The sequence below is a fragment of the Schistocerca nitens genome, chromosome 11, assembly GCF_023898315.1.
Source record: "Schistocerca nitens isolate TAMUIC-IGC-003100 chromosome 11, iqSchNite1.1, whole genome shotgun sequence".
In the NCBI taxonomy this organism is placed as follows: domain Eukaryota; kingdom Metazoa; phylum Arthropoda; class Insecta; order Orthoptera; family Acrididae; genus Schistocerca; species Schistocerca nitens.
This window is the reverse complement of record NC_064624.1, coordinates 21,556,268-21,844,625: the sequence shown is the minus strand read 5'-3', so window position 1 is coordinate 21,844,625 and position 288,358 is coordinate 21,556,268. Positions and strand designations below refer to the sequence as shown.

At 42.1% G+C, this 288,358-nt stretch overlaps 1 protein-coding gene across 2 annotated transcripts; it reads left to right on the top strand.

The window, feature by feature from the left end:
* Positions 1 to 61,879: 61,879 nt before the first annotated feature.
* LOC126213095 (zinc finger protein 492-like) lies at positions 61,880 to 209,467 on the top strand. 2 transcript variants are annotated; one of them, XM_049940700.1, is made up of 6 exons: positions 61,880 to 61,997; positions 63,643 to 63,731; positions 92,965 to 93,057; positions 154,462 to 154,499; positions 206,188 to 206,626; positions 206,795 to 209,467. In XM_049940700.1, the coding sequence occupies exons 2-6, from the start codon at positions 63,660 to 63,662 to the stop codon at positions 207,173 to 207,175; spliced, it is 1,023 nt and encodes a 340-aa protein (XP_049796657.1). In that variant the 5' UTR covers positions 61,880 to 61,997; positions 63,643 to 63,659; the 3' UTR covers positions 207,176 to 209,467. The 2 variants fall into 2 exon arrangements, with proteins under 2 accessions (XP_049796657.1, XP_049796656.1); XM_049940699.1 differs by having other exon boundaries at positions 206,188 to 209,466.
* The last annotated feature ends 78,891 nt before the right edge of the window (positions 209,468 to 288,358 follow it).

The window sequence follows — 288,358 nt, the reverse complement described above, 5'->3', positions numbered from 1 at the left end:
TGTCCACTTGACAAGGTCTTCACTGATTACATTGGCCCAATATCCCGGACCGAAAAGGGCAACCGGCACATCTTGGTTGTGGTGGACGCCTTTTCATGGTTCACTTGGTTGCTACCTACTCGTGGGATTATTGCTGAGTTTACTTTGCAGCAACTCTCAAAGGTGATGGCTTGGTTTGGGCCACATAAATCATTGGTAAGTCATAATGCGCCCAACTTTCTCTCGTGGGTGTTTAAGGCATATTGTTTTAATCACAGTGAACCATGATTTATTTTCAAAGAATATTCTTAAGAATTTATTTTATTTACTAGCGATTCATCAAGAACATTAACACATTCAATCACACTATGTAAGCATGGAAATAGTTGCCAGGGAGTAACTGATGAAATCATAACCAAATTCCTTTTAACAAATGGGAATTTTATTCACTTTAATAGTGCCTAAAGCATTTTTTAAAAGAAACAGATTTAAAATTATAATCAGAAAGCACCCTCTAAATATCAAAGTTACAATTTATTCAGAGGCAGAAAGAAACAAGTTTTGACTGTATGAGCTTTCAGGCAGAGAACCTTGCCACTCCTTTTTGACATGGCCATAGTTACGACCGCTCACAACAGCCTCTGAAAAACTACACTGGTGCAAATCTGCAACACACCAGATAACTTTAAACTAAGAGTTTCAACGATTTACACAAGCACACAAACTATGCACCCCCTGTAGGAGGGATGGAAATGGTACAAAACACTAACAATTAAAATATTAACCTTTCCACCGAAGGTGCAACTTGGTTTTAACTTCTAAGAAAGTCATGCGGTGAAAGGGTGGCAACTTTATTTACTAAAATGATCATTTAAATAAAAGCCCATGAAATGCAATCTTATATAAAATTCTACAAGGCTGGCCAAACAATAGTTAAGATGCTCTACAGTATACAGATACCGTGTCTCAAGATCATAGGCAATAATATCAAAGTTTCCAAAGATCAAAACATATTTCAGCTATTAGACCGTTGCACTCCAAGCAATAAATTCGTTAACACACCAAATCCGACAAACATGACAGAGGCAGCTACTAACGTACGATAGATTGATAGGGAGATTACCGAACAACCCAAACCGCAAGTGGCTCTTACCCGCCCCTACTCCACAAGGGACAAACGGACCACCCAATTTATAAACAACCACCTTCCCATGGGTGGGCAAACAGAGAAGAATGGTGGGGCGACCCCAAAGCAAAACGGCTGGTGACCTCACCAAGAAAACAAGTAGAATTTTACAAGAGTAAATCAAACCACATATCACCAATCTTCTAATAAACTGCGATTTCTCGAGAAGACCTGTCGCAGCACCCCCAAATCGCTCTCCTGAACCGTCCGCTGCCAGCCACTTCAATGGATGCAGGAAGACGCACCGATCTCCCGTTTCATGGCGTCGCAGCTGGCGCCGGCCAGACTGATGTTGTGGGTTGACTCCTCTTGCTCTCGTGTCGACCGCGAAGTCACTGCCCCTCGCTATACGCCACGGCCCACTGGACTCATGTGGCGACCTCATATGCGCCGACACTCAAGACGGACAAGTCATCTTGTGTCTTAGTGCTTGTTGAGTCGATGTCACATCTCTATTTAAGTTACAGTGTGAAATCACGTAAAGTGTAATCTGGGTTTGTTTCATAGCAATCTTTCTTGCTTCTGTTACATATCCATGTTCTAGTGAATTGTAGTTAACCACGTGAGTTTAAATGTTGTTTGGGCCGTGTAGTATTCAAATGCAATTAAGTGGTTGGTGGCCCACTTTGATAGGAACTGTACTGTTAGTTGTAAGCTTTTGTTAAGTGTGGTGAAGCCACGACTAGACTGTGTTTGCAAGTTGTTTCTTAACTGATTTCATATGCATTTTATGGTTACACTAGTTCAACTTCCGGAAGTTGCCGATGGTAGGTATTTAATTCCACATCGAGTCCTCAACTGTCAGATCCTCTCCTATTTTGCCCATATCCATGAGTTACAGAGACCAAAATCGTAAATGCAAAAATATACTTTCCTACAAACATATCCTACATCCGAAAATCACTGTCAGATGTAATAATTATCAACTGAACTAAACAATCTAACCATGCGTGGCCATTGGGCGAATCCACTAATAAATTCCGCCATGTTGTGGTGCGAAACTTTCATACATAAATAACTAAAAGTCATACGAAATAATTTTATAAATTCACTAAGGAAAGCAGTTCAGTCCCATCTATTTTCTAACACGAAGTACAATATTTAGCCTTAGAACTGTTTTTCCATACCTTATAGTCGCAACTTCTCATTTCGTTGTTACTCTTATTATTCCTTTTCTTAGTTCATTCTCTTGATGCTTCTCAATTGCAGACGTTAGTTATGTGTTGCATACGTGGAAAAGGACATACGTATAATCACAAACATGAAACTGTAACAATTATATACACAATAAAATTTCATTTATTATTTACTCCTTGGCAGTCCTCGTCTGAGGTCATCAATTCATCGTTACCATCTGTTTATTGGGATTTAATTATTTTACTTGCAATTGATATGAAAGACAATTTCGGGTTGTGAACTATTTTTATATTAAAATGAGAAGCAATGGCGGCAACGTGAAAAGAAACTGGGACCTCTTTCATTAAATGACTGACTTTATTCTGCACTTTTACAAAAGTTAATGCAATGTCTTCTGAAAGTACGAGGGCAGTTCAATAAGTAATGCAACACATTTTTTTCTGAAACAGGGGTTATTTTATTCAGCATTGAAATACACCAGGTTATTCCCCAATCTTTTAGCTACACAACACTATTTTTCAACGTAATCTCCATTCAATGCTACGGCCTTACGCCACCTTGAAATGAGGGCCTGTATGCCTGCACGGTACCATTCCACTGGTCGATGTCGGAGCCAACGTCGTACTGCATCAATAACTTCTTCATCATCCGCGTAGTGCGTCCCACGGATTGCGTCCTTCATTGGGCCAAACATATGGAAATCCGACGGTGCGAGATCGGGGCTGTAGGGTGCATGAGGAAGAACAGTCCACTGAAGTTTTGTGAGCTCCTCTCGGGTGCCAAGACTTCTGTGAGGTCTTGCGTTGTCATGAAGAAGGAGAAGTTCGTTCTGATTTTTGTGCCTACGAACACGCTGAAGTCGTTTCTTCAATTTCTGAAGAGTAGCACAATACACTTCAGAGTTGATCGTTTGACCATGGGGAAGGACATCGAACAGAATAACCCCTTCAGCGTCCCAGAAGACTGTAACCATGACTTTACCGGCTGAGGGTATGGCTTTAAACTTTTTCTTGGTAGGGGAGTGGGTGTGGCGCCACACCATTGATTGCCGTTTTGTTTCAGGTTCGAAGTGATGAACCCATGTTTCATCGCCTGTAACAATCTTTGACAAGAAATTGTCACCCTCAGCCACATGACGAGCAAGCAATTCCGCACAGATGGTTCTCCTTTGCTCTGTATGGTGTTCGGTTAGACAACGAGGGACCCAGCGGGAACAAACCTTTGAATATCCCAACTGGTGAACAATTGTGACAGCACTACCAACAGAGATGTTAAGTTGAACACTGAGTTGTTTGATGGTGATCCGTCGATCATCTCGAACGAGTGTGTTCGCACGCTCCGCCATTGCAGGAGTCACAGCTGTGCACGGCCGGCCCGCACACGGGAGATCAGACAGTCTTGCTTGACCTTGCGGCGATGATGACACACGCTTTGCCCAACGACTCACCGTGCTTTTGTCCACTGCCAGATCACCGTAGACATTCTGCAAGCGCCTATGAATATCTGAGATGCCCTGGTTTTCTGCCAAAAGAAACTCGATCACTGCCCGTTGTTTGCAACGCACATCCGTTACAGACGCCATTTTAACAGCTCCGTACAGCGCTGCCACCTGTCGGAAGTCAATGAAACTATACGAGACGAAGCGGGAATGTTTGAAAATATTCCACAAGAAATTTCCGGTTTTTTCAACCAAAATTGTCCGAGAAAAAAAATGTGTTGCATTACTTATTGAACTGCCCTCGTAGTAATGTCCCACAGATATGGTTTGGAGAGCACATATTTTGGTAAAAATTATTACTGACCATGAATTGAGATACGTTTCCTTGCGGAAATTACTATTAAACTGATTATCAGACATCTTAGTATTAAAATTATTGCAGCTCTATCGTTTTTCACAAACAAAAGACTATGGCGCATGAAGTGCCACACGCACACTACAGTAACAAAAATAAATGCATCTGTATTTAGGAAAACACGCAAAATTGTGAGTGTATAAGGGAAGGACAATTTCTAAAAGAACTATGGTTAAACTATTCGATACAGCCTAATTTTAATTCAAAAGATCCCCTATGTGAAACATGCTATATTTAAACGGACACATTGGTATTCTGATTTCTGATAACAGTTCCAGTTGCAAATAATTAACTAACAGTCATAGAAAAATCTGCTATAACCAATTCATCGAATCTGCAGAATTAATTGCTTAATGTGAATCAAGCTAATCGAGAGAGACAAACACAATTGGAAAAAGGAAAGAGCAAAAGAGCAGAGCAAAAAGGAAAAGTGAGTGGTGGCCTTGTTTGACAGTTATTTATACTAATTACACATTATGATCTTTGTATGATTATCGATATATTTTGCAGAGGCGTATGGTGTGGTTACATTACTTCGTTAAATTTCGTGTAAAAGTTGGGGACGTTATAAGACCATGTATACTCTGCATGGTTGTGAAATTCTTCCTGTACGTTAGTGTGCTATTTTTCTCATTGTGATAGCTCTCTACCAACTCAGCGACATGTGAAGGACTACACACACTTCTAACTAATGGAAAAGTGCTGTTGGAATTTGTTGAGATTTCGAGATAATTATTAGGGGTCTGTAACTTGGTGGGGGAAATCTCTTATTCTCGAAATGAAGTGGATGCAGATGCTATATACCGGAGACTGGAGGATTCCTGAGAATATGGCAGAGTAAGCGATATTGTGATTGAAGGAGAGTGGAAAGGTGAGATCCACCCCTTTTTTCTGAGTATTGTGGCCAAACACATTATAATCTCTCACATACATCTCACGAAGTGATTTCAGTACGAAAATCACAGGCTAATACGAAGGTTTCTACAGAGAGACAATGGGCAGCAGAAGTAAGTACCATTCATCGTTTTCTCGATAAGTAAGAGACAAGATTCTTCCTTGAGTTTGTGTGCCTATAAATGCGTGAACTGACATCTTAATAGGTAGACAAAATTTACATCTATATCTCTATGCATACCCTACAAGCCATTGCATGGTGAATGGCTCTACCACTACTCGTCATTCCCTTTCCTATTCCACTCGCAAAAAGAGCGAGGGAGAGAAATAATATGTATATGCGTCTGTATGAGCTCTTAATTTCTCCTACCTTCTCTTTGTAGTCCGTAAACAAAATGTATGTTGGCTGCGTAGAATCATTCAGTGTCAGGTTCAAATGTTGGTTTTCAATAGTTCTCTTGGAAGAACATCACATTCCATCCAAGGATTTCCATTTGAGTTCTTGAAGTATCTGCCCACTAATTTGGCATGAACCAATACAAACACTTCCATAGGACTGAATTCTGAGGGAAACCTAGATCTGCAGACTCGTGCATATTTTGAATGTTGCGGCCAGTAGACAGGCATTTCACTACTGTTCACTGGGTCAGCCTTTCCGGGATATTTCGAAAACACGTCTCAGAACGTTTCGATTTGCAGAAGGGATGAAGGGGAGCGTACTGTTCAGCATTCTGGTATTTACCCCAGCGACATTCAAACGACCAGTCCTTCTGAGAAATATAGGACAACTTTTCAGAGGTGGAATCATTGACAGCTACCTGGCATGGCGAGGTATCAGTGGAAATGACTACCTAGGCTATGGGGAGCCTCCAGAGATGTCACAGAAGCTTCTGTAACGGTTCCCCGATAGCAACAAAAAGAAATTACTCACCACGCAAAGGCACTCTCTTCATCATTTTAATTAATTATACCACCAATTTGATATCAATGACTGCCGCCAGACTGATGCAAGTGAGGGGAGAGTGGCACAGACCTCATTCGAGAGTTAGAGTTGTAATGAGGAGTTTTTTGTGTTGCAGCGAAACCTTTTAATGGAATTTCAATATCTCACATACACAGGATTTTCACAACAATTAACGATACTTCAGCGATGTGAAAGCACGTGTATGATCCAGCTTCTATTTGCAATTCACGTGAGAAATTCAAGGTGTATTGGCAAAACTATATCCCCATTTGAGAGTGGGTAAAGTGGATTTTTTCAACTAAGGGGTCTACGTCAGTTAGTCCATGTCACAGCTCCTTGTCTTGCATTGTGTCACAGCCAGTGGCAGGAATGGTCACGAGGGATCAACGACAGGAAGTCATGGCTTAAGGCTATCCCAAGTGACTAGCTATTCAGTTACACAGTATGCTTGGTAGAAAGTACTGGACTGCACTGGAGGTGACTTGTCAGTTTTCTTTTTCGTCTTGAGATGCTATGTTCAAGTAAGGTAAGAAGCACTACATTCATCAAATATTTTGTACGATGTATTTCCCATGTTTCTGTTGGCTAAGATAAGACTTGCGACTCGTAAATGTAATAAATACAAATATGTTTCCTTCCCCAATGATGTCGCTACATGAGTCCTTTATATATGGGCAGCATTTTATAGGCACACTGGGACAGTGGGTCGCTGGTCTAATATTATGTCACTGTTCTAATATTATTACCCATCCTCGTGTTCCTCCCAGCAGCCATTCGCTTGTAGATTGGCAGGAGACTACAGCGATAGGCTGCTATCCTGTCATTGTTGCCCGTGCTTCCCATATAGGGCTATTGGCTAGAATGGGTGGAGCAACTCTCTAGTACTAGGTTAACAGCGAAAATATTCTTTCAACTTCCTGCAGTTATTCACCAAACTGGATAGAGCTATTGTCTACAGCTCAATCAGTGGCAACTACCTCTCCTCAACTCCCATGCTTCACAGCCAGAAGAAAAATTCGAATTTATCTGGCAATTTTTGAATTTCTCCCCAACGGGAATGGGGACATTAGACTGCACCATGTTCTGGGTCGGCCATCTTAGATTGTGATGTTTTAATTAGACTATTAGTATTCCAAAGAGATATGCAAATTAGATTTCTATAAAGAATACATTATGATTAGTTATTATTATGTCCTCTGTAATACATTGTAATTAGCATTTGAATTCACTGCCAAAATTTGAATTTTAATTTCTATAAAGAATACATTATTATTAATTATTATTATGTCCTCTTTAATAAATTGTAATTAGCACTTGAATTTACCTTCAAAATACTAATTAACGTAGAAATATTAAATTTCACACCAAAATTTTAATTTTTGCTATTTTTTCTGGGTAGGGGAGGGGAGGGGGGGGGGATTTCCCAGAAGGTTGTTGGGGGAGGGGGACATGCACTAGCTATAGAAAACCCATGATGTCATCAGGGAATAAAGTAATTAGCTGATCAATTTAATTAATTTGCATATTTAATTTGTTATCAATTGGCATCAAAAGTGTCCTTGTACCACCACTATCCCACTACTATCGCAAGGGCATGCTCACCACTTGCTCAAGTAAAATTTCGATATTTCTGATTTTTTATTTGTTTGTAGTTTTCTTTCATGACATTGACTTTATTACTATGCTCTGCCTACAACTGAAGGTCATAGCGTCGTATTACTGTGCCTAGTAGAAGAAAACGTAGATCAGTATGAGGAGATTCATTGCAGCACTGCGAGTTTCGGCGATTTCACCGTCAGCTGATAGTATACACTATTTTCGATCCATTATGGACACTTACTTCGACTTACAATGCAGCTTTTTTTCGTTTGACGTCTTTACTGAAACATGTTCACTTCTTGAACAGATATCCATTATTAAACAGAGGGGATCACGCTTTTCAGTGATCTAAAACACACATAAAATGCAATTGTAATAAAATGTGTCTTAAAAGTGTGTAATGTAATTTGAAAACCAAGTAACGATGCTAGAACGGATCTTAAATCAGCTAAAAATTTAACATTTGACTATGGTTTAAGTGAAGACGATTTTACCAAAGCTTGGCGAAAATATTAGAGACAAAAAATTAATAGAACCTTTTTACATTATGATTTAAGAAGTACCTAGGTTGAAATGAGCTACGGGATAGCCAAAATCTCTCTCACTACAAAAAAAAAAAAAAAGTTTACTAATCTTAACCAAGAGGGAAGTTATAAAAATTGATTTCCTTTTTAAAACATATAAAAACATTTGCATGAACAAAGTTGGATGATTATACATAATTCAAAAACACTGCAATTGTAATCAGCAAATTTAGTAATCAAAATGCAAAATTGCAGTTAGTGACAATCAAATACTGAAGATGTCGCTGAACAGTCTGACAACGAAGTGTACCATTCACAATATACAAATGGAACACCAAAAGTCCCACACACTATCAGAGTATTAAACAAAGTTTATCAGCGGTGTACATTAATACAAGAAGCTAACAAGTGTTTCTCTACTAAAGAGTGAGCTCACCATGTGTTGTTTTGCGTTCTCAGATTTCTCCGTATTATGAAAATCCACAAGCTATACTGTGGAAGCCGGCCTAATTAGCAAAAGACAAATGCTGTACTTGTTGCACCTGTTGAGCTTTAGGTAATCCAGACAGCCTATTCAACAGTGCTTAAACAGCCCATACTCTCAATGGAACACTAGCTGGCCCACCAAGTATAGCACTCTCACCCCTTGGTTTAGACTCAAGAGATAACCTGAAATTCCACTTCGTTTACAGGTGACGCTGCGAATGTGTACTGCAAATGACGTCAGAGAGATTCTGTCCAAGACAACAACTGTGCTGATCATATTGCATCAACTCCACATGCGAACAGCTAACCTGTTGTCCAGCAAGACTCACTAACAGTTTAATTTGCTGCAGGTGACAAGACCACGAGCCAGTCTGCGTATGGCGCTTTACAGCCTCGAAGTTCGATTCTGCTGCTGCCTAGTGAGACACTGACGAAAGTGTTACCTAGGGGTATGGCCTTGGCACCTTTGGATATCTATGGCAGACTGGTTCACTGTCTTTAGAATGTCCATTTTTAAAATTAAAGTGTGGTTAGAAGAAAACTCTTCTGTTCGCTTTGTTTATTGCCAAATTAATTACTTCTCTGTGATTACTATGTCACCAGGTCAGTCTTCCTGTACTTTCAGTTAACTTCTATATTGTTATGCAGTTGTACACTACACCGTTCACCACATTTAAGTGTGGGTATGGCAGTCTTTCCCTATCCATATCTGCTATTAAAATATTCCATCCAGTGCTATCTTTAGGAGAATTTTTCCTTGTCCAAAATCCTGACTGAAGCACAAAACTCACATTTCCGTCTCTTCAGAGCAGTGTGAATACAGTAGCCACATAAATATATAAGAAGAGAAAGCAGTTACTCCACCTTCTTCACATCTGTAGGAGAATATTTGATGGGAACTGTGTCAGTAATGGTAGATACAGGTGATACTGTAGTGGTATCAAGCTCAGTTGATTGGACATGTAAGGAAGTTGCTTTCATCATTACTTCTCAGAGAAACAGTTACATTCTCAAAGACACGGGACTGAAATGGAAGAAGGTTTTGAGCTTGTGTCTTGCATTCAGTTTCAAACATCTGTCTTAAAGATACTAAGAACTGTGAATCTCCATATGTCCTGTAACTATCAAATCTTGACCGAAGAGCATCTGTGTATACTTTACCTGGCAAAAAAGCACATTAAGACGAGTTCATTGACACAGTACCTGGCCATTTCAATTTGGTCAAGAGTCATGTCTGACACTCCTGATGGGTATATCATGTCAGTCAGTTGCACTTCAACGCAATCTTCCAGTCCCAAACATTTAACCAGTTGAAAAATGTATTCCGACACAAGAAATTATCGTCATTTACTCTTAATGTCAGTGGATGATTAAGTGAATATTTCAAACGTTCAAATTTACATTTTGTTTTAACATTCACCACTAAGTACCAATTTTCATTAAAATAATGAAATCTGCAGTATTCTGATATTCACACAGATTGTGTTCCTCACCTAAAGCATGAAGTCCCTGTATGGACCGAAAATATTTATACCTTATATTACATTCTGACTTTCAAATTTTGATGGATAGAGGGATTTCACACACAAGTCTTAGAGTATTTTATGATCAGTTTACTTTCCAAGGCATGGACCTTCTTTAAGGCAGAAAATGAAACGACTTTCAGTGGCAAATTTTTGCCTGTGTTTCCAAAATTAGGATATATGAAGACGAGATGGAAATGTTTCTGGTTTATCCAATTCTTCCAAGTGCTTTTCAACATCTAATGCTATTACTGATAAAAATAATGCTGAATAAGTCTAAAGGATGGGAATAAACAATACTCGTTTTGGTGGTGTTGAGAAATGTGCCATACATTCTCTATTTGTAGAGTAGTTCCACTCACAACACAAACCATTTGAAAATCAATATTGTCTAAGTCGATTATAACATTTTTAACATAATTGAAAAGATGATATGTCGGAAGAGTGTTTACAGACTGATTTTGCTCCAGTTCTTTAAATGAAGACAAAAGGTTTTGGATAATGAAAACACATAAATAGCTAACTGTAGTGTCTCCATTAAATATTGTCTTTAGAACATTACACCCTTTATAATTCCAGGGTTTGATATGCATCTCTTCACTCATTAATGAGATAACATGGTCCTCTGCCATTAAATAATAAATAACTAATGGTTGTCACTGTCTAGGAATGCTGATAAACTGCGGTGTCAGTATAGGCCAGGAATAGAGTGCCACCATAGCCACAGTAGCAGTGTCATGTATCTGGCTGCTTACATAGGCAAAACTGTTCTCAACCTTGGCTCACAATGGAGTATTGATGAATCCATATTTATTCATAGTAAGCTGTCAGACACGGCTATGACTGGTCAGCGTCACGTTATTATTATTGTTCTTATGAAAATAATAACTCGGTTTTAGCGTATTTCTGTAGTTCATGGACCTAATAACTGCATAATCATGACAAATATCAAAGACGACCATCAGTTGAGGAGATAAAAGCTGTAACTGCCTCATAGAAATGGTGTCAGCATGGTGATCAATTATGGAAATCCTGCAGTCCTGAGGAAATTGAGCAATGTGTGACCTTCCTACAATTACCAGTTCGTGCCATATTTCCATGGCGAATCAGAAACAGCAGCACCAGAATGAACATCATAAGACAGCAAGGGGTCATCCAGCTTGGGGATTCAGGTCACTCTTCTCAAATTTGGCTACAATGAGAAAGGCAGTCTTAGATTTTTAAAACATTTTCTGTTGTAGAGTGATTTTGTAGGATTAAGTAAATCAATATGCCAAAATGCAAACTGACTTGACACCGCCAATCTCAAAACCCTTATACACAATTTTTCGAAATGATTGGTTGCTTGATTTGTGGGAGGGAACCAAACAGCAAGGTCGTCAGTCCCATCGCATTAGGGAAAGATGCGGAAGACAGTCGGCCATGTCCCTTCAAAGGAACCATCCCAGCATTTGCCTGAAGTGATTTAGGGGAAACAAGGAAAACCTAAATTATGATGGCTGAACATAGGTTTGAACCGTTACCCATCTGAATGGGAATTTAGTGTGCTAACCACTTCACCACCTCAGTCAGGTTGCGAAATGCGATTCAGTGGTTAAAAGCATACAGAAGTGAGCAAATCCTATCATATGACTTGTCAAATGATACCTCTTGCAGTGTTGGCCCCATAAAGAAGATGTAAAAGTAAGTAGTGGAACAAAGCTGACACAAAGCCTCTTTTCCATTGTTGCCAAATATACTCATGATGGTGGCCATAGATATGGCAATGTCGAACTGATGAGGTTACCCGATGATGTCACTGTTGATTTCACTGGTTTTTTTACCCCTCTCCCACTCTGGTCTCCCCTCACTCACACACCAATCACCTCCCCTCTATTCTCCTAGCTGGAAAAATGGAGGGAAACACTCAGTCTGTGCTTAAATTGTGTGGAAGGACTTAGTATGATGCTTTTCTGCTTAAAACTGCTTCCTAAATTCTTTCTTGTAAATGTGCTCACCTTGACATGTCTAGATCAACTGACCTAGTTCACAATACCGCCATCACAGTACTGGGAACGAGACCTGGCAACACTGCGTCTAGTCATACGATCATTATGTCATGGGTGAAAAATTAACTGCAAATGCTTTATGTATGTCCACATTGATGTGCGGGGGCTGACTGTCTAGCTCCCAATTCCACCACTGGAAGGCAATCGAAATTGTGGCATTGTGGGTGAAAAACTGCCGGGAACCAATAATGGCACTATAAAGAGGTGGGTGATATTAGGACAGCTAATTATCACTTAAGTACAGGGGAGTAGCCTCCTGCCGATCTACAACTAAATAGCTGTTAGGAAGGACAACTGGTGACAACAGGACAGTAAACTGTCACTGAAGAGAAGGAGTCTAGCCTCCTGCCAGTCAACAAATAAATAGTTTCTGGGGAGAACGTAAGCACAGGTAATAATATTAGAACAGCAAACCACTGTCCCAGTGCTTCTTAAAAACCCTGCCCCTATGTATGAGAGTCATGTAGCAACAGCATTGGGGAAAGAAATACGAGTCGCAAGTCGCATTCGAGCCAACACGAACGTGGGAAATTCATCGTATGATACTTTTTGTGAGATTAGTAGGCAGTATGCAACTCTAAAACCGGATTTCTAAACAAAAACTGTATGCGTTGCTTGGGACGTGCATTACCGCACCTAGCAGTCATGTAAGAACTCTGCATCTTCAGAGCGCTCACGTGGCCACACGTGCACACGACTAGCGTAGGTACTTTGAATTGTAGTATGTGTTTCGTGATTCACTGCCTTTCCGTACGAGGCCTCTCATCTGGCACGCCCCACATTCCTAGGACATGTCACAACCGCCGCATCGGATCACACATTAATCAGACATCCCCATAAGGTCCAACGCAAGTGTATGGTTAAATTTTTCAGATATAATTCTCAGTCGCAGCCAATATTTACGAGATCGGTGATCAGGCGGCTTTAGAATTTTGTACGATTTCTTAAGACATGAGCTAGCAATACATTTTAAGCAACTCTCCACACAGGATAATACGTCTTAATAGAGTTGCTCTGAGAATTGTGGGTAATGCTAAAATCTTTGTCCCTCACGAGCAGCATCTACAGCAGACGGAGAGGTAGTATCCATCGCAACTTGTCGAAGGGTGGTTGGTTGGTTCATTTGGGGGAGGGGACCAAACAGCTAGGTCATCAGTCCCATCGGATTAGAGAAGGATGGGGAAGGAAGTCGGCTGTGCCCTTTCGAAGAAACCATTTGTCTGAAGTGATATAGGGAAATCAGAGAAAACCTAAATCATGATGATCGGACGTGGGTTTGAACTGTTGTATTCCCGAATGTGAAACCATTTGTCTGAAGTGATATAGGGAAATCACAGAAAACCTAAATCATGATGATCGGACGTGGGTTTTAACTGTCGTATTCCCGAATGCGAGACCAGTGTGCTAATCTCTGCGCAACCTCGCTCGGTAACTTGTCGAAACCAAACAGTTCATCCTCCCAGAAAGCTGTTTTCCTTCGTAAACAAAATTCCTGCCAACTATGTCTGACAAACACCTGTAAACCATTAATCAATCTGGGTTGTAGTGATGGCTTCAAAGACATTCCTGGATGCTAAGGGAAATGCTTTTTACAAACCGAAACATGCCGAAAATGCTGACCTTATGAACCACCCCACTCCGAAAACGTGTCTGCACTTGCAGACCTGGATTTTCACATGTTACCACTCTGTAAAAGTGTTCCTATTCTTTCCTGTCAAATTTGCACTGACCTCCAGAACTGGGAAATTCTTAGCCTTCCTCACTCCTCTTCATCGTCGTCCCCATTCCTCCTTCATCCCGATTCCCTACCCACCTACAACTGGAAATTCGTGAGAATAGATCAATCTGCGCTGAGCTGTTGATGTGTTCAATTGATTCGATGTTGGTGTCAAACAGAGAGAGCTCTGTTAACTGTGTTACCTGTAAGCACACAGCTGAGGCCTGTGCCCATAGCTTGCTACATAAGAAATTATGACAGGCAAGCGAAAAAAGAATACTTTTCAGCAGATTACGGTGATGCAACAGGATGGCTTGAAGATACATTTTGCAAATGATAACAATGGTTTCTGGTGCTCAAACTGCCGACTTTGTTTGAAATGGCTAGATAATCGATCTCTTCCACTGCACAAGAGGCGATTTCTACCAGTCCAGTAGGTAAATGATAGTCTTAGGTGCTTTACTGTGTGAAGGACCATGCCGATAGTAGTAATAAGCTGAACTACTAATGACTCTCCATAGAGCCAAGCAGACAGTGTTGCAGCGAACCATATTCTTCTGCAGACACAGACTGACTGATGCCTGTGCGAGACCCCCACCATGCACTCTGGCAACACGGGAGGTATTAGGGCGGCACAATACTTCATCAGTTCCAGCTACAATCAGTGGAGGAGCCACAACATGTCAGCAGCAGCCTAGATGGTCCAGCAATTTCCAGCAGAATATTAAGAAGCAGAGGAATAAGTGCCACTGTTTAATAACATTACATCTGTATCTATTACGTCCATGTCTGTAGTTGCTATTATCAACATCACATGTAATGGTTCTTCTTTTTCTTCTTCTACTCCTTTGTTCAGTGGCACAAATGCAAATGCCCTCCAGCTAGTCGAGAGTTGCAGCAGCACAACATCCGAGCTAGTTGGAATCTTCTCATGAAATTTCATCACGAACTTTCTACTCATAAGGCTAAAATGTTTAGTTAAAGCCGCCCTACGTACGGAGAAACAATGATCATAGCAAAATAATGGAAATGAAAACATGCACGGAAAAATGTAGGTGTTCATTTTTCCACACACAGTTCGAGAGTCGAATAAGAGAGAATTATTGAGAAAGTGTTTCGAAGAACCCTTTGCCAGGTACATATGTGTGATTTGTACAATAGTCATGTTGTAGATACCGTTGTAGACCTTCAGCAGTGGCAGGGACCAGTGACATGTGGGGTCCCATAGGGGAACTGATCAGCAAATTGGAGCAGGACTAGAACCTGCTATTGCTAGTGCTACTCATCGATGAAGACACCCAACATCAGAGTATGGGCATACCTGGCCACGAGTCGCAGAAGTGAAGTGGAGGCTTTCATTTTCTGTAGCCACAACCTGCTGAGCAGCATTGGCAATGCACCAGGAGTCTCAAACAACATGGTGCAGGTGACTAATGGACTTCGGCATACACGCCATTCATTGAACCTCAGGACATTCCAATAGTACTGCAAGGACAGAGTGTGATGCAGTGGATGACAAGATAGCAATTTCTCCCAGTGCACTACTGCTACTATTCATTTCTGCACGTAATCTAACTGTTAGTGGGTCTACATCTGATAATAGGGATAGAAGCAGCACACAGTGGCTGATGTGTGGTGATGGAGATTGAGAATGTGATGAAGGGCGGTTTACTGAATCAAAATGGGGGAGGTAGGTCGCACAGTATCATACATCGATGCTCAGATGACTACAGAGCATAACTCATCCATTTCTCCCCTGGACATTTGATGTGATGTTCCGATGCTGTCTATCACATCAGTGATGCTTTGCTCAGGGTGAAATTTGGAGAGATATCCAGTTCTTTACGTCACTCTACTGTTACGAACTCATTTGGACTAGGGATGGTGATATTTGTTGTATCAGAGAGAGTGAATCACTGGCTGCCATGCATTTAAGCTGTATACAGTGACTTTTGGGCTACCTTTGCTTTATAGTATACATGTGAATGACTTAGAACAGTGCTTCAGTTTGTGTATTCATGCAGTGCCGAAGCTACTATTCCTTCAGTAGGTATAGAATCCATCCACACTAAATTTACTGATGGAGTACCTGAGATCTGCGATGGTCCTATCAATTTGAGGGAACCACTAGCAGAATTCAGTGCATACAAGAAACAGTTATTCAAGAAATATTGTACTGCTATTAAAAATGAACCAGTAGATTTTTCACATATATGTAATTGCTGATATGTAAATTAAACGAATTATCGTAAATTGTGTATTTTTTGTTACTTCGTAACCCTCTCATTATAATAAAGCCATTGTAGTGCTGTCGATAAAGTAGTGGGTACACAAGTTATTATTACAAGCCCTTTGCATGTAAATACCTGACATAGTTGTTATCATGTTAAGGTGGTTCAAGTAGCCCTGTCACAAGGACTTTGTTGTAAGCGACTAGTCCATTGTTGGCATAGAAGACTAAAAGAAGAAGATAAAGAAGAGTGGGATACTCCTTCCATATAATGTACAAGCAGTAAATGTGGGTGCACTCAACTGCAGCATGACAAATTTCCTCATGTCATTGCTAACACATCAGGAAGGAGTCCGTTTTGTGCATGTATCAGAATTTTCAAAAATGCCATTTCAGCCCAAATACCAGCTATTACAGGATGTATTGCAAGATATCGATGGTTCCTGATAAAATAAAACAAAATTAGTGATGATATATACAGACAAAACTTCCAAGAGTTTCTAGGTATACATAACCATAAAAAGAGGTGAGTATATAACTATATATCACATCACAGATACAATCGCATGGATTTCGAGCACTCAACCTGAGACGATGGGTGTACTCAGCCAGAACATTTGCTTGCAAAAATTCAGACCCTCAAACAGAAAGATGGGGGTGTTTGCAAGGATCTAGTGACGTATTATACTCATACAACTCTTCTGACATCGATCAAAACATAAAATGATGGGGTTAATGTAATTGAAAAGAAAGCAAACGACTTTACTGTGAAGGTTCATGCTATCAGAAAGAAGATGGAGAAGAACGTATATAAGGTGCATGCTACATAGAAATCTGCTTTGTGTATAACAAGACATCAACTAATTATAAAGTCATCTAGGTACAGAAGGTAGTTTGAGGGAAATTATGGCTTCTAAGGTTAGGACATTTGGAGTAGGAGCAAAGACTAAGAGAAACTTTTAAGCCTATTGCTGAATCTTTCATGTAGCTCTGGGTGAAATTATGCTATGAAGACAATGCCATTGATGGTTTCGTTAACTGCTGTAACTATGCTAGGATGGACAGAATATATGGTATCAAAATGGTAAAACCACACATGCTGGGCTTGCAGCCTATAAATATAAACAAGTGCACAATTCAAAACACTGAAGCTAATTTCCCTAAGTTATGAAAAAACCGTAAATCATTCACTGAAAGATCTGGCAATGTATGGTGAAATACTGCAATTGACAGATGTACATAAAAAATGGGCTACTAAAAAGGAACAGCAACCCGAAATACAAAACAATTATAACGCCTATATTACATGCAAAACATAACAGCATTGGTGGTACAGACATTTAGCATAAAAGAGTGACAATCGATTCACACAATGTATACAGGGAGAACATTAATAAAATCGACAATCAGGAAGGATGGCTTCCTGAATGGAAATTGAGAAAAGAGGTCCTATGAACATGTGTCCAGAAATGCATCGTTGCCATGGTATATGGCAGTGACGAATGACAGATCCTCTGCTCACGTGACATGTGTTCCTAATGTGTTGTAGGCTGTGTAATTGACGCAGCAAACTGTAAGCAACAGAATGGTCAACTACTCATATTGGGAACAAGCCAAGATGTTATTCGTGTATGGCCAACCACATGGAAATGGTTGAGAGACAGTATAGCTATACCTAAACAAGTACCGTCACAGACAGCAACATGGGACCCCTTTTCTTCCGTTTCCAGTCAGGAATTTACCCCTGTAGTTGACCGGTTTTATTAGTGTTCTTCCTTTATGTTATGAAAAACTCAGTAACCCAATGGATCAGCTATGACTTCTCACACCACTACCTGCTGCTGGTAATAGAGCTCATTCGAATGAGGCTGTTTCAATCATTTCAAAGCTTAGAGAGAGAGGTATCATCGAATAAATATGGAGACAGTAGCTCGAGAACTACGCAAACCAGCACACAAAACATATCCTCAGAGACAAGTTGTAATCCGAGGTTTGGATGACTTTTGGGAGGCTGCTCTTATAGTTATGAGGGAATATTGATGTGTTAATAACGGTTACAAATATATTTTAACAGTTATTGATGCATACTCTAAATTCGCCTGGGCATTAATGCTGAAAACAAAAATGGCGAGGGATGCTGCAATCGTGTTTGAGTGATTGCTGCAGACAGGGGCGAGTCGATTCCCACATATCATTCAAACAGGTCACAGAGGAGAGTCTCACAATAGATGTTTCAAGACTGTTGTATAGTAGTATGGAGTACACGACTACTCATCATTGGCTTACCTCCGGAAGGAAAGTATCGTGGAATGTCTGAACAGAACAGTGAAAGCTCAAATGCTGATGCACTTTAACCTTCGCAATTCATACAGATGAGTAGATATGCTTCCACAAATAATTGCACAATGTAATGGAACCAAATATCGCACAAAAAGAATGATACCAATCGATGTTTTTCATAATGGAATCCTAGGTATGGCATAAAATCTCATTACAATGGTCGATCCACGCAAACAGAAATTTGATGTAGGCGATTTAGCGTTGATTTCAAAACGCAAGACAGCATTTGAGAAATCATATCTACCAAACAGGTCGAGTAAGGTATTTACAGTTTCCAAAGGACAGAGAACAAATTCCAGAACCTACACCTTAAAGGACAGCAGTGGTACTGAAACTGCAGGATGCTTTTACACATAGGAAATACAGACGAGCTCGGAACTATATGTTTCTCATAGATATGGTCTTAAGATGTCGAGGGAACGGAGTGTTACTTAAACGTTTGATTTTCCCACAACACAAAACAGCTGGATGGACGCCAACGATTTGCTATTGTTGTTGAAGACCACAACCACGATAGCAGCATGAGATGCATGATAGCAGACACATTAGAGGAAGTGGTGATTTTCCCGATAAACTACAGATATACCAACTGTGGTCCCAGAACAAAACTACAACAACAGTTAGCCTGTGGTGATAAGGTGATCAGGGTGCTTGATAAGGCATGTATAGAACATGACATTCTATACACAGCAAATAAAGATATTCCATGACATCACTTTACAGATCACAGTTTAACTGACAACACTAAGTCAATACGTGAGAGAAGGGATATTGGCATAGGCTATGGTATTGTAGCATTTACAATTGATAAAACTATGCTTGGCAAAATAAGGTTGAGTTTCAGTGAGAATTTTAACCAAGTTATCAACGCCGCACATCGTGTGTGAAGAAGAAGAAGAAGAAGAAGACAATAGCAATAAAGAAGAAAAAAGGAGAAGCTGGAGCAGGGGTGTTTAAAAAGTTATATCCTGGCAGCTATGTATGCTGCTGAAAGCGCCCTGAAGCAGAAAGGAGAGAAAATGGCTGATTAAAGCACCCAGGATTCTGCCAATTCCCAATATATCAGATGGAATTACTCCCTTTCTCATCCTAGCCCTCACAGGTGTCTTGCAGTGGGATCACTGGCTGGTGGTGCTGTGGCTATTGTAAGGACAGTCACGAATGCATAGAAATCCCAGAGGCAACTACAGGAAACAAGCAGACATAACCACATGATGGGATCTGTAGCCATCAGAAAGGAGTATGATTGAAACCGTACAAGAAAATACTAGGTCTCTTCATAAATAAAAAGGCTCCTTAACCATCTTACCACATAGAGCCCTCATCAATACAGATCCGCTTAAATTTATTAGAAATAAATTCAACATTCCTGGATTCCACATTGTGTTTACCTAAGACTATGTGGAAATCCTAAGAAAATGTAATTGTGAAATTAGGTGTTATTGGAGGACCTGGAAACCACTGGGTGGTTATCCCTTTGTAAATCCCAGTACTCATCCTACTGAACATTTCTGATTAAAGTCAACCGTTGCTTTCACCGTTCTTACTCCTCATTTAAGTGTACTAACGTTTCCATGTGGCTCAATCCCTTTTCCAGTTTGTTCTAAAACTTCATTTAAATCATCAATATCATATCCACTTGATTCTATTTCCACAATTTCACTTCACTTTTAATTTCCAGATGCTGTTTATTGTTAGCCTCTGTGATATTTGGGATGCTGTTGTATGTCTCCAGCCCAATCAGCGCAATACTCAGATTTCCAATTCTTAAATCACTTGTATGAAGTGACATGTAATACTAATGATGTTTCTTTTAAAGTGACAACACAGGTTAGTATTGAAGTGTTCATATCGTTGAAAATTGTAGAATACTTGTCTTCTGTTGTTGAAGTATCACTGTAATTCTTCCAGACGTTGCAGGTCACCAAATGAGTCAAAATAGTAGATGTTGTTTGTATTCTGAATATACGCCACCCAGTGGTTTCCAGGTCCTCCAATAACACCTAATTTCACAATTACATTTTCTTAGGATTTCCACATAGTCTTAGGTAAACACAATGTGGAATCCGGGAATGTTGAATTTATTTCTAATAAATTTAAGCGGATCTGTATTGATGAGGGCTCTATGTGGTAAGATGGTTAAGGAGCCTTTTTATTTATGAAGAGACCTAGTATTTTCTTGTACGGTTTCAATCATACTCCTTTCTGATGGCTACAGATCCCATCATGTGGTTATGTCTGCTTGTTTCCTGTAGTTGCCTCTGGGATTTCTATGCATTCGTGACTGTCCTTACAATAGCCACAGCACCACCAGCCAGTGATCCCACTGCAAGACACCTGTGAGGGCTAGGATGAGAAAGGGAGTAATTCCATCTGATATATTGGGAATTGGCAGAATCCTGGGTGCTTTAATCAGCCATTTTCTCTCCTTTCTGCTTCAGGGCGCTTTCAGCAGCATACATAGCTGCCAGGATATAACTTTTTAAACACCCCTGCTCCAGCTTCTTCTTTTTCTTCTTTATTGCTATTGTCTTCTTCTTCTTCTTCTTCACACACGATGTGCGGCGTTGATAACTTGGTTAAAATTCTCACTGAAACTCAACCTAATTTTGCCAAGCATAGTTTCATCAATTGTAAATGCTACAATACCATAGCCTATGCCAATATCCCTTCTCTCACGTATTGACTTAGTGTTGTCAGTTAAACTGTGATCTGTAAAGTGATGTCATGGAATATCTTTATTTGCTGTGTATAGAATGTCATGTTCTATACATGCCTTATCAAGCACCCTGATCACCTTATCACCACAGGCTAACTGTTGTTGTAGTTTTGTTCTGGGACCACAGTTGGTATATCTGTAGTTTATCGGGAAAATCACCACTTCCTCTAATGTGTCTGCTATCATGCATCTCATGCTGCTATCGTGGTTGTGGTCTTCAACAACAATAGCAAATCGTTGGCGTCCATCCAGCTGTTTTGTGTTGTGGGAAAATCAAACGTTTAAGTAACACTCCGTTCCCTCGACATCTTAAGACCATATCTATGAGAAACATATAGTTCCGAGCTCGTCTGTATTTCCTATGTGTAAAAGCATCCTGCAGTTTCAGTACCACTGCTGTCCTTTAAGGTGTAGGTTCTGGAATTTGTTCTCTGTCCTTTGGAAACTGTAAATACCTTACTCGACCTGTTTGGTAGATATGATTTCTCAAATGCTGTCTTGCGTTTTGAAATCAACGCTAAATCGCCTACATCAAATTTCTGTTTGCGTGGATCGACCATTGTAATGAGATTTTATGCCATACCTAGGATTCCATTATGAAAAACATCGATTGGTATCATTCTTTTTGTGCGATATTTGGTTCCATTACATTGTGCAATTATTTGTGGAAGCATATCTACTCATCTGTATGAATTGCGAAGGTTAAAGTGCATCAGCATTTGAGCTTTCACTGTTCTGTTCAGACATTCCACGATACTTTCCTTCCGGAGGTAAGCCAATGATGAGTAGTCGTGTACTCCATACTACTATACAACAGTCTTGAAACATCTATTGTGAGACTCTCCTCTGTGACCTGTTTGAATGATATGTGGGAATCGACTCGCCCCTGTCTGCAGCAATCACTCAAACACGATTGCAGCATCCCTCGCCATTTTTGTTTTCAGCATTAATGCCCAGGCGAATTTAGAGTATGCATCAATAACTGTTAAAATATATTTGTAACCGTTATTAACACATCAATATTCCCTCATAACTATAAGAGCAGCCTCCCAAAAGTCATCCAAACCTCGGATTACAACTTGTCTCTGAGGATATGTTTTGTGTGCTGGTTTGCGTAGTTCTCGAGCTACTGTCTCCATATTTATTCGATGATACCTCTCTCTCTAAGCTTTGAAATGATTGAAACAGCCTCATTCGAATGAGCTCTATTACCAGCAGCAGGTAGTGGTGTGAGAAGTCATAGCTGATCCATTGGGTTACTGAGTTTTTCATAACATAAAGGAAGAACACTAATAAAACCGGTCAACTACAGGGGTAAATTCCTGACTGGAAACGGAAGAAAAGGGGTCCCATGTTGCTGTCTGTGACGGTACTTGTTTAGGTATAGCTATACTGTCTCTCAACCATTTCCATGTGGTTGGCCATACACGAATAACATCTTGGCTTGTTCCCAATATGAGTAGTTGACCATTCTGTTGCTTACAGTTTGCTGCGTCAATTACACAGCCTACAACACATTAGGAACACATGTCACGTGAGCAGAGGATCTGTCATTCGTCACTGCCATATACCATGGCAACGATGCATTTCTGGACACATGTTCATAGGACCTCTTTTCTCAATTTCCATTCAGGAAGCCATCCTTCCTGATTGTCGATTTTATTAATGTTCTCCCTGTATACATTGTGTGAATCGATTGTCACTCTTTTATGCTAAATGTCTGTACCACCAATGCTGTTATGTTTTGCATGTAATATAGGCGTTATAATTGTTTTGTATTTCGGGTTGCTGTTCCTTTTTAGTAGCCCATTTTTTATGTACATCTGTCAATTGCAGTATTTCACCATACATTGCCAGATCTTTCAGTGAATGATTTACGGTTTTTTCATAACTTAGGGAAATTAGCTTCAGTGTTTTGAATTGTGCACTTGTTTATATTTATAGGCTGCAAGCCCAGCATGTGTGGTTTTACCATTTTGATACCATATATTCTGTCCATCCTAGCATAGTTACAGCAGTTAACGAAACCATCAATGGCATTGTCTTCATAGCATAATTTCACCCAGAGCTACCTGAAAGATTCAGCAATAGGCTTAAAAGTTTCTCTTAGTCTTTGCTCCTACTCCAAATGTCCTAACCTTAGAAGCCATAATTTCCCTCAAACTACCTTCTGTACCTAGATGACTTTATAATTAGTTGATGTCTTGTTATACACAAAGCAGATTTCTATGTAGCATGCACCTTATATACGTTCTTCTCCATCTTCTTTCTGATAGCATGAACCTTCACAGTAAAGTCGTTTGCTTTCTTTTCAATTACATTAACCCCATCATTTTATGTTTTGATCGATGTCAGAAGAGTTGTATGAGTATAATACGTCACTAGATCCTTGCAAACACCCCCATCTTTCTGTTTGAGGGTCTGAATTTTTGCAAGCAAATGTTCTGGCTGAGTACACCCATCGTCTCAGGTTGAGTGCTCGAAATCCATGCGATTGTATCTGTGATGTGATATATAGTTATATACTCACCTCTTTTTATGGTTATGTATACCTAGAAACTCTTGGAAGTTTTGTCTGTATATATCATCACTAATTTTGTTTTATTTTATCAGGAACCATCGATATCTTGCAATACATCCTGTAATAGCTGGTATTTGGGCTGAAATGGCATTTTTGAAAATTCTGATACATGCACAAAACGGACTCCTTCCTGATGTGTTAGCAATGACATGAGGAAATTTGTCATGCTGCAGTTGAGTGCACCCACATTTACTGCTTGTACATTATATGGAAGGAGTATCCCACTCTTCTTTATCTTCTTCTTTTAGTCTTCTATGCCAACAATGGACTAGTCGCTTACAACAAAGTCCTTGTGACAGGGCTACTTGAACCACCTTAACATGATAACAACTATGTCAGGTATTTACATGCAAAGGGCTTGTAATAATAACTTGTGTACCCACTACTTTATCGACAGCACTACAATGGCTTTATTATAATGAGAGGGTTACGAAGTAACAAAAAATACACAATTTACGATAATTCGTTTAATTTACATATCAGCAATTACATATATGTGAAAAATCTACTGGTTCATTTTTAATAGCAGTACAATATTTCTTGAATAATGTTTCTTGTATGCACTGAATTCTGCTAGTGGTTCCCTCAAATTGATAGGACCATCGCAGATCTCAGGTACTCCATCAGTAAATTTAGTGTGGATGGATTCTATACCTACTGAAGGAATAGTAGCTTCGGCACTGCATGAATACACAAACTGAAGCACTGTTCTAAGTCATTCACATGTATACTATAAAGCAAAGGTAGCCCAAAAGTCACTGTATACAGCTTAAATGCATGGCAGCCAGTGATTCACTCTCTCTGATACAACAAATATCACCATCCCTAGTCCAAATGAGTTCGTAACAGTAGAGTGACGTAAAGAACTGGATATCTCTCCAAATTTCACCCTGAGCAAAGCATCACTGATGTGATAGACAGCATCGGAACATCACATCAAATGTCCAGGGGAGAAATGGATGAGTTATGCTCTGTAGTCATCTGAGCATCGATGTATGATACTGTGCGACCTACCTCCCCCATTTTGATTCAGTAAACCGCCCTTCATCACATTCTCAATCTCCATCACCACACATCAGCCACTGTGTGCTGCTTCTATCCCTATTATCAGATGTAGACCCACTAACAGTTAGATTACGTGCAGAAATGAATAGTAGCAGTAGTGCACTGGGAGAAATTGCTATCTTGTCATCCACTGCATCACACTCTGTCCTTGCAGTACTATTGGAATGTCCTGAGGTTCAATGAATGGCGTGTATGCCGAAGTCCATTAGTCACCTGCACCATGTTGTTTGAGACTCCTGGTGCATTGCCAATGCTGCTCAGCAGGTTGTGGCTACAGAAAATGAAAGCCTCCACTTCACTTCTGCGACTCGTGGCCAGGTATGCCCATACTCTGATGTTGGGTGTCTTCATCGATGAGTAGCACTAGCAATAGCAGGTTCTAGTCCTGCTCCAATTTGCTGATCAGTTCCCCTATGGGACCCCACATGTCACTGGTCCCTGCCACTGCTGAAGGTCTACAACGGTATCTACAACATGACTATTGTACAAATCACACATATGTACCTGGCAAAGGGTTCTTCGAAACACTTTCTCAATAATTCTCTCTTATTCGACTCTCGAACTGTGTGTGGAAAAATGAACACCTACATTTTTCCGTGCATGTTTTCATTTCCATTATTTTGCTATGATCATTGTTTCTCCGTACGTAGGGCGGCTTTAACTAAACATTTTAGCCTTATGAGTAGAAAGTTCGTGATGAAATTTCATGAGAAGATTCCAACTAGCTCGGATGTTGTGCTGCTGCAACTCTCGACTAGCTGGAGGGCATTTGCATTTGTGCCACTGAACAAAGGAGTAGAAGAAGAAAAAGAAGAACCATTACATGTGATGTTGATAATAGCAACTACAGACATGGACGTAATAGATACAGATGTAATGTTATTAAACAGTGGCACTTATTCCTCTGCTTCTTAATATTCTGCTGGAAATTGCTGGACCATCTAGGCTGCTGCTGACATGTTGTGGCTCCTCCACTGATTGTAGCTGGAACTGATGAAGTATTGTGCCGCCCTAATACCTCCCGTGTTGCCAGAGTGCATGGTGGGGGTCTCGCACAGGCATCAGTCAGTCTGTGTCTGCAGAAGAATATGGTTCGCTGCAACACTGTCTGCTTGGCTCTATGGAGAGTCATTAGTAGTTCAGCTTATTACTACTATCGGCATGGTCCTTCACACAGTAAAGCACCTAAGACTATCATTTACCTACTGGACTGGTAGAAATCGCCTCTTGTGCAGTGGAAGAGATCGATTATCTAGCCATTTCAAACAAAGTCGGCAGTTTGAGCACCAGAAACCATTGTTATCATTTGCAAAATGTATCTTCAAGCCATCCTGTTGCATCACCGTAATCTGCTGAAAAGTATTCTTTTTTCGCTTGCCTGTCATAATTTCTTATGTAGCAAGCTATGGGCACAGGCCTCAGCTGTGTGCTTACAGGTAACACAGTTAACAGAGCTCTCTCTGTTTGACACCAACATCGAATCAATTGAACACATCAACAGCTCAGCGCAGATTGATCTATTCTCACGAATTTCCAGTTGTAGGTGGGTAGGGAATCGGGATGAAGGAGGAATGGGGACGACGATGAAGAGGAGTGAGGAAGGCTAAGAATTTCCCAGTTCTGGAGGTCAGTGCAAATTTGACAGGAAAGAATAGGAACACTTTTACAGAGTGGTAACATGTGAAAATCCAGGTCTGCAAGTGCAGACACGTTTTCGGAGTGGGGTGGTTCATAAGGTCAGCATTTTCGGCATGTTTCGGTTTGTAAAAAGCATTTCCCTTAGCATCCAGGAATGTCTTTGAAGCCATCACTACAACCCAGATTGATTAATGGTTTACAGGTGTTTGTCAGACATAGTTGGCAGGAATTTTGTTTACGAAGGAAAACAGCTTTCTGGGAGGATGAACTGTTTGGTTTCGACAAGTTACCGAGCGAGGTTGCGCAGAGATTAGCACACTGGTCTCGCATTCGGGAATACGACAGTTAAAACCCACGTCCGATCATCATGATTTAGGTTTTCTGTGATTTCCCTATATCACTTCAGACAAATGGTTTCACATTCGGGAATACAACAGTTCAAACCCACGTCCGATCATCATGATTTAGGTTTTCTCTGATTTCCCTATATCACTTCAGACAAATGGTTTCTTCGAAAGGGCACAGCCGACTTCCTTCCCCATCCTTCTCTAATCCGATGGGACTGATGACCTAGCTGTTTGGTCCCCTCCCCCAAATGAACCAACCAACCACCCTTCGACAAGTTGCGATGGATACTACCTCTCCGTCTGCTGTAGATGCTGCTCGTGAGGGACAAAGATTTTAGCATTACCCACAATTCTCAGAGCAACTCTATTAAGACGTATTATCCTGTGTGGAGAGTTGCTTAAAATGTATTGCTAGCTCATGTCTTAAGAAATCGTACAAAATTCTAAAGCCGCCTGATCACCGATCTCGTAAATATTGGCTGCGACTGAGAATTATATCTGAAAAATTTAACCATACACTTGCGTTGGACCTTATGGGGATGTCTGATTAATGTGTGATCCGATGCGGCGGTTGTGACATGTCCTAGGAATGTGGGGCGTGCCAGATGAGAGGCCTCGTACGGAAAGGCAGTGAATCACGAAACACATACTACAATTCAAAGTACCTACGCTAGTCGTGTGCACGTGTGGCCACGTGAGCGCTCTGAAGATGCAGAGTTCTTACATGACTGCTAGGTGCGGTAATGCACGTCCCAAGCAACGCATACAGTTTTTGTTTAGAAATCCGGTTTTAGAGTTGCATACTGCCTACTAATCTCACAAAAAGTATCATACGATGAATTTCCCACGTTCGTGTTGGCTCGAATGCGACTTGCGACTCGTATTTCTTTCCCCAATGCTGTTGCTACATGACTCTCATACATAGGGGCAGGGTTTTTAAGAAGCACTGGGACAGTGGTTTGCTGTTCTAATATTATTACCTGTGCTTACGTTCTCCCCAGAAACTATTTATTTGTTGACTGGCAGGAGGCTAGACTCCTTCTCTTCAGTGACAGTTTACTGTCCTGTTGTCACCAGTTGTCCTTCCTAACAGCTATTTAGTTGTAGATCGGCAGGAGGCTACTCCCCTGTACTTAAGTGATAATTAGCTGTCCTAATATCACCCACCTCTTTATAGTGCCATTATTGGTTCCCGGCAGTTTTTCACCCACAATGCCACAATTTCGATTGCCTTCCAGTGGTGGAATTGGGAGCTAGACAGTCAGCCCCCGCACATCAATGTGGACATACATAAAGCATTTGCAGTTAATTTTTCACCCATGACATAATGATCGTATGACTAGACGCAGTGTTGCCAGGTCTCGTTCCCAGTACTGTGATGGCGGTATTGTGAACTAGGTCAGTTGATCTAGACATGTCAAGGTGAGCACATTTACAAGAAAGAATTTAGGAAGCAGTTTTAAGCAGAAAAGCATCATACTAAGTCCTTCCACACAATTTAAGCACAGACTGAGTGTTTCCCTCCATTTTTCCAGCTAGGAGAATAGAGGGGAGGTGATTGGTGTGTGAGTGAGGGGAGACCAGAGTGGGAGAGGGGTAAAAAAACCAGTGAAATCAACAGTGACATCATCGGGTAACCTCATCAGTTCGACATTGCCATATCTATGGCCACCATCATGAGTATATTTGGCAACAATGGAAAAGAGGCTTTGTGTCAGCTTTGTTCCACTACTTACTTTTACATCTTCTTTATGGGGCCAACACTGCAAGAGGTATCATTTGACAAGTCATATGATAGGATTTGCTCACTTCTGTATGCTTTTAACCACTGAATCGCATTTCGCAACCTGACTGAGGTGGTGAAGTGGTTAGCACACTAAATTCCCATTCAGATGGGTAACGGTTCAAACCTATGTTCAGCCATCATAATTTAGGTTTTCCTTGTTTCCCCTAAATCACTTCAGGCAAATGCTGGGATGGTTCCTTTGAAGGGACATGGCCGACTGTCTTCCGCATCTTTCCCTAATGCGATGGGACTGACGACCTTGCTGTTTGGTTCCCTCCCACAAATCAAGCAACCAATCATTTCGAAAAATTGTGTATAAGGGTTTTGAGATTGGCGGTGTCAAGTCAGTTTGCATTTTGGCATATTGATTTACTTAATCCTACAAAATCACTCTACAACAGAAAATGTTTTAAAAATCTAAGACTGCCTTTCTCATTGTAGCCAAATTTGAGAAGAGTGACCTGAATCCCCAAGCTGGATGACCCCTTGCTGTCTTATGATGTTCATTCTGGTGCTGCTGTTTCTGATTCGCCATGGAAATATGGCACGAACTGGTAATTGTAGGAAGGTCACACATTGCTCAATTTCCTCAGGACTGCAGGATTTCCATAATTGATCACCATGCTGACACCATTTCTATGAGGCAGTTACAGCTTTTATCTCCTCAACTGATGGTCGTCTTTGATATTTGTCATGATTATGCAGTTATTAGGTCCATGAACTACAGAAATACGCTAAAACCGAGTTATTATTTTCATAAGAACAATAATAATAACGTGACGCTGACCAGTCATAGCCGTGTCTGACAGCTTACTATGAATAAATATGGATTCATCAATACTCCATTGTGAGCCAAGGTTGAGAACAGTTTTGCCTATGTAAGCAGCCAGATACATGACACTGCTACTGTGGCTATGGTGGCACTCTATTCCTGGCCTATACTGACACCGCAGTTTATCAGCATTCCTAGACAGTGACAACCATTAGTTATTTATTATTTAATGGCAGAGGACCATGTTATCTCATTAATGAGTGAAGAGATGCATATCAAACCCTGGAATTATAAAGGGTGTAATGTTCTAAAGACAATATTTAATGGAGACACTACAGTTAGCTATTTATGTGTTTTCATTATCCAAAACCTTTTGTCTTCATTTAAAGAACTGGAGCAAAATCAGTCTGTAAACACTCTTCCGACATATCATCTTTTCAATTATGTTAAAAATGTTATAATCGACTTAGACAATATTGATTTTCAAATGGTTTGTGTTGTGAGTGGAACTACTCTACAAATAGAGAATGTATGGCACATTTCTCAACACCACCAAAACGAGTATTGTTTATTCCCATCCTTTAGACTTATTCAGCATTATTTTTATCAGTAATAGCATTAGATGTTGAAAAGCACTTGGAAGAATTGGATAAACCAGAAACATTTCCATCTCGTCTTCATATATCCTAATTTTGGAAACACAGGCAAAAATTTGCCACTGAAAGTCGTTTCATTTTCTGCCTTAAAGAAGGTCCATGCCTTGGAAAGTAAACTGATCATAAAATACTCTAAGACTTGTGTGTGAAATCCCTCTATCCATCAAAATTTGAAAGTCAGAATGTAATATAAGGTATAAATATTTTCGGTCCATACAGGGACTTCATGCTTTAGGTGAGGAACACAATCTGTGTGAATATCAGAATACTGCAGATTTCATTATTTTAATGAAAATTGGTACTTAGTGGTGAATGTTAAAACAAAATGTAAATTTGAACGTTTGAAATATTCACTTAATCATCCACTGACATTAAGAGTAAATGACGATAATTTCTTGTGTCGGAATACATTTTTCAACTGGTTAAATGTTTGGGACTGGAAGATTGCGTTGAAGTGCAACTGACTGACATGATATACCCATCAGGAGTGTCAGACATGACTCTTGACCAAATTGAAATGGCCAGGTACTGTGTCAATGAACTCGTCTTAATGTGCTTTTTTGCCAGGTAAAGTATACACAGATGCTCTTCGGTCAAGATTTGATAGTTACAGGACATATGGAGATTCACAGTTCTTAGTATCTTTAAGACAAATGTTTGAAACTGAATGCAAGACACAAGCTCAAAACCTTCTTCCATTTCAGTCCCGTGTCTTTGAGAATGTAACTGTTTCTCTGAGAAGTAATGATGAAAGCAACTTCCTTACATGTCCAATCAACTGAGCTTGATACCACTACAGTATCACCTGTATCTACCATTACTGACACAGTTCCCATCAAATATTCTCCTACAGATGTGAAGAAGGTGGAGTAACTGCTTTCTCTTCTTATATATTTATGTGGCTACTGTATTCACACTGCTCTGAAGAGACGGAAATGTGAGTTTTGTGCTTCAGTCAGGATTTTGGACAAGGAAAAATTCTCCTAAAGATAGCACTGGATGGAATATTTTAATAGCAGATATGGATAGGGAAAGACTGCCATACCCACACTTAAATGTGGTGAACGGTGTAGTGTACAACTGCATAACAATATAGAAGTTAACTGAAAGTACAGGAAGACTGACCTGGTGACATAGTAATCACAGAGAAGTAATTAATTTGGCAATAAACAAAGCGAACAGAAGAGTTTTCTTCTAACCACACTTTAATTTTAAAAATGGACATTCTAAAGACAGTGAACCAGTCTGCCATAGATATCCAAAGGTGCCAAGGCCATACCCCTAGGTAACACTTTCGTCAGTGTCTCACTAGGCAGCAGCAGAATCGAACTTCGAGGCTGTAAAGCGCCATACGCAGACTGGCTCGTGGTCTTGTCACCTGCAGCAAATTAAACTGTTAGTGAGTCTTGCTGGACAACAGGTTAGCTGTTCGCATGTGGAGTTGATGCAATATGATCAGCACAGTTGTTGTCTTGGACAGAATCTCTCTGACGTCATTTGCAGTACACATTCGCAGCGTCACCTGTAAACGAAGTGGAATTTCAGGTTATCTCTTGAGTCTAAACCAAGGGGTGAGAGTGCTATACTTGGTGGGCCAGCTAGTGTTCCATTGAGAGTATGGGCTGTTTAAGCACTGTTGAATAGGCTGTCTGGATTACCTAAAGCTCAACAGGTGCAACAAGTACAGCATTTGTCTTTTGCTAATTAGGCCGGCTTCCACAGTATAGCTTGTGGATTTTCATAATACGGAGAAATCTGAGAACGCAAAACAACACATGGTGAGCTCACTCTTTAGTAGAGAAACACTTGTTAGCTTCTTGTATTAATGTACACCGCTGATAAACTTTGTTTAATACTCTGATAGTGTGTGGGACTTTTGGTGTTCCATTTGTATATTGTGAATGGTACACTTCGTTGTCAGACTGTTCAGCGACATCTTCAGTATTTGATTGTCACTAACTGCAATTTTGCATTTTGATTACTAAATTTGCTGATTACAATTGCAGTGTTTTTGAATTATGTATAATCATCCAACTTTGTTCATGCAAATGTTTTTATATGTTTTAAAAAGGAAATCAATTTTTATAACTTCCCTCTTGGTTAAGATTAGTAAACTTTTTTTTTTTTTTTTTTTTGTAGTGAGAGAGATTTTGGCTATCCCGTAGCTCATTTCAACCTAGGTACTTCTTAAATCATAATGTAAAAAGGTTCTATTAATTTTTTGTCTCTAATATTTTCGCCAAGCTTTGGTAAAATCGTCTTCACTTAAACCATAGTCAAATGTTAAATTTTTAGCTGATTTAAGATCCGTTCTAGCATCGTTACTTGGTTTTCAAATTACATTACACACTTTTAAGACACATTTTATTACAATTGCATTTTATGTGTGTTTTAGATCACTGAAAAGCGTGATCCCCTCTGTTTAATAATGGATATCTGTTCAAGAAGTGAACATGTTTCAGTAAAGACGTCAAACGAAAAAAAGCTGCATTGTAAGTCGAAGTAAGTGTCCATAATGGATCGAAAATAGTGTATACTATCAGCTGACGGTGAAATCGCCGAAACTCGCAGTGCTGCAATGAATCTCCTCATACTGATCTACGTTTTCTTCTACTAGGCACAGTAATACGACGCTATGACCTTCAGTTGTAGGCAGAGCATAGTAATAAAGTCAATGTCATGAAAGAAAACTACAAACAAATAAAAAATCAGAAATATCGAAATTTTACTTGAGCAAGTGGTGAGCATGCCCTTGCGATAGTAGTGGGATAGTGGTGGTACAAGGACACTTTTGATGCCAATTGATAACAAATTAAATATGCAAATTAATGAAATTGATCAGCTAATTACTTTATTCCCTGATGACATCATGGGTTTTCTATAGCTAGTGCATGTCCCCCTCCCCCAACAACCTTCTGGGAAATCCCCCCCCCCCTCCCCTCCCCTACCCAGAAAAAATAGCAAAAATTAAAATTTTGGTGTGAAATTTAATATTTCTACGTTAATTAGTATTTTGAAGGTAAATTCAAGTGCTAATTACAATTTATTAAAGAGGACATAATAATAATTAATAATAATGTATTCTTTATAGAAATTAAAATTCAAATTTTGGCAGTGAATTCAAATGCTAATTACAATGTATTACAGAGGACATAATAATAACTAATCATAATGTATTCTTTATAGAAATCTAATTTGCATATCTCTTTGGAATACTAATAGTCTAATTAAAACATCACAATCTAAGATGGCCGACCCAGAACATGGTGCAGTCTAATGTCCCCATTCCCGTTGGGGAGAAATTCAAAAATTGCCAGATAAATTCGAATTTTTCTTCTGGCTGTGAAGCATGGGAGTTGAGGAGAGGTAGTTGCCACTGATTGAGCTGTAGACAATAGCTCTATCCAGTTTGGTGAATAACTGCAGGAAGTTGAAAGAATATTTTCGCTGTTAACCTAGTACTAGAGAGTTGCTCCACCCATTCTAGCCAATAGCCCTATATGGGAAGCACGGGCAACAATGACAGGATAGCAGCCTATCGCTGTAGTCTCCTGCCAATCTACAAGCGAACGGCTGCTGGGAGGAACACGAGGATGGGTAATAATATTAGAACAGTGACATAATATTAGACCAGCGACCCACTGTCCCAGTGTGCCTATAAAATGCTGCCCATATATAAAGGACTCATGTAGCGACATCATTGGGGAAGGAAACATATTTATATTTATTACATTTACGAGTCGCAAGTCTTATCTTAGCCAACAGAAACATGGGAAATACATCGTACAAAATATTTGATGAATGTAGTGCTTCTTACCTTACTTGAACATAGCATCTCAAGACGAAAAAGAAAACTGACAAGTCACCTCCAGTGCAGTCCAGTACTTTCTACCAAGCATACTGTGTAACTGAATAGCTAGTCACTTGGGATAGCCTTAAGCCATGACTTCCTGTCGTTGATCCCTCGTGACCATTCCTGCCACTGGCTGTGACACAATGCAAGACAAGGAGCTGTGACATGGACTAACTGACGTAGACCCCTTAGTTGAAAAAATCCACTTTACCCACTCTCAAATGGGGATATAGTTTTGCCAATACACCTTGAATTTCTCACGTGAATTGCAAATAGAAGCTGGATCATACACGTGCTTTCACATCGCTGAAGTATCGTTAATTGTTGTGAAAATCCTGTGTATGTGAGATATTGAAATTCCATTAAAAGGTTTCGCTGCAACACAAAAAACTCCTCATTACAACTCTAACTCTCGAATGAGGTCTGTGCCACTCTCCCCTCACTTGCATCAGTCTGGCGGCAGTCATTGATATCAAATTGGTGGTATAATTAATTAAAATGATGAAGAGAGTGCCTTTGCGTGGTGAGTAATTTCTTTTTGTTGCTATCGGGGAACCGTTACAGAAGCTTCTGTGACATCTCTGGAGGCTCCCCATAGCCTGTGTAGTCATTTCCACTGATACCTCGCCATGCCAGGCAGCTGTCAAGGATTCAACCTCTGAAAAGTTGTCCTATATTTCTCAGAAGGACTGGTCGTTTGAATGTCGCTGGGGTAAATACCAGGATGCTGAACAGTATGCTCCCCTTCATCCCTTCTGCAAATCGAAACGTTCTGAGACGTGTTTTCGAAATATCCCGGAAAGGCTGACCCAGTGAACAGTAGTGAAATGCCTGTCTACTGACCGCAACATTCAAAATATGCACGAGTCTGCAGATCTAGGTTTCCCTCAGAATTCAGTCCTATAGGAGTGTTTGTATTGGTTCATGCCAAATTAGTGGGCAGATACTTCAAGAACTCAAATGGAAATCCTTGGATGGAATGTGATGTTCTTCCAAGAGAACTATTGAAAACCAACATTTGAACCTGACACTGAATGATTCTACGCAGCCAACATACATTTTGTTTACGGACTACAAAGAGAAGGTAGGAGAAATTAAGAGCTCATACAGACGCATATAGATAGTATTTCTCTCCCTCGCTCTTTTTGCGAGTGGAATAGGAAAGGGAATGACGAGTAGTGGTAGAGCCATTCACCATGCAATGGCTTGTAGGGTATGCATAGAGATATAGATGTAAATTTTGTCTACCTATTAAGATGTCAGTTCACGCATTTATAGGCACACAAACTCAAGGAAGAATCTTGTCTCTTACTTATCGAGAAAACGATGAATGGTACTTACTTCTGCTGCCCATTGTCTCTCTGTAGAAACCTTCGTATTAGCCTGTGATTTTCGTACTGAAATCACTTCGTGAGATGTATGTGAGAGATTATAATGTGTTTGGCCACAATACTCAGAAAAAAGGGGTGGATCTCACCTTTCCACTCTCCTTCAATCACAATATCGCTTACTCTGCCATATTCTCAGGAATCCTCCAGTCTCCGATATATAGCATCTGCATCCACTTCATTTCGAGAATAAGACATTTCCCCCACCAAGTTACAGACCCCTAATAATTATCTCGAAATCTCAACAAATTCCAACAGCACTTTTCCATTAGTTAGAAGTGTGTGTAGTCCTTCACATGTCACTGAGTTGGTAGAGAGCTATCACAATGAGAAAAATAGCACACTAACGTACAGGAAGAATTTCACAACCATGCAGAGTATACATGGTCTTATAACGTCCCCAACTTTTACACGAAATTTAACGAAGTTATGTAACTACGCCAGACGCGTCTGCAAAATATATCGATAATCATACAAAGATCATAATGTGTAATTAGTATAAATAACTGTCAAACAAGGCCACCACTCACTTTTCTTTTTTGTTCTGCTCTTTTGCTCTTTCCTTTTTGCAATTGTGTTTGTCTCTCTCGATTAGCTTGATTCACATTAAGCAATTAATTCTGCAGATTCGATGAATTGGTTATAGCAGATTTTTCTATGACTGTTAGTTAATTATTTGCAACTGGAACTGTTATCAGAAATCAGAATACCAATTGTGTCCGTTTAAATATAGCACGTTTCATGTAGGGGATCTTTTGATTTAAATATTAGGCTGTATCGAATAGTTTAACCATAGTTCTTTTAGAAATTGTCCTTCCTTTACACACTCACAATTTTGTGTGTTTTCCTAAATACAGACGCATTTATTTTTGTTATTGTAGTGCGCATGTGACACTTCATGCGCCATAGTCTTTTGTTTGTGAAAAACGATAGAGCTGCAATCATTTTAATACTAAGAAGTCCGATAATCAGTTTAATACTAATTTTCGCTAGGAAACATATTTCAGTTCATGGTCAGTAATAAATTTTACCTAAATATTTGCTCTCCTTATCAAATCTGTGGGACATTACTACTTTCAGAAGACATTGCATTAACTTTTGTAAAAGTGCAGAATAAAGTCAGTCATTTAATGAAAGAGGTCCCAGTTTCTTTTCACGTTGCCGCCATTGCTTCTCATTTTAATATAAAAATAGTTCACAACCCGAAATTGTCTTTCATATCAATTGCAAGTAAAATAATTAAATCCCAATAAACAGATGGTGACGATGAATTGATGACCTCAGACGAGGACTGCCAAGGAGTAAATAATAAATGAAATTTTATTGTGTATATAATTGTTACAGTTTCATGTTTGTGATTATATGTATATCCTGTTCCACGTATGCAACACATAACTAACGTCTGCAATTGAGAAACATCAAGAGACTGAACCAAGAAAAGGAATAATAAGAGTAACAACGAAATAAGAAGTTGCGACTATAAGGTATGGAAAAACAGTTCAAAGGCTAAATATTTTTCTCCATGTTAGAAAATAGATGGGACTGAACTGCTTTCCTTTGTGAATTTATAAAATTATTTCGTATGACTTCTAGGTATTTATGTATGAAAGTTTCGCACCACTACATGGCGGAATTTATTAGTGGGTTCGCCCAATGGCCACGCATGGTTAGATTGTTTAGTTTAGTTGATAATAATTACATCCGACAGTGATTTTCGGATGTAGAATGTGTTTCTAGGAAAGTATATTTTTGCGTTTACGATTTTGGTCTCTGTAACTCATGGACATGGGCAAAATAGGAGAGGATCTGACAGTTGAGGACTCGATGTGGAATTAAATACCTACCATCGGCAACTTCCGGAAGTGGAACCAGTATAACCATAAAATGCATATGAAATCAGTAAAGAAACAACTTGCAAACACAGTCTAGTCGTGGCTTCACCACGCTTAACAAAAGCTTACAACTAACAGTACAGTTCCTATCAAAGTGGGCCAACCACTTAATTGCATTTGAATACTACACGGCCCAAACAACATTTAAACTCACGTGGTTAACTACAATTCACTAGAACATGGATATGTAACAGAAGCAAGAAAGATTGCTATGAAACAAACCCAGATTACACTTTACGTGATTTCACACTGTAACTTAAATAGAGATGTGACATCGACTCAACAAGCACTGAGACACAAGATGACTTGTCCGTCTTGAGTGTCGGCGCATATGAGGTCGCCACATGAGTCCAGTGGGCCGTGGCGTATAGCGAGGGGCAGTGACTTCGCGGTCGACACGAGAGCAACAGGAGTCAACCCACAACATCAGTCTGGCCGGCGCCAGCTGCGACGCCGTGAGACGGGAGATCGGTGCGTCTTCCTGCATCCATTGAAGTGGCTGGCAGCGGACGGTTCAGGAGAGCGATTTGGGGGTGCTGCGACAGGTCTTCTCGAGAAATCGCAGTTTATTAGAAGATTGGTGATATGTGGTTTGATTTACTCTTGTAAAATTCTACTTGTTTTCTTGGTGAGGTCACCAGCCGTTTTGCTTTGGGGTCGTCCCACCATTCTTCTCTGTTTGCCCACCCATGGTAAGGTGGTTGTTTATAAATTGGGTGGTCCGTTTTTCCCTTGTGGAGTAGGGGCGGGTTAGAGCAACTTGCGGTTTGGGTTGTTCGGTAATCTCCCTATCAATCTATCGTACGTTAGTAGCTGCCTCTGTCATGTTTGTCGGATTTGGTGTGTTAACGAATTTATTGCTTGGAGTGCAACGGTCTAATACCTGAAATATGTTTTGATCTTTGGAAACTTTGATATTATTGGCTATGATCTTGAGGCATGGTATCTGTGTACTGTAGAGCATCTTAACTATTGTTTGGCCAGCCTTGTAGAATTTTATATAAGATTGCATTTCATGGGCTTTTATTTAAATGATCATTTTAGTATATAAAAAAGCCACCCTTTCACCGTAAGGCTTTCTTAGAAGTTAAAATCAAGTTGCACCTTCGGTGGAAAGGTTAATATTTTAATTGTTAGTGTTTTGTACCATTTCCATCCCTCCTACAGGGGGTGCATAGTTTGTGTGCTTGTGTAAATCGTTGATACTCTTAGTTTAAAGTTATGTGGTGTGTTGCAGATTTGCACCAGTGTAGTCTTTGAGAGGCTGTTGTGAGTGGTCGTAACTACGGCCGTGTCAAAAGGGAGTGGCAAGGTTCTCTGCCTGAAAGCTCATACAGTCAAAACTTGTTTCTTTCTGCCTCTGAATAAATTGTAACTTTGATATTTAGAGGGTGCTTTCTAATTATAATTTTAAATCTGTTTCTTTTAAAAAATGCTTTAGGCACTATTAAAGTGAATAAAATTCCCATTTGTTAAAAGGAATTTGGTTATGATTTCATCAGTTACTCCCTGGCAACTATTTCCATGCTTACACAGTGTGATTGAATGTGTTAATGTTCTTGATGAATCGCTATTAAATAAAATAAATTCTTAAGAATATTCTTTGAAAATAAATCATGGTTCACTGTGATTAAAACAATATGCTTTAAACACTCATGAGAGAGAGGTGGGCGCATTATGACTTACCAGTGATTTAGGTGGCCCAAACCAAACCATCACCTTTGAGAGCTGCTGCAAAGTAACCTCAGCAATAATCCCACGAGTAGGTAGCAACAAAGTGAACCATGAAAAGGCTTCCACCACAACCAGGATGTGCCGGTTGCCTTTTTTGGTCCGGGGTATTGGGCCAATGTAATCACTGAAGACCTTGTCAAGTGGATACTGTTCCCTCTGAGACTGCAACAGGCCTCGACAAACCTCAGAATAAGGTTTTTTCCCTATTACAGAGGTCACACTGACGAACTAAACACCTGATGTCATGATAAATAGATGGCCATATCAAATTTTCTGGTGCCTTAGCTAAGGTCTTTTATAGCCCCAAGTGACCCAAAGTACTGATTCGTGGTAGTTCTGGACAACCATGGGCATCAACTCAGTAGGCAAGCACTATCTCCACTGCTGGTATCCACTAACCTGCTTATATTACACATCTTGCAAAGGCAATAACCTGGCACAGAAACCCTGGCTATCAATTTTTCTCAAACTGGTCCCCACAACAGGTCCTGTGACTGTTTCTCCTTAAGGAGACAAGATGGCTCCGACACTAACCTCCCCTCCAGGTCCTGTTCTTCCTGGGAGTCCTGCATAAACATGTGACTCAGAGCATCTGCGATTGCGTTATTGGAACCTTTAATGTGTTTCACCTCGAAACGGAATGCAGTTATATGCACCGCCCAATGGGCAATTTGGCCTGTCTTTAAAAACCCACCTTAAGGCTTGGTTATCCGTTTCTAGCACAAACTCTTTGTGCTCCAGGTAGAATCAAAATTTCTCCAACATGAACACTACAGCAAGAGCCTCCAATTCATGCACAGAATAATTATATTGTGGGGCAGTCAGTCGCCGGGATGCGTAGGTTAAAGGATGCCTCCCCCTTGATGCTCCTGAAGCAACACTGCCACCACCCTGGTATCAGAAGCGTCGGTTTGTACCACAATGATTTGGTTGAAGTCGGGCACAGCCAGTAACGGCGGGTTGGTAATCGCCCTTTTAATGTCCTCAAACGCTCTCTGCCAGCTTCCTCCCCATGCAAACTCGCTGTTCTTGTGAAGGTTATTAAGGGGGGCCGCAAGCTGCGTAAAGTTGGCAATGAACTTCCGGAAAAATTTCACCATACCGACAAAACGAGCTACGTCCTTCTTGTTCATGGGAGGTAGGAAATCCCGCAAGACTTTAGTCCTATCTGGATCAATGCTGACCCCTGTGGCAGAGACCAAATGGCCTAAAGAGGAAATCTGTTGCCTACACAATGTAATTTTTGATGGTATAACAGTGAGGCCAGCACAACACCTTTTGAAAGCCTGTTCAAGAAGGACAAGATGCTCCTCAAAGGTATGATTATAAATAACTACATTGTCTAAATAGTTATACACACACACGAGCTTCAAGTTGTCTAACACAACATCTAACAGCCGGGACAAAACTGCAGTACCAGTCGCCAACCCAAAGGGTACCAGGTTGAATTCAAACAAGGTAGAGTCCGTGCAGAATGCTGTCATGGGCTTGGATGACTCAGTCAGGGTGATTTGATAATATGCCTGATTAAGATGGTAAAGACCTGGGCACCAGCAAACCACGTAAAACAGTTGTGTAAATCAGGTAAAGGCACTGACTGTAAGACAACCTTTTTATTAAGCCATCAGTAGTCAACTACCATATGGAAATCATGACCCTGATCTTTCAGCACTAAGAACGCCGGAGAGGCATAAGGTGAAGTGGCCGGACTGATCACTCCCTCCTGGGGCGTGTTTTCAAACTTCGTTCTTAATACCTTCATCTTAGGCGGTGACAACCGATACGGGGCCTGTCGGACTGGAACACTATCTGTCAATTGATAATCATACTCAATGATCTTGGTTTCCCCTAATTCATCAGACAAGACCATCAGATAACGCTGAAAAACTTGATGAAGGGATTGCACTTGGTGCACAGTAAGATGCCCCATGTCAACTTGAATCGCACACAAATCTCTCATATTAGTCCTACAAGACGACTTACAAGAACATAAGGAAAGAATTTGGTGAGGTGTGAACTTAAAGTAAAAGATACCCCCAACATAGTTCAATACCAAACTGGTACACCGAATAAAATAGCACCCGAGCAATACTGGAATCCTCAAATGTTTCGTCATGAGAAATTTATGGGGCCATGAGAACCTGTCAACGTGCACTCACCCACACAACGCCCCACTAGAGGTAACTTCCGCCATCGGCCACCTGACATCCTTCTGCGAGTGCATGATAAGATGAAAACCTGCACAAATGTCTGTATTCCAGATACAACTCACAATCAATTACAGATACAGCACTCCCTGAATCTAACAAGGCACAGACTGGCTCTTGCCCTATTCTCTCACACACGTACAGTAGAGCTGGAACATCCGCCCCCCGAATTGCTTTACAATTTATCGGCGAATTAGTACATTAACCCCCCCCCCCCTTCCTGTTCTCTGGCGTCAACTGTCCGAGCGAGGACCCCTAGGCATTGGACAGTACTGTACCAAGTGGTCTACAGCATGGCATCGATAGCAATGGCGTATTACAGAATTAGGGCTGCTATTATTAGGTCTACTAAATGCTTGCACTCTAGGAATCTCTCTGTCTTGCATGGTGGCCCGCTGCTCATCGATTCAATGGAAACAATTAAGCCCTGAAACTGCTCCGAGGACTCAGGACTCATTGCAAAAGTTAACCTAGAGTGATCTGAGCATCCATGCCCTCCAGCATGTGCTCGATGCAATCACAATCTGATACCTGCGTATCTAATGTCAGTATCGCCACACGAAACCTCTTGAAATATTGATCTAGGGTTTCGTTATGAGCCTGCACTCTCCTGTGACATTCTCGTTCCAACTCAACACGCATATGCACTGACACTCTTCTTTCAAAGATGCACTGGTGGAGCTGTGCTAATGTACCCTGCCGCCGCAATTCCTTGGCTATCATACTATTAAGGACGCCTCTAGCCCTTGGGTATAACAACGCTAACACCACTGGATGTGGCACACGCAGTGCATCAGCATGAGTTTGCAGATGGACTAACAACCACAGGAAAGATTGAATGTGGTTCAAGTTTTCAAGATACAGACTGATCTGTGTCTTTTGACGGACTCATAATGGGATTGGGTAATTTGGAAAAACAACTCGAAGTTTGCTCTCTATCTTCGACTTGTGTGACCTTAACCTCCCTTTCAGGCATGGAATCAGTACTTAATCCTCCACGCAAGCGCTACGGCGCGAGACTGTAAACTCTGAGCAACAGCAAGTAATTTACGCGGAAGGAGCCACAGTAGATCGTCGAGATCGAGTGGGGCTAAATCAGACAAACAATAACAGTAATGTGTCAAGTGGGCCTGTATGTGATAAATGTGCTTACGTGTCGGCTGGTCAGAGCAAGAAATTCACCCGTTCGACCGATATCATCTAAGACCCTTGCAATGTTAGACAACTAATCACCTACCTCAGTAATGATGGTGGGTGCAAAGGAAATAGGAGTGTCGGCCACTGTGCGAAGTTGGGCTATCAAATCACCAACATTTCCGTCCACTGGCAGCCCATGTATACAGAGTTTGTAAAGCAACTGGTCCTTATGTAAATAAGTGAGACCAGGGCAAGCTCGGATACTCACGTTGCATGAGGCCATGAAAGCTACAAGAGCAATTAGGAGACTACAGGAAGTAAAGGAACGACTACCAACCAAAGGAGAGTGGGTAGGAAGATAAGTCCCTCCACTCCCTTGTGTCCTCTGCTACCAAATGGTACATTGCCCCTTTAATACGACCTGGCATAATCCATACCACAAGTATCATCATGGATGTGTAACAGAAGCAAGAAAGATTGCCATGAAACAAACCCAGACTACACTTTACGAGATTACACACTGTAACTTAGAGACTCAACAAGCACTGTGAACTGTCTATTATTACAGAGACAGATGACTGCAATTAGCCCAAAATTACGTGACAATCGATAGAGAGAAATTAATTACTCTACACCCACACTACTAGCTAATCTTTACTTAGTTACAGGTCTATCTGTATGTAACCCAAAAAATATTTGTTTAAACATCAGAAAAGCTCAAATTATAAAACGCATTTTACCTGCCACTGCGGATAGAAAAGATATACTTATCTTTTGGTCTTGGGTCCTGGCCCAAAGCAATCCAGCTATGGCAGGATTACGTAAACACAGCAGGTCCTAGGCTGCAGGTTACATATCACTCCCCACTAAGGCGTTGGTACTTACAGCAGCTTTTGACAAACACAGGACAATTGCAACTCTCTGAAACACACACAAAATACAGGGCAGAATCCTTGCATCACACATACATGCATCAGTCTACAATGTTCTGTCCACAGCAATCACTGACCTTTAAATTGAAACCATTTAATGTCGGTTCACCGGTAATAATAATATCACTTAGGTGCAGTTTTCAATCACTTAATACAGTTATAACTAAGACTTCCCTGAGAAGCCTACATTTAACCAGCTCACACAGAGCTCATCCACACACTTTTTGATTAACAGCTGTGTAAGTTCCACAGTCTGCTAGTGCACAAAACGCCTCTCAACATGTCGCTCAGACACAAACACTAACGGCCAACTTACTTGATGTGAAACTTCCTGGCAGATTAAAACTGTGTGCCCGACCGAGACTCGAACTCTGGACCTTTGCCTTTCGCGGACAAGTGCTCTACCATCTGAGCTACCGAAGCACGACTCACGCCCGGTCCTCACAGCTTTACTTCTACCAGTATCTCGTCTCTTACCTCCCAAACTATACAGAAGCTCTCCCGCGAACCTTGCAGAACTAGCACTCCTGAAAGAAAGGATACTGCGGAGACATAGCTTAGCCACAGCCTGGGTTATGTTTCCAGAATGAGTTTTTCACTCTGCAGCGGAGTGTGCGCTGATATGAAACTTCCTGGCAGATTAATACTGTGTGCCCGACCGAGACTCGAAGTCGGACCTTTGCCTTTCGCAGGCAAGTGCTCTACCATCTGAGCTATCAGGCGTACATATCCCACAAGCTAAAGATAAAAGTTTTGAATAACTGTATACATAGTCATGTACATAAATACTAAAGGACGTATTTTCTATAGGGTAATGTCCTATGTCATTGTTCAGCCAGCAGGCAAGGGGCTCAGGTCCTCTATCTCGCAATTAAACTTTTTGCTTATTTTGGCACTTACTGATGTCGTCAGGCATTAGTTTTCCCATTTAGAGTTGTTTTTATGCATGCTTTCTTGTCAGTATGGTACAAGACTGGAAATGGCCCTTGAACTGGGTTTTCCTGGGAATAAAGAAATAAACTGTTTGCCAAATACGAACGAAACAAATACACTCCTGGAAATGGAAAAAAGAACACATTGACACCGGTGTGTCAGACCCACCATACTTGCTCCGGACACTGCGAGAGGGCTGTACAAGCAATGATCACACGCACGGCACAGCGGACACACCAGGAACCGCGGTGTTGGCCGTCGAATGGCGCTAGATGCGCAGCATTTGTGCACCGCCGCCGTCAGTGTCAGCCAGTTTGCCGTGGCATACGGAGCTCCATCGCAGTCTTTAACACTGGTAGCATGCCGCGACAGCGTGGACGTGAACCGTATGTGCAGTTGACGGACTTTGAGCGAGGGCGTATAGTGGGCATGCGGGAGGCCGGGTGGACGTACCGCCGAATTGCTCAACACGTGGGGCGTGAGGTCTCCACAGTACATCGATGTTGTCGCCAGAGGTCGGCGGAAGGTGCACGTGCCCGTCGACCTGGGACCGGACCGCAGCGACGCACGGATGCACGCCAAGACCGTAGGATTCTACGCAGTGCCGTAGGGGACCGCACCGCCACTTCCCAGCAAATTAGGGACACTGTTGCTCCTGGGGTATCGGCGAGGACCATTCGCAACCATCTCCATGAAGCTGGGCTACGGTCCCGCACACCGTTAGGCCGTCTTCCGCTCACGCCCCAACATCGTGCAGCCCGCCTCCAGTGGTGTCGCGACAGGCGTGAATGGAGGGACGAATGGAGACGTGTCGTCTTCAGCGATGAGTCGCTTCTGCCTTGGTGCCAATGATGGTCGTATGCGTGTTTGGCGCCGTGCAGGTGAGCGCCACAATCAGGACTACATACGACCGAGGCACACAGGGCCAACACCCGGCATCATGGTGTGGGGAGCGATCTCCTACACTGGCCGTACACCACTGGTGATCGTCGAGGGGACACTGAATAGTGCACGGTACATCCAAACCGTCATCGAACCCATCGTTCTACCATTCCTAGACCGGCAAGGGAACTTGCTGTTCCAACAGGACAATGCACGTCCGCATGTATCCCGTGCCACCCAACGTGCTCTAGAAGGTGTAAGTCAACTACCCTGGCCAGCAAGATCTCCGGATCTGTCCCCCATTGAGCATGTTTGAGACTGGATGAAGCGTCGTCTCACGCGGTCTGCACGTCCAGCACGAACGCTGGTCCAACTGAGGCGCCAGGTGGAAATGGCATGGCAAGCCGTTCCACAGGACTACATCCAGCATCTCTACGATCGTCTCCATGGGAGAATAGCAGCCTGCATTGCTGCGAAAGGTGGATATACACTGTACTATTGCCGACATTGTGCATGCTCTGTTGCCTGTGTCTATGTGCCTGTGGTTCTGTCAGTGTGATCATGTGATGTATCTGACCCCAGGAATGTGTCAATAAAGTTTCCCCTTCCTGGGACAATGAATTCACGGTGTTCTTATTTCAATTTCCAGGAGTGTATATGTAAAGCATGGCTGCACAACATATAAAATAATGGCCAAACAGTTTGCATCGCGAATTTTCAGAGATATTGCAGAAACTGATATAATTAACATTCATATGCAGCCATGTTCCAATGTAAATGTTAAGGAAGTAGTGTAAAGCGATTACATTTCCAACGATTCTCCACACACCAAACAAACAAGCTAATTTGGACGTTAGATGAACTGCATAGTTTCAGTATCAGAGTAATTGACTCAAAAGCTGCATGTAACTGCAAATGAATAGCAAAACGAATGCCCAAGGTAGTGCTGTTAAAAACTTTCAGAGAACGCCATAGTAAGTGTACTTTATGTACAAATAAACAAAAGTGTGTAACAGAACTCGTCTGTGAGAAAAGTGAAAATACTAGTGTTGCAATGTTTGTAATAACGTTGACGCTTAACTTCAGTGAAGTGTTCGATCAATTGTGCAGGTGCAGCATCCTTTACACTTCTGCATTCATTTTCAATAAGCCACAATAAAAATTCAAAAATCTTAGCAGTAATCCACATGCTTTCAAATCGAAGCTGAAGAGTTTCCTCATGGGTCACTCCTATTCTGTCGAGGAGTTCCTTGAAAAATTTAGCAGATTCTTGTTGAATTGTTGATTGCATTTACTGAAACTTATAGCACGACTCTTTTCAGGTTCATAAACGTTTTATTTTTATCTTTTATTACTTTTATGTTGTAATGTCATGTATTGACACGTTCCATGACCTTGGAGATTAGCTCCTCAATTTGGTCCTACGGAAGTTGACTTGTAAATAAATAAAAATAAATAAATTCTTAGGTAAAGCACAAGCAGCCATTCTAGGGAACTCGCACTGCTACGAAACGAGTGTACACAGAGCGCAACGCAAACCACACCTCAACAACGTTCCACATGAATCTCTGGATTGTTGAGGTGGAATGTGAGCCACGTGATTGCTCAGTACCCACAGCAATTCAAAACATAGAGGCTTGTCACCGCTAAGCTATGAAAGTTCTTTTAATGCACATGGTGATAGTGTGATATGCCAATAAATAAACTGCAATGCTCATTTCAAACAAATGAGAATCATGATGCAGTCGAAAAGAAACGACAACGTGGACGGCAGTACAGGTATCAAAACTTCACTGCAGCAACCGAAACGCAAGCAAAAGAAATAAATGTACAGAGCTAACTGTAAACTATCACCATGTACAGAGCTAACTGTAAACTATCACCACAAACAGAATGTACAATCATTATGTCCATCTATAGGACAATATATGTACTAACACATCGTCTTTCAGCCAAACCGCATTATTGTATGCTTGTATATTGATGCTTAATCTATTGTATTCCATGTACCTCATACCTGAGATGCCTGTCCTGCGAATGAGCAAGATCTAGCCACCTGTATCCAGTGACCAGCTGCAAATCCTGGCATGTCTTCAAATGTTCCTGTCTGCATGGCATCAACTACCGTCTACTAGCAAGAACCACCATTTGGGCTATCCGTCGGAACATATATCATCACAACTACAAACCATGACATTGTAAAAATGTGATAATTTTTTTGTAAAGACTTACGATTTTGATTTGTGAAAAAGAACGTTTATGACAAACTCATATAATATGAAATTTAAATGAGAAAGCTGTGTGATATCAGACTCTTACATGAAAGAACTGTTTAAAAATTGAACATTTTATGTAATAATCCTGCTTGACATGAACGTTTTACGCACTTCAGAATCTAATGTGCTTTCAAAATGACATGACAAAATGCTTATGAATTTCCACAATATTGTACTGTCTTGTGATAGATTAAATATTATTGTACTTTGCTATCTAAATTTCAATTGATTTTCAGTTAAAAAATAGAATAGACTAATGGTTGTATGTCGTGACCTTGGTTTTTCACCCCATTTTCCTTCAGACCGCATCTGAATAGGTGGACTAGTATTTACAGTAGGGCACAAGTTAGAACACAGGCTTCAGTCAAATAACAAGGGCAAGTGTAAAGTGTGATGTAAATGTACTCAGATTATCGACCTCTTTCTGTAACGAAAGAAGTGGTATCCATGTAACATTTAAAACTGTGAACTTATGCCCATTTATTATGAAACCAGCAAATGAAGTGACAGTAGTTAAATATTGATCTCCAACAGTCGAAAAAGTATCATCTCAACATTTATGGGGCATTTTACAACGTTCCAAACTCTTACACGAAATTTACCCAAAGTAATGTAACTAGAGAGAAAAGAGAACCACTTGTATGAATATCCAGAGCTCAGATGGAAACCCAGTTCTAAGTACAGAGGGGAAAGCAGAAAGGTGGAAGGAGTATATAGAGGGTCTATACAAGGGCGATGTACTCGAGGACAATATTATGGAAATGGAAGAGGATGTAGATGAAGATGAAATGGGAGATACGACACTGTGTGAAGAGTTCGACAGAGCACTGAAAGACCTGAATCGAATCAAGGCCCCGGGAGTAGACAACATTCCATTAGAACTACTGATGGCCTTGGGAGAGCCAGTCCTGACAAAACTCTACCATCTGGTGAGGGAGATGTATGAGACAGGCGAAATATCTTCAGACTTCAAGAAGAATATAATAATTCCAATCCCATAGAAAGCAGGTGTTGACAGATGTGAAAATTATCGAACTATTAGTTTAATAACTCACGGCTGCAAAATACTAACGCGAATTCTTTACAGACGAATGGAAAACCTGGTAGAAGCCGACCTCGGGAAAGATCAGTTTGGATTCCGTAGAAATATTGGAACACGTGAGGCAATACTGACCTTACGACTTATCTTAGAAGAAAGATTAAGGAAAGGCAAACCTACGTTTCTTGCATTTGTAGACTTAGAGAAAGCTTTTGACAATGTTGACTAGAATACTCTCTTTCAAATTCTGATGGTGTCAGGGGTAAAATACAAGGAGCGAAAGGTTATTTACAATTTGTACAGCAACCAGATGGCAGTTATAAGAGTCGAGGGGCACGAAAGGGAAGCAGTGGTTGGGAAGGCAGTGAGACAGGGTTGTAGCCTATCCCCAATGTTATTCAATCTGTATATTGAGCAAGCAGTAAAGGAAACAAAAGAAAAATTTGGAGTAGGTATTAAAATCCATGGAGAAGAAATAAAAACTTTGAGGTTCGCCGATGACATTTTCATTCTATCAGAGACAGCAAAGGACTTGGAAGAGCAGTTGAATGGAATGGACAGTGTCTTGAAAGGAGGATATAAGATGAACATCAACAAAGCAAAACGAGGATAATGGATTGTAGTCGAATTAAGTCAGGTGATGCTGAGGGAATTAGATTAGAAACTGACACACTTAAAGTAGTAAAGGAGTTTTGCTATTTGGGGAGCAAAATAACTGATGATGGTCGAAGTAGAGAAGATATAAAATGTAGACTGGCAATGGCGAGGAAAGCGTTTCTGAAGAAGAGAAATTTGTTAATATCGAGTATATAGATTTAAGTGTCAGGAAGTTGTTTCTGAAAGTATTTGTATGGAGTGTAGCCATGTATGGAAGTGAAACATGGACGATAAATAGTTTGGACAAGAAGAGAATAGAAGCTTTCGAAATGTGGTGCTACAGGAGAAAGCTGAATATTATATGGGTAGATCACATAACAAATGATGAAGTATTGAATAGAATTGAGGAGGAGTATGTGGCACAACTTGACAAAAAGAAGGGACCGGTTAGTAGGACATGTTCCGAGGCAACAAGGGATCACAAATTTAGCAGTGGAGGGCAGCGTGGAGGGTAAAAATCGTAGAGGGAGACCAAGAGATGAATACACTAAGCAGATTCAGAAGGATGTGGGTTGCAGTAAGTACTGGGAGATGAAGAAGCTTGCACAGGATAGGGTAGCATGGAGAGCTGCATCAAACCAGTCTCAGGACTGAAGACCACAACAACAACAACAATGTAACTATACCAGACACCTCTAGATAATACATCGATATTCACACAAAGATCGTAACATGTAAGTAGTATAAACAGTCGTCGATCAAGGACGCCATTCTTTTTTTTCTGCTCTGCTCTTTTCTCTTTTCGCTTTGCCATTGTGTTTGTCTCTCTCAGTTAGCTTGATTCACCTTATGCAGTTAATTCAGTGGATTCAAAGAATTGGTTGTAGGAGATCTTTCTTAAATTGGTAGTTAATTATTGGCAACTGTGACTAGAAATCAGAATACCAAGTGCGCACGTTTGAATATCTCTCATTTCATGTAGAGGATATCTTGTTTTCAATATTATGCTGTGTGAAATAGTGTAAATTGACATTTATTTCGTTAAAATATACTGTTATAGTTTAATCGTATTTCATTTACAAACCTGTCCTCCCTTTAGAGAGTCACAATTTTGTGTGTTTTCTGAAATATGGAAGGTTTTCTTTTGGTTACTAAATTTCATGCGCCGTAGTGTTTTGTTTGTGAAATACAACAGGATCTGCAATCATTTTAATATTACGAAGTCTATTAATCAGTTTAATACTAATTTCTGCAAAGACATATATTTCAATTCACAGTCAGTAATAAATTTTACCGGAAGATTTGCTCTCCAAACCAAAGTTGTGGGCCGTTCCTAGTTTCAGAAGACTTTGCATTAACTTTTGTATAAGTTCCGAATTAAGTTAGTCATTTAATGAAAGAGGCCCCAGTTTCTTTTAACGTTGCCGCCATTGATTTTCATTTTAATATAAAAATAGTTCACAACTTGATATTGTCTTTCATATTGTGTATATAACTGTTACAATTTCAAGTTTGTCATTTTATGTATTTTCTGATGCATGTATAAAACATAACTAATGTCTGCAATGAGACACGTCGTGAGAGTGTACCAAGAAAAGGAATTATAAAAGCAATAACACGATAAGAGGTCGTAACTGTGAGGCATGTAAAAACAATGATTATCACGCTAGAAATACGACTATGTAGTAGTGTTGACAGCACAGTGTCTCCCACCACCTTTCTCTCTCTCTCTCTCTCTCTCTCTCTCTCTCTCTCTCTCTCTCTCGCTCTCTTTCCTCCATATTTTTGTAATATCCAGTGGAGTAAGACTACTAACTATAAAAACTACACGAACGTAACCTGCAAGACAACTCAACAACATTTTACTGCATCTCTTTCTCCCAATATATCTAAAACGAATAGCTTCTGCTTGTTTACATCGACCAAATGTGGTGATCTCATTAAATATATACGTATTGGTCCACTGGAGCAGGCGACCAGTGATCGGAGTCGCTCCCATGGACCTGTGTACACTACTTATCTCCTTCTTGAAGCTCCCTGCAAGTTGCAGTGGGAATAGAGTCAGCATGCATAACTGTTTTCAGACTTTTGAGTTCCCGTCAACTGCCGCACTAGATGAGTCTGCAGACACATTCTACGATGTATAAGTGTCAGACATTGAAATTATTTCCAGACTTCGAGTTTCCACTATATCCTTCACATGCTGCACTCACAGAGCCTCAAATAATTACAAAACGACTATTACTATCTTTTCAGCTATGTAGCTCGATTAAATTCATGCTCATCCCATCGGAAATGGATGCATGTAGATCATGGGAAAGAGGAAAATTCATATAAATTTTTTTGGTAGATTGATGTTTATTACATGTATAAAATCAAACCACAGCTGGTTATGTTAGCAATATGAACATATGGATATAGAAGAAATGTGGAGGAAATGACCTAAAACCGGTAAAAAAGTAGGAAAATTGAGGGAAAGTACATATAAGCGGGAAAATTGGGGAAGAATGAAATAGTACTTACATGTCTGTCTACTGCTGGCAAGTTCTTGTTCATGGGAATGAGTGTGTGACAGCAAAAGAGATATGAGAAAAAAATCGGAATGGAAGCACTGTGACCCAGAGAAACAGTGACTACAATAAGACAGCTCGAATAGAATGTTTAATATGGATGACTTAGAAACATAGAGTAACATATTTATATATGTCAGATCACAAGCCCTGGTGTGACCACAAACTTATCTGTAACCACCTATCTTACAGATTCTTATAAAATGTCTGGACATGTGTCTACGAAAACCTTTTACATGCTCTTTAGGTAATGAGTATTGTACTAACAGGTTTGAGGCTGCAATATGCAACTACTGAATGGATTGCATGTTTGACACTGAGCAATACTGCCTAAGTGTTTTAAACTCTAACTAGCAGTATTTACAACGTTCTTATCTGTGTCTTCTACCAATCAAAACTTTATGATCCTGGTAACATTTACCAGTACCTTACAGAACAGTTGCTGCATAATTTTTTCAACGACATTATGCAGTATGTCTGCTGAAGTGGTAGGAGTACCTACAAGTTGGCTCCTATCATGAATGATTTTCTAGACAATTGTTCTGGGCGTGAGTTGACAGCAAACCTCTCGATACCACAGCCAACAGAGAACTTCCAACGCATATGTGACGAATCATGTACACCAAAAAGATGGAAAACCTATTTCAGCATCCTCTTTTAGATGAACGAAGTTGTGCGTGAAGTCCGCCATTACCTGGTTAAATTTTGCACATGAATCAAGTCGCTGTTTCATTGTTACTTTGATTCTGAGTCACTGACAGGTTTTTTTAGGTACTGCAGCCCCTGTGTATAGATTTGCTTCACAGTTGTGTGTGTGTGTGTTTGTGTGTCTGAATCTTTGTCAGAAGACATAGTGTTCTGTACAAGGAGTTAGTGCAGCACGTCCACTAAACACATGGAAAACCTATTTTGGATCCCTACTTCAGACGAATGAAGATGCATACGAAGTACATCATTTCCGTCACATTTTGGACATGAATCAAGTCATTAGTTTTATAACTACTTTGATTCTAAGTCACTGAAATAGCTTTGTGAGATACTGCTCATCCTGTGTGCGCATTTGCATGTCAGTTGTCCTGTTCACAGAGTTAGAGCGTCTTGGTGCATAATTTCACAAGTCAGATACCGTTGCTATGCATTTGTCTATTTCCTCATAAAATGCATTTTCCATTGCTGGCGATCATTTTATAGGACTGATGCGAGCATAGTATAATTTCTTAACTGTAATCGATTGTGAACAGTGGACGCTGTACACTCTGGAAAGCTATATTGCGCACGTATCACAGAAATCTATGTTTTTAATTGTTGTATAAGGAGGTAGTTTTAACATCTTAAAGTCTGTCTACATAGAAAGTGGAAGAGAAAACTTGCAAGGTGGATGTATGTCTGATGTTGGACATATATGTCCTACAGTAGAGCATAGAGAGTATTGCATTATGTACAAATAATATTTCAGAAAACCATATGGCCATAACATTATCGCATGTTTAAGTGCAGAACTGTATAGCCTTATGAGTGTATGTGTTTATGTTCTACAATCATTTTTCTCTTGCCAATACCATTGTGGTACTGACTCCAAATACTAGAACAATAGGCCAGAATTTATATCACAGTTGATTTACGTAAAATGTTTCAAACTCCATTCATCTGGAGCTCCATAATTCATAAACCACACATTTCTTGTTAACCGTCTGTTACATCAACATAGCACTCTCATATCTACTATACACCGATAAGGGGTGCTCAGCTCCTCGACATGCACACGTCTGGAGAGATCTTGTGCTCTTGGATGGGTGCTGAGAGTAGGATTGATGTGGAACACTCTTCGTTGAGCAGCAGTTAAATACACAGCTCGAGTTGGCTGTGATCCTTCATGAGATGTGGGATGTACTGGGTATAGTACCCTCCTACTTATGGTCAATTGCAAATTAAATCGGCGACTATGTTGCAGAGAGGTTAGGTCAAAGTCAATGCAGGGAGCTCTTTCACTCTCCGACTTTGTCCTACAAATGCGAGAATACCTTGTGATTCCCATCCACATAGAGTAATATGGCAAATCGTAATTAAATCTTGCCGAATTTATGAAGTGTTTTGCCTAAGGAACGTAGTTTTCGCACCTTCTCTCCGCTGATGGTTATTTCCTACACTAAGAAACAGTATTTGTGGCATGTGATGTAGGCAGTGTAAAAGGGTTCATGATATATCCATACGTACACAGCCCTCGTAGAGTAATGGTGGGGGTGGTTTTGCACTGATACAGAAATTGAGAACCATACTGCAATGTCACTGGCTGACAACATCGCGATAGTGACGTGATGAGACATTCTGTTGAATTGACAGCTTGTCGAGGGTAGTGGTTTGGACCTTGAGTAACTGGATAAAATGTATTGAAATTATGGGAAACGTGGTACAGTTGCGAAATTCATGGAGAATACGTAATCACAGTGGTAGATGAGATTAAATGTGGAGGTTATCACCTTTATAACAGCTGTTTGGAAACATTGCACAACGCCACAAACTCTTCCAATTTCCATATACTGTAGTATCTTCCACATTTTTGTCAGTAAGAAACACTACCTCTGTCTCTTATTCCTATCATCCCATGTATTTTGGTAGCAGCATAATTTACATCATGCGATGTCTAGTTTTTTGTGCGAGAGGCAGTGGATCAAAACGTGTTAGTGTTAGATCAAACCTGACATGGACCTCGAAGTTATGGTAGAAAAACAACATGTATGGCTTTGTACATAGCTTTAGTCATATACTGCTTCAATGTCTTACGGCAGAAAACAATGTATCAAATTGCTTATTAAACAACAACGGAAGAACCTTCTCCTTATGGTTGATAGTCTGTGGGCTATGGTCTTCCTCCAGTACAGACGACAAAACTTTACTCAGATCCGTGGAAATGACTTCGATCGCTGGCAAGCTGGTCCAGTGGACCAATACATGTATATTTAATGGTGATCACCACATATGGTCAATGTGAACAAGCATATCGTATTTGTTTCTGATATGACAGGAGAGAGAGATACGGTAAAATGTTATCGAGTTCTCTACCAGGTGACGATCATGAAATAGTTTGTAGGTTTACTCCAATGAATCTTACAAAAATAACGAGGACAGAGACAGAGGACAGAGAGATAGAGAGATACACTGTGCCATCAAAACAAAAATCCAAACACCATCACACTATCGTATATCTGATGTCGTAATCATAAGAATACGATAAAGGAATTGCTACATGTACAAGGGGATATGTGTAGACTGCTGAATTTCTTTGTGTGGTCCATACATACTCCACTTGGTTGTGAATTTCCTCCTGTTCATTAGTGTGCATTTTTTGTTGTTGTGGTAGCTCACTGTCTAGTCAGTGATTGGTGCAGGGCTAGACAGCCTTCTAACAAAGGGAATAGAGCTCTTGGAATATGATGAGATTACGAGACAAACAGCAGGCGTCTGTAACTTGGCGGAGGAGATTTCTTATTTTCGAAATCAGGTGTATCGAGATCCTGTTATTGAAGACTGGATGATTCGTGAGAATATGATAGGTATCTCGAGAAGTGGCTGCAATGAGAAAATTAGGGGTTAATACGAACATTTCCACAGGGAGACAATCAGCAGGAGAAGTTCTATCTTTGTTTTCTCGATAAATTAGAGACGACGCTGTCCTTAATTTTTTTGTGTGCCTGTAAATGGATGAACCGACATCTTAATATGTATATTAAATTTACATATACATCTACATCCATACATCACAAGCCATTGTATGGTGAGTGGCTAAGGATACCCTATACTGTTACTGCTCATTTCTTTACCTACTCCACTCGCAAACAGAGTGACGGAGAAAAACATGGTCTACACGCCTCCATATGAGCGACAATTTTTTTATCTTATCTAATTGGTCTATACGCAAAATGTGTGTTGAAAGCAGTAGGATCCTTCTGCAGTCAGTTTCAGATGATTCTCAATAGTTTTTATTGGAAAGAACATCACATGCTCTCCATGGATTACCATTTCGAAAACACATAAACAGTTCTCAGAACGTTTTGGTTTGCTGAAGAGGGGAGGGGGAGCATATTCTTGATCATCCTGGTGTTTACCCCAGTGACATTGAAGCTCCAGCTCCTTATGAGAAAGATAGGACAAATTTTTCAGGTGTGGAGTCAGCTGCCTGGGTTGTTGGACAGGAGTAGTTGACTCATGATACAAAGGCAGGGTTTCACAACCCAGTGGTGGGAGTGACAGCTGTTCACATGAAACCCAGTGGTGGTGAAGGGTGGTGGAGGCGATGTGGCAATGGTGAGGGGACTGAAACATCCTGCTGCACCCATAAATTCACAGATCTCAGCAGTACTGGTTTGGGAGTGGCATACCAGAATTCTAAATGACTTACTTCCACCAGCATCGAGAGACAGGCAATCGAGAGACAGACCATAGTTAGAGTTGGATATCTTCAACTATTTACTACGAAATATCCTACACATAGCATTTGCAACTTCCAAATATTCTCAAAACTGCAGTTAGTTTCAAATTGACTTACATTTAAATTCTGGGTGAAAAATTTTTTGAACGAGAATAACATTGTTAAAATGGGGTCAAGCTTGCTCTACTTGAATTTCTTTAAAATCTGATAGATGCTTCCTGATAAAATGTTAAGCTGGGATATCATACCTTAATGCACATTAAACTATGCTGAGGCTATGTCCTCTATTTTGTTCATAATATATTTTGTAACTTAGTACTTTTTATAATATTTTTTCTATTGACATTTTCAAATATTGCTGGCTGCTTTGAATAAGGTTATTTTTACCAGTGTGGTCATTGTGTCTGTAGCTGCTGTACAGTTATTCATAGTATTTCAACTAATCTTTACAACTGCTAAAAAATATCAGCTAGGTATCTCTCAGAATTTACTGTTCGATCACAATACTCCAACAAATATGGAAATTTTATATCAGTGAACATTTCTCTGCTACAAATAGCTATCTTGAAATGCCCAGGTGTTCTTTAATAAGAACTGCAAATGATATGAGAATAGTAATGCCAGAGGCAGATACCTTGAACTACACAACTATAGTACCTAAACTTCGTACTGGGAAATATTAATGTTGTTGCGTGTGATGGTAACACTGTTTATATTGGCAACTCCGTTTGGTGAGTATTTTTCCCAATTCTTTATGGTTTTGTCCTGTTTATGCCATAAAGAGTGAAAAAACAGGGGCGTTTATTTGGTTTCAGAGCTCTCTTGTAGTCTTAATTTGTTAGTTATGAGTTCCAAAGGGAAAATATGATGGAATTTGTTATATAGAATTTGCAGTCTCTTGCTTGTATGTATGAGGGTCACTCCAAAATAAATGCACACTATTTCTTAAAAAATCCATGTTTTATTCTACATGTTTGAAAGTTTTACAGTGTTTAGATACATCCTTTAGGAACAATATTTTCATTTATCCACATAATTTCCATCCCTCTCAACTGCCTTACGCCATCTTGGAACCAGCACCTGTATACCCGCACGGTAAAATTCTGGACCAACCTGTCAGAGCCACTGATTGGCAGTGTGCACAAGGGGGTCATCATCTTCAAACCTTGTTCCACGAAGAGAGTCTTTCAGTTTCCCAAAGAGATGATAGTCACATGGAGCCAGGTCAGGACTGTAAGGCGGGTGGTTCAGTGTTGTCCATTCAAGTTTTGTGATGGCTTTCATGGTTTTTTGACTGACATGTGGTCGTGCATTGTCGTGCAACAGCAAAACATTCTGCTATGGCCGATGTGGTTGAACACAACTCAGTTGAGCTTGAAGTTTCTTCAGTGTCATCACATATGCATCAGAATTTATGGTGGTTCCACTTGACGTGATGTCCACAAGCAAGAGTCTTTCGGAATTGAAAAACACCGTAGCCATATTTTTTCCAGCAGAAGTTGTGGTTTTGAATTGTTTTCTTGGGTGAATTTGCATGATGCCACCCCATTGATGCCTCTTCGTCTCTGGTGAAAAATGATGGGTCCATGTTTCATCACCTGTCACAATTCTTAAAAGAAATTCATCTCCACCGTTCTCATACTATTCCAAAAGTTCGCTGCATACCGCTTTTGTCAGCATCCTGGGAATACACCTGGCACAAACCTTTTTTAACGCCAACACTTCCAGTATTCAGAGCTATTGTAGACAGCCAATGAAGGTGACGTTACTGATGTGCGACCCTTTAAAAAACAGAATTTAGAGACATAGGAGAAACACTTTCAAGAACAAACAATGCCATAAAAAATACAAACATTGATAACACAGGGATATAAATGTTTTCAAAATCAGATACCAGTGCAAAGACTCCTACATTTCATCCAGGGAACTCCATGTTCCAGGAGCTTACATGAAAGGTCCATGTTAAGGAGACAACTGCAGAAGTAAATGTCATAAGAAATTTGTCCATGCAGAAAGGCTGAACATTATTTAAAGATATTACAAATTAGAGAAGTATGAGAGAAAAAAGGCTTTATTTGTAGTAACTCAGGCAAGATCTTCAAAAAAACTAACACAGGAGTGAACTCATAAAGGAACTTCACTGTTATGTCCTACTTGCTGTGAAGAACAGAATGCATCCAAGTCTGCAAGGCCATGTTTCTGAATAAACTTGGAATCTGTTAAGGTGTTGTGGTTACAGCGATGAAGCAAAGAGCACTCGAAAACACAAGTGAAGAAAGCAGAAGAACCATCATCTAAGAAAATTTAGCTCACCAGAAATTAGGGAACAGCTGAAAGTTTTTCAGTGGCTGAGTCTTGCTACTTTCACTCTGGACAAAAAATTCCTTAGATTGTCACTTAACATCACACTCATGTGCTCCCTGTACAAATCTGTGCATACAGACCGTATTTACAGAAAGACTGTTTCAGAGCATTGTAGTCTCTGTTTTCGTCATCCCAAAGAAAGATCAGTGATGCCTATACATGGCCTAGAGTACTGCTATGGTCAATAACTATGCACTTACAACTAATTATAAAGCTCACCTTTTATAAAAATACAGGGCTCGAGAAGAGAAGAAACAAGAGATGGAGTGTTACAAAAAGGTACGGCCAAACTTTCAGGAAACATTCCTCACACACAAATAAAGAAAAGTTCAGTTTAGTTTCGTCAGTATGTACTATACTTCCTCGATTCACCGCCAGTTGGCCCAATTGAAGGGAGGTAATGTTGAACATGTGCCTTTACAAGTACGACACAACATGTGGTTCATGCACGATGGAGCTCCTGCACATTTCAGTACGACACAACATGTGGTTCATGCATGATGGAGCTCCTGCACATTTCAGTCGAACAACAGATTCGGTGACCGATGGATTGGTAGAGGCCGACCAATTCCATGGCCTCCACGCTCTCCTGACCTCAACCCTCTTGACTTTCATTTATGGGGGCATTTGAAAGCTCTTGTCTACGCAACCCCAGTACCAAATGTAGAGACTCTTTGTGCTCGTATTGTGGACGGCTGTGATACAATACGCCATTCTCCAGGGCTGCATCAGCGCATCAGGGATTCCATGCGATGGAGGGTGGATGCAAGTATCATGGCTAACGGAGGATATTTTGAACATTTCCTGTAATAAAGTGTTTGAAGTCACGCTGGTACGTTCTGTTGCTGTGTGTTTCCATTCCATGATTAATGTGATTTGAAGGTAAGTAATAAAATGAGCTCTAACATGAAAAGTAAGCGTTTTCGGACACAGGTCCACATAACATATTTTCTTTCTTTGTGTGTGAGGAATGTTTCCTGAAGGTTTGGCCGTACCTTTTTGTAACACCCTGTATAGGACTTTTGTAAGCTGCAACTTCTGTTTCCAGCAAGTTTTGTTGACAACAACGGATCCCATCAAGAATGGTTTGTTTTGTAAGAGCGACTGAATTTTTTAAAATTTTACAGACAATGACACCAAGTCAAAACAAGAAGAGTGTTTCTGTGCTTGGAAATACAGAGAAAACGAGGAAGATATGAGATAGCAGTCTGTTTGTATGGATGTTGAAGTCTCTACCTCCAACGGTAAAGCTCATTTTAGCGATTGTTGTGGAGTACTGAATCCAAACAGATTTGTCGCTGCAATGTGTTCGACAGCTATTCAGGAAATATCTAACCTAGAATTAATACCTAGAACACTGGAAAATCTAACCTAGAATTCATTAATAGGAAATTCATGTTTATTCTTCACAGTGAAATGGAATTTATCTCATTGTATTTGGGAGTCACTACAGAATTTACAAAATGTTGGTAAAACTGAACTAGGATGCTGACTGGAATACTATTGCTGAATATGCGAGAAGAATGTGGTGACAAACCTTATATTGCTCGTGAATCAACCAGTGAGAAGAGTATCAATTGAAAGTACCTTGTGGCTTGCTATGTTGCTGTTAAGAAAGATGTCAGCAGGAACCCAGTCAGATGGCTAAGGCCAAGTGAGGCGGTGCAGTGGTTAACACACTCGGACTTGCAATTGGGACCATAGAGATTTAGGTTTTCAGTGACTTTCCTAAATTGCTCCAAGCAAAGTCTGGGATGTTTCATTTGAAACGGCACGGCCGATTTCCTTCCCCATCCTTAACACAATCCGAGCTTGAGCACTGTCTCTAATGACCTTGGCGTCGATGGGACGTTAAACTAATCTTCCTTCCTTCTTCGGATGGGATTGTCATAAAACAGCATCCATTGGTTATGCGATTTAAAGAAAACTTTGATGAAGAGTTTAGAGATCATAATTCCAACAAGAAAAATCAACGAGATCCCACTGTCAAGAGCCTTGTACATGACCGTCCAGCCTGTAACAAAGGAAAAGTACAACTATGTGATGTCCCTGTTCAGATCAGTGCTTCCGACACGGCACAGTGAAGATTTAAAACTTCAAGAAATTTTCAAACGCATTTATTCAGGAACAGCTATTTTAAGTTATCTAGTTGTTGTCCTAAAATAGCGATAAGGGATAGAATATCCTATGGAATTTAATTTACGCATTTTATCTTTCCAGTTTTCTTATACTGCTTATCACCGTCTAATATAACAGTCGCGACACTCACTGCTGTAAAAGTTGTTGCCGTTTGACAGGTGAACGTCAGATGCGTCGTAAGCATAATGTTTGTTTGCATCCATTTCCTACGTTATTTCCGAATTATTCGAGTTAGTTTCTTGCCTCCAAGAGTTTGTGTAGTATCATAAGGCATATATGTTTCTAAAAATGATTCTAAAATAAGCGCAAGTATGGGCAAAAACCATGAATATAGTGGCAAGCTACAACACATTCGTGAAGAAACACTTGTGACATTGGACAGAATTGCAGCTTACCACGTCGATATCAAAAGAATATAAGCTCACAGAATCACATGTAAGAAGCACAGACATGTACCTCTACATGCAAAAGCGATGGACAGCTCGTTTATCGTTCTGTAGGCCTACTGTGTTTGTCATTGTCGCCTGTTGCCACAAGTACGACCTTCATCTTTATATTATTCTAAGTGGGACAAGCAACTAACAAATAGTGGGAGAAATATGCTGAAAACATTATAATGAGCTGATTATATTACATTTCACGCAAAACCAAATATTTGAATAATTTTCAAATAATCTGTCTGTAGGCACATTCCTTGTCCCATAATAGTTTCGCTCGAAGTCTAGCGATCTGCACATTCTGACACTACACACGCTTTTGTAAGACACGAACAGCTGCACTTAATCTAACCACTTCATCGTCAAAGCAGGTCTGTGTTGATGATTCTCACGAATCTGGCACTAATACATGGAGAGTTGAACTGGCTGCTTCTGTGTCATAGGACTGTTTTACAGCTTTAGATTGACTGTCGAACCTTTGTGGCAGTTTCCTCTTCATCGTCAGTTGAGGTGGCTTATTTGGAATGTCAAACAGTGTGAGTACTGCATTCCACACGAGTTTGTTATTGTCTGCGTTCATGAACTGGTTTTGTTCGAAATGTAGAGAACAAAACCTAATATTATTATACAGGTAAACCGGGTCTTTCTTCATGAGGTCTTCTCGTCTGCTATTAACTACCCATTTTTTGCTCCTAAAACGAAACATTCATCATTTATACACATACAGTTTGCAATTGAATCCTGACGATACACTTTAGTAACATGATGGTATATACCTCTCGGGATCCTTAGGAAACCTGAAAAAGACAGCTGTGGCGTCTCCTTCCTATTGCTGCTGCAATTTATTGCGCTACAAACGCTCCCGATGGTAAAAACCATTGTGTAAATCAAAAGAAACAGTCACTATTCGATTTCACGATCGCGCCGAACTCACAGTTCAACGTACCGGCCGCTTGGGGCGCTGCTGGCGCTGAAGGCAACAAAATCTAGGCGAAGTGTCGCGACTGTTTGTTAGACTGTGCTGCTTATCTCACAGCCCGTGGCACAGTGCTTTGTCTTGCAGCAAGATCTTTGGTTTAGATGATTTCAATGTGTAGTCAGCTGCAACCTCGTGCTTTTACGGAAATTTGTGTGTGACACTCTACAGGTAATTTATAAGCGTTTATAAACTGTAAGCAGGAGTACGTGAAGAAATGTGTTTCGGAAGTAAATTAACATTGTACTTCATTTCCATCACAATAAGAGTTGAGTTTGATGAGTGTAATATTTCGCGAATATCTTGTGATGATGCTGTGGTTGCTATGTTTGAGGCTGCTGCCTTTTTCTTTTAAAATTTTAATGCTTACAGAAGGATGAGATTTTATTCTGTATTTAATTGTGTTCACATTACCTATAGTGTGCTTGGTAACTGTGTGTGAATTGTAATTTTTCAGGTTATGTTCATAACAACCAAATACCTGAGTTGTTAGTGCTCGTTCTTTTGGGCCTGTCCGGTAAAATCGCTACGTGTATCTTCGTAAAAGAAACGGCTGAGATTGTAACGTGTTGTCAGGAGCAGTTTGTCTGTGCAGTGATCTGCGTCATATACTTCGTGACTGACGAGAAAAGGCCGACATTGAAGTTCAGACATTCGCTATGTTATTACGGTTATGTTGACCTACTTAACTATAATTACGATTGTGATGATAATTTGCTGTTATTTGATGTAGACATAAAGCGGCTCCAGCTTTTAGAGCTGACGTAAGCATTTATTTTCAAGTGCCCACAGTTACATGATTTCATGGTTTGAGTATGTTCACATGAAAGGAAATGCTGTAATTCTGTTGCATTTTGTTAGTGCTGTGCTTTGATGACTCATGTCATTAGTATTCGTGTAATCATGTGTAAATACCAGTTTGTTATAGTGTGTGGTTTTTAATGGAGTTCTGTATAAGAATAGTGTAACATTATTTAGGAACTGACGAAATATTAGATTCAAATTAACTTAGCTGTAATTTGTCTAACATAAAGCCATAGGTCCTACATGTCATCAGAACTTAATAGATCATTCACCATAGCTACCGTTAGTAGCAAGTCGTTCCAGTAAATCAGTTTTGTAAGAAAAATCTAACCAATGTTTAATCTTGATGATAATCAAAGATGAGGACTTCTGCATTGCAGTGTGCAATCTACGGTACATGTGTATGGTTTTCTTTAATAGCAGGTAAAGATTCTCAAATGATGTTGCTTACTGTAAATTGAGTATACATCCGTGAATGAATACAGATGAAGAAAGTTTCAAGATAATACCTATGTTGAAAATGCATATTCACTGATAAACAATCCGTATGTCTAGATTTTCATCATGTCCACATAAGACTGAAATTAACACAACGAACAAAGTGTATAATGAAATATTTGGTGTTATTCAGTAGTTTTGCTTCGATCTGTTGACTGCTTTGATTGTTCGTAATACTGAAGTTAGTGCATGCACAAAAAATACACGTCTTCCATAATTGTTACAGTAGGACAGTATCCATAAGGCAGTGTTACAGAGGAACAGTAGCAATTGTAAATACTCGGTTTCCAGTGCATTTATTTTATGATTGTTCTTTCTCTTCATGACCTGAGAAATGGAAATGAGTTTATATCACTAAACACACTTTTCCTCAGCTACTTTGAATCTGTTTCCTGCGTAATCACCCATTTGCTGCGTCTAATAGATGAGTGAAAATACTGCCTCTGCGCTATACTTCATGGTAACAATGGAAAACGAGTACAACTGTTCTTATCTGATTGCTTTTCTTTTTCAGACTGTAGAACTGAAGTCATGGACCAGGAGCCAACTATGTGGATAAAGAAAGAGGGAATGGATGAAGTACAAACTGAGTTACACTGCATGGTAAGTGGCTTACTTGTATTTCTTAAGTGTTTCATTAATTTCTGTGTGCAGAAGTAGTGTGAATCCATGCAATTGATGCCATATTACTGGAAACATGAGTAGGCTAATTCAATTTACTAAAAAACAAACTTTGTTTTAAATATGGCATTTTGCACAGTGCATTGAAATAAGCCTTGTATTAAGTCTCACATAGAATTAAGAGTTTCAATTTAATGTTCAGTAAATGTGGAAAACATATTTAATGCACAACACAATTATACGGATAAAGTGGTTGCCATTAAGTGAGTATATGCTGCTCTGATACGTTTCTTTAAAATGACAACCTTAATGTGCGACTTAAGAATCATTTTTACTATGGTGAATGTTAGCAGTGCTATTAAATTTATAAATGGTATGGGTGCAGTTAATGCATTATTGCAGTGTATTGTGGTATGGAATGACGACTGTAATTTATTAATTGATGATGTAAAATAAATTAACTAAATAATTTTGAAGTGACGTTTTTCACTAGTGTGAGAAGTACGTTTTGTAGTACTATTAACATTAGAAGTTGACTTTAAATATGTAAACAAAGTGTAAGTAGAACTGTCAGCAGTAAAGTTAAATTACAGACAAATATCACATGGAAGCATAAATTGTTACACAGCCTGTATATGCAAAGTGAATTTGTATGTTGGCAGCAAAGTTTTGTTGAAGCCATGGAGGTACATATTAAATATTGACAGGTTTGTACATAACCACTTTCTCCATTTGCTGCACATTTTTACACATATTGTTTGTGAAACTGCCAGAATGTTAGTTACTGGTGTAAACAATCATACATATATATGTCACTTAAAATCTGGTGCAGTGCAACCGTTTGTAAGGTATTCAGCTATAAGCAGGCAACTAAATTCACTTGGTGCCACTAGTGTTTTTGTTCTGCCAACCAGAATAGTGAGTCCTGATACAATCACGCAAACTACTTGTGTACTGTCTGTGCTGAACTATTCTGCTTCATCATCCATCTTGAGTACAACTACAGAAGTACTATGATAGCATTAATGCAGCATTTTCATTTGAATATATGAGTGCTTCATTATAGTTTGTACAAAATATGCCAACAGCTTGCAGTTCATTTGACAAGCAGTATCACAACAATAATCCTAATCTGTCTCTGTGAGGGAACTATAGGAAAGTAAATACCGTATTTACTCGAATCTAAGCCGCACTTTTTTTCCGGTTTTTGTAATCCAAAAAACCACCTGCAGCTTAGAATCGAGTGCAAAGCAAGTGGAAGTTCTGAAAAATGTTGGTGGGTGCTGCCACAACTAACTTCTGCCGTCGAATATATGTAGCACTATACAGGCATGCTTTGTAGGCACAAAGATAAATACTGGCACCAAATCCACTGTGTCAGTAAATAGATTTAAAAAAAAAGGTGGAAGATGAGCTTGTTTCTCTGCCCCGAGTTTCGACCAGTGCATTTTCATACATTATCCAATGAAGTAAATACAAATTCCGTATTGTTCGTCTTCGAATGTAGCAGAATTTCAACGTACTACCAAAATCCGACTGGCAAGACTGTTTGGGAGGTTTGTCAATATGGCCAACTCTACGTTCTGAATTTTTTCCTACCTGTGAGAAGAGATGGTTGCTAATAGGAACTTTCATGAATTGTGAATCACATGCAGTATTCTCTTCACCATAAGAATAATATGAATATAAACGTTTCACCATGTATTGTTTCGTTTGCTGCTATCTCATTTAAATCCTGTCTGCCTAATAAACTACGAAACTAGTGAGACAACAGCAAATGCGGAAGAATATACGTATCATGTCGTGTTTATTTTCGTATTATTCTTATGCCTAATAGTGATACAGTCAGAAATAAGTCACAGCAATTGGCTAGATTTTTAAATCTAAAATGACTCTAATTTCTGTGCAGAATGTCATGTACTAAAGAGGCACCTGCAAAGATTTTCGAACAAAACGTTTTGCTAAACTCTCGTTCAGAACATCTTCTATCATAGGCAGTCTATTATTTGGTTCTCGTTGATCATTATCAAAGGAAGTAGCAGTGTAAGTAACAACAAATAGCAGTCTCTTGCCATTGTTTCGCTAATGAGATGATTCCTCTTTTTTTGTTTTGTTTCAATTGTAAGTGGCGGTAGCGTGCACAAAAGCAAGCCATGCCGTGGGCGGTGACAGGCGATAAACACGCACTATCAGAATGTGACAAACAATGCATGACACAGTACAGTAATGAATTTTCAGCTTAGAGTGACGTAAACACCTATAACAAAGAAAACGACACTTATCAGATCAAAGAAAAATAAGCAATCAATTCAAACCAGACGAAGCACGTGAAAAAGTAAGGGTATCCGTATAAATATGGACGGAAGTCTGGCGCATAGCTATGGCTATCTGGTAAAGCTTAACTGCTAAGCTTAAGACTCGAACCAAACTACTGTAGCTGTATCGTCATTTATTTGACCTAAATTATGTCTCATATTACGATGGACCAACTTTGTTTCGATTTGGAGATGTGGCCTAAAACTTTTCTCTCCCCTTGAATTTCGAGTCTCAAATTTCAGGTGCGACTTAGTTTTGAGTAAATACAGAACACTAAATTTTATTAAATACACTAAAAGAGTGGTTAGACGCAACATAGTTCAGGCTTTGGCTTTGACACCTGACGTAATAATGGTTTGGCACACAGAATGATATGTATGCACAACACACATCATGTGAATGAAAAGAAATTTGTGGAGTCATTGACCTTGGACCTGAACCTGAGAACTATTCAAAGGCTAAAAGGTTAAAATGTGGTGCTAGACTCCCCCCCCCCCCCCCTTGAAAAATTGGTTGCGATGAGAGACTAATCCATAGTGCAACTCAAGGCCTAGCCTGGGTTGAAAGGTGGCTGTGAGCTGACAAAGCCTAGAAATGTGAAAGCCAAGTAAAGGATGTGGTAACAAATTGACCAGTAGCACAGCCTAATGTTTACCAAAAATCCAAATCCCAGAATGTATCTTTTATCTACAAGAAGTCTTGTCTTACATTGTGTGCTGTGTTAGTTGATGGGCAGAACTTCCCTTTGACCTTAAGAGATGCATGTAGACATGTCAGTTGAAAGTCACCTTCTTTGCCAAATTAATTAAAGCTTAAATTTTAATTGGTGAACATTTTGGCATGAGCACATGTTGGAAAGTAGTGGCACAAAATTTTTAATTGAAAATAATTGCTGCATCAAAATTAAAACAAACTTTACTAACATTCTGCTTCTTTATTCTTTGTGTTCATATATTTATTTCAAACATTCACCATGGCACTCAAAACCTTTGTCCCAATAAGACACAAGGTTCTTGGTGTCGTCAGTGTAGAATGACTTTGTTAGCAGACCCACAGCCTCACCTCTGCTCACACCAATTCACCACTATCAAATTGAAGGCCTTGAAGGTGTTCTTTAGGTATTGGAAATAGCTGAAAATTCATTGGGTCAAACCAGGACACTATGGAGGATGATCAATAATAATGAATCAAAGGTGCCAGACCGTTGCTAGTGCAAGAAAAGTTGTGTATGGTCTGGCATTGTCATGATGTAGGAGAGGGTGTCCACATGTGGATGAACTATTTTAATTTGCACTCTGTGTTCTGAGGGTTTTGCCATGTGCTTATAAGGTTAAACAACACACACACCCATGTTACACACTGCATTTCAGAACTCTACAGCAGGAAGGTGCTGCATATTGCAACAGCAAAATGGTAACATGAGCAGAGTAATATGCATGACAACTGATATTAAGAACAGAATCAAAATTTTGGAGGCATTACTTTCTGGTACACCCTTGTAATAAATTGATGCATTTGACAATTGCCTTGAATGTTGCAGAATGGTTCCCTTGGCATTGCCCAGCATTCATTTGGAAGCCAAAATACTAAATCCTTATACACATCAGCCAAAACATTATTAAACTGACTTATTAAACTTATATTTTGGTAATTTTCACACCTGTCAACACTTGTTTTGTTTGGGATTGCAATTATTATATTCTTCTTGAAGTCTGAGGGTATTTCGTCTGTCCCATACATCGTGCTCACCAGATGGCAGAGTTTTGTCAAGGCTGGTTCTCCCAAGGCTATCAGTAGTTATATGGCTGTTGTCTACTACCAGGGTCTTGATTCAACTTAGGTATTTCAGCACTCTGTCAAACTCTTCACACAGTATCATATCTCCCATTTCATCGTCATCTACATTCTCTTCCATTTTCATAGTATTGCTTACAAGTACATCACCCTTACATGGACCCTCCATATACTTCTTTCACCTTTTTGCCTCCCCTTCCTGCAGTAATGCACTAAGAATTCCTGTGACAACCTGACAGGAGCAAAACGTGAATTTTTCAGCTGGGTTACATTCAAAATAAACAACCCTGCCTTGACAATCTAACATCAACCCACTACCACTTACAAAAACACACTCCGAAATTAAGTTCAGTGAATGATTTTTAATTGCTATCCACTTCACAGGCCAAGAAAATTTTCCAGTACTCAGTTTTGACTATCAGAGGCAACATGTGCCCCGTGAGAGCTCGACATTGAGAGGACGGATGCAAACAAGGCAGTTCATAGGTATGGTGGAACACCAAATAAAACAGATAATCGAAACAAGAAACTGAACGACCAGAGTTGAGGAGGGTGCACAGTGGTTTCTGGTTAAATTGTACCCAAAGGTAAGGCACCGGTTCCCCTACCTCAGACTTCGCACAGAGACAACACATCGGCAGTAGAACAGTACCATGCCTCTTCCATTCCTTGTGATGTCAGCTGTTTGACTCTCCTTCCATGGAACCAGGCATTGCCATACAAAATGCCCCCTTTCGTTACACCAGAAACACAACCTACAGTGGTTCCTTATGGGTGGTCCCCTTTTAAATTGCTTGGAATCTCGATCCCCATCCTGAGAATCACACTTAAACCCACATTACTGCTGGTCTGCGAAACTCTGGCTTCAATGCCGGACACCAAAGCCTCTAATTCAGTAAAAGATGTGCATTTATTAGCGAAGGGAATCCATGAACGGTCCTGTGGCTCCATTTTCTCTAATATATTGCTGAGTATTTGTATCTTCGTGACTTGCAATTCCAAGGATGGTATGGCCATATGCATTCATCTATGTACCTAGGAAAATGTTCATGAAGAAACTGCACTAGCCAAAAATGTTGATGCTTGAGCAGCATCTTAATACAAGGTTACAATGTGAGCCCAATAATTGATTTCCACAACTCCCTCGATGTTGCACTTGTGTGTAAAATTTGACTGAAAACACGGCTTAACACAGGGGGTACAAGGCCTGAACAACAACATTATTGGATATTGCCAACGCATTGACATGAAACACACATTTGACCATGATCCACAGGATGGATTTCACCTGTCTTTAAATTCTAAATGAAAGTTTCAATATAGCTTGAAGCAGTAAAATTATTTGGTAAGGTAATTTCCCAAATGAATTCCCCTCATGACCTCTAAGGTGTCTGTAGAGTTCCTACTACTTCCAGCAATAATCTGTTAGTGGGAGAATCTTGTTTACCACATATTGATCCTAATTTGTCTAAATCAAGGCAGCTGGCACCACTCTGCAAGCCAGCCATCTGCCACTGTAACTGCAGAGCTAATCTAACCTGCTCAGAATAGAGACTTCACTGTGGAATACCCAACAAGTGATTATCCCAATGGATAAATTGTGCCTGAATTGTATGTATTTGCTTATGGAGGGGCTGACTACTTTCTAAACACTATACATTCTGACACAAGGTTGCCATGGCTGGGGCTCAGTCAGTGCAACATACACTTCCTGAGTGCAGTTGGTACTAATCACCAAGGGGTTGTCCACACTGGCATGCAGACAAGCCACAAGTTTGGCAACACTGCCCTGACATGGAAGCCGACACACTTTAAATTCGTAGGTTAACTGTTGCTTCTTCAATAAGGACAAACTGACACACACACACACACACACACACACACACACACACACACACACACACACACACACACACACACACACACACACACCACCCTCATGGTGAATGACAGTATGAGGACCCCTTTCCTCTTTACTTCCCGGAAAATAACGATCCTCTGTTACCAACCAAACATCCAGCAGGAAAAGGGGAAATTAAGTGGAAGGACTGGAGGGATTGGGGTTCACATGAGTCACCATTGTTTATTAAGACGTATTTATTTAAGGAAAATAACTACAGATGCATTAGCAGGATTACAAACACTCTGAACTTTCAAATTTAAGACATTACATACTGTAGTTTAGTGACAATTTAAATGAGGCAATAATTAAAGACAAAAGCTGTGTCTGACACCAGTTCTTAGATTTTAGATTCAAAATTTCCATCTTCACAAACTACTACTCAGAAAAGGCTTCAACAAATGAAGAACTAATTATTTGGGAACAGGTGGCTCTTTAAGACAACACAGAAGCCTAACTCATCTCAAATGTTAAAACTGAATAGCCATACTGGAAGACAGGAATTTACAGCTGCCTCGGGACCACTAGAAAAAGGAAATTTTTAAAATACGCCTCCAAGTGCATCTAGGTAATTTAATGAAGTAAATAGGTGCAATCATTTCTAGAGCTGTGTCAAGCAGACAGAGCTAGTCTCTTTAAATCTTGCCCCAATGAACAGTTAAGTAATTAATAATAGAATGAGTGTGTACAGATTGATATAACTGGTTTCAGACGCAGTGAAAATTCTATTAAGGTATACTGTAGAAAATGCGTAAGTGACTCAGTAAGTGAATGTGCATGCATGGCAGCTCAAGAACGCCATTTAAAAAGAAAAACCAGTAATTAGTACTCAGAACTAACTTGTAACAGCAAATAAATAAAAGGTGAGAAAAGGTCACCCCATGACAACTTTAAAACAACAAATAGTTGGACAATTAAATCTAGTAAGCAGTAACTTGCCCTGAGATGAAATAAATGTCTTTCTCTCTCCTGCTCACAGATGGCCAGTGAATGAACACACAAAAAACCTTCAGAGCTCAGTAACACTTGATGGTTTTACACACTTTTGCTTCTTCCAGCCCGTGAGTCTCAAATGTCTGGATGAGATCTGAATATGACATGTGTGATACCCATAGAGCCGATCAGCATGTGGCCATTCTAAGAGTGCTGGATGGTATGTACAAGATCAGCACTCGACCCAACAAACCCCCAAACATCAAAATGTACAAAATTTTAGTATAAATTTCAAACAGAAATTCACATAACTTAAGTGAAGGCAGCCCATCAGTAGCTGGATGTGGTGCATTCCATGAGGCTGGCATACAGTCAATGTTAACAGCCATAGTATGATGACCGAGCGAGGTGGCGCAGTGGTTAGACACTGGACTCGCATTCGGGAGGACGATGGTTCAATCCCGCGTCCGGCCATCCCGATTTAGGTTTTCCGTGATTTCCCTAAATCACTCCAGGCAAATGCCGGGATGGTTCCTCTGAAAGGGCACGGCCGACTTCCTTCCCCATCCTTCCCTAATCCGATGAGACCGATGACCACACTCTCTGGTCTCCTTCCCCAAACCCAACCAACCATAGTATGATGAGCATGCCCTGAGTCCAGGTCCAAAACAGTGTGCCACAACAGTAGAATGCTGGAGCAGACTAAGGAGCATCTAAATTCCACTGTCATTCTCTCTTAATGCAACCACATGACCACAGTAGTTGTGCAGCTCAATGGACTCATCAGATGATTCTCATCAGAAAGGCTAAACATGGTCACATTCAAAAAACAGTATTCAGGATTACCAAATCATCGAGTCCACTGCTGAAAATGGGGGAATTGAATAGCAATAACAAGCTTGTCTGGTTGCTAGACAGTACCCTAACCCCTACCAAGGCAACGTCACAAGGTATTAAGTCATGCAACACAACCCAATTCAGGCAGTTTTTCAGATGAGAAAGCTCCTTGCATAATGTGACTTCCACTGAGAACAGCAAACACAGATAGCCAAGACCACACCAATGTTGAGGCTTTTTTTTTTCAACACTTGTGCCTGCAACTATTAACTAAACAGAACTTTTAAAGGACTACCACTCACTCCATTCTGTCAATTTCGGCTGAATTGCAAACACTGTCTATGTACCCTGCATGGCTCTACCGTGCCCTATGGTGCCACAAGCTCCAAGCAGAAGTGACATACACCAGGTGTATGGTGGGAATTCAGAGGTAGCCTGCCATAGCTTAGATAGTAATAACCATAAAATTATCATTATTAGTACTAGTATATTAGTGATATTGTAGTCAGTTAATTAATACAAAGATCAATTAATAACAGCATGTTGCTGTATTCTTTCTGTCTTCTGCCCAGCATCTCTCTTCAAGGCATCCTCTTTGCATACACCATGTTGCTTCATTATTTTCTCGAAATGCTCTTTCTTAAAGTTAAGTGGTCTACTATGTTTCTATCAGTAAGATGATTTCCTATCAAAAATTAATCTTTGGCTACTAATTGTCTAACATTCTCAACAGATGCCGATATCAGTTTAATGATTTTCTTCCTATGTTATTATTGTTTCGTTTGTTCTCATTCCAGCACTTACTTACATTACTGGTTTTTCTGTCATGATATGCTGGTGCTGCTCCGTGAATAATCTTTCCCGAACTGCGTCTTCTTTTGAGACCAGCAAGTAAAACCCATAATTTGGATCCATAGAATAAGACTGGTTCAGCCTGTAGCCTACGCTCTTTTTTTTTGTACTGTCAGAAACATGCCAGTCCCACCAAATGAATTGATGAAATTACAATAGTAGTAAGTAGTGTGCCAAGCTAGTGTGTGTGTGTGTGTGTGTGTGTGTGTGTGTGTGTGTGTGTGTGTGTGTGTGTGTGTGTTTAATAATTTTATCATAAATAAGCATTCAGTGCAACAAGGTTTTGATGCAACTGTTCTAGATATTTTATGATTCTGATCATAAAAGTAGTATGAGTGATGTGACACTTGACAGTCCATTTTCTGCTCCCCCACACAGTTCATGTAAACTGTATTGTCATTTGATATGAACAACATTGATTTTATGTCATTAATCAATCTTACAATTTTTAGCTACCTCCCATTGAAATATACCATAGTGTGAACTCGTCACACAGACTTTTGAATACAAAAGACAACACTTAACCAGAACTACTATTTAGTTATTAAGTAGTATGACAGTTGGGCTTGATATATCTGATATATTTATACAAGATTCAAGCCACGATTTTCTGTTTTAATGAGCAGTTCCCTTAATGGTTCCTTGTATGTGAACTCCAGCATTGGGTGTTTTTATTTGCCAGGTGATACTTCTGTCACAGTCACAGAATGATTCAAAGAAAATCTACACAAAGTATTGCAGAAAAAGCAGGTGATCCTAACATACTGAGTAGAGACTAAGGTGTCTGTGCATACATTGCAGGTGGTATGGACAGGCAATATTGTGAAGTACTTCTGAACAGTTTTCTGAAAGCTGTCATAAGCTGCTAGTTTAACAGCCCACACAAAATTGAAATACTCTAGACCTTGTAACTATAAACAGCCTTGACCTTACAGATGGTATCAAGACTGAGGTGGGTTAGGGATCATCATGCCAGCACAGCAAAAATGGTAAATGAAGTTAATGATTCCTTCAAGAAGGCTAGAAGAATAGATTTGCTAGAAAGAACAGGTAAGTTATTGTTAGCTTCCCATTTAGACAATTAGTGAATGTCATTTATTTCCAATATCATTTATGTAGAGGAATATGGGCAAACATTAAGTGGACCAAATAAGTATGTGGCGAGTAACTGGATTACAGACAGAAAAGACCCACTGTGGTTTAATAACAAAGTTTGAAAATGCTGAGGAGGCCGACTTTTGTACACTCAGTTCAAAAAAGTATGGACAGTAGGAACAGGCAAGAGTTAATGGAAATTCAGGTGTATGTAAAAAAAATCTATGTGTGAAGCATTCAACTACCACCATCATACATGATCAACACATTTTACAGAGTACACGAAACATAAAATCGCTGGGTCAGACTTCTATCCAGGCAGTCATTGACCAGTCTGTGGCTTTGGAGGAAAGCAGATGATGATCACTAACCCCTCTCTCTACTGAGTTGTATGGTATGTGCAGGAGGATCATACAAACATGTTGTTTCACTGTCACGCAGACTCCTGTATTGGACACACAATAATAGATTAGAGAACCAACTTGAAGAGTTGAAAACCAAATAGTTGGCGTGTCCAAACAGTCACAAATCATTTGTCCAGAGATTACTCTACAGCATTGACCTCTTACTTAGCTTGCATTTATTGCTAGTGTCTCACCTAGTGCAAAGACTGAGGCAGCTGGGAAAAAGTTCAGGTGGCTTCTGTATATAAGAATGGTAAAGGAACGTACCTGGAGAATTACAAACCAATGTCATAAAGCTTATTGGCTCCAGAGTTCGTGAACAAATCCTCAGTTCAAAAACATTTAATTTCTTGGTGTCAGATCAGTTTCTATCCACAAATCAGCATGGATTTAGTGCAGTAATTACCTTGGTCTTCTGTCAAATTATATACTCTGAACTGTGGATGACGAGCTGCAGGCTAGATTCCACATTACTGCATTTCCAGAAAGCATTTGACACACTGCCCCACTGCATACTATTACTGGAGCTATGAACATTTGGAATAGGTTCCCCAATATGTGAATGGCACGAAGAGAAGACATCTCAACTAATAGTGGCCAGTACTTTGACCTCAACAGAGACTGTTTCTCAGACACGAGAGTATCATTAATAGTGCCACAGAGATGTTTTATAAGATCATTCTTATTATGTACATATGAAATAATCTGATGAGCAGCATTCTGTGTCTGTTTGCTGATGGCATTGTGTGTGGGAAAAGGTCATCATTGAGTGACTACAAGGATAGATGATGACTTGGACAAAGTTTTTATTTGGTGCGATGAATGGCAGGTATAGAAATATTCAAGTGAATGCAGATGAGTAGGAAAAACAATCCCATAAAGTTAGAATACAACATTGGTACTGTACAGATTGACAGTCTGCTCAATAAAATGTTTAGGCCCCCCAGGGGGTCCACAACTCTTTCGTGGATACATACGTAGCGAGCACAGGACCCAGAGCTACTGTGGCACTCCTTCCTTTCTGGGCTGCATACCTTCCTTTTCCGCATTCTTCCCCATCCCCCATCTTTGCCCCCCCCTCTCATCCCTGCCTCTTCCCTTCCCTTTCTCCCCCCCCCCCCCAGGGAGGGGTGATTACCCGAGCTGATACCTTCCGAAAGTGCCGATTGGTCCCTCCGTCCGTTTCTCGGAAGGTGTGACCTGAGAGGTGTGAACGATCACCTAAGGTGGGAGTGCCCTCAGAGAGGTCCCCCACAAGGAAGGAGCGTGCCATGAGACACACCGGTAATCATGGGGGATACTTCCGCAACAGTTTCCTCATCATGTACTATGTCGGCTCATAAGCGTAAGTTCAATGAGTCCCAGCCATGGACAGTTCTTCCATCGTTGCCAGAGTTCCTTGTTGTTTCTCGGTCTGACGAAGGTCAAGACTTCTCCACGGTCAACCCTTTAATTATTCAGAAAAGTGTCGACGCAATTGCAGGTCCTGTGAAGTCTTGTTCCCGATTACAAAATGGCACCTTGTTGTTAGAAACAGTCAGTGCCCTCCAGGCACAAAAATTTCTGCGTACTTCACTGCTCCACACCTTCCCTGTCCGGATTGAAGCACACCACACTTTAAATTCCTCACGTGGGTTCGTTTATACATGCTCCCTCGACGGATAGTCCAACGAGGAGTTTCAAAACTACCTGTCTGACCAGGGCGTCATGGTTGTTAGTCGTGAAAAGGGTTGACACGAACATTGTTCCAACCCATACTGTCTTCTTGACATTTGACAGAGTTAAACTTTCATTGAACATAAAAGCGAGCTATGAGATAATTTCCGTTAGCACTTATATCCCAAACCCTACACGTTGCTATCGGTGTCAATGGTTCAATCATACCAGCCAGTCCTGTTCCAATCCGGCCAGATGCGTTACGTGTGGCAAGGATGCCCATGAGGGTGATTGTCCACCTCCATCCCCTCATTGCACCAACTGTATGGGTGACCACACTACATCCTCTAGAGATTGCCCCATTTTTAAATACAAACGGCTCATTCAGGAAATCAGAGTGAAGGAAAAGGTGTCAACCTTTAATGCTTGAATGTTATTCGCCAGTCGAAAGGCCACTGTGCCTCACACAGGTAAATACAGCACTGTCCTTGCCTCTCCTCGGCCAACAAAGGAGGCAGCCACTCATACTTGTGATCTCACCTTTAGTGCCACGGTCGTCAGATCGTCCAGTGCAAAGATCGCCCGTTCAACCTCCCCACTCTCACCTTCTCACTCTATGGCTGACCCTTCATCGGGTTCTGCTAAATCTCGAGCCCCAAAAATCAGACACCCGGACTTCCAAAAAAGAGTCTACTCATGAAGATTTTTTATGTACCTCGATTTCACAACCATCGGTTCCTCCTTCATCTCAACATACTGTTTCCAAGAAGGCTAATGAGAACCCAGTTCCTCTCCTTCTCCGCCACGGCGTGTCTCATTTACCACACCACCTGGTGGTAACCGCACTATGCCATCTTTGGTGTCGTCGAGGCGCACTGCAGGTAGCCGATCAACCGGCCAATCGCTGGTGGCAGGAGCAGCTCCCGAACAACCTATGGATCAGGCTCTTCTGTCTTCGGCTGAATGCCGTTCAACTCTGTTGGCCACCGGCCCTGAGCAGTCATTGAGTTCAGGGCAACCTTGGTCATATTCTTCCCTTTTCTGTCCACCCTATGTCCATTATCCATTGGAATATTCTTCGTATTCGAGACAATCGGGATGAATTGTCGATCCTCTTATGATCCTACTCGCCGGTCATCTTGTCTTCAGGAAACAAAACTGCGTCCCCACGATCACTTTGTTTTCCCCCATTTTCAGTCAGTCCGATTTGATCTCACCTCTGTTGAAGGCACTCCAGCACATGGAGTACTCGTGATTCTTCGCCATGATACTCTCCATTATCATCCAGTCGCCTTAAACACTCCCTTTGAAGCTGTTGCTGTCCGTTTTTCCCTTTCTGGATACACCTTCTCTCTTTGTACTGTCTACATTCCATCGTCCACACCAATGGCACGAGCTGATCTCCTTCATCTTCTTGGTCAGCTTCTGCCCCCCTATTTGCTGGTTGGGGACTTAAATGCCCACCACCCGCTTTGGGGATCTCCACATCCTTGTCCGTGTGGCTCACTATTGATAGACGTCTTCCACCAAGCGGATCTTGTTTGCCTCAACACTGGGGACCCTACGTTTTTGTCTGCCACTATGACAAATTTCTCTCCCTTGGACCTTTCGGTTGGTACTGTTCCGCTAGCTCAGCACTTACACTGGTTCGCTCTTGTTGATACACACTCGAGTGACCACTTTCCATGTGTCCTTGGATTGCAGCCACAACTGTCATGTATGCACCCGAGACACTGGAAGTTTGCCCAAGCTCATTGGACACTATTTCCATCTCTAGTGACATTCGATGACTGTCACTTTCCTAGCTTCAACGATGAGGTGTCTCATATTACAGAAGTTATTCTTACAGCTGCAGAATGTTCAATACCTCGCACCTCCGAATTGCCCCGACGCCCCACAGTTCCTTGGTGGAACGAGGCTTGCCGAGACGCAATACGTGAGCGGTGACGTGCTCTTCGCGTTTTCTGGCACCATCCTACTTTGGCCAACTGTATCCGCTATAAGCAGTTCTGTGCGCAATGCCGTCACATCATCTGCGATAGCAAGAAGGCAAGCTGGGACTTCTTTACTAGCTCTTTTACCACCTTCACTCCCTCCTCAGAAGTTTGGAGTCGGATTCGACGGTTATATGGCATACCTAGTTTCTCCCTGGTCTCTGGGCTCACTGTCGTGCATGATACATTAGTGGACCCCGTCACAATTTCTAACTCATTGGGTCAACACTTTGCTGTGATTTCGAGCTCTTCAAATTACCCACCAGCTTTTCTCCCGAAGAAACGTACAGCTGAAGTGCAACCTCTTGCTTTCTCCTCTCAAAATCACGAAAGCTGTAATACTGTTTTCTCCATGCGGGAACTCCAACAGGCACTCTCTTCTTCTCGCTCTTCCGCCCCAGTACCAGATGGTATCAACATCCAAATGTTGCTGCATTTATCATACCATTGTCTGCGATACCTCATTCGCCTTTATAATCATATTTGAACCGACAGTACTTTTCCCAGGAGATGGCGGGAAGCTATCGTCGTTCCTGTTCCGAAACCTGGAAAGGACAAACATCTTCCCTCTGGCTATCGCCCCATTTCTCTCATGAGTAGTGTATGTAAGGTTTTTGAGCGTATGGTGAATTGCCGTTTAGCCTGGTGGCTGGAGTCTTTTAACACCTGCCCAATGCGGTTTCCGAAAGCATCGTTCTGCAGTTGACGATCTTGTTGCTCTCTCCACTTATATCATGAACAGTTTTCTCAGGAAACGCCAAACAGTAGCAATGCTATTTGATCTAGAGAGAGCATACAATACCTGTTGGAGGACAGGCATCCTCCACACACTGTTCTCTTGGTCTTTAGAGTTCGGTTCCCCCCTTCGTGAATTTATGGCAGAGTGCACATTTAAAGTGCGGGTGAACACTACTTTCTCCTGTACTTTCTCCCAAGAAAATGGGGTACCCCAGGGCTCCGTGCTAAGTGTTGTACTGTTTGCCATTGCCATAAATCCAATTATGGATTGTCTCCTTCCTGATGTCTTGGGCTCCCTCTTTGTGGATGATTTTGCGATCTACTACAGCTCTCAACGGACCAGCCTTTCTTGAATGTCGTCTTCAAGGATGTCTCGATAGCCTCCACTCGTAGTGCATCGAAACCGGCTTCCGCTTTTCTCCCAGTAAGACCGTTCATGTCAATTTTTGGCGTCGTACGGAGTTTCTTCCACCTTCCTTACATCTAGGCCCTGTCAACCTTCTTGGGCCTTATGTTTGACAGAAAGCTGTGCTGGTCCTCCCACGTTTCCTTTGTTTCGGCTCACTGTCTGTGATCCCTCAACACCCTCCGTGTCCTGAATGGTACCTTTTGGGGAGCGGACAGAATGGTCCTTCTCCGCCTCTGTCGCGCCTTAGTGCGCTCGCAATTGGACTACGGCAGCATAGTTTACTCCTCTGCTCAGCCGTCTATTCTTCAGCGTCTCGACTGTGTCCACCACTGTGGATTACGTTTAGTGTCTGGAGCTTTTTACACCAGCCCTGTGGAAAGCCTTTATGCTGAGACTGCTGAACCTCCACTGTCCAATCGGCGAGCTGTCCTTCAGAGTCGATATACTAGCCATCTGTCCTCCATGCCTGCTAATCTGGCCCATGATATTTTTTTTTTGACACCTCCTTGGATTTAGGGTATGTAGGCCGCCCTTCCTCTCTACTACCACCGGGAGTCTGCTCCCGTAAACTGCTACATTCTCTTTCCTTCCACTTTCCTAAAACTTTCTTGACTACTTGGGGTACAGCACCGCCTTGGCTCCGCCCCAGACCTGCCCGCTCCATGACCTTTGTCAGTTTCCCAAGGATTGTACCTCTTCTCTTGTTTATCGTCGGGCATTTGCTGCTCTGTGTGCAGAAATGAAGGATGCCACATTTATTTACAGTGATGGCTCATAAACATAGTTTAGTGTTGGGAGTGCCTATATTGTTGGTGACACCCCAAATCGATTTCGGCCTCCCAACCAGTGTTCGGTTTATACTGCGGAGCTTTATGCTGTTCTCCATGCTGTCCAATACATCTGTCGCCATCATACAGTATGTTCCCTGTTCAGATTCGCTCAGCTCTCTCCTCAGTCTCCAAGCTATCTACCCTGTCCACCCTCTGGTCCACCGGATTCAGTACTGCCTCCACTTGCTCCACTTGGGAGGCATCTCTGTGGATCCCAGGACAAGTTGGTATCTGTGGAAATGAGGCAACTGATATAGCGGCCAAGGCTGCAGTCTCTTCTTCAGCCTGCTATTCGCATGGTTCCCTTTGCCGAATGTTTTATGTCGTCGTGTTGCTCTTTAATGGCATGTACATTGGTCAACACTTATCAATAATAAATTGCTCGATGTGAAAGCTCTTCCCTGTGCTTGGACCTATTCCTCCCGAACTCGTCATTCGGAGGAGGTAATTTTAACTAGACTCCAGATAGGGTACTGTCTTTTTAGCCATTGACATCTTTTAAGTGGCGATCCTCCCCCACTTTGTCCCCATTGCTCTCAACTGTGAACGGTGAGACACCTTTTACTTGAGTGCCCCTATTTTACTCCGTTATGTGCCTGTCTACATATGTCGCCTAATATATCTTCCATTTTAGCAGATGACACGCGCTCAGCTGATCACATTTTTGAGTTTATTAGTGCCAGTGAGATGTCAGTCATTTGAAGCTCCTTTTGGGGACAAACAACCCCTCTTTTTCTAGTGGTTTTTTAAGCTTTCCTTTTGTTTTTAGTTTCCCCACTTTTTTGAGTTTCGCTCCAATTGCTGCTGCTTTCCAGTTTGGTTTTTTATCTTTTCCTAAATCACAGACCGAGCGCTAATGACCTTAGCAGTTTTGCGCTCTAAAACCACAACAAAAAAGAAAAAACAAGGCAGTCCATAATATAATTATAGCCATTCATTTGGCAGCTGATTTAGCAATCCGCTGTTCCTCGGGCTTGCTCTGACAAGAGAATACCTTGACAGTCATCAGAGATTGCAGAGGCTATTAACGATAGTAGGCAGGCTCTCCAGCACTGTAAATGGCCCCAGTCAATGGGGCATCATATTTACTTTAAGTGGCTTCATGCCTGGGTCTGCCACCTGATGAAATAATGCATAAGAACGCTAGGAGCAGCATGTTTCAACCATTTGACCACATACCTCTCCTTCGCAGGTTTGAACTAAGATGAGACATGTCTACATATACCAGACACTAGTAGCTGTATCTGCTATTGCCCTGAATTTTCTTTGTCTTCACTGACTGAGACACCATTTCCAAACATTTTGCTCTCAATATGCTAGAGTCTCAGCATCTGAGAGTTATCATTCTGTCTTTCATGTTCTCAAGCAATGGATGGAGCAAAAGGAATTAATTCATCAGTGTCCTAACTGTCTGCCCTGATGCAGCCCAAAGGTCACATCCACAACCAAATGATCAAGCACCTTTCAGTCGGTTGTGAGCATCATACCCTCGCCATCTGTAACTGGATCTGGATTGAGGGCCAGTACCCGTCATAACAATTAGAAAGTATCATTGTCGCAATGCTGAAACTGGGTAAGCTCCTTTAGAGATGAGCAGTTATCACCCAGTAAGTGTCATCAATGCTCTCCGTAAATTGCTTTAATGTTCATTGAGCTGGCAGCTATGTGGCTTCTTGGGTCTCAGGGTCTTCTGGCTGCATCCCGGTGTGTTTTCGCCAAGGCTGTTCCACTATTGGTAATCTGTTTTGCCTGCAGTCTGCCAGCCAATCAGCTTTTGCCCAATGTCAATGCATTATAGCCATCTTCTTCGACCTGCAAAAGCTGTATGACACCAGGAGGCCACACCATATCCTTGCTGCCTTACACAAGTGGGGTCTCTGGAAACCACACCCAATTTTCATCTAGAGGTTTCTGTCACAGTGTGTGTTCTGGGTTCTGGTTGGTGCTTCTCATAACACTCCCCATATCCAAGAGAATGGAGTCCGCAGGGCTCTGTACTGAGTGTACTTTTCTTTCTACAAGCCGTCAATGGTCACTTCCAGCTGTGAGGTCATCAGTATCACCCTCCTTGTATGCTGACTATTTCTGCTTCTTACTATTGCTTCTCTAGTGTGAGTGTCGCTGAATGTAGACTGCAAGGCACCATATGAAAGATGCAGTCATAGCCACTCATCTGTGGCTTTTGGTTTTCACCTGCCAAGACCCATGTCATGGTTCTGTCAGCATCGTATGGTTCATCCACAACTAGAACCTTTTATTGATGACAAACTACTCAATGTGGCAGGAACTTACTGCTTTTTAGGAGTGGTCTTTGGTTCTTAGTTGGAATGAATTCTCGATCTTTTGTAGTGAAAGTGCTTGCTGCACCTCAGTACACTTTGTCACGTAAGACCAGCAGGGGTGCAGAGTGCACTACCCTTCTTCAGCTTTACAAAGGCATGATACAACCCGGTCTTTGTTATGGGAGTCTAGCATATAGTTCGGCATCATCCTCAGCATTGTGGATACAGGATCTGATGCACCACTGAGGGGTTTGATTTGCAATAGGAGCCATTTGAAGTAGTCCTGTGAACACCTCATGGAGGCTGGGGTCCACTCATTGTGTGTATCAGGTGCCCACAACAGCTTCTCAGTTATGCTAGCTATGTTTGCAACTCTCCTAAGCATCCAGACTATCATCCCCTTTCCAAAAACAGAAACAATGGTGGCCCAGATCAGGGATTTTGATCACAGTCCACACCCTGTTCCTCCCCTCCAAATCCCAGTTCTTTCTTCCTCCACCTCCTCTTGGCCCACTCACGTACACTTCTGTGGGGAACCCATGGGTCACAGCTTTGTCTTGATCCATCCTGAGGTCCAAAAGACTCGTACCCTCCTGAGGCCCTCTGCCACCAATGTTTCCCCATCATTGGTACATCCTGGTGTTTAGCAGTAGGCTATACTGATTGCTTGATGATTGCTGATCACATGGGCTGTGCTTACACTGTGATGGGTCATACTGAACTGCCTTCCTTGCAGAATCTGTAGTGTTCCAAGCCATCTCTTGTGCTCAGAATGAGATTTTCACTCTGCAGCGGAGTGTGCGCTGATATGAAACTTCCTGGCAGATTAAAACTGTGTGCCCGACCGAGACTCGAACTCGGGACCTTTGCCTTTCGCGGGCAAGTGCTCTACCAACTGAGCTACCGAAGCACGACTCACGCCCGGTACTCACAGCTTTACTTCTGCCAGTACCTCGTCTCCTACCTTCCAAACTTTACAGAAGCTCTCCTGCGAACCTTGCAGAACTAGCACTCCTGAAAGAAAGGATATTGCGGAGACATGGCTTAGCCACAGCCTGGGGGATGTTTCCAGAATGAGATTTTCACTCTGCAGCGGAGTGTGCGCTGATATGAAACTTCCTGGCAGATTAAAACTGTGTGCCCGACCGAGACTCGAACTCGGGACCTTTGCCTTTCGCGGGCAAGTGCTCTACCAACTGAGCTACCGAAGCACGACTCACGCCCGGTACTCACAGCTTTACTTCTGCCAGTACCTCGTCTCCTACCTTCTAAACTTTACAGAAGCTCTCCTGCGAACCTTGCAGAACTAGCACTCCTGAAAGAAAGGATATTGCGGAGACATGGCTTAGCCACAGCCTGGGGGATGTTTCCAGAATGAGATTTTCACTCTGCAGCGGAGTGTGCGCTGATATGAAACTTCCTGGCAGATCTCTTGTGCTCTTGAGGATACCCTTTCCTCCACTGGTGGGTCCTTCATCTGTAGCAACCCCTTGACAAGTTTCAAAGTTTTCAACCAGTATTACACTCAGCATCCCTTCATCATTGCTAACCAGTATTCCCAGTATGATCTTGAGAAATGTGGATGCTCAGTGATGATTGTTTGGACACTGGGTCACGTTGGGATCCCTGGGAATGAACTTGCTGATAGCTTGCCCATATGGGCTACCAGTAAACTGTCTCTGGTAATTAGTAGTCTGGAAACAGACCTCTGATTGGTATTACTCCATCAAGTTTAAGGATCCTGAAATATGGAATGGATCACTGCAACTTCAAACTAGACTTCTTTCCTCCTCTCGTATTAATCTTTTTTCTCTGTACTTCTTTCCCTGTCAGTGTTGCTAGGATTTCCAAGGCAGTTTCTGAGTGGAGTACCTCTCATAAGTGGTGGGGACTGGGGGATGTATGTCCCCTCATTGCATTCTGCTCTCCAGTGCTTCTGGCTGCTCCCTAAATGGTGGGCACCTTGCCTCTGGATTGTGTGTGGTAGGCTCTCTCTTACCAAGTCATGTAGACCTGCCTGCTTGTTTGAGAAAGAAGGGATGGACGATCTAGTAGTTCAGTGCCTTTAATCATTCAATCAGCCAACAACCTCTGTCCATCAGCTACTCTTTCTCTGTCGATCTGTTCCTGCCACATCCCTCTCTGTCTGTTGTTCTTCCCTTCCTCTTCCCATATCATCCTGACCACACCCATAGCAAGTTGCCGGTTATTACCTTCTTAGTATTTTAGTCTAGATAGTAAGTAATATGTGTACCTGGCTTGTCTGAAGTTCAGGAGGTGATGTAAAAAACATCCACTTTCATAATATGTATGGTTACTGTGTATGCTGGTTGCTGCTTGATTTTTTGGTTGCTGATTGATATTTTGGAGTCAATCAGTTACTGTTGTGCTTACCTTCAAGAATAAACATAGCCTTGGTTCCCAATATTTGAATTGGGGCACCACATTTTCTTGCTGCCTATTCCTAATTGATGAATATATGTGATTAACAGCTTCTACACAAGATCTGAAAGTCCCCCTCACTCCCCCCCTCACTCCCCCCCTCACTCCCCCCCTCACTCCCCCCTCACTCCCCCCCTCACTCCCCCCCTCACTCCCCCCCTCACTCCCCCCCTCACTCCCCCCCTCACTCCCCCCCTCACTCCCCCCCTCACTCCCCCCTCACTCCCCCCTCACTCCCCCCTCACTCCCCCCTCACTCCCCCCCTCACTCCCCCCCTCACTCCCCCCCTCACTCCCCCCCTCACTCCCCCCTCACTCCCCCCCTCACTCCTCCCCTCACTCCCCCCCTCACTCCCCCCCTCACTCCCCCCCTCACTCCCCCCCTCACTCCCCCCCCACTCCCCCCTCACTCCCCCCCTCACTCCCCCCCTCACTCCCCCCCCACTCCCCCCCACTCCCCCCCCCCCACTCCCCCCACTCCGCCCCTCACTCCCCCCCTCACTCCCCCCCCTCACTCCCCCCCTCACTCCCCCCCCTCACTCCACCCCCTCACTCCCCCCCCTCACTCCCCCCCCTCACTCCCCCCCCTCACTCCCCCCCTCACTCCCCCCCCCTCACTCTCCCCCCCTCACTCTCCCCCCCTCACTCTCCCCCCCTCACTCTCCCCCCCTCACTCTCCCCCCCTCACTCTCCCCCCTCACTCTCCCCCCTCACTCTCCCCCCCTCACTCCCCCCTCACTCCCCCCTCACTCCCCCCCTCACTCCCCCCCTCACTCCCCCCCTCACTCCCCCCCCCTCACTCCCCCCTCACTGCCCCCCTCACTCCCCCCTCGTTTCCCCTGTATTCCAGTTACCCTACTCCTCTCTGAGAGAGCTATGTAGGAACAACACTCAGAATACTTGATCACTTTTTGCTTTTTTCCGTTTCTTGAAGAACCATTAATGACTGATGGCCATTTTGTTTTGGTAAAGCAAGATCCTGAACTTCAACAACATTCTGATGGATCTGAGCATAATATAAGTTTTCACCTTAGCACTGTATTGTACAGGTAGTGTAGTAAGAATGTCATGACACAAATATGGGGCATTCAAGCTTAATTATCAAAGATGGTGTAAAACTGTAACCTATGGTACCAGCTACTTTCAGGAATGTTTGTGGTTTTCCAGTTTACTCTAGCTAGATGTGTTATTTATATGGTATTAAGAATAGTATTTCAACTGCACTTGTAACAAGCATATTTTTGCAAAACATTATCCTTGCACTAATTTTTTATTATGATTATATGTAATGAATGCCGTAAGTGCACATTTATTGTCAACAGAGCAAGGAAGACTTCGTCTTGGAAGTAATTGTTAATCTTGTTAGATGTGTCTGTGTCACTGTGCTGTAACAGATGACGTGGAACTATATGTGGCGGGTATATATTCTAGAGTTCCCAGTCACTATTCACTGTAGTATTTACATAATCACTGAAATCTTGCATTGGCTGTCTGTAATTCCTTATGATTTTCCTCCAGTACACATGAAATACATTTGCATTTTTTACTAAAGGGCAGGCATTGAAAATAAATGGTGATAGAGCAAGAAGCTGTGTAAATAGCATTAAATTTGGTTAACTTTGATGATAATGTGTGGAATGCTATAGTCATTTGATTAATCTCTAAAAAGTCCTCTTGTTTATGGGTTTACAGCAGGAAGATTATTTGCATCCGTATGTTATCTGAGTCTAATTTTGAAATGTTACCACACACATATATCAAGTTTGTATATGGGAGTACAACCACCCGATAGTGCCGGCGCACACGGGGCCCTGAGCTATTGCAGCTTCCTTTCCTTTCCTTTGAAGGCTGCATTACCATCCCTGTTCATCTTCCTCCCTGTCCTTGCTCTTTTGTCCCTGCCCCCTCTTTTCCCTCTTAGTGGATTTCATGTCGACTTAGCTATCCTCCTGGCTTTGTTTTGGTGTGTGCTATTGTTTAGTTTGCTGTTTCTATGTGCTTTTCAGTGGTTTGGGTCCCCTTGGGGTTTGACCTCCATTTCCAAAAAATTTCTGTTCAGTGTGAGCCATTTGGGGATGAACTCACTACCTAGCTTCCATGGTGCAGGTTCCTCTCCCCCTTCCCTCCCCTTTGCACCCTGGCCCCCATCCTGCTGGGTCACCAGCATGGTAGCCAGTCCGTGTGGGGGGGCTGTTAAGTACCCACTTGGCTGAGCCCCCTGAAACCACAGGGATCATACTGCTAGTACCTGAGCTGTTAATGCCTTGTGTATGCCCATGAGTCAGTGCTCATCGTTTTGGGGCACCAGAACTTTGGTCAATGACTGCTGTGACAGGCGGCCCTTACTGTGGTTGGGTGGCGCCCATGGGGTGAGCCCCTGATCAGGGTGGGTGGTACTAGGGTGGACGCCTTGCACATGAAGTGACAAAAGCTTCACCATTCTGACTATTCTGTGGCCATCTCTGAGTGGTAGCAGACGTGACACTCATTCCTCTGATCCTTCGGCCTTCCCCTCCCTGGGAGTAGGAGCAAGCTCACTGGCTTGGGTTGAAACCTTTCCCTCAGTACCTGGTTTGTACCAGGATGGATGTAGTTTTCCACGTCCAAGCCTTTGTTTTTCATGGAGACGATTGAAGATGAGTATGGCAATCGATGAGTAAAATGCGGTCTGGTATGGTGCTTTGTTCATCAAGACATCTTCTGCTGCCCAAAGTGATGCCCTGCACACTTGTGACCATCTGGCTGACGTCCGAGTCTCCGTCACTCCCCATCAGTCTTTGAACTCAGTACAGGGCATTATTTTCCACAGAGTTGTTCTGCTGCAAACTGACAAGGAGCTCTGTGCTAATCTTGAGCAGCGAGGGGTTCGTTTTATCCGCTGTGTGCAGCGTGGCCCCTCCAATCGCATCACTATGGGTGCCTTTATCCTGGCCTTAAAGAGGGTTGGCCTCCCGGAGGAGGTCAAGGTAATGGTGTATCGGTGTGATGTCAAACCTTATATTTCACCACCGATGTTTTAAATGCTTAAGGTTTGGACACGTCTTCCTGCTGCACCACCGATCCCTTCCCTGTGGTGACTGTGGTGACTGTGGCCACCCCCTCCATGCTCCCTCGCCAATGTGTGCAAATTGTAATGGACAGCATTCTCCATGCTCGCCTACATGCCCGGTGTTTGTGAAACAAAGGAGGATTCAAGAGTACAAAACCTTAGAGTGGTTCACCTACACTGAGCTCGTCAAAAATATGACCGGCTCCATCCCATGTCTATGACATCTACTTTTGCTTCAATTATGGCCATTCCCCCCTCTTCTTTCCAGCCTGCTCCTCCTCCTCCTCCTCCTCCTCCTCATGCTCCTCCTCCTCCTCATGCTCCTCCTCCTCCTCATGCTCCTCCTCCTCCTCATGCTCCTCCTCCTCCTCATGCTCCTCCTCCTCATGCTCCTCCTCCTCATGCTCCTCCTCCTCATGCTCCTCCTCCTCATGCTCCTCCTCCTCATGCTCCTCCTCCTCATGCTCCTCCTCCTCATGCTCCTCCTCCTCATGCTCCTCCTCCTCATGCTCCTCCTCCTCCTCCTCCTCCTCCTCATGCACCTCCTCCTCCTCCTCCTCCTCATGCACCTCCTCCTCCTCCTCCTCCTCATGCACCTCCTCCTCCTCCTCCTCCTCATGCACCTCCTCCTCCTCCTCATGCACCTCCTCCTCCTCCTCATGCACCTCCTCCTCCTCCTCATGCACCTCCTCCTCCTCCTCATGCACCTCCTCCTCCTCCTCATGCACCTCCTCCTCCTCCTCCTCCTCCTCCTCCTCCTCCTCATGCACCTCCTCCTCCTCCTCCTCCTCATGCACCTCCTCCTCATGCGCCTCCTCCTCATGCACCTCCTCCTCCTCCTCCTCCTCCTCCTCCTCCTCCTCCTCCTCCTCCTCCTCATGCACCTCCTCCTCCTCCTCCTCCTCCTCCTCCTCCTCCTCCTCCTCCTCATGCACCTCCTCCTCCTCCTCCTCCTCCTCATGCACCTCCTCCTCCTCCTCCTCCTCCTCCTCCTCCTCATGCACCTCCTCATGCACCTCCTCCTCCTCCTCATGCACCTCCTCCTCCTCCTCCTCCTCCTCATGCACCTCCTCCTCCTCCTCCTCCTCCTCATGCACCTCCTCCTCCTCCTCCTCCTCATGCACCTCCTCCTCCTCCTCCTCCTCATGCACCTCCTCCTCCTTCTCCTCCTCATGCACCTCCTCCTCCTCATGCACCTCCTCCTCCTCCTCCTCCTCATGCTCCTCCCCCCTCTCACACTCCCCCTCCCCCTCAGTACCTAACCCACCTCTTCAGGTGCTAATCCCCGTCCCCTGCCGGAGAAGTGCTCCCCTCCTTTGGCAACTGCTGGTACTGGAGCTCCCTTCTGGGACTCCTCTTCCTGGCACCCCTCTGGTACCCTCTGAGGTGCGGCCTTTCCCTCTTACAGTGTCCCATACCAACAGAGTCTGACCCCACCTATATGGATATTACCCCATTGTTATAAGTGATGGATAGTGACTCAGTGACGTGACTAACTCCGGTACAATCACTTCCACTTTGGACTCCGGCTTGAGAATCCTCCAGTGGAATTGTAATGGATACTTGCATCACCTCTTCTACTCTGCCGTTTGTATTGCACTCCAGAAGACCCATTTTGTCAATTCCTACTCACCGACCCTTTGTGGGTTCCACACTTTGTCGGACTGAATTGTCCCTTTGCGGGCCTGTATTGGTGTTTGCACCTTGGTCTGGAATGACATTGTTAGTAAATGGGTTCCCCTCCATACCACACTGGAAGCCATTGTTGTCAGGATTCATCTGGCCACTCCAATCACAATCTGTAATCTTTGCCTCCCAACTGACAGGCCGCCCACATCCCATACCCTCACCACCCTTCAACAACCCCCCTTCTCCCTTCCTTTTATTAGGCGACTTTAATGCCCACAACCCTCTTTGTGGTAGTCATACGACTACTGCCCTGGGCAGAACAGTTGAAGCTGTTCTGGCAGGGCTTGAGCTCTGTTTACTAAACACAGTTGCTCCTACACACTTTAGTGTGACGCATAGCACTTTCTCAACCATTGACCTCTCCAACTGCAGTACCAGCCTTCTTCCCTCCATTGAGTGAGGAGTCCATGATGACTTGTGTGACAGCGACCATTACCCTATTGTTTTGACCTTCCTTCAGTGTCTCGCTCTGTCACCCTCCCAGGTGGGGACTATCTAAGGCTGACTGGGGTGCCTTCTCCTCTGCTCCCATCCCCCCTGTATTGCCACATGACAGTGTTGATAAATCTACTCAGACTTTGACTGCCTCCATCCTTTCAGCAGCTGTTTCAGCAATCCCTTCTTCAGGTTCCCCCCGCCAGAAGATGGTCCCTTGGTGGAATCTGGAAATTGCTGCAGCCATAAAAAACCACCAGCGTGCTCTTTAACACTTCAAGCGGCACCCTTCTACTGCTCTTCTTCTGGTCTTTAAACGTTGCTACCTAATCAAATTTCGGAAACTGATTTTCTGGGAACGATATGTAGCTGCCATAGGACTCCACACCCCCTCTTCACAAGTCTGGGCGAAACTCCAGCGAATTTTTGGCCACTGTCCTCCCACTAAGGTTGCGAGAACTTCTGTACATGGTGTTGTCGTTACCAATCCGTACTTTGTGGCTGAAAATTTCGGTCAGTACTTTGCTCAAGCTTCGGTGTCAGCTCAGTATCCGCCCATGTTCCTTCTCCTGAAAAAGCGTTCCGAAAGACTGCCTTTGTCTTTTGTTACTTGCTGCTCAGAACCATATAATGCCCCATTTAGTGAGTGGGAATTTGCCAGTGCCATCGCCCTTTGTCCTGACACAGCTCCTGGACCAGATCAGATACATAACCAAATGCTCCAACACTTATCAGTGGCTGCCACCGTCATACATTGACCCTCTTCAACCATCTGTGGCGTGAGGGAGTATTTCCTGCCCTGTGGCAGGATAGTATTGTTTTCCGGTGTTGAAGCCAGGGAAGCCATGTCTTCAGTTGGATAGTTACCGTTCAATTAGCCTTACTAACACCCTCTGCAAACTCCTTGAACGCATGGTCAGTGGCTGTTTTGGATCCTTGAATCCTGCGTCCTTTTGTCATCGACTGTAAGTGGTTTTCACTGTGGCCGCTCTATGGTGGATAACTTGGTGCACCTAGAGTCTGCTATCCGGTTAGCTTTTGCCCATTGGCAACACCGCCTTGCAGTCTCTTTGATCTGAATAAGGGCTGTGACACCACCTGGTGCCACCACATCCTCACCACTCTTCACGAATGGGGCCTTCGTGGTGCTCTGCCCGTTATTATCCATAATTCTCTTTCTTATCGCTCTTTTCGGGTCCAGGTTGGCTCCTCCTTCAGCTCTCCCCATCGGCAAGAAAATGGTGTTCCACAGGGTTCCATGCTGAGTGTCCCTCTCTTTCTCATCGCCATTAATGGTCTAGTTACAGCTGTAGGGGCAACAGTGTCCTCCTCTTTGTATGCTGACGGTTTTTGTATCTACCTCACCACCTCTATAATGGGCACTGCAGAATGCCATCTTCAGGAGCAATCTGTCGGGCCCACTCATAGGCTCTCTCCCATGGCTTTCAGTTTTCGGCACCCAAGACTTGTCATGCATTTCTGCCGTCACTGTATAGTCCATCCCCATCCGGAACTGTTCCTTGATGGCCAGCCCCTCGGGGTGATGGACACCCATCGCTTCTTGGGTCTGATCTTCGATGCCCGATTGACATGGCTCCCTCACCTTTGCCAGCTGAAGAGGACATGCTGGTCCCATCTCAATGTTCTTAGGTGTCTGTGCAATACCACCTGGAGTGCAGACCGCTCTGTTCTCTTGCGATTTTATCAAGCATTGGTCCAGTCTCGTTTGGACTATTGAAATCCTGTCTATGTTTCTGCATCGCCTTAGACACTGCAGATCCTAGACCCCGTCCACCACTGTTGGGTCCGACTTGCGACTGGTGCCTTCCAGACTAGCCCCATACTTGGCCTTCTCGCAGAGGCGGGGATTTCGCCACTGTGAGTTTTGTGCCAGCAACAGGTGATATCTTATGCACTCCACATTCACTGCACCCCAAAGCACCCTAATTATGGTCTCCTTTATCTAGACATGATCACCACCCTGCCACAGCGATGGTCACAATGTGGGCTTACCATGACTGTCTGCATTCAGTCGCTCTTTTCTGAGCTTCAGCACTTGCCTTTACCACCTGTCTTCTCCGCTCACGCACATACCCCTCCATGCTGCGTCTCTCGGCCGCAACTCTGTCTTCATCTCTCAATAGATTCAAAGGATTCTGTCCCTCCAATGGCTCTTCGCCACCAGTTCTGTCTCCTCAGTTCCTTTCAGGGTTCAGAAGTGATCTATACTGGTGCCTCCATGGTCGCCAGCTGCACTGGTTTTGCTTACATCTATGCTCAATGCATGGAACTTCACTCCTTGCCAGATGGCTGTAGTGTTTTTACTGCAGAATTAGTAGCCATCTTGCGCACACTAGACCATATATGCTCCTGCTCAGGACTATCCTTCACTATCTGTAGCGACTCATTGAGCGGTTTGCACGCTATTGGCCACTGCTTCCCTCACCACCTGTTCACCCATTGGTCATTGCTATCCAGGACTTCCTTTCTCTCCTCTTTCAACGTGGATGCTCAGTGGCTTTCATTTGGACCCGAGGCCATGTTGGGATTCCAGGCAATGAACTTGCTGATCGACTGGATGAGTTAGCTACTACCAGGGTCTCTCTTGCTGTTAGCATTCCAGAAATAGACCTTCACTCGGCATTACGTTGTCAGGTTTTGGGTCTTTGGGATGTGGAATGGAGCACTCTTTCTTCGCCGAACAAGCTCAGGGCAATTAAGGCTTCTGCAACTCCATGGTTGTCCTCCTTACGGGCCTCTCATAAGGCTTCAGTTGTCCTCTGTCGGCTCCGCATTGGCCATACTTTTCTGACTCACGGTGAGGACCCCCCTCTCTGTCTTTGTGGAACGATGTTGACTGTGGCTGACATCTTGTTGGACTGCCCCAACTTAGCCACCCTACGACAGACTTTTAGCTTTCCAGAATCACTGCCCCTGGTGTTGGCTGACGATGCCTCAGCGACGGATCTCATTTTAAGTTTTATTCGTGATGGGGGTTTTTATCGCTTTATTTAAGGGAGGGGCCTTCCACCTTATTGGTGAGTGGAGGGGATGGCAGGCTTTCATGCTCCCCCCTTCGTCCCAACTGGATTGGCTTCAACTGGGCTTGGTGGTTCACCGCGGCCCTCTACCTTCCCACTCCTTTCCTCATGGCGTCTGCTATGTCCTGAGCATCTCTCGTATCCTGTGCTCCTTCCTTCATGCCCCTGTAATTAGTCACTTTCTTTCCCTCACGTCGTCTTCTGCCCTTTCCCTTCCTTCCCTGTCAATAGCTTATCATTTTATGGATGTTGTAATTCCCTCTTTTAATGTGGGATTTTATTGGTTTTAGTTAATCTCAGGTTGGAGGGACTGATGACCGCATAGTTTGGTCCCTTCTCCAACCAACCAAAATCAGAGACATTAGAACTGATGTGGATGCATTCTGATACTCACTCTTGCCAATCGATATGAATATCTGCAAAGTTGGATGATATACATGAGAAAGGAATATTGAGAACTGTGTCATACACACAGAAGTTAGCAAGTAGCTGTAATTCACAGATTGTTTTCTTCTTTCAGACTATTAAAGATCCATTGGGAGTATCTTGGTCCAGTGATTTTATCAAGGAGGATCCTGAGCTAAATTTGGAAATGGATGTAACTGAGAATATTGTAAGTATTTACATATCTAATGTATTGCATGTAGTCAAGTAACAAGTCTTTGTCAATTGTGTAGAGCAAAGGATGCATTGCAGTGGAATTGTCACAGATTCAGTTATCTAGAACTTGTTGCTGTTCATAATTGTAGAGTACTCTTGTACTCCTACATTTGACTTTCATATCACCTGTAACATGCTGACACTTTTAAATAGAAGTGAAAGAGGACTATTGGCTGGTATAATCCTGTTTGCTGTAGCCCTTGTTCATATAAACTATATTGTATAATGGCTGTGTGTGATGGATACACTAAATTCACATTTATTTTAAGTGTAGGTCATTTGAAAATATTCCTCCTTTCGATAACTTGTGATCAGTACAATTCAAAAGAACATTGGCTATTCTTATTTTTTGTGTATCATAGTTATTCTTGAGTTTGTCCTAAAATGTTTTTGGGTTTTGAAAAAGAGAGATAAAATTGGTGTGTTGTAGATCAGCCCAGATACTTTGGCCAATTTGTGGCAGCTTCTGTGGTACCTTTTGTATTAGTAATAAATTTTTCAGTAATAAAAAACTGTGTATGGCTTTTGGTGAATGATTGTACATAGGTGAAGCCATGTATGACCTCACCATTTCGAGTCCTTGCAGATGTAAAAAGAGAAATACTAATTTTGTACATATGCTTTATGGCCTTGTGTATGGAAAGATATGCCCACAGTGATAAACATGTCACAGGAATAAAATGAGACAAAGACTGGGAAACATTCTACTCACAATTTGAGAAGGTTAGGTACTGGCTCACTCTTGATAGCATTGTCCTTAAACAAACTTGTTGTAAGGATTCTTCATGCACTGAAGTGTTGGCTTCTTCAGACACTGAAATGTGTGGTGATTATACAAGCGTACAGGTCAAGGAACCAAACTATCATGTTAGGGACAGCTCAGAGAGTATGTAAAGGAATGTAGCTGATTCACAGCTAACAGGCCAAGACTAAATTTCACAGAGACTCATGTTATGCCATTTTAAACAAATGAAAGGGATGCATTGGGATCACAAGTAGACAGGACAGTAAGTCAAACTAGTGATGTTGTTCCACAAGCAGGGTTTTACAGAAATAAGAATGCCATGCAAAGTAGACAGGGATGTGCAAAAGAGACGTTCGGCTAAAACAACGAACTGTAGGATGTCCTAGGGCGTATCTGTAGTTGTCAAAGTGGCTGGATTGTTGTTGGTGAGCACTTACCATGAAAATATAAAAGGCAATACTGGCCTTGGTATGCAGCACAAGAGATCACAGGTCGCACAAGATGCCTGCATGGCACCAGGCCCAAAGGTGCAGAGATAGTGTCCACTGCATTGAAAACTGCTCCCAAGGCGAGTGTGCAGAACAGTGTGTTGCTGGTTGTGTGGTCTGGAAAACCATATCATGTGGTTGGCACTGAAATCACTGACGTGTACCTCACTTGTTACTTTGAAAATACGTAACTTAGATTAAATAGTGGTAGACACCTGAGCAAATCTAAGAGTAGGATGTGTGACCATAACAGTGATCCTGAGTAGCACATGCAGTTGTGCAGTGAACATCGTAGCTCTGTCAGCTGGAGTGAAATGCAGTCTTCATGGTCTTGGAAGCATAAATTGCTAGGGCTCAATAATGGTGAAGAAAAATAAGGCTGATAATTTATATACTGGCACATGGCTAGCAAGATTTTGTTTTAATTGTTGAATTGGGAATTTTATTAGGTAACTGCATGAGAAGCTAGAGCAAGCTAGCAAGATAGCAAAGTAATACTTTGTTGGAGAAGCAATTCAGTGGCAGGCTGCTACATCTGTTACTGGTTGGTTCAAACAACACACAGGTGTTACAGAGATGCTTTAGGAACTCAAATGAGAATTCCCGTAGGGAAATTGGTGTTCTTTCAAGGAACACTATTTAGAAAATTTAGAGAACAGCCATTTAAAGCTGACTGCTGAACAATTTTGTTGTTTCCAACACATTGCACATACGGACTATGAAGATAAAATTTGAGAAATCAGGGCTGATATGGAGGCACATATACAGTCTTTTTCCCTCATATTTGCAAGTGGAGTGGGAAAGGAAATGACCAGCAGGGTTATGGGGTACCCTTCACCACACCCCATTAGGTGGATAGCAGAGTATCGGTGTATTTGGAGATACTAGGAAAATAAATAGCTGTCTAATGTAGCAGGAACAACAGATATTTTTCGTAGTAGTAAATATACATATACATACATACAAAATAATCTATTAGCAGTTCTCATAATTAGCAGTGTGACATTAGCACTAGTCACAAGCAGCTGGTTGTCTGTATACTTCATATAGGTAAATTCTTGTGGGAGCCTCTGCCTTCAGATTTGCAGCCTGGCTCATCCCACATCCATCCACATCTTCATTTACGGAATGCGATGTGTAAAACAAAGAATGAACGAATGAATAACGTTCACACCCCATCTCTAGCCAGAGCAGAGGTTACGGTGTTGAAAAAAAAATTAATTTATTGAAAAAAAATTCTGAAATGTTCAGACAAATTAAGGTTATCATATTTTGCTAAAAGAAGTTACACCTGTATAAGCAATTCCTCAGGATCTTTAAAGTCATCAGGTTTCACAAGGCTATAATTTTGTTATAAACAGCTGTGTTTAGGATCAGATTCGTCATTTACTAATCACAAATATGAAAATTCTTTTCAACACATTTAGCATCCAGGGGATAGACTTGATCCATGCATTTGCAAGCATGTCAGTGTAGGAAACTCACTGCTTTTGCTGTGTAGCATCATAGTTAATCCAAAGTTGTTGGTAGAGGATGCAAACTTCTACCAATAAAAAAGATACCATACTTTGAGATGAAGCAAATTTCATGGTCAGGTCTGCAGCCCCTTGTAGCTGATCAATACCTCGGGCAGCTTACTGTTCAGAAGTGATCTTTCATGCAGGTTCCAATGCAGTGGTACACCATACAGATGAAAAATTATATTTCAGATCATTTTCCATCTCTTCTGTTTTTGGTCCATCTGTGTGTTTTCTAATATCATCCACTTTGTTCCATTGTTAAAGAATTCCCTACTCTTCAGATTCAGTCAGTGTTAATCTCATTAAACTGTTAATTACATTACATAAGTTGAATAATAAATCATGATCACTACCAAAACACTGTCCCATAATGCACAGCACGTTACCCTTATTAATGCTGCAGCTACCAGTTCAAGTCATCCCTTGAAGACTCATTTTATAAGATGTAAAGCAATCAAAAATGACCTGCTACTGGAAGAAGTAAACATCAATGATCACACACTAAATGAGACATACTGTGTACAATTCCTTGGTGTCTGCTTACATTTCAATTGAAATTGGGTCAACAAATTGGTAAACTTGTCAAGTTGATGCCCTCAGCATTACTCACCTAGAGGCAGTTATGATGGCTTCTTTTGGATTTTTCACTTGTTTTCGGAATTACCTTCTGGGACAGCCAACTGGAAATAAATAAAATATTTATATGTTGTTTAATGTAAAAACCAATAAGGAGTTCCATCGCGACATGTAGGTGCAAGATTCGCTAGGTCAGTGAAGAGCTTTATGCAAGGTGTCCAGTTGTCAACATCACATCACATTCCAGCTACAAGGTTGTATCAGATAAATACTAATCTGTTCATAGAAGCCATGCCATATAAGATTATCCTATAGGATAGTACTGAGTGAAAGCATGCTAGGAAGCATTTCTACAAGTTGACACTGGAGGAAGATTCATTAATTGCAAGGCAGAGAGATATAAACGTTTTGGTTAACTCATTCTCATGCTGGTGCCTCCTTAACTTATTATTGATCCAAATGCCCAAGAACTTAACGCATGGATTCTCATCTAGTGTCTGTCATTGATATCTCGTATCTGTAAATCATTTTGATTTGTTTGGAATTGCATGACGTGCATTTTTGTAAGTATAAAGGTTGAATTTTTGTTCTGTTGCCTGTAAACCAGTTGCAAGCATGTTCCATTATTCTCCTGGCTGTTTCTAGTATGAATGTGTTTGCCAGTTATCAGTGTACTTTTCATTGGCAAGCATTGCAGATTTTTCAGGCACTTCCAATGGATTTAGCACAACATTTATGTGGGTAAGTATAAATCAAATGCTGAACCCTGTGGGACTTCATATGTATTGTTTTCCCATTCTGTGTCCAGTTTTCCTCCCAAGGTATCATTTATTACTATGACCCAGTTTTTCATTGCTAAGCTAAGATTCAGTTCTTGTAAGTGTAATTCTTTTAACACAATGACACTACAGTTTCCTGAGTAAAGGGAGATCAAGGCTGTAACGAGTTGCAATAAGTTTTCTCCACTTCTACTGCATTCATCTGATGAAACTGATGTGTGGTTGAGTATACACTTCCTGACTGAGTTGTCTGCATCTAATTTCAATGGTCACTTTTCCCCCCAGTTGTTTCAGCTACTGTTAAGAAACTGTTTTCATGGCCTGATATCATCTCAGTTTTTCCTAAATATTAGGCTTGTGGATAACTTGATAGCACTTCGATTTTGCATGTTGGCATTCCAGTTGCTGAGGGTTTATTTATCAATTGTGTCATTTTTTATTTGTAGTTCACTATTGCTATTTGAGTTTCCATATATTTGAGTTTCCATATTGTCATTTTGTCATTTGAAGATACTGAGTGGAACTGTGGTCTGTAGAAAGTGGAATACAAAGTGGAGAAATAGGAGCACTGTTAACATATTTTTCTGTTTGGGTTCTATAGAGGGATAACAGCAGTGGAGGCAGCCAGAAACATTTGTGCCCCATTTGTGTTTAATGCCATTGGACAGAGCTTGGCAAGAATAAGGTTTTGTCATTCTAAGGAGAAGTGTTTTGCCATTAGTGACACCTTTGGGGGTTGATGGTGATCATTTAAATGCATTAATTCACAATGATCCATGCCATTGTACTTGAGAACTGGCAAATTTGATGAGCTGTGATCATTTCATGACCTGACATTTGTATCCAGTGGGGAACGCTCAAAAATAGATTGTACAAATACCACATGCTCTAAACCAAAAAACAAAAATGGATGGCCATATGTGCATCCTTGCTCACCTGTCATCAGTTGCTTGTGAACAACGCTAATCATTCCTGCCCTGTATCATTATGCTGATAAGAAATGGTGGCTTTCTGCTAAAATAAGGAAAAGGAAAGGAAAGGTTGAGCCCAAACGAAGCAGCAACAAAAAGCATCCACAAAAGACAGTGTTGTACATCCTATGTGGTGTACTTCGAATTACATCCTTCAGGTTTAACAACTGATTACTGTTGACATTTACTGTCAAAAACTGGGATGTGTTGCAGATGCAGTACATGAACAACGATCAGGAAGACACTACTCCAGGATAAGCCCGCCCGCAAGCTTCTAGACTGCCAAAAAACAGTATAAAAGAGTTAAGTTTTGAAGTCATTGCACACCCACATTATTCAACTGATCTTGCACCCTCAGATTTTCTCCTTTTCTGCTCTGCTGTGATCATTTCATGACCTTCTGACATTTGTATCCAGTGGGGAACGCTCAAAAATAGATTGTACAAATACCACATGCTCTAAACCAAAAAACATTACAACTTTCAAGGAACTTCCTTTCCAGACGAAAATGCGCTGTGAACCTTGTTCAATGAGTTCTTCTCCTTAAAACCACGTGACTTCTACAGTTACAGAATGAAAGTCATTCCAGCATTCAGAGACTGCTGTAAATAGTGAAGGAGAACATTTCATTGATTATTTAAGTCTCTTATTTGTACCTGTTATCTATTAAACTTACGGAAAAATGCCAGGATCCATATTCCAAACAAATACTTGCTGCAAATGGTTACATATGCCTAACCTATTTTTAATTTTACTAGTAAACTGGGTTTTCTTTCATCTCTGTCTAACCAATATGTATAATGTTCAAAAAATACTTGGTCTGTTAAGCCCAGTGTCCGGGTACAGACATTGCAAACACAGATAGTATCATACATATCTTTCCTAATGTAATTATCTCAGTGCATGTGTGCTAAGTGTTCAATGATGAATCATATTGTCTTTAGTTGTCAACTTCATAAAGAATTTAATAATTTCTCAAAATAATTCTGATCTTCAAGTGAGGTTATGGCTTAGTATGTCAGAAGATACTTAATTTCTAGTCATAAAAGGATGTCGCCCTGTTGAGAGGTTAATGTAATCTTCGCACCTTAGAACATTTGTGTAGTGATGTATGGGTCAGCTGTGTTGTGACAGTTATCCAACATAAAAGCTAATTACTCTTATTCTGAGTTACCATTTTGGATAATTCTAATGGGAACCCAAGGGTGCATTGAAATATAATCAGAAAATGACCATAGCTTCGAAAAGTAATTTTGTATGAAGAAAATGGTGTGAAGAATTGACAGAGCCTGTAAATTAGTTAATAAATTTGTTTACTTCATTGCAGAAATATGCACTAAATATCCACCAATTTATGTTGGCAATAAACTGAATTTGTTGTATGATCAGTAGGCCTGGTACTTGTAGTGGATAGAGATATAATTACTTCTTAATGGAGTACAACAGTATACTTACTAATTAAAGGTCAGTAAATCAAAAGTACATTTCAGCTGAGGAAAGAGTGATTCCAAGTTTCCTCTTGGGCAATCACATGTATGAAAAGTGAGGTTCATTCATTGTTATAGTAACAGTTCCTTTTCTAAATGGTTGGTAATGTGTTCACACAGTTGGCTGTGTGCAATTAAAGATAGCTCCTGTAAGAATTTTTTAAAATTATGTTTAACTCAGAAATAATTCGAATTGCACTCTTCTTTTAAAATACAAACACATAAGGAATGTGTTACATTAGGCATGCAATAATTGTATCTAAAACTTGAAATCTTGAAGATAAAAGTCAAAAACTAATTGCATTTGGGACATCACAGATTCTATACACGGCTTGCACAAATAGCGTCATTCATAATGCAATTTTTGATACTCCAAAAAACTAAAAGTATACATAAATCATACGACGTAAATACATAAGGCTTTGTTTTCCATTATATTACATTTTCTTGTATAAAAAAAGATTGATCTTGCAACACAGTCACAAGTCTAAATTCTGAAGACATAAGTAATATCTGTTGCTTTTTAAATAATAATGAGTTAATTTATTAATGTTCAAAATTGTTCAGTTCTAACAAAAAGCACTGTCACTTTTGTATCTGTGAATAAATTGTAGCTTTGGGAATGGGTTTCAAAAACATAACCATAGCTTCTGCATTTTCAGAAATGTTGTAGAAATTGTTTTATACCTCTCTCATTTAAAATTTCAACAGTGACAAACAGTCCAGGATTTATCAGATCAACATGCACATGATTGCCAGCATCTGTTGCAATTGTCTTCATGTGCACCATTTGATCCCCACAAGAATCATTTTATGCCTCTGAATACCCAGCACATCTTTGATGGGTTGCATCCTCAGTTATGGAAAGGTTTGGTTTTTTAAAGCTTCAGGCTTGTTGTGACAATATTATGATAGCTTAAGGTAAAAAATAATAGTTTTGAATATGATCAAAATGTTCAACCTGAATGTAAGTTATGCTTACTCAGTTGTCCAGAAATCATCTTCCAGTACTATAAAACATGGTTTTTGCTTGAATTCGAGTTTATGCACATTCATAAAAATCTGTAGCTCAGCCAGCATACCATTTTCTGTGTTTCATCTGGTTCCACATTACTACTCTCATAGTACCACCAATAGCATCCATGACAACTTTACTGTGTCATGCAGCAAAGAATAACACAGTCGGTTTCCACTTCAAATAGTTACGAACACAAACTGTATAATGCGTACTCATTTTCAAATAGAGATTTACAGCCATCTCTGTAAATTGTAAACTTGTTTGAGACATCATATCTTCCAGATCCTCTTTACATCAGCTGTTATTTATTGAACAACACAGCATCAGAAACTGTTTCATGTGTTAGGTCTCATTGGTGATGGTGGCATGATAAAATATTCCTGCAGCATCCAGGTGCAACCTGTGATGACTGTACTTGTTCATGTGATGAATGAGCACATTGACTTTTGCCTTCATTAATCAGAGAAACATTATCTACAAAGTCTGTCTGTAGATTTCCAGATTTGAGAGATCCATTTTGCACATATCCCCAATTCAGAAGATTGTGAGTTTCTAATGAAGCAGTGAAACATTAAAAGTAAAATTTGCTCATCAATTTCTAGCACTACATCAGTGATGGTACCATTAACTTCTGCTACTTTTTGTTTCCTGTCAACATCAATCCATTTTTTCCATTTTACTTCTTTTTCAGTGAACTTCATTATTTAATGTGGAGTGAAGTTTAGGAGTTGCAGGTTTTACACTTCATACATAAGTTTGTAGTGCACCATACATAAGTTTGTAGTGCACATGAATTAACAGTAGACCACATGTTCCAGTAACTCCTTACCCCTTGAAAATATGCTCTTTTCAGTGCATTCACCAGATAATCACAGTTGGCAAGATACCTTCACACATACATTGAGGCGTATTCAAAACCAACAAAATGTGTAATGAATGAAAGTATGTTTTATTTGCCCCATTTCTGTGTCTGCCTAAAATTGCTTGTAAGCTCCGTGAGCTGAAAATACTATGTAGTGTTTTTGCAAAACTCTGTGCATCTTAGTCTTTGGATCTTTAAATAACATAGTACCCCATCTGTCAGGTGCTTGACAGATTGTCATCCCTATTGTAAAAAAAATCAACTGTTTGCTTCTCTTTTTCTCAAATCTTGTTATTCAGTTTGTGTTGTTAATATTTGCTTAAATGCTCTGGAAGTTGTTGCGCTGGAACAATCAATTTGTTTGTTATTGCTTATTTCCAAGTTGGGCTGTCTGGATGTAGCTATTCTGATCATTCCACTGTTTTTCCTTAAGTTTATGGGATTAGTATGAACCTTGATAGGGTTCAGAAGATCACACTCCAGTGACATGAGTCATTGTGCATTTACGTTCTTTGTATATACTGTTAACATCTCTTTCTTCCTCTTTTCCTTTATTTTAAATCTAGAGATTTGCTAAGTTGCTCTCTTTCCTTTCTTCTGAAGTCTTGTCATATTGTCTTGTCTTTTTTTTTTCCTCTACATTGAACCAATTGTAATTGATTTGCTTATAGTTTCGCAAAATTTCTGTCTCTCTCTCTGTCTCTCTGTCTCTCTCTCTCTCTCTCTCTCTCTCTCTCTCTCTCTCTCTCTCTCTCTCTCTGTAATTTACAATCCATTATCTTTAACAGAAAGCTGGTGTTAATAATATGTAACAATGCACCAGCCTTCATATACAGATGTATTACTGTGTTAATTATTCTTCAAATGATACTTTTATTGTTTCATCCACAACAGAATTCCCCCATAAATTCTTTGCTTTACACAACATTTTTTAAAAAAAATTTTACATTTTTTGTTAGTTAACATTAACCTAAACATTCTTCCTGATCTACCATCTGTGTAGTAAGAAGCCCTGATGTTAAATTCTTTGGATATCACAACTTAATCAGTATTTTTAGTAGCATATCTGGCAGAAAACATGATGAATTTAAATTTAAAATGCCTCTAACACTGTAGCCAAACAAAATGTACTTTGTAACATGGTCTATGCAGTTCAAATCAGCACACAGGAAGTGACATACTGATCAGTCAGTTAGGTATGTATTGTGAAGACAAAGATTCTTCATGTCATTGTAACCTCTACTCCTAGCTTTTAAAAAATAGATGTGGGAAATTTTTTACCCGATGCAACGAACATGAGTTGTGGTACTTCACAAGCTTGCTAACACTGTCCCCCTCCTGCCCTGCCATCACAAACTCAGAACACTGTCTAGCCTATGATTTTTGTCACTGCAGTCTACAATCCCAGTGAACTTGAACTGAAAGTGATTTGTGTTATCGGTAACACAAAAGTATTTTCTTTAGTAGTAGGTTGTGACGACAGTTCACCGAGACTGAAACTGTATCCCAAAGTCCAGGGCAGAGTTGACCAAATATAACTTCAGAAGAGGGGACTGTTATTTAGCTGTAAGGTCCCAAGAGACCACCTTAGTACTGCCAACTGGCATATGGGCTCACAGAATCTGCTGGACGTGCTGTATCAAAGTAAACTGTGTGCAGATGGCTTTGGCAATGGCCTTTATTGTTGGAGACCTGCTGTATGTCTATTGTTGACACATCTTCACAGAAGGCAATGTCTAGAGTGAGCAGGCAGCTTGCTTGTGACTCAGGGCAGGTTGCCCCATTGTGTGTTCGAATGGTGGACCTATGCTGCATTCGAGGATGTCATTGCGGGCGTCACAGGCGTGTGGCATCGGCTGTTACAGTGGGACAAGAGTCATGTAGTATATGAACCGCTGAGTGCTTCTACGTGCCAGATTATGTTTGTTTAGGGTGTAAGGCATGTATTATAAATACTACTCTGGTAGCAAGTGATGAAAAGCTTCCATCTTTTATGGTCAATACAGTACATTGACCTTTTTATGAAGACACTGTCCCTCAGATTGACCAAACTATACTACCCATTGCACCAGAATTACTGGCAACCAGTATTTCCAGCCATATTTTGCCTCTTAAGTATCTAGCAATTAGTTACCTTAACCTTTTCACTGAATCTTGCACGTTTCCATTGGACCCCTTGCCCTGCACCTTAACTCAAACACCATGGAACTAATTTCATTACTATGCTTCTTGCACAGTTTTTTCTAACTATCTACTTCCCACTTAAAAGTGAAAATAAATCGATTATTCTTCATACTATATCACTGAGCACTCCGCTTCATTCTTCTGCTTTTATGCGTGGGTAATCCAACCCAGTGGAATCTGAACTATGACTGGGTCCAAACTGGTGATATTCTTTGTCTTTAATGTACCAGAACAACACCAGGCTCAGCAGAGCAAGTGCTGCTGTGGTGATTGGTATTACAATAGTCTGTGACCTCTTTCCGGTGCTGATTTTCACAATATGAATTTACATGCTGCAATAAGGTTTCCAGGGAGATTGGTCCCTCTCGCTGATTCAGAACTGTTTTTATAGATTACATTAGTTCTGGCCCTAGAGTTTGATTTAAGCTGGTTAGATTTGCAGCAGGTGGCACTTCCATGGGCTCTTCTGGCCAGTACAAATGTGGCTGGGCAATACTCCAGTGAGTTATCCCAGCTGCTCATATACCCCTCCACCTCTTGAAACAACTAGCTGCTACTACCATCTTGTCAAAGCTAGGGTACAACCCCTGTGCCTTGACCTGCTTACAGTAAAATTCTGGCTGAACTGCTTCTTTATTGCGTTGTATTTCCTCCTTTGTCCCATTAGCAATTTCACTGCTCAGAAATGCTGCCTCACTCCTATTACCATACTTGGACAGAGAGCAGTTTTCTCTCGGTGGCTTTTTTTGTAACTTTGCTTCCTCCATTTCTACATATTTTCCTCTGTCTTTTGCAGTTAATAACAGTTGCTGAGTTTTTACTCGTACAAATTTCTTCAGTATTCCCCACTTGACGAGTTATAAATAAACTATGTACCACTCGTGATGTGCTTGTTTCCCTGTTACTGTTATAGAAATGGAAATCAAAACTTCCCTTTGATTGGTTCCGACTGATGCTGTGGCTACTCCAAATTAAAGGGCAAGTCTTTGTGCTCAGGTTCTGAAAGCAACCTCAACTTCAGTAATAGTTCCTTCTGTACTTTCCTTAGACCCTTTAATACTGCTCCTCTTGCAATAAATTTACCCCTAGCTGAAACACTATCTTCCACGGACTGCAACCATTTTAATAACTACTTCCTTATCTATGACTTTGACTTGGGTTTGTAGTTCCCTGCTATTCTGAGTAATATGTAATACTGCTGCTTTTCTACTTCACCTATCTGCATTTCCATGCTTCTTCTCAGTTTTATGAATAAGTTCAAAATCAAATTCGCTGTCTTTCTGCCCATTGTGTCAACCTATTGGGAAGTATTCTATAAACCTAACAACCATTTTAATGCCACATGATCTGTTATTACTCTGAATGTTTTACTGTACAGATAAAATTTGAAATATGTGAATCCATAAACAAGGTGGAATAATTTCATTCTGCGGAATTCAGTTGCCTTGAGTGTAAGCAACTGGGTGTTCTATGCATTCCACCTCTTCTGATAAGACACAGCCTGGTGCATCACATAATAAAACAAATTCTCTATTAAAATCTGGAAATGCCACAATTGGACTCAATGTTTAAGCTTCTTTTAACTCCTCAAAAGCATGCTGGCACTGTTCTGACCACACAGATTTAGTACCCTTCTTCTAACAATTGTCAACCTTTTGGCAGTATCCACACATCCTTTTACGAACCGGTGGTAATTTTTCACAAGTTCAGAATGATTACAACTCTTTCACAGATTATGGTACAGGAAATTCATATACAGCTCTGATTAATCTTAGGTCTGTGTTAACTCCATATTGTGATAAGTCCTAGGTATGCTACCTGTTCCATAGCAAAATCACACTTTTCTGTACTCCATGTGAACTTCACTGCTTTTAACCTTTGGAATATTCCCATAATCACTGCATGTGCTATTTGATATCACTTCCATAGACGATTATGTCATCAAGATACACAACATTGCCATGGTTTCAAAAGTCTGAGTATAGCATCCAACGATCTCTGAAATGTTACAGGTGCATTTTTTAATGAAGATTGCATGCTTCTGATTTGGTAGTATTTCCAGTGTGCCAGAAATGCTGTTTTGTCAGTCCTGTGGTGCAGGCTCTATCTGGTGATAACCACTCTTCAGATCCATTTTAGAAAAATATTACCACAAGTCTAAATGATCCACAGTTTCTGGGGTGTTTGGGGAAGGGTAGGCACCCATTATAGTTCTCACATTTAGTTGTCTGTAATCAAACGAAAATCTTTATTTTTGCCACAACTATTCCTGCCTACCATTGACTATTGTATTTTTCAATTATTCCATCTTTCAGCTGTTGATCGATTTATAACTCCAAAATTGGGTGAAAGTTGCTAGCTGTTTTGTACAGTTTGTGGTAGGCGGATGATTGATTTCATTTTGGTTTGCAGTGTTGTGTAATATGTGTATCTGATAATGGTCCTTTTGGAAAAAATAAATCATTGAATTTCGAAAGTAGTTTTTTCATCTGTTCCGTATTGCTTCCCTCTAGGTGCTTCACCTTTGCTCCTCATACAGTTTCAGTGATGTCTGGCAATTCTCCATGGCTGACACCCCACATGCCCTGTTCTTTTTCCTCCAAGATATTCATGTTAGCAATTAACAACTGGTTTGTTAATCATATGCCCTCTGTGCTGAAATGGTGCATAGAAACAGGTATGTGCATGATATGTCTTTTAAATAAACAACCCACCTGATCTAATACTTCATTCTCTTCTAATGGTTCCATCACACACAAAATTCCTACCGGCAAGCTGGACTCAACACAGACCCAAAGTAATTTCGCAGTACCCTTAGATACATAATCATGGGAACCGAGTCTTAGTATAGTTGTTCATGGTTTAATTGGTTGATCTTTCACAATACTCTCCCTGCCACCTCACTACCATGACTTAACCTAACTGAAGCATTTTTTCTGCCATGTCCACCCTATGTAGCTGGAAGTTGATTATGGCACAATGCTTATAAAAGAAATCTAATCTCAGAATCTTGTTGTAGCCCTCAATTGTGTGTGGCACAATCTCTAATTATTGTTTAAATTAAGCTGTATCCAGGTGGGTGCCTATGTCCACTGCCCTAATGGTGTGATGTGTTTATTCTGACTCCATGCAGTCTGTACTGTGGTGGGTCCAATTATTACATTTCACCAGAACACTACTGGTGACTGAAACACACTCCCCTGTATCCAATAATACCTTGGAATGCTTTTATTCCTACTATTTTTATCACATACAGTTCTTATTGCATCCACTTCTGCATACAGTTTTGTGGCTTCTAGTCGCACAGGGGATCACCATAGGTGGAACAGGGGTCCCAGCTAGATTTTAATACCTTATTCCTCACCGCTCCTCTACTTTTAAAACTGTTACGTCTTCTTACTTTGTTCACATCACTCTGAGGCTCGCGACACTTTGTCCTTACATGGCCTGTTTGTCCAAACATGAAATATCTTATATTAGCTGCAAGCACTGTCCATTTTCCCTGCATTCCAGTCAACAAATTGATCTTCTCACACACTGTAGTTACCATCCTCCTGTGCGCAAATCTGTTGAATGCCCTGTCCACACACATTTTGACATTTCCGCATGCAGCTCTCTTAAAGCATCGGAGACCCTCTGCTCTGCTTCATGTGAAATAATGTCATTGGCTTCAGCAATCCGCCCCAATGCTCAGGTACATCCATTAATTTTTCTTATCCTATCTGCAATTTCTTCAACAGTTTTCTGTATTTTTCTTAGTTATTACCGCTAATAGTTCCCTATAGTGTCTGACACTATTTTGATCTGTATATCTTTGAATCAACCCTTCCTTAAATTCTTCAAATGCTGTGGCTCCCTTCAGAGCTCCTGTATACCCTAAATACAATTTTACTTCCCCTGTCATTCTCAGTTTTGTAACGGTCAATAATACTTCATTAAACCAACTGTGCATCTGAGCCAGATATCGAAGGTGAAGACCTGCTCATTGTCAGTTGCTTTACCAGGACAAGTAGCAATTAAACTTTTGTCTGACAAGTTTACACTTGGTTTAACAATTGTGATAATGTCAACTCACGAAGTTCATTAGTTTCTGCTGGTAATTGTGCTACATTTTCTAACAATATGCATACTGCTTCTGGTTATGGCACACTGGTGTCTCTGGTTCTATTGAAGCTTTGTCCTTCACAACACTCACTTTGAGAACTAACTTTCACATGACAAGAAGACAGAATACATTAACTTAATTCTTACATGTAATTATGAGCCATATTGACTGCCAGCACTGCCTAGCCATATGGTCCAAATTATGACATGTCACATTTTCCTAGAAGTGTCATGCATGGCACTGGGTGACACTTGAGGTTACACTGTGCACATCTAACAGTCACTGACTGATCATGCTGCCCATTACCTTTAAGGGTAGAAAAATCCACTGGTTCTCTATTTGCAATAAAATCTACTTTATAAAATTCACAACTGTCAGATGTCTTTTCCATGACAAAAATACAAGAATTTTCTTTTTTTTTTGTTTTTGGTTTACTGTAACATATGGTGTCGGTTCAAGCATTGTTTTATGGAGGAGATGGCAAAGTTCTGACATCAGTGCTGCATGACCCTTGGATTGTCACATGTGGAGAGTGAAATGAGATGTCAGGGCAACTGTAGATATGTTTAATTACTTTCATTTCTCCAGCCTTCAGCCATAGTAAATCAGGAACAGCTTCGTAGAGGCTTCCAGTTGCCTCTCATGTGAAATAGTAGACATCTGGCATTGCTGACAGTGAAGGAGCAAGGCTGAATATGGCGTCACTCAATGCTGCTGTCAGCAGTCTCTCTGCATGTGACAGTGGTGACACCACAGTGGTGCAGCCGATGATGGCTGTGAAATTTCTCCAGTGAGCAGCCAGCTCCCTCATGTCTCACGGCAGGCTACCCTGTCTAACGGCAAACCCCGTACTGCATTCTAGGATGTCACTGGCTTGTGAGTGTTGTTGGCTCTGATATTGAGACAAGAATCATTTAGTACACGAATGGCTGAATGTTGATATGTTCCAGACTGTTCGTTGAGGGCTTCAGGCAAATATTTTAACATGACTGTTGGCAGGTGAAGAAAGGCTCCCGACCTTCTGCTAATGTACTGCAGCATTGGCTGTTGCTATACCACGCCCAAATGACTCAGCTTTGCAACGTCTGGCAGTTGTTTTGCTGTGCAGCATGCAATACTCCCACCCATCTGCCGCTGACTCTGTTGCAGCTCACTTCTGCTCTGGTGTATTTTCTGACCTAATTCAGTTGACATGCTACAGATGAAACCCAAAAAGGACTCACACCAGAGAGAGCACTGAAAGGATTTACAATCAAACAAGTGTCAGTGGAAAAAAGTTGTGGTCTAAGAGTAAGAGAAGACATTATGGTCAGGTCTTTCAAGAATTGTAGCATAAGTAATGCCCTGGTGGGCAGTGAAGACTATCTCTTATATGAAGAAGACAGTGGTCATGAAGGAGAACTTAAATTTTGATATTCAGGGGCCTTCAGGTCAGTTCGGTTGTATACACTAAGAATTTTTTTTAGCCAGGCTTTGCAGTCTAATATTGAAAATTGAAAAATGTTACTTTTAAAAAATGGTTAAAAGTGAAAGTGTGCCTTATAGCCCATAGCATCCTACAGTCCGTAAAGTATACTGAGGGTCTTACTGAAGCCTTCACTGATAGTAATTATCCTCCCAATCTTGTACAAAAACAAATCTTTCACACCTTATCTTTCCAGTCTCGCATTGTCGGGCCACCTGGAGTAACTGAATTACATACTCCACCAGGGTTACAAGTATCTCTCATTGTGCCCTGAAGTGAGAAATGTTCTGCCCATTATCCTTCCCAAACCTCCCACAGTGGTATTCCACCGTCCACCAAACCTACACAATCTACTCGTCCATCCCTCCACAACCCCTGCTCCCAACCCCCATACTTCATAGCTCATACCCCTGTAATAGAACTAGACGTAAGACCTGCCCCATACGTCACCTATCCCATCTAAGACAAGGCTACTTGTGAAGCCAGTCATGTGATCTACAAGCTAAGCTGCAACCACTGTCCTGCATTCTATGTGGACATGGCAGCCCCTGATCGGAGTGGGTGGCATCAGGGCAGATGACTCACAATGAAGTGGACTAAATCATCTCTCGCTGGTGACTGTATGGCGCTAGCAGTCTCTAAGAAGGGCAAGATCGAGTACAATGCTGACAGATATGATTGTAAATCGTTTCTCTCCTTTGCTACACCATGGGAGGAATGTAGAGCCACAGAAAGAAGAGAGCCATATTCGCCTCTGTATTTAGCGTGTAGCAGAATGGACAGGGACTCTTTTCTACCTATGGAGACTCAATTTTTTGTTGAACATCTTGAGGATAAGTTTGGGGAAGTGACAGCACTGTCTAAGATGAGAGGTGCTGCAGTCTCGATTCAGACAGCATCCCCAGCCCAATCCCAGGCATTACTTGCTTGTGACCAGGGGGAGGTACATATGGTTTAACATCAGTGGTAAACTCACTTTGACCTTTCCAGGCAATGAATCAGGCTCAAAGGCCAAGATGAAAGCACTGGTAGTGAACCTGTTGTCTTTGGGTTCCCTGTAAATGCGCCACATGAAATGAACAACCCACCATTTTAGATTGGCACAGAGTTTGTTGTAGGACTGCAAGAGGAGGTCGTGATGGAAAAATATTCCTTGGACCCAAACGCAGGGGACATTGGTCCCCTCCTCACAGCCGGAGAAGCAAACAGCCTCCTTCAGCTCGTCTCGTGCAAAAGAGGTCCCTTGGGACCCTCTCTCCCAAGGTCTCCACTAATGCCGCAATGGACACTAACCAGTGGCTAAAGGAGCCAAAGCTGCTGGACAAAGAGCTTCATGGTCTCCCTCCATGCCTGAAGCTACTTAAGAGAAGTCCTCCCAGCAAGCCCTGATAGAGAAGTGAGAGGGCAAACAAACAAAGAAGTCTGCTAAGAAAAAGAACCCTCCGGTGGCCTCAACACCAACACCAACATCACCACTACCTACCAATTCTGCACCTGCGGATGAGGTGGAAATCTCAGAATCTGCTGAGAACCTGGATCTCACTGACGCCTCATCCACATTAGGAATGGATACAAATACTCAGATGGTGGCAGCAGGTGACCATGAGGTGTAACCTGCTTTCTTGCATGTTTTGTGCATTACCAGCCTCACGATAATGTCACCATCCAGCAGAACAGCTGTGGTTTTTCCCACCACCTGGCTGAGCTACGGCAACAGCTTTACACATGCTTTCTGCACTGCCCTACACAAAATGTGGTTTCTGGCAATGTGGACCCTTGCCCTTCGTGGCTGTAGGGTTATTAACCCTAGGATGCATATACAGGGCCTCCGAGGCTCTTGTATGTCTTCATTTTTAAAAAAATTCTATAATTTTTTGTTTGATTTCAAACTGCTTTCCAGTACTCTTTCACTAACACTGTGACATTCCTCCTCTCAAGTCTGAACGAGATACCTTTTTAAGTTTTTTGTATAATTCAATACATTTACCCATACACTGTGAATGCATAAGCAGGGCTTCAAATGCCGTCACACATTTATAAATGTTCTTTAGCTTATATTGTCTTCAACATTTGTTTGGGAGCAGTTATTAATTCAACAATATCTGTAGTGGTGTTTCCAGCAACAGGAGTGCCAACAGCAGCAGTAGTAATAGTATAACTAAAAAATAATACACACTACTTTCGCATATTGGCGATGTCGGTGTATTATTGTTCTTTTTGCTATCAAATGTTTTATTATTGCATCATATTATCCTGTGCTGCTCTTGTCAGCCTCATTGTTACTGTAGTTTGTTTGTTGATGCACGGCCCATATTGTTAAGAGTATGACTTGTTTAGTGCTGCACAAGCTGCCGTTTAAGACACACACCTTTTGCTATGACTTCGACATGCAGAGCAGGAGAGTAAGTACGTGCAAATGCAGCTAATTTTGAAAGTGTTGTGGCTCAGTGGTTTGAAGAATGATTCTTGCGAGGAAGGAAATATTTTTGAAGATGCAAGTAGTGAAGAATCAGCCAATGAACCTGCAGATGTGAACATTGAGGCAGATGACAGTCCTTCCAATAATATTACTTCATCAGAGTCTGAAAATGAAGAACCACCACAAAAAGGTATAGAAGACCACACACATTAGTCGGAATGGAACGATTTGGAAATTAGATCTCCTGCAACTTTTCATATGCCTGTCCATAATATCGTAAAGAAGGCACTTGGTCCAGCCCATGGTTTGAAAACCTGTAAACCTAAGGATGCCTGGGACTGTTTCATCTCCAAGGAAATATTAGAGGAAATCATCAACTGCACAAATATTGAAGGCAGAAGAGTGGCTGCTTTATGTGGAAAAACGTTTCACTTGCTGAAATAGAGGGTTTTCGTGGTCTTTTACTGCTTTCTGGTGTTCAGAAGAGTTGGGATGTCCCTATTAGAGAATTATTCTTCAATGAAAAGGCAAATCCTACATATAAGGCCACCATATCAGTAAACAGATTCGAGGATATAAGGAGAATGATTAGATTTGAAGACAGACCTACCTGTGAAGGCCGATCTGCAGATGACAAACTTGCAGCTGTTCATTATGTATGGGAACTATTTCTTGACAAGTGCAGAAATAGAGCAATTCCCAATGATGCGCTCACAGCTGACGAACAGCTAGTCCCATTCCGTGGAAGATGCAGCTTCACCCAGTATATGCCCTCTAAACCAGCCAAGTATGGCATAAAAATATTTTGGTTATGTGATGCTACATCTGCATATGCTTTAGATGGAATTGTTTACTTGGGAAGGAAGCCCCATGAACTTATTCAGAAAAATCTTGGGTTGAATGTGGTGAAAGATCTTGCTAAAAACATTGAAGGATCATCAAAAAATATTACTGTTGACAACTTCTTTACTAGTGTGCAGCTGGCAGAAGAGATGCTTCAGAAGTAAATTACAGTGGTGGGAACAATCAAATAAAGTAAACCAGAAATTCCTAATGAGATGAAACCATCTGCCTCAAGAGTGATTCATTCCTCTTTATTTGCATTTAAAGGTGACATTACAATGGTGAGTTATGTTCCCAAAAAGAAAGTTTCTGCAGTTCTCATTAGCACAATACATCACAACAGAAACAATGATGAAACTTATGCAAAAAAGAAACCAGATAAAATAAAGTTTCATAACTCTACGAAGGGTGGAGTCGATCAAATAGACCAGAAAAATCGTTATTACACTTGCAAGAGACAAACGAGGAGATGGTCATTTACATTATGGATGAATATGATGGATGTTGCAGCAATGAACAGTGAAATTTTACTTTCCGCCCAACATCTGACGTACCATAGTGGAAGAAGTGATAAAAGGTGTTTGTTAATAAGAGATTTAGCAGAGGAAATATTAAGATCACTAATGGAACTTCATATTCCGATCCCCAACCTTCCAAAGAAAATCATTGATGCCATGCAAAGATGTGGTGTTCAAAAAGGTGTCATATTGCCCAACCAACTACCTGTTTCAGGCAAAAGAAGAAGCTGCAATTATTGTCCATATAGTAAACACAGGAAAAGTGCTATGACATGCATTAAGTGTAAAACCAACATTTGTAAGGCACATAGTGGTGTTCTTTGTGCTTGTCACATGTTGAAAATTAAGAACAATGCAATTTTATGTGAACAATGAATAATATCTTTTTGTCAAAATATTGCCTACATACATAATATTGTGAATGAGTATATTTTAATTCAAGAAATTAGTTGTAATAAATGTTACAAAATGTAAACTGCAACTTATAAGTGAATTAATAAAATTATTTGTATATGTTGTATGTAAATGGATGTAACTAATAAAAATTAACTCTTACAAGGGAACCTCCCCATCGCACCCCCCTCAGATTTAGTTATAAGTTGGCACAGTGGATAGGCCTTGAAAAACTGAACACAGATCAATCGAGAAAACAGGAAGTTGTGTGGAACTGTGAAAAAAAGAAGCAAAATATACAAACTGAGAAGTCCATGCGCAGCATAAGCAACATCAAGGATAATGCGAGGTCAGGAGCGCCATAGTCCCATGGTTAGCGTGAGCAGCTGCGGAACAATATGTCCTTGGTTGAAGTCTTCCCTCGAGTGAAAAGTTTATTTTTTTTATTTTCACGAAGCTATGATCTGTCCGTTCGTTCATTGACGTCTCTGTTCACTGTAATAAGTTTAGTGTGTGTTTTGCGACCTCTCCGCAAAACCGTGTGATTAGAAGACGAAAGGAAGTGCTTCTCCAATGGGAACCGAAAATATTTGATTGTAAGGTCATAGGTCAACCGATTCCTCCACAGGAAAACACATCTGACACTGGTGACTGCATGTGCGTCACATGACAGGAATATGTTGTCGACCCACCTAACTTGTATACTTTGCGAATGGGTAAAAAGATACTTCTACCTTGCCCGATATTGGTTTTCTTGCGGATGTGATCATCACTCCCAAAAAAGTGATGAAAACAAGTTTGTCACATAAACTGCAACAAGTGAATGCAACAGTTTCACAGTCGCACAGTTTCCCTGTGCTCTGTCAAAAAGTTTTTTAACGTTTTCAAATTCTTCAGTGTGTAGACCATCAAATCCTGCATATGTGCAAGCATATCTGAACATGTCCTGGAATTTTGGAGAGCGAAGTTGATTATGTGCGAGTGCCTGAACTTCGATAATTGTCTGAAAATAAAAAATTAAAATTTTTCATTCGAGGGAAGACTTGAACCAAGGACCTCTCGTTCCGCAGCTGCTCACGCTAACCACGGGACCACGGCGCTCCTGGACAACATTATCCTTGTATCCTTCATGTTGCCCATCATGCGCATGGACTACTCACTTTGTATATTTTGCTTATTTTTTTCATAGTTCCGCAAAACTTCTTCCTGTTTTCTCGATTGATCTGTGTTCAGTTTTTCAAGGCCTATCCACTGTACCAACTTATAACTAAATCTGAGGGGGGTGCGAAGGGAGGTTCCCTTGTTAGCTTTTTTAAAAAATCAATAAAATGTTAATATGGCCCACCAGATCCTGATACTGTATCTTAGGAATCTTTCAATATGACAATAAATTCGACAGAAATAAATTTAATTCCAAAGAATGATTATATGAAAAGAGGATAATTTTAAATTAGGGCAGGGCCTTGGAGGCCCTGCATATGCATTTGTGTGTGTATTCATCACCATGCATCCTAGGGTTAAAAGAACAGCAGTGATGATAATAGTGTCAGGTGGAGTTCGTGTCTATGTCCTGAGTTCAGTAGGCAGTGAACCTGGGCCCCTTCGAAGCTGTGGCTGTCAGGATAAGGACGACACAGGAAATAAGTGTCTGCAATGTGTATCTTGCTCCAGATAGTGCCGTAACCCTGAACGCATTGGCTGCACTGATTCAACAACTCCATAAACGTTTCCTACTTCTGGGAGATTTTAATGTCCATAACCCTTTGTAGGGTGGGGCACTGTGCTTACTGGCCGAGGTAGAGATGTCGAAACTTCACTGTTTGTTTGACTTCTGCCTCTTAAATACTGCCGCCACCCCCCCCCCCCCCACCATGTTTCAGTGTGGCTCACGGCACTTGGCACTTACTCGGCCATTGATCTATCCCTCTGCATCCCAGGACTTCTCATCTATCCACTGGAAAGCCCACGATAACTGGTGTGGTAGTGACCACTCTCCCATCTTCCTGTTACTCTCCCACCGCCATTCCCCTGAACATCTACCAAGATAGACTTCAAACAAGGCAGACTGGGAAGCTTTCACCTCTGCTGTCACCACTGAAACGCCCCCCACATGTTACCATCGATGTGGAAGTTGAGCAGGTCACTAGAACGATCGTTTCTATGGCAGAAAACACGGTACCTTGTTCTTTAGGGTACCCCCAGCGAAAGTCAATACCTTGGTGGTCACCAGAAATCGCTGAGGCCATTAAAGAGCATCGGCGAGCTCTACAGCGACATACACGGCACCTTCACCCAGAGCAGCTAATAGTTTTTAAAGGACCAGTGCCTGCATTTGCCAGCTTGTAAGAAGACGGAAACAGTCGTGTTGAGAGAAGTACGTTTCGACCATTGGGCTTCATATGTCACCTTCCCAAGTCTGGATGAAGATCAGACATGTTTGTGGGTACCAGACCCTGACAGGTGTTACTGGCATTAACATCAATGGCGTGTTATCTAGTGACACAAGCACAATTGCCAAGCACTTTGCTGAACACTATGGTTGAGCCTCCACGTCAGAGAATTATCCCTCAGCATTTTGCATCCTCAAACAGCAGCTGGAAAGAAAACCCTCTAGTTCACTGAATGTCTCATTGAACCCTATAATGCTCTATTTACAGAGTGGGAGTTCCTCAGCGTGCTTGCACATTACCCTGACACAGCTCCTAGGCCTGATAGGATCCACAGTCAGATGATCAAACATCTCTCATTCGACTACAAGCGACATATCCACATCATCTTCAGCCAGATCTGGTGCAATGGCATTTTTCCATTGCAATAGTGGGAGAGCACCATTATTCCAATGCTCAAACCCGGTAAAAACCCACTTGATGTGGATAGCTATCGGCCCATCCGCCTCACCAACGTTCTTTGTAAGGTGTTAAAACATACGGTAAGTTGTCGATTGTGTTGGCTCCTGGAGTCATGTGGCCTACTTCCTCCATGCCAGGGCAGTTTTCACCAGGGTCATTGTACCATTGATAATCTAGTTTCCCTCGAGTCATTCATCCAAACAGCCTTATCCAGATGCCAGCACGGGGTTGCCATCTTTTTGGATTTACGAAAAGCTTAAGACACGACCTGGTGACATCATATCCTTGCCACATTATACACTCCTGGAAATGGAAAAAAGAACACATTGACACCGGTGTGTTAGACCCACCATACTTGCTCCGGACACTGCGAGAGGGCTGTACAAGCAATGATCACACGCACGGCACAGCAGACACACCAGGAACCGCGGTGTTGGCCGTCGAATGGCGCTAGCTGCGCAGCATTTGTGCACCGCCGCCGTCAGTGTCAGCCAGTTTGCCGTGGCATACGGAGCTCCATGGCAGTCTTTAACACTGGTAGCATGCCGCGACAGCGTGGACGTGAACCGTATGTGCAGTTGACGGACTTTGAGCGAGGGCGTATAGTGGGCATGCGGGAGGCCGGGTGGACGTACCGCCGAATTGCTCAACACGTGGGGCGTGAGGTCTCCACAGTACATCGATGTTGTCGCCAGTGGTCGGCGGAAGGTGCACGTGCCCGTCGACCTGGGACCGGACCGCAGTGACGCACGGATGCACGCCAAGACTGTAGGATCCTACGCAGTGCCGTAGGGGACCGCACCGCCACTTCCCAGCAAATTAGGGACACTGTTGCTCCCGGGGTATCGGGGAGGACCATTCGCAACCGTCTCCATGAAGCTGGACTACGGTCCCGCACACCGTTAGGCCGTCTTCCGCTCACACCCCAACATCGTGCAGCCCGCCTCCAGTGGTGTCGCGACAGGCGTGAATGGAGGGACGAAAGGAGACGTGTCGTCTTCAGCGATGAGAGTCGCTTCTGCCTTGGTGCCAATGATGGTCGTATGCGTGTTTGGCGCCGTGCAGGTGAGCGCCACAATCAGGACTGCATACGACTGAGGCACACAGGGCCAACACCCGGCATCATGGTGTGGAGAGCGATCTCCTACACTGGCCGTACACCACTGGTGATCGTCGAGGGGACACTGAATAGTGCACGGTACATCCAAACCGTCATTGAACCCATCGTTCTACCATTCCTAGACCGGCAAGGGAACTTGCTGTTCCAACAGGACAATGCACGTCCGCATGTATCCCGTGCCACCCAACGTGCTCTAGAAGGTGTAAGTCAACTAGCCTGGCCAGCAAGATCTCCGGATCTGTCCCCCATTGAGCATGTTTAGGACTGGATGAAGCGTCGTCTCAGGCGGTCTGCACGTCCAGCACGAACGCTGGTCCAACTGAGGCGCCAGGTGGAAATGGCATGGCAAGCCGTTCCACAGGACTACATCCAGCATCTCTACGATCGTCTCCATGGGAGAATAGCAGCCTGCATTGCTGCGAAAGGTGGATATACACTGTACTAGTGCCGACATTGTGCATGCTCTGTTGCCTGTGTCTATGTGCCTGTGGTTCTGTCAGTGTGGTCATGTGATGTATCTGACCCCAGGAATGTGTCAATAAAGTTTCCCCTTCCTGGGACATGAATTCACGGTGTTCTTATTTCAATTTCCAGGAGTGTATGAGTGGAGTCTCCGGGCCCGCTCCCGATTTTTATCCAAAATTTCCTATCGCTCCATACTTTCCGTGTCCAAGGTGGTGCCTCCCAGTTTCCCCTCTATCTGGGAGAATGAGGTCCTGCAGGTCTCTGTATTGAGTGTGTATCTATTTTTGGTGGCCATTAACAGTCTTGCAGCAGCTGTCAGGTCATTGGCCTCACCTTCTCTGTATGCAGACGACTTCTGCAGTACTGGTGTTGCTGAGCAGCACCTGCAGGGAACCATTTACAAAATTTAGTCATGGGCTCTAGCCCATGGCTTCCAGTTTTCAGCTGTGAAGTCATGCCCTTCTGTTGGCATCGTACTGTTCATCCGGAACCAGAAATTTACCTTAATGATGATCCACTCGCTGTAATGGAGACATATCGATTCTTATGACTGGATTTCGACGCCCGATTGACGTGGCTTCCTCATCTTTGTCAGCTGAAACCGAATACCCTCCACTGCCTGAGCAACACACAGCTGGGGTGCAGATCGATCTACGCTGCTGCAGCTCTACAGAGCCCTTGTTCAATCCCATCTTGACTGTAGGAATCTGGTTTATTGTTTTGCGGTGCCCACAGCACTATGTTTACTCGACCCAGTGCTCCACTGTGGTGTTTGACTAGCAACAGGTGGTTTGAGGACGAGTGCAGTGACCAGGCCAGAGTCACTCCATTGTAAGTTAGGCGTGCACAGCTGCTCGCCAGTTCCGTTGCATACATTCATAGTTTTCGTGAACATCCGAATTATTGTCTGCTGTTCCCATGCACAGAACTTCATCTCCTGCATCGGAGGCCAAGGTCAGGGCTTCAGATTGCGGTTCACATCCGATCTCTTCTGTCTGATGTGGAGCTCTTGCTTTTACCACCTATGCTCAAGGTCCATTCACGTACACCTCCATGGTGTACCCCAAAGCTGAAGCTTTACCTGGACCTTTCACAGGGCCTTACGGATTCAGTTACCCCTGCACCTCTGCTGCCACATCCTCTCGATTCTTGACATGTACCAGGACCATGAGGTGGTTTACACTGACAGCTCAATGGGTGATTGTCGTGTTGGCTTTGTGTGTGTTCATGGAGGACATATTGTACTGCACTACTTGCCAGGTATCTGCAGTGTTTTGACTGCAGAGCTGGCGGCCACGTCTCGTGCTCTTGAGCGCATCCACTCATGCCCTGGCGAGTAGTTTCTTTTCTGTACTGACTCCTTGAGTAGCCTACAGACTATTGACTAGAACTACCCCCACCATCCTTGGGTAGCGACCATCCAGGAGTCCATCTATTCCCTGGAAGAGTACAGTCATTCTGTGTTGTTTGTGTGGACCCCACGCCACGTCGGAATTCCAGGAAATGAACTATCTGACAGGCTGGCCAAACAGGCTACACGGAAACCACTTTTGGAGATCGGCATCCCTGTAACTGACCTGCGATCATTATTACACCACAAGGATTTTCAGGTTTGGGAGACTAATGGCATAATCTTAGTATGCACAACAAACTGCTTGCCCTTAAGGAGATGACGAATGTGTGGAAGACCTCCATGTGAGCCTCTCACAGGGACTCTGTGGTTCTCTGCTGGCTCCGCATTGGCCATACATGACTAACACATGGCTCCCTCCTCTGTGTTGAGGATCCACCTCAGTGTCACTGTGGCTCACATGTGACTCACATGTGACTGTCATCCACAACTTGCTGGACTGCTCACTTTCAGCCACTGTGCAGCAGACTTTTAACCTTCCTGACACTGTACCCTCACTATTTGGGCAACTATGCTTCAACAGCAGATTCAGTTTTACGATTTATTCGTGAGGGGAGTTTCATCATACCATCTAGAGGTGAGCATTAAGCCTTCTCTCTGAGATAGCCACCCTCCCTCCATTGTAACTCTGTCGCACTTTCTTTGCATTTGTTTGTGTTTGTCTTTTCCCTACGTATGTTCTTCTTGCCTTGTCTTTTTGGGGTGGACATTTTAATGTGTTGTAGAGTGGCTGGCTCATCCTCTTTTATTTTGATCAGCCAGCCCAGACCATAAGCTCTATGGTTTTAATACCTTCTGCTTTTCTTTGTGGTGTATGTTTTCCCCATTTTGTGTTCATTCCATTCATTTTCTTTTTAGGTGTGGTCCTGAGTGTTTTTGTACCTTGAACCTTGCTTCCATCAGGGCAAAGGGAATGATGACCCTGTAGTTTGGTCCCTTTGTGCCCAAAACCAATCAACTTTACTCTTCATAATATTGTTACATTCCAGCCAGGATTTTCCATTACTTAAGTCTATAAAGTATGATACTTGCAAGACATCAGTGCTCTAGTTGATCCGACATTGAAATTTGGGCTGAAATTCTAATACTTTGCAGTTATAACCAACTGAAGGTACAGCTTTTGAAGATGCATGTGCACAAGTCGTATGCTACTCCATCCCACTGGAGCCACATAATGCCTGAGCAACAAGTACTACTGTGTTGAGTGGATAAAGTGTTGGCGAAATACTGTTTTTGTGTTGCCTTTATGTTTTATTCATTGTGTAAAAGTGTGTGGTTTCTCCCATGTAACTGGAGACAGATCTCTTCACTTCAAATACTCTTACGTTGCAATTCACAGATGTGGTGTAAATGAATGAAGCTCATGTTGTAGTAGTATAGCTCTGGACTCTTCTTAACATAATTCGCATGATCAAAATGTACTTCAAAAATAGGTCACTTAATTTCATATTAATTCTGAAGTTGGGTAGGTTACTTATTTTCATCTTGGGGTTTGCATATGTAGCTCCAGAATATGGATAGAGTAATATTGTTAAAATACAGGAACACTTTCAATTATTTATTGCACAAGAGCTAAAAATTGTATAGATATCATACATACTGCATTTTGAAAAGAAAGTATTTCTTAGAAACACTTGATATGCGAACCATGAGTGACCCAGCCCCCAGGGGGTCCCTAATTCTTTTGTGGATACGTGTGTCGCGAGCACGGGGCCCCGAGCTATTACAGCCTTCCTTCTTTCCAGGGCTGCATTTCCTTCCCCTTCCCCTCCTTACCCCTCCTCCCTCCCCCTCTCTCCCTCTCTTGGTGTCCTTGCTTATGTTGGCCCCTGCTATCCTCCTGGTATTGTTGGTTTTACAATTTGGCTTTGTTGCCTAATCACCTCCTCCTTTTAGCACTCCCTGGCCCCCCTGTGGGGTTCGACCTCAATTACTAAATTTCTCTTCCGTAGTGTGAGCCAATTGGGGAAGAGCACCTTACCGGGTGTCTCCGACGTGTGCCCTGCTATTACATTCCACCTTTTCTTTCACGTTGTTGTCTGATGCTAGGGTGCATAGCCAGCGCAGTAGCCAGCACGTATGGTGGGGCCGCTATGTACCCTTTTGGTTGAGGCCCCTGAACACAAAGGGATCACACTTCGATACCTCAGCTGTGACCTCCTCATGCAAGCCTTGGAGTGGTTGCTCTTCATCATTGAGCATCGGAACTCCCGGCAATGGCCACCGTGCCAGACGGCCCTTGCTGTGGTTGGGTGCCACCCGTGAGGAGAGCCCCTGATCGGAGTGGGTGGTATCAGGACAGACGCTATGCAAATGAAATGCATACGGGTCCATAACTCTGGCAATTCTTCTGCGGCTGTGTCTCTCTGTGGAACTGATTCTTAGAGTTCTGCTTCTGTTGCCCTTTCGGCCTTCCCTTCCATGGCTACCCCCTGGGAAAAGGGTTAGTCCTGTCGGCTAGGGGCGAAACCTTTCCCCCGATATCTGGTTGGACCAGGACTGATGGGGATACTTTCATCAATACCAAACCTTTATTCTTTGTGGAACACATTGAAGACAAGTTTGGTGAAGTGGACTTCCTCAGCAATATGCAGTCAGGTTCGTTGCTGATCAAAGCTGCTTCAGCTGTCCTGTCTGTGGCCCTTCGTGCCTGTCCTCATCTTGGCACAATTCCTGTGTCCATTATCCCCCACCAGTCTCTAAATATGGTTCAAGGCGTGATTCTTCACAGGGACCCCATCCTTCAAACTGATGAGGAATTTCGGGATGATCTCAGACGGCGGGGTGTTCACTTCGTTCGGCGTGTTCAGAAGGGTCCTAAGGACAATTGCATTGATACTGGTGCCTTTATCCTGGCCTTTGAAGGGGATACACTCCCTGGGAAAGTAAAGATTATGGTTTATCGATGTGTGTGAACCACTACATCCCACCTCCTACGAGGTGTTCAGTGCTTGCGTTTTGGACACACGTCTTCCCCCTGTTCACAGGCCCCTCTTTGTGGTGACTGTGGAGTCCACTCCACGAGGGGAGTCCCAGTGTTCCCCCTCCTGTGTGTGTTAATTGTCATGGCAATCATTCTCCACGTTCACCAGATTGCCCAGTATATAAGAAGGAAAAGATACAAGAGTATAAGTCCCTTGATCATTTAACCTACACAGAGGCTTGTAAGAAGTATACACATCTTCACCCCGTGCCCATGACGTCTAGTTATGATTTAGTTACATCTTCACCCCTTCCTCCCCCTTCTTAGCCCAATCCTGGACCCCTCTCCTCTGCACCTCCCCTGCAGCTCCCACACCTCCTCCTCTGGGCGCTGCTCCCCCTCCCCAGCTGGAGAAGCGTCACACTCCTTCGGCATCTGTCGATGAAGGGCGCCTCTCCCGGGATGGCCCTTCCTGGCACCTTCCAGGCCAAACGTCTGCTGTCACGCGATGACCGTGAGAACCGCGGTCTGTCAGCCCCCAGGTTGCCCGATCTCTTTCTGTTCCCAATCTTGCTGCAGCTGCATCCTTTACGACACACAGCCCTCCTCGATCTCAACCTGAAAAGGAGGAGAAACATAAGTTTGGGGACAAAGAGCCTCTGGTGTCACCAGAGGTCCCATCCCTGGCTTCACAACAAGATTCTGACCTGTCGTTCATGGATGTCGCCCCGTCCTTGTCGGCGAAGGGTGGTGACCTGGCGGTATGACTGGCTTTAGCCTGTACAACCCCCATTTAAATCATCATTTTGTGGTTATCCAATGGAATTGTAATGGATACTACTGTCACCTTCCGGAATTGAAATCCCTTAGTTCGTACTACTCTGCAGCTTGTGTGATTCTACAGGAGTCTCATTTTACTGATGCTCACTCACTGACCCTCTGTGGCTTCTGTGTTTTCTGTCGAAATCGGGTTGGACCCCTGTGGGCTGCTGGGGGCGTTAGTACTTTGGTCCGTACAGACATTGCTAGTACGTTGATTCCTCTTCAAACTACATTTGAAGCAGTTGCTGTTAGGGTCCACCTGGACTCTGAGGTCACGGTTTGCAATCTTTATCTCCCTCCTGACAGGACTATTATAGCTGCTGCCTTAACTGCCCTTCTTCAGCAACTTCCTCCTTCCTTCCTCCTTCTCGGAGATTTTAATGCTCATCATCCCTTGTGGGGCAGTGCATTTGCATCTAGATGAGGTCTTCTCTTAGATCAGTTTATCACAGACCACGACTTGTGCCTTCTTAATGATGGCTCCCCTACTCATTTCAGTGCCGGTCATGGTACCTTTTCTGTTATTGATCTTTCTCTTTCTTCTCCCTCTCTCCTCCCTTCATTACACTGAGCGCCACACGACGACCTTTGTGATAGTGACCATTTCCCGTTGATTCTCTCTCTCCCTTCCCACTCCCTGATGGACAGGTTACCTTGTTGGTTTTCCAACGCACCGATTGGCCTCTATACACTGCACAGGTCGTGTTTTCTCCCTCTTAGTCAGGTTGTATTGATGACGTCCTACATTACGTGTCTGATGCGATTATTTGCACTGCTAGCCTTGCTGTGCAGCGCTCATCTGTACCATTTCGTCGCTGGCCTGTCGCGTGGTAGACTACGGCCATTGCCATCCGTGATCGGCATCGGGCTTTGCAACACCTTAAGAGGCACCCATCTTTGCCAGCCTTATTATCTTTAATTGCCTTCGCGCTAAATCCCGTTATTTAATCAAATAGGGCAAGCGGATATGTTGGGAATATGTTTTTTCTCTCGGTTCTACTGTCACAGGTATGGGCTACACTTCGCTCTCTCCAATGTTGCCATCGGCAGTCCACCCTCCCAGGCCTTCATCTCCCAGATGGCTGTTGTACGGACCCGTTAGTTCTTGCGGAACATCTTGCGACCCATTTTGCAATGACATCAGCATCAGCCTCCTATCCGGCTGCTTTCCTTCGCCAGAAACAGCGGGCTGAAGCTTTCATCTTATGTTTTACCCCTTGTCAGTGAGAATCTTACAACGAACCTTTCACTGAATGGGAATTTCTTTCCGCACTTTCTTCTTCTCATGATACAGCCCCTGGCCCAAACTCCATTCATAACCAACTGCTTCAACATCTCAGTGCTCCACAACAGCAACATCTTCTCCGGGTGTGTAACCGTATCTGGCTCCAGGGTGACTTCCCTTCTCAGTGGAGGGATAGCATCGTGATTCCTGCCCTTGAGCCTGATAAGAACCCCCTATTTGTTGACAGCTATCTGCCAGTTAGTCTGAGCAATGTTGTTTGCAAGTTACTTGAACGGATAGTAGCCCATCAGCTCAATTGGGTCCTCGAATCTCGGGATCTGTTGTCCCCTTACCAGTGTGGCTTCCGAGAAGGAGGGTCTCTGATCGATCATTTACTTCGCTTGGAATCAGCAGTTCGCAGGCTTTTTCCCAGCGCCGCCATTTGGTTGCGGTATTTTTTGACCTATGCAAGGCCTATGACACGGCCTGGCCCCATCACATCTTACACCTCATCAGTGGGATCTTCGGGGCCCACTCCCGATTTTTATCCGCTAATGCCTGTTCCATTGGTCATTCAGGGTTCAGGTTGGTACTGTTTTTAGTTCTCCACAGACCCAGGAGATTGGCATCCCACAGGGTTCGGTCTTGAGTGTAGTTCTTTTCCTCATTGCTATCGATTCTCTTCTGGCCTCTGTCGGTCCTTTGGTCGCCCCTTCCCTGTATGTGGATGACTTCTGCATTTTGGTTAGTTCCTCTTCAATGGCCTCTGCAGAACGGCAGCTCCAGGGAGCTATATGGTGTGTGTCTGCATGGACCCTCTCACACGGGTTTCAATTCTCTCCTTTAAAATCGCGGGTGGTCTACTTCTGTCGCCTTACTACGATACACCCTGATCCAGAGCTCTATCTCAATGCACAACGATGCCCTGTGGTCCCACAGTTTCGTATCCCAGGTCTTCTTTTCGAAAACAAGCTCACTTGGCTGCCCCATATCAGACTTATGAGTTAAGCTGTTTCCGTAAACTGTGTCCTTCGCTTCCTTTCCCACTCCTCTTGGGGTGCGGACCACTCCCTCCTTCTCTGTCTTTATCGTGCTCTAGTTCTGTCCCACTTGGACTATGGTTGTCAAGTTTATGGTTCGGCTGCTCCTTCCACACTGCACGCACTGGATCCAGTCCATGATCGTGGTATCCGTTTGGCCACTGGTGCCTTATCTACTAGCCCTGTTGATAGTCTCATGGTTGAAGCTGGGATCCCTCCCCCCCCCTTTTCTGTTCAGCGGTCCCAGCTTCTGGTGTCTTATGCACTCGCTGTCCATTCTTCTCCCACTCATCCTTCCTGTTCTCCTTGGTTAGTTCCTTGCCTTCGAATTCGGATGGATCGCCTGAGGTCCGAAAGATTCCATCCCCCGATGGTGTTCTGTTCCGTTTTCCGCCGAATTTTATGGGAGTTTCAGGATGCTGTTGTTTTTTCCACTGATGGCTCTAAATCTGCTGATCATGTGGGATATGCCTTTACGTCCTCTGTTAGAACAGAAAATCTTCTGCTGCCACCAACATGTGGGGTGTTTACTGCAGAATTGATGGCAATTTCCCAGGCCCTTACCTTTATTAAACAATCCCAACACAACAACGTTTTGTTATGTACAGACTCAATGCGTGGCCTTCTGGCTACTGACCGGTGTTTTTCGCACCATCCCTTGGTCTCTCCCATCCATGACCATCTCGCTGATATTCACCGTGCTGCTTGTTCCATTGACTTCCTTTGGGTCACTGGTTATGTGGCTATCCCGGGTAATGAGCTCACTGATCGTTTGGCTGGAGGTGCAGTAACTTACCCCACGTTTTCTGTAACCACTCCTGCAGCAGATTTACAGCTTTACATTAAATCCCACTTCGCACAGTCATGGGCCAATTCTTGGGAGGCTACTCCCCTCTCTAATAAACTTCGTGCAATTAAGGTGACACCAGGCCCGTGGCATTCTTCCTTTTGCCTCTCCCGAAAGGATTCGACCACGCTGTTTCATCTCCGCATTGGCCGTACTAGGCTGACCCATGGTTTTCTTTTGCGTGATGAGCCACCACCACTTTGTGGTTGTGGTGCTTTCCAGTCAGTAGCCTACATTTTGGTTGAATGACCACTTCTTTTGGCTCTCCGTGCTAAGTACAGGCTTCCCCGCACTTTACCTTTGATGTTGGCTGCCAATTCCTGGATGGTTGACCTGGTTCTTGGTTTCCTCCGGGAAAGTGGTTTTTATTCTCAGTTTTAAGGTTTTTAATCTGTCTCTGGTGTTGGGGCAGGGCGGTGAGTGTTGGGGTATCTCCCACTGTAAGCCGTGTTTGGAGATTACCAACTCCCCTCCCTGACCGCGATCCTCTTTTCTCCCCTTTTACTCTGTTTTTACCATTTTTTAGGATTGGTTAGTCTCCTTTTCCTATACGCACTTCTACATTCTAGCGGTTGCACCTTTTACATCGCAGGTGGTCTTGCCTGTGCTGCTTCAGCGGTGGGATATTTCCTGCCTCTAGCATAGTGTTGGGTTCGTTCTCTTGCTGAGTTACCTCATTTTGTTTTTACCATTGACAACATGACTGCCCTTTTACAGTTTTTAGCCTTTTCCCTTTTATCGTTCTGACTTTTCCTGAGATGTCACACTATCAGAATGGATCACATTTGAAACAAAGGACTGATGACCTTGCTGTTTGGTCCCTTCAACCCCAACCAACCAACCAACCAACCAACCATGAGTGACCCAGCAGACATCAGTACAGTAATCGAATTCTTGCCATATCCATCCCGGCATGTCTCTCATACGTGCTTCACATTCATTTCACTGGCCCTAGGAAGTCCACTTCTCTTTGCGGGGCACAAGCAACCAGTCGTAATGAATTTGTTGTCAGTGGTAAATGGCCTTCCTTGTTGGTGGCTTCTTACCGTACTTGGTTCTAAACATCTGTTGAACAGCTGTAGCACACTTGTTTTTGTCTAACTCCAACATGCAGAAAGCTCGCTCCACACCTGAACTTGCAATGTTTTGCAACTAGTGCTGACTATTGGCAAATTACCAAACAATAGCTGTGGTGGTGTAAATAAAAAAAAAGCATTTTGGGGTTTCTCTTCAAAATGACATATGTATGAGATCTGTACAATGATTGGTTCTTGTGCAATAGATAATTGAAAGTTTTCCCAGACTTTCTGTACTCCCTGTAATACACTACTGTTTCTAAAAAGTAACACATTCAGATGCAGTGATCTGCACCATGCCACGATAAGAGGACTATAGAACAGTATAAACATAATATGTGATTTAAATGGCAGAGAGGTGGGGTGCACATAGGCCCAGTATTGCCATCTTTTCTGTGATAGGACAGGTCAGTGTTACACAACACTTGGTGCAGAGATGTCATATGAAATAGCAACTCGTAATCAAGTGCCACTATTCCTGGCCACTTCCACAAGGTGGAATATTGGTGTGTGTTTTCAAATGGGGCAGAATTATTGGTCATTCAGTCATGTTTTGGCTCTCACAATGTAATCTGCATCGACAGTGAGGCAGAGACGGAACCAGTGGAGACGGGGTACTGGAGGACCTGATGTGACCACAGTTTGAGATGACCACCATCTTGTCTGCTTGCAAGGTGTTACAAGAAATGCATAGTGTAGCAAGGTGACACTTACAGCAAGTGCAAATAATGCACAGAAAAGGAAAACTTAGGGTAATTGGCAGGATATTAAGAGAAAGAGACTTCATAGTGGTGGATTGTAACATAAATCACAAAAGGAAAGGTAGTTCATGCAAAACAGCCACCAATGCAAGTGAGTGGAATAATGCTGTATTGGTTTGATTGGTTTTGTAAAAGGACATGTTTATAGAAAAACATGTGTCCTGAACAGCAACATGTGTGCCCTGTAGAGTACATGGCTCTTAACAACATACCTTTTGTGCATCTTCTGACAGTATTACAGTAAAAGTAAGTAACATGGATAAAAATAACTACAGTTCTTTCTTTTTTGTTGATGAACAAGTAGAATACACACTGCTAATTATTAAATGACAATGTGGGGTATGATACTTCAGTTGAATATTGGGTGGTAATATTGACAGCATGATACAGGATCATGTACGCAATACTGAATTGTGTTCAAAAGGAGGATTCTAGGAGATTTAAGTATGTAAATTAAGTTAAAGCTGTACAAAGAATACCATGCCTTGATGCACACTGAAAAGTAAACTTACATGATAAACTCCATGTAAATAGGTGTGCCAGCCAGAAAAAAAGGAATGTAAGACAGACAGTACTTTATGGAAACAAGCTACATTCAAATATTAAGTCCAGTCAAAAGAAGTGTGTCAAAAACATTGCTTGACATATTCTGTGTAGCCCAGCAATGAAAACTCTCTCTTCAACATCAACTGAAAAGTGGAGTGACCACTCCTGAAGATGATTGAGGAAAATGTTTGTGTAGGCCACATGCCGTATCAGATGATGACAGGTCTCTTATTCAGGAACTCAGTTTGAGTTTCTCAAAGTATGAATAAATGTTTGAAAGAATGTCTGTACCACAATCTCAGTCTCTGCAGAATGGTTCGATTCTTTATTATCACAGCTTCAGATGAAATACAAATGCACAACATTGAATTTAAGTCAGTTGTGTCATGCAAAAGCAGACAGAGCATACAAACTGTTAAACACAATACAGAAATCGCTACAAAGGAACAACAATATATATGTTACATGTGTGGACCTACAACAGGTTCTACTTTGTCATACACTGCCACAATCCATGGAATTCTGCCAGAGACAGCTGCCATCATATAATTTCATAGTTCATGACATTGGTACTTACGTAACACCGTAAATTTAGGGGATGGATCTGATGGAAGGTGTGGTTCAGCCAAAATAGTTTTCTGTGTGATTAAATTTGCAATGCTTGAAGAAGGTATGGAACACTAACTAATTAAATGCTCTGACCACCATGTTGGGCCGAACAATAACTGGAGAGTTGTAGCACTACATTTCAATCTGGTCAACTGAAAGTACTGTGGAGAAATACATAAAAAGTTTTTATGTTAGTCATAGTTTCCTACCTTGTGACAGGAACTTCACAATGATTGAAAAAAGAAATTGTCAAATGTTATGGCTCCTTTTGAATGGAAGCATGTCATAGCTTAGGCCTCTGTACAACCTTCAAAATTGGCCATTCAGGAGATGATGGAAGACTTCAAGGGCATAGAATCTGTTGAACTGGTTATCAAAACACCACATGCTTTGAAAATTACTGGTGTACCCTGGTTGAAGTTATGCAGTGCCGATCCTTGAGGCATAAAGATACTTCATCCATGTGGAAGACATTTCATTTTGAAACATGGGTGTGAACATGAAGTAAAAGAAATTCTGTTGCGTTTTGCTTTTTGGTTGCTCTACAATGGGGTACTGAAACTTATAAGGAGAAGAAAAGCGATCTATTGGATGTGACGAAATACATGGAATCAAGATACAGGCAGTTTATAAAAACATTCAGTGTGGCAACTGAGTGTAATGTCAGCTTTGGGTCTGAACTTGATAACAAACTCATGTTCTATTACTTTTTAAGACCAAATTAATAAGTTTACAGTAAGTATTAGTATCTCGTTATAATTTTTTTTATTTAAAACTTTGAGACTCTAGGCAACCTTATAGTTACAGTAGAGTGTGATATACAGTAACACTGTATGTCAGTTGCTATTCATTGTTTTTCCATTTTAATAGTTTTGTAATTTCTAAAACCTATCCTTAGTGCAATTTTAAAAAAGCACAACAATTTTCAACAGTCTGCATCAGCAAACAATACGCATCTGCTATTACATTAATATTAGCGGTTTTTTTCGATTTCCTAAAAACTCCAGAATATACCATACAACATTATTCATTCACATGCTTAATTTTGCTATGATTATATGCATCTATCAGGTGACACTAATTGAAAATATGATTGATTGGTGCCTTCTTCCAATCACTAGGAAGTTTTCATGGCCTCAGAGACGTGTAAAAAAGCTGTTAGAGGAAGAACAAGTTCACTGTAATATGAGTGATATTGTACAGCCATCTCATATGGTTCAGGTGCCTTTTTTTTCTATTTAGTGGTTTCACAGTAGAAAATCAACAAAAATTGGCCATCTCAAAATCTGTCATTTTGATGTTGATCCCGGTACGGAAAGGAGAAACTCCATTACAATATTCCATGATGAAATAGATTTGGAAGAGAAACTGAATAATTTGGCCTTGTGTCTGTTATCTTCAGTTCATGTGCTAGTAGGGACACATTCTAAGATAAATATTACATTAAATATAAGTGAAAACATGATAAACTGCCATCACATGCAACTGTTAAAATACTGGCACTGTGTGCTTACTCCTTACTGAGAAAATTCAATCAAGATTCGTAATGTTAATGTTTTGAAATTGGTCCTGTGATGTATTCAGTTTCAGGCTAGTGAACAAATCTGATGCATAGTGTACCTCTACAGTCCCATGAATGAGTCAACACCATCCATCACTGAGTACCTACCCTGTTAAAACCACCAGCTGTCTACACTAGATTTGGCAGTCAAGCAGCATCTAAAAGTATGGAGTTAGGCATATATTGCAATAGTTAATGTATACTTAAACAAGTTGTTTAAACTGAATTTAAATGCAGTGAAAACTAAATAAGAAAAGTAAAGCCAGTGGCACTGTTAAGTTGAATGGTGTATACTGTCAATGTAAGAGACAGAAATAGAATTGACCATACTTAAAATCATTAAATTGAATTACATAGGTTCACATGGCAAGGTTGAACACTGCAGATTGAAGATCAATGCTATTACATTATGTGAATAATTAAGAATATTTGACAGATCTCCCAGTTACATAGGCTACTGTGAAATTAGAACTAAAATCTAAGTTCCAACTATGTGTTAAAATAAGTTCATCTTCGATGCTGTGTCACTGTCTATCAAAGTTAAGCATGAAACACAACTATCAGTTGCACAAAGTGAAAGTTTGCCAGTCACATAAAACAATTGAATGTAATGAGAAACTGCAAAAATCCTCACATTTTGCTCAAAATCCTATCAACCATACAGTTTTAGAGAGTTGAAATGGCACAACTGGTTGGTTGCCCAGAGACTTCCGTTGAACTACTGTCAAATCCTACCCAGACATAAAAGTAACTGTTCGCTGGCCCAAACTATGTGAGAAACAAAAATATATTACCAAAGACCATGAGGCACAGCAGCACTGCTTATTTAAAACCTCAAGAACCCATACCATACTAGTCATCTGCAAAGCATCTTACAAAAGTAAATTAAAATAACAGTGATTCAAAGTACATTGTTTTTTATTGAAACTAAACTACTTGAAATAAGCACCTTCCCCTGCTGGTCACTTTAGAAGCTTACCAAACATTCTAAGATAAATATTTCATTAAATATAAGTGAAAACGGGATAAACTGCCATCACATGCAACTGTTAAAATAAGCAAATACAAGGAAATACTCCTATACAAACAAGTTTGTCATGTCAGATGAGATCATAATGTCCTGCTCATTTACATGGTGCTTTAGGTTACTATGTAGCACATCTCAAGTTTGAATTACAATCATTGAACTGGACCCATCTTGATCACACTGCATATTAGTTAATTTGTCAAAAAATACCTAAATACAGATTCACTAAGGATGATTGATTTGATTTGATTTTGACAGGGAGGCTAAAACAGCTTTGGTCTAACCTGGAACTGCCTGCACCGAAACAGTTTATTGTGTGGTATTGTTCCGTGTACATCTAGTAAAGCCAACCAGTGCCCTTGGGTATTGCAAGAAATCCCTTTACCAGTTCTTTGTTAGACACAATTTCTTCACTTCTGGTTGTGCCGAAAATTCTCTCTCGCTCTCCAATGCCATGCATTCAAAGATTAGATGTGATACAGTTTCTTCACCCTCATCACAGATGGTACATTATGTCCTTTTTCCGTTATACCTGTTGTATATAGGTATTTTTTGAAATTCCCATGGTTGGTCATCATTCCAACCATGAGTTTAATCTCTTGGCTGTTCAGGCCCAGGATTACAGAGCTTCTCTTAAAACTGATCAAACCAGGACCAAGGATATGAGATCAATCACACACATCAACCAGGTAAATCACCGGAGAAAGCTCTCCATCAGTTTGTCGGGAGGGCGGAGAAAGCCTTTGCTTTCAAGAAATAAACCTCTGCATCCTCCTGGACATTGAGGGAGCTTGTTGTAAGATAACTGTTGATTCCATGGTTAGGGCAGCAGAGATGCATGACCTAGTGACCACTATATGTATGTGGACTAGGGCTATGCTTAGTAGGAGGATAGAGGCCACCATGATGAATGAAAAGATGGTAATTAACACCACTAGAGGTTGTCCATAAGGAGGACTTTTGTCCACATTATTGTGGAATCTAGTGGTGAACAAACTCATTGAGGAACTGAATTCCAGACAATGATTTTGTGAAGGATACGCAGATGACCTTGTTGTAATATTTGGCAAATTTACTGACACAGTTAGGAATATGGCACAAGGTGCACTGGACATTGTGCAAGACCAGTGCATTAAACGGAACCTAAGGTCTAATCCTAAGAATACTGTTGTGGTACCAATCATGAAGAAGCATATCCAACACTGAAGTTGGAATCTAAAGCTTTTCAATGAAACTCCACCTATGAAGATGATAGTGAAAGATCTAGGGGGTACCCGTAGATGAGAAACTAACATGGACCCCTCACATAAACCCTTAAATACAGTCGTGCTGTCCCTGCCCTGGGACCGCACTACTTTTCACACCCCCGTTTCTAGGAATGCTATTGACCTTGAAGAGCTGGGCAGTCCAGTAGTTTCCTTATCCTCAGTCTGCTGCTTGTTGCCATGGCAGTCATTGTTGCATTTCCTGTTTGCTTTTGTTTCATTGAAACGACGTCCATGGGACCGCACAACTGTGTTAGTGTAAGTCAGTGACTGACTGAACATATTTCCTTTTCTCTGTGGCTGTTTTGTTCTTTGCATCTGTCGGTGACAATAACCTTGGAACTCTGTCAGGTAACCCTGGTCCTTCGTTTGTGAGAACAGATGATCCAAATTTTGAAGAAAGACTTTCAAGAATTATTGATGAAATGGGGAGCAACATATCCGATTTTGACTTTTCTGATGTGGGGGATGGTGATTTTATACATAGTGAACATCATTTGGAATCCAATGTATCTGGCAAGAGTGAAAGTGACAAGGAAAGTTCTGAAGGAGAATCAGATAGCGAAGAAGATGAGGAACGTCCTAGGAAATACTTCTATGGCAGAAATAGGTCAAGTGGTCGGCAGGAGAACCAAACAGTCGTGTCAGAATTCCAGCTCATAGTGTATTGAAGATACCAGCACTTCGACACAAACCCGGAGGACAATCACAGATCGACCCACTGACTGCTTGGAGCTATATTTTCAGTGATGATATGCCGAACAAAATGCTCACATGGACAAATGAGAAACTTGGAAAAATCTGTGGAAAATACATGAATACGGAAAGAACAGAAGTCAGACCTTGTACAATGTCTGAAATGAAGATTTTCACCGGCCTTCTTATATACACTGCAGCATTCAAATCGAATAACGAAGACATACGTTCTTTCTTTTGTACTGATGGGAGTGGCTATGCTGTTTTCCGTATCACTGTCATCAGCAAGATTTCCTGTAATTCTCAACTGCTTGAGATTTGACAACCCTGATGAAGGGAGCTACATAAGGTTTGTGATCCAGCAGCTGCTATAACAAACATTCTACATAAATTCAACGAAAATTCGCAGCGATCCTATATTTTTGGGGCTAATGCTACAGTTGATGAAATGCTAATCAGTTTCAGAGGACACCGTAAATTCAAGATGTATCTAAACTGGCGAAGTACAGCCTGAAGCTTCAATGACCAGCCGACTCCAGGACTAACATCTTCAACACCTATCTCTACTGTGGAAAAGGTACTGATGGAGCAGGACTTTCCCGAGACGAGAAGAAATACGTCGTTATCACTCAGGCTGTCCTCAGATTGTGCAAGCCAATAGCACATACTAACCAAAACAAAACTGCTGATTACTGGTATGTGTCAATCGAACTTGCGGATGTGCTACAGAAAAATGTTTTGACCACAGTGGGAACAATGCGGAAGAACTGAAAGGAAATTCCTGCATCTTTCTTGCCTTCCTGTAGACTTGAATTTGGAACAACGCTGTATGGATTTACTGAACACATCACGCTCATTTTGCATGTGCTTAAGAAAGGAAGATCAGTAATTCTTATATCAACAATGCATCACTCCCTAGATGATGATGTGGAAAGTAAAAAAACCTGTAATAATAGCCCACTATAACACCACAAAAGGTGGTATTGATACTGTAGACGAAAAGTGTGCCAAATATTGTTAAAGTCGCCAAACACAATGCTAGACCATGGCCGTGTTTTTCCATATTCTTGCCATAGTGTTGTCAATGCATATATTGTTCATCAGTCATTCAAGGAAAGAACTTCATGAAAGCTCTAGCAAATGAACTTATCGAACCTTCACTGCCCGAGCGGATAGTGAATAAATGCCTTGCACGAGAATTGAGATTTTCTATTGTTCGAGTTCTAGGAACTGAAGTATATCTCCATGAAGAGCTAGAAAAGGAGAAAAACTACCTAGGGATGGAAGGAAGGCATGTCGCATTTGTCCACCAAAATAGAAGAGAAAGACAAGTTACTTGTATCGCAAGTGCAAGGTCCCAATTTGTTTGGAATGCTCTTGTAAGGTGTGTCCGCAGTGTGTATAATGTGGCCACTTTCAGTAGTGCAGATTTTTTCTGTTTCATTCGCTGTCATGAATACTCATTAAATTTAACAGTGATGGTACCTGATCAACATTAACCTGCATCAACCAAGTTTCAAGTAATGAACTACACATAGATATTTGGATATTTGTCCATCACTGTAAATTTCAATGAGAATATAGAGTGCAATATGAATAGGTCTTTTTCACGGCACCAAAACTATTTTGTTCATATGTTACCATTTATGTATAATTGAAGAATAAATATGTAGTACTAAATTCAAAAAGTAGCACTAGGTTGGTGATTTTTGCGTATATGTGGTCCACGGGACCACACGACTGTAGTTGCGTGAGAAGTACTCAACTTTGATTAGGGGTTAAGAGCATCTGCTCCAGGGCAAAAAGTACTCTAGTGAGTACCAAAAGGACATATGGCAAAAAACTAGGGCCTAAGACCCTGAGGTATGCACTGGATATACAGTACGGTGGTTAGACTTAGAATCTCCTATGGGGCCATAGTGTCGTGGGAGAAGGTAGAACAGCAGGTTGCAGCTAAGAAGCTTGCTAAGGTGTAGAGACTGGCCTGCTTCGCCATAACAGGCAGAATTAGTAGCACGCCAACCGCTGGAATGGAAGCCATGCTGGACATGCCTCCACTACGCCCTTCGGTGTGAGTTTAATCTCTTGGCTGTTCAGCCCAGGATAACAGAGCTTCTTTTAAAACATGGCTTTGGCATCATTACCTTACCATGTTTTTGCTTATCGACCTTGGACCAGTATTCTATGTGCTGTCTTCTAAGCCAGTTGTGTAGTTCTAGTTTGATCATAGCCTTGGTGATTGTCAGGACAGGTTCCGGTCCAATGAATGTAGAGTCTGCCCCCAACCTGTCAGCTTTTTCATTGCCACCGATCCCTGAGTGGCCAGGGACCCACATTGGGTTTACCCAATTGCCAATTGCTTCCCCCTAGCTCCACCAGAGCCCTGTGACATTCTGCAATAATTTTAGATCTTGTTGCAGGACTTGCCAATGATTTCAGGTACGGTTCTTGTAGCACCTATGTATATTTTCACACACACACACACACACACACACACACACACCCTGATTGCAGTTATTTCAGCTTGGAATACCGAGGCCAGTGGTCCTAGAGAGATGATGCCCTCCAGTCTTCGCTGAATCCCATACACCCCGGCCCCAGCACCTTGTTCTGATTTCGACCAATAAGTGAACCAGACAATGTTCCCTATATGGTATAGAACTGTTTTTTCTCACTGCTCCCAGCTTCAAATTATTATATTTTAAGGCTTGTTGAAGCAGTTGGGAGTTACTATATAGTCAGCTGGCATTTCCCCAGCTATTCCTTTATAAGCCTCACTCACTATATTAGTGTGCGAGTCTGGATATCCCAATGAGATCCAGTTTTTACCAGTTTTTAGTCTGTACGCACCAGCTGCTGCCTTCATCTTAACCGAAAGGTTTAGTGGAGGCATGTCCAGCATGTTCCATAAACATGTTCCATGTTTATGGAACAATCAGTATGCCGGGAAAGCTTTAAACATCACATGTCCAGCATGGCTTCCATCCCAGTGGTTGGTGTGCTACTTAGGCTCTGAACCTTAGCAAGCTTCTTAGCTGCAACCTGCTGTTCTACCTTCTTCCACGACACTACGGGCCCATAGGAGATCCTAAGTCTAACCACTGTGCTGTATATACAGTGCATACCTCAGGGTCTTAGGCCCTAGTTTTTTGCTACAAGTCCTTCTGGTACTCACTAGAGTACCTTTCGCCCTGGAGCAGATTCTCTTAATGTGAGGGGTCCATGTTAGTTTCTCATCTGAGTGTACCCCCTAGATCTTTCACTATCCCCTTCACAGGTGGAGTTTCATCGAAAAGCTTCAGATTCCAACTTCAGTGTTGGATATGCTTCTTCATGATTGGTACAACAGTCTTAGGATTAGACCTTAGGTTTTGTTTAATGCACTGGTCTTGCACAACGTCCAGTGCACCTTGTGCCATATTCCTAACTGCGTCAGTAAATTTGACAAGTATTACTATCACAAGGTCATCTGCGTATCCTTGGCAAAAGTGTTGTCTGGAATTCAGTTCCTCAGTGAGTTCGTTCACCACTAGATTCCACAATAATGTGGACAAAAGTCCTCCTTATGGACAACCGCTAGTGGTGTTAATTACCATCTTTTCATTCATTATGGTGGCCTGTACCCCCTCCTACTAATTATGGCCCTAGTCCACCTACATATAGTGGTCAGTAAGTGATGCATCTCTGCTGCCCTAACCATGGAATCAAGGGTTGTCTTACAAAAAGCTCTCTCAACGTCCAGGAAGATAGAGGGGGGGTATTTCTTGAAAGCAAAGGGTTTTCTCCACCCTCCCAACAAATTGACGGAGAGCTTTCTCTGGTGATTTACCTGGTTGATGTGTATGTTGGTTTGAATATAGAGGAGCCATAGTTAGCCTTCTCTCCCTAACATGTACATTAACCAGACTGATTGATCTCATATCCTTGGCCCCGGTATGATCAGTTTTCCCGGGATTTGAAATAAAGACAACTGTCACTGCCCTCCAGGCATTGGGAATGACTCCCACTGCTAGGCTAACCATGAATAACCTGCACAGCACTCTTACAAGATTCTCTACTGCTTGTTTCAAGAAAGCTGGAAAGATTCCATCTGGGCCAGGTGACTTGACCAGTTCGAATGTTCCCACTGCCCCTTGGATTTTACTGAAATCAACATACGCCTTTGCTGGTCCCAGTCCTCTCTTTGAGTGGCTGAGAACCATTGTCTTTCAGGGGTCGCATTCTGGCTTATGTTATCCGCCAGAGCATATTGAGTAAAACGAGTTTTGAGTAGCAGTTCCAGTGTCTCATATGCTGTCTTTGTATTTTCCCAATCCTCCTTCCTAAAAGTACCTTCTGGATTAGTTGGTACCCTAGTGAGGAGTTTCTGAAGCCTGGCTTGAGTTGAGCACCTCTCGATGCTTGTCACATTAGAACCTTATGAAACATTCTAAGATAAATATTACATTAAATATTGGTGTAAACATGATAAACTGCCATCATGCAACTGTTAAAATAGTCCGCAGCTCTTGGTCGTGTGGTAGCATTCTCGCTTCACACGCCCGGGTTCCTGGGTTCGATTCCCGGCGGGGTCAGGGATTTTCTCTGCCTCGTGATGACTGGGTGTTGTGTGCTGTCCTTAGGTTAGTTAGGTTTAAGTAGTTCTAAGTTCTAGGGGACTGATGACCATAGATGTTAAGTCCCATAGTGCTCAGAGCCGATGCTCACATTACTATCTCACTTGTAGTATTTGAAAGTTTGAATGCATGATAAATTTTGAGTTACCTTAATTATTTGTTCAAATTAATTTCAAGTGTACTTACAGAGCCTTCATACCATATATTACGGATTATAAAACTCATTTGTTTGTTCCCACCAGGGGGCCCACAACTCTTTTGTGGATACATGAGTGGTGAGCATGGGGCCCCCAAGCTATTGCAGCCTTCCTTCCTTTCCAGGGCTTCATTTCCTTCCCCTTCCCCTTCTTTCCTCTCCTTGCTCCTTCCCCCTCGTTCTCTCCTCTCCCTCTCGTGGTTCCCTTACTTATGTTGGCCCCCACTATCCTCCTGGTTCTGTTGGTTTTGCAATTTAGCTTTGTTGCGTAATCACCTCCTCCTTTTGGCACTCCCTGGTCCCCCTCTGGGGTTTGACCATTACTAAATTTCTCTTCCATAGAGTGAGCCATTTGGGGAAGAGCACCTTACCTAGTGTCTCCGACGTGTGCCCTCCTAGTTCATTCCAACTTTTCTTTCACATGGTTGTCTGATGCTAGGGTGTATAGCCAGCACGGTAGCCAGCCAGCGTGGTGGGGTCGCTATGTACCCTTTTGGTTGAGCCCCCTGAACACACAGGGATCACACTTCTGATACCTGAGCTGTGACCACCTCATGCAAGCCTTGGAGTGGTTGCTCATCATTCTGGAGCATCGGAACTCCCGGCGATGGCCGCCGTGCCAGACGGCCCTTGCTGTGGCTGGGTGGCACCTGTTAGGAGAGCCACTGATCGGAATGGATGGTATCAGGGTGGACACTATGCAAATGAAACTCATACGGGTCCAGAACTCTGGCCGTTCTTCTGCGGCCATCTCTCTGCGTGGAACTGATTCTTCGAGTTCTGCTTCTGTTGCCACTTCGGCCTTCCCTTCCATGGCTACCCCTTGGGAAGAGGATCAGGCCTGTTGGCTGATGGCAAAGCCTTTCCCCCGCTATCTGGTTTGCACCAGGACTAATGGGGATACTTTCACCAATACCAAACCTTTATTCTTTGTGGAACACATTGAAGACAAGTTTGGCGAAGTGGACACCCTGAGCAAGACGCAGTCGGGTTCTTTGCTGATCAAAACTGCTTCAGGTGCCCAATCTGCGACCCACCGTGCCTGTCCTCATCTTGACACAATTCCTGTGTCCATTACCCCCCCTCCCCCACCAGTCCCTAAATATGGTTCAAGGTGTGATTCTTCACAGGGACCTCATCCTTCAAACTGATGAGGAACTTCGGGATGATCTCAGATGGCGGGGTGTTCACTTTGTTCGACGTGTTCAGAAGGGTCCTAAGGACAATCGCATTGATACTGGTGCATTTATCCTGGACTCTGAAGGGGATACCCTCCCTGAGAAAGTAAAGATTATGGTTTATCGATGTGATGTGAAGCCGTACATCCCACCTCCTATGCAGTGTTTTCAGTGCTTGCTTGCGTTTTGAACACACGTCTTCCCGCTGTCCGCAGGCTCCTCTTTGTGGTGACTGGAGTCCACTCCATGAGGGGAGTCCCAGTGTTCCCCCTCCTGTGTGTGTTAATTGTCATGGCAATCATTCTCCACGTTCACCAGATTGCCCAGTATATAAGAAGGAAAAGTCCCTTGAACGTTTAACCTACACAGAGGCTTGTAAGAAGTATACACGTCTTCACCCCGTGCCCATGACGTCTAGTTATGATTTAGTTACATCTTCACCCCTTCCTCCCCCTTCTTAGCCCAATCCCAGGCCCCTCTCCTCTGCACCTCTCCTGCAGCTCCCACACCTTCTCCTCTGGGCGCTGCTCCCCCTCCCCAGCTGGAGAAGTGTCACACTCCTTCGGCATCTGCCGGTGAAGGGCGCCCCTCCCGGGATGGCCCTTCCTGGCACCTTCCAGGCCAAAGGTCTCCTGCCACGCAATGACCGTGAGAACCGCGGACTGTTAGCCCCCAGATTGCCCGACCTCTTTCTGTTCCCAATCTTGCTGCAGCTGGCTCAATTACGCCACACAGCCCTCCTCAGTCTCAACCTGAAAAGAAGGAGAAACATAAGTCTGGGGACAAAGAGCCTCTGGTGTCACCAGAGGTTCCATCCCTGGCTTCACAACAAGATTCTGACCTGTCGTTCATGGATGTCGCCCCGTCCTTGTCGGCGAAGGGTGGTGACCTGGCGGTATGACTGGCTTTAGCCTGTACAACCCCCATTTAAATCATCATTTTGTGGTTATCCAATGGAATTGTAATGGATACTACTGTCACCTTCCGGAATTGAAATCCCTTAGTTCGTACTACTCTGCAGCTTGTGTGATTCTACAGGAGTCTCATTTTTCTGGTGCTCACTCACTGACCCTCTGTGGCTTCTGTGTTTTCTGTCGAAATCGGGTTGGACCCCTGTGGGCTGCTGGGGGCGTTAGTACATTGGTCCGTACAGACATTGCTAGTACGTGGATTCCTCTTCAAACTACATTGGAAGCAGTTGCTGTTAGGGTCCACCTGGACTCTGAGGTCACGGTTTGCAATCTTTATCTCCCTCCTGACAGGACTATTATACCTGCTGCCTTAACTGCCCTTCTTCAGCAACTTCCTCCTTCCTTCCTCCTTCTCGGGGATTTTAATGCTCATCATCCCTTGTGGGGCAGTGCATTTGCATCTAGATGAGGTTTTCTCTTAGATCAGTTTATTACAGACCACGACTTGTGCCTTCTTAATGATGGCTCCCCTACTCATTTCAGTGCCGGTCATGGTACCTTTTCTGTTATTGATCTTTCTCTTTCTTCTCCCTCTCTCCTCCCTTCATTACACTGAGCGCCACACGACGACCTTTGTGATAGTGACCATTTCCCGTTGATTCTCTCTCTCCCTTCCCACTCCCGGATGGACAGGTTACCTTGTTGGTTTTCCAACGCACCGATTGGCCTCTATACACTGCACAGGTCGTGTTTTCTCCCTCTTAGTCAGGTTGTATTGATGACGTCCTACATTACGTGTCTGATGCGATTATTTGCACTGCTAGCCTTGCTGTGCAGCGCTCATCTGTACCATTTCGTCGCTGGCCTGTCGCGTGGTAGACTACGGCCATTGCCATCTGTGATCGGCATCGGGCTTTGCAACACCTTAAGAGGCACCCATCTTTGCCAGCCTTATTATCTTTAATTGCCTTCGCGCTAAATCCCGTTATTTAATCAAATAGGGCAAACGGATATGTTGGGAATATGTTTTTTCTCTCGGTTCTACTGTCACAGGTATGGGCTACACTTCGCTCTCTCCAATGTTGCCATCGGCAGTCCACCCTCCCAGGCCTTCATCTCCCAGATGGCTGTTGTACGGACCCGTTAGTTCTTGCGGAACATCTTGCGACCCATTTTGCAATGACATCAGCATCAGCCTCCTATCCGGCTGCTTTCCTTCGCCAGAAACAGCGGGCTGAAGCTTTCATCTTATGTTTTACCCCTTGTCAGTGAGAATCTTACAACGAACCTTTTACTGAATGGGAATTTCTTTCCACACTTTCTTCTTCTCATGATACAGCCCCTGGCCCAAACTCCATTCATAACCAACTGCTTCAACATCTCAGTGCTCCACAACAGCAACATCTTCTCCGGGTGTGTAACATTATCTGGCTCCAGGGTGACTTCCCTTCTCAGTGGAGGGATAGCATCGTGGTTCCTGTCCTTAAGCCTGGTAAGAACCTCCTATTTGTTGACAGCTATCGGCTGATTAGTCTGAGCAATGTTGTTTGGAAGTTACTTGAATGGATCGTAACCTGTCGGCTCAATTGGTTCCCGAATCTCGGGATCTATTGTCCTCTTACCAGTGTGGCTTCCCCGAGGGAGGGTCTCTGGTCGATCATTTACTTCGCTTGGAATCAGCAGTTCGCAGGCTTTTTCCCATTGCTGCCATTTGGTTGCAGTATGTTTCGACCTATGCAGGGCCTATTACACGGCCTGGCATCATCACATCTTACTTACCCTTCATCAGTGGGGTGTTCGGGGCCCCCTCCCGATTTTTATCCGCCAGTTCCTGTTCCATCGGTCATTCAGGGTTCGAGGTGGTACTGTTTTTAGTTCTCCACAGACCCAGGAGAAAGGCATCCCACAGTCCCACAGGGTTCGGTCTTGAGTACTTCTTTTTCTCATTGCTATCGATGGTTTTCTCTACCCCGTGATGACTGGGTGTTGTGTGATGTCCTTAGGTTAGTTAGGTTTAAGTAGTTCTAAGTTCTAGGGGACTGATTACGACAGATGACAAGTCCCATAGTGCTCAGTGCCATTTGAGCTATCGATGGACTTGAGGCCTCTGTCAGTCCTTTGGTCGGCCCTGTCCTGTATGTGGATGATTTCTGCATTTGCGTTCGTTCCTCTTCGATGGCCTCTGCAAAGTGGCAGCTCCAGGGAGCTATATGGCGTGTGTCTGCATGGACCCTCTCACACAGGTTTCAGTTCTCTCCTTTAAAATCGCGGGTGGTCCACTTCTGTCGCCGTACTACGATCCACCCTGATCCAGAGCTCCATATCAATGCACAGCAATGGCCTGTGGTCCCACAGTTTCGTTTCCTGGGTCTTCTTTTCGACAACAAGATCACTTGGCTGCCCCATATCAGACTTCTGAGGGTAGGATGTTTCTGTAAACTCAGTGTCCTTCGCTTCCTTTCCCACTCCTCTTGGGGTGCAGACCACTCCCTCCATCTGTCTTTATCGTGCTCTAGTTCTGTCGTGCTTGGACTATGGTTGTCAAGTTTTTGGTTCGGCTGCTACTTCCACACGGCACATACTGGATCCAGTCCATGATCGTGTTATCCGTTTGGCCACTGGTGCCTTATCTACTAGCCCTGTTGATAGTCTCATTGTTGAAGCTGGGATTCCTCCCTCTTTCTGTTCGACGGCCCCAGCTTCTGGTGTCTTATGCACTCGCTGTCCGTTCTTCTCCCACTCATCCTTCCTATTCTATCCTGTTCCAAGACCATGGACGTCGCCCACGTGATTCCCGCTCTCGGTGGGTGTACCAGTTGGGCTCTGCCTTGCATCTCTTTGCTGTGATATTCAGCTTCCTTCTTTGTCCTGTTTACCTCGCGCCCTCTCCTCCACCCCCTCACCTTGGTTAGTTGCTCGGCCTCGAATTCGGACGGATCTCCGCTGAGGTCCGAAAGATTCCATCCCCTAATGGTGTTCTGTTCCTTTTTTAGCTGAACTTTATGGGAGTTTTGGGATGCTGTTGCTTTTTCCACTGATGGCTCTAAATCTGCTGATCATGTGGGATATGCCTTCACGTCCTGTGTTAGAACAGAAAATCTTCTACTGCCACCAACATGTGGGGTGTTTACTGCAGAATTGATGGCAATTTCCCAGGCCCTTACCTTTATTAAACAGTCCCAACACAGCCGCGTTTTGTTATGTACGTGGCCTTCTGGCTATTGACCAGTTGGTTTCTCCCATCCATGACCATCTCACTGATGTTCACCATGCTGCTGGCTCCGTTGACTTCCTTTGGGTCCCTGGCCATGTGGGTATCCGAGGTAATGAGCTCTCTGATCATTTGGCTGGGGGAGCAGTCACTTACCCCCATGTTCTGTAACCCCACCTGCAGTGGATTTACGGCTTCACATCAAATCCTACTTCGCATAATCATGGGCCAACTCTTGGGAGGCAACTTCTCTGTCTAATAAACTTCGTGCAATTAAGGTGACACCAGGCCCGTGGCGTTCTTCCTTTCGCCTCTCCCGAAAGGAATCGACCACACTGTGTCGTCTCCACAGTGGCCGTACCAGGCTGACCCATGGTTTTCTTTTGCGTGATGAGCCACCCCCACTTTTTGGTTGTGGAGCCTTCCAGTCAGTAGCCCCCATTTTGGTTGAATGCCCCCTTCTTTTGTCTCTGCGTGCTAAGTACAATCTCCCCTGCACTTTACCTTCGTTGTTGGCTGACGATTCCCGGATGGTCGACCTGGTTCTCGGTTTCCTCCGGGAAAGTGGTTTTTATTCTCAGTTTTTAGGTTTTTAATCTGTCTCTGGTGTTGGGGTATCTCCCACTGTAAGCCGTGTTTGGAGATTCCCGACTCCCCTCCATGACCGCGATCCTCTTTTCTTCCCCTTTTACTCTGTTTTCATCATTTTTTAGGATTGGTTAGTCTCCTTCCCCATACGTACTTCAACATTGTAGCGGTTGCACTTTTTGAGTCGCAGGTGGTCTTGCCTGTGCTGCTTCAGAAGTGGGATATTTCCTGCCTCTAGCATAGCACTGGGTTCGTTCTCTTGCAGACTTGCCTCATTTTGTTTTTACCATTGACAACATGATTGGCCTTTTACATTTGTTAGCCTTTTCCCTTTTATCTTTCTCACTTTCCTGAGATGTCACACTATCGGAATGGACCACATTTTAAACAAGGGACTGATGACCTTGCTGTTTGGTCTCTTAAACCCCAACCAACCAACCAACCAACCAACCATTTCTTTGTTCAAAAAAGTGCCTTCAAAATTGAGGTGTGTTGTACTCGAATTTGATATAACAAGTGCAGTGTTGGAATCAAAATTCCTGGTTGCCTTAAAATTTGCCATATATTCAATGCTGCAGGAAATCCATTTCTATCTAGTAACATTGGATTCAATTGCACCGATGCAACGAACATGAGTTAATGGGATTCACAAGCTTGCTAACAGTGTCTCCCTCATGCCCCGCAATCACAATCAAAGAGCACTGTCTAGCCTGTAATGTGTCATTGCAGTCTACAGTGCCGGCGAACTTGAATTGAAAGTGATTTGTGTTATTGGTAGCAGAAGAATATTTTCTTTAGTAGCTAGTTTCACAATGAAAAAGTAAAAGCTACTCATATTATGCAGGCTATAAATATAAATTAATAGCATATGCAGAAGAACGTAGAAACAGAGCAGCTGAGCATCATTTCAGTCCTCCAGCAACAGAAAAAAAATTGCTATTGGCAGGCTAGTATAGAAGAACAGAAAAACATGAGGATGGCTAAATGTGCAAATAGAGGACTGAATACAAAATGGCCAAAACTAGAAGATTATATACTGAAAGGGATTCAAGCATACCATTCAAATGGTATTCAAATTACTACAAAAATGACTCAAATACATGCTTGTAAGCTAGTGCTACTGTGTAACTTAACAGATGTTAAGTGTGAAAATGTTTGATGCTACGGGTTTATGAAGCGCCATGGACTTAGCATGTGAACCAAGACCTAAACATCTCATAAAATGCCATAAGAGTATGAAGAGAGAATATTATATTACAATCACATTATTATACAACATTGAAAGAAAACCAATGTGGAACTAAGTTAAATAGTGAATAAAGACTTGATGTGCCAATTAACAAAATTGTTGCCATGAAAGGTGCTAAAACGGTAACTATTAAAACAGGTGAACATGAAAAATGCGCTACACTCTTGTTCTTTCGTGTTGTGTTGATGGCACTAAACTTAATCCAGTGATCATTTTCAAGTGCTAAACAACATCAAAACCTTGTGGCAGGTGTTGTTCACGTATGTGACAAGGGTTGGATGGATGAGGCTGGTATGAACTTGTGGATTAACAGAAGCATAGGAAAGTCACTTCATTGAAGACGAGTTCTCTTCTAGTGCTAGATCACTCCAGTAGTCATTTGTAAATTTCTGTGAAAGAGAAATGGAGACAATTAAATACAGAGCTTGCTGTTATTGCAGGAGGACTTACTTCACAATTGCAACTTCTTGATGCCTTGACAAATACACTACACTGAAAAGCCAAATAAGCTGGTACACGTGCATAATATCATAATATCGTGTAGAGCCCCAGTGAGCATGCAGAAGTGCCACAACATGACATGGCATGGACCCAGCTAATGTCTGAAGTAGTGCTGGGGGACCATAAATCAGAGAGAGTACAATGGAGTGAAGATCTTTTCTGAACAGCGTGTTGGGAGGCGTCCCAGATATGCTCAGTAATGTTAATGTCCAGGGAACTTGGTGGCCAGCGGAAGTGTTCCTCAGAAGAGTGTTCGTGGAGCCACTCAGTAGCAATTCTGGACGTGTGGCTTGTCACATTGTCCTGTTGGAATTGCCCAAGTCTGTCAGAATGCACCGTGGACATGAATGGATGCAGGTGATCTGACATGATGATTATGTACATGTCACCTGTCAGTCATATCTAGATGTATCAGGTGTCCCATATCACTCCAGCACAAGCCCCACACCATTACAGAGCCCCCACCAGCTTGAATAGTTCCCTGATGACAAGAAGGGTCCTTAGATTCATAAGGCTATCTCCATACTTGTACACATCCATCTGCTCAGTACAATTTGAAACGAGACTCATCTGACCAGGCAACATGTTTCCAATTTCAACAGTCCAATACCGGTGTTGACAGACCAAATTTAGGTGTAATACTTTGTGTCGTGCAGTGATCAAGGGTGCACGTGTGGGCCTTCAGCTTCAAAACCCCATATCAGTGATGTTTTGTTGAATGGTTTGCACATTGATACTTTTTAATGGCCCAGTATTCAAACCCGCAGCAATTTGCGCAAAGATTGCACATCCATCACATTGAATGATTCTTTTCATTTGTTGATGGTCCCGTTCTTACAGTATCCTTCTCTGGCCACAGCAATATCAGAAATTTTATATTTTAATGGATTGCTGATATTCATTGTACACTCGTGAAATCGCCATATGGGAGGATCCCCCACTTCATAGCTATCTCAGAAATGCTGTCCCATCGCTCATACCCTGGCTGTAACGTCACATTCAGACTCAATTAAATCTTAATTACCTGCCATTGTTGCAGCAGTAACTGATAAAATAGGTGCACCAGACACTTCTTGTTTTATATAGGCATTGTCGAGTGCAGTGTCATATCCTGCTTGTTTACATACCTTTATCTTTGAATACGCATGCTTATACCAGTTTCCATGGCATTTCAGTGTATTTAAATTGTATATGCAAGAGGATTGGAACAAATGGATGATGGATTAAGCCCAACATGAATTCATGACAAAGGAAGTTCTAAAATGATCTACAAACAAAGAAATGTGTCAGTCAGTAAAGCAGCTGTGATGTAGGGTGAGAGAAAATATCAGTGTTAAATCTTTCAGTAGGTCGGCATAAATAACGCTCATAATGGTAGTGAAGACCATCTTATATATAAAGAGGACAATGATGCTGAGGAAAGAGGAAAGTTGAGATAATGAATGTCAGTGATCTTAAAAAGTCATTTTGGTTTTGTAAACTAAGAAATTTTTAAGCTTACTTTGAAATCTAATAAAAAATGGTAAAAATGTACTTTCCTTAACAATTGCTTGAAAGTTAAGGTGCACCTTACAGTCTGTAAAATGTGGTAATTGTTTTCTTTGAATGCATTTTGATCTGATGTGATTACCTCACATAAATTTACTTAAGGATTGTTGCTGCTGTCCAGAAGGTCATCAAATTGTGTATAGTGATCTGCAGAACAAAACAGTATTTGTACTCTGCCACTGTTGTTTACTATCTCCTTCTGTCATCTCACCATGGGTCTTAATACAGTCCTATTACAGTAGCACTCAAAAATCTTTTATAGAAAGCATTAGTTACAATTACATAAACATAAGTGTGTAATAGGAAAAAAACTGGCATTGGGTAATTAAAGGATATGAAATTGTAATCTATTTAGTACAAGTCTTGCATATCTATTTGCACGAGATATGAGAGAGAATTGTCAGAGCATGTGTTTCCATAAGTACTGATGTGATAAGAAATACCACTCCATCCATGGTAAGACGATTGCAGCACTACATTGATACCAATGGTCATCACTTTGAACACCTTCTGTAAATGGACGTCCAAGCCACCTTTTTGACCCTCATTGACCTTTAAAGACGTTAGTGTTAAACATCATCGGATTCATGTCCATAGCTGCTATCAGAAAATGAGTATCAAACTGTAGCATCCCATTTAAAAAGCAAAGTTGACCTTTATATCTCTGAAGCAACAATCAACCAATTTCATACTGTGGCCCCTGTTGTACCATGAAACTTTTGTCCCACAAACCTCTCAGCTCCTATCATACTTTCGGAGTTACTCTTCGTGGTAATAGTGACTCACCCGGTATACTCCACACCATCAGAAACAAAAAATGTTGAATTTATTTTTGTCACTCCATAAAACCTTAAATCCACCTTCGGCATTCCAAGTTCAGGGTTTCCTTGGAAAGTCTATCCTGTCCCTAGTTTTAGAATTTATGAGCTGGTTTATTTCATTTATCATGTAAATCATCTGTCACTAAGTGACTTTTTATAGTAGATGTGCATGGGCTCAGTCCATTATTGTGTTTCAGATATTCCCTGATTTGTTGAGATGTTTCTCTTGGAGCAGCAGCTGATTGCCTACAAATCATTCTGTCCTTAGCGCAGACCATTTCAGATGAGAAATAGGCCATTATCTACCAACATGCTACTTAGACAATATTACACTCCCAAATACAGCATTTGTATTACATATTCTTTTCATTTATTTTTCTTTGACATGTGCATTATATAAATTACATTCTCATCAACTAGGTAGTTACAAATTACATGGAACCATTTTAAGAGCAGTTCTAGATGCTTCAGTCCGGAACCTCGCGAATCCTACGGTCGCAGGTTCGAATCCTGCCTTGGGCATGGATGTGTGTGATGTCCTTAGGTCGGTTAGGTTTAAGTAGTTCTAGGGGACTAATGACCTCAGATGTTAAGTTCCATAGTGCTCAGAGCCATTTGAACCATTTTAACAATTGTTAAGCATTGCATTCGCTGTAACCTAAGACAAATCCTTATATATATATATATATATATATATATATATATATATATATATATATATATATATATATATATACAGGGTGTTTCAAAAATGACCGGTGTATTTGAAACGGCAATAAAAACTAAACGAGCAGCGATAGAAATACACCGTTTGTTGCAATATGCTTGGGACAACAGTACATTTTCAGGCAGACAAACTTTCGAAATTACAGTAGTTACAATTTTCAACAACAGATGGCGCTGCAAGTGATGTGAAAGATATAGAAGACAACGCAGTCTGTGGGTGCGCCATTCTGTACGTCGTCTTTCTGCTGTAAGCGTGTGCTGTTCACAACGTGCACGTGTGCTGTAGACAACATGGTTTATTCCTTAGAACAGAGGATTTTTCTGGTGTTGGAATTCCACCGCCTAGAACACAGTGTTGTTGCAACAAGACGAAGTTTTCAACGGAGGTTTAATGTAACCAAAGGACCGAAAAGCGATACAATAAAGGATCTGTTTGAAAAATTTCAACGGACTGGGAACGTGACGGATGAACGTGCTGGAAAGGTAGGGCGACCGCGTACGGCAACCACAGAGGGCAACGCGCAGCTAGTGCAGCAGGTGATCCAACAGCGGCCTCGGGTTTCCGTTCGCCGTGTTGCAGCGGCGGTCCAAATGAAGTCAACGTCCACGTATCGTCTCATGCGCCAGAGTTTACACCTCTATCCATACAAAGCTCAAACGCGGCAACCCCTCAGCGCCGCTACCATTGCTGCACGAGAGACATTCGCTAACGATATAGTGCACAGGATTGATGACGGCGATATGCATGTGGGCAGCATTTGGTTTACTGACGAAGCTTATTTTTACCTGGACGGCTTCGTCAATAATCAGAACTGGCGCATATGGGGAACCGAAAAGCCCCATGTTGCAGTCCCATCGTCCCTGCATCCTCAAAAAGTACTGGTCTGCGCCGCCATTTCTTCCAAAGGAATCATTGGCCCATTTTTCAGATACGAAACGATTACTGCATCACGCTATCTGGACATTCTTCGTGAATTTGTGGCGGTACAAACTGCCTTAGACGACACTGCGAACACCTCGTGGTTTATGCAAGATGGTGCCCAGCCACATAGCACGGCCGACGTCTTTAATTTCCTGAATGAATATTTCGATGATCGTGTGATTGCTTTGGGCTATCCGAAACATACAGGAGGCGGCGTGGACTGGCCTCCCTATTCGCCAGTCATGAACCCCTGTGACTTCTTTCTGTGGGGACACTTGAAAGACCAGGTGTACCGCCAGAATCCAGAAACAATTGAACAGCTGAAGCAGTACATCTCATCTGCATGTGAAGCCATTCCGCCAGACACGTTGTCAAAGGTTTCGGGTAATATCATTCAGAGACGCATGGTGTATATGTGGAAAATATCGTACTATAGAGTTTCCCAGACCGCAGCGCCATCTGTTGTTGAAAATTGTAACTACTGTAATTTCGAACGTTTGTCTGCCTGAAAATGTATTGTTGTCCCAAGCATATTGCAACAAACGGTGTATTTCTATCGCTGCTCGTTTAGTTTTTATTGCCGTTTCAAATATACCGGTCATTTTTGAAACACCCTGTATATATATGTATATATATTAAAGCATAGCAACTGTATACCAATAAGATTGTAACAATGAGAAGTCTTTGCTGTTAGATTCATAAGCATCTGACCCACCTTAAATTTCAAGGTGGTGGGTTACTCTGTACTGTTAATGAAATAAAATAAATAAGTAAATCAATGTCCTTCCTCCTCGCTCTTCAAGGATGATCGGACCTTAGCTTATTGGTTACTGTTACTTCCTGTTCTTGCCATTGATGTTGCACACTTGTTAGTTGTTGTGATATGCCATACTCTGTAGCAGTGCTAGACTGTTACCTCCCAGTCTTGAAGACATGCCAGACAGTTTGTTTCACATCAAGTAAGTGTTATGTTTTGTTATACTTCTGGTTCTCTACAAGTAAACAATCACTGAGTGAATACCTGAGTCATAGCGGTTAATGAATACCATACCATCAAGGCAAGTTACACACTTTTGAGCTAAAGGAATATATACTTCCATTGTTGTGTATGGTTTTGGTCATTCACTAGATACGTAACCACAGCAGCATGAAGCACTTTATGGAGTGACACTTACATGCATTGCTCTTCTGTGACTGCATGCAAGCAGTACTGACAGCATAACACAACCGAAAAATACTTCTGAGCACTGCTGTAGCCTAACAAAACACTTCAAATACTGTTATCTGCATATTTCCAGAGACTCTTTGACCTCTTTGCTGCAGTTCATTTGCAGTACATACACCATCACTATGCTTTACTGCGAAGGTGTTACAAATGAGGAAGATTTTTTTTTTTTTTCTGCTCAGTTACAGGCCAGCTAAGGTTTTACATTTCTTTATGCTACTCCTTCATCGGAACACTTATTTCTCTCCACTCACCTGATGTCCAGTTTCTATCTTGTCGTTTTGGAACTATTTTGTTGTGGAGAGTTTATCAACTCAATTCTGTTTCTGTATTTGGTTTGGTTTTCAATTTCTTGCCTATTTATACAAGTTTCTGGTAGGTCTTTGTGCACTTCTGTAAGCCAATGAGTTTTTTAATAGAAAAGATTTAGTGCTGCTCCATAGTTTTTCTTTTCAGTATGCTAAGACTCATTAGCCTTCTTTGCCAAATTTTGGACCCAGTTATTTTCCTACATATTTATATATGCTTGTGTACTGTTTCTGAATTTAAATTTTTGTACTGGTGTTCTGTTTCCTAATATCTTTTCTTTTTTTGTAATTTTCACTATCATTTGTTAAATCTGAAATTGGTGTTTGTGATGCAGATGTGTATTCTGGCCAAATGACTGCCTTGCGAGTCAGAGGTACTGCAATTTTGGAGAATGAATTTTTACTATAAACATCTTCTGTTTACTGTAATGCAAAGTCCATTTTTCATAGTTTTCCTCTTGTGGCTCCATTTTCTCCACCATATGGCTACATGATTTATCATAGATCCTTAAATTTGTCTTCCCCTGTCACTCCCATACTCGGTATTTGAGTAGGATTTTGCAGTATTGCTGTTCGCCATTACTGCTTCTTTTCAGAGGAGATGAGTAGTCATGCTTTTCCTACTGTTTCTCTTTCTCTCTGTTTTGTACTTTCTCTACACCATCAGTATTGCTAAATTATCTACAAAAGTATAACAGACAATTTTGACACCCATTTTCTAACCAAGTAGTATTCACTTCAACAAGTGCTCCATCTGTTCAATGTTCACTTTTCTAGTATGGTCTGAAAGAAGAATGGAGTTAGTCCAGTGCCTTGGCTAAAGTCTGTTCTTATATCAAATGAGGCTGAAGTTCTTTTAAGGGGACTCATGTCGTCTTCTGCATGTCAGATTCTCTAAGAATTTTGGATAAAAGCAGTCGAGCTTTATAGTCATAAGCCTTCTAAAATTTTACAAATGTATTCCAATAGTATTTTGCCACTTTAGTCCTTCATCAATCTGCCCATCACAGGACCTTCCTGTCGTAAGCCATCCCTGATATATCTTGTATTTTAGAAATTCTGCTGTTGTTTTCTCCTTGAACTTTTCATGGAATCTTCTGTGAACATGATTATCAGTTATTCTAGGCCAGGAACCACTATTATTAATCAGTGGTAATGTTCAATTTCAACAGGTATCTATGTCTATGAAATTTGTCATGTTCTTGGAATTGTGCTTTGTTATTGGCACATAAGCTATCTGATATTCTCAAATCATATTACTTTCAACCGCATATCTTTTTAGTGATTCAGTGATATATGTGGGGGGGGGGGGAGGTTGGTTATCTACCAACAATTTAGCTAACTGTCTTTTTCTTACCATTTATCCTTTTTTCTTAAATCCACAGTCAGGCAGAAATTTATAAATGAAAACATTTTCTCCCTGGACTGTTATGGAACATGTTTATTCAAAATTAATTTGGCAGCTGTACGATTCTCAAGTGGTAACTCAGTGTGATGTCTGAATCCTTTATAATTCCTTTTGAGGTAATACTTTCCTTGTGTTAACTGTGTTTACAAATTCTGTAGTCATTGCAAGACGGGAGTCTTCATAATGTGTATGCCCAGGCAATGGTTGTAATTCATGTACTAATTTCTATCGAAGTCATATCGTACTGCACGTCTTTATATCCACTCCCAAATGACTAGGCATGACATTTAATAACTTTGACGTAGTTCATAATAAGCTGTCGCCTGGTCAAAATTCCAGTTGTGAATACATTTCATTAATAGCAGTTTAGGCATAAAGTGTTCTCATCTCCATTCTGTACCAATCTGAGAATAAAAATTTAATAAAATCTTTGTTTTCCTCTGGAACTTAAACAGGTGCTTCTCAACATAGTTCTCAGGACTGTTTTGCTTTCTGCATTGTTCTTGTTAACATGATTTATTGATGCATGTGCATCAATTATTGTGTACCTCTCATCTAAATATTGGATCATTGCAGGAAGTGAGTCTTTCTGGAGGTAACGGAAAATTTTGGTACTGAGTGCAACATAGATTTGACGTTTATGAATGCAGAGCCTAGTTCTGGAGTAGTTTCGCGAATTTCTTCCCTGTGTTCTCTGTAAAAATCTACAGTTCTCTGAATGTGGTATTTCTTCATCTGTGAATGTGCTGTTCTGTAATGCCAATTTTGTTATACATGTACAGTGTTTGAAAGCATTTTGAGTTTGCCAATATTTATTAATGTTTGTATATTTAATGGTCCAGGCCTGTATGTAGTGTTGGGTGTGAACTTAAGGTTGGGTTTAGAAGTCGCTCCTCACCTCTGCAAGTTGATCTGGGCTGCCCAGAGCACAAAGGTCCAAATGTGTCACTTATGATCATCGATTCATCAGTCAGTGAATGGCAGTTTCCATTATAAAACAAAAGTGAACGGAAATTTCACACAGGGTGTAAGTGCATGACAGGTGAAAGACGTTTTGGTCACTTTTCTTTGTGAAGTGTCTTGTAGGAAGTATGGCTACAACCAAATTACTGGTTTGTCTAGTTATTTACACTACTGAAGACAAAGTGAGAAAATTGATAGTGAATTCTTACTAATATTTTGTTTCATTAACTGCAACAGTTTATCATGCCCTCTTTAATGATATTTGCAAGCGTTTGGTGGACCAATCACATGTTCGTGGGTGTTAATAGAAATCTATTTATTTACTGTCCCATCAGTTGTAAATCACTGGCCATTTCTTCATATATTTCAGATGGAAGCCTCAACAAGATATGCATCTGATAGTGCAAGGTAAGTTTCCATAATTCACTGCAGAACTTTTTGAGAAATATTAATTTTTATTTATTGTGAGAGTACTTCAGATATGAAATGCACTACTGTAATTATTCAGTATTTTCCATAAGCACCAACATTACAAGGCAGTATGGTCAGTAATGCTATTCTGTGCAACAACCATTATATGACTGTTCCTAGATAAATAGCGCACATGGTTAATATCTGTACAGGAAAATAAAAGTTCAGGTGGTATATCAGCAGCTGTATTTTGCTTAATGCAGAACATCACATGAAAATCACTGAAATTCAACAGATTCATCTTGATGGGCACAAGCTAATGTCATACTGTCATAGAACAAGAAATAAGAAAGGGTGAGTGGCTATAAATCAAAAAATTTGAACTGATTCCCAGCCTTTCAGATAAATGAATATAGTGTTGGACAATTCTTTCAATGTTGTGCCACAGTGGTGATCAGGAAACACACAGGCTTGTTGTGGTGACAGTTAACGGGCCATGATCAAGAAGAATTGTAAGTAGCTGGTGCCAGTTTCAGTAAGGTTGTGAAGACTTAACTGGTGAATCCTCATTCTCTGTTTCTCCTTCATCCCGGTGTGTTCCTGAAGGCTGGCTCATTCATTAGACACATTACAGGTGACAAGGTAATGCATAATTCCCAGCTCCAGGTCAATGGTAGGGTTCAAACATACCCTCTGATACAGGCCAGGCTCAGAGAGGGGTGACTGTTACTTTCCCAAATGCCAATTGGTCCCTCTGTCAGGAGTTTGAGAGGTGTGACCTGAGGTGTCAACAGTCACTTACCGTGGGTGAATCCCCCTCTGAGGGGGCACCCAGTTTGAAGGAGCATGCCACTGGAGATGTTGGAAATCATGGGGGATTTTTTTGCAGTAGCTCAATCAACGTCTTAGTGTGTGTCTACTAAACGTACATAGAATGAGGCTAAAGATTTCAAGGCCGTCCCAGCTGCACATCGGTTCCTCATGGTATCGGGTACCGGAGGTGGTCAGTCCTTTGCTACGGTTAATGCATGCATTATTCTCAAAGTTGTTGTTGCAGTTGCAGGCCCTGTGAAATTCTTTTCTCATTTTTGTAATGCAACTTTGCTTCTGAAGACGTATTCTGATTGTCAAGCCCAACAACTGCTTACAGCATCACCCCTCCTGAGTTATCCTGTTTGTGTTGAGGACCATCGTAGACTGAACTCTTCACATGGTGTTCTTTACATTCTGATGGTAGATGACCTTGCCGATGGAGAAATCCATGCTTATCTCTCTAATCATGGTATCACTGTGGCCCATTGAGTAATGAAAAAGATGGATGCAAACTTAATGCCCACATGCACTCTGTTTCTACTGTTTGCTCGAGTAGTGTTTGCCTCAAAGATAAAGGCAGGCTATGAAGTCATTATGGTCCAACCATACAGTACAAACAAAATTTCAGCATTATAATGAAACACGTATCCTGTCAAAATATGGCCAAATGTGTTAGTCTTGGCAGAGATACTCATGAGTTCGGCTGTTCTCCTCCTCTCTGCTGTATAAATTGTAATCCCATGAATGTCCCATGTGTCTTAATGAGCGAGCCATGCAGCAAATCTGAGTGAAGGACATCAAACTCCACCTTGTCAGTTGCTGTTGTTTGCTAGTCAAAATCCTTGCATTTTACCATGTGGCATTTACAGTATCTTTTTTGCTATGCCATGCATAACGGAGGATATGCCCACCCAGACTTGCAAATTCAAGTTCAGTACTGCAGTAGTGAAATCACTAAGGTCACAGTAGCATCCCCATCTCCTCCTGCAGCTGTACAAGAAGCCATCAAATCCTTGCCCCTGGTGGCGAAATCACCTGCTACACAACTGTCAGGCTGGAAGGACAAAAGCAGTACTCCCACAAAGACTTTCTACAGCTAAAAACATAGTCTTCATCTGCCAACTAGAAAGTTCTAAGAAATCAAACAAAAACAAACGGTCTTATCTTTCCCCAACGTGGAGATCCTCTTCAGTGGTGTTGGCACATGTCCCCTACCCAGCTGACCTCCATTTTGCTGGTGCCCACTGCCTACTGATTTTCTGCCAATGAATTCACAGGCTGACCCAAGGAGAATGCCAAAATGTTTGTAGATCTCATGGAACAGGATTCTCCAGCCTCTGCCCCTGTAGCAGTGAATTTTTGAAGGCTGGCACTCAGCAACCACCAAGGTGAGTAACCTTCATTTGTTCCCTCTTCCCCAATCCCCATTACGACTCTCCTCCAATGGAACATTTGTGGTATTAGATCCAACAAGGAGGAATTACAGCTGCTCTTGGAATTGCAGTGTTCGCTTGTTTTCTGCTTCCAAGAAAAAAATTGTCCTCACAACCTCTTTGACCTCTCATGTTTCATTCTGGTCCTCTGTGACCTTTCCCCCAAGGACAGAATTCCACCTCATGGAGCCGTGCTGATCATCCATCTCACTAAACACTTGTGTGTTAGATGTTGCATTCTGCTTTTTCCTCCTTCATTTCACCTTTTCCCTTTGTAACATCTACACCCCTCTGTTATTTGCTGTTACCAAGTTAGACTTACTCCAGCTCATTGGTAAGCTCCTTCACTCCTTTTTGCTGCTTGGTGGCTTTAGTTCCCACAATCTGTTTTGAGGCTCTCAGAGAACCTGTCCAAGAGGTTACCCCTTTCCTGACCACCTTAATCCTCTCTCTTAGCACTGGAGCACCCACGTTTTTCAGATTCCATGCATATTTATTACCATTTGGACCTCTCGTTCTGCGCTGTCCAGCTCACCAGTCATCTTGAATGGCCTGCTCCCTCTGACATGTACTCAAGTGATCACTTTCTGTGTGCTACCCATTTTCCGACCTCAAACCCACCTGAGTGCAAACCCAGTTGGCAGGTTTCTGAGGCCGACTGGCGGCTTTAATCCTCCCTCACGACCTTCACATAGCTGTGATGACCGAGTAAAGTACCTTCCGAACGTTATCCTTACCGTTGCAGAATGTTCCATACTGTGCACTTCAAGTTTACTGTAGCATGTCCTGGTCCCTGGTGGACTGAGGCGTGCAGGAATGTGATTCGCTTGTGGAGATGTGCTCTCCACATTTTGAACCATCATCCTGATACATCTGTTTATATGGTTTGTCTTTGTTGGACACATTTATCTGTGAAAACGGGATGCCTGAATGCTCGTCCAGAGTATCATTGTCTTTGCTATCCCCATTAACCATATTATGGATTCTCCCACCAGGCATCTCACCTCCCTTTTCGTCAAGGATTTTACAATCTGTTGCAGTTCTACATCGACTTGTCTCCTTGAGCAGCGTCTTCAGCGTCGTTCCTATCGTCTTTCCCTGTGAAACTTGGGCAGTGGCTTTCATTTTTCCACTGCCAAAACCTTTTGTATGAAGATTTCTCGGCGAAATGAGTTTCTTACACCATCTTACATCTTGTGCCTTTTGTTCTTCCATTCGCTGAAACTAGAAAATTCCTGGGGCTCATGTCTGATACGAAACTTCCTTGGTCCTCCCATGTATTCTTAACTTGGCTCTACATAGTACCTAGTTCCTCAGTGTCTTACATCTCCTAAGTGGTACTTCCAGGTGAGTTGATGAGACCACCCTGCTCCGTTTTCTTTATCCCATGTCCATTCATAACTAGACTGTGGGTGTTTAGTTTATTCCTCTGCACCTCTGTCCATCATATGGTGTCTTAACACACTCGACCACCATTGAATGCGTTTCACCACTGGCAGTTTTTTCACTAGCCTAGTTGAGTGTCTGTGCAGAAGATGCTGACCTACTAGTCACACTGGCATGATGTCCTCCTCAGTGGATAGACATGCTTTATCTCTCTCTCATCTGGCCACTCATCCTATTCCCTCATATTTGAAGACGCCCTTGCCTGCCAGTATGGGACACGTCATTCTTCTGTTACCTCCCGGAGTTCACTTTTGGCTTTTGCTTCGGCAGCCTGACTTCACGGTACCTGCCGCATTCCTGATGGTTGTGAACCCTTCGCCACCTTGGCTTCATGTAGCAGCCCATCTTCATTGTGGACTTCATTTTCTTCACTTTTATAAGCAGGATCCACTGTAGGAAGAAATGCATAAATAGTATGGACTAGCCTGTCATCAAGGTACAAAATTCGTTGCAATATTATGCTCTACACGAATTGTACTGACTGACAGTATGGCCACCAGTTGATAACTCAAAAATTTTATCAATATTATACACCATCACTTGACCCTTTGAGAAACATAGTAGCCATCGTATTGGATATTTATGACCGAAGTCCGCAGTGTGTTTCATTTTTATCTCTGATTTAAACATATTAACTTTTACATGTACCTCAAATCCTTCAACAAAACGTTTCAAGTATGCATATGAATTGCCAATGTCGCAAGACCCAGGAGGTATTGCCACAACATCCCCATTCCCTAGACGCAATTTATTATTAATTCAGTGACGTTAGCTATGCTTTTGTGTGTTTCCACACCAGTCGATACTGTACATCACTACTCCCTGCTCATGTATTGGATGAAAGTAGTTTGCTTTCAATTTAGACCAATTAGCATTAGAGTGTACATAATTACATTGCAGCCTCAAATGATGTGGAAACTTGCATACTGCTTGTTTTTATGCAATTTTCTGAAAAAATATCATGCAGAAATATCCTCAGAGGTATGAATGAAGTCATGGTAGTGTAGAACGTTGTACAACAGCTGGTTCCTACTGGTGAATTGACAACACAATCCTTCAGGTGGCCTTAAATCACAAAGAGCCCCATACCCCGAACAACATCTAAATTGACAGTTCCACGTTTCTTGGATTTCCACATTGTTTCCGGCAATGTATTCTACATAAACACGCTGTAAAATCTCGTGATTTTAAATTTTCTGATGAGTTTAAGCGGATCTATGTTTTTAATCCTTCTTTCCAGTACCACTGCTGTGGGCTTTTCCTTAAATGTACAACCTAAGCCATTTCCTGTATTGTAAATATAGGCCTTCACCTATAGCGATGGGCTCCATGGTCATATTATGCCTTTTAGCTGCTTGTAATTACTTTCCGCTTTTTCGGGCGTTCTGTACTGCTTTAAATATATCAGCTCTCCTAGCTAATGAAAGCAGTGGCTGACAGCCGGGCAAATGGAGTTATCATAAACACAATTGTTCCACCATATGTCTTTGGTATTGGTAGCAACCTATGCATTTTAACACATCGTTTCCTTCCTTCTTTCTGCCTCAAGGCTCCTTTTGCCGTTGTCACGAATGTTTTAAACACCACATAGGTTTTTATTCTTGTTTAATTATGCAGTAAGCTGCATTCAGTATTGCTTGAAGGTTAGTCCAGTACCCAATTTAAGTTCGAGCAAACATGCCTTATCAACCACATATGCAGACATAGGTTGTCCTACATGAGTATCCATCTCTTGACATACCTGCGCAACCTCATCAACGAATATTTGGTCTGCAATATGGTGATCTTTGTTTGTAGTGTAGGTGATCGTGTGCTCTTTGCGTACATTGTCCAAAGCGTCAAAGCCCTTATCACCATAAGCTAGGTGCTGTTTCAATTGTGTTCCGGCTCCACAGAAATTGCAGCCAAAGATACAAACTTCTGATGGCAGATTCTCGAGAGTACCACCTCCAACTTGGTTGATAAATTTCCTTGCACTGGTGTCACACTACTGCATGGTTTGAGCTTTGCTTTTCGCATTACATAGTAATTTGCGAGTGTTCACCCAGCTGTTGAGCTTCGATGAGAAACTAAACCATTTCATCAAAGCCCTGTTCCCTCGACATCTTACGATCTGCTCTGCGGAACATAATGGCTTTAAAGCTTTCCCGTAGTTGGTTTGCGACATCAATAGGTTTGTTCTTAATTCTGTGGTGAATACTGCGATTATACTTGCAATGATTTGTGGCTGTATGTTCAGACATTTGCACATACGTTGAAGATAAAGTTGATTCCACATTCGGTATCTAACTGTCCAGTTCAACCATTTGGCAATACTAGCTTCCAAATGGGAGAATGTTGAATACTGGTTTATCCCACATCGTTCCAGTTCTGCTTTGAAATGCCTATCGTAAAATTCACTTCCATCATATGCCTCAAGGTTGTTGGGCAGTCGATTTAGTCCTGTGTGCAACAATTATTCAGAAACCTCTCAAACATTTTTCCCTTTCTTTTCTTTCAAAGGTAAGGCCCAAGCGAAATTGGAGTGTGTGCCTGGAAGTGTGAGAATGTAGTGGAAACCATTATTTGATTATAAGTAGTCTTGTGTATCTAAGAGAGCAGCCTGCCATGCATAATCCATTCCTCGTATCACTAGATATATTATGCATGTGGGTCTGTAAAGCTCATGAACAACTCTCTCCACAATTACTCGACAATGCATATTTTTCTAAGCACAGGTAAGATCGATAATATTTTGTTAATGTAATCTGCATTGTTTTCACCAACTGAAGCTGTAAACAGTCGTAATCAATCTATCTTCATTTAGTTACCATAATTTATATACTTCAGAGGTAGATTGTTTAGTCTTTCTTGCTGAACTTCGCTTTTAGCGACACTACGTGGACCTGCTACTGCTGGTTTAGTTACAGTCGTATATTTGTCGCTCTATGAAACATCCATTCATCCTTTTGGGGTTTTACATGCGTTGGTCATGCTTAATATTGGACCACATGTTTTTATACTTTCAGGGTATATTTTTAACATTCGCCATTTTCAAAATTGTTAACATTAACAGCCTAGGCAATCTTCCAAATTCCTTGTTCCTAACTCTTATTGCCTTCCTGGTTAAACATATTGAGTGCTTACCTACAAATATGGTTTTGCCCTGATGACCCCATATGTTTTAAGTCAGCATTCCTCCTCCTCTTTCTGCTTCAATCCATAGTTCATGACAGCTCTTTCAGCCTGTCAGCTACTGGCTTAAATATTACAGAGAGATAATGGTCTCATTGCAGTTGACCTAATTTCCACAAAAGTAACTCTGTTCAAATTGCCAGTTTTTAACATAACACTTTTTCGACAACATGTTGCTGTAAACTAAGCCATTGTTGGCTGATGTGGTCAAGCAGTTCTAGGTGCTTCAGTCTGGAACCGCACGACCGCTACGGTCATATCTTGCCTCGGGCATGGATGTGTGTGATGTCCTTAGGTTGGTTAGGTTTAAGTAGTTCTATGTTCTAGGGAACTGATGACCTCAGATGTTGAGTCCCATAGGACTCAGAACCATTTGAACCATTTCTTAACTAAGCCATTTTTGAGACAGTTTACAACTTAGGTATACTTTCAGACAATTGGTGGTGATGGGCATGAAGTGCCTTAGCTATCACATCGATATTCCACACATATGTTACTTTTAAATTGACTCCTTTAATTTTCTCGTTGACACACAGTTCGTATTGCTGTATTTGAACATTCAAGACCTCAAAATTCATAGCACCTCTCTTAACAAGACTTTCAGTTCCATTAATTTAGTGGTGTTTACCTCCATTTTTTTGTCAAACGCACGTGCTTTGTGTCCTCTTAATGAATGTGCAACACATGTGCAAATTTGTACATAGTGTACAATATACTGACACAAGTGGGTTTTGGTGCATTGCCTTTTTGAAGAATCTTGTTCAAATTCTGTTTCTATTGACTCTTATTCAATTTACTAGTTTTATCTGTAACCAGGAAGCTATGCTGAGAGTTACACCATCAGTCCTCAAATATAACTAATTCATTGAGTGACATGTCAGTTCCTACATGTGCATCGAAAATATGCTTTAAATTCAGATTGCCTGTTCGATTGTTATAAGGTTGGTGTATTCCAGACCAACAGGTTTTGGATGCTTAAGTATGTCTCACTGAAATAAAATATATTGACTTGCATGTGATGAGCAAAGCAGAAATATCTGCAGATATCCTGATTTCCCACAGAGATGTTGCTAAATAAGAATGTGCTGTTTTGTTTTACTTTTTCGGGTGGTGGAATATTAGTGCCTGTTAGTCCCTTAATTCCATGTAAAATCTCCTGCAGTAGCTGATGTTTTGACTGAAACAGAGTTTTTGAAAAATATATACATGCTCTAAGTGGACTCCCACAGGATATGTCAACAGTGTAAAAACTTGATTATTTTCCACAGTATGAAGCACTTCTAATAACAGGAAGTAATGATCCATTCGTCTCAGCTTCTCGTTCCTACCTTCATCATTGCAGGACCAGTCATTTAAAGACCCTTTGGGTGAGACTGTTTCGTCCACTTGGTTACGGTGGTAACTTTTTTGTTTACATTGAAATGGAGTTGTTTTACAAACTCTTCTTTACAGCTGAGTATATCAACAAAACTTAAATAAGATCGTAAATCAGTGCCTACATCTGGTTATGTTTAATCATACATTTACACTTCCATCAATGCACAGAATTCATCATGGAGTCGAGCTATGGTAGTTTCTAATGAGTGGGGAGTTTGGCAAGCTATTGACAGTAGGTCACTGCACAGTGTGTCGTAGAATTGGAGGATATGTGACTGCCATCTTTGCCAACACTCTAGCTCATCCTGTACTGCATTTCATTAAATGTTAAAAATCAGCTCCTGTAGATCTGTGCTCCCTCTGTTGTCAAATATTTTAACTGTACCAACTGAATCCCCTGCAGAGATGGTATGATCATTGGTAACATGAGGGGAGAACAAACTTTTCTGTGGAACAAGGCTGAAATCTGCTTTGACACACTGCATAGTCAATTTCATTCATCCAAGGAGAATATCTTTGTTTTGTTGTTGTCTTCAGCCCATAGATTTGTTTGATGCAGATCTCCATGCTACTCTATCCTGTGCAAGCTTCATCATTTCCAACTAAATACTGCAACCTACGTTCTTCTGAATCTGCTTAGTGTACTCATCTGTTGGTCTCCCTCTGCGATTTTTACCCTCCATGCTGCCCTCCAATACTAAATTGGTTATCTCTTGATGCCTCAGAATATGCCCTACCAACCGATCCCTTCTCTTAGACAAGTTGTGTCACAAATTCCTCTTCTCTCCAGTTCTATTTAGTACCTCCACATTATTTACATGATCTACCCATTTAATCTTCAACCTTCTCCGGTAGCACCACATTTTGAAAGCTTCTATTCTTTTCTCGTCCTGACTATTTATCGTCCACGTTTCACAACCATACATAGCTACAATCCATACAAATACCCCAATAAAAATATTTTAAAGAGAATGCGATCAAGACTGTTTTAAATTTAAATTCAACTCTCAGAATCACCTGATTTAATTAGACTACATTCCATAATCCTCGTTTTGCTTTTGTTGTTTATCTTATAGCCTCCTTTCAAGACACTGTGTGTTCCGTTCAACTGCTCTTCCCGGTTCTTTGCTGTCTCTGACAGAATTACAGTCTTGTCAGCAAACCTCGAAGTTTTTATTTCTTCTCCATGGATTTTAATTACTATTCCAAATTTTTCTTTAGTTTCCTTTACTACTTGCTGAATGTATAGATCGAATAACATCGGGTATAGGCTACAACCCTGTCTCACTCCCTTCCCAACCACTGCTTCCCTTTCATGTCCCTCGACTCTTAAAACTGCTATCTGGTTTCCGTGCAAATTGTAAATGGCCTTTTGCTCCCTGTATTTGACCCCTGCCACCTTCAGAATTTGAAAGAAAGTATTCCAGTCAACATTGTCAAAAGCTTTCTCTAAGTCTACAAATGCTTTTCATTAATCTATCTTCTAAGATAAGTCGTAGGGTCAGTATTGCCTCACATGTTCCAACATATCTATGGAATCCAAATTCATCTTCCCCAAGCTCGGCATCTACCAGTTTTTCCATTGGTCTGTAAAGAATTGGTGTTCGTATTTTGCAGCTGCCACTTATTAAAATGATGGTTTGGTAATTTTCATGCATGTCATCCACACTCGCTTTCTTTGAGATTGGAACTATAATATTCTTCTTGAAGAGTTTTGAGGGCATTTCGCCTGTATCATACATCTTGCTCACCAGACAGTTTTGTCAGGGCTGACTCTCCCAGGGCTATCAGTAGTTCTAATGGAATGTTGTCTACTCGTGGGGCCTTGTTTCGACTTAAATCTTTCAGTGCTCTGTCAAACTCTTCACGCAGTACCATATGTCCCATTTCATCTTCATCCTCTTCCATTTCCATAATATTGTCCTCAAGTACATCGCCCTTATATAGACCCTCTGTACATTCCTTCCACCTCTCTGGTTTCCCTTCTTTGCTTAGAACTGGGATTCCACCTCAGCTCTTGACATTCTTACAAGTGGTTCTCTTTTCACCAAAGGTCTCTTTAATTTTTCCTGTAGGCATATCTATCTTACCCCTAGTTATATATGCGTCTACATCGTTACATTTGTCCTCTATTCATCCCTGCTTAGCCATTTTGCACTTCCTGTCGATCTCATTTTTGAAACGTTTGTATTCCTTCTTGCCTGATTCATTTACCACATTTTTATATTTTCTCCTTTCATCAATTAAATTCAGTATCTCTTCTGTTATCCAAGGATTCCTACTAGCCCTCGCCTCTTTACCTACTTGATCCTCTGCTGCCTTCACTATTCTTTCTCTCAAATCTACCCATTCTTCTTCTACTGTATTTCTTTCCCCCATTCCTATCAATTTTTCCCTTACGTTCTCCCTGGTTTAGTCAGTTTATCCAGGTCCCATCTCCTTAAAATCCCACCTTTTTGCAATTTCTTCAGTTTTAATCTACAGTTCATAACCAATAGATTGTGGTCAGAGTCCACATCTGCCCCTGGAAATGTCTTACAATTTAAAACCTGGTTCCTAAATCTCTGTCTTACCATTATATAATCTGTCAGAAACATTCCAGTGCCTCCAGGCGTCTTCCAAGTATACAACCTGTTTTCATGACTCGTAAACCAAGTGTTAGCTGTGATAAAGTTATGCTCTGTGCAAAATTCTACAAGGTGGCTTCCTCTTTCATTCCTTTTCCCCATTCCATATTCACCTACTACATTACCTTCTCTTCGTTTTCCTACTATCGAATTCCAGTCCTCCATGCCTCAAAAATGGTTCAAATGGCTCTGAGCACTATGGGACTCAACTTATGAGGTCATCAGTCCCCTAGAACTTAGAACTACTTAAACCTAACTAACCTAAGGACATCACACACATCCATGCCGGAGGCAGGATTCGAAACTGCGACCGTAGCGGTCTTGCGGTTCCAGACTGTAGCGCTTCCATGCCTATTTAATTTTCGTCTCCCTTCACTATCTGAAAAATTTATATTATCTCATCATACATTCCTTCAATCTCTTCATCTGCGGAAGTAATTAGCAAAAAAAAAAAAAAAAAAAAAAACTTGCACTACTGTGGTAGGTGTGGGATTCGTGTCTATCTTGGCTACAATAATGCGTTCACTATGCTGTTTGTAGTAACTTACCCATGATGCTAATTTTTTAATTCATTATTAAACCTACTCCTGCATTACCCCTATTTTGTATTTATAACCCTGTATTCACCTGACCCAAAGCCTTGTTCCTCCTGCCACTGAAGTTCACTAGTTTCCATTATATCTAGCTTTAACCTATCCATTTCCCGTTTTAAATTACCTAATGTACCTGCACAACATTGCACACTTCGATATGTAGAACGCCAGTCTTGTTCCTCCTGATAACGACGTCGTCCTGAGTAGTCCCTGCCCAGAGATCCGAATGGGGGACTGTTTTACCTTCGGAATATTTTACCCAAGAGGACGTCATCATTTATCCATAAAGTAAAGCTACATGTCTTCAGGAAAAATTACAACTGTAGTTTCCCCTTTCTTTCAGCCGTCCACAGTACCAGCATGACAGTGCCATTTTCGTTAATTTTACAAGGCCTGATCAGTCAGTCATTCAGACTGCAATTACTGAAAAGGCTGCTGTGCCCCTCTTCAGGAACCATACGTTTGTCAGACCTCTCAACAGATAACCCTCTGTTGTGGTTGCACGTATGGTATGGCTATCTGTATCACCGAGGCAGGCAAGCACCACCCCACCAACGGCAAGGTCCATTGTTCACGGGGGGGGGGGGGGGGGGGCGGATATTACTTTGTCATCACTAAATTGATGGTTTTCAGGTAATGCCACTTATTAGAACTCCCTTTGTGATATTACAATGACACTAACATACTTACACCCACTGGTATTCAAACAGTAGGTTTGATTCGACAGCATTAAGTTGACACCAGATGCCTGCTGCTGCAACGACTTCACCTTTCCCTGAAGGAAAGCACATAGTCTTAGTTATAAGCTTGTTTGCGCATTTTCTCTGTTCATCAGCATCAGCATTAATTCTTAAATTGGCTCACAACAGGGACTTCTGATGCATGACTTGACATCCTTATTCTTTGTTGTTTGTCACGAGAGAGCAAATTATTTATCAATTGCTGTAAGTATATTTTCGTGACATCTACTATCATTATAGTTACAATTGTAATGTTGTTCTTGTTGCTACTTAGCTTCAAATCCTGTATTTTGTGCACATTTGTGTATTCATCAGGCACATTTATATGCTTTAGTAACTGTGTAGTGCATTGAACCACTGTCTGCATTGACTCATTCGTTTTGTGTTACTTGCAGTACTTAGATCTCCCAATCCAGTGGTAGCTCTCATAGTAGCAGCAATAGCACATCAGAGTACTGTGGGCTGACTCATGTTTTCATAAGAAGCGACTTATTTTAAATTTTGTCAGTGTTCCTCACCTTCAAGTCCTATATTTCGTATATGTCTGTGTATTTACCATGTCCACTCTGGTATATTTCGTATATGTCTGTGTATTTACCATGCCAACTCTGGTATGAACAGATATAGTAATTGCTGTGTTCAGATGTGAATCAAGTTGGTGATATTTCGCTCACAGCTCCAGGCAGTGTTGTCCACCAATTGGTCCACTGCTGCAGTCATCTTGGGTACTGCCCACACTGAGATTGACCTCTCACTTGTGGTTGAGTGGGAAGTCATTCAAGTGTGTGGGTGGCAGTGAAAGAATTTCCATGTTGCTGATCGAAGAGCCTGCTCAGTTCGTCTAATGAACAGATTTGGGAGCTGTCTGTGGCTGATGAAATCCATGAGCCAGATGAAGTCACGTGCCATGTTCCAGAGGAAGCCTCTCAGGGCAAGACTGAACATTCACAGAGGGTAGTATTACTGGTACTTGGAATCTCCGATGTTAGGTGTGTAATGGCGCCATTTAGAGATAAGATGGCATAGGAGGGGAAGGTTCCAATGTGCATTCTGTGTGCATACTGGGTGGAGTCTTTACAGGTTAGAAGTGGGTACTTCCGAATGCCACGAAAACCATGGCATAGCCAGCTGTAAGTGGTGACTCACGTTGGTGGTAACAATACAGATTGGGTTCCATAAGTACTGCGACCAATGTCTTTCTGATGCAACGGTACACCACAGCATGTTGTAACCTGCTGGGCTAAGTGGATGGGGGTGTTAGCTTCAAAACGCTCTTTGTCTCATTCGGCTGCAAGCTGCCGGAGAGTCAGGACGTGCGTTCCTGTCAACCCCATTTTGAGTTTATGTAACATGGCACAATGGATCATTCTGTAGAGGAACGGTACACTATCAAATTTTACGTTAAACTTAGGAAGTCCGCCACCAAAACGTTTCCATTACTTTAGCATGCCTTTGGGAATGATTGCTTGTCCAAATCGCAACTTTTCCGATGGCACAAGTCGTTCATGGTGGGCCGAGAGGAGATCACCGACGAACCTCGCAGTGGATGGCCATCAACCGCGCGAGTCGACGAAAATGTGACGCGTGTGCGCGAGTGTTTATACTCTGACAGACAGCTGAACCTTCAATTGATAGCACAATCTTTAAACTTGTCAAAACCAACTGTTTCCGCATTTTGACCGAAGATATGAACATGAGAAAGATGTGTGCCAAATTTGTCCCAAGAACACAAGCACAGGGCCGAGAAATGTTGGAAATGTGTGAAAATGATCCTCAATTTTTAAATTCAGTTATCACTGGTGATGAGTCGTGGATTTTTGAGTACGATCCTGAGACAAAAAGGCAGAGTTCAGAGTGGCACACCCCATCGTCGCCCTGTCCCAAGAAGGCACGCATGAGCAAGTCCCAGATCAAAACCATGCTCATTGTCTTCTTGGGCGTCAGAGGCATTGTCCACCACGAATTCGTACCTACCGGGACTACAGTGAATTCAGCTTTCTACTTGGAAGTGCTCAAAAGACTGAAAAGGAGGGTGTCGCGCTGCGGAAGCGACAGCAAGGACACGTGGAAAATTCACCACGACAACACGCAGAGTCACAGCACCTTCATTGTAAAAGACTTCCTTGCCAGGACCAAGACCCCATTGGTTCCCCTGTCTCCCTACATTCCTGACCTGGCTCCTGCTGACTTTTTTTTTTGTTTCCTTGGTTAAAAGGAGTCATGAGAGGAAAACATTGGGACACGATTGAAAGCATCCAGGCCCATGTTACATCAGCTCTAAAGAAATTCCAGGATGCCTTCCAGGCATGGAAACGCCGCCTCCAGAAGTGTATTGACGCAAGAGGGTGCTATTTTGAAAATTTTTTATTTGTACGAATATATTAAATAAATGATTTTTTATGAATTTGGTCGCATTTCTTATGAAACGCAACTTACATGTGCCACATTGGATTGGAAGAGGTTCTGTCTGGTTTCAGCGCTAGCTAATAAAGACTGCTATTCTTGCCTGTGAGATGAAGGTGGAGCTCACCATTATGGGCTGAACTGAAGGTGGTTAATTCATATAGAGTGGAATGAAGGTCTGAATCAGAGTCCCAGACTGTTCTGCAACTGTGTAGGTTGCAGATTTCTCGACTAGCGCCAAAATGTGGTGGATTTACAGGTTCTGTTAAATGGGTCAGGAGTCAACTACAGAAAGGAAGCAGTTCCACGAGTATAGGGGACGTGTAGAGGAGACTGGGCTTTTTTAGGTGAGAGGGTCTCAGATAAGTGCAGAAAGGGGTTCAGTTTCAATGGCTGAAATTAGAACACCAAAAGAGGGTAGATACAACCACAATAAGTGTTCAGCTGAAATTTTTCAAGAGACCTAACCATGTTCCCAAAGAATGGATGAAATTCAGTTAGTGTTCATTGCTGTTTGAAGTAATTTACCTTGTAATGAAACTTAAGTAGATATTCCTGTGAGGTAGTACAGATAGCAATCAATGAAAAGTTCCGGGCTGGGAGGCAATGGTCTATCTGTAATTCGTTGCCAACTGTGGGCAACATCTTCGGAGGTGAGTCAACAATGGCTACCAGGCCATGGATTTCCCGTTTATATAGATGACACCAACGTAAGTCACGTGGGGCCGACTGTAAGTCTGTCTCTGAGTAACGTCATTATTCTGGATTTAATGTAATAGATCGCCACATCGTTGTTGCAAAGTTGACTGCCATATCCTGTCTAACTTTAAGCCGTCCTCTTTTGTGCTGAAATCATTGTGGTGTTCCTGAATCTCCATAGCTGGCTAGCACGCTTTTCTCATTAAATTTTATATCATGGTCTGCATCTTTAAATCATGTTCTGCTATAGCTGATTTTTCGGTATATTGCAGTCGACACTTCCTTTTGTGTTCGGTTTAGCGGGTATTGACACTTCTTATCGTTGTTCCAATATAAACCTTCACACAGCCACACGGGATTTTATACACCTCAGGACTTACTAAGAGGTGTAGTGCATCTTTCGCCGATCTTAAACACTCACTAATCTTGGTCACTAAAATTCTTCCGGGTTTGAGGCCGCATTGTCAACTATAAAATTCCGACGTTTCGGCGACTGTTGCAAGACACCTTCCTGAGACACCCTGAGGAAGGCATCTTGCAACAGCCGCTGAAACGTCGGAATTTTATAGTTGACAATGCGGCCTCAACCCCAGAAGAATTTGTTGACTGTAACAAGGGCCGTGGAAGCCTACGTTTACACTCACTAATCTTGTTTGTGGGTATAAAGATTGTTATAACTCGAAACTTTGCCAGAAGTTTCCCAATAGTTTCCCTAATATTGCAAATAAATGGAAGAAAAACTTTTCCAGCTGACAGCTGTTCTTGCTGAATGTTGTCACACAATTTTCTTCTGGGATGAAGTGCCCGATCTATCTCGTTGTCAGAGTATTCATTTTTCTTAACAACCGTTCGCAAATGATTTAGATCATCTTGCAAATAAACTGGCTCACAGATCTTACTAGCTGTGTCCACCAGTCTTTTAATGACGCCTCTCTTCTGCCTGGGATGATGGTTCGAATCCCTATGGAGGTAATGGTGATGTGTGATTCTTTTTTATATACTTTATGCCCTCGACTCCAATCTGCCCGTTTAATTACTGATACATCCAAAATATTTAGTTGTCAATTTCTCTCTTTCTCCGTAGTAAATTATATATTTGGATTAATACTATCCAGATAAACCGTGAAACCATACAATTCCTCTTTACTGTGATTCCATACCACAAAATTCTCATCCACATACCAATACCACTTTAAAGGTCTTTTACTGCCAGACTGCAGCACCTGCTGTTAAAAAAAAAGCCATGAAAAGATTATAGTCCAGTGAAACTGTTAGAAAAAAAGCCTGTACCTTGCAAAAGGTGGGGTAGATTATTTGATTTTTAACTCGTTCATATTGTTGGAAAGTTTAGAAAACCAAGTTTTTCCAACAAAATTTCTCGTGGGAAAACATTTTGCAGTCAAAACACTTCAGTTTTTCAAAATATCTCATTTTCATTTGCTCCTATCGCTTTGACGTTTATTTTCTTTTTTAAAGAGCACAAAATTGTCTACAAATTTGATTCTTACCAATTTTTTTTCTACTCCCAGTATCTAAGGCGCTACGGCGCGTCAAGAGATACCAATTTTTCAAATTTCTAGCAAAGTGGCATATTACCTAATTTTTGAACACTGTTATTTCAGTTTCTATTTGTGTAGTATAAACATATTAGTCATGTTATTCTTTGGATTTTACCATCTCACTCTTCTTCAGGGCCAGGAGAAACACCATCATATTCAGTAACTACGAAGACATTCACGTCGGATTGCGTGAAGTTTGTGTTACAATTTGCAATACGATTGGATGCAGATGCCGTACAATTTCTACAGTTGATTGACGTTAATGATCAGTTATAAGAAAAAGTAAATAGGAATTGTTCTTTAGCGGACAAAAGCGTATTTATTCTTTGGCGGGCGGAAGGCGATTATCTCTGGTGATTGTTCACAGCACGCTGACTGCTATTAGCACACAACAATAAGGGTCCTACAGTTTGGAGTCGCTTCCATTCAGTATATGTTGTGGTGCTGAAAATGAGTATGTCTGACATGAATTTGTTTCATTTGCGAAAACACTGTGGTGAGTGGTGGACGCAATGTTAAAAAGAAAGGACTGAGCACACTTATCGATTGTAGTGCTAAATGCAGGGAGTCTGCCCACACCCATTTTTTGAAAACGCTCAGTGAAGTGATGGTGCATGAAGCATGCTACAAGAAGTAGATTGAGAGAATGATAGCAGCTAGCCTTAGACATCCTCAGGAACCAGCAGGCATGCTACGTCGGTCGCAGGAAAAAGTCAGTTCAATTTCAAAGAGAAATGCTTCTTATGTGCAAAAGGGAATTCTGATGACTTTTTAACCAAGCAGTTAAGATTGCCATATGCCAAACGAAATTTTGTTTACAAAGTAATGAAATTGGAAGTGCAATCGACAGTATTAGAACATGCTAAACGATGTGGTGACGAATTTGGTCAACAAGTGATAGAGCGGATTCAAAATGTAAATGATTTGGTTGCTGCAGATGGGTGGTACCACAGATTTTGCTACAGAAACTTCTTTCACTGTGTTTCAGCTACTGGACAGAAACGAGATTACCGACCTGCAACACAAGTAGATGAAGGCATGGAGGCTATATTTGCCTACCTGGAAACCAATATGGAAGAATGTCAGTTTTCTATGGACGATCTGTTAGAGCAAATACCCACATCACCTCGTTCTGATATTCGAACTGTCAAGGCTCGCCTTTTCCAGAAATATGGTGACGATGTGGTGATAGCTGAAACAGCTTCAAAGCCAGCAATCTTATGTTTCAAGAATGTTGGGTACCAACTACTCAGTGAAAATTGGTACACCAAAAGAAATTCAGATCCTCAGCAAGAAAGACTACGAATCGTCAAAGCAGCTGCAAATATCATATTAGACGATATAACATCAGTAGTGTACGATGTAAAACAGTACCCTCCCTCTGATAATTTTTTATGTGATGTAGAGTCGTGTCATACCAGAATCTGTAAGATTGCTCTTTGAAACTATAATTTTGAAACACAAGCGGTCTCCCTGAAAATGGAGGAAAATGTGATTCTCTTGCTCATGCACTCATAAGTGCTGCGAGGCCACGTTCATTTATTTCATCGCTTTCGACTGATATTAGTGCATACTTGTACTGGAAGTTTGGCTCAAAACATCTCATCCAGGTTTTGTCTTCCCTTGGCTTTGCAGCATCTTATACGGAAGCTGCCCTATTGGAAGTGTCTTCAATCCTTCAGCTTGACAACGAAAGACAACGAAGTGACGCATTTTGCCAATTTGTGTTTGATAATGCAGATTTCAATGTAAACACCCTAAATGGAACTGGTACTTTTCATGCAATGAGAGGTATAATGTGTGTTACTCCTAATGATGCATTGCTTCCTCAGAAAAATATTAAAAAGTTGAATCATCGTCCGTCAGCTCAATTTGTTAGTGAAGGCGGAAAAAATGACATACAGACACTCCACAGAACACAAGTTGGTGGGTTGGAGGCTATAAAAATCGAAGATTTGGACATAATTGCTCCTGCAAAAGGTGAGATCGTCATCTCAACAGCGGAAATTACGTGGTTATATTGTAAATGGTCTCAGAATGCAGTTGTTTCAGGATGGAATGATTACATGGAATGTTTGACGGCAGGCAAAGAATATGAACGTTCTAAAATGAAGTGACTTCCATTTCTTAATTCATCACCAACCCATTATGACACCATATATACTGCTCTGATAATAGCTAGATATGCATGTAAAAGACAATCAGACTACATGCTTTGTCACATTTGATCAGCCTCTGTAATTGAAGGCAAGGGAAATTGTGGAGATTGACCTTGCTGAATTTCATAATGTGGAGGTCTGACTTGGAGGTTTCCATTTCCTTATGTCGTTCATGGGATGTATCGGTATGATCATGGGTGGAAGTGGATTAAAGGACTTATTTGGTGTAATATTCGCTGAAAACGGTGTTGAAAAGATTTTCTCAGGACATGCATATTCCAGGGCTGTGTGAGCGCATTTATTGTGTCACCTTGCTTTGGCCTCTCTGAACCAACAGAAGATGAACTTGGGACATTGAATTACTTGTCTTCTCCTTGTGGTGCTTCACAACTGTCAGTGGGCCAGGATACCAATGTTCTCAGGGAACAAGTCATAAAAAATTTTGTAACTGCCCTGAAAACTATTGAAAGTAAGGGACCCACAGCAAAATTATGGGTTCAGTACTAATAGATGGTCACTCTCACGAAACAATTTATTGAAGCGGATCGATCAGGCAATTGGAAACTTCATCTTGAAAGCGTGCGAAAAATGCTTCCCTACTTCTATTCAGCTGGACATTTTATCTACGCTAAAAGTGGCCACCTCTACTTACAGGATATATTGTTCGAGGAAAAAATGGATTTATCAGAATTTGAGAAGTTCACAATGAAAGTACATTTTACAGTCCAGCGATCAGAAAAGTATTGGTCAGGGGTTCCTTCTGACATGACTATAGAACAAACATTGATGAGAACCATGAAGAGTTCTGGAGGACTTACTTCTGGCCAAGGCATTATGGATAGTGTATTAACCAGATGGTCATTGGGTATGATTCACATGCAAAACATTTGTGAAGAAATTGAGTCATATTGCGAAGTGAGCGCAGTAACATCAGAACAGGACGTAGATGCAAGAAGTTGTCGCATCAAACGAGATGGCATAGACTTGCGTAAGCTGTGTGATTGGATTTCAGTGCACCCTCCCTTCCCTGAAAGTAATTTTATAATGTCTATCAGCAGTGGTGTTGTCGGAACAAAGGATGTTAATTGTCATGTGTGTCACGAAGAAGGGGAAAAAGGCATGAAAAGAATAGTTGGTGACAATTTCCACGATGTAAAGTTCCGTAGGAAAGATAGTTGTGACTCTTCTTTCTGCGTTCAATTCTGTAAAAGCTCGAAGCACTAAAATTACTCCTGTTGATCCTTTAACTCTTTTCCAAAGGATTTATTTAATGAAACAAAGTGAAGAAGAGTTAAAAGCCTTTTTGAAATATGAACTTACTCCTTACCCAATGTCCCTATTCTCAGAAAAATACATGCAAAAAGGAACAGTCTTCATTCTACAATGCCTTCGTTCCATTGGAAGATGTGAAGTCAAGTGGACCGAGTAAATTTTTTGTCATTGATGGAGGGTACCTTATCCACAAAGTGACTTGGACTCAAAATGTTTGCTTCAGGTCAATAGCCCAAAGCTATGTTTCTTACCTGCAACGTCATTTTGGATCTCAATTTGCTATTGTATTTGATGGGTATCCATGTGAAGGAGACAAACGTAGCACAAAGAGTGCTGAGAGGATTCGTAGGTCCAAAAACATTCTTTGGTTGACGTTGTGGATGAATCCGAGATGGTGAGCCAAGTCCCTCAGGACAGGTTCTTGTACAATGAACGAAACAAGATGCATTTGATCACACTTCTCAAAAAGGAATTTCTGGAGTGTAGCATTGAAGTGCACCAGGCACAAGAAGATGCTGACGTTATGATTAACATCTGTCATTTCAAGAACTAAAGATTTTGGAAGTGTTGCCATTGTAGGAGAAGATGTTGACCTGCTTGTGCTCATGACCGTTTTGGGGCAAGGCATTAAAAACTTATTTTTCTTAAAGCCAGGAAGAGGAAATGCATAAGACAAGTGGTTTTCCACTGCATCTTACAAGTTTGACAGTGAATATATTCTGTTCACTCGCGCCTTTAGCGGATGTGATACAACATCCGCTTTTTTTTTTTTTTTGGTCAAGGAAAAATTAAGTGCTGCAATATTGTTGCGAAAAATGAACACCTTACCTCAGCACTTTGCACGTTCAATAAACCACATGCTACCCGTGAAGAAATAACAGCAGGAAAACAGGTTACTATCGCATTGTATAGTGGAGGTGTCAGCAGTTCCCATACACTAGACCATTTGCGGTACCAGCCATTCGCCAAGTCTGCCACAAAAAGCAAACTGAATCTTACATGGTTGCCACCTACACAAGATGCTGCACAACATCATTCGTTGCGGACTTACCAACGAGTCCAAAGTTGGATGGGAAACTGGAAACCTCCTGAGAAATTGGGCTGGAATCACAGTGACCCAGGTCCAATACCCGTTATAATGAGCCAAGATCCAGCACCCAAAGCACTTTTTCACATTGTTTCATGCTCATGCAAGTTGAACTGTGGCGGTGCGTGCTCCTGCAGAAAAGCGGGTTTGAAATGTTCTTCAATTTGGAAGAAATGTATTGGGGTCAACTGTGAAAACATGCCAAAATTTTTATATGAAGACTGTGAAGATGATGTTATGGAAGATGTTGAGGAAACCGCTGACGAAATCAACGAACTTGCTGAGGCTGACTCGCTGTTTAAAGAACAGGTCAAATCTAGGATCAACTCTATGTACAGACCCTGAATCCGTAACTCAAGGTATTTCTGGTGACACTGAGGAACCTGGCCCATCAAAACGTTGGAAGTGATGCTCATATCTGTCTCAAGTGCGCTTAAGTGCGATATTACAAGTATTACACACCCATAACTGTCAACATTTTTTAGTAACTGACACATTTTAATTGTAGTAAAGCTACTTATTTTTAATGTCAACTGTGTGGCTTTTATACACAAGAATAATTACCTACCTAATTAGATTGCCTATTGCATCTAATAATAGTTCAGTTTCCTGAGACAATTTATTGTGTGTGTGTCTGTCTGTCTATGTCACTTAATGATGTATTTTTATATTTATAGTTTTACAAATACCATGGCTGAGGTGGCCCATAGTGAACTTCAGGTAGTGATGTAAGAATCACAATAGTTGGGTGCCCAGAAATCCTCATGTTGCATACAGAGAAATTGAATACCTGAAAGTGAGGTGGTAAATTCCAACATATAACATGATGTATAATGTATTTATACTATACAAACAAAAACTGAAAAAAATAGTGTTCAAAAATAAGGCATCTTGCCATTACCCTCAAAATTTGAAAAATTGGTATTTTTTGTGGCGCTGTAGCGCCTTAGATATTGGGAGTAGAAAAAAATGGCAAGAATCAAATTTGTAGAGAATTTTGTGCTCTTTAAAAAAGAAATTAGACGTTAAAGCGATAGGAGCAAAAAACTGAGATATTTTGAAAAAACTGGAAAAGGCCGAAATTTTCCAAGTTTTTTTGACTGCAGAAAGTTTTCCCAAGCGAAATTTTTTTGGCAAAACTCGGTTTTCTAATCTTTCCAACCATATGAACGAGCTGAAAAAATAAACTCTTCCACCCCACCTTTTACAAGGTATATCTTGTATGTGACTGGACTATTAGCAACAGCTGGAATTAGAGGCTGCCTGTGGCCACCCTTTCTGTTTGTTCGTGAAACTTACTGTCATACTGGAAATAAGTCATGGACGAGCAGTGTTGGGAACTCCACAGCCTGGCAGCCAGCTGTTGACTCACCTCTGAAGCTGTTGCCTGCAATTGGCAACGAAATGTCAGGAAGTAGTAGTTTTACAGATCGACCACGACCTCTCAGCCCAGAAGTTTTAACTAAAGAAGACACTGGCTGTGAAAGCCTACATGTTATGATGAGTACGAGTGGGGCTTATACCTACCAACTGGAATAAATTAGTAAGATCCCTTTACCGATTCCAGTGCTAGGCATAAAACGACGTCCGAACCTGTACTGAATGGCGTCTCTGAAAATGATTATGAACAATGAGTTCAGAAGCGCACTCACAGTGTAAATGATTGGGAAAACATACTTGACACCTTAATAACACTGACTAAACAGGGAGAATAACAGGTACAGGGATTAGTGACCACAATGTTGTTGAGCCATGAAGAGTTCACAAGAGTGAATACTGTAACATCGAAACTTACAAAAATAAACGCAAAATTCATGCCCTTGGAAAAGCAGATAAAAATTCGCTTGAGACATTGCGAAGAGACAGTATCCACTCCTTCAGATATGTCTTTCCAAACATAGACTAGATGCGGTTTAAAGTCAAATAAGTAATAACTGAGAGATATGTCTCAAATTAATAAGTGGTGGTACTGACAGAAACTGGTCCGACCACTGGTGCAGGAGCAATCAAATACACGGGCCAAATTTAAAAGAACGCAAAATCCACAAGATTGACCAAGTTTCACAGAAGCTAGAAATTTAGTGCAAACTTCAATGAGAGAGGCTTTTAATAGTTTCCAGAACGACACTCTGTCTCGAAATCTAGTAGAAAATCCAAAGACATTCTGGTTATACACTCCTGGAAATGGAAAAAAGAACACATTGACACCGGTGTGTCAGACCCACCATACTTGCTCCGGACACTGCGAGAGGGCTGTACAAGCAATGATCACACGCACGGCACAGCGGACACACCAGGAACCGCGGTGTTGGCCGTCGAATGGCGCTAGCTGCGCAGCATTTGTGCACCGCCGCCGTCAGTGTCAGCCGGTTTGCCGTGGCATACGGAGCTCCATCGCAGTCTTTAACACTGGTAGCATGCCGCGACAGCGTGGACGTGAACCGTATGTGCAGTTGACGGACTTTGAGCGAGGGCGTATAGTGGGCATGCGGGAGGCTGGGTGGACGTACCGCCGAATTGCTCAACACGTGAGGCGTGAGGTCTCCACAGTACATCGATGTTGTCGCCAGTGGTCGGCGGAAGGTGCACGTGCCCGTCGACCTGGGACCCGACCGCAGCGACGCACGGATGCACGCCAAGACCGTAGGATCCTACGCAGTGCCGTAGGGGACCGCACCGCCACTTCCCAGCAAATTAGGGACACTGTTGCTCCTGGGGTATCGGCGAGGACCATTCGCAACCGTCTCCATGAAGCTGGGCTACGGTCCCGCACACCGTTAGGCCGTCTTCCGGTCACGCCCCAACATCGTGCAGCCCGCCTCCAGTGGTGTCGCGACAGGCGTGAATGGAGGGACGAATGGAGACATGTCGTCTTCAGCGATGAGAGTCGCTTCTGCCTTGGTGCCAATGATGGTCGTATGCGTGTTTGGCGCCGTGCAGGTGAGCGCCACAATCAGGACTGCATACGACCGAGGCACACAGGGCCAACACCCGGCATCATGGTGTGGGGAGCGATCTCCTACACTGGCCGTACACCACTGGTGATCGTCGAGGGGACACTGAATAGTGCACGGTACATCCAAACCGTCATCGAACCCATCGTTCTACCATTCCTAGACCGGCAAGGGAACTTGCTGTTCCAACAGGACAATGCACGTCCGCATGTATCCCGTGCCACCCAACGTGCTCTAGAAGGTGTAAGTCAACTACCCTGGCCAGCAAGATCTCCGGATCTGTCCCCCATTGAGCATGTTTGGGACTGGATGAAGCGTCGTCTCACGCGGTCTGCACGTCCAGCACGAACGCTGGTCCAACTGAGGCGCCAGGTGGAAATGGCATGGCAAGCCGTTCCACAGGACTACATCCAGCATCTCTACGATCGTCTCCATGGGAGAATAGCAGCCTGCATTGCTGCGAAAGGTGGATATACACTGTACTAGTGCCGACATTGTGCATGCTCTGTTGCCTGTGTCTATGTGCCTGTGGTTCTGTCAGTGTGATCATGTGATGTATCTGACCCCAGGAATGTGTCAATAAAGTTTCCCCTTCCTTGGACAATGAATTCACGGTGTTCTTATTTCAATTTCCAGGAGTGTATGTAAAGTATACAATTGCCAAGGTGCATTAATACCTTCAGTGCACGATATCAATGGTAAAGGTACTGACGACAGTACTACTTAAGCGAGTTAATGAAGACGGTTTTCCTAAAACCCTTCACAAGAAAAACAAAGTAAGTATTCCAGAATTCTAATCGAGAATAACTGCCTGTAACTTCAGGCGTTGGTATCCTAAATGCAGTGGAGCAGCGTAAGAAAGGCAATGCCTCTGGTCCAGATTGTACACCATTCATGTTCCTTTTAGAATCTGCTGATGCAATAGCACCATACTTTAGTCATATGCAGCTCTTCAACTGCAGAAAGATCGGTACATGAAGACAGGAAAGTTGCACAAATTATTCCAGAACAAAGAAAGGAAATGGGAGTAATCTGATAAAATGGAGACCCATTCCAGTAACATCACTTTGCAGTACGATACTGGAAAGTATAATCTGTTTGACCATTATGAATTACCTTGAAGACATCATTTGTTGACAAATAGCCAACACATATTCGGAAAAAAAAATAATTATTGTGAAACACACAAGCTCATCATTCTCGCAAAGTAATGACTGATATGGACAGATGACATTATATTGATAGAATACTTTTTGATTTTTCAGAATGCTTTTTGACTCAATTCCGCTCAACTGAATTCCAATTACATTGTGTGCCCCTGGAGTATCGTCTTAGTTGTGTGCACAGATTCGTGATTTTGTACCAGAAAGGTCACAGTTCGTAATAACTGACAGAAAGTCATTGAAGTAATATCTGACGTGTCCCAAGTAAGTGTTAAAGGCTCTCTCGTGTCCCTGATGTACAGTCTTAGACATAAAAACTAACAGCCGGCCGGCCGCCTCAGAGACTAAGTCCGAGTAGTTCACTTAAGGTGGCCAATAAAACTGACCGCCCCTGACAACTCTCAAAGTCCGGCCATCTGCACAATCTGGCAACACTGTAAGATGCGGAAGCGTTAGGAGGAAGTGTTGTCTACTTCTGAGTTGATATGGATGGAGTGAACCCGTGGTCTTACGGTAATCGTCGTGAGTTCTAAACTAAGAGTCTCATGTTCGCGTCCAACTGCTTTTTTTTTCTTTTCTTTTTTTTCTTTTTTTTCTTTTCTTTTCTTTCTTTTTCTTTTCTTTTCTTTCTTTTTCTTTTCTTTTTTTTTCTTTCTTTTTTTTCTTTTTTTTTACCACATTTCGGTCTAAAGTTATGAGTCTGATTGAACATCGAAGACAATTCGCTGAACATTCTACCCACCCGCAACAACAAGTATTCCAGAAACAATTCCGCAGGACAGCTCGTGGCTGTGTCGCGATCAGAACAGCTTACGCTCGAGGATTTCCTCGCGCTGCAGCGGCTACCGGCCACCAGCCAGACGCCACTCGCCGCCTGAAATCCGGCGCCGCCCATATGAAGGCGGCGCCACGCTGTCAGTGTATGTATCAATGCCATTTTCGAATTTGAAGTTCTAGTTATATCCGAATACGACTCTCATGACTTGATAGACTGGGTAAACCACATTCTTAATCGGACGGTTGAATCTAGATCACATAATTATGACAGGGCCGGAATTCTTAAACACTGTGGAAAATAATAATACAATGTGCTTATTACTAATATGTTATTTAAATATAAATATATGAACGAACGAGATAACAGTTTATTTACAGGAGCAGAGCCCCATCCATCATAGCAGAGCAGCTTTGTCGCAGCTCTTTAGATACAGGTCCATTTACTTTCAGTCTCCTCCTTACAATTCTTGCAATGCAAGGTAATTGAAAAATCTCATCCACTCGACACCAACTGAGGAATTGACTGGTGCATGTGTTGTTCAACACACTGTAGTTGTCACCCTCACTGGAATCAATGACTGTTTGTGTATGTGTGTTTTCGTGTTCACGCACAATCTGAATCAATACTATTAACATTAGAGAGACAACCAACAATAAATATTGCATCAAATATGACTGTAAAGTATTTTAATGCGATGGGAAGCTACAAACTGAATTTTTTCCCAACCCACGACCTGCATATTACGTTACGTTAAGTAAGATGTATTAACTCCATAGTATCGTTAGCAGAGACAGTGCGCTCTTGTTGTCAAGGCTCCCGACAAGTGCAGCGATTAGCAGTGCCCAATGCCGCCGCGATTTGTTTATGTTGGCTGAGCGTGGACACTGCAGCAGACGCTTCGCCATAAACAGAAAGAAATCACCTTCGCTCTGACTGCAGTGAGCGGACATCACTGCCTGCGTGTTCTTATAGTAACCAACGTGAGACTCTACTCACAGGTGCCATGGAGCAGTTGCTACGCGTATCATGTCATTAGTCATCAGAATATTAACCAGTGATGAAATGTCCAATGTATTTGAATCCCAAGAAAATAATAACCTTGTCGCAAAGGGATGTGAGGTGATACCAAAATTTATCCAACATACAAAAATTAACTGCAGGGCTTTCATGTATGAAGTAGTTGCACACAAGGAAATAATATGTCTTGGAAGCGTATATTTCATTTCCTCTTCTCATATTAACGCCCTTGTTTTACTATGAAGTGAGAAAATAAACACGAAAAACTGAAGTTCCTGAGATGCATTTCAGTCATTTCCTCTTCTCATATCATAACTTTTGTTTTAGTATGAAGTAAAAAAACAAACAGTTTAAGATTGTGAGGCATAATATGACAGCAGATTCTTTTCGTAGGCGCTATCGGAAACGCAAAATGCAGTGAGCAGTCCATTCTTTTGTCCAACAGTCTGTCTCCTTTCATGCATTACTCGCGCTAGGAGATTCTTATTTAAGGGCTTGGGGCATCAAGTTCTTCAGCAGAACAAGCCTTATGTTATTGTGCTAATTATGGTATGGAAAAAATGCAACAAAGCACTGAAAACTTTCGAAGACCGGTCGAGACCCAAATAATTATACAGGATGTTTGAGGAGGAATAGTGAATATTGTAGGAATTGGTGGTATAGACAAATCGTAGAAAAAATGCCATATAAGTCATTGTATATGGATATATGTGTGGTGTCTGTTCTTTCGGGAATGTCCGAAAGAAAACAAACACACACACACACACACACACACACACACACACACACACACACACACACAGACATACACATTTTTATCTTAAGTGCTATTCGGAAAATGTTTGGCAACTTAGTGATACTGCTGGACTGGGCTGCATCAACCTACTCATTTCACTAGATATAGTTGTAATTTTCTGAACAATTCCTGTTTAATAAGTGACAGCGACAGTGTCTCTCATCGTTGACTTTCTCGGAAACCTGCTTCTCTTTGCCCTAGCCTATACTATAGCAATGAGTGATTGCTCACATTCTTGATACCCCACTGGACGTGCTACTGCAACTTAGCCAAAGATTCAAATCCCGCTGGAAAAGTATGTTTAAAGTCAGATGGTTTTGCTCCTGTCGTACTGTCATTGAAAACGATCACAACGAAATTAAATATAGGTATCCTATGAAACCCTTGAGTTCATACTGTGGTGCTGTGAAGATGAAAAAAGTAGTTTTTCACAATTATCAGATGACAGATGGGATTTGTCAGTTTCCACTAATTATGATTGCATTATTAACTGTTGATTCACAGGCGCTTTTCTGCCGCTTATTGTAACTGTTATTTGAATGTTAGAGCTGGAAGAATAGAAACATCAAGTTTTCGCCATATGGAATGTTCGAATTTACCCTAAGTCTTCACGTTTCGAACAAAGGCAGAATATCCGTCAGTAAAGCTGACAACAGTAAGCCAGGCCATGCCTGTCTTCTGGTGGATGAGCCAATGACAGTGATCTCAATAACAATATTGTACAGCGAATATACATTGCCAACTCAACCACTGGAGAAGTTCCAAAACTGTGAATCGCATCTCGTGAATACACTTTCAAGGTGTCGGTCCGATTAAGTCAGTAAAACACAAATAATTGTCGCAGTTATTAATTTATGACATTTACTTTGCATTCAGTGCATCGATGTACTACTGACAAGTCTAAAACAGATTAAAGTACCAGGTCTGGTGTACTGCCTAGAATCTCTTTAGGGAAGATGGGCACAGTATTACACTTTTTTTCTGTCAGCATGTGCACGGAGGAAAATTAGAGTAAACCCTACAAAAATCGTAGCATCTACTTTTATTCAGACAGCCAAGCAGCTCTGAAATCTCTATCGGCCCCTGCAACTAGATCGAAGGTCGTTGCAGAATGCCATGAAGCATTTTCTTTCGGACATGTCGGAAAGAACAGACACCACACATATATCCATATACAGGGTGTTTCAGGAGGAATTATACATATTTTAACAGGTAGTACAGAAGAAAAAAATTCCATCTAAGTATGTCCACTTTTTATTGAGTACAGAGATACAGCTGTTAATACGTTACGCTAACAAACTCAAAGCAAAGGCAAATGAGGACATTCAAAGTTGATTTTCAAAAATTCACCGACCAACCTCAATGCACATTTGACTTCTCTTGATAACACCACGTGTAGCCTTACTGAGGTCGTCTTTGCGTTCTTTTATGAGGGCTGCACTATTCATAACCCGAACTATCAAATCGGCTCTTGGGTTTACTTTTTATTTGTAGACTTCGCCTTTAACCATCCCCACAGGCAAACATCCAAAGAGATAAGGTCAGAGGGCCTTGAAGGCCAAGAAAAGTGCCCATATCTAATGATCCATCTTCCGGTAAATGTTAGGTTTGGATAACGTCACCTGACGACTAAAATGTGCAAGAGCCTCGTCATGCTGGAGAAACATACAAATTCTTGTAGCCAAATGAACCTGCAGTGCAACAGGTGTGCACTGGTTAGATGTAACTGAAGAGAGACTCCAACTCGGCTTGAGATTAAGGGCGAATCCTAAGCGCATGGCCATGAACAATTGGGAGCGGAGACTTTTTGTCATCGGAACCTTGTCGAAGGACCATGACATGCGATTGTTTGACCGACCGCAGAAAGTTCACTTTATAAATTCATACATACTTAGCAAAATATATCATGCCACAGCAGTCTTACCGAACTGCAGGTCACTGCACATCAAATATTAGCTGTAGCCTCTTGGTATGTGTGGAAACAAAATATCTTCAAAGTATCCCTCCACACGGCGTCTTTGCAGAGGCAAAACGGAGGACTTGGAATTAAAGATGTGCTTTTAAACTAATACATGCCACTAAGACAGGCATCACGAAACTTCTGTTCCTCTCGTTAGATCCTGGGGATAGGAACGCTCATGTTAATGTAGCATGCCAGCCTAGATTACGTCCGAAAGCACTATGGCGATTGGAGCTGTATAAGACTTCCACCAGCACAAACCAACACTAGAACCGTCTATGATTATATTCCCACACATCGTCTTCACAAACCAATTCCGGTAAATTAACCTACAAAAAACTGTAGGGACGTCTGAAAGAATATCAACAATAAAATTCTACCAACTAGTCAGTGCCGTATGGTGCGACGTTGTAAACGAAACCATACCCTCAGCGGGACGATTATGGAAAATCAAATTGAGACCATCTCCATACTGCGACAATTGTCGGCTTGTAGAAACTGTAGCGCACAGCTTCTTATGTGAAAATAGAATCAGAATTTGGAACTGGACTATCAACAGAACCGCAGAAAGTCATATACCGATAACTGAAGCTTTACAACCCGACTGGAAATGTTACCCGTCTGCAAAGAATAACAGTTATTTGCGGCTTCTGGGACAGTTTGTGTTTTACGTCATAACAAACACAACTTGTAAGAGTACATGTTTTATATTGCAGAAGAACATTTTAATCTGAAGAAGAATAACAAATATAAGGAATGGTTTCAAATTTTTTTATCTATTGCTTTATGTGAGCTACGAAGAGTTGGACAGTTTTTCTGATTAGAAGCGAAATACTATTCTTCCACTTTTTTTTATTCCTGGAATATTCTTTTACGTTGGTTCTAAAATCAGAACTGTTCTAATTTGGCAAAACCCCTCCGGCTCCGAAATATTTTCATTTGCGGAAAAACATATGGCTTTCTTACAGACCTCATATGCAACTTAAATTGTGAATATATTTCTGAATGAACGTTTGTTAAGTATTTTTCCGTCACCCTTTTCACTGTTATAAGTTATGTTCTACAAGGAACGCACGCCATTGGAGGCGGCAATCTGTAATTTATTTTACCTTAATTACTACTTAAGTTTTGTTCCACAATTTAAAGGTATATATGGGTGCAAACATGGAATACATGGGAATAATGCAGCTGCTCAGTGACAGGTATGGGGGAGGCATTGAGGACAGGCCTCGGATCTTCGACCCCTGCCCTCTTTGCCTCCGCCTACCTGGTGCTGAAATTCCTCTCAAACTTTTTTTTAAAAAAATAATAGTGCAGTGATTAGCATGTCTGTCTAGTAAGCAGGAGGTCCAGGTTCGAAGCCCAGTCGGTCACAAATATTCATCTGCCATCTTAGCTGTATTTCAACACGCTGTGACAGTGTGGACGTCGGTCCTTCGATATTTAAGATGCAATTGTTTGTTGAGGCAATAGAGGTGAATTGCGAACATTTGTCTTGCCATCAGTGTAACGGGACTTCAACGGCATCCAACCTTAGTCATTGCTTTGTGCCGGCGCTAACCCATGTCATATATATGCGAATCAGATTGTAGTTCATATTTAGTCAAATAACGAATAGTCAGTATACAAGTATGCCGGCCAGGGTGGCCATGCGGTTCTAGGCGCTACAGTCTGGAACCGCGCGACCGATACGGTCGCAGGTTCGAATCCTGTCTCGGACATGAATATGTCTGATGTCATTAGGTTAGTTAGTTTTAAGTAGTTCTAAGTTCTAGTGGACTGATGACCTCGGAAGTTAAGTCCCATAGTGCTCATAGCCATTTGAACCATTTACGAAGTTCAAATGGCTCTGAGCACTATGGGACTTAACTTCTGAGGTCATCAGTCCCCTAGAACTTAGAACTACTTAAACCTAACTAACCTAAGGATATCACACACATCCATGCCCGAGGCTGGGGCCGTAGCGGTCGCGCGGTTCCAGACTGAAGCGCCTAGAACCGCTCGGTCACAGCGGCCGGCATTTACGAAATATACAAGTATTTACGAACAGGATTGCTGCGAACTGATCCCTTAACCAAGTGCAGCATAGAGTACCTGTGTAACGAGTCATTCCAGCTGCATAGCTGAGGGTAATATTTGTTAAGCAATTCATTGCAGAATTAATGTAATACGAGCACGGTGATCTCTGTAGTCATACTGTATCATTAGCAGCCCGTGAATGGAGTACTATGTTCGTTAAATCAGATTACTCAAGCTGAGGCCAAATAACGAGAAGCGACGACGCCACAACACTATCTGTACTTAAGTAGGTAGTCCGCGCTGAATTGTGTGTGCCACCATTAACGTTACAGTAAGCAGTTTGACAGCATAACACCACCACATCTACTGACAACCTGAGCCATATCATCATGCAGTTGTAATTCGCAGTGATTACAAGTTGCTGATATTTGTCAAGAATAGTGGAAAGCGGCTCTGAAGTTCCATTTGCATTACGCCTAGGACGGAGAGAAACCTAAATAAAAGTAATAGGTCACCCAGCGAAGGGAAGAGTCCACGTATTGTCTCAAGTTCTTGCAATTTGATATTAATGCAGTTCCCGATAGTTTCACACTAACAGGTTCTTTTGGCTATCGGAATACTCATATCGGAATTATAAGAGTGTAATTGCTAGAACGCTCAACTACCTTAATAACGCCTCATTCTGGATTGAATACTACTCGGAAAGCGACATTAATTTGACGTTTCCATCCATCTCCTGACGTCTTACTGAATGAAGTCTGAAGTGAAGTGCACTCACAGTTGTGTTGCCTGCCACATGGATTCTGTGAAGTGTTGTGGCAGCTGGCAGTCATTGCTGAATACAGACATTTGCAAATATCCCCACTGCTTTAGGGGAAATCGTCTTTGTTGCATTTTTTCCATACCATAATTAGCACAATAACATAAGGCTTGTTCTGATGAAGAACTTGATGCCCCAAGTCCTTAAATAAGAATCTCCTAGCGCGAGTAATGCATGAAAGGAGACAGACTGTTGGACAAAAGAATGGACTGCTCACTGCATTTTGCGTTTCCGATAGCGCCTACGATAAGAATCTGCTGTCATATTATGCCTCACAATCTTAAACTGTTTGTTTTTTTACTTCATACTAAAACAAAAGTTATGATATGAGAAGAGGAAATGACCGAAATGCTTCTCAGGAACTTTAGTTTTTCGTGCATTTTTCTCACTTCATACTAAAACAAGGGCGTTAATGTGAGAAGAGGAAATGAAATATACGCTTCCAAGACATATTATTTCCTTGTGTGCTACTACTGCATACATGAAAGCCCTGCAGTTAATTTTTGTATGTTGGATAAATTTTGATATCACCTCACATTCCTTTGTGAGAAGGTTATTATTTTCTTGGGATTCAAATATACTGGACATTTCATCACATGGCACCTGTGAGTAGAGTCTCACGTTGGTTACTATAAGAACACGCAGGCAGTGATGTCCGCTCACTGCAGTCAGAGCGAAGGTGATTTCATTCTGTTTATGGCGAAGCGTCTGCTGCAGTGTCCACGCTCAGCCAACATAAACAAATCGCGGCGGCATTGGGCACTGCTAATCGCTGCACTTGTCGGGAGCCTTGACAACAAGAGCGCACTGTCTCTGCTAACGATACTATGGAGTTAATACATCTTACTTAACGTAACGTAATATGCAGGTCGTGGGTTGGGAAAAAATTCAGTTTGTAACTTCCCATCGCATTAAAATACTTTACAGTCATATTTGATGCAATATTTATTGTTGGTTGTCTCTCTAATGTTAATAGTATTGATTCAGATTGTGCGTGAACACGAAAACACACATACACAAACACTCATTGATTCCAGTGAGGGTGACAACTACAGTGTGTTGAACAACACATGCACCAGTCAATTCCTCAGTTGGTGTCGAGTGGATGAGATTTTTCAATTACCTTGCATTGCAAGAATTGTAAGGAGGAGACTGAAAGTAAATGGACCTGTATCTAAAGAGCTGCGACAAAGCAAAGCTTGACCGACTATCAGATAATTGTCCACATGGGATTTGAGGACGAGTATACTTTTAGTAACCAACCCACCCACGATCATTATGTAACATTTCTCGAAGGCGTAGGGGCATTGATTTTATTAAGTCGTCGACAGTGTAGAGTGATGGTTTACTTCCCACCATACGTTTTCTATATTCGTCCAAAGGTCGCTTGCATTTGTAGGTCCCACATGTCAAAGACCTTGTTACCTCTGCCCACATATTCTCTATCTGGTTGATGTTCGGTGATCGTGGAACAAACGGCATCAGCTTTATCCTCTCTTGGCCCTGAAACCAATCTCGCACTGCTCTGCTATGATGGATGGGGCTCTGCTCCTGTAAATAAACTGTTATCTCGCTCGTTCATATATTTATATTTAAATAACATATTAGTAATAAGCACATTGTATAATTATTTTCCACAGTGTTTAAGAATTCAGGCCCTGTCATAAATATGGGATCTAGATTAAACCGTCCGATTAAGAATGTGGTTTACCCAGTCTATGAAGTCATGAGAGTCGTATTCGGATATCCACATTAAGCCTGACTGGCTGAATCCGGTTAGAATGATCTGGTATTGAAATGAAATTACAGAAATGACAGAAATCGGATAAATCGAACGTCTGTATTGCAACAATGCTGCGCACATAAATTCCTATGATGGAGTAACAGATAGCAACTGCCTAAGAAAATGTGAGAAATATGTCTACTAGCAGCAATGTAACGTAATTATAACCCATATTTATGTGATGGAAATACTGAATCGAACAATGCACATCTATTTCAGTGGTGGGAAGATGCACCATATCGTAATAAAAGTCATTTGATTTCCTCGGCACCACCAATATTGGGGGAGGGTTTCCCCTATCGGCCCCACAGGATTTTTTTTCTTTCTTTTACAATCGTATTGACAAACTAGGATCACGTTAACAACGTCAATTCCTTTTTTCCTTTGTTGTTGTTTCCTATTTTTCCAGTATTCACTCCTTTTTACCCCATGAAATGTCTTCCTTTCTTCTGTCCATGTTGTTCCCGATTTTTTATTTCTTCAAAGCAGAAGAAATAAAATATTGGGAACAACATGGACAGAAGAAAGGAAGAGACTTCAGGGGGAGAAAATGAGGGAATACTGGAAAAATAGGAAACAACAACAAAGGAAGAAGAGGAAAACTCAGGTTGTTAATGTGATCCTAGTTGGTCACTACATTTGTTATATATATATATATATATATATATATATATATATATATATATATATATATATCCCATGGGGCCGATAGGGGAATCCCTCCCCCATATGGGTGGTAACGAGGAAATCAAATACTTGGGGTGAACCAAATACTAACACAATCTTTAACGGCTACTCAATCCGTTGAACCCAAAATCCACGTACGTCTGAGTGAAAATCACCGCTACTCTGGTCACCGTCGGTTAGCTCAATGAGCTCGGCTTCAACACCCTCTGATCCTGTCCGGTCCTGGTATCACCCAAGTCTATTCAACGAAACACAAGCAAACATGAACTGTGCAAGCAAAGTCAACTTTACTACAGGTGGTGCACAACCCCGCTGTCGACAGGCGGCAGTTGGATTTTCGGATTCTGGGGAGTCCAGGTTAACACGGCAGAGAATATCGAAGATCTCTGGTAAATTTCCCTACAAGCAGAAAACACGCATTTGAAAACTAAACATCGGTACATTGATCCAAGCACATAAACTAAATAATTTCACAAAAGAAATTGACCAACAAAAAATTCTCATCCTTGCTTTTCACGAACCACGACTAACTGACAGTGGAACCTTGCATCACGGAAACCATTGCATCTTCAAGAGCAAAATACAGCAAAAGGTAGCGAAAGGCGTACAAATCTTCGGCATTGCTTTTGGACACAGATCTATCATCAACTCTGTCAAAGAAATCACCCATCAACAATCGATTTATGACTATGCTCATTCATAGCCCCAGTAAAAAATATACTCATCAATGCGCATCCCCCCACCTACATCTAAAATAAGAAAAACACCAAAAATTTCGAAAAATTCTGGAACACACTCGAAAATTCTATGAGCAAAATTCACCAAGATGACTTGAAAATACTAATGGGAGACTTCAACACTCTATTTGGAACAGAAAGAACCTGTAGAAAAATCATTGGTACAAATTCAACATACCGAAACGCTGTGACCAACGGCACACGTCTGACATTTGCCAACAATTCAACTACAAAAAGATGTCTTCCCACTTTAGGAAAAAATCAGTTCCCAGGTAACATGCTTGGCTACCAGGTGCAAGCTGCTTTCGTTCGCCTTTCGATACTCGCTGAAAGCCAGATTTTTTATTCTTTTGTAATAGAGCTCCAAGCAGGCAGATACAAACTCAATAATGGAATCGTAAGACAGCGCTCGAGCAGAATTCGGCTTGCTACTTACACTAACCCTTAGAGTCAGAGGGAAACCTTACGGTACTGCCAATATCATACTGGCACTTTTTTCTGCAGACATATCTTTTGTTGTTGTGAATACATAATTTTATCCATGAAATGCCACATTTTCATAGTACTTGCGAATGATGCAGGAAATGAAGTAAATACAGATCTTTTCGAAGTCAAAAGTCGGTAATATTCTACTAATTCGTGTTAAAATATGCTCAATTGTCTTACAGACACATAATGCTTTATTAAGATAGATTGCCGTCGTGATGTTTCTGTAGTAAACTGAATTTAATTTGTATTAGCACAGTGAATATTTTAATTGCATTTTCCATTAGTTTACTAATCGCAACATTATTCATCAAAGATAAATTAATCAGCAGCTGAATTTTCTTTCACGATATCTACAAAAATCTGACTATGCTAAAGTTGTTTGCAAATCTACGCCTGTAGAAACCCACTGGTTCTAACGATGTCATTAAACCAGTGTAGTTTTAAGAGTATTTTCGTCTAGAAATGAATTGCCGTGACGGTTGATCGATCAAGAGCGGGAAAGGTAAAATTTTACGAATATATGACGAGAGGGACAAGTGCTTGAGAGAGGACTTCCCTATCAATACAAGTGCCTGAGAGACACTTTCCTATCAATCTCCTGGATAGTTTTGTTTCTCAAATCAACAGAGCGAGTTATCATGCAGTAGCATAGGTGATGTAGTTTTGTTGCTCTATTTTCTTACACTGCGACCGAAAGGTGTCTCAGTTGTTGGCAACAAATTCCAGCTGTGTTGCACACAGCCCTTGGGGCAGAATTCGTAGCCCAAAACACACTTTTGGAGCTATCAAATGGGAAATATTATGTTCACACTACTCTTTGCTCTAGTCTACGTCTTTTGGTGGGGCTCAGCCTTTCATTTCTTCTTAGGAAGTTAACGATAAAGGCATCATAACACGTCACCAGTAACAGTACTGCAAAGGAATGCTCAATGAGTGACCTGATGACGTTCAATAATAGTCGTTCCTTTGATTTTTGTTGTTTCGAATTAGAGCATGATGGTAAAATGGTAAAATGTCGCATATATTAGTAGTCGAGACTTCCTTAATGTGGAAAATCATTCATGCCAGAACGATCTTTGTTGAAACAAGAATATCTTTTTCTGGCGTATTTTTCCCAAAAGCACTCGCTCCACGCACAGTTCAAATCTTTCTAGTTGCCTCCTCTACATTCACCCCTCTGTTATACCGAAAGTAAACGTTGTGTTGCAGATGTTACACCTTTTTCCACTTGCGACTCAATTTTACAATGCTTAACTGTAGTTCATGATTTTCAAGTATGCAATATCCAATGCTTAACTGCAAGATGATAACTATAACTTCAAATTCGAAAATGGCATTGATACATACACTGACAGCGTGGCGCCGCCTTCACATGGGCGGCGCCGGATTTCAGGCGGCGGGTGGCGTCTGGCTGGTGGACGGTAGCCGCTGCAGCGCGAGGAAATGCTCGAGCGTAAGCTGTTCTGATCGCGACACAGCCACGAGCTGTCCTGCGGAATTGTTTCTGGAATACTTGTTGTTGCGGGTGGGTAGAATGTTAAGCGAATTGTCTTCGATGTTCAATCAGACTCATAACTTTAGACCGAAATGTGGTAAGAAAAAAAAAGCAGTTGGACGCGAACATGAGACTCTTAGTTTAGAATTTACGACGATTACCGCAAGACTACGGGCTCACTCCATCCATATCAACTCAGAAGTAGACAACACTTCCTCCTAACACTTCCGCATCTTACAGTGTTGCCAGATTGTGCAGATGGGCGGACTTGGATAGTTGTCAGGGGCGGTCAGTTTTATTGGCCACCTTAAGTGAACGACTCGGACTTAGTCTCTGAGGCGGCCGGCCGGCTGTTAGTTTTTATGTCTAAGACTGTACATACACAATGTAGGAGACAATCTGAGCAGCTCTCTCAGATTTTTTGCAGATTAGGCGGTCATTTACCTTATTGTAAAGTCATCAGATGATCAAAACGATTTGTGAAGTGATAAAGATATCTGTATTATGTGAAAAAATAGCAATTCACTTTAAATAATGAAAAGTATGAAGTCAACCACACGAGTACTGAAAGGAATGTGCTAAATTTCGTTCACACGATAAATAATACAAACCTAAAAGCTGTGCACTCAACTAAATACATAGGAATTCCATTGCGAATAAATTAAATCATAACATTCATATACATAATGCTCTGGAGAAAGCAACACAAAGACTTATTTCTTGGCAGACCACTTAGAAAACGCAACAATTCTACTAAAGAAACGGCTTACTCTATGCTTGTCTGTCCTCTTGTGGAGTATTGCAGTGTGGTGTGGGACATCAAATAAATTTAAGGGAATACAGCTCATTTTGTTTTATCGCGAAATATGATAAACGACCTGGGATGGTGGTAATTAAAGCAAAGGCTTTTTTCTCTATGGAAAGAATTTCTCGTGAAATTTCAAACACGAATTTTGTCGTCATTATGATAATATTTTATTGGTGCCAATCTACATAGGGAGAAATTATCATCATAGTAAAGTACGAGAAATCAGAGCTCCCATGGAAAGATGTAAGTGTTCGTTTTCCCTGCATGCAATGAGAGTGGAATAGTAGAGAAGTAGATTAAAAATGATGGTTCGATGACCCTCTGCCAGGCCCTTAATTGTGAATTGCAGAGTTATCATGTAGGTATAGATCATGGTCATCTTATATATATATATATATATATATATATATATATATATATATATATATATATATATATATATATATATATATATATATATATGCTCGTGGGCTTAGGACGCATGGCTGATAATTGTCTCAGAGCCAGTTACTCTTCACATATTTACCAACAGTATTCCCTTTACATTTTTTGGAAGACCATGATGACAACAGCAAAATGCTTCAATATCTTCATCAGCACTCCCATTACATCGTACCATGGACAAAAAGTAAATTATGGAAATGCAGAAAATCGAATGCTTAGCAATGCATTTTTTTTTTGTTTCTAATACTTAGTTGACGCCTTCATTAGTCATCATCAAGATGAAACTGCTGTGAGTGCTGTGAATAGATACTATAAAAAGAAAGTCCAACCAGCTACTGATACAATAGTAACAAAACATAATGAGAGTTACACGTAGATCAGTTTGTAAACGTTTCTTGTATGGACAGGTGTTCTAAACAATTCTAACATATGCAACAATACGTACATGTTGATTGTGGTAGTGTGATATGACATAATGGGCTCAGAGATGTGAGTTGCACGGATCAGAGTATACTTGGTCAAAGTTGCTGGAGCACTGGCCATGGGAGTGGAGGTGTTCATGGCTGTATGCTTATGCTCATATTAGTGAAATGCGATGTGCATCTGAACTGTAACGGAATCTTGGTCCTGTGAATACAGAGCAGAGGGCACTTGGAATAGGAGTTGCTACATGTACAACTAGAAGCGGCCACAGAGAGGCGGCAGGAGGGTCCTCACATCCCTTTCCCCCCCTCCCCTTTGATATCCCCTTTCTGTCTTGTCCACCTCAGGCCCTAGATCCCATCCTGTCTTTTCTCTCCTTCCCCCCAGTCTCTGCCTCTCTCTCCCTCCCACCCTCCCACCCTCCCCCCCTCCCCCCCGGTCGCTGCCTCTCTCACCCTCCTTCCCCCCCCGGCCGCTGCCTCTCTCACCCTCCATCCCCCCGGCCGCTGCCTCTCTCTCTCTCTCTCTCTCTCTCTCTCTCTCTCTCTCTCTCTCTCTCTCTCTCTCTCTCTCTCTCTCTCTCTCTCCCTCCCTCTCTCTCCCTCCCCCCCGGCCGCTGCCCCTCCCTCCCTCCCTCCCTCCCTCCCTCCCTCCCTCCCTCTCTCCCTCCCTCCCCCCAGCCGCTGCCTCTCCCTCCCTCCCCCCGGCCGCTGCCTCTCCCTCCCTCCCCTCCCTCCCTCCCTCCCTCCCTCCCTCCCCCCGGCCGCTGCCTCTCTCTCTCCCTCCCTCCCTCCGTCTCTGCCTATTTCTCTCCCTCCCCCCGTCTCTCCTGTCTCTGCCCCTCTCTCTCCCTCCCTCCCGTCTCTCCTGTCTCTCCTGTCTCTGCCCCTCTCTCTCTCCCTCCCCCCCCCGTCTCTTTCCTGAGAAAGCTGCTCAATTGGGGCAAATGTAACCACATGAAAGCAGGAACCAAGCCTGCATTTGTAAGATTTGTTGCAGTTTCTATTTGTAGCAGGTCATACTCAACACTTTACACCTGATGCTTGTCAGTACTGGTTCCTGTTCCACCCATTATCACATCCGGATCCTGCCTTTTTAAACCCTTACACAATGATCCTACATCATCTATGACTTCACTAAGATGTGCACAGGGCTTGGAAAAACTTGTCACATGTAACTTGTGAAAGGAAACAAGATTGCTTCCTTGCATAAAGTTTGTGCTTTTCTACATCAAGGAGCAACAAGTGGTGGTTGAGAGGGTTATGCCAGTTTTCACAGCTTTTATCTTCCCTCCATTTTCTGAATGCCAACAAGCACCCTTGGCCTATTTTGCTTGGGCCATCTCTCTAAGCTCATACTTTTGCCACAGTGTCATTTCCACCACAGGTGCCTTCCAAGTAGCATAATAAGCAATGGGTACCAGACAGACAAGGTCGTGTGGTAACGCTGTGCATAATTCATGCTGCTGTGGCATGGCTTTTCAGATTGACACTCACTAGCCATCGTTTACTTGTGCACACTGGACAGAAGCATATGTTTGCTAAGAGAGCAGTGATTTTCATTTATTAATATTGCAGTTTTTATTTCTGAATTAAGATGACTTGATTCCAAAACACACAGAGCCAGCAAAGAGTATTTTATATAAGGTAAACGAATTTCTTCATGACCTTAAAGGCAAAGCAAAAAGAGATGGAATCCTATCAGCTCTGCAGACTTCAACAACATAAGTATCTTGTGTCTGACCACGAACTTTGCTGAGAATATTTCCAGAACTGCAGTGGATGGAAACCTGTGTCCAGGAAACGGATTTGGAAAAAAAAAAAAAAAGCTCCGTCTTTAGGCCACAAGTGGCCCGTCCGGGACCGTCCGGCCGCCGTGTCATCTTCCGAGGAAGATGCGGATAAGGAGGGGCGTGTGGTCAGCACACCGCACCCCCGACCGTTAGGACGGTATTCGTTGACCGAAGCCGCTACTAATCGGTCGAGTAGCTCCTCAATTGGCATCGCGAGGCTGAGTGCACCCCGAAAAATGGCAACAGCACATGGCGGCGGGATGGTGACCCATCCAAGCGCCGGCCACGCCCGACAGCGCTTAACTTCGGTGATCTCACGGGAACCGGTGTAGCCACTGCGGCAAGGCCGTTGCCAACGGATTTGGAAGATCTTTAGAAAGATGTTCTTCATTTTATTATATTGAAATTTCATGAGCAGTGTGAGTATCCTACAAGACAAAATGAAGGTGATGTTTTAAATTGTAAGATAGCGTTCACAGGGGGCAATCTATTGATAGGATGAGTTCTGAAACCTTTTGCATACACATTCAGCAAATGCAAAGATGAAAGATGCTTTCTGATGGAGGATCCGATACTGTATTAAATGTTGCTACTTCTGAGATAAATTCACAGCATCAGCAACAAAAATAATCGTTTCTGTATTATTTATTTTGATCAAATGTGGCTCAAACAAAATAGTGCAATAAACATGTGACAAGCTTCAAAAAGCAATTATGGGTTAAAAGTACTGTATGGCACAGGAAACACACTTACTGTCTGTCATGCAGGATGATCTGAACATGCCCAAAAAACAAAGATCACGAAGAACTCAACAGTGACGTATTTGAATCCTTGTGTTTACCTTTGTTGAGACTATTCAATGAGGGCTCTCTGATGGTCGACAATGCCAGTTAAATTACCGGAATAAAGGGGAAATTTTGTAGTTAAAGAACAAAGGAGGAAATAATTCCACATTAGCTGGAAGGGAAAAGTAACTCTATTTAATGCTGATATACCAAGGTGGAGATATTGGAGGTGGTCAGGTGTCATGGCCATATTTATAATAGATATGATATAGTTACAGGAGAATATGGGCTTGGGACAAGGAATGAAAGAGGAGAAAGACTAATTGAGTTCTGTAACAAGTTTCAGCTAGTAATAGCGAATACGCTGTTCAAGAATCACAAGAGGAGAGGGTATACTTGGAAAAGGCCGGGAGATACGGGAAGATTTCAATTAGATTACATCATGGTCAGACAGAGATTCCGAAATCAGATACTGGATTTTAAGGCGTACCCAGGAGCAGATATAGACTCAGATCACAATATAGTAGTGATGAAGAGTAGGCTGAAGTTCAAGACATTAATCAGGAAGAATCAATACGCAAAGAAGTGGGATACGGAAGTACTAAGGAATGACGAGATACGTTTGAAGTTCTCTAACGCTATAGATACAGCAATAAGGAATAGCGCAGTGGGCAGTACAGTTGAAGAGGAATGGACATCTCTAAACAGGGCCATCACAGAAGTTGGGAAGGTAAACATAGGTACAAAGAAGGTAGCTGCGAAGAAACCATGGGTAACAGAAGAAATACTTCAGTTGATTGATGAAAGGAGGAAGTACAAACATGTTCCGGGAAAATCAGAAATACAGAAATACAAGTCGCTGAGGAATGAAATAAATAGGAAGTGCAGGGAAGCTAAGATGAAATGGCTGCAGGAAAAATGTTAAGACATCGAAAAAGATATGATTGTCGGAAGGACAGAGGGCGGACATGTAGTTTTCACCTTTACGCGTGTGTCTGCACGCCACAGATAGAACAGTAGCTCCAGAGGGCGCGGATTTCGATAGAGGACGCTTCTGTGACGGAGACCAATGCGCATGCATTTTCGCGCCAATTTTTTGCTGTAAAGTTGACTCCAGGAACTTGCAGTCTCCAGTGATGGACACTCACCTGAAGATGGCTGGACGATTGCCAGCCGAAATATCGTGGCAAGAAGTCAACGTGATCCGGCAGCAATCCCGAAATCTCATCGAATAATCTGCTGCTCTTTGTCCAAATTAATGCAATCAAGTATTTAAAAAATATCTATCAGATGAGAATCATTGCAGTAACTTGTTACAATAATATACTCAATCCGTGATTCTGTTGCAGAGTTACCCAAAAAAATTTAATTATATCTTCGATAGATATATGATAATACTACATCCTCTAACTGGGGAGGTATGAAGAATGGTGTCCCACAGTGTTCGGTTTTGTTCTTTGTTCCCCATATTTTTCTTGATATATGTTAATGATCTGGCACTCTACATTCATGAAGATGTAAAGCTACTTCTGATGATGCAGTAATCTTACCCAAGAAATATGAATTAGCCGAGGAAATTGTGAATTATCTCTTTCAGGAAATTAAGTTGTTGTCTGCAGATGGATTTGAGAAAACACAATGTACACTGTTCTGTGCAGTAAATGGCAGAATACCATTAAGTATAGATTCTGAACAGAAATATGTTGCTAAGCACAATATTCGAAATTTCTGGGAGTGTGCCTTTATAAGAAATTAATTTGAAGAAGCACATCATGAGCTTATGAAACGTTTCAGTTCAGCATCTTACACTGTTAGGGTTATTGCAAATTTTGGTGACAAATATATCAGCAAATTAACTTAACAACGTCTGTTTCCATTCACTGCTTTCATATAGCATGAAGTTTTGGGGTGACTCATCATTTAGAGTAAAAGTATTCATTGCACAAAAGCCTGCAATCAGAATAATAGTTGGGAAGCACCTTTCACACACTTATTTAAGGAACTAGGGAGGTTCCAGTACCTTCACAATACATACATTCACTTACGAAATTTGTTATTAATGATGACTCACAGTTCCAAGATAATATCAAAGAGTAGTGGCTAGATCTGACTTTGGCACAGGAAAAGATGAACCATGCTGCCACAAAAATCTTTGTTTGTCTACCAGGTAGCATTAACAGTGTGACAGATAGCCAATCAGCATCTAAAAACAAATCAAAATTATGTATGAATGAGGACATCGTCTACTCAGTACATAAATTTTTAAATATGAAATAGTTAATGTAAAAAAATACATTGTGTAAAGAAACCTAATGTTAAACTCACAAGTTCCACATTGCAAAATGTCATATTCAGGATCTGTGGAATATGTATTAATGTAGTGTAATATCATGAAACCAGGCAAGGACTGTACATTACTCTATAGTTACTATAATCTGTATCTTACCAGCTGTAAGCAAAATCATGTTGAAAGTTTGGTCAGCATGTGGTTTACCTGTGTCAAAGAATCCAAGAAAGTACTGATTGACTTCCTGCCTGGGTTCAAAAGGTATCAATCACTCTACTCTGTACACTATGATTGCCAGAATGCACTGACCACCTGTATGTCAATGTTACATTTGAGCAGTGCATGACAAGTTTGTAATGGTCTTATTAGTTGTGTTCAGAGGACCCTCAAGTACATAGTCAGCACTTTCCATCTGTAGATCGTGAAAGTTTGTCTTCTGAGCAATATCTAAAAGGCATTCACTAGACCTCTGTGCTGTGCAACTTGTCCTACCTGACAGCAGGTGTATAAGAAATGTACCTACATGGGTACCAGACAGGCATATATTTTTTGAAGACAGAGTACACAAATCAGTAGGATATGATATTACACATTAACCTGCCGACTTGGAAATTTGGATGAAAATCCATTTCATTGGTTTTCTTTGTAAACTACAATTTGTAATTCATCTATCATCTGCAAACATTTTAATCAGTCACAAAGTAAATATATTTAATCAGACATTTAGAGTAAATGGTTCTAAAGTGTGTGTACATGGATGATATACTCTCTCCAGTAAACAGACCTCACCTAAAGCAGAAAGCTTCAATCTATGGCCCCTTAAATTTTCTTTCGACCACAAATTGTTTCCATAAAAGAATGAGAGAGTGAAGGAGTGATACTGTGTGTCAAGGATGATGAACATTAACAGTGATTTCAACTTCCTATGCATTATGGCAAAGGAAGTAATAACCTCACTTTCAACTTAGACAGAAAGCCACACCAACATACACTCCTGGAAATTGAAATAAGAACACCGTGAATTCATTGTCCCAGGAAGGGGAAACTTTATTGACATATTCCTGGGGTCAGATACATCACATGATCACACTGACAGAACCACAGGCACATAGACACAGGCAACAGAGCATGCAGAATGTCAGCACTAGTACAGTGTATATCCACCTTTCGCAGCAATGCAGGCTGCTATTCTCCCATGGAGACGATCGTAGAGATGCTGGATGTAGTCCTGTGGAACGGCTTGCCATGCCATTTCCACCTGGCGCCTCAGTTGGACCAGCGTTCATGCTGGACGTACAGACCGCGTGAGACGACGCTTCATCCAGTCCCAAACATGCTCAATGGGGGACAGATCCGGAGATCTTGCTGGCCAGGGTAGTTGACTTACACCTTCTAGAGCACGTTGGGTGGCACGGGATACATGCGGACGTGCATTGTCCTGTTGGAACAGCAAGTTCCCTTGCCGGTCTAGGAATGGTAGAACGATGGGTTCGCTGATGGTTTGGATGTACCGTGCACTATTCAGTGTCCCCTCGACGATCACCAGTGGTGTACGGCCAGTGTAGGAGATCGCTCCCCACACCATGATGCCGGGTGTTGGCCCTGTGTGCCTCGGTCGTATGCAGTCCTGATTGTGGCGCTCACCTGCACGGCGCCAAACACGCATACGACCATCATTGGCACCAAGGCAGAAGCGACTCTCATCGCTGAAGACGACATGTCTCCATTCGTCCCTCCATTCACGCCTGTCGCGACACCACTGGAGGCGGGCTGCACGATGTTGGGGCGTGAGCGGAAGACGGCCTAACGGTGTGCGGGACCGTAGCCCAGCTTCATGGAGACTGTTGCGAATGGTCCTCGCCGATACCCCAGGAGCAACAGTGTCCCTAATTTGCTGGGAAGTGGCGGTGCGGTCCCGTACAGCACTGTGTAGGATCCTACGGTCTTGGCGTGCATCCGTGCGTCGCTGCGGTCGGGTCCCAGGTCGACGGGCACGTGCAGCTTCCGCCGACCACTGGCGACAACATCGATGTACTGTGGAGACCTCACGCCCCACGTGTTGAGCAATTCAGCGGTACGTCCACCCGGCCTCCCGCATGCCCACTATACGCCCTCGCTCAAAGTCTGTCAACTGCACATACGGTTCACGTCCACGCTGTCGCGGCATGCTACCAGTGTTAAAGACTGCGATGGAGCTCCGTATGCCACGGCAAACTGGCTGACACTGACAGCGGCGGTGCACAAATGCTGCGCAGCTAGCGCCATTCGACGGCCAACACCGCGGTTCCTGGTGTGTCCGCTGTGCCGTGCGTGTGATCATTGCTTGTACAGCCCTCTCGCAGTGTCCGGAGCAAGTATGGTGGGTCTGACACACCGGTGTCAATGTGTTCTTTTTTCCATTTCCAGGAGTGTATTAACTTCTTCCACTTGTGTGTTTCCTGTGTATGAATATCTGCTGTCGCCGGCTGGCGAGATCATGTGACACAAGCTATGCTTGGCCCACAAAAGCATGTCAGAATCTTTATTTCAGTGCTTTGGAAGCTACTGTGATGTAATTGTTGGAATTCGTGTTCATACTTTCATCATATGAAAATATGTAGTGGACATGTTGCTACACATCAACGATCTTTCAGAAATGCTTTGATTTTTGGTAGGTTGAGATTCCTTAAGTGCCAGAAAGTTTTATACAGGCTTATAAACCCATAACCATTCAAGGGATTGATGAGGTTTACAGCTCCTAGGGTAACGTTATCTTTCAAGATGGAAAAATGTACTTCCACCCAGTAAAAAGTTTTTCACCCTAGAAAGCGCGTTTCTAACTGGGAAATCTGGGAATTTTTCTTTTCAAGATATACACCCAGTTAAGAAGGTTTAAGGCTTCCGTATGAAATGAAGTGCCTATTCAGAAGAAACGCCTTGCATGGGTGGTACAGTTGTTTTATCAGAACAGCAGCACTGCATTGCAAGGATATCATTGACATAAATGGCTGAGAAGAGCCTCATGTCAGTAAATATGGTGAAGAATATAATCAAGAAATTAGAAGAAATAGCCGAACTGAGTAGTGCAGCAGATTCCCATAGCGGTTGTTGAAGTTGCCTTTCGCTACAGCCAACCATGCAGCAGATGCCTCAAATTCTGCAGTAAGTGCTAGAGTTGCCACAGGATCTCTCTCACTCTCATTCTCACTCACACACTCTTACTGTGCCTCCCCCAGTCAACGGTTCCAAAGATTTTGTGGCACACTTTACACTAGTATCTCTATAAGGCTCAGAATTTGCTGCTAAAGAAGCCCCAGGATAGGCCACAACGCTGTGACCTTGCCATCATTTTTGGCTTGCATGGAAAAGAGTGACTTTTCACTGGGGAATATTCTTTGGAAGGACAAGGCATATTTTACTCTTCATGGGGCCGTGAATGCACAGAACTGTCACATATGGGGGTTGTCCTCCCAAAACTTGTACAGGAACATCCACTGCACTTAGCTTATGTGACAGTGTGGTGTGATTTCACAACCCCCTTCATTCTGAGCCACTGTTCCTTGTAGATGACACGTCAAGCACCTCTTAGGTGTACAGTGACATCTGAACTTCAAAAGGACCTTGTTATGTAACGCGATTCCAGCATTTCAAGACCACAAGTGTCTGCACCATTATTTTGATGTGAGATGAGGTGGCATGATATGTCAGTTGTCGAGTGAACTATTGGTTTCATGCAATCTTTGGTATCACCCGCATTATATCTAGGCAGAGATCCCCCAACCTAAGTTCATGCGACATGTGCATGTTGGGATATGTGAAAGATTTATTGGGGATGTATCCAGATATTCCTGATCAGAAAGATATCATATGATGACAATCAGTCTGATTACACTGGATATGCTGTGGCTACTGTTAACAATGTCATGTCATGGATACAGCATTTTGCAGAGTCAGTAGATCATTTTTAAAATTTAACTTCTGATCATATCCTAATAAACGTACCAGAACCACCATTATCATTGCTCTGATCGTTTCTCCTCTTTTCCTGCACTACAATGTTACAGCATCCTGCAAAGTAATAGAGCCCACACTGCAGCACCCAGTACAACATCAGTTTCATTGTAATCACTTAAAATACCTCAGATCGACTTCTTGTTATGAAAACAGGCTGCTGTTCAGACAATTTTACCCTCAATAAATTCATAGTAAAGTTGCTATGACGTCTTGTAGAGATACCACTCTCGTTCTATGATTGCTACTCAGCAGAGGTTTTTATCAACAACTTGTGTTTATTGTTATTACAGTGTAATAATTATCGTGACTTCTGTCAGTGTCTTTTACAATATGCAGCGTGTGCCACGTCTCTCTAATCATTAAAACCTGCCTGAATGGACTTGTTATTCTCCATGAGTTCTGTCTGCAGCTCATGGTCTAGTAGCTAGTATTGCTGCTTCTGGATCATGGGGTCCCGGGTTCGATTTGTGGCCAGGATGGGGACTTTCTCTGCCCAGTGACTGGGTGTTTGTGTTGTCCTCATCATAATCATCATCATCTTCATTCGTGACATTGGCTACAATGGACTGTGTAAAAAAATGGACTGTGTGATATTGGTGGTGGTGGTGGTGGAAATGATAATAACGGAGGACATAGTCATATCACCATGATTAATTCTTTTGTGGGAGGGGAAATGCTTTCAAATGGAGAAATGCACAACCCAAGCAATGTTTGTGCTAGACAATATAACATTGCTTTGCAGATTCGTGCCCTGTTACTCAGTAGTAATGTGATGCGTGGAAATCGAGACACTGAACAACAAATGAGGTGTACTTTTCCCTCAAGGAATTTTAGATGGGATTCAACAATGATGAAACAAAATCTTGATAATATAAAAATGTTCAAAAGAACATACCTTCTTTGTGTGATATTGATGTTTCTGAGATAAAAGCTTTAATAGGCTTGCTTGTATTAACAGCAGTCTCCAACCCTGGCATCACATGCATTGACAATATTTCCTTAGTAGATGGAACCAAATGCAATATTTTCATGGCAGTGTAAGAAACGACCCACCAGGGTAGCCAAGGTCACTAACGTGCTGCTTCCTGGAGTCGGGTAGGCACAGCGACCCCAGATCCAATCCACCTAGCAGGTCAATGATGAAGGGCCGGTGTGCCGCCAGCCTGGAAGTGGTTTTTAGTCAGTTTTCCTCATCCTGCTAGGTGAATACCGGGCTGGTCCTCATGTTTCACCTCAGTTACACAGCTCGCAAACATTTGTAGACATTCACACTTTCCCATGGATTACACTGGATGCAGATAGTTGCGGTGTATAAAATCTGGCGGCAGGGGGGTGGGGGTGGGTGTCTTTTGGAGTCGTGACCCCATCGTAATACTAGCCTATATACGCATTGGCACTTCACAACCAGCCTCGCCTGAAAGACCGAGTAAATGTGTTGTAGCCCCATTAATCCCCCAACCCGACTAGTTGTTGGATAGAGGGGTACCAGTGTAGATAGAATGTAAGAAACGATTTGTGTTCATAATGACAGCTCTTTGGTTTGGGAATCGAGAGAACAAAGAAAGGAATAAAATAGAGGTAACAGCTCTAGTGCCAAAATTTTTAACAAATGTGGGGTGAGCCATCAGCTCTGTTACTGTCCAGGCTGTAGTATGTGTGTTGATAAAATACATGTGCACTTCCATCATCACTGCATGAATAGTTTATGAATGTGCCTGCCACAGAAAATGTTGTGCGGTAAATATTAAGGATATGACACAAGTACCAAGTACCTACACAATGCTTACATGGAGGTCTCTAAAACAATTGATAAATAATTAACGTCAAAGTTTATTTTTTGTTGAACTTTTCCACAAATTCTCTTTCTTATCCTGGTTTGTTTATGGTCCACTGGCATAGCTTAAAATTTTAATTGTAAGTTTTATATCTAGTACTTTGAGAAAAAGAAAGGTATTTGTTTGAAACCTTACTTGCATATTTTTTTAATTTCTTTCTTAATTATTAACATTCAGTTACTTTACTTCCATATGTATGAAAATACATGTTGTAACTAATTGAGTTAAAAAAAGTTACAATATGTAGTCATACAGTTGTCAACTTTAAGAATCTGATACACACCATGGTACCAGTTACGTTAAAAAATCGTGTGATCCTAATTAAGAGTTTAAAAACACTCGAAATTTACCAGATACCATGTCACACAAAACTATATCCCCAACAAAATGCAAAAGAGTCAAATGCTAGTCAGAACAAAAGAAAACACTGGAGCATGCAGGCCTTCAGTAGTTTGTAACCTTTCATGTCCAACACGATGCACATACTGGGGACCTGAAAGGCATCACAGTTCTGTTCTGTGGGAAAGGGTTCAACTGCAGGTGGAATGATGGGACCCAGGTACTACAGAGGTAGCTCATGCATCAGCTGTTATCACTGCCACTCAGTAGGAAGTGTTTAATGGGTGATGATGTGACCATTTATATGTGTGCCCTTCAGTCAATGGTGTTCTGCAATACCAGATGACCAGATGTTAGGAAGATGTAAAAATTTTCAAAACGGCTCATTGCAAATATAATGGAAAATTTACACCTATTTCCATCTTTTCAGACAGTATTTCCATTTGTGCAAGGCTTCATAGAAGTTGCATTGCCAAAAACACAGTCTTAGATTAAAACCATCTGCGAGTGTGTCATTCACATTCATTCATCAGTATGCAATTTTTTCCCTTGTTGAAGCTTGCACTAGTTCTTGACTCATTGGGAACCAAACAAAAAAAAATCTGTTTACTAGGCGAAATAAATTTATCATTTCCAAAGTTGAAAGTGTTTCCAAAACAAAGAAAAGGCAGTTACAGAGCTAAGATAATGGAAGAGGAACTTTTAAAAATTATTTCTCTTACTTAAATCTTAAATACCTTGAAATTAAGAATTTTAATTAAAATATGTAACTCAAATTTTTTTGATACATTTAATAAATTGGTGTAAACTGTTAACTTGTAGCACTGTATTTTGAAAAGATTGTAACACATGAAAGTGAATTATTTTAATTCTCACCTATTCTCGACCTCACTCTTCAGATTGACTCAGAGTACTGGTGGGAGCTGTGGCATATCATATGAAGAAATTTGTCACCCTGGACTGGTCCAGGATGAGTTGGTGATAGACATGGAGAAGTTTGGTACCAATACAGAAGATGTGACTATTGATAAGGAATGCTCAGTTGCCACCCAATATGACTGTAGTAAGAGGGAAAAGGAATTACATCTATATAGCTGTGATTTCTGCCAACAGATCTTTCCTTCAAAATACAGACTCATAATGCATGTGTCTATGCACACTGATGGCACGCAACCACCTTTGTATGTTTGTAAGACTGGAAAGAAACGTCACAAATGTGAGATTTGTGGGAAATCCTTTACTGCGTTAGGTGATCTCAAGAAGCATGCTTTTATCCACACTGGAAATAAACCTCACAAATGTGAGATTTGTGGAAAATGTTTTACTAGATCAGATCACCTCAAGACTCATGACTTAATTCACACTGGAAAGAAACCTCACAAATGTGAGAATTGTGGGAAATCGTTTGCCCAGTCAAGTACTCTCATGACTCACTTTTTAATTCACACTGGAAAGAAACCTCATAAGTGTGAGATTTGTGGAAAATGTTTTGCTAGATCAGATTACCTCAAGACTCATGTAATAATTCACACTGGAAAGAAACCTCACAAATGTGAGAGTTGTGACAAATCGTTTGCCCACTCAAGTACTCTCATGACTCACTTATTAATTCACACTGGAAAGAAACCTCACAAATGTGAGATTTGTGGGAAATGTTTTGCTTTGTCAAAGCTTCTCAAGACACACTCATTAATTCATACTGGAAATAAACCTCACATATGTGAGGTTTGTAAGAAATCTTTTGCTAGGTCAGGCACTCTGAAGAGGCATGTATTAATTCACACTGGAAAGAAACCTCACAAATGTGGGAAATGTGGGAAATCTTTTACTAGGTTATTCACTCTCAAGAGGCATATATTAATTCATACTGGAAAGATTTGTGGGTAATCTGTTGCTACGTCAAGCTATCTCAACAGACCTGCATTAATTCACACTGGGAAGAAACCTCATAAATATGTGATTTATGGGAAATCTTTTGCTAGGTCAAGCACTCTCAAGAGGCATGTATTAATTCGCAGTGGAAAGAAACTTCACAAATGTGAGATTTGTGGGAAATCTTTTGCTGAGTCAGGCGATCTCAACAAACATGCATTCATAAACACATCTGGAAAAGACCTCACAAATGTGTTATTTGTGGCAAATCATTTGCTACATCAGGTGATCTCAAGACACATGCATTAGACCACAGTGGAAGTGGACCTCACAAATGTGATATCTGTGACAGTTGGGTAATTTCAAGACATATGCATTACTTCACATCAGAAAGAAATTACTAGTAAGTGTTAGTTTATGAAAATAGATTTTCCTGATTTGTGCCCTCAGGGCCTATAAAATAATGAATGTAGTATGGGGACAATAAATTGTAATGCCAGTGAAATAACATTAAAGTGTGGTGGAATTATGAAAAAAGTGAAATACTGTGTACTATATTGAGGTAACAGATAATGTGACAATATAAACATCCATATATGCAGCTTGAAATGTCAAGAAATTGTATTGCTAAATACTCCAGAAACATGAATCAAATGTGTTTTTGTCATTAACACTGCTGCTTTTTCCTATCGATCTTGAGACAAGAAGATTGTGAATGGTGATAAATCCTTATCAGTAGTTATAATTACCATGCAACATTCAATATAAGGCCTAGGAAATGTGATGACTTGCTGCTTATTATTCCAAACATAGTCATTATGTTGTACTTGTAACTCTGCATTTTAGAAAGTGACAGCAAAAATATATTCATGGCACTTCCTTCACTGAGGCAAGTAAACTCAACACTGGAGGAACATGATTATGGCAATTATTTTACTCAGATATTTTTCCTCGAGATATTTGCTGTATATGTAATTAGTAGTGTGTACATTTATGTTGTGTTACCACATAGCAACCTGCTGAATAGCATGTTTGTCCACCTGTGGAACACAATACAATGACAATTCTACATTATATGGATTTGAGATGTCTTCTACATATTTCTGGGTGTATGTTGCACTAGTTGTATTCAACATGTTCAGATCAGGTAAGTGGTGTGGTCGAGACATCAGTGTTAGTTACCATGCTGCTTGGACCACTGTGGGGTCGTTCTGCACATGTGACATGGACAGTTACCCTGCTGAAAGATGCCTTCACCATGGGAGACCACGTCAGGCATGAAGGAATCTATCAGTTGCAACATAGGTCACATAGTCTGCAACTGTAATGATGCTTTCGATTACTACCAGATGTCCCAAAGAAGCCCAAGTGACTATCCCATGGGGTAATTGGCCCTCCATCTGGTGCCATTCACCTAGATGATAGCATATCTGGATGTGACAACTGACCTAGTGTAACAGGAAATGTCACCCATACTGATAGCTGACATTTGCATTGATCTTCATTCCAGCATCAATGATCACTTGCCCACTGCAGTTGCAATTGAAGGTTTTGATGGATTGGTATGGAAACATACAGTGACCGTATGTACATTGAATTGTGTGTTCAAAAACATGTATGGCTGCTGCAGCATTGTTTTCTGTCATTATATATGCCACATGTTCAGCTTTACAGAGTAGGCAAACCTCTGATCGCCATGATTTGCGATGAAGTATAGATGTATTACAGCTTTTCATAAGGTTATGTATTTATCACCTTTCAGCCACTTTCCACAGAGGTTCACAGATGTAGCATAGATCCAGCCAACCAGTTTCACCACTTTTGAGGCGCTAGTTCCCAACTGCAATGCCACTGTAACTTGCCCATTGCTAAAGTCACTTACAGCATTCGATTCGCATGCTCGCAACCCATCTAATAGGTGGGACAATTTCTTGTTAATCTCTGGTCTGCTTATATACCTGTAATCTGCTTATTGCATCATGTGCATACAGCATGTGGCATTGAGTCTCCTGATGGGCAGTGTTCATGATATTTTTGCTCATAAGTTCATCTTCATGTGAACGGGTCAGATGCGAAAATGTGTAATCTAACAAATTCATTGTGCTTGGTTGCTTTTACACCAGTCCACAACTGCTATATTTTCTGTGAATTTTTTTGTTTCACAAAGCTTCGTACATGATTCAGAGATAATGTAGATAAGTGTTATCCACCAAACCTATTAATTATTTGTTCTGCATATAGACTGTGTATCTTCTCTAAAAGTGAAATAGGTAAACAAACATTAGATGTTACAATTCGATTCCATATATTCTTATACACAAGAAAAACACTTGGGAGATCTCAGAACGTCAGTACTAAATATTTCTTGTGTTATATTCAAAGATGTTTCCATTGTGGATATTTTTTCTTAAGTTGTGTAAATAAATGACGTTTTTGGAAATCTGTATTTATGCTTCATTTATAATTTCAGGACGATTGTTTTTATTTTTGATTTCCTGTCTGTTTGTTATTGGTGAAAGTGGTTTAGTATGTCCCATCATACGTGTAACAACTGGAGATAGTTGTGATTAAGCGATTGCCACTGTTCTGTTTTGCTACACTTTAGCTATGACACTTTGTAGTGATGTGATTACATTTTATTTCATCTTTCTCATGATAGGACATCCACAGTTGCTGTGTAGATTATTCATAATAGGCAACACCCACATACATTCATATTAAATATAATTTTCCAATAAAACGAAAGAAAGTCTGGGTGTCTGACCAATAGCCTTATATCCAGTTGAATCTGAAAATATACTACTAAGTGTGGCGACTATACATGTTATTAATCACTAAGGAAAACAGTAAAATTTGTAGTAATATGTTAAAAATGTACACAATATGTACTGAATATCTATATGTGTCAGCTAAAGATGGGTCATTTAGTGTTTCTCTGGTACACGAGATGTTAGGAGAAAATAAACATATTCAGTGGTTGTGTAGAAAACCATCCAAAGATCTGAATCTCCATAAACACAGTAGATAACTATAAATTGAAGAGTGTAACTGCACCTAATAAAATCATAACCTAAGCTTATCATGACAGAACAAAATGTTGTACACGAAATGTCAAGTACAAGTCAATTGTAGGATGTGGATCCAGGAGTTCATGTAAATCGAGCATATTGTTTAAAAAACAAGAATGGAGAGTGCTTTGAAACAATTGACTGGTGTTTACATCAGAACTTTACCTATAAGGTCACTAACAGACTGAGGGGCATAGTGCTGGAGAATGGGATGGAAGGGAACCCCTAATGAGACTGAAGGCCGGTTGCCAAGAGTGAGCCAAATTGATCCCAGCTATGCTATATGGCCCCATGTGACCATTAACAGTTGTCCAATTGGTTGCTCGATGGTTTTCTAGAAGCTATTCCTCACTAGCATAGCCTCTCAGAAGTGTCACCCCATCAGCATTCTCACTGTCAGAATGGTATGAACTTGAACAAGGCATATACAGTGATAATTGGTACAGAACCAGCCCCTTCAGAGCCACAGCTCTGCAGTGAAACATATTTCATAAAGTGTTTCCCACTCAGTCTGTCAGTGTACCACGGACACTTCACTCCCCGTCCTTAGCATCAGGCTAATTATTTCAAAATTACAGAATAGTAGTATAATGTTTGAAAATGCTCCTTTGGATGAGTGGCTCTTGCTAAGGGATGCAAGGTTCTAATAGGGGAAACAAAGAATTCTCAAAATCTAGTAAAAAAAGTGGACAGGAATACAAAACTCAGAGAGCATAAAGAAGTTAAAGACAATAGTACAATAATATAGAGTTTGAATTGGCCGATTTTGGTTGTTGTTGTTGTGGTCTTCAGTCCTGAGACTGGTTTGATGCAGCTCTCCATGCTACCCTATCCTGTGCACTCTTCTTCATCTCCCAGTACCTACTGCAACCTACATCCTTCTGAATCTGCTTAGTGTATTCATCTCTTGGTCTGTCTCTACAATTTTTACCCTCCACGCTGCCCTCCAATACTAAATTGGTGATCCCTTGATGCCTCAGAACGTGTCCTACCAACCGATCCCTTCTTCTAGTCAAGTTGTGCCAGAAACTTCTCTTATCCCCAATCGTATTCAATACCTCCTCATTAGTTATATGATCTACCCATCTAATTTTCAGCATTCTTCTGTAGCACCACATTTCGAAAGCTTCTATTCTCTTCTTGTCCAAAATAATTATCGTCCATGTTTCACTTCCATACATGGCTACACTCCATACAAATACTTTCAGAAACAACTTCGTGACACTTAAATCTATACTTGATGTTAACAAATTTCTCTTCTTCAGAAACGCTTTCCTTGCCATTGCCAGTCTACATTTTATATCCTCTCTACTTCGACCATCATGTGATTTTGCTCCCCAAATAGCAAAACTCCTTTACTGCTTTAAGTATCTCATTTCCTAATCTGATTCCCTTAGCATCACCTCACTTAATTCGACTACATTCCATTATCCTCATTTTGCTTTTGTTGATGTTCATCTTATATACTCCTTTCAAGTCACTGTCCATTCTGTTCAACTGCTCTTCCAAGTCCTTTGCTGTCTCTGAGAGAATTACATTGTCATTGGCAAACCTCAGAGTTTTAATTTCGTCTCCATGGATTTCAATCCCTACTCCGAATTTTTCTTTTGTTTCCTTTACTGCTTGCTCAATATACAGATTGAATAACATCGGGGAGAGGCTACAATCCTGTCTCACTCCCTTCCCAACCACTGCTTCCCTTTCATGCCTCTCGACTCTTATAACTGCCATCTGGTTTCTGTACAAGTTGTCAATAGTCTTTCGCGCTCTGTATTTTACTCCTGCCACCTTCAGAATTTGAAAGAGAGTATTCCAGTCAACATTGCCAAAAGCTTTCTGTAAGTCTACAAATGCTAGAAACTTAGGTTTGCCTTTCCTTAATCTAGCTTCTAAGATAAGTCATAGGGTCAGTATTGCCTCACGTGTTTCTATATTTCTACGGAATCCAAACTGATCTTCCTCGAGGTCGGCTTCTACCAGTTTTTCCATTCGTCTGTAAAGAATTCGCGTTAGTATTTTGCATCCATGACTTATTGAACTGATTGTTTGGTAATTTTCACATCTGTCTGCACCTGCTTTCTTTGGGATTGGAATTATTATATTCTTCTTGAAGTCTGAGGGTATTTTGCCTGTCTCATACATCTTGCTCACCAGATGGCAGAGTTTCGTCAGGGCTGGCTCTCCCAAGGCTATCAGTAGTTCTAGTGGAATGTTGTCTACTCCTGGGGCCTTGTTTCGACTTAGGTCTTTCAGTGGTCTGTCAAACTCTTCAAGCAGTATTGTATCTCCCACTACATCTTCATTTATGTCCTCTTCCATTTCCATAATATTGTCCTCAAGTAGGCCGACATAGCCCTTGTATAGATCCTCTATATACTCCTTCCACCTTTCTGGTTTCCCTTCTTTGCTTAGAACTGGGATTCCACCTCAGCTCTTGATATTCATACAAGTGGTTCTCGTTTCTCCACAGATCTCTTTAATTTTGCTGTAGGCAGTATCTATCTTACCCCTAGTGATATGCCTCTACATCCTTACATTTGTCCTCTAGCCATCCCTGCTTAGCCAATTTGCACTTCCTCTCGATCTCACATGACCAACTGCCCAAGCTCATGATGTCTCAAACAAACTTGCATGTTGTGCATCACACAGGGTAGCCTATGTAATGAACTGAAAACAGGTGTTCACAATAGACAGTTTTTGAATATGATTGTAGTCTTGTGACTGTTGAGGGACCTAACTGGTCCATGCCAGTCCTAATTAAATTAGGTGATAAAAACAGATGGCAGAACATGACAGTATGAAGTGAAAAACAGAAATACATTAACAGGAAAAGAGGTGACATCATGCACTAGAATTACTGCAACTGACACTTAATCATAAAGGGAAGCAAAAGGAAGGGTAGGGGCTTGTTACTAGATGAATCAGACGCTTTTCGTCATCTCATCAGCCTATCAAGGTGTAATGAACTTACGAGTGGTAGGAATCGAAGTGAGTGTGCCTTACAAGATTTGTGTCATGAAGCCATACAATTTTGATCTGCTGCTATTAAAGTATGTCAAAGCTAAAGGTGGTAAAGGAATGTGAAATGAGCAGAAACGCCTATACATGAGGTAAATAAATGAGTTAAGAGGCAAAGCATTTAAAATTTATTTCAGTGATGCAGTGCTGGCAAGTACTACATTAACCTTGTAGGTGTGTAAGGCGCTGTGGTGCGTCGAACTGTATAACTATTTATAGTGTACTACATGTGAATGCATAATGTGGTACATATTAGTGGAAATGAAAGGGTCAAAAAGTAACCTGTATCAGTAAAGTATGCATATCCATATACGCTCCTCTTTCGGTTAGTGACAGATGGGGAAGCACAGAGCAGTTGAACAGATTGCACGAAGTATTCTAAATCTTTCACTAAATGGAATGGTGGTCATCAGATGAGTTTGCATTCATGTCATCAAAATAGCTGAGCCTAACTGGCAGGTGAAACACATCACTGGAGGGACAAGTACACGAAATTGTGGGTTAGTGAGTATTTAATTAGAGTATGAGCGTAACTGATAACATTGGTGGTGGCCACATTGGGAAAAGACTTCATTATTCATATTGCTTCTTGAAGGAGAGGGCAAGGCTGAACTTGGTGTGGTGCCGGCTGGTTCAGCCAGGAACTGCTCGATAAATGTGATTCTGTGCTGCTGAATGCCATATTTAATTCAATGGAGGATGTAGATAATGTCTGAGGTCCACTTTTGCACAATGGCGACGAGTAATGTAGGACAAGTGTTCATAAGCATCAAATGGAGGCTACAGTATTATTATAAAAATGTACTAAACAGATAGGTATCCAAGGGCAGACCAGTGTTCAAACTGAAAAGTGTCTGTCGTAAGTGAAACGTTATGAGTAAAAATAACACCATAGTGTAGGAATTGGAGATAGTTAACCACTCAGGGAACACTCTGTAAGTGAGTAAGAGCGAACGTTGTGTTTCATAGGTGTTTGTGTTGGGTGTGTGTGAATGGAGCCACTACAACCCTAATTGGTGTACTGTAGTTCTCAGTGAGCAAGTGGGGCACGCATGTTTTTGTGTGACAGCAAGATGACAGATGGTAGAATTGACGGTAGTACAAAGATGAATCAGAATTAAGTGGTATGACCAGACCAGGGTCTCTTTAATCGCTAATCGCACCGTGTTAGGATGACGTCCCTGGAGGAACCATCCTCCTATCTCATTTGCGTGGGGTAGATGTTGAAAGACACTAACTGCCTATCTAGCGAGTCCCATTGTTTCCTCTCAACCATAAATTGTTGAGTGATTTATGATGTGGAATAAACTGGATGGCTGTACATCGAACAAGGCATATCACATTATATTATTGTTTAATGGTCTTACATCCTCATGTTAAATGTAAGTGGTTGTAAAGAAAGACAATGTAAGTGTAAGAGATAGCAGTACTATTATCTTTCAGATTAGGATGCACACTGGAAGCAGTTCTAAACTTGCCGGAATCACCTTTGTCAAATTGAAGCATACCATATGAATATCTTGAAAGAATGATCAAGGTTCCAGATCATTCTCTTATGGAGTGGTAAGTCCAAAATTAACAGGGCATACATCTAATTTTGCGAAACACATGAGTGGAGTGACGATATTCCCATTGCCAAGATATATGAGCCAAGATGATGCGAATAAATCACAGGTAGGCCAAGCGTGGGCCAAGATGGAATGCTTAGCGATTTTCCTGTCACTGTTCAAACACTTACTGTTTGACAACTGATATGCCAAATCATTCCTCTAGAAAATTACACTGGCTTATTGCTTAACTGACCAATTGAGAGATGGCACATACCATGCAGTAAGTCTCTGGAGAATAGCTGAAGTGGACACTGCAATAAAGCAGCAGTGATAACTCTGTTGTATTGGCTGGAATAGTGAAACAGAACTGGTACTATGGTACTATGAGAGTGACATGGTCAAGATGAGCTCAGACTAATCCCTTCTTAACGGAAGAAGAAGAGAAGAACAGATTCAGGGACATGGTGGTAGGGACAGGAATAACAGGGAAGGGTTAAGAAACTAACTGCAATGATACATGACTACAGGACTTCTCCAGCTGTACAGGATGACTGTTTGTCGTGAATTACCAGTAGTGTAAGAAACCATGTAATTGAGAAGTTGTTCCTATTCCTCTTTGTTTACTGAATATGACTACCAGTGACACTACATGCATTTTTTACGCAGATGGCCAGGTTAAAAGAGGCTAGCATAATCTTCATTATCACATGCCAGCACCATAGGAGTGTCTAACGACAAAATGGTACAACCATGGATCCATGCATACATTTATTCATACCTGTGGGATTGTATCAAAATTATGTCCAATTGCACATTAACCATGAGTAATATAGGTAACTATCACCAGGTCTTGTGGCAATAACTCGTTTTAATGATGCCTACACATTTGAATAGTGGCAGATGCAGTAAAAGCGCAACTACAATTAAGAAATAGTACTATATTACTTGGCCAGAGTACACACAATGTATTTAATGATACCAGAAGTGGATGGAGAGATAATATGCGTCACTGTAGTGAATGTAGTAAGTTAGTTTTCCCTGGAGGATATTAAATCACAATCACTGGCTAACACATAAAAGCAAGAAAAAAATTATTATTGTATAAGAATATGCACACTGACTGATCAGAGTATTTCAAGTGAAATATTGTGTTGAAGCTTAAAGGAAGGTAATCTATCACATACTAGTGTAACAAACTAGCTTACTGGTATTGGCTAGTTTCAGGGACAGTGACTATCATGTGATAATTTCTATCAGACATGAAATACAGTAAACAAAATACAGAAAAAGTAACACAAAGCATAAAAAGAGGTACTCATAGAAATATTTGATATGAAAATCAAAAGAGCGTTTATGAATTGCATGCTTTCAGAGTAACTGTCGCAGTGACAAGAGCAGTTAGCCCATCACTATGTAATTACAACAATCAATGCATCTACCCTTCTTTGCAGAACTGTAAGTAATTCTTATTCATCCATACGACAGTGAAGGTGCTACTGTTGTTTGAAAATTGTTTGTCTCTTAACTTCATTTAGAACTGGGCATAATTAAACATTACCTTTCACAAACCATTGCTCTGAAACTATATTTGACACCTTATGTGTCGTTTGTGCCTTTCAAGTATCATTGTTTGGTGATGAGTTAAGTCATTTGTGACATAGAAGTAGTATATAATTCAACTTCTCTATGCTTTCTTTCCCCTACCCTACCATTGATACCCTATACTTTTGACATGCTGGATTTAGGGTCTCGACATGTAGCAGTGTCTTCTGACAATAGACTTACATGTGATGTTCAGGATTTCACGTCTGAAGTCTATTTTAAATTAGGTGGAGAATACAGGAAAGTGTAGTTTTTAAAGGCATAATACATTTCCTATAATGGTATATGGCAAAATTCGTAACCATGAATCGCTTGTTCCACCATATAAATCCACGTGAGTTATGATACATTCCACAAATTATTACGCAGATGAGGTCTTATTTTTGTTGTGTTATCCTTCACATACAAGGAATATAGATCATCTGATGTGGAAAAGTGCTGCCAAACAGTGGCGTATGCTACACTGTATGCATGTGTTGGTCTGACTGCTAGTAAAATGTTGCAGTGTGAGTTATTATTTGTTTACAAAAGGCTAACACAACTTTCAGATAATATTGTTTTATACATTATAACTTCCCACTAGTGTATACTATGAGAGTCTTCAGTAATTTCAAATAACTGTGGTTCGCAGATTTTAGGCGAGTGTGTTAAGTACATGATCTCTGTAGCTTACTCATTGCATGAATCAGTCTTTAGTGCTAACTCCAAACACTTCATGTGGAGGTCCTCTGGTTCTTGCAAATTTGGTTCTTAACTGTTATATAAATGAATGCACTTATCTCTTGTCTCTTCATGTATTTAATTAGGAAGTTTACTTGCCTATTGTGGACAAGAGAACTATGTGTTCTAAAGTAAATTTTGATAGTAAGGTGGAAATAGCATGACATCTGATAAGTGAAATTTCGGGTATGTGTTTTTCATACGAAACTCGGCAAAAGAAAAATATGTATTGCTATAAAGAAACCATTCGATTAATAGCAGCTACTGGAAAGACACTTAGTTACATAATGTCTCCAATTATCTATTCACTTCAACGCAGCGTATAAGCTGATTAAGTAAAACATTCTTCTACCTCAAAACTGTAATTCTGATCTTATAACAATGTAGTACTGATTAAACCTCGTTTGCAGTAGTGTAAATTCGTTCATAAAAAGTTCACTTCACATGGCGTAAAATCTTTAGTGCATATAACGCAAAACTAACAGTTATTTCATGTATCACTGCAGTGCGTTTCTCACTTAAAGGAACGTCTAAAGCTTTACTGAGTAACATAGTAACTTCCTGATGATGTTGAACAGTAGCCCCTCACATTCTCTTTTACTAGTACATTATTATTACTAAATAACTGGTCTCTCTAAACTATTGTCCACTGTATAAGCAATTACTTCTGGTCACACTTTAATCATTTACATTATCAATGCTCTCGTTACTTTGCTGTCAATATACAGTAACTTATAATACAGCAAGGCACACTCCTACTTTAGAAAGCAATTCTTGCAACTTCTTGCATAAAAAACTGCAAATGGAAGATGCAATCTAGCCTCAACTGGAGACTGGTTCTACAGTCTAGCACAATTCGTTTGCACCAGTCAGTCAAAATGACTGACTGAACGAAAGAATTATTACTCACAACCACATCAATAAAATACATTTCTTCCCATAGTGAAATCACTCCTACACAGAATAAAATACCTCAATCCCATGACCTCAAGGCATAAGGGTGCTTATTTCTTAAGACATACTGAGGATATACTGACAACAACTTGTCCTTTTTTTCCTGCATTTCTGCATGATAGTACATGATAGTAAATTATTTTGAGCTGGACGAAGTGACACTGCAGAGGGTGGCAGAGCTTGACCATGGTATAGCTGTAACCAGTCAGAATATACTACCACTGTATGGTCAGACAATGAATATCTGCACTAACAGAAATCACTCGTATGATGGAATAAGGGGTTTAGTATTGAGGCATGAATTTCTTAGTCTTCCCTTTCTTAATCATGGGGTTACGAATCAAAAGTAATTCTCCAGGTTTATACTGAGAAAGCACAGCTCCTTTGTTACTTCGTTCATCATGTTTCTGGGTAGCTTATATTTATTTTGCTTTATCTGCTTCCAAATAGCATTGAGGTGACAACTTCTGCCAGATCCACGACAGAGGAGAGTTTATCATGTTCAAATGGGGAGCTCATAGGCCGTCCATATACTTCCTCATGGGATATATACCTAATTGATTAATGTATATGACTATTTTACACAGAAATTACGTAGGCGACCTACCTGTCCCAGTCACTGAGTGGTTTATGTAGTAAGACAAAATCCGAACAGGTGTGTTTCTCTATTTTTTGGTTCGTAGAAATTTGTCCGCTTGTAAAAACAGGGTCTACAAGAAATTAGTCCTTTGTTCAATCAAAATATCATCAGGACATCCGAATGATAAAACTTAACTATTGACAAAGGTACTTGTTATTGTTCCTGTAGTCATATCTGCGCACTTATACTAAAACTAGATATCTAGGAAAAGATCAGTGATAGATGGGATATATTTATTATTTTATGTGGTCTGTGACAACGGTCTGACAATGTCTGAGGTAACATTCTGAAACGGGTTTGTAACGTCTGTAGCGTCTAGAAGTGTTTGCAAGACTACGTTCATGGTGGGACTGGCCCCTGACCACAAGGCAAGCAGTTTTATATGTACTTCTGAACAGCAGTCTGTCTATCTTCCCAGCAATACCATGTGTCTATTCTGGCATTCATGGCTTTTTGTCCATTATGACATGCCTGGAAACTGTCATGATACTGAGCTGTTATACATGCTTGCAGCTTTTTCTGCAATTATGACTCTGTTGCTCAGGGGGATTTATGTGGCATAGAATATAATCAACTGTGACAAAATGTGGAAGAGAATTGTACCAGTGACATGGTACGTCTCTCAGTTCTTCTATTAAAACATTGTCAATCTCAATCATTTTGACCATATGGCTCAGTGCATCAGCATTCAAGTGTGAACAGCTTTGTTTGTGGCATACGTCATAATCCTATTTTGACAGTTTGAATGCCCAACGAGCCAAATGACTACTGGGGTCCTTTACACTGAGCATCTACAAAAGAGCAGTATTACCTGGTACTACAATGAATTTTCTTCTGTACAGACAACATCCAAAATAGTTGACTCCGACTTCAAGTACTAGTAATTATTCCTGGCAAAGAACAGCACTAATATCACATTCGAGGTGTCTGTTCAAAGGATAAAAGGCTTTTCAGAATCAGTATATTAATAATGTGAATCTTTCAAATGATATTTAAGTTTCCTCATAGCCAATTCAAATCCTTCTGTCCGCTCAAGCACTGCACCTTACTTTAACAACTTATTTAATCGTTTGGCTGTCACAGTGTAATCCTTTACCAAAGATGATAATAATTAGTGAGGCCAAGAAACGTTACATCTCCTTAACGTTAGTGGGCCTGGAAGAGTCTCAAATGCTTTGGGTAGCTGTGGATCTGTCTTAACCTCATCTTAACTGAGATATATGTCCCAGGTACTTAGCCTTTGACTTGTGCAGAAAAAAAAACTTTAAATTAAAATGTGTACTCTGTAACCTTGATAAAACGTCCCACAATCTCAACAAATGTTCCTCAGTACTCCTTGAAAATCGAACAATATGCGTAGCATAATCTACACCCACCCGGTACCAGTGTAGGATATCCTTCTCTAGAATGAAACTGAAATCTCTTCTGCGTCTTCACCAAACTTGCCTTACAAAACCATAATTCTTATCATGCGTCTGCAGGTTTTACGAAACATATTCCTGCAGGCAGTATTACTTCTTCTCTTAATCCTTTAATGCTACAGCGCAACGATTTAAGTGCACTCTTATCATTAAGAGAAAAAATAATGCTCTAATTTGAGTCCCTGCATCTACTGACCACTGACTCTTTGGCAGCTCTTCCTCTGATATTGGCCTCTAAAATTATGTTAGTCACGTCATTTACACTTCTGTCTTGGACTGGATACATTAACCACGTTACGTGGGGGATGGGTGGTGGGCCCTGATCCCTGACCATTTCCCCAATGTGTACTCACATTTTGTCTATTATCATGTGGAGAATTCCGCTATTGAAGATTCTGTCTCTGATCTTTTGGGCAGGCAGTACTTGCATTTCAGCGTTTGAAATTCGTCTCATTTACAAAAACGATGCACAGCTTTTTGCTTTGCGACAGAGTAGAGACGAACCTTGCAACCACCTTGCAAAAAAGTGTCAGTCTTACTGCATCATGTAGTGAAGTAGGTGAGGCCACATTTACTTCACTACATATCTGCAGATTTATTCCACATATGAAGACGTCAATTATTCTGCCTGTAGCTACCTCAATTAACACGTCGTTACATGTGGTATCCCACCCTAACGCATATGTGCCACCTGACACAGCTCGTATTTGATCAGCAAAATCTTCATTAATCTTGTGCTTTAATGTGGATAAATGATCTGTAGTAGCTGACTTCTCATTTGTCGGGATAGTGCTCTGCTAAATCGTAAGCCAGGGCTTCAGAGGAAGGTAATTAAGAAGATGACCAAGGACTGTTCTCAGAGTTCCGCAAGTGGCCCACTGGTTTGGGATCTTAGAATTGAACCCTGTTACACCTGAGGCAGATGCTGTTGAAGGCGTTGTCGAATATGCAGGTGACATCCTAGTAGGTGTGTGTGCAGACTCCAAGGCTAGACGTAGTTCAATGGCGAGCGATGTGCTTGCTCAGATGCAGCGTCGGTGTAAGAGCAACAAATTGACTATAGGTGTTCATAAAACCACATACATACTTCTGAAGGGAAGGCTTTCTCTTAGTAGGAATCCTTCCCTGAGGCTTGACGGAATACCTGCAAAATGCAGTACTGCTAGTAGATATTTACGGTTTCTTCAAGTCGAGGAAAGAAACTGTCAAGAACACTCAAAATCTGTTACTAAAAAAATGGCTCTGAGGACTATGGAACTCAACATCTGAGGTCATCAGTCCCATAGAACTTAGGACTACTTAGACCTAACTAACCTAAGGACATCACACACATCCATGCCCGAGGGAGGATTCGAACCTGCGACCGTAGCGGTCGCGCGGTTCGAGACTGAAGCGCCCAGAACCGCTCGGCCACAACGGCCGGCTCTGTTACTCAGAAAGCGGCCAAAATTATGCATAATATTGCCTGTGCTGAATATAAATTACCATTTCATGTGGTGTGGTTATAACACGAAGCTAACTTCGACACCATTATGGACTTCATCGTCTTGACATATTGTCTTAGACTAGGGAGCAACAAAACCATACTGCGACGAATTCAGTGGAGCATACTTCTGCAGCTCACTGTGCCTTTCGCACTACACCTGTAGAGGGTTTGTTTGTGATAATCGGGATATCTCTGATGGATGTTACAGGGCAGTGCTGTTTTGTGTGTGAGAGCAATATGATCATGTGTATGAGATCACAGGAATGCATATTACTGATAAAAGACATTTATGAGCGTGGAAGTTAGATGGATAGCAGTCTTATTCGAACGCTAGGAACGCTACAAGGAGTGTTTAACGCATATTGTCAAGTATCAGGAACAGATTCAAACTGCACGACGAGGTATGGTGCAAGAGGTCGATGTCGAGGGCACTGTCCATAACCCAAGCATCTGCACCATGTCGGACGTGGTAACACACGAATCTGTGAATGTGGAGAGGAAGGTTATGGTGATCACGTCGTTCTCATATGTCCCCTTTTTCAGGTAGAGAGAGACTGCAGATAATTAGACTGCAATCTGCAAACAGTTGCAAGTGACCAAAATTTTAGGTCTAAAGTCAGTGTGATAGCACATCAGATATCCAAAAGGCAACTGCTTAACGTTCAGTCTACAAGATCAAGTGGAAGCTCTGAGTATCAAAATAATGTCAAAAGTTTACAAAAAGCATTTTCATAGATAATAATATGCACATACATAGTTTGTCGTCGGACATTTGCTGCTCTATGCACACAAATGGAGGATGCCACATTTATTTATACTGATGGCTCCAAGACCATCTTTGGTGATGGGAGTGCCAATATTACTGACGACACTCCTATTAGGTTTCGCCTTCCCGACCAGTGTTCAGTTTTTTCTTGTGGAACTTTACGCTGTTCTCCAGTTTGTCCAATAAATCCGTCTCCATCAGTGGATGCAGTATATTATATGCTCAGATTCGCTCTGCTTTCTTCTCAACCTCCAAGCTCTTTATCCCATCCACCCTTTGTCCACCGGATTCAGGACTGCCTCCACGTGTTCCACCTGGTGGAGGGGGGGGGGCATTTCTGTGACATTCCTCTGGATTCCAGGGCATGTTGGTATACACAGAAACGAGGCAGCCAATATAGCGGCAAAGGCAGCTGTCTGTCTTACTCGGGCCACTGTTCGCATGGTTCCCTTTGCCGATCTACAGAGCGTTTTCTGTCGCCGTGTTGTTCTATTATGGCACACACATTGGTCTGCACTTCAGTATAAGAAATTACGGGATATAAAACCTCTTTTCGGCGCTTGGACCTCTTACTCCCGGCCTCGTCGTCGGGAGGAGGTGATTTTAACTAGACTCCGGACTGGGCACTGTCGGTTTAGCCATCGACATCTTTTAAGTACCGATCCTCGCGCGGTTTTGTCCCCACTGCTCTCAGTCGTGGACGACGCGACACCTTTGTCTTCAGTGCCCCTATTTTAATTCGATACGCGCCCGCTTACATCTATCGCGTAATATATGTTGCCTTTTAGCGGATGACGCGCGCTCAGCCGATCGCGTCCGTGAGTTTATAGGTGTTAGTGAGATGACATCGGTTATTTAAAGCTCTTTACGGGGAAAACGACACCTCTTCAATAGCACTTTTATAAGATTTCCTTCCGTTTTTACTTTCCCTTCTTCTTGAGTTTCGCTCCCATTACTGATGATTTAAGTACCTATTTTTACTCTTCACTAAGCAACAGAATGGGCGCATATGACCCTAGCTGTTTTGCGCCCTAAAATCATATACAAAAAAAAAGTCTTGGTTGTCGTGTCTTCTCTGGAGTTGCTGAATGAATCAGTTACCAGACCTGCGAGTTCGTAGCAGGCATATTAATCAGGTACATAACGTCCTGCTCTCCTGCGGCTTGGTTCAGATATTTGGCCACAAAGCAAGCGGAAGCGTGGAAAAACCGTATGAGTGCTTTGTTTTGCGTAATATGAAGCATCTTTATCAGAGCCGTAGCCTCATTTCCCCACGTGGCTGATGCAGAGTCCATCACTGGACGTATGAGGAGCCTGAAAATGTGGAGACCGTAGTCAGTGGACTACACAGATTTCTGGTTGAGTAGTGAGTAGAGGGCTCCTAACCACTACAGTGTCCTGGTGTTGACGTCACTGATGGGCCGCTGTCAGGTTAGTTTACTGCGCAATAAGACCCCCAAGTATCTTGCAGTGGATGTACATCATAATGGGGTACCGAAAAACTGGACTAGTTGTACCTCTGGTTTCCGACGTTTTGTATCAATCTTTGAATTTTGGCGCTGTTAAATCGAGCCGTGCATGCTTCAAGGATTGTACAAGCTTCCTACAAACCACTGGTGGACCACGTGCGGCCGTCTGTTCGTGGTGTAGGAGACAGTGTCGTCGGTGTGTACAGCTGCAGACGCACGAGGAGTTACCGGCAGCTTTGACGCGTGTACAGAGTACCACACAGGGCCCATGACGGAACCACGTGGCACTCCTGCAGGCATGATATAACATTATCCATTCATTCATCTGAATTTATACTTTTTTTGCATATCGTAATATAACTGTGATATGCAAAGACTATTTGGTAAGTATGATATATGCGATGTTAGAGTGCTTTTCAAATGTATGTTTGAAACTTGTGTGAAGGAAAATATGAAATGTTTAATTTATTAAATACTATTTTGTCATGGAGTAATGAAATGAAAATGTTTGTGTATGTAATTTTATATGTTTCTGCAAGTTTTCATTTGTATAAACTAACACACGTTTAGAGACAATGTGTAGGTTGGGTGATATGTAAAAGATGGAGTGCTTTTGTACTGTATGGTGGCTTGGGTTTTGGCGCACCACCTGTAGGACGAGCGAAAACGAGAGGACGCAGTCTGTAGGCAGTAGTGGAAGAGGCAGACGATGCCTTGCTGGAAGTTGTTGCGTAGTTGTCTCGGATGACGACTCCGGTGCTATTACAGCTTCGGTACAAGTTGTTGCACTGGGTAATGTGTGTTAAAACGACGCCAAGAAAAATTGATTAGCCCATACTATAAGAAACTTCTACGCTGTATCATGGTCAGTGTAGCCACCATTACTATTGGCTACAGACGACGATGTACACGAGATCGAGCAGTCAGGACTTGAAAGTGGACATCCAGGAGAGCCGTTAAATAATGGTACAAAAAAGTAGATAAAATAAGGAGAATACATTTCAATGTACGGTATACAAGTGGCGCTCCTAGGTACGAAGTTACCAGGTTTAGGCCAGTCTAGGAGGATGAACAACAAAATAAGTGGCCAATGGAAGAGGAGGCGATTTTTGTTACCTTGTGTTAATGGCCAGTCATGGAACGCAGAGCCAGAGACCCTGCCTTACGAGAAAGATGTCTGTTCTGCTCGAGGTCTGGATCACAGAAGAGAGAAGCTACTGTGTTCTGCACTGTAGAGCCCTCCAGAGTCCACACACGTGACCTGTACCCCACGCACGCCATTGGCTAAAGCCAGTGGCTACTAGTTTCAGCAGAGAGCTCAAGGCGTGTCTTGTCAGCTGCTTTAACTGGACAGAACGGCATTGGTTATGAAAGGCAGGGAACTTGTGTCACCTAGGCACAGCGGAAGTTACTCTGGAAGAAAACTTGTAAAGATTTGACTGGTTCCTTTGAAATAAAAATTTTTAAACCAGCTCCCTAAAATATTCTTTGATTGGCTGCCACCCTGTATACCTCCTTATCCAACGGCTTCAGCCAATAAGTTAAGAACAGTATAATTAGAATTGTAGAAGTGTGAACCATATAAATTAACATTTTTTGATTAATTATTGTGTTAAAACATAGTATTTGAAGCACTGTGTCCTTTATTACTAATGATTCACCTATATAGGATCTTTCCTAGTGTCTGATTATTCTGAGAAAAGCTGTTATAAAAAAATTTGAAGTGATTTATTCAGTATCTACAAGAACTAATTTTGACCTTTGAATAAATGTCTGAAAACAACTGTTGTGACTAATTTCTAAAAGTGAAAGTGAGTAAATAAGTTTTGAGTAAAATACAGACATGAGATACAAAGTGTTATGCATTAAAACGTGTTATGACAACAAAATTGCTTATGTGGCTGAATAACACTGAAGTAGGGTTGCAAATAAATATTGAATGACAATATGGAGTGATCACACCGTTCTTACATTTGGCTTTTGGCAAAGATATAAACAAAGTGTCTTAATAAATTTAAATGTGTGTATTATGCTATTAGAATATTTAACTATTTAATTTGTTGGTTATAAAAAATATACATGTGTCGCCCCCGCCAGCCAACATTTTTAAATGTTTTTTGCAAATAGCAATGATTAAAAATTTGTGACCTTTCTAGACTGTAGCAATATAAGTATGTATGTGGATGTAGTAGCTCAAAAATTTCTGTGGCTTTCTCAGAACCATATCCTCAATGTTATATTTATTTGTGAAGTTATATTACGGAACAGCAGGAAAGTAGACCATTTTATTTTTCTTGCTTTTCTGAAATTTAACCATTCCTTTACCTACATAGGATGACGACCGTAAATCTGTTAGACAAAGCACTTAATGAACTTTATGGAGAAATATTCTAGATTTGTGTTGATACATTTTTACTGCGTTTCTTTCTAACAGCTAGAAAACTCTTAGCAAAAGGAACTAACAGTCTGATTACCATATCCATTAGTCATTGATCACGGTCAAATCCTGTGAAAGGCGTAACATTATACTATATGCACAATTCCCTATAGAATAGTGTTACAGGACAGGCGAAAAACAGAAAGCACTGAACTGGATGCTTTACAATCTCGACCTAGCATTTTTCGTAATGGATGAACCATGTAGCCACGAAGTGTACAAAACTACTTGTTTAAGAACCATCTACCCATCTTTCGCAATTAGAAAACTCATAAGCTCACTGAAAATAACCCAGGTGCTTGGTTGTGACGAACGTAACCTGAAGAAACTACATACAACATTCACACATCGTCCCAGACTGTCACCAAGGGCACCACAGGTAATGTTCGCCATTAAATACTGAGTAAAATCCCACTCCTGTGCGCCTATTAAAAAATGGAAAAAAACGGTGTCAGTAAGAGTTACCACAGTGTCATCACAAGATCTGGGCGACGTAACACATCAAAATCAGCTGTTATATTAATAGAAAAGACGTGCGGCGTTAACTTAGTCCCCAAACAAATTTTCATCTTTCATTTATTAATGTTTGTACTTTCTAAAGGCTTATTTATTACCTAGAAGATGTAACACACACATTTCCTCAAAACCACGAGACAGTGCCAGATTAAGATCAGTCAACAATACAACACAACCAAAGAATTTGCTGCAAGATTGAACACTGTGCTTAAGCCCGGTCCACACGCAACGATCTGTCTGCGCAGACATCGGCGCAGATGTCTGTTGATGCAAAAGATCACTGCAAATGTGGTGTGTTCACACGACACAAACCACAATCTACTACTCGCCCGCCATCTGTCGGTGCAGAAAAGAAATATCAGTGTCAAGCGACTACGCTCCCCGTAAACGTCAAAACTTTAATTCAGTTATTTTGAAATATAAAATGGAGGAAGGTCTGTTGTGGTCTGTGTTCGCAACTTGTGTAGCAAAAAGCATTCAGACCAACCGCAGGAAACAGAAAAAGCGGTCAAAATGGTGTGGACAGTGGCTGCTAAAGCGAAAGCTGTTTTCTCACGTAAATTTACTGCGAGAGTTGCAGGGCGAACCTAAGAAAGCCAAGCAGATCAAAATACCATAACGTTGGCTGGTATACATGATCTACTCCTACACCAGATCTTCTAGATTTCTTAACTTTGGATAACTCTTTTCGGTAAACATTTCGCAACGATTTTTTTTTTATTACTGTTTCTCTGTTTGCTGAGGCGTCAACTGCCCGCTATTTTTCAATAAGATCATTGTATGCTTCTGTCTTTTTGTCTAGGTCACTATATTCTTTACTTTTAATCTTCCACAAACATGGGTGGTTTCTATATATTTCAATGAATTCACTAACAAACTCTCGAGACCACTGACGAGTATCAGCCATTTTAATGCCCTGTGCGCACAAATACAAACACTAGACTGAGCAAACAGCTGTTTCGCGCCAGATTTGCGGCGATCTCCTGTCCACACGCTCCAACTTGTCTGCGCAGATGTGGTTTGAACCCACAGATTTGAGAGGTTTCGCTCAAACCAACTTCCAGGTTTGCACACACCTCAGGTTGGTGCAAATCTTCTGTCCACACGCAACGATCTGTCTGCGCGGATGTGATGTGCACAGACATTTGCGCAGACAGATCGTTGTGTGTGGACTGGCCTTTACAATAACTGTCATTGAAGGAAATGCGTTTGAAAATTTCTTGAAATTTTAAAGCTTCACTGTGCACTAAGTGATTGAAATTATTATGACCTCATGTGCTCATTTAGTTTAAAAAGGCCAGTAATTCACTTTTAGATTTGTTCTGTTTCTCCTTTAAAACTTGGTTTCTTTTGAATAAAAAAAGGAGATTATATAATTGTTGCCCTACTCCACATTATGAGGTACCTACTTATGATTTCCAAAATATACCAGCCGCTAACTATCATAAACATACTTATTTCCAAAGAAATGCATAGCAATACTGAGTTATGCAAGAATGAATTGAAAACAGTGCCACGTTAAAGAGGCAGCTCACGTTCGCCTCGCTGCTCACCAAGTAGATCACGACACATGTCGCGGTCAGCCCAGCGTTTTAATCCTAATGGAGCACTTCGTTGGTATCACTTTAAATACCGCCGAAAGAAAACAGATCGTAAACATTATGCTGCAAATGGCACTGGTATTAATATCTACGGAGAGCGTCTATTATTACTCAGTTTTGGTTTACGCTGCAACTTCACATGGAATTTTGTAATCGCAGATGTGCAAGCGCCGATTATCGGAGCCGACTTCATCTTTTAGACGACTCACTGACCCGGTTATGTCAGCAGCAACATCTGGCACATTGATTAAGGTCTCGGGCATAGAAACAGTTCATGTAGTGCCACCAGATCAAAAACATTCTGCCATCCTAAGGAAATTTCCCAACTTGCTCCAAGAAAAGATCCACTTTGACATCCCATACACATCCCAGATATGATTGTCACAGAAGGACGTCCTGTGGCAGCAAAGGCACGACGACTACCACCAGGTAAAAAATGGTTCGAATGGCTCTGAGCACTATGGGACTTAACGTCTCAGGTCATCATTAGAACTACTTGAACCTAACTAACCTAAGGACATCACACACATCCATGCCCGAGGCAGGATTCGAACCTGCGACCGTAGCGGTCGCGCGGTTCCAGACTGAAGCGCCTAGAACCACTCGGCCACTAGCGGCCGGCTACCACCAGGTAAACTTAAAGCAGCTAAAGCAGAGTTCCAACAGATAATTAATATGAAAATATGGCAGCCGTCAAAGAGCGCCAGGGCCAGGCCCCTCCACTTAGATCCCAAAAATGACGGATCCTGGAGGTCTTGCGGAGACTACCGTGGTCTCAACAAAATCACCAAGTCTGTCAGGTATCGTATTCCTAACCTTCAAGATTTTAACAGCCAACTGCATGGAAAACAAATATTTTCAAAGATAGATCTGGTCAGAGCTTATTATCACATCCCTGTACGCCTAGACAATGTACCTAAGACTACAGTGATAACACCATTTGGTTTGTTTGAGTTTTTGCGACTTCCTTTTGGACTCCGAAACGCAGCACAAACTTTTCAAAGGTATATCAACTATACACTGAGAGACCTCGATTTCGCGTACTGTTTTGTAGATGACATTCTAGTGGCATCAGAAGATGAAGAAGAGCACAAGAAGCATCTACAATTGCTTTCCGAATGCCTCAGTAAATTCAAGATCAGAACCAATCTGAACAAATGCATTTTTGCTTCAATAGAAGTACCTTTCCTGGGATATGTGGTAACTGCAGAGGGAATCAGACCACTACGAGTTCGAGTACAAACCATTGTTGACTATCCATTACCTACAACAATAAAAGAACTGCACCGATTTCTTGGCCTCACTAATTTTTACCGAAGAGCACTACCAAATTCAGCCAGTAAACAAGCAGAGATTTTGAACCTACTCCATGGTACTAAGAAAAAAACAGGAAAACTAATTGGACAGAAAATCTTCGACAAGCCTTCAATGACCTAAAAATATCTTGGCCAGTTCAGCGCTTCTGGCTCGTCCACCTCCAAATTTACCTCTAATTTTAATGGTTGACGCCTCAGATTATGCTATTGGTGCACCTTTACAACAAATCAAAGACAATAATCTGCAACCATTAGCATTTTTCTTCAAGAAAGTGCCACATGCAGAGAGGAATTACTCAACCTATGACAGAGAACTCCTCGCTGCCTACTCAGCAGTGAAGCACTTTCAGTACATGCTTGAAGGACATGATTTTCCAATTTACACCGACCACAAGCCACTCACCTTCATGTTCAAGCAACATTCGGACAAAGCTTCTCCACGTCAGATCCGACACATTAGTTTCATCGAACAGTTCACCACAGATATATGTTACACTAAGGGGAAGGAGAATCTCGCAGTCGATGCTTGTTCACAGATTGCTTCAATCACTATACCTCCAACTGTCACCATGGAACAAATTGCGGAAAGCCAACGATGTGACGAAGAGCTTCCTTCCACACATCAAGAATACGACATCCCTGGCACTTCAAACAATAATGTTGCCAAATGGTAAAGAACTTGTTTGTGACATAGCTGGAGATATGATTCGCCTACATGTACCTCAACAACTACGACAAGCAATTTTCAACTCGCTACACAATCCTGCTAACCTTAGTGTTCAAGCAATTATTAATTTGGTGAGAAAGCACTTCATTTGGCCATCACCCAAAAAAGATGTGAAGACCTGGACTTTAGCATGTATTCCTTGTCAACGAAGTAAAGTCTGGAGACACACAAATAGCGCAGTGGGACATTATGCTCAAATGACAACAAGATTCAGTCACATTAACGTGGACGTAGTTAGGCCTCTATCTCCATCACAAGGATATCGCTATTTACTAACAATTATTGATCGTTTTTCCCGATGCCCACAAGGAGTTCCATTAGTTGACATCACAGCAGAAGCAGTTTCATCTGCCTTAGTTTCAACATGGATACCTCGTTTTGGCGTGCCTCATATCATAACTACTGATTGCGGAAGACAGTTTGAATGTCAGACTTTTCAATGTCTCTGAAGCACACACGGAATTGTCCACATTAAAACTACAGCACATCATCCTGCAGCAAATGGAAAAATTGAACGATGGCATCGTCAGTTAAAATCTGCTTTAAAGGCACAGATGTCTGATGATTGAGTTTCGAAGCTTCCTCTGGTCCTACTGAATCCCGCAAGTCAATATCTCGCCAGTGGAAATTACTTACGGTTCAGCAGTTAGCTTACCAGGAGCATTTCTCAATGAACATAAATTATTAACTGACATCCAAATCTTCATCTCCAAATCGAAGGAACGAATGAAGAGCCTGTTCCAACAGATCATCACGACGACAAGATCTTTATTCAACCACAACTGATGAAAAGTTCGTCTTCGTTCGACATGCTGTTAGTACACCACTTCAGCCAACATATGACAGGCTATATCTAGTCCTGTCTCGCGATGAGAAGCACTTCAAGGTGGAGACGCCAACAGGAAAACCAACTATTAGCATTGACCGATTGAAACCGGCCTTCCTTCTGATAGAATGCTCATCAGACAACATGGAAGACACAGCTGGAGACACCACTTTGGATATTCCATCACATTACATTCGAAAGACTGTCAGCCTTCAGAAGACAACAGACAGCAATCAAGCCAGTGCACCTTCACCACGGATCACCAGATCAGGTCGACAGGTCACGTTCCCTCGGAAATACATGGATGCTGTCACTGCAGAGCGAGTGAGTGGCGGACTCGAGTGATAATACTTGTAAATTATATCTCTGATCTCTGTTTACAATCTTATTACTTAGAAACTGTTATCATCTCCGACCTTGTTCACATCCACAATGTTTTGAGTGTTCATTAAAAGTATAAATACATCATTTCTTGTCTTTTATGGACCTACCACAAACCATAAACAATAATCCATGTATGTTGTGTACAACTTCACACACAATGGTAAGGCAAGGTGGGCTACAGAATGGTGCAGCAACCGTCATTGTAGGAAAGCTGGACAGGAGCAGAAATGATTAGCAAACAAGTTTGTACAGTAAATTGAAGATTTATTTAACTGGCATTTCTCCAAGCATATGAACATTCATTACAAATAAAGCAGCAATAAACAATGTCAACAAGGATAAGACTCTCTGAGCAAAAGCAGGAATGATGGTGTCAGAGCCATGACTAGGAAGCACCGGCATGTGCTACAGGGTTTCTGGAAGCCATTTGCTGTCCTTTGTCTTGGTGGCAGACGGCACTCGTAGAGCCACTGGAATCATGCAAGATCCCACAGACCCAATGGTGTACAAAAGCTATTAGCGTCTGATATAAACTTGCAATTCTGTTGCCAGCTTAAGGACGCCAGTAAGCTGGTATCAATATGTGATATGAGAAATCGAATGCAGCTGCTCCCAGCAGGCAAGTGGACTATTTTGAAACCTGTCAGACATTCAGAGCACTACATGCTCCAAACTATATGGGAGTACTGGTTGAATTTTCCTATATTTCTTAACAAGCTACAAGAGTTGTGGGAGTGATAGAGAGGTGATAATTTCCCTTCATGATGTAAGCTGGCCACCACTGGAGAAACATGCTAATATCGACAATGACCCATTGAACAGTCAGCACAATGTGTCAACACAGACTCTATGGAAGACCTCAGCACTCTTTTGTGATGCTATGTCGGGTAAGCTGGGCCAGTGGCAGCCAAGAACGCCAGTAGTGGGATAATGATGGTACAAGGAGACTTTTGAAATCATACTGATATCAAATTAAATATGTAATTTAATTAAATGGCTCAATTAATTACCTCACTCCAGATGACATCATGGGATTTTCCCAGCTGGCATGTGTTCAAGACCCCCACTGCCTAATTGGAAATCCCTGCTGCTCCTCTCCCCCTACCCTAAAGAAAACATCGCTGGAAATTCAAATTATGACCACAAACCAAGATGGCCGACCCAGAATGCTGGTGCAGTCTAATGCCCCTATTTCTGTTGGGGGAAATTCAAAAAATGGCTGGTAAATCCAATTTTTTTCCTCTGGCTGAGTGTAGGTGTTGGTGAGGGGTAGTTGACACTAATGAAGCACTATACAGTAGCTCTATCCAGCTCTAGCCATGCCCTTGGTTGTATCCCTTTTGGAGAATTTCTAAATACTTTCTCACCGTGAATATGTGTTTAAAGTCAAATCCTCGCATTTCCTCCCAGAGAGACGGCTCCCGATAGTGCCTACTTCTTCCTTGTCCACCCCTCAGGACACATTGTTGCCTGTCATCAAACTCCTGATTTTGCTCGGAGTCCCTATCTGTACTGTCCGGACGATTATTCTTAGTGCTGGTTCTTACTTCTGTATCACACCCAAGCCGGCTTTTCAAATGTGCCACACGTTCTTGCAATTTGCGTCCAGATTACCTCGAACTGTCCCTTTTGAAATTTTAATAGCGAACGCACCTCATCGGTCTCTGCAACCACAACTGGTGTTGTCTTGGGATCGCATTCTGTGATCGTAATCGTCCCTACAATATCCGCTAATTTAGTGATCTCATCTCGTATTTGTTTATTTTCGTCTACTCCAGTCTGCTTCAGCTGTTCCACCTCCTGTTGAAGGACGAGAATCGCTTGTATGTTGTCTGTCACCTCCTTGCTAATGGACTCAGGACAATGCGTCCTAGCGTCCTCAATCGTAGACAACGTCTGTGTGTGGTCATGTCGATATTCAGATTCTAGCGTGTGGAATTTCCCAACCAGCTGTCACTCTCTCTCTTTCATGTCTTCATCGCGGCTCAGCTTTTCGGATTCTAAAGCGTCCAGACGCTGTTCGATTTGGTCGAATTCACTCCCTATTTCCGCCATAATATCCTTTTTTGTCTCAACTGCCAGATTTTTTATTGTGAGACGTTATCCAACAGTTCCCGCATCGACTTTTCTACTTTTTCTGCCTGCTGCGTTAGTTTCTCGCATTGAGGCTTTTATTAGCTCTGCCGAATTGGTTGCTTGGAGAAAAACTAATTTCTGGCTCAGCTGTGAGCCCGTTCGTTATGTTTTGATTTTCAGCCTTGGCTTTTTCTAAGCTTAGAATTGTGGCAGAACAGTTGAAATCTGGTCCTATAAATTGTTCGCTTGCTTGTATAACTTACAAAGTGCTCCCTATTGCATTTTCAGATTCTTATGATGCGTCAATGTCAGAAGCTAAATTATCCTCATTCCTTGTTATTTGAGTTGTTCCGCCATGTACTCTTTGATTGGTTACGCATCTCCATTTTCTCTACTTACACTCACTATGCGAAACCCTAATTACAATATACAGGTATATATCCCCAAGAATTACAAAAGTGACACATAACATACACTTTTAACACAACCTAGTACGCAATTCGTCACATGCAAGAAAAAAAAAATATTGATAAATCCCCAAACCAGTCAGTGCAATTTACAAGCATTGTACAATAATATAAAACAAGCGATTGTAGGGAAAAAAACAACACAAAAACGCCACTCAACGAAGTCATCAGTCTTTATAAAGTTTGCTCAAAAACAGCACAGAGGTTGTTTGAGCACTGAAAACAATAGATTAGTACATCCTATGCAATCCAATGTATCAGCAATTGCAAGGTCTAGCGGAATCAAAAAGCAGGGTCGCCATGTGTAATGACCCTAGTGTTTTTAAAACACCTTCTGAACCGAGGGTGGAAAGTATGCATGGGTGACTGATATATAAATCTTTATTACTGTTATAAATTTTTCAATCTTTGCATTAGTCATCCACGCTTTCAGCTCATTTTTTATAAGTTTATTATTACTTTAAGTAAACAGGTGATGGGGAAAATTAGATTAAAGAAAAGTAAATTAAGTTTAAACTTTGATATTTATTTTAAATTTCATCAATGTTCAGTAAAACGTATAACACATGCTAAGTCTGTCTCAAAGCTGGTGCCATATTTACTGTTGTAAATCAATTAAGAAAAGTGTTACTCACCAGAAATTTAATTAGCATAAAACGTGATTTTCAAGGAATAGGAAACAGAAAGAATAGGAATCAGGATGGGATACCGCATTCAAACAAGCACACAAGGATAGTTCAAGGGAACACAAAAAAAGGAACTGAACCATAACAAATCCATTCTATTTAGGGAAAGAAGTTCCGCTCCTAGTGTAGCTGTGTTCCCAATGGGTAGCTGCAGACCAGTATTGGAAGTTTAGACAAAGATCATGTGGTTCGATATAACTACAATCTTACCAACACAGTCTATAAAAATCTTTCTAGAAATTGTGAAATAGGAAAACTGCTAGTGATAGTGATTAATTAAGTTTGAATACGCGAAATATTATGCGAAAGAATAGCTGAGGACTAGTTTTGTTACTACAACACATTACAACAACACATTTACAGAAACTATGTAATTCCACAACGATTTTAGTGATGAAATCAAATCCAAACACATTACTTACAAAAAACTTCCGAACTGCGTTAGTAATGCCATAGTATTGACCTCATGGCTCGTTAACCAATTATACGAGCACGTGGTGCTGTTGCTATAAAGCACACACCATGTGGGTTGAACACAATTAAAGATTATTAATTTGAAGAAATTTAGACGAGAGAAAACCTTATAATCATATGAAGACACACTCATATGCACATTCACACTAAGGAACGATGGTTTCAATTAGAATTATGTCTCATGACTGTGTTTCCCCTTTCCTTTATTGGAGTGAAAACAAAGCAACTACCGCAATAAACTCCAAAACCAACACTGAACTCACCAACACTGAACTCGCACTGCATCGCGATTTAAATAATAATAATGAAAAAAACATTTTCAATATCAATCTGTAAGAAAAGCAATTAATATTTCAGATAGCCTGAAAACTTAAGAATTCCGTTGTGCTTCGGACTCACCAAACACGCGCTTACCTGACAATGTTATCACATGAGGAACTGCCAGCACACTAACTAGCTTGGGCCCCATCCGAGGGTATCCCACAGATACAATAGGAAGTGACCTGAGAGGTAACTTCCTATACCAACTTGACTAAGTGAAAGGGTCCAGTACCGCCTGACATTGAAAATAGGTACAACATTCTTCATTACTCTTGTCAGAACAACATATTTTTTGTAATAACAACTCAATTTCACTTAACACATCAAAGCCAGATACCAGTGTAGGAAAGAATGACAATTTATTTTTTTAATTGATAACATGTGCACTCCCACAAAATAAATCCCTACACCCATTTTGGTGAGATCTGTGAAATGAATAAATATATGGTCATCTGCTAACCACAGATAGTCAATGGGCAATATACAATCATCTTTGAGACGGTTCTTTGGTCACTTTTGGTGGAACCAAAGATATGAAATTTACCTGAGCTTTGAGCACCTGAAATGTGTCTGACCAATACGATAACATGGTGCACCCCCACATCGACAGAGGTGCGAGCTGACCTGAAGAACGGCCATGTTTCAGCACTCTGGCGCTGGATCTTGTGTTGGTAAGACCTGTCTTAGGTGTGCTCCGTAATGACAAGGAAGTGGAGAAAATGGTATGCATGTGAAATACTTAAGAGTAGTTTGGAATAATTATTTCTCTATTTCAGGAACTTTTGGGGGGGAGAATTAAATGACAGGCAGGTAATATTAAGGGGATCATAGTAACATTCGGAAGTGACCAACAGTCACAGTGAAACCACGTGTAGCAACAGGTTGAAATACTTGCTAGTGGTAGTACTAAGTTGGAATACTTGCGAGTGCTAGTACTAAGTTGGAATACTTGCGAGTGCTAGAACTATGTTGAAATACTTCCTAGCGCTAAAGTTAAGCTGAATTACTGGCGTGTGTACTATAAGTTCGAAATATTTAAGAAATGGCGTGTGCAGGACTTGAAATTAGAGACGAGTACTTCCACATGGTGAGTACTGTGTGAGTTTCAATCTGTGTACGAGACAAAGGATAAAGAGAAGTACTCGTCCATGGTATCAGTTAAGGACTCGCGTGTGTGACCAATATGTTCTTAATATTACTTTGCGTGTTATGTTTCCGTGTGGCGCTGGATTCAAACTCTAATACTCTGAGAGTGAAACAAGGTGAGTCAGCCGTCTATCCAGCAACGCCACTTGGCTTGCATTGCACAGGAAGACGTGCATATATCCTCCAGAGTTCGTAGTAGCAAACAAAAGTTACGAAGTGGGGCAGTGTCATGTGAAGCTGGGATGAATACTGATTGAAGTGGGAAAGCTGAAAGTGATGTGATTCTAACGTTGTGGCTATTCTTTGCGATGTATTGTATTTTGCCAGTGTGATGTATTTCATGTAATTTAAGTGTGTGTGGTTTGCTTGGGAGAGTAGCAAGATAGGTTCAGAGGCAGTGAGTTATGCATGTTCCTTTTTGTACCGCTCCGTCTAGAGTAAGTTTTCGTCATGATTGGTGTGAGAGTCGAAGTGTGAGATACAGCAAAAGATCCACTATCCTATACAGAAAGTGCACTGTAGCGTTAGATAATTACGAGACCATAAGGTAGAGAATCACCAATGTAAAGCCATGCCCACTGGGCGGAGTTTCTCATGTATAATTATTGTATAAAAATGTAACCATAGAATAATAGAATTTATCAGAATTAAAAAAAAAAGATAGCGGAAAGAAAAAGATTGGTGGCCTTGTTCTTCGAATAGCGTGTAGTCATGATATCCAGAATTCATGTGTGCGCCATTCACATTCAGTGCGATGGCCACGTGTTGATCAAAGCCGTTCAGCAAGAAAGAAAATGTGGTATTGCCAGTGCGTAGTGAACAATCAGAGTTGTGTAAATTACTAATAGTCAGATGTGCATTATCCGTTTCCGTTGCGTAATATTCAAACAGGAGAATAATTTGTAGCTTAATTGTGGGTACTAGAGCTCATAATCAGTCATTGATGTTTTGCGATAAATAAGAATAAATCCACTCGCTTGGCAGACCACTCATCTTGCAGGCGTGACTGCTTGATGTCACAGTAATAGCAAGGCATGTGGGTGCCTCTCAAAGGGACAGACAGAACATACCAAAGAGACAAACCTCTTTGCTGTAGGAATCGTATCTACCTACTCAGACGTTGGTACTGCTGTTCTCTAGCAGACAGAGCTTCTCTGCTACCACGAGCTTGCAACTACGAGTACTCACACTCATTAATCTATTCCCACCAGAAAGGAAGATGACAATATCTTAAGAACATCATATACACTACATAAAGGAGTTGGATGTGGGTTTCATAAGAAATATTGTGTGATAAGAAGTACTTTGAAAGTGTTGTATGACAAGTTGTTCGTGTTTATACGTCAATATAACATATTCCACTGCTCAGTCTCCTCCCATATAAATTTAGAAATGCCACAATAAATTTAAAGTTCGAACTGTATGATGTAAACAACAATAAAACGAGCCAAATAGCATGAAAGGAAAGAGGGGAGTGGAGGGAGGAGAGGAGAAGAGACGAGTGGAAAGGAGTGGAGAGGAGAGGATAATGGGAGAGAAGAGAGAAGAGGAGAGGATACGACTGAGAACACAGATACAATGGGAGGAAAGGGAGTCGGAGGAGGAGAGGATGGGAAAGAAGAGGCAAAGAGTTATGTGGAGTGGTGAGGTTAGGAGGGAAAAGGAGAGGATTGTAGATGAGGGGAATTACCGATCTTAATTGAAGGAGATGGTTTTTCAATAGGAAGTAGTGAATTAAATTGTCACTTGTGCAATTGCTGTCAGTTAATATCTTCCACTTGCTTTATTAATTAATTGTCAAGGTTTCAGTTACGACACTACGAGCTTAATATGAATGTTGGGGCTGGAGACGAGCCTCTTACGCAGTCAACAATATTTCATCCTTACACTATTCGGATGTGCATCACACACTGCAGTTTGCCTCTGACGTCTTCTAACCTGTGTTCACAGGAACTGTTGCATCACCTAGACGTTGTGTATAGACTTGTTAACTCAATCATGAACTAATTCTCAAAATTCCACTTTAACCTCGTAACTTTATAACACTGCACCCATCACTTATCTGGTTTTGGTGTGTGTTCGCCCCAGGTAACTGACTAACAGATCAACAGAGAGTGCAAAACTGCCGCAATGTTGGATAACGCAAAGAAAGTAATAAGGCCCTGTGACTCCTAATTGAACTGCAGTGGCAGTGTTGACAATAATTGATTCACAATAGATCCCTTTTAATTAAAAGGGGTGCACATTGGCGTTATATTCAGCTATTGAACACCAAATGCAAATGTTGAACATAAAATTAATTAAGAAAGTGGCTTGGGATTTCAACTACTTGATTGAAAACAGATGCAGTCGATTAGCACAGACTTATTTTAACTCACGACCTTCAATCATCACATTACATGACTCACGTAACAGGCAGTGGTAATAAATTGCGTTTGCGTGGAGTAAAGCCCAATAAATCAGAGAAAATTCCTATCGACTGACCCAGGCGTAATGCAAATTGCGAGAAGAATTCTACAATACATGGCCCATGAAACCGTAGTGGAAACTTTGCCAATGTGATCCAACAAATTAATCAGTGGCCGGAGCTGCCGCAATATCACCGAATTCAGCGTGGCGGCGTGGCGTCGTTATGCGGACGTCGGCCGACCTCGTGGTGCTGCAAGGCTGTGCTTGTCTATTCCCTTCCAGCTATCTTGCTCAGTACATAGCTGAACGAAAACTTTCTATCTCCAAGCTCAATCGCACCGTTTGCTAAGTCCTAAACTGCAGAGATGCTCACTCTCTCTCAGGCAAGCTCAGTAAAGAACGCCACGTCCGCACTCTAGGCAAGCCAGGAACCGAAGACCACTACGGAGACTTCTCCCAGTCCGCTCTTCGCCTTGGTTTCCCCTCCAGCAAAAACACTTACGCCAATTGCAGCGCAATACGCGTTAATTATGCGTCGCTTCCCAGTGCCAACCAATGCCTGCTCTGGGAAGTGAACAAATTCCCACAAAATTTCCCTTCCTCTCAACTTCTGCTATGTAGCTCCTCCCAGGCCATCCATCAAGGTTTCCGTCTGCACAAAACACCAATTTTTCCGGAATACTGACTCCCAGATTCCTTGGTCCTATGTTCCCATCGGAGGCTGGCGTATTTCATTCTGTCACTCTTCACATCATTTACTTCAGACTCTGCAGACCGTGAATTCAGCGTGAAGTTGCTATAGTCACGAACACGCATGTTTTGGCCTCTGTTGACCGCTCCATCGTAGCTTTGCGCGGCTTACTCCCATGTTTCACTGAAAAAGGGACGATGGACATTTATCAACAGGCGTACAAGTTTTCCGTCTGCTTCCTGGTACACCAGCATGGGGTCAACCACCCACTCACTGTCACTCATCTTAAGGCAGCTGGAGGCCGCACCCCATTACCGCTTTCTCAGAGCTTGAGCCACCCTAAGCTGCCTACTGTCGCTTCCCTTCGCCATTCCCCAACCGGCCACGAATAACTCTGTATACTTCCCTGGGATAAACTAGCCTCCAGTAAATCGATGCACTTCCACAAAGTTTTCATGTCGTGTGAATTACTTTAAAACCATCACCCGACATTAATTATTCCAATATGTCCATACTATACCCTCTACAAGATGCATCGTGCCTTGTCAGTCATTTTTGTTCAGCCCTACTGTTCGCTCAATGTGAGTTAGGTGATCTTTAATAACTTCATGTAAGGGGCAGAGTTCTTGCCAACTTACATAGCCCCTCTCTTCAAATCAATTTTGTAATACAGGTGATGACTCCTATGGTGTTACCACCTGTGGTACAAAATCAGTATCTCCATAACTGGTATTTTAATCCGTTTGCGTGATTAGTTATGGGCGATTGATTATCACTCCCTCCTCTCTGATGCAAACTCCCACTCATTCCTAGGGTACCTGCCTTCAATGACTGGATTTACTGTTAAAGACGTGGTCATTATTTAGTCTACTTTTACTTTAATCTCTGCCGATTCCTGAGACAATTATTGGTCAGAGTACTCAATATAAAACTACAATTATATTACAAGGACACACGTCACAAAGGGCAAATACACATTTTTAAGCACCTCTGTGCTTGTCATTTGAATGGCAAGACTTGCAATTATAACTTAAGGTCCATTTACTCTCAGTTATCCATCCCTACTCGACTTAAATTACTAAAAACATACATGAACAATATTCGTGTAACATTTTGTGAAGTTGATAGTGGTTGCTCACATTCTATTATATGGGAACGCCTGTTTGCCATTTTATAAATAAAGGTTTTTTTTTTGTCCCACTGTCTCTGGACGTTTATATTGGGCATGGAGTGTCATCTATACCCAATTCAACAAGGTCTGGCCCAGTCCATTGTCTGGATTGTGTACACACATGTACCTTTTTTTATATACACATATCTGTAAAACACAACGAAAATAACAAGAATCATCGCTGGTCGGGGTGGCCGAGCGGTTCTAGGTGCTACAGTCTGGAACCGCGCGACCGCTATGGCCGCAGGTTCGAACCCTGCCTCGGGCATGGATGTGTGTGAAGTCCTTAGGTTAGTTAGGTTTAAGTAGTTCTAAGTTCTAAGGGACTGATGACCTCAGATGTTAAGTCCCATAGTGCTCAGGGCCATTTGAACAAGAATCATTGCATATTGAGCAACCACTGTTGTGTATTTGTAACAAGGTATCATATGAAATCTTATTCTAACACAAAGAGACGTGGCATGACAAATATATGACGTTTTAACATTTATAAAATTGTAACCTTCTTATAACATAATTCGTAAACAGAACAAATGAGTACTTTACGTTCGTTGAGGCGCATGTTATTCATTTGAATCCACACTGACACACTCACACACTGCACAAATTTCTTGCAAGAACGGAAGTGACATTAGTTGTGACTAGCAAGTTGAGGGATGGCTAATGGCTGAGAAGAGAGCAACATCGTTTATGGAGATGGCGCCACAGGCACCCACATCTTCTTGAGGCAGGATGGCTCTCACCTAAGAGCTCGTTGTTGACATCTTGTCCGACAGGCACAAGACCCCATCGGTGCATCTATGATTGGTGACCTCTCGCGGCTCAGCCACAGGTCATTGCTCCTTCTATAGACGTTTTAGGGCAAGGGAGAGACCGTGATCAGACGAGAGCCTACTTTTGCTCAGGCCCTCAAAGTTGGTGTCATTAGGCACAAAAGGTCAGCTGTGCTGTCCTTCCAGCTGACGTGGCGAGCAACAAATATAGAAACCTTCTTGGACCTCTTCATTGCTGCCCCCGATCCGCACTGTGTACAGTGACCAGGACCGACCTCCTTGTCGTTCACAGAGGTGCTGGATGTCACCTCTCCTTGGCTGCTGAGCTGACCACCGTGCCCGTCGATTCAGTGCGTGGTCTGCATGTCATCACCATCGTCAGCTGCGTGCTCCCCTCATTGTTGTCGTCCTCATTCCTTGTCAGCTCGTGTGTGGTGTGCCAGGTGTCGTAGCTTCAACTCCCTCTTGCTCAGTTACACCACCTTAAGACACTAAGACAACTAATTTTAGTACATGGAAAGTGCTCATGTTTAACCATCAGTACCATACATTTTCTTTTTACATTTTATTTAAGATACTGAACTTGTTTCATTACAAAAGGAATAATTTTAGTTTTTTTTGTAAATCAACTTCAGGATCAATTAAAATTAAAATGTAACACAACTTTTTTTATACATAAACATAAAAAATGTACAAGACAACTTGCTTCAATCATTCACACACACAAAATCAATGGATAGGGAATCAAGATTATCTGGACAGGATCCCATCACCATTTCTAACTACCAATTCCTACGACTAACACGGTGTTGGCCAACCCGACTACATATCTACTATTTACTACTTTTTATCTCTAATCTTTTTTTTCTTCTGAATTCCCTATGTGGCAGACGTCCCTCTTATTGTGCCTGCGAACATGTATAAAACACAACAAACTTAGACATGTGTCAGTCTTACCAAGATTTTTGTTGGAAGTTTGGATAGCGTCCTTTATCGTGTTCTATTGCGACACCTCTTCTCCTTTTGTCGCGAATGGTTTTATAAGGCCTGTGAACATGTTTCGGATTAGAAATGTCACAATGGCACAACACAAATATAGCTCACTGCTCACACTCGCAGTTGTTACACTATCTTGGTATCAACAAGTGTCTCTGGCGTGTTAATGCTGCTGTTCGCTCTGTAGATGATTACATCCGGTTCATTTTAACATGCACTGGGTGCGCTAATTCACGCAACTGAGCATAGCTGTCCACCTCTTACGTATTCAAGGGCATACGAGATGCGTCGGTGCGTCCTTGTAACGACCTACGGGACTGGCCACCTTAAATATGTTCTCGAATGATGGAGATACAATTACGGTGAAACTTCCTGTAACTTACAGAGTCCCTAATCTATCTTTTTCTGGGGGTACGCCCAGAAATACTTGTTTTCCATTCTTTAATCATGCGTTTTTACAAAATAATCTAGTGCACTTCACTTTCTCAACGTCGAGAAGCGAGATATCATTATTAATAATAAAAACACAAAATACAGGCACATATAAATGAGACATTCTACCACTAAGATCAGTACATACACAAACAAACAAGACTTTAGAAAAAATCCTTATTCTAAGCCTGTATTTACTATGTCCGTGCTCTGGTCTAGTCATTCGTAATCCTGCCCATTAAGGTGGGATGGACCAGGCTTTGGAGGGCGGACTTCGACCTCTTCCTGGTTGTTATTTTAGTAACCATACCGCCCCAGGTTCTTTGTAATTTACTATGTTGCACCGGAGAGTGTCACTCTTCTTCCGTGTACCTTCTGTTCGAGTTGTCATTACTCTTATTTTGATTGCGGCCATTGTAGTTCGGTGCTGGACTACTACCCCACTGGGGTCCATTATTGCGACGGTTGTTATTTTGTTCACGCTGTCGGCATTGCTCCCGCGCCTGTTCTTCTCGAAATGCGAATTCCAGTTTGGGCAAAAAAATTTTTCAAATTGCTCTGAGCACTATGGGACTCAACTTCTGAGGTCATTAGTCCCCTAGAACTTAGAACTAGTTAAACCTAACTAACCTAAAGATATCACACACATCCATGCCCGAGGCAGGATAAGAACCTGCGACCGTAGCGGTCTCGCGGTTCCAGACTGCAGCGCCTAGAACCGCACGGCCACTTCGGCCAGCCAGTTCGGGCAAAATGCCCTTAAATACCTCAGTATCGCTACCACAACGACCGGCAAGTGATTGTTGATACGAGATGGGAAGTTTCATGTAGCATAATCTGATGATATCCGCACCGCTACATGGGTTGTCTAGGTACTGGTTCCTTTTTGTCATACTTTCAAAAAATTTGACCGGACTACGGTACCCTGCCCTTTCCATAACTCTGGACATCATAATTTCTTGTTTGATCCTTTCTTGGTTTTCTTTAGACCAATACTTGCCCAAGAAGGCAATTTTGAATTCTTCGAACGAGACGTTGGTCTTTGGTACATTTCTCATGTACTCAGCAGTCGCGCCCTCCATATGGGACCACACAAAATCCAGCTGGTACATCAATGGCCAGTATGGGGGCAAAGATAACTCGAATTGTCCCATAAAAGTTTTTGGATGCAAGCTATTACCTTCGTCCTTGTAGTGATGGAACTTTCGGACCGATACAAAATGCTTGTAGTCAAACCGTTCGTCATTCCAGTTATCATTTCGCCCATTCTTACGATTCGTATGAACTTCGGGACATGGACTAATTCGTTGCGACACGCTATCGTCATCTCTCCCCCTCTGTATGTTCGACAGTTGCTCGGTACATCTAATCAGCCGACAGCAATTGTGCTCACTGGACAGCTGTGCGCTGTCCGTGTTTACCTCGGTCGTTGCCTCAGAGCTGTGAATCAAGGCGTGACTCCTGTTGCTTATAGTGTCAACTTTATTACACCGTGAAGCGGGTATCTGTGTTCCGGCAAGTGACGGTACAGTCGACGCAGTAATTAAACCATTCTCCTTTCCTAACATCTCTGTAATGAGACGTTTTACCTCGTCCTCTAAATTTATCTTTAGTATCGCCACCTCCTCTTTCAACATTACGTTAGACCCTATGTCCGGTTGCTCTTGTTGCTTTTCTTCGACACGTTTTATCCGGCTTTGTAACCTTGATAACATGGCCTTTCCTACTTTTGCCATGCTTTGCGTGGAGTCCCAAGTTTCTCTCGCAATTTTCCTTGCACCTTCCGCAATTAATTTGGCTTCAATTGCCGTTCGTTTCATGATGTCAATCTCTTTCTCTATTTTGACGCCAAGATGTTATATTCAGCTATTGAACACCAGATGCAAATGTTGAAAATAAAATTAATTAAGAAAGTGACTTGGGATTTCAACTACTTGATTGAAAACAGATTCAGTCGATTAGCACAGATTTATTTTAACTCACGACCTTCAATCATCACATTGCATGACTCTCCTAACAGGCAGTGGTAATAAATTGCGTTTGTGTGGAGTAAAGTGCGATAAATCAAAAGTAATTCCTATCGACTGACCGAGGCGTAATGCAAAGTGCGAGAAGAATTCTACAATACACAGCCCATGAAACCCTCATGGAAACTTGGCCGATGTGATCCAACAAATCGATCAGTGGCTGGAGCGGGCGCAATATCACCGAATTCAGCATGGTGGTGTGGCATCGTTATGCGGACGTCGGCTGACCTCGTGGTGCTGCAAGGCTGTGCTCATCTATTTCCTTCTAGCTATCTTGCTCAGTACATACCTGAACGAAAACTTTCTATCTGCAAGCTCAATCACTCCATTTGCTAAGTCCTAAACTGCAGAGATGCTCACTCTCTCTCAGGCAAGCTCAGTAAAGAATGCCACGTCCGCACTCTAGGCAAGCCAGAAACAGAAGACCACTACGGAGACTTCTCCCAGTCTGCTCTTCGCCTTGGTTTCCCCTCCAGCAAAAACACTTACGCCAATTGCAGCGCAAATCGCGTTAATTATGCGTCGCTTCCCAGTGCCGACCAATGCCTGCTCTGGGAAGTGAACAAATTCCCACAAAATTTCCCTTCCTCTCAACTTCTGCTATGTAGCTCCTCCCAGGCCATCCATCAAGGTTACCGTCTGCACAAAACACCAATTTTTCCGGAATTCTGACTCCCAGGAGAGTACTTCAGATTCCTTGGTCCTATGTTCCCATCGGAGGCTGGCGTATTTCATTCTGTCACTCTTCACATCATTTACTTCAGACTCTGCGGACCATGAATTCAGCGAGAAGTTGCTATAGTCACGAACACGCATATTTTGGCTTCTGTTGACCACTATACCGTAGCTTTGCGTGGCTTACTCGCATGTTTCACTGAAAACGGGATGAAGGACATTTATCAACAGGCGTACAAGTTCTCCGTTTGCTTCCTGGTACGCCAGCATGGGGTCAACCACCCACTCACTGTCACTCATCTTAAGGCAGCTGGAGGCCGCGCCCCGTTACCGCTTTCACAGAGCTTGAGCCACCCTAAGCTGCCTATTGTCACTTCCCTTCGCCATTCCCCAACCGGCCACGGTCAACTCTGTATACTTCCCTGGAATAAACTAGCCTCCAGTAGATCGATGCGTTTCCACTAAGTTTTCATGTCATGTGAATTACTTTAAAACCATCACCCGACATTAATTATTCCAATATGTCCATACTATACACTCTACAAGATGCATTGTCCTTGTCAGTCATTTTTGTTCAGCCCTACTGTTCGCTCAATGTGAGTTAGGTGATCTTTAATAACCTCATGTAAGGGGCATAGTTCTTGCCATCTTACAACTTATTAGCAATCAGAGTTGTAAAGAGTTATTCAACTTCCATAATTTCTGTCGTGGCAAACGATCATAAATTTTTACAATACGTTCTTAAGGTAATGTTCTCGGATAACCTTGCACAAACCTTCTTCGATATTGTTAGCCATTATCGAGATTCAGAGGTTTAATGTTACTGTAGTTATACACGTAACATATGCACACAGTTCTCAGTCTGAGGCTAAATGTGATTTTAACTGACATAGTCAACATATGGAAAGAACTCTGAAGACGTTGAAAGGGTCCTGAGTCACAAAATGTGTATTAGGTTGTCATTTTCTCACCAATAAGACTTTATGACGCACTGTCTCTTTATAATCAGAATTTCACGTCCAGGCAGGCACTCTTGATCTGAAAATTATTCGATGGTGCCACCTGGCAGGGTAAGCATCCTGCAAAAGATTGTTTTGTCATAGGTAGGTCTCGTGAAGCACCATATATTTTGGTCTGCTGCAGGTGCAGCCTATAAGTTTGTGCACTTTTATCGAAAGGAGTGTGGAGTGAACTTGTGTTAGCCTTATACTATACGCACTTATTTGTTGTTTATATGCGGCAAGGTATGTAAATGAGTCGAAGTACATCAATAAACTGTCAAAACTTTACTGATCTACCAATTTCATTTTATATAAGCATCACAGGAGAAAGAACGGATGCAACTGAAAAATACTCCTGGCGGGGATCAAAGAAAGGCCGATATGGTTCTCTTTAAAGTTCTGACACAAAAGTTGCGTTGCATCTGCGTCAGTAATTATTCTGCCTTCTCACCAAATATTTTGGCATGCAAGCACATTCGTGCTTTTTCGTGCTGTAAGAGAGTAGCAGAGAGACAGTGATGGTGGAAGAGAGACGACACAGTGCCAGTTGAGGGGAAAGCCAGAGGAGACAGTGATGATGGGACAGAGAAATGGAAATGAAAGAGGAAGAGACATGGATGAAGACAATATCATTTGGAGCCAAAGAGAGAGGAGATATTGATGAACAGTGAAAGGCAGTGGTAGTAAAAGAGAAAGAAATGGGTTGAGGTAGTAGTAGTGAGAGCAAAAGAGAGAGTAGACATTGGAAATGAAATAGAGAGGTGAGTGGAAACCAATCATAGACATTAGGGGTGGGGGGGGGGGGTCTGAATCCCCCCCTAGACTTGCGAACTAAAACTAAAAAAAAATTGCCTGATTTCCACCCTACTCTATATCTACATCTTAAAAGTTTCCCGGTCTAGGGGTCAAAATCCCGAGAAAACCGTCCCCAAGGACATTTGTGGAGGGAAAACAAAAATAATGGTTGTAGAAAGAGACAGTAGAGTGTAAGTGTCAAAGAAAGAGAGAGTGTCGAAAGAAGAGGAAAAGAATGGCAGCGGGACAGAGAGCCAGTGAAAGTGGCAGAGAGACAGACAGTGGTCAGGAAGAGCAAGAGAAAAGGATGAAGATGGTGGCAGTGGAAGAGGCCGAGGGAAGGAAGTGTTATTGGAGAGGAATGATGATTGACGCAGCTGATTCTGCACTTCCCTGTCAGTCTTTTAAAGAGATGAATATTCTCCTTTTTTGTGTTCCGAAAGGAAAATTTTTCAGCTGGTTACTGCCTCCAGAGTGTGTCACGAACAGACCTAACAGTAAGGAAGTAATAAACTGAAACACCATGCCTGATGCGGCAGTTTAACTGTCTAAACAGCAAAAATGTAGTAAGCGATAAAATTTTCTCTTATTTCATTTTGTGTTATCAGCAAGAAAAAGTTTCCTAAAGGTTTGGAATTATGTGTGAAATTGGTTTCAAGTGACTATGTGCCATCATTCTCAAATACCGGATGAATGTAGACAGCGTAATTTGCATGTAGTGAGCTACGCTGCTTCAAGACACCCATATAATTTGTAACTGTTATACTTGTCTCTGTTTGTTAAGCCCTTTAATATAAGATTACACTTTTTAATGAGTAGCCTATGGTAGCAATTTAAATTTTGAAACTAGGTAAATAATTATATGAAATACTGAAATATTAGTCTTTGATGCCGCTGGAAGCCATAAGATAGGCAAGCTGCAAATGGGTGAACCATAAACCATGAAATATTAACCATGGTACATTAACCAGGTCGGTCGTTTATTGGTACAGACATACCTGAGCAGCTCTGTCAGAGTGTTTGTAGATACTGCTGTCGTGTACTGTTTAGTAAAGCCATTAGCAGATCAAACATAGTTTCTAAATGATTTAGACAAGTTATCTGCTTGGTGCAAAAAGTGTCAATTGCCCCAAAACAATAAAAAGTATGGGATATTCTGTATGTGTGCTAAGAAAATTCCATAAAATTTCTGTCACACAAATTTAAAGGTTACAGAGTCAACTGGACATATAGCTTATGTAAATTGAAGTTGGAGAGGGCGAGAAAGGAAAGGAAAGGTATGAAAATACTGGTATCAGTTGCATCGGAACTTTATGCGAAATTAGCAGCAACGAGTGAAAATGAGTGCCAGATCAGGATTCAAAGCCACGATCTCCTGGTTACTAGGCAGTTGCGTTAACCAGTGCAGCACCAGAACACAGTGTTTACTGCACATCCCCAGCCAACACGCACGCACACCTGGCGTCACGTATCTGCAGTCACCATCGGTGTCCACACACTCGTTGATTCTGGATTCCCACCGGAAGTTGAATGTAAATGTCATGCTACGTGGAGGTGTGGGTCACCTAGCGAACATGCGGAGATAGCCCATGCATTTGTGATAGACACCGTGTGTGGGTGGCGCAGGGATTAACCCAGCTCCCTAATGTGCAGATGATCCCGGTTTCGAGTCCCACCCTGGCATACATTTTCACTTATTGCCACTGATTCTACATAAATACCCGATGCGGTCTATATCATTAATTCTTTCCCTTTACTTTCCTTTCTGCCCCTTCACCTTCAATTTACATAATATGTATGATAGCTGCAGATTCTGCGTGGTGTCTATGCTTTCCGACATGTCTGAAAGAACATGTAATTGATTCATCTCGATACGCAATGAATCCACAACCCACGCAAGGTGGCGGTATTTTGCCTCCTTACATTATCAATTCATGCATCTAATTTGGTGGATTAGATTAATATATGTATATCGTCAAACGTAGGTGATGTTATCAGTTTGTTAATCATACTCGTTGATATTGGACAGCTTCACACTAACAACTGTAGTACTGCAAACTTTACCATAGCATTTTTTCCGCTGGCTGAGACAGTGAGAGAGACTGAGACAGCGATGAACTTTGGGCAGGCTTGTGGCGAGCTGAGAGTTTCCTCTCAGTGGCCCAAGGACAAAATTTTACAGCTCACTGCAGAGGCGTCCTGTGGAGTGGCCTAGCGAGCATCGCCTCCTCCCATTGCCAGGGGCATAGGCGAAAGTTGAAAGGGACAGTAAAGAAAACCGTCTGACAAGAATCGCCTGCAGTCTTTCAGCCCCATTGGAACGCATCTCCTGTCGCCACACAGGCGCCTGGGAGTCAGCGATTAAGAATTCTTCCCTCACACAACAGGTAGCACTTCCCTATCGCTGTATCCAAGAGACCTTGTGATTTACTGAGCCCTCTGGGCCGATATTGCTTTAAGTTGTTCGACAAGCTTCCAGAACATTTTACATGAACTTATCGGAGGTTGCCAGTGGTATCATGTCCTGAAAGAGTGGAAGGCTGTCAGGTTGTAACGAAAGTCATCATTGGCTGTGTCGAGAGTATGCACTAGTGAACTGAGGTTCGCTAGTATTGAGACAGAATGTGTTGGTGGACTGTCTGATGGGTGTTCACCTGACATGTGTCACTGGAGAGTGTATAATTTGCTTGCGACATTGCTGGCAAAGCGTCGAGTGATTACTCTCAAACCTAGTCTGAAGAAGTGCCAATTCTGCCACTTGAAACGGAATCATCTTGTTTCTCTGGTGCTTCTCCACCGACCCTTAGGCATTCCAAAGTGCTCACTTACTACTGCACACATACGTCAAGTGTCTGCTCCTCCATGTGTGCAAGCAGAATGTCTCGACCTGTGAATGGACTCTGTACGTGAGCAACTTCGAATGTAGGAGTGTGCAGACGAAACCGCATGTCCTCTGTGTTGTTAAATTCAAATCTGGACATCGTGCCTCATCTCCACAATGACCTCGCCTCCTGAAGATAAAACAGCAGGCGTGCTCTCCACTCGACTGTTTATGGTGGTATTTGGCTTGAGATATATGGGCTGCAGAGATAAATGTGTCCAGTTCCACTAGACTGTTCTCTGAGCTCTCTGCTGTCAGTGCCAGTCAGGATGGAGGTTTTTACTAAAAAAAATGGGACTTAACATCTAAGGTCATAAGTCCCCTAGAACTTAGAACTACTTAAACCTAACTAATCTAAGAACATTACACACATCCAGGCCCGAGGCAGGATTCGAACCTGCGACTGTAGCGGTCACGCGGTTTCAAACTGAAGGCCCTAGTACCGCTCGGTCACACTGGCCAGCAGGTTTTTACTAATAAATAGGCTAGACAGTATCAATCAGTTAAATGTCTAGAAAATGGGGAAGTGTGAGGGCAGTCAACGACAGCAATCTTGCCACATCGCAATATATTAAAGTTACGACCCGCCCCAGTGCTAGACCTTCAGTGGGGATGCATAATTACGTTAGACCTCTGGAAGGTATCTACACTCCTGGAAATTGAAATAAGAACACCGTGAATTCATTGTCCCAGGAAGGGGAAACTTTATTGACACATTCCTGGGGTCAGATACATCACATGATCACACTGACAGAACCACAGGCACATAGACACAGGCAACAGAGCATGCACAATGTCGGCACTAGTACAGTGTATATCCACCTTTCGCAGCAATTCAGGCTGCTATTCTCCCATGGAGACGATCGTAGAGATGCTGGATGTAGTCCTGTGGAACGGCTTGCCATACCATTTCCACCTGGCGCCTCAGTTGGACCAGCGTTCGTGCTGGACGTGCAGACCGCATGAGACGACGCTTCATCCAGTCCCAAACATGCTCAATGGGGGACAGATCCGGAGATCTTGCTGGCCAGGGTAGTTGACTTACACCTTCTAGAGCACGTTGGGTGGCACGGGATACATGCGGACGTGCATTGTCCTGTTGGAACAGCAAGTTCCCTTGCCGGTCTAGGAATGGTAGAACGATGGGTTCGATGACGGTTTGGATGTACCGTGCACTATTCAGTGTCCCCTCGACGATCACCAGTGGTGTACGGCCAGTGTAGGAGATCGCTCCCCACACCATGATGCCGGGTGTTGGCCCTGTGTGCCTCGGTCGTATGCAGTCCTGATTGTGGCGCTCACCTGCACGGCGCTAAACACGCATACGACCATCATTGGCACCAAGGCAGAAGCGACTCTCATCGCTGAAGACGACACATCTCCATTCGTCCTTCCATTCACGCCTGTCGCGACACCACTGGAGGCAGGCTGCACGATGTTGGGGCGTGAGCGGAAGACGGCCTAACGGTGTGCGGGACCGTAGCCCAGCTTCATGGAGACGGTTGCGAATGGTCCTCGCCGATACCCCAGGAGCAACAGTGTCCCTAATTTGCTGGGAAGTGGCGGTGCGGTCCCCTACGGCACTGCGTAGGATCCTACGGTCTTGGCGTGCATCCGTGCGTCGCTGCGGTCCGGTCCCAGGTCGACGGGCACGTGCACCTTCCGCCGACCACTGGCGACAACATCGATGTACTGTGGAGACCTCACGCCCCACGTGTTGAGCAATTCGGCGGTACGTCCACCCGGCCTCCCGCATGCCCGCTATACGCCCTCGCTCAAAGTCCGTCAACTGCACATACGGTTCACGTCCACGCTGTCGCGGCATGCTACCAGTGTTAAAGACTGCGATGGAGCTCCGTACGCCACGGCAAACTGGCTGACACTGACGGCGGCGGTGCACAAATGCTGCGCAGCTAGCGCCATTCGACGGCCAACACCGCGGTTCCTGGTGTGTCCGCTGTGCCGTGCGTGTGATCATTGCTTGTACAGCCCTCTCGCAGTGTCCGGAGCAAGTATGGTGTGTCTGACACACCGGTGTCAATGTGTTCTTTTTTCCATTTCCAGGAGTGTATAATCAGCGAGCAAGGAGGACAAGAACAGGGCTTGCAAGTAGGTGGCCGTATGTGGGGTTGGGCGTCGGCTAGAGAACATTTCAAGACAGACCACACATTTGTGATAAATACTGTGTCCAGGTGGTGCGGTGGTCAACACAAGTGCCTAGTCAGGAGGAGATCCCAGGTTCGATTCTCGGTCTGGCACACATTTTCACTAGTCGCAGCTGATTCCACATAAAGTTCTGTTGCATCTAACATAAAAAAAATGGTTCAAATGGCTCTGAGCACTATGGGACTCAACATCTGAGATCGTCAGTCCCCTAGAACTTAGAACTACTTAAACCTAACTAACCTAAGGACATCACACACATCCAGGCCCGGGGCAGGATTCAAACCTGCGACCGTAGCAGTCACACAGTTCTGAACTGAAGTGCCTAGATCTGCACGGCCACTACGGCCGGCTAGCTGACATCATTAGTTCCTCCCTTTTCATTTCTTTCTCCCTCTTTCACCTTCATTTTCCATAATATGTATCACAGTTTAGGATTCTGCGTGGTGTCCGTTATTTCTGCCATAACCAAGAGAAGAGACACCATGGCTACATGTAAAAATATAGGGGATTACTCATACAATCACGAACAATTTCAATTTTAACCATCATACAGAAAATTTTGTGGTGGAGCAGAACCAAATACTGCGTTTTATTGGCATAACACTTAAAAGATGCAACAGATGTTGTAAGGTGGCAGAATAAATGGTCAGATTCGCACCTTACATGAGAGCTGTATACATCTCAACGAGAAGGTGATAATGACACCTAACGTAATTTGGCAGTTATGAGAACATTTGTCTATCAGTATGTAATGCAAAAAGCGATGACAGTCAATTGACGGTAATTAAGAAACCGTTCCTATACAATGCATGTCTTTGAGCGGAAGGTTGAACAAGCTGCGCAAGTCGTTTCTAGTTTGGAAGCCAGGCAGACAACGGCATAGCGAAAACGTGCTGCAAGGGTTACGACAGAAACCACTTAAAGAGGTGGCAGGAGGAAGATCAGCGTCCGTGGCCAGGTGATTCAACCCAGAGGACCACGTGTAGCGGCACATCTGCACAAGGGACAGAGAAAAAGCTTTAGAAAGCTGCATTTAGGAATTCCAATGGGATATGAACAAAAACCAATGATGAATTTCGTCAAGCGAGTGCAGCACATGGAAAGGTCAACGTACTTTAGATGTCTAGGATCGGCACTATACGTCCGATTGGCGGAAACGCACTGAGAAGGAGAAAAATACTGAATACACAGTTTGATAGAAGAGACATTACGATTGGTGCAGAGAGTTTCTACAAAATAAGAGGAACACTCCTATTGGTCAAAACGCCGTGCCGTGAAAAATGAATGAACCCAAGTGGGAGAGGCAGTTCTGCCATGAGTAGGACAAGAGAGAAATTTTCTGAGGACTCTTCTCTGAACTGGCGTCAAGTGCAGAATGGAGAACTTAACACACTGTACAAGGCAGAGACTAAATTGATGTGGACACTGCATTCACAGCAGCTGCAATCCAGCAAGAAATTAGTTGTAGCAACGTTTAGCTGCAACTGTGGAGAAACGAGCCAGCCAAATTAGTTAATTGTTCTTGAAAGAACTGCGAGGGCACTATAATATGCACACTGCTCCAACCATGCATGTGTATATCGCCAGCTACAAAGACTAGGGATGATTACGTGTTTTCTTGCATAACGTGACACATGAGAAAAGTTTCTGCTGCGAAGTTCAGCCAAGGCCTGATTAGTTTTGTAGGAATTTCAGTGGGAGAGAACGGCCTTGCAGACATTAGCACGTCGCAGCTTACGGTAAATACTGCGTGCAGAGGAGTAAACTTTGTTTGTTGTATCACTCTACACTGCCCCTTGACGCTATTGAATTTGCTCGGTCTCCTCACGAAAGACGGTGGTGGGTCTCGGCTTCAGCTTGGCCCAGGTTCGACCATCTCGACGCCCCCGCAACATATCATTTAAAGGAATGTTAAGAGAACTTGAATTCGTATTCAGTGAAGATGATGAAGAAAACAACGTACAAGCAGAGGAAACAATAGTAGGGGGGAATAACGGCAACCGATCAGGTTTTAATAATAATTCCAATGGTAATAATAATGCAGGAAAAGGTAATGGATTTGGAAGGAGTGGTAGTTGCCCATGGGACAACAATAATAACTACGGTTTTGGTAACTCACAAAGGGCAAATAACAATTATGGTTTTGGGGACAGAAATTACAGTGGGGGATTTGGTCCTAGAAACTACAGTGGTAACTATGATCCGAGATACAATCCCCGCGCAAACGAAGGCGGAAGGTTTACAGGTTATTCAGGTGGAAGTGTAATGGCCAGAACGCAGAAAGGTTGGAAAAATCAAACTTCAGCGGTACAAAACACGCGAAATGAACCGGTAGAGGAAGGCGACGAGAGGCCATCAAACCCAGGTAAGAGATGAAATTGACGAGATGAACGGTACGAAGACCAGTCACAAGCAATTCGATCGAATATTGAAGTTTATTGTATAATCAAACATGTAAATAGACTTAGTTTTGATAAACCAAATTTTGAGGTAGGCTTAAGGGCAGATCGAATGCAGACACCAGAATGCTGGGATGCAATTGACTGGGAAGCGACCGAGAATGATGAAGAACAGGAGTCAGAGAAGGTGAATATAGACAGTAGTACAAAAATTGATGATGATGACCGAACTGTAGAAGATGTAGCGCGTTTATAAAAACAGAGAAAGGAACAGTATGCCATGGGGATAAAGTACCATCCATAACATCAATAGTGATACCTAAGTTAGAAGTGAAGTCCCAGCAGTAACTAAAGTAATACATCGACATTTTGTAAATTAGCTCCAAGTGATAGGAAGATTACATACAGCGTTGAAAGTAAAATTCTTGTCCATATTCAAAGGTTAGGCAAAAGAAAAAAAGAGTCCACTGGAGAATTTAGTTGTATTGAATGTCCTTAAATCAAGGAGTAGGAAAGAGAGCAAAATACATACAGATAAAATTTCTAACTTGTACTTATCCCGATTAATTGAATAAAATTAATTAGTAAGAAGGTTAAGAGAATAATGACAAGAAAGTAACCACTAATGTAACTCTTCTGCAAACGGAATGTATTCTGGGGAAAGAATGGAATGTAAGGAGAAAAATATAGATAAGCATGTGAATAGTTTAACGAAATAGTAGAATCTCTCTTAAAGACGTAGTGTGAGGGAGGAGCAAGGTGATTTTTGTAGAAGAAAAGAAGTGAAGAAGTAGGTTGGAAATAATTGATTAGGGGAGAAGGACGGTGAACAAATATTTGAAGAGATATTTTGGGGAATATGTGAAGCATATAGGATTAATGGGAGATACTACAATCTGATATTGAAATAGAAATATGAGCAAAGTATAAGAAGTCGTTAGGAGGTAATTATTAGGAAAGAGAATTGAAATATTAAACTAAGCAAGAAAAATGTTATTTCATGGAAGGTGGTAAAACAGTAGGATGTCATATAAACCAGAAAAGATTTCTGTAAGAAAGAGTATGATGAGGGAAGACAGGAATGTAAAAGTTTGCGATCGAGAAAAGAGGAGGAAGGGATAAGTACGACGTTAAGAACAATGCATCAGATCAATAGAGACGATTTTAGAAAGGCAATTAAAGTGTATTTTGAAGTTCTGTTAACAGCTAAGGACAAAAAGAAGAGATTGCGGAGAAAAAGACGCTGGAGTCGGAGTCAAGGTGTGAAATTTTCAATGCAACATAATATGCTTGTATTTAGAAACAAAAAAGGAGGAAACAATTAAAAATTTACGAGCCTACTAACCGCCATCACCTTCTACCTCACTCTTACTATCCATCATGTTGAAGATGAGGAAACCATGACCTTTATCTTATGGTGCCGCGCGTGATTAGCCGAGTGGTCTGAGGCGCTGCAGTCATGGACTGTGCGGCTGGTCCCGGCGGAGGTTTGAGTCCTCCCTCGGGCATGGGTGTGTGTGTTTGTCCTTAGGATAATTTAGGTTAAGTAGTGTGTAAGCTTAGGGACTGATGACCTCAGCAGTTAAGTCCCATAAGAGTTCACACACATTTGAACATTTTTTTTATCTTGCGGTAGAATTAAGATAAATAAGAAAAAGGGGGAAACTATTAAGAAAACTTTTGATAGAATTAATGATACTTTTTGTAATTTGTTTAATATTTGTAAAGTGGGTAGGGTAATCTAAGGATGTAAGTAAAGTAGGATTATCACACAAGGGAGATACTCAGTGTCTGACATAAAGTCAGCAGCCGAGGTGCAGCACCACTGCGACCAGATCGACGACGAGACTGAGGAGAGCGATTAGGCGTGAGAGGAAGGAACACTGAGTGTGGGTGCCTGGTACGTCAGCTTACGAGACAACAAAAGAAGAGGCCTCGGTGGAAGCAACGCTCCTAGAGTATAACTCCTCTGTGGAAAGATTTGGGGAGATACAACGCAGCCTGAATGCAAGCAACATGTACCCTGACGTGAGCTTTATTCCTACGAAAGCCACACACAAGCGTAATAAAAATGGTTTTTGCGAAAGTGTTCGTCACTTGGCACTTCTGTCGCAAGTTATTCAAAACAGCACATGAAGAGATGAAGAATGTCCACCGAACCGGAACGGAGGCGGACATATCACGGCGAAGACGGGCGGAGGCTTGGATTCGCCACAGGAAGAGGAAGAACCGTGTTTCTGCAACTCAATGTGCAGAATGGCGAAAATTGTCGTCAGACATTACGAAATTCAACAACTGCGTGACAATCCCTGGAAACATATGGGACGGAGCAGGAAAAAGACGGAAGGCTGTTCAATTTATCTGGATGAAAACCGATTATAATGAAGAATAGACAACAACTGTGAAGAAGATGCCATAAGAACGGATAAACGATAACGATGTTAAACAGGTCTTCAATCCTAATTCCCAGTCCAGAGAAGAACGAAGACACAAGTAAGAAGACAGCAAGAAGCACCAAGAACAGAAGACACAACGCCGAAGATTTGAAAGAAAGAACAGCCTGGACCAGAAGAGATCAGGGAACCTTTTCAAATCCCTTCCCATAAATGACCATTATTACACTTAACTACTAACGAGAATCTAATTTAACTGCTCTAACAGCATAAATATTCGATGGTCTTTATGGCAGATTGCGACACCTTCAGACGGCATACCGAAAAATGGAAGATAACAACTCGTATGGAAATCTACAGACGTAATGACCAACGGGGAACCGGAATAAGGATTCGACGAATGTTGAAGCGGAAGGGTTGAGGCTGCCAAAACTGGATCTCCAATACAACAGCACCACGGGCATATGCATAATGGAACAAAGGCTGCCACGCATTCACGACGCACTCAGACCATCAGACCTTCCTCTCTGCCGACAGTCGTTCCCTGCTCAACGGGAACACGGCGGGGCACGGGCCGACCGCCATTCCACGTTCGACGGAAACACGTCGAAACACTTGAAGAAAAAAGTGAACCATATTGAAGATAGGAGGAAGAACTGTCTGTGACAGACTACTATCTAGACAAAAAAGAAAACAATTTAAATTCTTATTGTGTTTAAAAGTATGTCAGTGTAAACTCTTTATGCGTTAGCTGTATAGGAGTATTCCACTTTTTTTATGTTGGCGAGATGCGTTATCCATTGCGCTGTTTTTATGTTGTCTAGTTACAAACTGTGTAAAGCTGTAATTTTGTGAAAATGATTGCGACACTGAACTTGTCATTTCAGCTTACACAGTTGTTCTCAATCCTAGAATAAGCACCCACCTTGCAATGTGCTACTTGCCTGTCGTGTTCTGCAGTATTGCTGCGTAGTATGGGATCAATAGTAAATAGGCCTGACAGCTGAAATCAATAGTTCAAAGGGCAGCTCGTTGCCTATCATACTGAAATAAGGCTTAGAGTGTCACGGATATGACGAGTGGGTAGTCGTGGCAGTTGTGAAAACAAAGGTGTTTCCCCTGGGGCAAAATACTTTCACGAAGTTTCAATCGCCTTCTTTCTCCTCGAATATCAAAGTTTTAGGCGATACCCACTTACATATGGAGAAATCGCCGTGGCATAAAATGAGAGAAATCGGGGCTGCACAGGATGATTTACAGGGTGTTACAAAAAGGCACGGCCAAACCTTCAGGAAACATTCCTCACACACAAATATAGAAAAGATGTTGTATGGACATGTGTCCGGAAACGCTTAAATTCCATGTTAGAGCTCATTTTAGTTTCGTCAGTATGTACTTCCTCGATTCACCGCCAGTTGGCCCAATTGAAGGAAGGTAATGTTGACTTTGGTGCTTGTGTTGACATGCAACTCATTGCTCTACAGTACTAGCATCAAGCACATCAGTACGTAGCATCAACAAGTTAGTGTTCATCACGAACGTGGTTTTGCAGTCAGTGCAATGTTTAGAAATGCGGAGTTGGCAGATGCCCATTTGATGTATGGATTAGCACGGGGAAATAGCCGTGGCGCGGTACGTTTGTATCGAGACAGATTTCCAGAACGAAGGTGTCCCGACAGGAAGACGTACGAAGCAATTGATCGGCGTCTTAGGGAGCACGGAACATTCGAGCCTATGACTCGCGACTGGGGAAGATCTAGAACGACGAGGACACCTGCAATGGACGAGGCAATTCTTCGTGCAGTTGACGATAACCCTAATGTCAGCGTCAGAGAAGTTGCTGCTGTACAAGGTAACGTTGACCACGTCACTGTATGGACAATGCAACGGGAGAACCAGTTGTTTCCGTACCATGTAGAGCGTGTGCAGGCACTATCAGCAGCTGATTGGCCTCCACGGATACACTTCTGCGAATGGTTCATCCAACAATGTGTCAATCCTCATTTCAGTGCAAATGTTCTCTTTACGGATGAGGCTTCATTCCAACGTGATCAAATTGTAAATTTTCACAGTCAACATGTGTGGGCTGACGAGAATCCGCACGCAGTTGTGCAATCACGTCATCAACACAGATTTTCTGTGAACGTTTGGGCAGGCATTGTTGGTGATGTCTTGATTGGGCCCCATATTCTTCCACCTACGCTCAATGGAGCATGTTATCAAGATTTCATATGGGATACTCTACCTGTGCTGCTGGAACATGTGCCTTTACAAGTGCGACACAACATGTGGTTCATGCACGATGGAGCTCCTGCACATTTCCGTCGAAGTGTTGGTACGCTTCTCAACAACAGATTCGGCGACCGATGGATTGGTAGAGGCGGACCAATTCCATGGCCTCCACGCTCTCCTGACCTCAACCCTCTTGACTTTCATTTATGGGGGCATTTGAAAGTTCTTGTCTCCGCAACCCCGGTACCAAATGTAGAGAGTCTTCGTGGTCGTATTGTGGACGGCTGTGATACAATACGCCATTGTCCAGGGCTGCATCAGCGCATCAGGGATTCCATGCGACGGAGGGTGGATGCATGTATCCTCGCTAACGGAGGACATTTTGAACATTTCCTGTAACAAAGTGTTTGAAGTCACGCTGCTACGTTCTGTTGCTGTGTGTTTCCATTCCATGATTAATGTGATTTGAAGGGAAGTAATAAAATGTGCTCTAAGATGGAAAGTAAGCGTTTCCAGACACATGTCCACATAACATATTTTCTTTCTTTGTGTGTGAGGAATGTATCCTTAAAGTTTGGCCGTACCTTTTTTTAACACCCTGTATATGGTCGTTCTTCCACATTGCATTCGAGAGCTGAATAGTAGAAAAACAACATCTTTTGCGCGACCATCCCCTTCAGCAAGCACAAAAATATTTGTTTTGTATATAAAAACCGCCTTTTCTTGTTGCACTTTATTTTATTTCTCCCAGACGGGTTTCACCTTTTTTTCTGTTACTTTAAAGCATCTTCAGTGAGATCTAAACTGAAGAGCCAAAGAAACAGGTGCGCCTGCCTAATATCGTGTCGGGGCCTGCGACCACGCAGAAGTGCCGCAACACGACGTGGCGTCGACTCAACTAAAGTTTGAAGTAGTGCCATAGGGAACTGACACCGTGAATCCTGCAGGGCTCTCCATAAATCGGTAATACCAGAGCGTGCCTTTGGCTGCGAAAGCCCACTTCGATGATGTTTCGTTGAATGGTTCGCACGCTGACACTTGTTGATTGCTCAGCACTGAAATGCGCAGCAATTTGCGGAAGGGTTGCACTTGTGTCACGTTGAACGATTCTCTTGAGTCGTCGTTGGTCCCGTTCTTGCAGGACCTTTTTCCGGCCGCAGCGACGTCGGACATTTGATGGTTTCCCGTTTTCCTGATATTCACGGTACACTCGTGAAATGATTGTCCAGGAAAATCCCCACTTCATCGCTACCTCGGAAATGCTGTGTCCCATCACTCGTGCGGCGACTATAACACCACGTTCAGACTCACTGAAACCTTGATAACCTTCCATTGTACCAGCAGTAAACGATCTAACAACTACACCGGACACTTGTTGTCTTATCTAGGCGTTGCCGACCACTGCTCCGTATTTACTATTTACATATCTCTGTGTTTGAATACGCATGCCTGTACCAGTTTCTTCGGCACTTCAGTGTATATCGAGAGATCTGCATGTCCTACGTTGTAGGGCTCTTACCTTTAGCCACAGAGTGTGAGTTACTTTGCATCGCATCTGTTAATTTGTAAATCATCATGTTGAACTGTGAACTGTTTTGAGCTGATGAATCTTTCATGTAATGTAGTTATGAAATGGACTTAGATTACTATTTAGTTTGGGAATATTGCTACCATTCTCATAACGCCTCAACGTGACTTTACTGCATTTGATAACGGTAGTTTGTATCTTCATTTCAAATGAATGTCCTAGGACCACTTCCCGTTTATTTAAGGTTTCCTTTATTGAATAAACAGTATTTAACATATTTCTCTGTTGTTCACATGAGTTACAGACCTCAGAATGCAATCCTTTTTATTAATTATTTCATTTAAGTTTTTCTTTGTATTTCTATTTTATTAACTCGCAATTCTAGCCAATGCATAGACTATTTGACTGCAGGATGATAGCTACAGATTATTATTCGCAGAGAGTTAGCTGCAGGGCGTAAAAGCAGACGTGACCGGCTCGACTATATGACTACATCGAGCTATTATTTGTAAACAGAGACGTGCTTAGTGCAAGTACCTAAAATACGACTAACAGCAGGTAATTACGCCACGGGTTTGCACGTATTGAAGTGCTGTTTGGAAGAGCAACTACTCACAGAGGCAACCACTAAGTACCGTCGCAATTGCGGTTTTCTCGTCCGGGATATGGGCCTAATCCCGTTAGAACTGCTGCTGTAATTCTAACACAGTACAGTATTCTGCGATCCAGGTCCCAAATCTATTGCGTGATTGGCAGTTTGCGTGAGGGCTATGAGCATAAGATTTGTGTGCGTGGAAACTGGTAGCAAAAGCTAGGTGTGGGGAAGTTCGCCACGGAACTTGAAGGAAGAAGAAGGAGGCGTCCTGACTTGGAGTCTGCAGCGGCCAGCAGCAGTGGAGACCTCGGCGGCGGCAGAGCAGCAGTGGCAGCGACAGCGCGTTGGTCAGCATCGACACTTCGGCCAGCAGCAGTAGAGCAGGAACAGCCAGCAGTGATGGAGCTTCCAGTGGTTAAGTCATCACCCAGCTCATGCAGTTCAGATCATGTGAGTGGGAGGGACAATTAGTCCTGAACCTGAAGGTGGCAGTGTTGGTACAGACGATATTAATCCGAAATCAGAGATGCGATATGTAATTGCGAGTGATTAAATGGCGTGGTTAAAGGAAATTCTGACAAATTGTAACTCTAAAATAGGGGTATTGGGCTCACAGATAAGTTCAATAAAAGCAGAGACACGTTCAGTAGAGACAACTGTAGCAGAAGGTGGAAAAGTTGAGATGAAGAAAATCAAACCCAATATAGAAAGGTTGAGAGATCCCTACAAGAGCTATAAGAGCAGATGTGGGCAAAATTACTGAAGAGGTTGGCCTGATTAACGCCAGAGACGACACAGTCGAAACAGATTACGGGGAGAAGTTGGAGAAGATATATTACCACCTGGGTTGCTATGCTATGAATTGTTGTTGAGACAAAATGCACTGCATGAAGTGACCACTGAGTTGTGCTTAATCCGACCTATGCGTTTGCTTGAACTTGGCTGTCTATTTGCGTTTGGTTTCCCGCCGATGTTGCGGTTATGCCGTGGTTCATCCTCCTTCTACGTGTACCAGCAGCGATTTGTGTCGATATTTGCACCGTGTACCATCTTTGGTCTTGTGCGTATAGTTTCCAGATAGGGTGTGTGCGGGAGCCAGTCAGTTGGTGCGGGCCAGGGAGGATATCTCCATGCAGCGCAGTCGTCTGGGGCAGCTGGAGGTCCCTGGGAAGTGTCGGAGCGTGTGTGGAGCTGTCCGATCGCCACGAGCTTCATGTCCCACCGACCCGGGACGTCAAAGTTGAGTGGTGTCTTAAGTACCCAAGCCACGTCCGTTCATGTTGTGTCATTCGTTTCGGTGGTTCGCTGTTGGGGAGCTTTTCCTGTGAGCAATACCGAGTGGTTGTAGTGGTGAAATCGAGCGGCAGTGTGATGGGTTGGGTTGTTTGGACAGAAGAGACCAAACAGCAAGGTCATCGGTCTCATCGGATTAGGAAAGGACGGAGAAGGAAGTCGGCCATGCCCTTTCAAAGGAACCATCCCGGCATTTGCCTGGAGCGATTTAGGGAAATCATGGGAAACCTAAATCAGGATGGCCGGACGTGAGATCGTGTGGTGGAATTACCTATACTGGTTCACTTCAAGTGCACCAGTGGAATTTTCTGCCTTGTGGGCGTTAGTGTTCTCGTTACCTGCCATGGCCACTGACGTAAATACAGGCAATGTTCTTTTTTTGGGTGGAGTTAACTATATTACCTTATTTCAAATTAAAGTGTAACAGCGGAGTTTTCTGCCTTGTGACCGTTAGTGTTTCGGTTATCTGCCCTGGCCAATAACGTAATTTCAGGCAATGTCCTTTCCTCACATGTTGTCGCTGTCCAACACAGTGTGTAGTTTTGACAGATTCATACATATTTCAGTGTGGATAATCACGTCCGTAACAGTTTGGACTTTTAGTTTTCATGTACCAATTGGAGGCTAGCAAGTCGTTTGGTCGGTTGGTCCATGACTGTCCCTTGTTTTGGTTACCGATGGATCAAGTGTAGTTGGGCCCACCACCTGTCTCACATAAGTGAACATTAATGTTTCGAGGGCAGGCCCACCCCCATCCCCCCCCCCTGGAGCTGTCTGAGTGACGTTGTCTATACTATCCTTTTCATTGGGGTTTAATGGTCTGTTGGTAATCTATTGGCCTTAAAGAAAAAAAATTATATTGTGTTTTATGTAAATCAAGGGCCTCCAGCCCGCATAAGTAAGTTTGAATTCTGGCAAGTGGATATTTTGCTGAATGTTACTGTTGTTGTGCTATCTTTTAATTTAGTGCGCTGTCAGCCACTTAAAACTTAAAGCTTTCAGGTATTTGGAATGTTTTAAAATCAATTGTGGGCCTTCAGCCACTTAAAACCTTATTCTTAAATCTAGTTATTGTCGTTGCGTTACTTTTCATTTAGTGTGCTTTCAGCCACTTAAAACTTAAAGGTTTAAGGTATTTTTTGAATTTTTGGAAAATCAACTGTGGGCCTTCGGCCGCTTTAAGCCTTATTCTTAAAATTTCCCCTTAAGCGAAAACATTGCGGCCTTCTGCCTTAAAAAAATTATGGTAAATTATGGTAATATATTTTAAAATTTTGAAATTTAATTGTGGCCTTTAGCCATTATGTATTGCACCTTGTTTATGTTTGTTCTATCCACTTTTGCCTTGAGGCTTTCAGCCTAGCTGATATATATATATATATATATATATATATATATATATCAGCAGTATTTGCAGTTTTAACTGAGTGTCTTCACTCACTTGAAATTTATCTTGTTGATTTTTAAGATTTCTTGTTTGGAGGCCTTCAGCAGTGAAAGAATTAGATTTTGAAACTCATAGTTGTAAAGGTTCGGCTATGTGCAGTTTTGGTTTAAATGTGTTATTAAATTATAATAAATTACAATTTTGAAGTGAAATTGATCACCACCTTATTTGGCCCTTTCCACAATCCTAATCACCTGTTCTGCCCTGGGGTTTAGAGGGCGTTTCAACCACTAAGTGTATTAACAATTTATCTGGAAGAGTGGTGTGGTGTGAAAAAGAAGTGGGCAGCTAATCAGGTTACTACAGTGGTGGATGTTCCATGGGGTAATTCGCCAATGACAAAGTGCTTTGGAGATGATAGGGAACACCACCCAGTTGATTCTCTTGCTGCTTGTCAAGATGGCTTTGTGAGAGGAATGTTGGGAGAGGCAAAAATTAAGTTCGTTGAAAGAAATCTTGAGGGAAATGCACAATCACGGGCAACTGTAATGAGTGCTTCATTTACGACCTATGAAGCGTCTGTGAAGTATTCCCGGAACAAATTCTGGAGTGAAGCGAAGCAAAAGCGATTTCAGAATGATTTTCTGAATGGGCCAAGTTTCAAACATGGAAGTGGGTCGATGCTGGTCTTTTGCGTGCGTGAGCTCGCAAACTTGACAAATGTAGGTCGTCTGCCGGGAATGCTCTCTGAAAGCACGACGCTCAAGTAAAGCTTACTGGACTATTTACAATGGTATCTTGGCTGCAGCCCAACAAATTCCACTGATGAGTTTTTAGATTGTATTGAGAAGCTTGAACAGGCGTTGAAATTCAAGTGGGATGAGTAGACAGTGAAATGGGAACCAGAAAGGAACGACAGTAATATCCACAATAACAATAATAATCATAACAGAAATAATCATCACCATAATAATAATTTTCTAAGAGGAAATAGAAACGGAAAATTTCATAATGGAAATAAAAACCGGGAATGAAAATTTGAGGGGCAGGAGCCTCACGAAATGCAAAGCGAGTGGACGAGGTCGAGAAACCAGACATCGCTGTGTCTCAAGTCCGGAGGTGGAGAAATAAATCAGCGCCGACACATAATTTTAAAAATTCTCTGGGTGTCGAAAACTGGCAAATAAGCCATAAATGATGGAGACTGGGGTAATGAGAAATGAAAATAAAATGGTAAATAATTTTAAGCAGTGCAATCATGAAGAGGGCCCAAGAAATATTGCAAAATGTGTTGAAAAATTCAATAATGATGATACAGGGCTGGAGGATTTATTTTGTGCAAGAGCAGTGAACAATGGAATGAAGTAAGTTTCTTGAAATATTCTGCAATCAAAATAGAGGCAGAGATGGACCTGAAATTTGTGGAAGTGGGATGAACGACGGATTCTAAAGAGGCATAGCAGCAATTATTGTAATGTAAATGAAAGTAATGTAGATGTTGTCTCCTCAGCTGCTGATAATTTTATTATGTATCGGCGGAAGCGTTTAACTTGTTGTTGAAGGGAGGTAAAGGTGATGTTATACCTGTTGAAATTACGAAGATCATTTGTTTGTTTTAGTTTAGGACGCAAAACAAACTAGGGTCATATGCGTCCATGTCAAAACTACAGAGGAGTTAAAAACGAGTACACGTCAATTCCAATCGACACAGGAGAAGACAGCTAAAGGCAGGGACGTGGAGAAAGGTCTATAAAATACACTATAAAGAATCGGAGGCCCAGAACTAAAATTTAAATGGCCTTCGCCATGTTGCTACGATGGATAAAAAGTAAAACGCGGTCGACAGACAGCGCGTCGTTTGCTAAAACGGCTGATAACTCAGAAGGCAAACTCAAGCGGGAATGTAAAGGGTTAAGAAATGGACATTCTGCCAGGAAGTGGAAGATGGTTACAACTTTGGCGCAATGTTTACAAAGTGGTGGGAGAGCGTCACTTAACAAATGACAATGGTTGGTTGGTTGGGTTAAAGGAGGGGGGTGGGGCAAGGGACGAAACTGCAAGGTCATCTGTCCCTTGTTCCTGGTAAAATAAATACACAAGGGAAAGAAGGAAAGAAAGGAGATGTACAGTACAATAATAGGACAATGGAAGAACCAGAAGAATGACAGAAGGACAAACAACACTACTATGAGCAAAACGGGAAAAGAAAACCACAGCGAGAAGCAAGAAACAGGTAGAAGGGATAAAAACAAGAGAGCAAATGACCAGTGCTGGCCGACCACGATAATAAAAAGGAAAAGCCAGCCACTCTGCCACACATTAAAAACATCCAGCCTAAAAGCATTAGAGTGGAGAACACTAAGGGACAGAAGACATGCTCGAAATGCCGATGGCTAAAAAGGCAGTGCCCAATACGTCGCATAGTTAAAATGACCTCCTGACGGCGGGAGGGCCGGGAGTAGGTCGTCCAAGCCGCTGGGAGAGGCTTAATAAGCCAGGGTATATTTCTGTGAAGGGAGGACAATTGGCGATGACAAAGGGACACCACCTCCTGACAGACGGCAACACAGAGATCACCCGAGGGAGTATAGGAACTTGCAGGCTGAGGTACGAGGACTGCAGCCTTGGCAGCAGTGTCAGTGGCCTCGTTTCCCATCAGACCGAAGTGACCAGGAACTCACACAAACATCACAGTGGCTCCACCAAGAGTGAGCAAGTGACAGTTTTCCTGGAGCCGTTTCACTAAGGGATGGGAGGTGTACAGCTCACATAGACTTTGAAGGGCGCTGAGTGAGTCTGAGCACAGGACACAATTGAAAAGGCGGTGTCACCGGATGTACTCCGTGGCCTGAAACAGGGTGAAGAGCTCGGCTGTAAATTCTGAGCAGTGTGCCGGAAACCTATATCGAAAGACACGGGAGCTAATAACGAAGGCACTCCCAACCTTACAGCCAGTCCGAGAGGCATCAGCATATACAAATGTACTGTCGCGAAGTTCCATGAGAAGGTCGTGAGACTTAAGGCGATAGAGCGAGGCTGGAGTAGTGTCCTTAGGAAGTGAATAAGGCCAAGGTAAACATGGGCAGCCACATGAAGCCAAGGTAGTGAAGGGTGCACACTCACCAGGAAAGTTGCAGGGAGCGAGAAGCTAAGCTGCCAGAGCCAGAGCCGAAAGCAAACTCCAGGAGGCAACAGAGAAGAGGGATGCGCCAAATAATGGCGATCAAAGGTGTCATCGAAGAAGGAGGCATAGGACGAGTGGCCACGCATGGCAGACAAACGGAATGCATACCTGCTGAGGAGAAAGTCACAGCGGTAGGACAGCGGTAGTTCAGCAGCAGACTCTCAACCGGGCTAGTGTAAAAGGGGCCAGTGGCCAAACGGATGCCGTCATAGTGGACAGTGTTGAGACGGTGTAAGAGAGACGGATGTGCAGATGCATAAACAAAGCACCCATAGTCTAGTTTCGAATGGACAAGGGACCGATATAAACGGAGGACGGTGGTTCGATCTGCACCACAGGAAGTACCACTGAGGACACATAGGACATAAAGGGACACTTGACAGCAGGCTGCCAAGTAAGACACGTGGGAGGACCAAGGGTGTCTCCTATCGAGCCTGAGCCCCAGGAATTTCGTAGTTTCAACGAACAGACCCAAAATACAGAGATGGTGGGGGAAACAAATTGCGCGGTCAGAAATTCATACAAACGGTTACAAAGGTTGAAGCTACTGACCTAGATACATCAAAGGAAGGAATTTGTGCGTCTTTTGTCGAGGAAAGCCGTGAATTGTGAGAAGATGTGTAAGGATGATTGTGAACATTATGTGTTAGGTAGTGGATCAGAATTCAAAGTGTTGGAGAGAGATCTCAGACGAAAGATAATTTTATGGAGGCAGAGACAATTCCGAATTTGGCGTAATTCGAGTGTACTGTGAATTCCAATGTATTATGATGCAGTAACGGCAATTAGAGTGGTGTATCGGTGGAGATAGACAAAGTTGTTGGTAGTGGTTTCCATAATGTATCGATCAATGTAATTGATGTTTTGAGTGAAGAATCTTATGAGTAATCTTCGGATGTTAATGTGATAATGTTGGTAGTGATTGGAGGAAAAAAAATGACTTTTGTCCAAGGGAGACGAAGTTTTAAGTTGTGTGGTTAATTGTGGAAACATTTCAGTGAAAGTATATTTGATGCTTACGAGGATGGTGAAACTAAGGATACTGAGGGCGATTTAAAGCCTACAGCTGATTTAGAGATAAATCGGAAGAATATTAAAGTGGATAATGGGGAAGAATTTGTTTAAGATATAATATTAGTATTGAATGACACGCCAAGGAAGAAAGTGACTACTCGATAGATGACTGGTAATGGTATGGGAAAACAATGAAATCATTACTGCCTCACTGATGGGCACAGAAGAAATTTGAAGTAGGAAGAGGTCTTGAAGGGAGGAAAGACGAATTCGGGGCGAAGTAAGTGTTTAAAGAGTTGTTTGATGGTGATAATGAGATTGAATGTTGATCTGATGTGGTAATTTGCACTATAAATATGGAGTAAAAAGGAAGAGACATTGGAGCTCATCATTTGAGGCTCCAATGTTTGCAGAGCGATGAAATTAAAGAAGTGCATTCTGTAAGTGAACTTAAAAATACTGATGAAGAAGAATGCGCGCACTCTCGATACTGAAAATGGTATTTTAGCCTTAGTCACAAACTTGTGTATTTTCTGAAACTTCCTGGCAGATTAAAACTGTGTGCCCGACCGAGACTCGAACTCGGGACCTTTGCCGTTCGCGGGCAAGTGCTCTACCATCTGAGCTACCAAAGCACGACTCACGCCCGCTACTCACAGCTTCTGCCAGTATCTCGTCTCCTACCTTCCAAACTTTACAGAAGCTGTCCTGCAAACCTTGCAGAACTAGCACTCCTAAAAGAAAGGATATTGCGGAGACATGGCTTAGCCACAGCCTGAGGGATGTTTCCAGAATGGGATTTTCACTCTGCACCGGAGTGTGCACTGATATGAAACTTCCTGGCAGATTAAAACTGCGTGCCTGACCGAGACTCGAACTCGGGACCTTTGCCTTTCGCGGGCAAGTGCTCTAGCATCTGAGCTACTGAAGCACGACTCACGCCCGGTACTCACAGCTTTACTTCTGCCAGTATCTCGTCTCCTACCTTCCAAACTTTACAGAAGCTCTTCTGCGAACATTACAGAACTAGCACTCCTGAAAGAAAGGATATAGCGGAGACATGGCTTAGCCACAGGCTGGGGGATGTTTCCAGAATGAGATTTTCACTCTGCAGTGGAGTGTGCGCTGATATGAAACTTCCTGGCAGATTAAAACTGTGTGCCCGTCCGAGACTCGAACTCGGGACCTTTGCCTTTCGCGGGCAAGTGCTGCAAGGTTCGCAGGAGAGCTTCTGTAAAGTTTGGAAGGTAGGAGACGAGATACTGGCAGAAGTAAAGCTGTGAGTACCAGGCGTGAGTCATGCTTCGGTGGCTCAGATGGTAGAGCACTTGCCTGCGAAAGGCAAAGGTCCCGAGTTCGAGTCTCGGTCGGGCACACAATTTTAATCTGCCAGGAAGTTTCATATCAGCGCACACTCCGCTGCAGAGTGAAAATCTCATTCTGGAAACATCCTCCCGGCTGTGGCTAAGCCATGTCTCCGCTATATCCTTTCTTTCAGGAGTGCTAGTTCTGCAAGGTTCGCAGGAGAACTTCTGTAAAGTTTGGAAGGTAGGAGATGAGATACAGGCAGAAGTAAAGCTGTGATTATCGGGCGTGAGTCGTGCTTCGGTAGCTCAGATGGTAGAGCACCTGCCCGCGAAAGGCAAAGGTCCCGAGTTCGAGTCTCGGTCGGGCACACAGTTTTAATCTGCCAGGAAGTTTCATATCAGCGCACACTCCGCTGCAGAGTGAAAATCTCCTTCTTGTGTATTTTCTGTCTGAATTTTAAATGAATATCCTAAGACACTTCCCATTTATTTGACATGCCCTTTCTTGAATAAACATTATTCAACATCATTCTCTGTCGTCCACTTCAATTAAAGACGTCAGAAGAGCAACGTTTTTTTTTTTGTTTTATTTCTCTGTATTTTATTAAGTCGCCGTTCTAGACAGTGCATAGACCATTTGACTGCACGATCACAGCTACAGATTATAATTTGCAGCGAGTTACTAGCCGCAGGCTTGTGCGGCTCGGCCCTATGACTACGCAGAGCTATGATTTCTAAATAGACCTGAGCATAGCCCAAGTACCCAAAGTACTAGTAACCACAGGTAAAGACGCAACTGGTTTGCTCGTATGGAATTGCTGTTTGGGAGTGCAACTACACTCAACAGTAACCGTGAGGTAGTCTCACAGAACTTTTTTCTTCACTGTTTTCATATTGTTTGCCCTTATTGTTGTGGCACACTATTAGTCTTCTGTCACTAGCTGTGGATATTTGATCGAAACCTGTGATTTAAAGATGTAATTACTGTGATTTCACTACATGTCTCATCCTGTTTCGTCTTTTTACGTACATGTCGTCAACCTAATGAAGTATATACTGAATACTAACATCTAGTCATTCCTTTTGTGTTTGTATCTGTATGTGTGTGTGTGTGTGTGTGTGTGTGTGTGTATGAGAGATAATGAGTGTGTACATGTATGGATTATTGTTACTATTATTATTATTTTTGTGTGTATGTGGAAGGGGGAGGGAGAAGGGATCTTTGGTGGTTATTCAGTGAGAGTTATAGAATGTTGAGTATGATTGTAGTAACCGTCCGAGAGTGACTGAAAGTTTCGGTATTCAGCTGATTTCAGTTTTGGTTTAAATATTTCATGGAAGGGTTCATGGACAAGTGATTGAAAAGGATTGGGGTGTTGGATGGTATTATTATTATTACGAAAATAATCGTCCGCTACAGTGTTACTATATTATTGTATCGAGTAGTGTAAACAGCGAGTTGTTTGATATGTGTACTGGATAATTCAACAGGGTTTTCTGTATGTGGTGATTTTCTCGCAGGGTTAGGACGTGTTTTTTATTGTTGAATTTAGTTACTTCGTCTCTTGCCGTAGACCAGACGCTTAAGTGTGAATTAGAAAACAAGGTTGCAGTGGCAGAGGGAAGGAACAGAGGAGATTAACTATCACGAAGTTAAACTGCAAAATCAGCCTACACTACTACACGTTCTTGACTAGCAAGCACATTACGTATTAGCTCGACAAAGTACAGCTCGACAGGCCAGGAGAGGCGATTTCGCTGTAATCATATCTGCGCTCTGCTTCTTGGAACTGAAGACAACAGTTGACTACATGACAGTGTGAAGTTGCGAAATTTGAGTCAGAAATATGAGGTTAAAGTATTTATTGCGAGATGTGCCCTCGTTGTACTGGCTTACACAGAAATACCCTCTGAACAGGTTGTTCGTATTTGGGCTGAGATTAAAACGCGAATAGTCTTCAGCACTGATCATCAACTAAGACATAAAATATCGTTTAAGCGAAGAGTAGTTCATAATAAATACGTTAGGTGTGTGTATGTGTGTGAGACAAAATGTGGCGCCTGTCCAAATTTTTTCACAGGCTAAACTGGCAGATCTTTCAATGTTGTTCTGTTTAGAGAAGATAGCAATGTGGAAAGCAATGAAACAGTTCCGAGTTGAGCTTTTTTTTTAATGAGGCTAGAAAACAGGAAACACAGAGCAGCAACTTGATCTCCATCATTATGCTTCTAAGGAACTTACTTGAAATTTTTTTCTGATTAAAAAAAATACTTTTGCGTCAGTTTATAAACGAACGAGTTCATTTCCGAAACATCTGAATAAGTTCGTGGTTTATAAATTTAGCTAATCGTAGGCTATTACAGATTTGGCTGTAGCCCTCAGCTTCCAAAGATCGGATCGTATATCCGTTTAGGTGTATCTTGACCAATATGACACACACTGAAGTCTCAAAAGTGATGGTACAGCAATACGTGCCTATACAGCCGGCTGTAATATCGCGTACATAAGGTAGGAGTGGGGGTCAAAAGTCTCTAGCCCAACAAATAAAGAATGACAGGAATTTCATAATACCAATTTATTTTTATATATAATACCCGTGTACACTAATGCAATTGGGGGCCCGCTCAGATAATTTCTGCGAACCATTGAAATAAGAGGTCTTTGATTTCGAGTCCAACCAAGCGTCCACGGCATCAGTCACTGCATCATCATTGTCAAATCGCCGTCCTTAGAGGTCCTTTTTTAGGTATGGGAAAAGAAAACCGTCTGATGGAGCCAAATCTGGAGAATATGGCGGATGAGGTAACAATTCGAACCGGCAGTCACGCAGAGTTTCCAGTGTTGGGAGGGCTTTGTGCGCCTGTGCGCAGTTCTGATGCAAAAGAAATCCGCGAGCCAATTTTTCGCACTTTTTTTTTTCTTTCTCTCTTCTGTCAAATGGCGCAGGGGGGTGCAGCAGTATTATGCATTGATAGTTATGCCCTTTTGCAAGTAATCCACCATAATTCCCGAAGAGCGATGCCATCACTTTACCGGCTGATTTTTGCACCCGGAATTTTTTTGGGGTAAGGGAAGAACGAGGTTTTCATTGATATTGACTGTTGTTTTGTGATCAAATTGGTGAGCCCACGTTTCGTCCATTATCACACACCTTGCACGAAAGCCATCTCCATCCGCTTCAAACTGCCGGACGATGTCTTCGCAACACTGCACACGCTCCAGTCTCCGACCTGCTTTCAAGTCCTTCGGGACCCACCGAGATGAAACTTCCCTCCCGCATTCCCAAAATATGCACAATGTCATGCGCACGCCCGTGGGAGATTCCAAATGTGGTTTCAGTGTGCTGCAACGTTGTTCGACGATCCTGCAACATCGCATCGTGAACTGCAGTCACTGTTCCATCAGTGGCAACGCTGACACGCCTTCCGCTCCTTGGCGCGTCTCCCACACTCGTTCATCCACTTTTGAAATCGAACACACAGTTTTTCACTGTCGCATAAGGCGGAGCACTGTCCTTAAGTGTATTCCGCATGTTCACCGCAATTTTATAGAGCGTCATTCCTTTCAAATGAAGATATTCAATCACAGTACGGTTCCTGAGTCTCTCGATATTCGCCATTTTGCCTACACTAAGGCATACAAAGCATCCTAGCGGCAAAACTAACGAAGCTGGAGCCACGAAATTTGACTTTCATATGCACAAAGGGTCGCCATAAAAGTAGGTGTTGTTGTTTGTGCGAGACGTTGTGGTAACTATCTTGGACCAGAAACTATTCGACAGCCACTCGCATGAAAGAGCCGTGCACTGGTGAAGCTGTTGTTTGTACTCAGGTGGTTCGTGCAAAATGATCCAGGCGTGATTGTGGCCGCACGACGGGATTTAACAGTATCTGAAGGCGGAACGGTAGCTGGAGCTAGATGCACGGCGTATTCCATTTCGGGTATCGTCAGGGAATTCAATATTCTGAGATCCATGGTGTTAAGTGCGTGATGACATTACCAAATTTCTGGCATTACCTCTCACCACAGGCAAAGCGGTGGCCAACGGCCTTCACTTAGCGACGACGAGCAGCAGCGTTTGCGTATTTTTTTTTAATGAAAACAGACAAGCAACAGTGCGTGAAATAACAGCAAAAATCAATTTGGGACGTACGACGATCGTCTCTGTTAGGACAATGCGGCGAAATTTGGCGTTAATGGGCTATGGCAGCAGGCGAACGATGCGGCTGCCTTCAAAAACAGCACGATGTTGCCTGCAGCGCCTCTCCTGGCCTCGTGACATCAGTTGGACCCTAGACATCTGAAAAACCGTGATCTGGTCAAATTATGCCCGATTTCAGTTGGTAAGAGTTGACGGTAAGGTTCGAGTGTGGCGCAGACCCCGCGAAAGCATGGACCAAGTTGCAGCGAGGCCCTGTACAAGCTGGTGGTGGGTACATAATGGTGTGGGCTGTGTTTACATGGGAGGGACTGAGTCCTCTGATCCAACTGAAACGGTCGTTGACTCCAAATCATTACTTTCAGATATGTGGAGACACTTACAGCCATTGAAGGACTCCATGTTCTAAGATAAAGATGTAATGTTCCTGGTCCACAATTGATCAGGATTGGTTTCATGAACATTCCGGACAATTCAAGCGAATTATTTGGCCTCCAAAACCGCCCGACATGAGTCCCATGGAACATGTATGGTGTACAATGAAGTGGTCAGTTCGTGGTGGTGGTGGTGGTTAGTGTTTAACGTCCCGTCGACAACGAGGTCATTAGAGACGGAGCGCAAGCTCGGGTTAGGGAAGGATTGGGAAGGAAATCGGCCGTGCCCTTTCAAAGGAACCATCCCGACATTTGCCTGAAACGATTTAGGGAAATCACGGAAAACCTAAATCAGGATGGCCGGAGACGGGATTGAACCATCGTCCTCCCGAATGCGAGTCCAGTGTGCTAACCACTGCGCCACCTCACTCGGTAGGTCAGTTCGTGCACAACATGATCCACCCACAACACCTTCGTAGTTATGGACACTTATAGAGGCAGCATAGGTCAATTTTTCTGCAGGGGATTTCCTAAGACTCGTTGAGACCATGTCACGTCGAATTGCTGCAACACGCAGGGCAAAATGAGGTCTTACATGACGTCAGGATGCATCTCATAACTTTCGTCACCTCATTGTATTCAACTGCGTGTAGCTGTGTATGTGTGGACCCAGGGTCCAGTTCTCTAGGGGTATGAGGGGAGATCACAGTTTGGTACCAGCTCCCCTCCACGGCCCGCAAACATGCCCCTCACCAGGTAGTAAGCTACAGATATTTGGAATTTTAATAATAATAATAATAACAATTAAAAAATTGTTGGAAATTGTTGTTATGGTCTTCAGTCCTGAGATTGGTTTGATGCAGCTCTCCATGTTACTCTATCCTGTGCAAGCTTCTTCATCTCCCAGTACTTACTGCAACCCACATCCTTCTGAATCTGCTTAGTGTATTCATCTCTTGGTCTCCCTCTACGATTTTTCCTCTCCGCACTGCCCTCCAATACTAAATTTGTGGTCCCTTGATGCCTCAGAACATGTCCTACCAACCGGTCCCTTCTTCTAGTCAAGTTGTGCCACAAACTTCTCTTCTCCCCAATCCTATTCTCACTCCCTTCCCAACCACTGCTTCCCTTTCATGTCCCTCGACTCCTAACTGCCATCTCGTTTCTGTACAAATTGTAAATAGCCTTTGGCTCCCTGTATTTTACCCCTGCCACCTTTAGAATTTGAAAGAGAGTATCCAGTCAACATTGTCAACTACTTTAAGTGTCTCATTTCCTAATCTAATTCCCTCAGCATCACCAGACTTAATTTGACTACATTTCATTATCCTCGTTTTGCTTCTGTTGATGTTCATCTTATATCCTCCTTTCAAGACACTGTCCATTCCGTTCAACTGCTCTTCCAAGTCCTTTGCTGTCTCTGACAGAATTACAATGTCATCGGCGAACCTCAAAGTTTTTATTTTTTCTCCATGGATTTTAATACCTACACCAAATTTTTTTTTGTTTCCTTTACTGCTTGCTCAATATACAGAATGAATAACATCAGGGAGAGGCTACAACCCTGTCTCACTCCCTTCCCAACCACTGCTTCCCTTTCATGTCCCTCGACTCCTATAACTGCCATCTGGTTTCTGTACAAATTGTAAATAGCCTTTGGCTCCCTGTATTTTACCCCTGCCACCTTTAGAATTTGAAAGAGAGTATTCCAGTCAACATTGTCAAAAGCTTTCTGTAAGTGTACAAATGCTAGAAACGTAGGTTTGCCTTTCCTTAATCTTTCTTCTAAGATAAGTCGTAAGATCAGTATTGCCTCACGTGTTGGAAATTACCCAGCGCATAAAAGAACCAACCGCAATGGAGAGAGACTCGTGGAATTGTGTAATGCTTTTAACCTAGTCATGAAATCAACAGCATTGAAACAGTTGCCAAGAAAACAGTATACTTGGTCATGCACAAATCCGAATCTAGGAGAGTATCAAATTGATCACATTGCCGTCACCCGATAAGCAAAACGAGAAATCCAGAATGTTAGAGTTCTGAGGAATGCCAATCTGAATTCAGATCACTATGTTTCAAAGTTTAAAATTAAACTAATTCCATGAAATTCGAGAAAAACTCTGGCAAAGAAGATAGGTTAGACATGGAAAAGCTGATGTTCACTCGAGAATTCACTCGTAAACTTGAATCCTCAGATTCAGAGTGCTGGGAAGAATTGAAACAAGCCCTGCTCAGAACAGCAAAGGAAACTGTTCTGCGTCTGAAACCGGAGAGGCAGCGGTGAAGCAGAGACAGCATGCGTGGCAGAGGTGGAATGCCAAGAAAAGTGAAGCTAACGAAACTAACTTCCTGGATGCTAGAAAACACGCTGCAAAGATCACACGGGGAGTGAAGCGTACATTTGAGAAAATGCAGTTGGCACAAACTGAACAAGAGTTCCAGAAGACATCCTCCAAGCTTACAGTTTAAAGCTCCAAACGGGAAGCTAGCTCACATGGATAAAAACAACTGCCAGATATTAGCGAATTACCTTACAGCTATTCTGAATTGTGAACCCCCAAACTCCACATTTCCCTTTACCGACTATGTTGAAGTACACCCCAATTTATCACCACCCACGAAAGAGGAAACCAAGCTAAAACAACAAAGCACTAGGGGAAGATTCTGTAATTTCTGAGCTTTGGAAGTATGCAAGGGATAAGGCAGTAGATAAACTAACAGAAATTATCAGCCAGATTTGGGAAACTGAAAGACTGCCACATGGCTGGAATTCTGCTCTAATTCATCCTCATCATAAGAATAGCGACTGAACAGATGTAAATAACTATCGTGCAGTAGGCGGTACGGCACTTAGCAGCCCCATCAGTCAGACAAATCAGTTAACAGCTTGCACTGTACGTGTCTGAGCATTGTCCTGCAGAATGATGCTCAACTCTTGCAGAAAGTGTCATCACTTCTGTCTCTAAGCTGATCGTAGGTTCTGTTCCAAAAATAAACAGCATAGAGTGCTCGAACTAGCACTGTTAAGAGTATCCTACGACTTCCACATCGCTGGCAACGGGCTATACACAATGCTGGTGACTACTTTGAAGGTCAGTAAAACTTTGAAACACGTATCTATTTTGTACGAGCTGTAAATAAATAGTTACCACTATTAATGTTCCAACCCTCATACTTGCTGCATAAAAAACAAATTAATTAAAAAAGATAATAAGAAAAAAGGAAAGAATGGTCAAGATGTTGGACAGTAAAGCGGACGAGGAGTGTTTAAAACTCCGACGTGCTATTTTTTTTTTCTCACATCATTATGAACTATCCGTCCGGTCACTGAAACGTTTCTTCTCTTTCTGTAGTCCTGGCAGTTGTCATACTATAGACTGGTTATACACTCCTGGAAATGGAAAAAAGAACACATTGACACCGGTGTGTCAGACCCACCATACTTGCTCCGGACACTGCGAGAGGGCTGTACAAGCAATGATCACACGCACGGCACAGCGGACACACCAGGAACCGCGGTGTTGGCCGTCGAATGGCGCTAGCTGCGCAGCATTTGTGCACCGCCGCCGTCAGTGTCAGCCAGTTTGCCGTGGCATACGGAGCTCCATCGCAGTCTTTAACACTGGTAGCATGCCGCGACAGCGTGGACGTGAACCGTATGTGCAGTTGACGGACTTTGAGCGAGGGCGTATAGTGGGTATGCGGGAGGCCGGGTGGACGTACCGCCGAATTGCTCAACACGTGGGGCGTGAGGTCTCCACAGTACATCGATGTTGTCGCCAGTGGTCGGCGGAAGGTGCACGTGCCCGTCGACCTGGGACCGGACCACAGCGACGCACGGATGCACGCCAAGACCGTAGGATCCTACGCAGTGCCGTAGGGGACCGCACCGCCACTTCCCAGCAAATATGGGACACTGTTGCTCCTGGGGTATCGGCGAGGACCATTCGCAACCGTCTCCATGAAGCTGGGCTACGGTCCCGCACACCGTTAGGCCGTCTTCCGCTCACGCCGCAACATCGTGCAGCCCGCCTCCAGTGGTGTCGCGACAGGCGTGAATGGAGGGACGAATGGAGACGTGTCGTCTTCAGCGATGAGAGTCGCTTCTGCCTTGGTGCCAATGATGGTCGTATGCGTGTTTGGCGCCGTGCAGGTGAGCGCCACAATCAGGACTGCATACGACCGAGGCACACAGGGCCATCACCCGGCATTATGGTGTGGGGAGCGATCTCCTACACTGGCCGTACACCACTGGTGATCGTCGAGGGGACACTGAATAGTGCACGGTACATCCAAACCGTCATCGAACCCATCGTTCTACCGTTCCTAGACCGGCAAGGGAACTTGCTGTTCCAACAGGACAATGCACGTCCGCATGTATCCCGTGCCACCCAACGTGCTCTAGAAGGTGTAAGTCAACTACCCTGGCCAGCAAGATCTCCGGATCTATCGCCCATTGAGCATGTTTGGGACTGGATGAAGCGTCGTCTCACGCGGTCTGCACGTCCAGCACGAACGCTGGTCCAACTGAGGCGCCAGGTGGAAATTGCATGGCAAGCCGTTCCACAGGACTACATCCAGCATCTCTACGATCGTCTCCATGGGAGAATAGCACCCTGCATTGCTGCGAAAGGTGGATATACACTGTACTAGTGCCGACATTGTGCATGCTCTGTTGCCTGTGTCTATGTGCCTGTGGTTCTGTCAGTGTGATCATGTGATGTATCTGACCCCAGGAATGTGTCAATAAAGTTTCCCCTTCCTGGGACAATGAATTCACGGTGTTCATATTTCAATTTCCAGGAGTGTAGAATGTGAGTCACGTGGTAAGAAAACGTTACCGGGGAAAGTAAACGTGATGAACAGTGAGCGCACGAGAGATGCTACGTAGATGTCTCACAGAAATGAAAACAATAAATAAACGAGTGTGAACTGCATTTCAAAAAAGGAATTTAAGAATCACAACTTCCAAAGTGGAACGCAACGCAACTTCAAAAACCTTAAAAACATGTTTTAACAGACCACAGTGGAACTGTCTGACTGTGAAACTATTGCATTCATTTGTTGCTCCTTATGTAACAAACTGTTATGTTTTCATCATTTCCTTGCGAATGATGACATGCATACGAACATCTGAATCGGAAAGGAGGCATCTCTCACTACCTGCACTTGGCGTACAAATTACGTGCGTCGGTAAGAGATTCCTATCACATGACACAACATACTGTCACTAACGCCGTGTTTGACCCACCAGACGTGTTTTCCGGTGGAGGATTCGGTTCGCCTTATTATCAAACGTTTGCCGTTCCCGTTCGAAAGCCACTTCCTTTCGGCTGCTAATAGAGTACTAGTGCCAAATCAACTGTCATTATAGGTCCCTTCCTTACACCTCGTTGTTGCAAAAGAACATTACACAACGACACAGATAAAAATTTGAATACAGCGAACACCGAAAGAAAGAAATAAAGAAAAAAGAAGATTGGCGCGTGGGAGGTTTGAACACGGGTCGCTCGGTTGGCGGTCTGTCATCGTTACCACTTTTCTTTTTAATCTCATTTTGTTCGTTATGGCTCGTTGCATGTGTTCGGGGCGGACATTCCATGACATCCATTCAAGTTCATCGTTCATCGTCGATCCGTTCATTCTGGTTTTTCATTGCAGAGGGCAGCTAACCCTCTGACCGAACACGCTGAGCTACCTTGTCTGCGTAACTACGGAGCCATTGTTCTTTCAGGCTGTTCCTTATTGCACTTCTTGTCCTTGGACCGTTCACTGTTTCTATTTTGCTTCTTTTTTCACAGTTGAATACTCCTTCTTCCTGTATTGATGTTTGATTTGTGCCCAGTTTTTTGCGGTTTGTCCACTGGGCCCTCTTCCCACCAAATATGAGGGGAGTGCGATGGGGTGTTTCCCTTGTCAATACGGAGTCTCCAGTTCTGCCTGCTGTGACATAAACATTGTTTTAGGCCTTTCAGTGGTGGATTGCTTCGTATCATTTATGTTTTCTAGCACTGATGATAATTATACTGTAGTCAAAACCTACAGTATATCTGCAATAAAGTACAGACTGGATCGCGACTGATGACTGACTCCCTTCTTGTCTCAATGCCATCACAGTCACTGTGCGCAACGGTTCCAATAGAATCGAGCCTGATGAGTGAGAAGTTTATTAACATCGACTACAGTGTTCAAGTATTAGAAAGTCTTTTACTACGGTATTTTGCTAGAGTGCAGCGTTGTACAGAAATGAAAGGTGGACAGTGAAGAGTCGAGAGAAGAAGACAATGGAAACTTCCTCGAGCTGGTGCTTTGGGTGAACTCTGAAGATTGGATGGGTACTTCGAACGTGTTAGGCGTGTGGAAAGGAAGGCGGAGCACGGCGAAACTTTAGGGGAACATGCTGTATGATGGGACAAATATCAGAGTTTGGTCTTTAACCAGCCCTGTAAGAGAAGTTTAATATGTCTCCTTTATTTCCTGTTGAAATAGCAACATTCAATATATATGACATCATTCCCGCTTTTGGCTGTTAAAATATTATTTATTGCGATTGCAATTTCGACATGTCATTTTCAGGCACTGTGGGATGTTGTAATCCTCTCAGTAATATAAATCTATGCCTCTTGCTGTGTAAGAGCACTTGCATGAGGTGTTGTGAATTTACCAGCTGTTCCGTATGTCACCACATATAGGGCTGGTGAAATAATTATGCAAACACTGGAGTTCATATTTCATGTTGCAGGAGTAGTAACTGGATCACGGATAACAGCCACAAGCAGAAGCGATTTCACTTGAAAATTTCACAATGGCTGTGGGCCGAGTTATCATAAAACTTTTGCATTCACTTTATGTCTGTCGCAGTCTTTTTCTGAAATTGCAAAAATTACTCTATAGAAGTAAGGTTTTCTTCCAAACGTGAAAAACTGTTCCAAAACGCAACGTGTTCGGCATCCAGGAACACGTTTTCAGCTGCAGTTTGAAAGAGTAGCAATCGAGAAAGTCCTGCCAGCACTGTATTTAGTAGTATGTACGAGACGTGTTTTTTAAGTAAGTACCGTTTTGAAATTAAAAAATACGTGGTAAGATATCTCAATAATTTTGTTTTTACATGGAAGCCTGTACCTTAATCTACGCACTGACGCCATTACAGTCTGATTCTTCCTTGTTTACGTTCTGTACTGGGTGTTTAAAATACCTCCGATAATCGTGAGTCCCGCCGACAGTGAAGTACGGGCTGTTATAAGATTTCTTAGTGCTCAAGGCCTAAAAGCGATCCATATTCATCGTGAGATCTGTGTAGTTTACATAGTGGAGATCTGTGTAGTTTACATGAGTGGTGGAATGGTAAGAAAGTGGGTAAGAGCATTTAAAGATGGCCACACAAGTGTGCACTCTGAACAACAGAGTGGGCGTCCTTCGGTCGTTTATGAAAGTTTGGTGCAGGAAGTGGACAATAAGGTGAGAGAAAACAGACGCCTTACGATTTCCTCCTTGCGGGATGTCTTTCCTAATGTTTCTCGTAGTGTTTTGTATGGCATTGTGACCGAACACTTGAATTACCGAAAATTGTGCGCACCATTGGGTACCGAAAATGTTGACGGATGTGCACAAAACCAAACTTTTAGACAGTGCAATGACTTTGGTTCAAATGGCTCTGAGCACTATCGGACTCAACTGCTGAGGTCATTAGTCCCCTAGAACTTAGAACTAGTTAAACCTAACTAACCTAAGGACATCACACACATCCATGCCCGAGGCAGGATTCGTACCTGCGACCGTAGCGGTCTTGCGGTTCCAGACTGCAGCGCCTTTAACCGCACGGCGCAATGACTTTCCTTGAGCGGTACCACAACGACGGTGATGATTTCTTAAGCCAAATTGTTATGGGCGATGAAACATGGGTGGCCTACGTCATACCAGAATCAAAGCAACAGTCCATGGAAGTTGAACAAGGGCATCGTTTTGCTGCAAGACAATGCCCGTCCGCATGTGGCGAATCAGACCAAAGATCTCATCACATCTTTTCCATGGGATACTGTAGATCATCCTTCGTAGAGCCCCCATCTGTTCCTGCATTTGAAAAAAACACCTGGCCGGTCTTTGTCTTTAAGACTATGACGAAGTCAATACAGTGGTGATGCAGTGGTTAACAAGCCAGGCGGCAGACTTCTATGAGGAGGGTGTTCAAAAACTGGCACAACGTTATGACAAGTGCCTCAATATTGACGGAAATAATGTAGAAAAGTAGATTAAGGTACAGGCTTTCATGTAAAAATAAAATTATTCAGATATCTTAGCACGTCTTTTTTTAATTTCAAAACGGTACTTACTTTAAAAACACGCCTCGTATGTTTCATTATTAGGCTACAACACACCGATAATCAGTAAGTAAGTAAGATGAGGTGTTTGTAAATGTTATGAGTTCTACATATTTAAGTGCTGTACGACATACGTATAAGATCTATTTCGAAGATATTGCTTATGCTTCAGTTATACGGTTTTATTGTGAGTAAAATTCTCTATAGTTTTAAAAACCGAGCAAGGTGGCGCAGTGGTTAGCACACTGGACTCACATTCGGGAGGGCGACGGTTCAATCCCGCATCCGGCCATCCTGATTTAGGTTTTCCGTGACTTCCCTAAATCGCTTGAGGCAAATGCCGGGATGGTTACTTTGACGGCCGACTGCCTTCACCATCCTTCCTTATTCCGATGAGATGGATGACCTCGCTGTTTGGTCTCTTCCCTCAAATCAACCCCCCCGGTTTTAAAACTATAGTCTGATTAAAACTACTTGATAGTTGACACTTCACGAGCTGGAGTTGGTTTCTTCCAATCAGGGCGCTCAACGTCACCCCCAAACCGTTCAACGTCACCAAAATGCCGCAACAGTTGGTGATCAGTTCACCTTGTCCGGCTTTCTTTTATAATGTGTTTGGATCCCGAATACTGGATCTGGCTCTTTAATTTCGTATTTCATCACAAATGATAACCACAAAACACACGCTCAAGCAACGATGCTAACGATATACATGCGTTTGACAGACAGCACTAACCAAACAAATTAAAAATATATTGGAACAGAAGATGCTTGCCGCTAACACAAATTTCGATTTTGAAGGCAAGGAAAATTGTTGAGACATGAAAGAAGCTCAGTTCGTTTGCACATGTCACGTTTCCACAGTAAAAAAGACCTTTTGTTTGAAGGTACAAGGTGGTACACAGCTGTCATAGTCCGGATTAACGTCCCATACGTTATATAGCCACAGTCTGATTAAAATTACTTGATTCAGGATGTGATCAAAAGTATCCGGACACCTACAAACCATACGTTTTTGATAGTAGGTGCATTGTGCTGCCACCTACTGCCAGGTAGTCCATATCAGCGGCCTCAGTAGTCATTAGACATCGTGAGAGACCAGAATGAGGCGCTCCGCGGAACTCACGGAAGTCGAACGTAGTCAAGTGATTACGTATCGCTTGTGTCATACGTCTGTACGCTAGATTTCCACACTTCTAAACATCCCTAAGCCCACTGTATCCGATGTGACTGTGAAACGGAAATGTGAAGGGAGACGTACACACAAAAGCGTACAGGCCGACCTCGCCCGTTGACTGACAGAGACCGCCGACAGTTGAAGAGGGTCGCGATGTGTAATAGGCAGACATCTATATACACCATCACACAGGAATTCCAAACTGCCTCAGGATTTACTGCAAGTACTATGACAGTTAGGCGGGAGGTGAGAAAACTTGGATTTCATGGTCCAGCGGCTGCTCATAAGCCATGCATGACGCCGGTAAATGCCAAACGATGCCTCGCTTGGTGAAAGGAGTGTCAACATTGGGAGATTGAACGGTGGAAAAACGTTGTGTGGAGTGACGAATCACGGTACACAATGTAGCGATCCGATGGCAGGGTGCGGGTATGGCGAATGCCTGGTGAACGTCATCTGCCAGCGTGTGTAGTAACGACAGTAAAATTCGGATTCGGCGGTGTTGTGGTGTGGTCATGTTTTCCACGGAGGAGGCTCGCACCCCTTGTTGTTCTGCGTGGCGCTATCACAGCACTGGCCTACATTGATGTTTTAAGCACCTTCTTACTTCCCTCTGTTGAAGAACAATAAGGGAATGGTGGTTGAATCTTTCAACACGATCGAGCACGTGTTCATAATGCACGGCCTGTGGCGGAGTGGTTACACGACAATAACATCCCTGTAATGGACTGCACAGAGTCCTGACCTGAACCATACACAATACCGTTGAGGTGTTTTGGAACGCCTACTTCGTGCCAGGTCTCACTGACCGACATCGATACCTATCCTCAGTGCAGCACTCTGTGAAGAATGGGCTGCCATTCCCCAAGTAACCTTCCAGCACCTGACTGAACGTATGCTTGCAAGAGTGGAAGCTGTCGTCAAGGCTAAGGGTGGGCCAACACCATATTGAATTCCAGCATTACCGATGGAGGGCGCCACCAACTTTTAAGTCATTTTCAGTCAGGTGTCCGGATACTTTTGATCACATAGAGTAGTTGTCGTCTGTCACTTGGTGGTGCAGTGTTGACAAATCGCCGGCCGCAGTGGCCGTGCGGTTCTAGGCGCTTCAGTCCGGAACCGCGAGACTGCTACGGTTGCAGGTTCGAATCCTGCCTCGGGCATGGATGTGTGTGATGTCCTTAGGTTAGTTAGGTTTAAGTAGTTCTAAGTTCTAGGGGACTGATGACCTCAGATGTTATGTCCCATAGTGCTCAGAGCCATTTTGTTGCCAAATCGGCAGCCGGCTACCGTTCGGTTGCAGGTGACACAGAAACACGACAAGTCACTTCACACATGCTGTTAACGTGTATTGCGGAGCAGTGTTGGAAGCGGCCCCCGAGAGGTGTGACGGAAATGCGAGGTGCTGTGTTGTCAGCTGGTGCTGAGTGGCCAGTCAGCCACCGGAACTGCGGCAGGCGGCGCGTGTTGTAGTCCTGGACTTAAACTAACGTCCTAACCTAACTACAGACTCGTGATGCGCAATGTATCCGATCGAGAACCTGCTAAAATCGGCCAGCCTAAGTGGCCGTGCGGTTAAAGGCGCTGCAGTCTGGAACGGCAAGACCGCTACGGTCGCAGGTTCGAATCCTGCCTCGGGCATGGATGTTTGTGATGTCCTTAGGTTAGTTAGGTTTAACTAGTTCTAAGTTCTAGGGGACTAATGACCTCAGCAGTTGAGTCCCATAGTGCTCAGAGCCATTTGAACCGTTATTGCTAAAATTCATGGTGATAAAAGCTAATCTCTACGAGCAAACTAAAGAGAGAAAATTTTCACTTTCAGCGCAAAACAACGAACCGTAATTGATCGCTGTCGTCGATCCGTTACCTCAGACTATCCTTATACTGGCTGCAGGACCTGCCGCTTAACCAACCGATGAGTAGTCTTGTTCGGCGATACTGGCAGATTCCACATGAAAAAGGAATGACAGGAAGAAAAGTAAAGGCAAATAAAAAAGCCAATCTGATGCTGAAAATGACGCCACAAAGTATTGGAAATTGAAAAAACAAAATACATTTAAATCAATTAACTGAATTATAACGATAATGGAAGTCTTTTCATTAGATTTTCAAGCGAAGAAACTTCTTTGCTATTTGCGAGTTTGGAACCTACAAGCTTCACGGACCAAGTTACTACACTAGCCACTAATCTACGACACTACCAAGCGAAAAGTTGTTACGTTTATGGCTCTCATTACGGTAGCTCCGACGAGTTGCAGCCTAGACTTTTCTAATGTAAGCCGATCTCTGTGATTATGATATCTGCTTAGGTAACGCTCAGCCGCGTCTTGTGCGGAAACATCTAGTAGCGTTTGGTTAGTGCTGTCTATGAAACGCGTGTATGTCGTTAGCATCGTTATGCGAGTGTGTGTTTGTGGCTATCATGTTTGATGAAATATGAAATTAAAGAGCCAGATCCAGGATTCGGGATCCAAACACAATAAGAAATAAAGCCGGGCAAAGTGAACCGACCACCAACTGTTGTGGCATTTTGGCAACAGTGAACGGTCAGGGAGTGACGTTGAGCGCTCTGATTGGAGGAAACCAGCCCCGGATCGTGAAGTGTCAACTATCAAATAATTTTAATTAGTCTATAGTTTTAAAGCTATAGAGAATTTTACTGACTATAAAACTATATAACTGAAGCATAAGCAATATCTTCGAAATAGCTGTTATACATATATTGTACAGCACTTAAATATGTATAACTCGTAACATTTACAAACGCTGCACAAAACAACCTCATGATTCACCAACACAAAAAGAAAAAAATAATAATAATAATGCTGGGGACTGCTTACGGTGGACTCTAGTGTTCGTTTCTTCATGTGGTTCTAAGATCCGCCAGTAGACCGACGAAGAAATGTCACGTGTTCCAGGGTACACTAGCCTAATGCGGGGAGACGAGTAGGCCAGAATAGCGTGTGGTGGGTGAGTCTCAACATTGTAATAGAAAGCACCTGTGCAGCCGGAAATACCTGCGTATTTGTTCCGAAATGAATCGACTTCGATAAATGATGCACTTCGGTATGAAAATATTCTTTACCTTCTTTAACTTACAATGAATGGAGTATTGTGTGTGTGTGTGTCATTCTAGCCGATCGAAATTAACAACTGCACACTTTGGTCCCTACTGTGGGTCTAGTGAAGAACGGGATACAACCCTTCGACTTTGACCAATGTCGTAACAATTTGCCACCAATGTCATCACAATTTGCCAGAGACGATTTATTAGACAGATTTAACAGCAAGACGAGTGTTCATAAACAAAGGAATGGAGGAGAGAGAACAGATGGTAGACATATATCATGTCCAGTAATATTTCAAACATAAAGTTAAGCATATTGCTTGTTTGAGTTGTAGTACTTCTGTAAAAAGTGAAGAAAAAAACGAATAGAAGTAACGGTAGCATTTCCGGGCGGGAAGGAGCGCCTGGTCCCCGCCACGAATCCGCCCTTCAGATTTCTGTCGAGGTTCGGTGAACCGGCCAGTCTGTGGATGGTTTTCAGGTGGTTTTCCATCTGCCTCGGCGAATGCCGGCTGGTTCCCCTTATTCCGCCTCAGTTACACTATGTCGGCGATTGCTGCGTAAACAAGTTCTCCACGTACGCGTACACCGCCATTACTCTACCACGCAAACATAGGGGTTACACTCATCTGGTGTGAGACGTTCCCTGGGGGGTCCACCGGCGGCCGAACCGCACAATAACCCTGGGTTGGGTGTGAGGCGGCGGAGGGGTGAAGTGGACTGCGGTAGTCGTCGTGGGGTTGTGGACCACTGCGGCTGCGGCGGGGACGGAGCCTCTCCGTCGTTTCTAGGTCCCCAGTTAACATACAATGCAATACAATACAACGGTAGCGTGGAATATCTCAGTTGACATATATATGAGTTGTATCTCGAACGTTTGTCGATCTGTATAGCTTAGCTGTAGTACGGGATACAAACTTAACGTACGTCGACGTCTTCGTTTTCGTTAGCACTAGTATCGTATTGTTCATTTCACCTATATAGGCCAGCTGAAGTACGGGATACAAATTTTGCACGTATTGTTTCTTTCGTCTCCGCTACTACTAGCATTTTGTTCTTACGTAGACAGTATTAATAGTGAA

Excerpts from the sequence above, each read along its gene's own strand:
- LOC126213095 (XM_049940699.1), top strand. The coding sequence starts at position 63,660 with ATGGACCAGGAGCCAACTATGTGGATAAAGAAAGAGGGAATGGATGAA. Across the intron at positions 63,732-92,964 it reads AAACTGAGTTACACTGCATG|ACTATTAAAGATCCATTGGG; the intron begins GTAAGTGGCTTA and ends TTCTTCTTTCAG. Across the intron at positions 93,058-154,461 it reads TGGATGTAACTGAGAATATT|ATGGAAGCCTCAACAAGATA; the intron begins GTAAGTATTTAC and ends CATATATTTCAG.